We start from the raw sequence: 288,358 nt of genomic DNA on the forward strand, positions 1-288,358 counted from the left end.
CCTTCTAAATCTACATCATTTGTCAGGGACCTACCCAGATATATCATCGTTTCCTCCTCAGAGCGTCACCACTTGCATGGCTTTGGTCCTTCACCCCTAACCTGCCTCCTGCACCCAGATTGAAGACCAGGAGGTTCTGTCTGCGAATTTCCTGAGGTGGCAGCTTTAAAAGCAGTGGAAGAGCCCTCTTATCAGACATGATAAGACCACTTGTTAATCAACTAACTCAAAGTTTGTTCAAGTGGGGAATGATTTTAAATAATGCTATACTGAAATATCTATTTTAATGCACACGCACTTCACCTCTGTGGATGCAGGTGTGAGGCTGCCTGCTCACGTTGGGATCCTCTTTGGAGTCCCAGGGCATCTTTCTCTTTCTTTTCTTATTTATTTTTTTATATATATATTTTTATTGATTTCAGAGAGGAAGGGAGAGGGAGAGAGAGAGAAACATCAATGATGAGAGAGAATCATTGATCAGCTGCCTCCTGCACACCCCGACTGGGGATTGAGCCCACAACCAGGGCACATGCCCTGACCAGGAATCAAACCGTGACCTCCTGGTTCATAGATTGGCACTCAACCCCTGAGCCACACCAGCCAGGCCCAGGCCATCTTTCTTGTCTAAACCAGATTCAGAATGCATTTCTACAATTTCCAGTTTGGGGTTTCTCTGAGAAAATGTAATGATACTTACAAAGCAATTCAACTGCCAAGAAGCTGTCCATGTTTTCTTACAACTTTGTCTAATCTTTTACAGTTGTCTTACCCACTCCCAGTTCAGCAGCCTATTTTATTAAAAATTCACCTTTAGCAAGTATTTCCAAAGTACTTAGTTTAATTTTTCATAGATATAACCCTTTCTCCATTCTTATTTTGTCTGATGATAGCATATTAAAAAGTACAGGGGCACAGGCAGGTTTGGAAACAAACTCCAGAGGCCATTGGTTCTTGGTGGGCACGTGGTTCCACTGCGAGGAGCCATCAGCACTCATCCTGCAGCCATTTTTGTTTCTTCCCCATCACACTTACGGAGCTAACATTGGTTAATAACATGATATGAATTTCGGGTGTATAACATCAGAAGTGGATGTCTGTATATGCTATTGCATCCTCACCACCCAAAGTCTAGTTTTATGCAGTGAGTAGAGAGCAGTGGCTAGTGGGGTAGGTCTAATCTAGCAAAGCAGTTAAATGGAGGCCGCTGTAGATCTGCCACGCTATACAATTCAGAGTCTGGGCCATTTTGGATAACTGGCAGAGAGAAACGCATGACTAAGCTCACAAACTCACTATGTGACCACAGGCATGGGTGATATTCAAAAATGTCCAGGAACCATCGGTCAGCACAGACTACCCACTATCTGATTAGAACCCACGCTGGCCGCAAACCACCTGTGAGAACAGGCTGTGTGTTCCAGCTGGACAGCAGCTCTGACCACGGGTCAGTTGACATCTTGGGCTTTATTCACTTGCAAGTCAGGAAGGTTGGTCAAGTGGAGCTCTATAGCTCCTTCCAATTCTGAAATTCTTGATTGAGCTGTATCAGCTCTAATTAATTTCCTCCCATGGGATTCATCAATTCTCTGATTCACTTGTTCTTCTTTTGGACAAGTGCCGCCCCAGAATTGTCATTGAGACACAGACTCTTCTGGGCAATAACAAGAAAAGACAATAGCAAGGGAGGCATGCATGATAATGTATGTATTACATATCAATATTAGCATATCTTAGATATTTTAAATATGCTACATTACCAAACAGATTTACTCATCCACACTCACACTCTCCTGCCTGATTCTCCAGGGGTCTGAGTTCTGCTGGTTTCATTTTGTTTTGAACCTGGGGACGATGCTCATTTTTATGCCTCGCTTCGTTTACACAGATTGGAGCGTGTTTTCCACATGCAGCTTCTTGTTTGCCAACAAGCCCAGCTGTTGCGGGGCACCAAAGATCACCCAATTATAGAAAACAATCTTGAAAACCTTTTCATTTCTCCCTCTCCTACCCTCGAGGATGTTTTCCAACAATTGCAATTTTAAGGGCCTCCTTCATTTGCAGGAAACATTTACTCCTTTATAGCTTTTTCTTTTTTCCTTTCCAACTCATCCTAAAAGAGTTTACCATGGAGTAGGTAGGGCCCCTTTTCAATTGCCTCTAACACGGAGACCAAGGGAAAGCTAAGACCATCTGACACTTGCTTGGAAAAAGGAAGAAAGGAGAGAGAGGGGGGAGAGAGAGAGAGAAAGGAAGAAAGAAGTCCTCCAAACTACTTTACAGTGTTAGCCCAGGCTCCCGTATGCAAGTTCCAGCCCATAACAAATTTTATTGCAATGTTATAAACTCCTGAAAAGAGGAATTTGGACTAGAAGTGCTGACACAAGCTGCCAGAGCCGCAGATCTGAATTCTTGTGGGTTCTGCCCTGACATCAGCATACATTTAGGACAAAACCCAAAATACTGAAATACCAAAATCAAGTTTTGTCCCTCAGATAGATTCTTTGATTTTTCTTTCAAATTAATTTTAATGAAAAGAACTAGGGGGTCTCATCAAAGAGAAATGAGCGCTTTTGCAAACAATACATGACTTCGTGTGGTGTGGATGCTCTTGGCTGAGAACTCAAAGAGTTATTCAGTCAAAGTGAAATTCATCTTGCAAATAACACCGGCCTTTTTGGGGGGGGGGGGGAGAAAGAGGATGGGTGATTATTCATGTAAATGACAGCTTTATGTACTATAATTACAGTCATTAATGAAGGCACAATTACTTTATCATACATTACCAGGATCAAAGAAAGTCTCTTAAAAATCAGTTCTCAGTATATAGCGTCAATACAGAAATTAAACCAAATGCGAACTGGAAAATTTTGCTTAAATAATGCCCTAGAGGTTAAAAAAACAATGAGTTAAAGTTACAGAGTGGGAAAATTAAAAAGACACACTAGAGGTCACTGTTGCTACTTCAGCTGAAGATGTATCCAAATACATTTATACATACATAAACTATATAGGTAGTCTGTGTGCATATCAGAAAATGTCTAAAAAGATCTCTTGCCTTTATTAAATTAAAAAAAACCCACAAAACACAACATCACAGTATTTCCCCCTCCCCCTGGCTGTATGGACAGTTGGATATCTAAAGGTGAAATTAAAATAGAAATCTTAATTTTGAGGTTTTCCTTTATGATCATATCAAATACTTCTCTAATAAAAAAAATCTTGCACCTACTTTGTGCATTTTGAAAAGCACCTTTCAACTATTCTTTCACTTAGATCTAAAAGTAAAAGTAACTGAAGACTTCTGGTTAGTATGCCTGTTTGTTAAAGGAAAATGATTCTGTCTCTTGCCACTATGCAAAAATGTAAGATCATTAACTATGGACAATACTAGAGGCCCAGTATAGGAATTCATGCACGGGTGGGCTCCAGCCAGCCTGCCCTGACTGGGGCTGATCAGGCCAGCCAGTGGGGAGAAGGGCCCCGCAGGAGGTTGTCTGCTGGCTCCGCCCCCAATTGGGGTGGGAGGGGCTGATCAGGGGCAGGGCTGGCCAGGGGGAGGGGCCGCAGGTGATTGGAAGGGGCTGATTGGGGCCCTGATCTGGCCGGTTGGCCTCCCCAGTGCACATCATAGCGACTGGTCATTTGGTTGTTCTGTTGTTCTGGTTGCTTGGCTTTTATATATATAGATAAATATGTAGTTCCATTTTTTGAAACTGTACAGAGAAAAAGTCTGTGAAAAATCTGAGAACAGGCCATGGGAATTGTTGGTAAAAAGTTCCAATTCTATATTAATAAAATGAAATCATTTAGAAAAACAACCAGTGTCCCAGGTGGGCCATTGTAAATGCAATCAGTCTAATCAGAAGAACTCCCTTATTTGCAGCTCCTGGAGGAGATTTGGGATCTGTCTGGCTCCCACCAAGATTTTTTGGTGCTCAGTAAGTGCATGTTGTTGATAGAGAGGAGGGCTGGTGCACCCCAGAGACCCAAACCCACCTAGTGTCTGAGTGCATTAACAGGAAAGGGAAAGGCTCAATGGTCTATCCCAACAAGAGTGCCTGCCTTATTGCTGCCAAGGAAGGGATTCAGTATTCTTCTTGGAGTGTCGGTTTTCCCTGTGTGTACTGGTAATAGAAGCATCGACCTAGAGGCCTGTGGGTATATTCAATTCTAGGCCTTGAGACAAGATTTTCAGAAAGATGCCCACCCCAGCTCCCTTGCTTTCTGTTCTTCGCCTATGAAACAGACCTCTGGCCCTGTTCGATAAGGCAAGGCCCACAAACAGGGGAAAAGGACGAAGTGGGGAGAAAGCTGCAATGTCTCTGCTCCACCTCTCCTTCACTCTCCATTGTGTTATTTGCTCAGCCTGTGTGGCTCAGAGTCCTGGGAGCAATTAACGTTCAAAGACCTTGATAATAACTTCTCACTAACTGGGCGCTTTCTACAAGTTTCATGGGTGTGAGTAAATAGATTTTGAATTTAATTGAAGTATTTTAATAGAGAATTCCATGAGTTTAATAGTATTTTCCAAGTATCCTTTATTAAACTAGTGGTGACTCTGGTTTCTCTTCAGATCGCATAAATCTTTCGCCTTTTAAACTAGTGGTGGTAGTGAGAGAGAAGATTTGGAGCCACACAACCTTAGTGTGAATTGAAAGTAAGGGACTGACCAAAAATAAAAAAGAGAAAGAACTCACAGACACCAGTGTGGTGTGTGTGTGTGTGTGTGTGTGTGTGTGTGTGTGTGTGTGTGTGTAGGGGGAGGGGGGGAGGGTGTAGAAGTGGAGGAGGGTATGAGGGGATAAATGATGATGGAAAATAATAACTATCAAAATGTTTTTGGGGAAAAAAGTAGGTATCTTGCCATGTGCTCTGCAGTATGGAGGAGAAAGCCATGGGCCCTGGGTGCACGGCTCCCTCCACTGCCCGGCCGAAGTGGACTTGAGCACGCTCTTGACCTTTCTAAGCCTATTTTTTCACTTGCTATAAGGAGGTCATAATTTCTGCTCTCCTGGCAGAATTACCTAAATTAATAATTGTAAAGTGCTAGGCACAGGGCTGGGTATGGGGTAAGCATTCGATCAGTGTTAGTTGTCATCGTTGTCATCTTGGGGGTTCATTGAACGCCTTTGCACCTACCCAGCGGGGACAGAAGCTGTGTTTACATCCGCAAGCAGGGTTGAGTCAACAACAGCATAACAAAATAAGAGTGGAATTCAACAGCTCCTTGTTTTGGCGGAAGAAAAAAAAACAGGTTTCAATTAACAGTTGTGTTTTTGTTTTTCAAACAGTTTTGTGTATACAGACTCAAACTTGGACTTTAAGGAAAACAAAACACTTTACTATAACATGGAACTATTACTATATTGTGGGGTGTTGTTGTGTTTTTTTTGGTTAAGAGAAGTATGTATATTTTGTTAGCCAAAAAAAGAAAAATAGACATTCAATGTGTTTGTGTTTTGCACAGTGTAACTATTTTTTGAAAATGCCCTCTAAGCCACAAGCTGGATGGAGGAGGGGGGTTCATTGATGTCAGCTGCACTCAAGAGCAGCTCCGCAGTTCTCACAAGGTTGAAAACCACTGCCCTCGCTGGTTCTGGTTGCAATTAGAATATGAAATACATTTTGTTTTAAATGGAAGCTTTTCTAATGAAATTTGGAAGCCAGCGTCATTTCCCTTCCTTTGCTCACTACAAAAAGAGGATTTGAGGGCAGACAATAAAGAAAATGGCAGGGAACTATGATGTGACCTCAGGCAAATCTCTTCAGTGGTTCGGTCTTGTACGTATGCGCGCAGAAAGCTGTGTCAAGCAAAAAGTGGAATGGAGATTTGGCAACACTATGGTTGTTTTGAATAATGAATATTTGATCAAATTGATGAATAATTATTACCAAATTTTCTAACTAACCAAGTAATTGCTAAGTCTTCAGTGTAGTCTTACTTAAGAAGGACTGCTGGGGTAGGGAAATGAAGAGTTTCCTCTTTATTTGGGGGTACAGTGAGAATCTATAAAGAGCTAAGAGCATTTCAGCTGACAAATGTTCCAGGAGTGGAAAACATCATACTTTCATCTCTGCTCTTCCTGTAATAGAAGTCCTGGAACTGCCTTTTAGACGAGATTCAAAGCCATTTTTAAAGGCCTTGTTGTCTGCCCCACCCTGGAACATCATTTCTGAGTTGCCTTTATTTTATTAACATTCTGGGTCAGCAAAATAGGGTTTGGGCAGAAATACAGCAAGATGTCTACCACCTACAGAAAAAAATCCCAGGATCCTTCCCCAAATGCTTCCAAACGGACAAAAATAAATCCCCTCTCTCAGCGAATCTGCTTTGCGGGCCAGCGCGCAGTTGTCTGGCTGTGGGTTATCTATTGAGTGCTGTGGGGGAGCCAGTGGGGTTGTGCTTGCCTCACACGAAAGGTGGAAGTTGTACAACCTTAGCTGAGGAACTAGGGAGAGGACCTACTCGAAGTGGCAGCTGGTACTTGTTTTTTTTCCCTTTGTTGGTGCCATGTTGCCACATTAGGGACTCTTAACACCACAGTTTGACTTGAAGGATAAATAGAATGTCACAGCTCTCAGGCAACCCTGCTGAAGAAGACACTGAATGGTGAAGGTATGGCGAGCCAGAGGCAATGTGCAGAGAGCTCTGTAACTGGGCCAGGGGCTGAGCAGCAGTGAGCAGACAGGGAATAAGAAAGGCTTGACAAGTTGACACCCATTGCCTCCTTTTGCCTTGCTCACTAAGCTATTGTGTGCTTCCACTCTAATTTAGTGCGAAAAGACCTCCTGCCAGAGGGAGGTGGCTGTGTTTTGTCCAGAGACCCAGATGCCTCAGTTGGTTCTGCCTCTCTGCTTCATCAGTTCAAGCAGTCACTTCTCTCCAGACCTGCGAACTTTTCAGTGCAACGAGGACAATTGATTCAAATGTCCTCTTGGTCTTGAGATGAGGAATTGAGTTCCTGGACCTCCAGCACAATGATGCAGGTCCACGGGAGAGGCTTTCACCTAAGGGTCCATGGCAAGCCCTTCTCTGCTGCTTCTCACAGGTTAGGGCACTGCTACTGTCATTAGAATCACCCTGGAGCCTGTTCTTAAAGGTACAGGGCCCTGGGTCCTACCCAGGACCAACTGAGTCAGCATCTTTGGTCATGAGGCCGAAGCATCTACATTGTCATGAGGCCGCATCTACCAACTGAGTCAGCATCTTTGGTCATGAGGCCGAAGCATCTACATTGTAGCTGGCTCCCTGATTACATTTTCTCTTTGCACATGATTGTGTAAGAAATGTCACCAGCTCATCACCAGCTTTTAGTCTTAATAAGGGCTAAGCTCTTAGCTTCATATAGACCCTTTGATAATCAATGGCTTATGGATTGAGCAGTACCAGGTTCCACGTCTATTAAAGGAATCAGAAGAGAGCTGTTTCGTTCATGATTTACTTGACAAATATGGTTTTGAGAGAGTGGGGTAAAGAGTGTTAGGGATATTGAGAAATTTTATACAACTGAGACACAAGAATGACATTCATCTCTCAGCCACATCTGCCATAGCGTAGATTCATTCGCTTCTGCTAATCACACATTTAATTGGAAGCACATCGTCACAACCAGTGAAGCAATGTGACTAAGGTAGGTTGTTGTCAGCTTGTTTTTCTTTAAGCTACTCTCTACCTTCTGAATTATTATTTTGGAAGGATTATTTTTAAGTAGTAAGTTAACTGTTTTAACTGTCATTGTTCTTGTGATTACTAGGGACACACACTTTCTTCTTAAGGTCATTAAAATCCTCACATAAGAAGCAATTGGGCCGAAACCGTTTTGGCTCAGTGGATAGAGCGTCGGCCTGCGGACTGAAAGGTCCCAGGTTCGATTCCGGTCAAGGGCATGTACCTGGGTTGCGGGCATATCCCCAGTGGGAGATGTGCAGGAGGCAGCTGATCGATGTTTCTCTCTCATCGATGTTTCTAACTCTCTATCTCTCTCCCTTCCTCTCTGTAAAAAATCAATAAAATATTTTTTTTTTAAAAAAAGAAGCAATTGGACTCCATAATTATGTGTGCTAAAGGGCACAAAGGATGATAAGTCAAATTTTAAATATCTAAATTGCTTACTTTATACTTTTGCACCATGTATAAAATAGATATATAATATAAAAGGAATAAAATTTTAAAATAAATATATATATCTAGATTCAGGAAAAAGCAGACTACACAAAAATGTCTTTGTGTAAATGCTGAATAAGATAGGGGGAGGGATATTTATAGTTCTGCACATGACTTAATACTTACTGCACTAAGAATTCCTCCATCCTTCCTACTGGTTTGAGAGGCGTTTGAAACCAGTAAACCATGCCTGTGTCCAAGCTGGGGAGTCCAGGCCCCACGTAGCAGTCCTGAGAAGCACTGGCTCAGCGAGCTTAACTGATGTCAAATGTAAACCACTTTTCAAAAGCATGTTATCAGGTTTACACTGGACTACCCATTCCGATCATCTCATTCCATTCTTCATTTTATTGTTGAATAGATTAATGAGAGTCCAAATCCCCTTAGAAAGAAAATCTTCCTTATAAGGCATGTCTGAAAAGACATTTTTTAAAAATTACTTACTCTGCCTTTGTTTTGCCAAGTAAAGTAACATTTAGACCATTTGTATTTGAAAAATTCTTAACCCAGGTCAGTGTGGCCTACTAGATTAAATCTGAAGGGGAAAAAAATGAAGACGAAATGAAGATGATGATGACGATAATAATGATGCATTGAGGTAAGTTATAAATCTCTCTGACCTTGGTTTGATTGTGTGCACGCTGGGGATTTGGAGGCAAACCCCTCTGACACACCTCAGATCCAACAAGGAAAAGAATTGGCCCCAAATGGCATTTGCAAATGGTGCACCACATGAAAGAAACATGTGTCTGAAGAGAATTGTAATGCTCAGCTTCTAAATAATATGATATATATTCTTTCAAATATCTCCGAACAATAAGAGAAAGCCTCACAGACAATAATCAGAATCATAGCATGGTCTGTGTTAGAACAGAAGGAGCCTTAGAAGTCGTCTTGTCACATTGGTGACATCATTTCACAGAGGAGGAAAGGGGGCCTGTAGAGGTGGTTTTCATGATTGTAAAAAATCTGCCCCCACTCGTCTTGCAGTGTAATGGGGTGAGGGACGCTGGGGCAGCTTCAGGAGGAAATACCAAGTTTTGGAAACTCCTTAGCTGCCCAATGTTGGAACAAGAGCCTGGCTTTCAAGACTGCCAGGCCAGAGGGCTACGTTAGAAAGGATGGGAGGCTTGATTTTAAAAAGTTCCATTTTGTCAACCAATTGGAGGACAATTTTGCTTGGATGCTCAGTGGAGGTGGGGTAAAATGTTGCTCCTGCCCTAAGCAAGTTTACTACCCAAGGGTCATTTTTTAACTTTACTACCCCAAACCCCAAGGTGTTTCTCAGAGGCTGTCGCTGCCATTAATAGTTCAAGCTTTCAGCAAAATAATCTCCCATCTGACTAACATCTGATAGCAGGGTTGCAAGAATTTTCCTGCAGGTTGGTCGTTCTCCCCCAAGGCCATCACCATGCCAGGCTCTTTTCTGTTGAATTGGGAACCACCGGTGTAGACAAATCATTGGTGTCACAGTCGTTCAGAATAAGAGGGCATTCTAGATCAGATCTAGCTTCATCAGTTACCATAGATAATTGGGGTACAGACTCCCTGGGTGAAGAGCTGCAGCCCCCCTTGATGGGTTATGGCCTATGCATCTTATTAGTGATGTTCTTTTTAGGCATTTGGATGGCTGCATTTAGAGCCATCCGATGTCTGTCACGTCCATTCCCACAGAAAGTGGGGAAAGGGGCTGATCCTGGCAGTTAAAGAATACCTAGAGCCAACAGGCGTAAAGATATGGTCTATAGCAGCCATTTTCTACCTTTTTCATCTCATGGCACACATAATTAATTTCTAAAATTCTGTGGTCCACCAAATATATATATACACACACACACACATACTGTATTTTTTGGCTCATCTGACAAAAAAAAATATACTTTTTAAAAAATTTTTAAAATATATATTTTATTGATTTTTTTACAGAGAGGAAGGGAGAGAGATAGAGAGCTAGAAACATCGATGAGAGAGAAACATCGATCAGCTGCCTCCTGCACACCTCCCACTAGAGATGTGCCCACAACCAAGGTACATGCCCTTGACCAGAATCGAACCTGGGACCTTTCAGTCTGCAGGCCGACGCTCTATCCACTGAGCCAAACCGGTTATGGCAAATAAGCATACTTTTGATTCGTTCTCACTGGACAGCTATTGCTGTGTTGGCTGTTGTCATTTTTTTATTTTTATTTTTTTTGACAGGGAAAAGAGGTCAATGCCCTGACTAAATAGTCAGGTATTGCATGTTTTGAAACTGCTTGGGGCACCGGTTGAAAGTCGTTGATCTGTAGCCTTTTAGCGTCAGGCCCCGTCTTGGGCTGCATCAAGGCATTCCACAAGAAGCAATCTCGGCCAAGCACTCTGCATCAAGAAGGCAGGGAAGCCCCTCCTGGGTGAGAAAGGGCAGGTCACAAGGCTGAATGCTGGCCCCAGAGGAAGGCAGGTTGCTCTGCCAGTAGAGTGACGGCTGGTTTTTCCCTGTGATTTGGTGAGTCAAGATGCTGTACACCTAAGGCTCTCCCACTAAGCTGCCTCCCTCCCAGCAAATGCAAAACCACACTGTCACACAGACACCCCGGCAGAAGGAAATCAATTAAGACCCTGGGCTGACATTCCTTCTGAGCTCACGCCGCCCTCCAGCGAGGGCCACACATCACTCTGAGAGAGAGCAGACACAGCTGTGGGGCTGTCTAGACCTGCTGTGATTAAGAAGGACTCTGCTGCCTTAATGTGGAGTGTGTTTTCTTATGTCAGGATTGTCTACTAACTCTAACATGACTGAATTGTCAAAGCGTTTTCGGGGGATTTTTTTCTTTTCTTTTCTTTTTTTTTTTTTTTTTTTTGCCTTGCCTAGGAAATGACACAAGTCCTCTCCTTTTCTGGTTTCCATTATATTCTATTGTATGGCCATGCACAGTCTATATATATATATGTATATATATATATATATATATATATATATATATATATATATATATATATATATATTAGTTTGCGTGTTTTCCATCTAATACCATGAAATAACTAGAATGCATAAACATATGTTTAGGCACTTTGGAAAACATTTTTTAAATTAAAATGCCTTCTGTCAATCACAGGCATGCCGCCCAGCACTGAAGATGCATATGCAGCTGAGCATGTGGATTGTGTATTCAGAGGAAAGCACCCCTGTAGTTATTGAGCATGCTCCACAGCCACTTTTCAAAGGAAAACATCTCTGCCATTAAAATAGCATTTTTATTTTGTCAAGACACTAAAAGCAATTAGAAGCCAGTGTTGATTGATCACTTGCCAATTTTCAATTTTTAAATGAAAGCTGCTTTGGACTTAGTATGTGTGAGCTCCCCAAACGTCCAAAGTCACTTTATTTGCATTCTACGTGCATTCAAAGTAACTACTTTCTCCCTTTTAAACAATGATTGAAGAAACATTGGCTCTCATGTTGAAAAATATTATGCCCCAGAACAATCTGGAGTAGCTGAAAGATGGTTCTCTGGACATAATGGTTCTTAATGAAAATGGTGAGGACTGTTCTGCTCTGAAAGCCTGGAGGGGGTTGGGTATAGAGGGCATGGGGGCCCCATGCAGCAATAACAACACTCATCTGAGCGGCGATGACATATGCTTGTTCTCTAGTCCTCAAAGTTTGCTCCTTAATTATTTTAGCTATTTTATTTATATTAATTGTTTTGGATGTTTCCCCCCTCCCCAAAATATGAAGAAAGTCAATTTCGCATAAAATATACTATGTTGCCAAAGGATAGGATCATAGAAATCTTCCAATCTTACGGACTGAGCCAGTTAGAACTGAAAAGCTCAAAGCTTATCATTCTCTGTCATTATCGATATTATTTTTTAAGTTTGCAAGTGTGAGCATCAGTTAAATGGCCACAATTCTAGCTATTTCATTAAGGTTTGATGAGTTGTGAATTTGTAAGGATGGTAAGCAAATATTGTTTGCGTTGCTTTGTCAAAGGCATCAGATAAATTGTTTAAATCTAAGGCATGCTTCTCAATTAAGTGCTTCCTTTGCCTAAGCTAGAACTGTTATTTCTGTGTGATTTTATTGATCACATATACTTGTCTAAATGAATTCTTGAGTAAGTATAAAACCACTAAGAACTCTGTTCACAAAATATCGTGTATCTAAAGGCCACGAAATGATTGGAGATTCAAAAATGAATGAAATGGCCCCGCTCTCAAAGACTTACTATCTAGAAAAGGAAACAGATATAAAACAATGAAATGCCATACAGTGCAATGCATACAAATCTCATTTGTATATGCACAAAAATCACCCGGAGGAATGACTGATTTTTTTTTCTTTTTCTGGAAAAGTCAAGGAAGAGGTAAACCTAAGCAGGATCTTAAAATATGAATAGTAGCATGCCAGGGTCACAAGATGGAGATGATCTGTACATGGGAATAATATGTACCGGAACATGGAAGAGTGAGTCATGGATGACTTTGACCCTTAGCAAAGAACCACAATGTAGCATTTAAGGAAAGCTGGTATACATGGATGTATTAAAGGTAGTCTTAAAATTGTTTTCAATTGCTTATCACTAAAAATGACAATTTCCAACTAATAATCAGGTTCTGCCTGCATGTTCTACTTCATTCCAGAGATGAGAAGAGGCATGGTTTATCATGCACCAGTGCACTTGGCAGATTCCTGGGCAAAAGTGGTAACTACCTGCAGGCTTCATGAGAACAGCCCAGAAATTACAGTCAACAGAGTTGGGCCAGAACTGGCCCAGGCCAAAACAACCAGCTGGAAAGGGGAAATTTTAGTAAATCACTCTGCTTTTCAGTCTATATGATACCATCCCCTACTATCGCCAAACCTACCAGGAACTCATACGTACACACAAACACACCAGAACAATTTCAGTATTTTCACAGAAATGACTGGATATTTTGACTGTAGGTGCCGTTTATAGAAACTAAGAAGATGCCACTCATCCCAAGAGCAAGCACTTGTTTCAGATATGTTCTGCAATGAGAGCATTTGTTAACAGAGAATTTGCTTCTGGATAATTCTCACATCTCCGCCCTCACTATCTCAGCTGTTTCGCCAGAGATTTTAGCTTTTTGCAATATAACTATTATCTAAAAAATAAGACTATGTATACCTAGCTATGTCCCAGGCATTATGGTGTGTTTTATTTACCTTACCCTCATCTAACCCTCACAAAAACCTACAGGTTAATACTGGTATTTCCCCAATTTTCAGATAAAGAAACAGAAGTAGAGACATTAAATGACTTGCCCAAGGTCACATAGCTAGCAAATGTATAGACAAGGTTCAACCTTGAGGAGTCTGATTGTTTATCCAAATGATCTTAGCCACTTTCCATGTCTGATTCATTTGGATTTACCAATGAACCAGGTTTTCTTGTACACAAGACTACAACTCAACCATTTCACTCATTATTGCCAGTTATTATTATCATTTCACAACCTCAAAGTTCAAATCTGTTGTCATGTGATCCCCTGCAAACACAGGGTCACGAAATCATCTTTTCCTGGTCTGGCAACTTTACATTAAGTTCCAGTTAAATGGCATGCATTGTCAACGCTAAAACTAGGACTTACATCTTAGCTAACACCTGCCTCTCTCTCTGCTGAAATATATGATAATTAGCTTTTCTTCCTGGGAGAGACTGTAAAACTAAATGCAATTAAACAGAAAGAGAGACAGCAGATTTTGTAGCAAAAAAAAGTGATTTGGAAAGCCAACTAGATGGATGCATATTCAAAGGTGGTAATTTCAGAGGCAAAGCAGACCTCCCTTATTGTGCAGTAATGTACTGAACGGCAACTAACATAGCCTTTTGCACATGCTTGGAACTCCATCTTTATTCACTGGTGCTCACAAAATGGTTTGGGTTGAATTAGGATTTTCTCTAGCTGTGGTTGCACATCGCTCAAGGACCACAATAAGCAGGAGTTCTGTCCCAAGCAGTCCCTGACCCTTCTTTGCCAAACAGCCCAGTGGACAGGCCACCAGAGTGCCGGGTGTGAGTGCTGAGTGCTCATAGACAGGACTGTGCTGGCTAAGGGTGCCACATGGCTCCAGTTGCTCTGCTCCCCTTGATCCAGAAATGCTAGTGCCGATGCCCACCCTGTTTCCTCCAGGACAACACGGTGTGGCTCACAGAGGGCTACAAACAAACGGGCTGTTTTATTGAAGTTTGGCTAATGAATCACCTAGAATACCACTATGTGTAGAACTAAGTTCCTAAGTGGTTGCAGAGCGTTAGCCCCTAGGCAAAATGCTAGGGGAAGATCCAATTACTTAGGGCAATGACTCATCACTTCCTTAAAACTGCAGGGAGGCGACTATCACTATCCAAAAGGTAGACCTAAAAAAAGAAAAAGAAGAAGAATAAAAACCCATGATCTAATCACTAAAAATTAGATTTATTTATAAGTACCTCAGAGAAGATCAAACTTCAATTGAAGAGAAAAAAAGAGTCAAGAGAGCTATGTGCTGCAAAAGATTATATATGGGGGAGTGGGGAAGCCTTGAGGAGAAGAAAGGGGGGAAATGAAAGCTGAGTGCTAGCCTCATGCTACCATACCCCAGCCCGGAGATACTTGGGGTTTTAGTGAACACTGCAAGGCTGCTCTAATTTAGCAGTGCTTATTTTGAAAGGTTTGTTACACCAGTGCTCTTTCCAATACACCACACTTGCTGGTGTGTTTTTGGCGGTACTTGGAGGCCCACAGTGGGCTGACGGATGTCCAGGTGTGGAAAGCACGTTAGTCATTTGTTTGCACTGTTGATTTATTTCTTTGCACTTTCCTTGCCCTTTCTAATTGAAATAGTAAACATTACTGCACTCAAACTTAAATAGTCCCCAGACATCGGGGTGTTATAAATTAATAATTAGAAATATATCCTCATATCACATCTTTCACACGTAAAGCCAGTTTGGAATAAGAACCAGAGAAATTAGAAAAGGCAACCTGATCCTGAACATGAGGCCAAGCAAACTCTCAGGAAACAAAGGCAACAGAGCAAGCAGAAAAAAGAAAAGGGAATTTATGAAAATCATCTTCCGAGGGCGTACTGAATCCCCAGTGCTCTATTTTTTTAAGTTAACAAAACTCGGTCTCTTCTAGGTGTTCCGAACGGGGTTACTGACTAGCCATCTGTAGCAGGCCGTCTCGGGGATGTCATGCCCCCGCTAATGAAGTCTGGATGTGTACTCGTAAACGGACCTGGTGAATGGTAGATGTCAGCCATTGCGTGATGGGCAATCATCAATCATCCATTGTCAGTTATTTCTGTCCCAGTGAGTAAGCCTTTATTTAAAGCATAAAGTAAGAATGTTGCCAGACCACAGGAACAAGCCCTGAGCTGTTTGCAGGTGCTGCTATTCACAGCTGCCAATTAAACCCCTGACATTTCCATACTGGCCATGAGGCATAACATATGCTTTTGACATACCAATTTAAAAAAAAAAAATTCATCAATCTCAGATTATCAATACATGTGTCTTTCCCTTTTCCTATTTTGTGCAACATTAGGCTTTTGAAAATAGCTTATTTTAGAAAGAGAGGAAGGAGAAACAGAAAATTTAGTGAACTGAATTATTAAGATATGCACATAAACTTCTTTCTTGTAACTGGGAAAGGAGCTGAAATTTCAGATGTGAAAAGTCTTCCCTGATGCTAACTCTACATGGCAGTCTCCTTTCGGGATTTCAACTTTTAAAAAGTATTTTTTTCTACCTTTGTTTCTTAATTTTTTCCCCAGTACAATTAAAATTAGATATTGAGCCATAGCAGATTTTGCTCAGCAGATAGAGTATCAGCCTGCGGACCTAAGGGTCCAAGGTTCGATTTCGTTCAAGGGCACATGCCGGGCTGTGGGCTCAATCCCCAATAGGGAGCATGCAGGAGGCAGCCGATCAATGATCCCCTCTCATCATTGAGGTTTCTATCTCTCTCCCCCTCTCCTTTCCTCTCTGAAATCAATTTTAAAAATATTTTAAAAAGTAAAAAATTAGATATTAAAAAATTTGATCATGTAATTTCATTCCATCCCTTTCTTTGGGAATCAAGCAAAAGTGTGCCTTGTGTTTGAAGAATGTCATGAAATTAGCCAGGGACATTTTATTTAGTCTCAGTGTAAGTCCATGAATTCCTATGGGGAGTTTATATGATGCCTTTACGTTCCAGATAGTTCCCATAGTTCCAGATAAGAGGATAAGAACATCCAGCCACTCTTGGAAGATTATAGATATTGTGTGTGTGTGTGTGTGTGTGTGTGTTCATCTATAAATACTATAAACAGGCAGTGGGGGGGGGGGGTAGAAATATTCATATACACCTTTCAGGAATTTTTCACCATTTTAGACTGATTTTCCAATTGTTTTATAGCTATGGCCAGCTCTTTATAAGAAATTAATTATAGTGCCAATCATGGAAATTTTAACTTAATTATTTTTTCTGATTAAGTATTTAGAAAATGAAGACATGTGATGTTTGGTTTTATATTGTTTCACCAAGAATTAGATCAAAATCTTTTGTGATTGTATTGACCTTTGTTTTCTGAATTCAGCAACAGACTTTGATCTGAAACTTCCACTCCCCTTCTTTTCCTTCTGTTCATCTGGCTGAGCTACACTTACTCCCACATTCTTTGAAATCCCTGATTCCCCATTGATTTCAGGGACATCTGTTGGGTAGAGCAAAGTTGACAAAGCCAGGCTTTCAAATAAACATAGCTGATGGCTCCAGCAGGTGACTCTCAATCTCTCTCTCTCTCTCTCTCTCTCTCTCTCTCTCTCTCTCTCTCTCTCCATGCTGATAATTTTACATTATTTTCTTCTGAGACAGGAAAAAGTTGCCATCCTATCTCAGAAAAGCTCTGCCAATTGCCATTTTAAAAGGGGAAGAAAATTTGTTATCCGTTCTGTCCCTTCAGTTACTGCCATCTACGTAAAGAAGGGCTACCTGAGAGAGCTAACTCTTAGTTTAAAAGATGCTTCTCCTCTGTAAATTAATTTTACAATAAGAGCTGCCCTACTAACATATTGAGTGAAGATCTTCACAAGAGTACATATTTTAACACTATAGCAAGAATACATGTGTGTTTGAAATGAAGAAAAGAAAATTCGATGGCCTACAGCAGCCTTGAGCCCTTGGGATCTGTGAACATTTTTCACTTAACAGAACTGAGGTCGATCTCTGTGGCATCAGCTTTGGGCTGCTCATTTGGGACCATGTCTGTCACAGGCTTTGGGATGAAGGGAAGGGCTGGCCTTCCTCAGTAATGCTATCCAACTAGCACCATAAGGGTCATTGATCTTCACTTGAAATCAGGTCCTCCATGTGCCTCTGGTTGTAGTAATAATGATAATAATAGTGATGATGGCAGTGATAATAATAATAATAATAAATAGTAATGCCAGCTACCATTACAGAAAGCAGCTTTGTATAGTAGTTGAGAGAGCACAGATCTATACAAAACTGCCTGATAGGTTTTAATCTTGGTTTTGTCACTTATCAGCTGTGTGACCCTGGTCAAATTACTCAACCCTTCTGGGCTTCAGCTTGCGTCCTCTGTAAAATGGGTATGGTAAGAGCAGCTACGTATTTGCACATCGAATGCTTAGAGAGAAGGCAAGGTGTTAAAGAAAATAGAGACTATCTCAGAAACTTCTGAGAAAACAAGAATTCCAGAGTGTCAGGGCAACAGAAATCATCTAAGGACAGGGGAGGATAAGCCTTTTCCCAAGGTCAGAGGTCCAGTTAATCCCACACATACTGCTCCAGAATGAATGAGTTCATTCATTTATTCAAAGAGATGTATGTCCCTCATCTTCCTTACGTGTAGCCTCTTAATAAGAGAATGTGTTTTATGCAATTTTGTCAAAGAAAGAGGTCCACAATAACCCTAAGAAAAGACATCAATGAGGAGATGTCAGGATTTCCCTGGCAGTTGAGTCCCATTTGATAAATCTGGGGGTTTGTCCTCTCCCGCCTGCCTCAATGTCTTAAGGCAGAGCGAGCTGGCTATGGAACAATGCGAGGCTGGCTGTCTCCGGATGGGTTCCATCGGCACATCCATGTCTCCTGTGCTTGTCTTTATCAAGCCTCGCTGGTGTTGTTTTTGGCACTCTTAACATTGTGAAGTGCTGTTTCAAATGTTTTCCAAACTGAAACACACAAGGTCTCTCATTTCCTTTCTGTCTACTAAGATTATTTCAGCTCCGCACACGCAAAGCAGAGTATTATGCACGAAATTAATCATATCAGAGCAAAGTAGCTACTGAAAAATTGCCAAACACCATAAACATTGGTCAAAATGGAGTCGGGCCATTTGCACAGAGAATAATTGAAGCTGTGGACTCACTTGGGGTAACTAAGCAACTTTTCATTATGAATTATAAAGCTCTTCAAACGTAAAATGATATCTGAGAGGAGTGCATTACCTAAAAGGTTTCGATAAGCAATGAAAGGGGCTTTAAAATATGCAGCAAGGATCAATCATCCCGCTGTGTGGTGTTACTTATACTTTGTGGCGTCACCTACATTCCTTGATAAACAATGTCCCATAACCTCTGAGCATTCCCATTATTTTCGTCAGCACCCAGACATAAGAAGTGACAAAAATGTCAGATGATGTTTTATTTACTAATATAAAACAAGTTCTCGTGGAAGTAGACATTCTACAGCAGTGGAGGTTTATGATGCGCATTTCCCAGCACCAAAGATGATTCACGTTGTCCAGGAATGATATAAAGCCTGCTGTTGGTGATGAATTTTAATTGGAAAGTTACTCATCATGGGCATGGATTTCTTTCATTGGAAGATGACATGCCCCGCTTCTATGGCTGAAGAACAGTTGAGTCTCCCTGAAAAAGAGAAGTGGGTAGTTAAAACAGACCTTGGGACATCCAAAGGTAGAGAGACCTTTGAGTTACCGTGGTACCACCTGCCAAAGCAAGTAGCCGGATGCTTTTTACAGTAGTCATGCTGCAGAAGGCATTTTCATGGGTTACGTGAGAAATCAAACCCAGCATTCTGGCTCAGAGGCAGGGCAGTCTGCCTTCCTCTCTCCTGTGAATGAAAAAAAAAGAAGAAAAGAAGAAGAAAAAAAAAGAGACATGGGAGCATCAATTGATGGTGGGGAAGCATTCTGTTTGGAATTGGCTGTGGAGTTCTACCCAAGATGCAGCAGGGTGGGATATTAAGCAGCAAAGAAAGACCCCTGATAATTATAGATTCTCATCCTTTTGACAGAAGAGAGCCTGGATAGTGGTCCATCAACACTGGTTAGTGCTAGGTAGAAGGGAAAGGAACTAGTGAAAAGTAAAGAAAAGTAGAGTTAAAGAGAGTGAGATGCATGGAAACAGGAATGGTTTTTTAAAAAAGGGAGAGAAGGACAGGGAAAAGCTGGATAAAGGAAACACAGATTCAGGCCCTCGTGTTTTTTGCAAAAAGAAAATCATTTAGCAATCTTTATGTGCTTCAGGACATACTTTGGTTTAGCAAGGTTTAAAATAATGCAATGGACCTCAGTCACATGCTCGTGCGTGTAAACTACCTCTCTTGACCAGGACGAAGAGGGCAGCTGCAGCCAGCCCCTTTGGAACTGGCTATGAAAACATTAATTTGCATCATGGCCAGCCTGCTTTGTAGAAGTGGTACACAGCAGTCGATGCTCTATAGATATACAAATTGATTACTTCAATTACCAAAATCAATTTTCCAGAATAGAATGAAATATAAGAAAATGTATCTCAAAAGGTCATTTAAAATTAGCCCAAAACGACCCAGGAGTTCCTCCATTTAGAAGAGCACCTTGCTGCCCATGGAACTCTCTCTCTCTCTCTCTCTCTCTCTCTCCTGTGTCTTCACTTATATGAGGCCTGTGGCTCAAAGAACCCAACTGGAACTTGGTAAAACAACAACCAAATTGCATTGCTCCCTCTGCTCTCATGAATCTCTTAATAAGCTCACCTGATACAATTTTTAGTACAGAACCAGGCATATACCTGTATGTAAAAGAGTCAGATCTCTTCCTGTTTATTTTTTTAAATTAAATGGGTGTTATTTGAATTGTGGCTTCCCTTTTCAACTGGCCTGCCATGCATGTGTTGCATACACACATGGACTAGTATGCCAATGCAGATGTGATGTGCACTGATACCCAACACAATTATTCACATATATATTACCTCTCACACAAATACACAGAAATCCATGGGGATATTTTGCTCTCTTCAAATCCTTTCAGATTGCTTGGATGGTTTTCTTTACCTGTTTTCAACTTACCTAATGGTAAAACTCACTTCAGTCTACACTAGTCTAATTAATTGGACAGGACTGGAAACTCGTTGTTCCTGTTCACACTCATTATTCATCTCTTCAGAATGCCCTGGGGGAGGACGAAGCACAATAAAGCAGCATTTACCAAATGCCTCAATGCTAAGTGCCCTTTTAGGCTGACTCAGCACCATGGCAGCAGCGAGAAGATCTGACTTTAGGGCAGCCTAAGAAAAATGACATTTTTCTAGAACGTTGTCTATTTAAACATGTCTTGAAGAAGAAGACTATGTTCATTTTCCCCTGCAGTTTTGCAGTGAGCTCTGAGGACTCCAGTTGATCCCTACTTGAGTCTGAAATCTTTGCTAAAGAAATTACAGAGGTGTCATATTTTGCAAGATAAGACCTCCATCGTCAATGGCCAATGAGGAAATAATTTCAGGGTTTTTAAGGACTATGCATATAACCAGAAACATATCAGATAGTTTGTGGAGGTCAATGCAACCAGGAAGAAGTTTTTGGTTAACTCTGACATTTTCCCCCGACAGCAAACTTTGAGTAGGGAGCAGATTCTTGCAAGGTTGGTACAGGTGGGTAATTAAAAAAGTACGAGTGAATTTATCTGCATACATTATTTAAATACCGAAAGCATTTCTCTGCTTTAATGATAAATTACGATCAGTAAAATCTGTTGGCTGCCTTCGAGCTAACTAATGGATCGCTAATCAGCAGTAGTTGAATCATTCTGGCTAAGGGGGAATAAATATCTCCAAGGAAGCAGGAGCAAATTTCTACAGTCTACACCTGTAAAGATGCTGACATGTACACCTGTATGTTTGTACTACATGTATGTGCAGAGATATGCACAAACATGTGCATGTACATGTGTTCAAAGCCTATTCTTTGACACCTTCTGATCTGCCTACCGTGGCACTATTCTCCCTGGTAAGTTGTATGAGAAAGATTGTTCCCTGAACTAATTAATCCTTAAAGAGATCACCGATACATCTCATTGTTAGCCATATATTTCTAATTGTTCTTTTTACTCGAGCACCATTTAAAGACAAGTCAATTTTCAATTTCACTAGAGAACAGAAAAGCCTGGGACCTAGTTCTGTTTTCTGTTTTGTTTTTGTTTTAAAGGAGGATAAAAAGCCGGCAAAATTTCATGAGATGTTAATCCTCTAATTAATTCCATGTATCAAGCAAGAATGAATGTGTCCTGCTATTTGAGCTGGTATCTTCTTGCCAAGCCGTGCATTTTGTCAGTCCTTCCCCTCCCGAGAAACTGTGTGGCCAAATACCCTGGCAACTGATGACGAGCTTTGAAGCAACATTCACAGACCATTTGCTTTGATGACACTTGGAGGCTTTCCTCCCCTCATTCCAATTCTATTGTAAGTAGGGTCCATATGCCATTCAGCCTTTGAAAACCAATCAATACAGTGAGATTTGTCAGGTTGCAGCTGACTGGTATCACATCTTTAAACTCTTTTCCTAGCTGACTTGTTGTACACATTTTTAAGTTAAACCTTATGAAGGGAGTTGGGTGGATTACCCTGACCGTATTCCCAGGCACACTAGTGTGACACGGCTCTTTCTTCTGTGTTTTAACATCAAACGTTCGTAATCTGTGTAAGTTAACCTTCCATAAAACTAAAATTATATGGTCATCATACATAATCTGATGATTGATTACAGCTGTCAAAAAGGTCACCAATTGTGAATGTTTACTACAGTTGCACCATGAAAATTATTACATACTTTTAAAAAATCCATCTAGAGAAAATAGACAGCTCACATTCCTAGGTTACAGAACTGAAGCGCATGTGTTTTCTTTGCGACTTTTAGCTCTCTTAAAATCAATGTTAAAACCCTTAGGTCTGATTTTTCATTTCAATGTCTTTGTGTAATGCGCCCCAACCATACCTCATCTAATTTAATAAGATGCAAGCTAAGGAAGTACTTAAGTTACTTATCAAGGGTTTCAGATGACACATTATTATTGTATTCAAAAGTCAATATTTGCTAATCATGTTAGTACAGGAACTGTTCCAGGCTTACAATTCTTAAATTGCAGAGATATTTAAGATTAATTAAACCCATCTCCCCGGTCCTCTCGCTCCACCTCTGTGGAAGAAGGAAATCAGTGACTTCCCAAGCAAGCCCAGAGGGCCAGAGCCTCAGTCTGAAAGCCTCGAACATCCTTAAGCCAATGTTTGCCTCAGAGCCTCAGAGTTGAGCTTTGCCATGTCTCCACGGTTTAAGGAATATTTCACTGTTTCGAGAGCCAAGTTAGCCAATTTGCTTGACGTAATTAGAGAAGTATGACCGTTCTCAAACGCATAACATGTACTCCAAATATTTTTCTAAGTCAGGAAAATGCTGAAAGAACATATGGCCTTTTTTCTTTTTATAAGACAACTGGTGGGTAAATTTGTGGCAAAGTGAGAGGCCACCTGCCCTTTCTCAAGCTGGGCATACTGAGAACAGCTGACTGGGTCCACATGCCTGAAGGGGTTACACTTCTACAGCGGCTCCAATGAACCCCTGACCTCTGACTTATACCCTGCAGTGTAGACAGCCAAAGGTTCAAAGGTCAAGGTTCTCTTTCTTTTTAGACAATAAACCCATTATGGAAGAATGTATGGAGCCCAGGATGTGGCTGATATTCAGTGATAAATAGAAGTTTGAAGTCTCATTAACATGTATTGACCAGGAGAAAACTGGAATGCATAGTACTTCAGCGATGACTTACAGTAGTTGCTAGTTTAGTTCACTGGGGGAGAAAGACCAGAGGATTAACAGTATGCCATCCAGAAAATATTTACAGAGTTAGTGAAAACAGTAATGCTATGCAATCTGAATATCTGGAATATGAATCAATAGAGACCAGCTAATTGGGTTATAAATGCATCAATTTTATTTTGAATATGTCCTTAAATAGAATCTGCAAGTAAGCATTCTGAAATGGGGCTCTCAAACTGAGAGAAGCAACAATCAGATTATTCTCAGCCACTCTCCAATCAATCCAGAAGAGTTGGGTAAAATACTCTGATGCATATTCTATATAATCAGAATGACACATCCTATTAATATTCCAATTACTGTTGAACTATTAGCAATGCCTGAGCCTGGTGTCTTAGAGCCTCATAGCAGTAATCCGGGAACCTCATGTCATCCTATGTATTCATGCAATTTAAAGTGAGACAATTTCCCCTTTAAAGCACTTTTATTAAACATTATTTTATGCATGGATTTAACATCCTAATTGATTTAGGTGGACTCTCAGAATGAGTTCCTAACTCCTTTTGTTCTTTTCTTCACTGAAAGAGGTCGGCAGCTGTGATCTTATTTATAAATTTAAATGCCAAATTTTAGCACAATGAATCATTATGAAAATAATAGTTATTCATGAAAAGTCTCTATCTACACTGTAAAAGCCAGGAATCTAATAATTTAATAAACTAGTCTAGAGTGAGAATGGTCCAGGATTGTCAACCTCATCTTAGAACACATAAAAATGTTAAAATCATAAACATTAAAGTGACTTTGGTAAAAGCACTGAGTTGTTTCCACTTTTGTGAATATTTTCTTAACCTAAAGTATGCCTCTTTTTAAATTTTAAGTTGATATAGGAATACATCCAGTATCATAGATAAAATACAGTTCTGTAAGCTAGTAGTTATAAACGTCAAACTTGCCATCATATTTATTTATGTATAATGAGCCTTTTAGGAGGTTTGCTTTATCTTAAATTAAATTCAGTTATATAGGTTTGTGTGATGATACAGTGTAGATCCACCTCTACTATTTTATATTATGTAGCTGCTATGAATATCATGAATATGGCACTTAATATTGGTGGCTTCACATAGGTTGGGAGAAGTAAAGATAGAGATGGATGGATTTAAGATATGTTTTGGGTGAGAAATCTAAAAGACTAATGAGTTGAACTTGGGATATATGTAAAGTGGTGGAATCAAGGAGGACACTAGACTTAGAGCTTGAGAAATTGAGTAGATGACTCTTTCCAAAGATAGAAAATGTTGGGAAGATGGGGTTGAGTTTGGGGGATATTGGTATAAAAAGGAATTCTCCAGGCTGGCAAATGTCAGAAGGGAGGAGGTAGGGGACCGGATAAAGGAAGGTGAAGAGATTAGCTAAAGAACATATGTGCATAGCCCATGGACACAGACAATAGTGTGGTGAGGGCCAAGGAAGGGGGGAAGGTAGGGGCTGAGTGGAGGTGGGCAAAGGTAGAGGAAATGGGGGACATCAGCAATAGTGTCAACAATAAAATTTTTTTTTTAATGAAATCTTTATTGTTCAGATTATTACATTTGTTCCTTTTTTTCCCCCCCCCATAACTCCCCTCCTCCCAGTTCCCGCCCCACCCTCCGCCCTCACTCCCCACCCACTGTCCTCATCCATAGGTGCACGATTTTTGTCCAGTCTCTTCCCGCATCTCCCACACCCCTTTCCCCCCCAAGAATAGTCAGTCCATTCCCTTTCTATGTCCCTGATTCTATTATAATCAACAGTTCATTCTGTTCATCAGATTATTTATTCACTTGATTCTTAGATTCACTTGTTGATAGATGCATATTTGTTGTTCATAATTTGTATCTTTACCTTTTTCTTCCTCTTCCTCTTCTTAAAGGATACCTTTCAGCATTTCATATAATCCTGGTTTGGTGGTGATGAACTCCTTTAGCTTTTCCTTATCTGTGAAGCTCTTTATCTGACCTTCAATTCTGAATGATAGCTTTGCTGGATAAAGTAATCTTGGTTGTAGGTTCTTGGTATTCATCACTTTGAAAATTTCTTGCCACTCCCTTCTGGCCTGCAAAGTTTCTGTTGAGAAATCAGCTGACAGTCGTATGGGTATTCCCTTGTAGGTAACTGAGTTTCTTTCTCTTGCTGTTTTTAAGATTCTCTCTTTATCTTTTGCTCTTGGCATTTTAATTATGATGTGTCTTGGTGTGGTCCTCTTTGGATTCCTTTTGTTTGGGGTTCTCCGCGCTTCTTGGACCTGTAAGTCCATTTCTTTCACCAGGTGGGGGAAGTTTTCTGTCATTATTTCTTCAAATAGGTTTTCAATATCTTGCTCTCTCTCATCTTCTGGCACCCCTATAATTCTGATGTTGGTACACTTGAAGCTGTCCCAGAGGCTCCTTACACTATCCTCGCATTTTTGGATTCTTTTTTCAATTTGCTTTTCCGGTTGGATGTTTTTTGCTTCCTCGCATTTCAAATCATTGACTTGATTCTTGCGCTCCTCTGGTCTGCTGTCGGGCGTCTGTATAATATTCGTTATTTCAGTCCGTGTGTGCTTAATTTCTACTTGGTTCCCCAATATAAGATCGAGGGTCTTATTAGTTTTCGTGTAGATCTCATTAAGTTTATCGGCAGCTTCTAAACAGTTCTTGAGAGACCTTAAAAGTGTGGTTCTGAACTCTATTTCTTCCATTGACAATTGTGTCCTGTTTCTTTGTCTCCGCATTTTGTTATGCTTCCTTGGTGCACCCCCTAGTGGTCTTTGTTCGCAGTCTTATAGATAAATCTTGATTGTTGTAGCTAATTCCAGGGAGGGTTTGACCTCCAGGCCAAGTGGCTATGAGAATCAGCTGTGTCAGCAGTGAGAGAACTTCTGTCCTCTAGGGAGGTGCTAATCTAGCCTTTGCCTGAGGCTATCCGGCAAATGCCTCTGTGCAGGGCTTGGGCGGGGCGGGTCGCACAGGATCAACAGGGTGGCCCGGAGAGAGCAGTTATGGCGGCTCTCAGTCCTGTCCCAAGGGGCTCTGCCTCTCTGAGTCCCAGCACCCGCTGCAAAGCTCGGAGAGAAAGCTGCACTCGCTCTGACCGAAGCCAGACAGTCCCGCTTCTCCCGTTTGAGTCTGGGTCCCTAAAGGCTCACCCGGATCTGGTGCTCAGAGTCTGCGACTCCCTCCCAATTGAAAACAACAACCGCGCCCTCCGCCGCCAGCCCGCTCCGCGCACTCCGCACCTCAGAATTTGACTTCAGCACTGCGCCTCCTCTGAGTGTCCGTATGCGTTTCTCTTTCCTCCTAGTTGTAGGACTTCCACTCAGCCAGCGTTCCTGTGGTTCTGGGTGATGTCCCCTCCGTTTTTTGGTTTCACTTTTGAAGTAGTTGTTCAAAGCAGCAAACTCCTGCGTTAACCTATGCCGCCATCTTGGTTCTCCTCCAACAATAAAATTTTTTAATTAAAATAATAGTTATTTTTGAATGTGGTAAGTTTGAAATGCTCAAGTGGAGATATCAAGGGTACAGTTGAATATTTGTATCTGAAGCACAGAAGACGTTGATTAAACATGTCAACTTAAGTATTGTCAACATATAGACAGTATTTAAAACTGGAAATGAAAATAAACTGATGAACAAAATAGATCCAGAGACATAGAAGCATAGAACAGACTGCAGAATCTCAGACAGGGGAAGGGCGGGTGATTGGGAAGTGATCAACCAAAAAAAATTGTATGCGTATCTCTATATATGAAAGGCTATATACAAAGTGTTCCCTCGGGAGTTCGACTGGGAGACTGGGAGTTCAATCGCTCGCTATGATGTGTGCTGACCACGAGGGGGCAGCGCGGAACAAAGGAAGGCACCGGCTGGCAGCTAGAAGGGCCTGATCAGCCCTGATCACTGGCCAGGCCTGGGGACCCTACCCGTGAATTTTGTGCACCAGGCCTCTAGTGGTTATAAATGCACGGGTTATATATGCATGCATGGTTATGTATGCATGGGTTATATAACATATATATGTGTTTACACACATATATGTGATATATATAGATATCTATATCTATATATATATACACACACATATACATACACACACACATGTATATAACCCATGGACACAGACAATAGGGTGGTGAAGGCCTGAGGTGAAGGCTAGAAGGGGTCAATGGGGGAAGAAAGGGGACATGTGTAATACTTTCAACAATAAATATTTTAAAAATAAATAAATAAAACTGGAAATGAAAAAGCTCACCCAAGGCATGCGTGCAGAGAGAAAGGGACTGAAACTGAGCCCTGCAGAATCAACATTGAAAAGATAGGTAGCAAGTAGCCTTTGTGCGGGAGTCCGCCGCCATGCTCCAGAAGGTACGATGTGAAAGGCATTCCTTTCCTTATAACCTGATAAACTGTGCCAAGATGAGATGTTTGTTTTCAAAGGATTACTTCGTTGTTCTTGGGTTTTTAATTAAACTTTCAATGTAAAAAGCAATTGATTTGAAAGTGAACATAAAAGGATAAGAACAAACAAACAAGCAAGAGGCTGAGGGGCATGCTAAGCACAGCCCTGAGTCAGGACGTTTGCAGGTGTTGCTCCTTTGGCCTGGGACCTCCACCCTCTTTGGGTCACTCCCTCATGTGCTTCTGGTGTCTAAGCAAATGACACTCATTCAGTGAGCACCTCACTGGCCACCTTAATTAAAATAGTAACGCTAATCCCATCCCTGTCACTACCTGTCCCCCTTCCTCTGCTTTATTTTTCTCCATAGAACTTATTACCTTGTGATCTGTATATTTCCTTGTTTACTTGCTTATTTTCTCCTTTCGCTAGGACATAAGACCTACAAAGGCAAGAATTTTGTTTTGTTTCATCCCCCCAAATGCTTGACACAAACTAGTTGCTCAATAGATTTTTTAAAATGAATGAATAAATAAACTAACCACAGAGGAGATAAGAGGAATCATCCAAAGAAGTAGGAGGAGAGCTTGAGGTACCTCTGAAGATAAAAGAAGAAAGTGTTTGAAAATGCAGTATGGTCAAATATTGAATGTTGCTGAAGGATCCCAAAAGATGAGAAAGCAAAAAAAGTGCACCAGATTTGGCATCATGTGAGTAATTGTTGATTTTGAAAAAAGCAGCTTCAGTGTAGTGATGGGGACAGGAGTCAGAAAAATTAAGTTGAGAAAAGAGTAGGAGGTGAAGAAGTGGAAAAAGAGTCAGTAGATAACTAATTTGAGAAGTTTTGCAGCAAACAAAGGTATTGATATAAGGCAGTTAATACAGAGGAATATCAGATAAAAAGAGGTAGCATATTAATTTTTGGATTTTTAAAGTGGTGTATTGGTTATCTCCAGTGACAATAATGCTAATTAACAAACAGCCAGCCCAGCTGGCGTGGCTCAGTGGTTGAGCATCAACCTATGAACCAGGAGGTCAAGGTTCAATTCCCGGTCAGGGCATAAGCCCAAGTTGCTGGCTCAATCCCTGGTGTGGGGCATGCAGGAGGCAGCCAATCAATGATTTTCTCTCATCATTGATATTTCTATTTCTCTATCCCTCTCCCTTCCTCTCTGAAATCAATAAAAATATATTTTTAGCACAACAACCGTAAAACCTTAGTGGCATTTGACAACACACATTGTTTTGCTCCTCTCTCTGGAGAGGTTAGCTAGATGGTTTTGCTTCATGTCTAGATTTTGGCTGGTTGTTGGCTGATCTAGGCTGGTCTCAGCTGGGATGACTCACATGTCTCTCATCCTCCAGCAGGCCAATAAGCATATTCTCATCGTGATGGCTGAGACAGAACACGTAAATGGAAACAGGCACGTCCTCTTGAGCCCTAGGTTTAACAGGCACACTGTCACTTTCTCTTTATTCTATAGACTGAAGCAAGTCAAGAGGCCAGCTAGATTCCAAGGGGAGGTGTTCCAGTTACTATTGTTGAGAATCAAACAACCCCAAAATTTAGTGACATAAAATCACCATGTTGTTATCCTTATCATTTCTTTACAGGGCACAGTGCGGTTTGCTTGCCTCTCCTCCATGCTGTCTGCAGTGTAAGATGGTAAGATGCGAAGGTTAGGGGCTGGAATCATCTGGAGGCATCTTTACTTGTGCTTGACAGTGATGTCGGTTGTCCACCAGGACTGTAGGTGGAGCTGTTGGCTGGACCACTGCACATAGCTTCCCCTTGTGGGTTAGGCTTTCTCAGAGAATAACAAAACAATTAGATTTCTTCCAGGGCAGCTCAGAGCTCTGGAGGCTGGTGGCCAGTATACAGGGCGTAAGCTATGTCTCAGAAGTCATGCGGTGTCACTTCTGACACATTCTATTGGTTATGAACCAATTCTCAAGTCTTCCCCAGATTCAAGGAGAGGGGAATGACATTCCACGGCTTACTGGGGGAGTGATACATTTAGGAGATGGGTACAAGCACATTTATGAGTGTAGGAGTGGGAAGAAGAGAGAAGCAGTAATTTACTTTCTTGCAGTTCCTTGGGAAATGTAAACCTAGTTGTAAGTCACTGGCTGTTGTTTGTCCCTGTGTACTCATTCTACTTGAGAGCACCTGATACCAAATAGAAGACTCTGCCTTACAAGAAGGAAGGAAGGAAGGAAGGAAGGAAGGAAGGAAGGAAGGAAGGAAGGAAGGAAGGAAGGAAGGAAGGAAGTCTGGAACCTCAGGGATAAAGAGTTTGTCCAAATTGACTCCACCTAATTGATGTTGAGGTTAAGTCCCTGAATATTCTTGGGCATGGTTGCCATGAAAGCTTCCTTGCATTTCAAAGCCAAAATAAAGGTTTTGGTATCAGGAAACTCCAGTATAACAATGCCTCACAGACCAGGCTGGCTGTGAATTAATTTTTAAAAAGCCTATCAGATATTTCAGGTCTTTGCAGTTACATGATTATTCAATTTAATTTTCACCACAGATATTTCTATGGGATTTCTCTCTTTTTTTAAAAAAAAAAAATATATTTTATTGATTTTTTACAGAGAGGAAGGGAGAGAGATAGAGAGTTAGAAACATCGATGAGAGAGAAACATCGATCAGCTGCCTCCTGCACATCTCCCACTGGGGAAGTGCCTGCAACCCAGGTACATGCCCCTGACCGGAATCGAACCCAGGACCCTTCAGTCCGCAGGCCGACACTCTATCCGCTGAGCCAAACCGGCTTTGGCGGGATTTCTCTTATTATTTTATTTTTTAATATTTATTTATACATGCCATTATTTCAACAAATCACATTTTGGATATGCTAAACTCAAGTAACTGGGAAATAAAACTTTTAAAGTAGATATTTTTCTTTTCTTGTGAGTTTTCTGAACTAAAGTATTGAACATAAGTTTATATCTGTTGTAAGTGTTTTCTATATATTTATGGTCTCTAAAACCATATATAACTATATGCAATACAATAAACATATATAATGAGTTATTATATGCATATGTAATATATCAATATGCAATATATCTAAAAACAATTTGCTAGCCCTAGCTGGTTTGGCTCAATGAATAGAGCATTGGCCAGCGGACTGAAGGGTCCCAGGTTTGATTCTGGCCAAGGGCACATGCTTGGGTTGTGGGCCTGAACCCTAGTTGGGGGCATGCAGGAGGCAGCCAATCAATGATTCTCTCTCATCATTGATGTTTCTATCTCTTTCCCCCTCTCCCTTACTCTCTAAAATCAATAAAATATATTTTTTAAAAATAAAAACAATTTGCTAATTTTTAAAAGAGAAAGTTTTAATTCTTTTGTGTTACATATTTTTTTAAAATGACGCTAAATAATTGACCAAATACACTGTTTGAAGAAGATGAGAATTTTTCATAAGGAGTGTTTGTATAAGTATCATAAAATATTATCAATATTTATAAAGGTTTTTGTAGTTCTAAAAAGTTTTTTAATTATTCTCTATATAGCTCTCTGTGGTATGTAAGGCAGACATTATTGCTTTATATTCATTTTATAGATGTGGAAACTGAGGATCACAATATTTAAATTACCTACTATCACAAAGTAAGAAAATGGCAGAGCTAGAATTTGAACCCCATTTTTATTGTACCCCACTAAATGGAGTTTGTGTGTTTATAAACATACGCCTAAATTTAAATGCAATCACATAGGTCAATTTTATATAATCCATAATCACATATCTAATTGTATATATCTATAAAAATGAATATACTAGCGATTATTTAGATTTTAAATAAAATTGCTCACATATCTTTATAGATAAAAGTATACATATACCTACTTTTCAATATACCTATCAAACTTTCATTTTTTATCTGGAGATATGTTTGTATCAGTACATGTTTTGATTTTTTTAAAAAATTTTAAATTATCTAATAAAGATGCCTTTAGATTTTTGAAAGGTGAACACACAGAGGACCCTGGAGCTAAAGGGATTTCTCAGTTAAAATTCTATGAAAATGTATAAGAGCCAAGACAAAAAAATAGCGCTTATACATGATCCTCCCTTGACCTCCACAAAGCTCTTGATAAAGTGCAACATAAAAGACTTGTCCATAGACTCAAGGCAAAGAATTTAAGAAAAAACCCAAATGGCCAAAAGTTTAAAGGACAGCATGTGTGTATGAAAGCGGAAAGAAGCTGATAGATGTGGGCAAAGCAGAGAGGGTCTCCAGGATTCGTTACTTTCTAATACTCACCCAGTTGAAGGCAACCACAAAAGGGAAATAGAGTCAAAAGTACCAAACTATAAGAGCTCAGGCCTAAACAAAAGGCAAAACCCGTTCTCCCGTCCCCTCTCCCCTGAGAAGCAGCCTGATATCCAAGGAGTCAAGTAAAGAAAAGAAATTACAGTAATTCATTAGTGTCTCAAACCCACAACAAAGTTTAATGTACTAGCACTTTGACTCACCATACCTCTAGGAGTCTCAGAAGCCATTCACTGTAAGACAAAGGAACAATTTAGTGACTGTCACGAAAACACTACATTAAATGTGCATGATGAACCTACGACAGTCTGATTGCAAAAAATGTGAAAATGTGTGTGTGGAGGGAGGGAGGGGTAGTGCATCTTAAAATCAAGGAAATAAGGTAAATATTTGAGTCACTTAGATTAAGAGAAAGATATATTTAGAGAATAACACTCCAATGATGAAAAAATGTTTGAAACATCAAGTGAAGTACAATTAACCCAGCAGTTAAATAATCTAGCTATAAGCGTTTAAACAAGCCATCACAGACTGCCTCGACCAGCACGCAGTGCAGCGAACGTGAATCAGAAGAAATTATGTCAGCACCAGTGAAGGGAAAAGCCATGAGGTGCTCAATTCTGGTTGACTTATTGTAAATAAAGATATCAGAGAAAATGAGAAGTTTGTGGCAGGAGGTAGATAAAGTTATTCAGTGACTCAAGGAAATTAATTATAGAGGAAAAGCTCAAAAACTAGGTGCGCCTGTGACAACCTCATTGAGGGAAGCAAGGATGACAGGTGTTACCAGGCGGGATCCCCTGAAGGGATCTGCATTTATGACATCTGAGAAGGGAAGCATAAAATCCCCAAGAGAGGCAAGCATGAGCAAAGTTTAATTGATATCTCTTCTCCATCCTCTGATAGTAGTTAATATTGGAAAACAAGGGTTCTGACAAGTGATTAAGATGAATGCAGCAGTCCAAATATAGACTTGATTAAGAATTCAGTGGGAGAAAAATAAACTGTTATAAATACACGTCTTTTAAAGTGTTGCTTTATCTCGTTGGCATGCGGACCGAAGGGTCCCAGGTTTGATTCCGATTTGATTCCAGTCAAGGGCACGTACCATAGTTGCAGGCTCCTCCCGGCCCGGGCCTTGGTTGGGGCTCATGCAGGAGGCAACTGACAGATGTGCTTCTCTCACATAGATATTTTTGTCTTTCCCTCTCTCTTCCACTCTGTCTAAAAATCAAAGGAAAAATATCCTCCAGTGAGGATTAAAAATAAATAAGGATTTGCTCGCCTAAAAAAAATAAATAAATAAAATAAAATAAAATGTTGCTTTATCTGAATTTTGCTGACCTTGCATAAATACTCAAGGAGAAAAACGGCACCCCTATATTGTCTGGAACTGGGAGCTCTAATAGACTTTATCTCCAAGTAAGTTTTAATATCAGGCAAGTCCCCCCCCCCCCACAACCCCCGACTTTGTTTATTCTTAGGATTAAAATATTACAAGAAACAACGAAACCTAATTTGTTTGTTACAACTGCTATTCAGACACCGCATTTCAGTTATTACAAGTCACAATTTATGACTCTCAGAATCAGCCCCAAAATATTGGTGAAGATTAGACTTGTGTGAGGTCCCTCAGGTGTCTGCTTCTTCTCTCTCTCTGTCTCTCAAATATGTTTTATTTATTTATTTTTTAGAGAGAGAGGAAGGGAGAGGGATAGAGATAGAAACACTGATGAGAGAGAAACATCATTGATTGGCTGCCTCCTGCAATGCCCCCAACTGGGGATCCAACAAAATAACAGGAGTCCTCTCTGCCCTCATGAGGCTGACACTCTAGTGCAGCGGTTCTCAACTTGTAGGTCGCAACCCCTTTGGGGGTCAAACGACCCTTTCACAGGGGTCGCCTAAGACCATCAGAAAACACATATATAATTACATATTGTTTTTGTGATTAATCACTATGCTTTAATTATGTTCAATTTGTAACAATGAAATTGGGGGTCACCACAACATGAGGAACTGTATTAAAGGGTCGCGGCATTAGGAAGGTTGAGAACCACTGCACTAGTGGGAGGTACAGAGTTCAATAAAACAACAACAAAAAATGCCTATTATAGTACAGGGTTGTGATGAAATGAATGCCACAGAGAAAATAAGCCAGGTCATGAGATAACAGTTCCTGGGAGCAGCTAGCTTGCATAGAACAGATGGAGGAGAATTCTCTGCAAGGCAACACTTGAACGGAGGCCTGATGATTATAATGAGCCAACTATTCAGAGAAGGGGATAAAGAACAATGCCAGCTGAGAGAAGAGCAAATGCCTGGAGAAAGAGCTTGAGGTAGACAAGGAACCAAAATGTGGTCATGTGGTTGCATTTTATTGAGCAAGGAGGATAGTGGGAAAAGATGAAGCTAGGAAGAGAGAAAGAGTCCATTTAAGCCAGGCCTTGTAGGACATGGGGCTGAGTTTGGATTTATTTTAAGAACAGAGAGAAATAGTAAACAGTTTATAAGTGCCCACACTTGACAGGATTTATAGTTTCAAAGCCCACTCTGGCTACAGTTTGGGGAATGGACTGAAGAGGACAAAGGTGGAAGCAGGAAGCAAGGAACCTGCGAAGAGGCAGGTGCATTGGGCCAAGAGAGAGATGACGGTGGTTGGGCACAGTGTGGGTCCCAACTCATTTATTTGTTCAGTAAAATACAAATAAACGAGCTGTGCTTCTAGGAGTGTGAAGTGCATGTGTATGGATTTGGAACTTTCATTGAAAGTAAGAAAGACAGGACACTGTCAAAGATTTGATTAAGTGATGAGCGAGGGCAGGGTTAAGGATGCATCGGGTGTTTAGCTTGAGCATCTGTGATTATAGCCAGTCTTTATTTAATCACCATCTGTGTCATAGCAATGGCTTATATTTACCCAGTGCTTATGTGTGCCAAGTACGCACTTTGCATGGATCATCTCATGCATTCCTTATAGCGTCTCTATGTGACAGGCCCTGTTATTATCTCTGTCTCAGAGAAGAGTGAAGTAAGGATCAGTGAGGTTAACTTCCTTGGTTCCAAGGACTTGTATGTAAGTGATGACACCCAAATTTAAATGCAAGAACTTGGAACCCAGAGCCAATTCAGTGAGACATTGAGTAATCACACTTCAGGAAACTATCACTCCACATCTGAATTGCTAAGATCTTGATTACTAGCTCCTCTTGTGTCCTCAAGTCAACTCAAATGGTGATCAGTTTACTGCAATTCATATATTTACCCAAGACATGGAAGAACAAGAGAAATACTGACAACTTACTTTTCTGTATATACTGGAGAAAAACATAGTGCAGGTGGATTGAAATTATAAATGAAAATGAAGTTTGAGGCTTATATTTGGATTTCATACATCTCTGTCTCCAATTAATATAAATAAGAGCTTCATTCATATATGTTGTATTTATATCAAATTAATAATTTCAGAGATGAGTGCGTAGAGGGCAGTTTTTTTCCTCTCATTACATATCAGGGTTGGGAGCACACACTGTTAGCATGAATCAGAGAATATTATTAAGTATAATATTACTCCTACATAATTAGATTATTCCTTTTCTGATACTTCTAGGGTTTTCTCCTCTCCCCATTCAACAATGCACACAACCTTGACTTATAACCCTCTTTTCTTCACACTTACTCCTGATTATCATCTGCTTCTGTGACTTCAATTCTCACCACGTGGCCAGTCCTGACACCCTCTCTGCCCTTGACCTCTCTCAGAGCTCAGCTTAGCATTTCCCGTCCACTAACTCCAGGCAGGAGGGAGGGTGAATGTTAGAAAGGCAAGAGAGGAGCGTGGTGGGAGATGAGAAGGACAATGATGATGATTACTAGCCATAATGGAGGCAAGACAGCTCCAGAGTCCTATTTAAGACATTTAAGGAAAATCTTATCTGCATGATTCATGAGCTTGGAGACAAATCAACTTTCAGAGTCTGAACATCAAACTGTTGCTGTTTGTAGATAGAGAGCATTCACTGTTTTGTGCTCAATTTAATATTTGTAATTAAACACGCATTACACAGGGACTGCCATGCCTATCTCTAAAACTCTCTACATAAGTGCCATCCCTTGTATATAAAGAGGACAAACATAACCTGACCAGCGACAGTCCTGTGAGGCCAGTGGAAGCCACAGCGCGATGGATGCTTGGCTGGAAGCTTTGTAAGACCAGAGCGGGGGAAGAGGTCTTAAGCCATTTGGCACTGATCAAAGGATTTCTAAGCAAAATAGAGCTTAGATTGGTGCCTAAAGGAAAGGATGAACACATCCTTTACACCATGTCCAACCCTCCCAGCTCCCACCCTCTGCACCATGATGTCTCCCTCAGAGAATAAAGTATGCAGCAGCAACATAAAGCAGGAATACGGAGGGAATTAAAATCGCGAGAGAGAGGAGGTGAAAGACACTGATCAATTAATCCTCCCGTTTTTCAAATCAGAGAAAACCTTGGCATTCAGCGATGACGAATCAATGCTGCTGACAGACACATCATGTTAGGATCCCAACGATCTAATTCTTCCATTGGCAGAAAAGGCAGGGAATTACCACATCATCAGAAGTCTTCAAACATACAGGAGGGCAGGCCACACAAGTATTGATGCTGCATTATCTGACTCATCCTGTGAAAGACAGAGGATTGTGTTCTACACTGATCAGCAGCCCTGGAGAGGGTTGGGGTGCGGATATGGGCAGTAGTTTAAAATCCAGCAGGGCAGTCCTTAGGAGAAACCTGTTTTTTGATTAAAAACAGAAAAATTTGAAGGGTCATTTCAGTTGGTGAAAGACAGGCCTGAGATTTGGCAGTTGTGAGATAAGGGTAAAGAAAGAGAGCATTGACTTGCTCTGCATAATAAAATGGGAAAGATTTTTTAATTTTCAAAGACAGACATGAGAGAGGGACATCTCACCCCTGGAAAGTCCAGGGATGAAAAGAAAAGGAGGAAGATAATGTTCAAGAAAATGTCACAAAATGAGAAATTCTCAGGACTTTTAAGAACATGAATGTCTAATATTAATCTTTTCTGTTGTGCTATAACTCAGTGTAAATGCTCACCAATCAACAAATAAAGTCTATTATACATAACTATCTTTGATAGTTTGGACTGTGTTTTGGAGTATTAAAAAAGGGTTCTTATCTCTGTTGAGTCAACACAAGGAAGAAAAGGGAGTTTCCATGAGAGATCAGATATAGATGAGATCAAATTTCAGCAAAAGCTAAAACTCCAAACTAGATGTAACTACAGAGGATCCCAGAGGATCGTCAAAGACACACTGGGTTTTCCACCATAGTGATATGGAGACTTGGATTATTAGAATTTAAATGTTAAAACCCTTAAGGCTGGAAGACTGAGGCTTACCGGGATATCTGCCTTATATTGCATACATTAAAAAAAAAAAAAGCTTAATCTGTTTCCCATTGTTCAGAATAGCTTGAAATAGAAACAAATTAAATACCCAACAATAGAAAGATGATTAAGAGAAAAATAATGTATCTGCTAGTAAAATAATCTCCAGCAAAATAATATTTACAAAAGATTTAAAATAAAATTATAAAAGATTTTGTTGTTTAAGATGAAAATAAATGATGCAAATTGTATATACAGTATAAATAGAACTCCTTTACCTAAATTCATCCCAGGAATACAGAAATGACTTGATTTGAAGAACCTGACTAATTTACTTCCACCAATTAATAGATCAAAGGAGAAAATGCATTTCTTACCATAGATACTAAAATATAACATCCACTCTTGATTTTTATCTCTTAACATAATTATAGATGGATAATTCCTTAACATTATTTTCTATCTAAAGCCAAAAGATAGCATCTTGCTTAATGTTGGAAAACTAGATATATTCTATTAAAGTCAGGAACGATTTAACACTGTTTAAGCTATACTAACTAGCCAATGCAATAGACTAGAAAGCCAGCAAAAAAAATCCTAACAACCTAGGTAAATGTCAATAGAGAACTGATTAAGTAAATGCTAGAACAGCAGAATACCAGGAGGCACTTGCAAATAAAGAACTAATTCCATATTGTTAACATAAAAATGAAAAACAAGGTACAGTAAGTCCTCAATGTCCTCCATTGTTTCCTGGAAACTGTAACTTTAAAAAAAACCTGCATATAACAAAATCAATTTTACTATAAGCTAATTGATACAAATAAGAGTCAGGTTCCTACTGCATATTTCTGGTCACAAAGGCATCACCAAACTTCTAAATAAAGACCCAAAACATTTCTAATGTTAAGCATTGAAATAAATGTGAGCTATACAGACACTTAATGAAGATGAATAAAAACAAGTAAGAGATTGATTTTCCAATCCACTTATTCCAGTTCAGGGTTGCAGGTGGCAGCAGCCTGTCCCCACAGCTCAGCACACCAGGCAGGAGCCCACCCTGGACAGGACACTTTTCCATCTCAGGGCGCTCACACTCACACCCACACTCACTCAGACGGGGACAATTAGACTCACCGGTTTACCTCACGTGCACATCTATGGGATGTGGAAGGAAGCTGGAGTCCCTGGAGAAAACCCACATAGACACTGGAGAATGTGCAAACCCCACACAGACAGTGGCTCCAGCTCAGAATCGATTTCATTTTTTCTCATCAATGTTATAACAAAACAGTGTTAATGGTGGACAGGCTACATAGAGCATTGAAAAAGTTGTGTATAGCATGCTTCTAGTTGTATAATAAAAAAGAAAGTCTGTATACACAGACTTTTTCCAATGGAGGAGATGTGAAACAGATAATAAGGGGAAGACTAGGAATCTGGAAGTTTGAGAAGTGAGAGAAATTTTTCATATAAACCCCATTTTACTGTTTGGATTTACGATGTATAACTTTTCCAATGAAAAGAAACTAAGAGCTAAAAGAAAAAATTGCACAGATCAAATGATAAAAGGAAACTAAATATCCAATAATAGAAAATTGGTTAAATAAACTATGGTAAATGTAGTTTATGAGTTTTTATGCAGCCATTAAAATTATATGCATAAAACTAAAATAAAATGAGAAAGTATGCAAACTGCTCAATGAGTACTTGTTGAATGAATGAAATGAATCCTAAGTAGGAAGAGACACAGGATAAAAATTGTAGATATTGAATAATCGTAACTTTATAACACCATCCAAATATATATACAAAGAACAAATGTCAGAAGAAAAAAATATATAATAGTCATATGTTTTGCTTAGCAATATTACAATCTACAGTTAAAAGCAATTCCTTCTATTTTTATGATATTCAGAAATTTACATACTAAAAATGTGTGCTGTTTTAAAATGCAAAAAAAATGTTTTAAGATAGAATGCAAGATGCTTTATCTGCTTTTCTGGAGAAATGTGGAAAATAGCAAATAAATTGCTCCCCAAAGGTAGTTCATTGCAGACCCAGCAGGGTGGGCAAAATTTCCTTAATGTTCACCCTAAACCCAACTGTTGATTTTGAGTTTTACTTGCAAAATAAACAGCAAGCCAGAAGTAAAACACTGATAAAATTGAACTTGATCTGATTTATTTGAAAGCAGAGACTTGCCTAAGGCAAAATTCTTTAGGAAAACATTCCAACCCCTTAAAAGAAGGTTGTGAGCTTGTGCTTAAACCATGTGAATTTTCATTCATAAAATTCCGTCCAGCTCTTATTACAACATCATGAAAAATTAAAAACTGCCCTTTGGTTTTCAACTTAGTATTTATATGCTTTTTAGAAAACAAGTGTCTGTCTGAAAAATGTTTGTTAATGTGATAACTTTCAGTAAATATATTTGAGCTCAATTGGAATCAATTTGGAAATCAAATCTTAGTAAAGAAAGGGATTTTGTTGTCTCTCCAACACATACTTAGTTGTCTATGGCTTATAAGTTGGTTGTTTGCCGGAAGCCGGTCCATCCTTGCTTCTTGACACAGTCGCTGCAGGAAAGAAACATCTGCACAGCATATGTTTCAAGGGACCTGGTGTATATGGCATACTGTTCTTAATATGTTTGCTAACCTTCTTGGTGCTATGTGTTTTAACCAAGGTCACCTCTCTGAGAAAGGTTGTTTCCGCAGGTAGGGATTTTCTCCTGAAGTTAGGGAGGGAATAAAACCCCTCAACTAAGTGCCAGGTGGGTAGTTAATCACTTTAACTACAAACAATCATGCTTAAGCTACATAATCTTTACTCCCTGGAATGGAGATAAGAAACGCCCTAACCTTTGGAATAGAGATTGATAGGATTGGAATCAACTGGTATAAATACAGATGTAACAAGACAACAGGACACAGAACCTAGCGAGAGAACCTAGCAAAAGATCCTGGACAGAACCTGGTTACTGAACTTGGCTGGAGATCCTGGATAGAACCAGACGAGAGAACCCAGTCATGCTGATCGACTGAATGCTGCCTCCGTGTCATTCCTTCTTCACCGGCTCTGTCCACACCTTTGGGGACCCCTGGACCTGCTGGGGTTGGACCCCAGCAGTTGTTCATTTTAGTGTTCACTAGTGATTGGTGAATTTCACCTCATACTCCAAGTACCCTATTCTACTCAAACCCTTTGTCTATTTGAACATTTTTTCACAAGAGTGGTGTTCATCTTTATACAAAACTGGTCTGATTTTTCTCTTGCTAATTTATAAACAACAAAATATTTTCCTCTCTAAATTGGAATTATTATGTTTAAAAAAAAATAAGTTTCCAAAATGTCAGGAGGAAAAATAAAACAAAAGCTTCATGGTTTCTTATTCCTTTTCACATTAAGTATTTAATAAATCTTTGAATATCCTGAATTATCTATGTTGCCCCCAACACACACACATCCTAGGCAACATATCTGTGTGTCCAGCCAGAATACCAGATACACCATTTCAGTCCCACTCCATTCCTTCGCTCATTGTGTTCTTCCCAATGCCTTGTCTTCTACTCTTGCCCTGAATTGTTCTGGCATTAAAGAATCCACTTATAAGCTGGTTCAAATGGTTGTTGTCTGTTAGCCAAGTCCTCCATTACTCCCCACATGGGTCTCTCTCTAAGATGCCTGAATATCCTCACAACTGGCTTTCTCCAGAGTTACTAACAAGAGAGAGGGAGAACACGATGAAAGCCACAGGATGTGAATACCAGCAGTGGGATGTCACCTTGGAGGCTGGCTACCAGAGCCTCCACACTTAACAAGCTCAGACATCTCCTAGAAGCTTTCTCCAACCATGATTTCCTGCTTCTAAGAACACCTTTAGAACCAATTCTATACTATATTTCACTCTTAATATTGCCATTTCTAAATTTGTTTCTTTCATTTTAAATAATTCTTCCCAGTGTAATATAAGCTCCTTAAGTGCAGTAATTAAGACTCATTATATTTCATAATTCCTATCTCAATTTTATTAATAATGGGCTTAGTTAATATTTGAGATGAATGTACTTGAGGATAGCCTAGATCAGTGGTTCTGAATACTGGATGCCAATTAAAATTGTCTGAGAAGCTTTTAAAAAATACCGATGCCCAGGTGACAGCCCCAGATGGACACTCCTGTTCATTGGAATGCTTCCCACGTGACTCCAATGGGCAAACAGTGGCTAGAATACTTCCTGCCTCCATCATAAGATTAAGAGGAACCCATTTCAAACTATGGTTTTTTCACCCATTATCTTACAGTTTTGCCAAATAAAGCATTTGCTATTTTTGATACAGCTCTCTTACTGAAAGGAATTGGGACACTGATTAAATATCCACAACCCCATTAGTGATTCTAGTTTTATTCACATATATAGTTTTTACTTCATACTTTGTCAGAAAAAATTCGCCTAATTACTTTCCCAAAATGTGTAATTATCATGTCATCTAATAGAAAAATTAAATCATTAAATATAACTAATAAAAAAATTGCCCCAGAGTTAAGAAAAGCAACTGGAAAATGGCTACAACTGAAGGTCATGAAATTATTCCCAATAGAAAAATTAAGTTGCATACTTTGAAGATTGCTTTCAATCCAGTCATTTAAGATCTGTCAGGAGAGGAAGTGTCTATTTCCCTTGTAGCCCTTAAATCTCTTCCCCTCTTTTACATTGTTCATGGGTTTTTTCATTCCCTACCAATTCTCCTTCCAACTCTTCCCCACTACCCTCCCCCTCTGCCCCAACCACAGTCCACAACCCCGAAAAGAATGGAGTAAAAAGGGAACCTTCTGCTACAAAAGACTTTTTTCAAAGACATGGCTTCTGTGGCTTGAGATGTCACATAGAAGAGATTCTTTGCTGACTGATTAGAAAAATCAGCTGTTTTCAATTGCTAATTTAATGGCGTTAGCCTTAGTTCTTTTGCCACTCTAATTCCCATTGTCTAATTAAAAGAAATAAGTAGTGAGCTCATTTACCTCTTAAGAATAAGATGCTTCTATGGTATCTATGGTAGCCGAGGCTCTTTGAAAGCGTTAACTAATTGAAGTCAGAGGCTAAAGTTTAGGACAATGATTCTCAAATACAGGACACAACCTTTACTTTTGTGTGTGTGTGTGAAGTGCTTATCTGGGATCTACACCAGACCTAATCAGCACATTGCAACATAAAATTTTCATGTAGGGGGCACTGAAAGAAATCATGAAAGAACTAAGCTTTGCTCAGCATCTTGGCATTTTAGAGTATTTCTGGAATCCTTCTCAATGTCCAGAATAAAGAGGCCAAACTAACAAATCAAGAATATATGACCATAAAAGTAAACTGAGGCCCGGCGGCATGGCTCCGTGGTGGAGCATCGACCTAGGAAGCAGCCGATCAGGGTTCAATTCCCGATCAGGGCACATGGCCGGGTTGTGGGCTCAATCCCCGGTGTGGGGCATGCAGGAGGTAGCTGATCAATGGCTCTCTCTCATCATTGATGTTTCTCTCTCCCACTGCCTCCACCCCCCCCGCCCCCCCCCCCTTCCTCGCTGAAATCCATAAAAGTAAACTGAGGAGCCCTGGCCAGGTGGCTCAGATGGTTGGAGCATCATTTTGTACACCAAAAAGGTTGCAGTTCGATTCCCGGTCAGGGCATAGACTTAGGTTGTGGGTTTGAAACTAGGTTGGGGCATGTACAGGAGACGATTGATTGATGTTTCTCTCTCACATAGATGTTTCTCTCTCTCCCAATCTCAATCTCTTTCTCTCCCCCTTCTACTCTTCCTAAAAATCAAAAATATATCCTCAGGTGAGGATTAAAATAATAATAACAATAAATAAAATAATAATAATTTTTTAAAAAGTAAACTAAGGAAAGGGAAAGTTGAAACACTTGAAGACAAAACAGAAATTCTGGTTATCGTTGGTGTTCCTGACTAATTGATGAAAGAATACAGAATCATAGAGGGCTTGTAACAATGCTTAATAGTAGGCCAAAACAGAACTGACCCAGAACCTTCTCCCCTAGCATCACTAATAAAGAAATCCAGAATTCCCCACCCCCTCACGCTAAAAAACTTAAAAGCTAAATTTTACACCATGGCTGAAAATGAACAGAACTTAACATACATTCTGTATGCTAACCTTAATCCTGGCTTCAGGTCAAATTCTGTCTCCATTTCCTCTCATATTAGACCAGATTTTTCTTTTTTTACTGCAAGTTATGGAGAGCTTAATTTTTTAAAGGTGAGTTTATACATTTCCTCTAAAATCATAGTTTAGAAATTTTATTCTTTCTTTTCCTACTGAATTTTATAAGATGGAACAAAATGCAATAAAATGTTTACATTATTGTCCCAACATTGCTAAACCGCATGCCAATGCAGTCACAATAAAACTGCAGCCTGAAGACGGGTCCAGAAAGCAAATGCTTTAATTGTCCATTCAACTGATGAATGAAAATCTGAGCCAGGCAATAGAGCTCTCGAAGTATTGATGGAAAATATATGAAAGTATAGATTTTAAATCTGCACTCTGCTGAGATGTTTTTCCCCCTCTAACAATTGAAATAAAACTGGCTACCATTAAACATAGCTATCATGTTACCTAAATTCATTTATTACATATTTTAGGTCTAAACATTTGACTGGATAAGAAAATTAAGAGGAAGCAACTGTGACTTAAGTAGTGAGGAATCCAAGGGGTAACTGGGAGTTTCTTGAACAGGCAAAAACAGCGTTGTGTTTGAAAGCTGCATTTCCTGAAACATGTTTTAATAAATAAACTCTGTAAATTGGAACAAGCCAATGGAGATAACCTCAAATGAACGGGCATCAAAAAGGAAGGTGGTGCTCTAAAGCCAGTATTTCTCCCACTTTTTCACCCTGGAAACTACACAAAGCAACGCAGAGAAGGAGATATAATAACACAAACTCCTTGTTTTCAAAACAATTTCCCATAAAAGTGGAGGTCAAACAGGGATGGGTGGACAGACACAGGAGAAAGAACACTGTAGCTTCAGATTTCAGAAGGAATCAGCAAAACCCTCTTCTTAAACATGAGGGGCACTCTCTGAGATGCAAAATCCAAATGCCTTGTGACAACAATGGAACTAGGATGCTTGTGCTGGGGGCCGAAACTCCTTGGGACCTGGCTTTCTTCTGAGAATCAAAATGATGGCACAAACAAGGAATCATGCCGATTAGCTCTATTAGCAGGAAGAAGTCTACCTTGCAGAAAGGGAGAGCAGAGATTTAGGACTGTGAAAAACCTCCACGGTGCCTATCTTCATTGGCTTAGGAAAATTGAAGACTAGACACACTCATATCCACAATTATGGGTCCTCAATATAATTCCAGATAACCTGGAATAGCCACAAACTCTTCTACACACAAAACTACGAAAAGACTTGATCCTGGAAAAACTCCTCTGCTGTAAAGATGCGCAATGAAAAAAAGAATCACCAGAGCCACACAGATACTATAAGGTGGTGAAGAAGGGAACAGAGGAAACAAATAAGAATATCTTCCAAATAAACAGGCAGAAAAATGATCTCCTGTAGTAGATAAATTGGGACCAAAGTTTTCACTAGAAAGTTTAAGAAGCTCAACGAAGCAGTACCATCTATGAAGAAAACACAAAAGAGATATTTTAGAGCTCAGGAAAGAGAGCATGAGACAATAGGAAGAGATGAAATATAAGTTCAACTATAAAGTGAAAGAAAAATAATAAAATCCGCACAAAGATAGAGGCAAAATAGGAAGAACCACAATGGAGAAGATTGCAGATAATGTGATAAAATACACAGAAGAGAGATATTTGAAAAGTAAAAAAATAAAATTTAAATAAAGAGGTAAAATACTACTACCAGGATGACTTACTATTAGGACACCTAAAATAAATATAAAATTGAAAGCAGAAAACCAAACCAAGAGAGAAAACTCACAGTCATTTTATTAATTATGCAAAAAGTTCCCTTGCTGCAAAAAAATGCTCCAAATAACAGTAGCTTAAACAAAATAAAAGGTTATTTCTCTCTCCTGAAATATATTGAGCATAAGCAGTTCAGAAGTGATATAGTGGTGCCCTAGTGTTGGAGAGCTAGTAGACCCAATTGAAATTAGAGAAATACATTAATAAATGAAGAAAGGGCAAATAGATATTAGGGGATATCAAATAACATCTGCCATAGTCATCTGCATTAATGATGAAAGTAAAAAATTTAATAAAAATAGAAATCTTTGATCTTTTTAAAAATGAGTTAATAATAAAATAAGTATAAGAACAACTATTAATAAGATATATATCGCATTCTAAAAGCCTGAAGTGTAGTTAATAAAATATACTAGAAGCATCCTCATTAAAATCAGGAGTACAATAGGATACCCACAATGATCACAATTTTTCAACAACTTTCTTGTAGGTACTAGCCATTACAAATAAAAACATGTTAATAAGAGAAATAAAATTTATAAGGATAAAAAGAACTTATCAGTTGTTTTGGTTATCTATTAATGCATTCCATACAACTCATAGCTAAAAATTATGGACTTAAAGTAACAACATATATTATCTCTCATGATTACATGAGTTAATTAGGCAATTCTTTTACTCTCTAGAGAAATTAAAAGTTTATATTTTAAATCTCGTAATAAATAATTTTGATATAAGATTCTAATAGTAGATACGTTTTTTACTATTTGGAGAAATATTTTCAATACTGGCTAGATTTTATCTTTGGAGATTTTTGCTCATATAATCCCTCTTTAACAAGGTTACCTAAAGAAGAAAAGTAGGACAGTATTTGATTTGCTCTCTTTTAACTAAATGATGGATATGATTTAAACCCAAGATTTTTGTGGTTATGTTTTCAGACTAACTTTTTCAACTTGGTTCACAAAGTAGCATTATGACTCATACCTCTGTAGCTCCAGACACAGAGCAGACGCAGAAGCTTGATCAAGAGCCCAGCATCAGACAAATGGAAATACAGATGGATAACCAAGGTTGACATGACAAGAAAAATGTTGATGTTCTATATGTGAACCTTCATTGAGAAGTTTCTGGGCGCACTTATATATTTTCTGGCTGACACAGGACACCATTTAAGTTGATTGTTTGTTGTTATTTTAAGCTTAATTCATCAATTTTAGAGCTTTTTTCCAGACACATAGAACTATTTCTATGTTTTATCCCATAACTTGCTTAAAGTATTTGGCTCACTTTGATGTGGAATATATTCAACTTGGAACCAAAAATATGAGAGTTATGTGAGATTTCAATAATACTTTCCTAAGGTAATCCGCCCCTTTCATCAGCAGTATTCTGTCTTCTCTCAAATATTAAGACTACATCCAACGGTTTAAAAAGAGACAAATTATACAGTTGTCTGGTGTTGAAAGGAACTATATTATTTCTTGCTATCTCAGAAAACAAAAGACAGTTAAGTCTAGAATAATGATCATCATTTTTTGGTGGGGGGACAAGGTCCAAATCAAGAAAAAAAGAGATACATTTTTGTCTACCCCACATGTCCTCCTTGTATAAACTGCCCCTCTTGTATATCACATGATTCTGATAGGGATGGCAATTAAGGAGCCACTTCCCTGCCCCAAAGGTTGCATGTGGGTAAGCCAGGATAATCAGACTCTCATTCAGTGATGGGGATGGAAACTGGGGGAGAGGGGGACAGCTGACTCCTTGCAGAGGTTGATATTAAAAACCATGTAAACATGGAAATGTAATGATCCACTTTTCTCACTGTTTGGAGAGAATGTGGCTGAAGATGAAGCCAACAAAGAGGGACACAAAGGTGTGAGAGTGTGACAGACAGACCCCCAAGGTATCATTTGAGCGATTGGATCAAACCATACTTAAAGCATGGATTATAATTTATTTAAATAATAGGGTAAACTGTTTCATTTTATTAAGCTATTTTCTTTTTTTTATTATTAAATCTTTATTGTTCAGATTATTACATTTGCTCCTCTTTCCCCCCCCATAACTCCCCTCCTCCCAGTTCCCGCCCCACCCTCCGCCCTCACTCCCCACCCACTGTCCTCATCCATAGGTGCACGATTTTTGTCCAGTCTCTTCCTACATCTCCCACACCCCTTTCCCCCCAAGAATAGTCAGTCCATTCCCTTTCTATGTCCCTGATTCTATTATAATCAACAGTTCATTCTGTTCATCAGATTATTTGTTCACTTGATTCTTAGATTCACTTGTTGATAGATGCATATTTGTTGTTCATAATTTGTATCTTTACCTTTTTCTTCCTCTTCCTCTTCTTAAAGGATACCTTTCAGCATTTCATATAATCCTGGTTTGGTGGTGATGAACTCCTTTAGCTTTTCCTTATCTGTGAAGCTCTTTATCTGACCTTCAATTCTGAATGATAGCTTTGCTGGATAAAGTAACCTTGGTTGTAGGTTCTTGGTATTCATCACTTTGAATATTTCTTGCCACTCCCTTCTGGCCTGCAAAGTTTCTGTTGAGAAATCAGCTGACAGTCATATGGGTATTCCCTTGTAGGTAACTGAGTTTCTTTCTCTTGCTGCTTTTAAGATTCTCTCTTTATCTTTTGCTCTTGGCATTTTAATTATAATGTGTCTTGGTGTGGTCCTCTTTGGATTCCTTTTGTTTGGGGTTCTCTGTGCTTCCTGGACCTGTAAGTCTATTTCTTTCACCAGGTGGGGGAAGTTTTCTGTCATTATTTCTTCAAATAGGTTTTCAATATCTTGCTCTCTCTCATCTTCTGGCACCCCTATAATTCTGATGTTGGTACACTTGAAGCTGTCCCAGAGGCTCCTTACACTATCTTCGTATTTTTGGATTCTTTTTTCATTTTGCTTTTCCAGTTGGGTGTTTTTTGCTTCTTTGCATTTCAAATCTTTGACTTGATTCTTGCGCTCCTCTGGTCTGCTGTTGGGAGTCTCTATAGTATTCTTTATTTCAGTCGGTGTATGCTTAATTTCTAGTTGGTTCTTTATCACAACATCGAGGGTCTCATTAGATTTCTTGTAGATCTCATTAAGTTTATCGGCGGCTTCTAGACAGTTCTTGAGAGACCTTAAAAGTGTGGTTCTGAACTCTATATCTTCCATTGACAATTTTGTCCTGTTTCTTTGTCTCCACATTTTGTTATGTTTTCTTGGTGCACCCCTTAGTGGTCTTTGTGCGCAGTCTTGTAGTTAAGCCTTGATTGTTGTAGCTAATACTAGGGGGATTTGACCTCCAGGCCAACTGGCTGTGAGAATCAGCTGTGTCTGCAGTTCGAGAACTTCTGTCCTCTAGGGAGGTGCTAATCTGGTGTTTGACTGAGGCTATCTGGTAAATGTCTCTGTGCAGGGCTTGGGCAGGGCGGGTGGGTCGCTCGGGATCAACAGGGTGGGCCGGAGAGAGCAGTTATGGCTGCTCTCAGTCCTGTCCCCAGGGGCTCTGCCTCTCTGAGTCCCCGCAACCGCTGCAAACCTCAGAGAGAAAGCTGCACTCGCTCCGACCAAAGCCAGACAGTCCCGCTTCTCCCGTTTGAGTCAGGGTCCCTAAAGACTCGCCCGGATCTGGAGCTCAGAGTCTGTGACTCCCTCCCGATTGAAAACGCCAACCGCGCCCTCAGCCACCAGCCCGCTCCGCGCGCACTCCACACCTCAGAATTTGACTTCAGCACTGCGCCTCCTCTGAGGGTTGGTATGCGTTTCTCTTTCCTCCTAGTTGTAGGACTTCCACTCAGCCAGACTTCCTGTGGTTCTGGGTGTTGTCCGTTCCGTCGTTTAGTTTCACTTTTGAAGTGGTTGTTCGAGGCAGCAAACTCTGGCGTTAACCTATGCCGCCATCTTGGTTCTCCCCTTATTAAGCTATTTTCAACTATTTAGGATACAAACCTATTTTCAGGATATAGCATTCAACCTAAAAATGTAAATACCACACATTAGTAGTCCTTATATCACTTTTTGCATGCCACACTCATTAAAATCATACTTGCATACCTCATGAAAGTCTAGAACTCTGTTTTTCAGTATTACCATTCTTTTGCAATGGTGTTTGTGCAGATATTAGAATACTTTAATATATTTACCCATAATTTGCAAAATTGAATGGAAAACTGAATAATGAATCTGCCAAATTAGTGGGTTTACATAATTTTAAAGTTTGGAAACAAAACCTTTTTAAAGTTGACTGTTAAATTTTTAGTAGTATAACTTCACATATATTTCCTAGATACTTTATGAGGAAAAAATTAAGGGACTAATTGGACATGGTGTTGAAACAATGTATACAACCAAAACAAGAGTATATATAGAAAATCAATTAGACAGACACATACAAAAATTTTTAACAACTACCATACCCTGCTAAATGTACCTTGATATCAAAAGGACTTTTTATTTACTCATTTTTCTAAAAAGCCAAATTTGATAACATATTGGAGTAGTTGAGAGTTACAAGAATAATGCCAAAAGCTTCCATTGCAAGATATTCAAAATCAACATATTGAATGGACTGAATTTGTATAAAGAGGAATCGCATTATATTGAAGTAAATCAGTTACTCTTCTGCTCACATAAAGAATTGCAATACCAGCATAGAATTGAAAATAAAGGCAAATAGTAATAAATTAAGCAATAATGAAACAAGTCATAATTTAATTTAAAATGTATTTTAAATGATTAGCAATGTTTGTATAACTTCTTTTTAGCTGAGCAAACAACTGAAAATGTTAAGCTTTGAAATTCTTAAATTCATATATATATATGTATATATATATAAATTTAAATAATGCAGGTACTTTATTCAATAAAAATTATCTATTGGCAAAACCCAATAATCCTATACAACAAAGCTTAAAAGTTATTGCTACCTCAAATTATGGCAATAAGTTATAAAATTATTTCTATTATTTTTAACATAGAACATGTACTTCTAATCAGTCTTTTTATGGGAATATACATATGTACAAAAATTAAATTAGGAAATTATTATTTTAACAAAAGTGATCTTTACAAAAGAATAGTCCAAACTATTCCTATAAATGATAGTCACCCATCGAATACTATAAATATTATTTGATATTCATTTATATTATTCATTATATGTTTTAATCAAATATATTTAAAAATAGACTCTTTAGCTGGTGAAGATTTGAGAACCTTATAGGTATAGAAGCAATTTTTAAATTTCCTAACCCTACACAGAACAAAGGGTCAGACCTACAGCATGACCTAGAGCAAAATTTAAGAGGATAATATTGGGAAGGTCTGGGTTCTAGTGCAGCCTTGATTGAGTCACTTGACCTCATTAGAGTCTCAATTTCTTCATATGCAAGATGTAGATGTCACATTTTCCATGATAAATATGAGAGTAATGGCTAGGGGAGTGCACACTTGTGCCAGATTGGTCTGAATTCTGGCTCTATCATTTATTAGCCATGTGATCTTGAACACATTAACCACTTTATGTTTCCCTAGGTTTATGTGTTTTCCTGTCTACAAAATGGGGTAATACCCTCTTCAGAGGAGCATTGAATTAAATGACATAATGCATGTTAAATGCTGATGCCAGTGTCCAGTGTTAGCAATTAGCTGTTTTTTAAAATGACCCTGAAATGTGGGGTACAAATGAAAGTACTAATTAAGTGGATAATAAAATATAATTCCTTTTGTGCATATTAGAATTCTGAGGCAGAAAAATAGTAAGGGTTTGCCTAAGAAAAGAGAGTAAATCTATGATGAGAGCAGAAGTAACAAATTAGATTATGTTTTATGTATAGGTGACAATTTACAAAAATAAAAGTTAAGATCTTAAAATCAGTTAATATTTATCTATTTATATTTTTAAAATACTTGGAAGTATCCAAATGACTACTTGAATGTGTTCACCTGGTCATTTTTTTCTCTATAAATATTTCGTTATAAATGAAAGTAAGCTATACTTCCTCAACTTCTGCCCCTCCAAATTGTCTCTCTCTTTTTTTTGTATCACTGATACCACTTTCAAAGTCATAAAAAGTGCACAGGCACAACCCACTAAAGAATTAAACTAATTAACATAAATCTTTGAGTCTCTAAATGCACTGCTACACATTGTGGGAAAATGTGCTGTGCCAGCACAGCCACGGGTTCGGTGAGCCTGAGGAGGGGCAGTGAAGGAGTAAAGACAAAGAGAATATAGCTGGGGCTCGGTAGATCTCCTGTGCCTGGATGAGGCCACAGAGAGGGATCCAGCCAGCAAGCTGAGGCTTTATTTTATAGTCAGAGAAACACGAGGTAGTGGTCAACATAGTTACAATGTTCTTGTGAGCTTCACTTGTTTTGGCAGCACTTGCTGCACTTCCCACAGCCCCTTAGCTACCCAGGAAGGATCTAGGGGGCGGCCATAAGGTCAAGCTTAATTATGCTAAGAGGGCTCTTCCCTCCAAGCTGGGACTTGTTTGTGGCTCTGCCACAGGTCAATCCGAGGCTTAACTCTAGAGCTGCTCCCTACAGGAAAATATCACTGTCAACTGAAATCCAATGAAGAGCATGAATTATTATCTTTAAAATGTATTTTTTTTAGTTGATTTCAGAGAGGAAGGGGGAGGGGGAGAAAGAGAGAAACATAAATGATGAGAGAGAATCATTGATTGGCTGCCTCCTGCACATCCCCTACTGGGGATCGAGCCCGAAACCCAGGCATGTGCCCTGACCCAGAATCGAACCGTGACCTCCTGGTTCATAGGTTGATGCTCAACCACCGAGCCACAGCAGCCAGGTTAGTTTGGTGGATTATTTGAATGAACTTATCAAAAAAGGACATAGTCACAAGTGCTGAGGCAGTCTGGAGAGCCTAGAACTGTGGGTCTCTTTCTGAGTTCTGAAAATGCCAGCTCAATAGTCTGGATGATATTACAGCTTAGAGATGTGGAGCTTTCTTTCCCAGGTGTTTAAAGAACTAGTGTCCCCATAGCTTAAATTTCCTCTCTGTATATTGGGATATAGAGACAATGATTTGCATGTCTCATATCTTAAAGCTATAAAGTGCATATTGAAATATATATTTTTCCTCTAAATTTAATATACTTTACTCAAGTATTTCACCAATTTTACTAGGTCCCTTGCTTCCTTTCCCTGCATTTATTTTAAACACTGCTTGATAAAAACAAAAATAGTTACAATGCTAAGCAGTCAGGCGAGGAATTAGTTGGTGTCTTTAAAACTAAATTTTATTTTTAAAGATTCTTGAATATGTTGTCATATAACACCCCTTGCTTTAAAGATAATTTTTATTGTTCCTCCCTTAGTATTTTCTACTTCTTGCATGTCTTTCCAGAGATTGCACAGATGAAATTGCATGAAACCACAAAGAAATCTGAGGTTACCAAATAGCGTCAACAGGTTTTCGGCATCTGATTTGCTCTGCCTTACAGAAAGCTCTCCCAGACTTGGAGATATAAAAATGGCCCAGGATATCTTTGGCACTTAAATTATATTGTCTATATTTGCACTTAGAAGACACTACTAAAATTTTCGTATCAAAGACTGCTTTCTCCTAAGCATTTAAAATACTCATCCTTTTGACATAACAGTCTAGTTGTACTGGAAAAGAAAAGAAGCCCTGTACAACTCCATAAACCAGTCATGGCAAAAGAATGAATGCCTTTTAAAAAAATATACACAGGTTCGATGGTCTGGCTCAGTTGTTTGGGGGTTGCCCTGTGCACTGAAAGGTTGCTGGTTTAATTCCTGGTCAGGGCACATGCCGAGTTTCGGGCTCGATCCCTGGTAGGGGAGTGCAGGAGGCAGTCAATCAATGTTCTGCTCTCACATCAATATTTATCTCTATCTCTCCCTCTCCCTTTAACAAAAATCAATAAAAGTATTAAAAAAAATTTTTAAAAAGAATATACATGGTGACCGTGGAACATATCAAGTAGTACATAAGTACAGTGGAAAGAGCATGAGATTTGGAGGCAGCCCTGCACTGGTCTTAAAATTGAGTATAGCTCAGAACAGTAATTCTGAGCCCATCTCCTCATCTGTGACCTGGGAATAATGTCATTAGGCAGTTGTAACAATAAAGTGACACAAAACATGCAAAACACATAGCAAAATATCTGACAAATAGTTACTGAAATGTTTCCCACTCCTGCCAATGTAATAGTCTGCCTCCTGGCCTTAGTACACTAACATTTATGACTGATGGAAGCTCCACCTGGGATGGTCCATCTGGAAGGACTTAACACTGCAGTAGGGTTCAGGGAAGTACAAAAGATGTAAATATACTAGAAAATGTAACCATCTATCCGGGGAAAAATTATGGAGTAAGACTTCTTACTAAACAAGGGATTAGAGGTAAGGACTTATTCGATCATTAGGCAGTTATAAAGGGCATGCCCTTTGAAAGGTTTGTATTAGCTGTTAGGAACCTCTAGAATCTCTGAGTGCTCTCGTACTCTACATGTATATTAAAGACAGTAATCAGAAAAAGAACTAACCCATCACCCACCATCCAGCAGGACAGTTGGTCCAAATATAAACTATGGTATCAAGTAAGGAAGGGTGTTCTTGAGTTCTCCCACTCAGACTCGCATTATGTAAGAAACAATGACAGTTCAGATAAGCTGGCCCTAGACAAAGGTCTCCCCAGAAAGGAAATTTAAGTGGGTGCTGTGAAGCCATATACTTGAGGGCTGTGGTTTTCAACCTATTTTGTCTCATGGCACACAGAAATTAATTACTAAAATTCTGCAACATGCAAAAAAAAATTTGTCAACCTGACAAAAAAAAAGTTTTTATTTATTTATTTACACCAGACAGCTATTATTGTGTTGGCTATTGTCATTTTTTTTTTTTTATTTGACAATCTAAGGGAAAACAGGTCAGTGTCCCTGACTAAATAATCAGGTATTGCATGTTTTAAAAATTCTTGCAGCACACCGGTTGGCAATTGCTGCTCTAGGGCTGTACTAAAAAAGAATGAACTGAGGATAAAGGTCTCCCACATTTGAAAACAGTAACAACAAACAAGAATAAAAGCCATTAAATTTTATTACTAGTACCCAAGACAAGTGTAAGAAAGTAAGTATGCCAGAAGGATTTTCATATTGACTCATATTCTCATGGCTTATTTTTTTTTTTATTGCTTAAAGTATTACAAAGGGTATTACATATGTATCCATTTTATCCCCCCGCCCTTGACAATCCCCTAGCCTCCCCTACCCCCCAGTGTCTTATGTCCATTGGTTATGCTTATATGCATGCATACAAGTCCTTCGGTTGATCTCTTACCCTCCTCCCTCCTGCCCCCCAAACCTCCCCGGCCTTCCTGCTGCAGTTTGACAATCTGTTTGAGGCAGCTCTGCCTCTGTATCTATTATTGTTCAAAAGTTTATAATGGTCTTTATTATCCATGAGTGAGTGAGATCATGTGGTATTTTTCCTTCATTGACTGGCTTATTTCACTTAGCATAATGCTCTCCAGTTCCATCCATGCCGTTGCAAATGGTAAGAGTTCCTTCTTTTTTACAGCAGCATAGTATTCCATCGTGTAGATGTACCACTGTTTTCTAATCCATTCATCTACTGATGGGCACTTAGGCTGTTTCCAGATCCTAGCTATGGTGAATTGTGCTGCTATGAAATATGGGTGCATATATCTTTTCTGATTGGTGTTTCTGGTTTCTTGGGATATAGTCCTAGAAGTAGGATCACAGGGTCAAATGGGAGTTCCATTTTTAGTTTTTTGAGGAAACTCCATACTGTCTTCCATAGTGGCTGCACCAGTCTGCATTCCCAACAGCAGTGCACGAGTGTTCCTTTTTCTCCATATCCTCTCCAGCACTTGTTGTTTGTTGATTTGTTGATGATAGCCAGTCTGACAGGTGTGAGATGGTACCTCATTGTTGTTTTGATTTGCATCTCTTGGATGATTAGTGACTTTGAGCATGTTTTCATATGTCTCTTGGCTTTCTGAATGTCCTCTTTTGAAAGGTGTCTATTTAGGTCCTTTGCCCATTTTTTGATTGGATTGTTTATCTTCCTTTTGTTAAGTTGTATGAGTTCCCTATAAATTTTGGAGATTAGGCCCTTATCAGATATGACATTGGCAAATATGTTTTCCCACGCAGTGGGTTTTCTTGTTGTTTTGTTGATGGTTTCTTTTGCTGTGCAGAAACTCTTTATTTTGATATAGTCCCATTTGTTCATTTTCTCTTTAGTTTCAAGTGCCCTAGAAGCTGTATCAGTGAAGAAATTGCTTCGGCATATGTCTGAGATTTTGTTGCCTTTGGATTCTTCTAGAATTTCTATGGTTTCCCATCATACATTTAAGTCCTTTATCCATTTTGAGTTTATTTTTGTGTATGGTGTAAGTTGGTGGTCTAGTTTCATTTTCTTGCATATATCTGTCCAATTTTCCCAACACCATTTATTGAAGAGACTATCTTGGCTCCATTGTATGTTCTTGCCTCCTTTGTCAAATATTAATTGAGCATATTGATTCGGGCCGATGGCTTATTTTTTGCTTCTTCTTAAATTTGTTGTTGTTTGTTATTGTTGTTGTTCTTAAGTGTTCCTTTCCATTGCCAGATTTTTGTCAATATTTAGGAACTACTACAGGTCAATACTCCTTAGACAGTGATGCAAAAAACCTAGAATTGGCCTGATATATTTAAAAAACATTTTAAAAAATGACCTAGTAATTGCCTTTCTTAAAGAGAAGCAATGTCTCTCAACATGATATGCATTCTTTGTTGTTTTAAAAATGTATTATGTGTTATTTCACTTATATGTGGAATATAAAGAACAAAATAATGAAAAACAAAATTGAAACAGACTGATACAGAGAACAGACTGATAGTTGCCAGAGGGGAATAGGGTTGGGAGACTTGGTGAAAAGGTGAAGGGATTAAGAAGTACAAATTGGTAATTAAAAAAAAGTCATGAGGATGTGAAGTGCAGCACAAAGAATACATTCAATAATCTATATAGATAAAAGCCTAAGCGACTGTCTGACCGTTTGACCATTTGACTGGTAGCTATGATGCACACTGACCACCAGTGGGCAAGACGCTCAACACATAGGCATGGAAACATGCAACAGACTGATGAATCTCAGAGGGAAGGGGGAAAGGGAGAGGGTGGCAAGAGATTAATCCAAGATCTTATATGCATCCCAGTGCATGGATTTGGGCACCAGTGGGGTCCCTCAGCCTGGCCCGTGGGGATTGGGCCAAAACCAGCTCTCTGACATCCCTCCAGGGGTCCTGGTTGCGAGAGAGCACAGGCCAGGCCAAGGAACCCCACCTGTGCATGAATCCGTGCACCGGGCCTCCAACATCCCCCGAGGGGTCCCAGATTGCGAGAGGGTCTCTAGTATTGTAATAACTATGTACGGTACCTGGTGGATACTGGAGTTATCCGGGAAAATACTTTGTAAAGTGTGTGAATGTCTAGCCACCATGCTGTACACCTTAAACCAATACAAAACAATATTGAATGTAAACTGTAAAGAATAAAACTTTTAAAAATAATAAAAAAATGTATTATGTGCATATATTTTGAATGTCTCCATATAGTATCATACAATAATCTCTATCTTCTCCTCCCACTTCCTAGAACCATTATGTTTATTCATATTGCCAAATGTAATTCTGACTGTTGCTTCCAGTGTTTTAGAGTACACCCTATGGCAGAGAGCTATTATTGTAGTCTTCACATCCTTTGGGGCCCCCAAAAGACCTTTTTAGAGAGCCTGTGAAGTCAAAATTGTTTTCATAATACTACTAAGACATTACTTCCTTTTTCACTATTTGTGCATTTACATTAGTGATTTCTCAGACAAGGGGAACAAAAGAAAAATAAACAAATGAGACTACATCAAACTATAAATTTTTTGTACAGCAAAGGAAACCATTAACCAAATGAAAAGACAACTAACTGAATGGGATAACATAGTTAAGGGGTTAATATCCAAAATTTATAAAAAAAAAACTTATATAACTCGATATCAAAAACAACCCAATGAAAATGGACAAAGGACCTGAATAGATACCTCTCCAAAGAAGACATACAGATGGCCAATATACGTATGAAAAAATGCTTACTGTCACTAATCATCTGAGAAATGCAAATTAAAATCACAATGAGATAGCACCTCATACTTGTCAGAATTGTTATTGTCAATAAATAAACAGCAAGTGTTGGTGTGGATGTGAACAAAAAAAAAGGCATTTCACTTATTGCCTATGGTGAAGCAATAATTAATTTTATCAGATTTCAATTCCTGAGTATATATCTTTTTAATATTCAGAAATCATATGAGAAGTCAACACAAAAAAAACTTCCTTTTGTTGCATATTAGTGTGTGACATTGCTTCAACAAATGGTACAAGTGTAGTTAGTTGGTATTTCACATGGAATACCATTTTCTTGAAAGAATGACAAAGTATGATTCTTCAGACGTAGGTATTTGGCACACATTATTTCAAAAAGAACATTTGCCTGTTATTTTGAGGAAAACAACAAACATTTTTTTGGTCAATGATAAAATCCAAGCTTTCAAGTAAAACTTAGAATATTGGAAAACTTGTAACAGCTACCAGGAGTTTGATAGCTTTTTAACACGTGGAAGATATTTTTGATATTACTGGTAATAGTAAAGAAAGGTGATTGTATAGTGATGTGTCAGCATTTGGGAGCTGTGCATAACTCACTGAACCTATATGTTCCAAACAACCATTGAATGATGATATTTACACGTGAGTAAAAGATCCATTAAAGGAACAAAATAGACCAATTGATTTCAATATACCAGGGCAAAAAATTCATTTGACTTCAGATTCTACATTTATTTATATATTTCAAATTTTTATTATGGTAAATTGCACATAACATAAAATTATATTATACTCTTAACATTTTAAGTGGTAAGTTCAGTGGTTTTAAATACATTTATAATGTTGTACATCACCTCTACTGTGTTGGGGAGCTCATAGCTGGTGTATTAAATCAGGAATATGCAGATTATGAACTACTGAATGAGTAGGCACAAGCCACCACAAGAGGTTGGCAGGTAGCTTCCTCAGCATCAGAGCTCCATTTTGGGGAAATGAAAATTCCAGGGGTCATTTTGATTAAAGGCCGTTTCAATAAACTCATACAAAAGAAGTCACAAGATTTATTACTTACAGATCCTAGAATGAGGGGGGTGGAGGGGCACAATGAGCCAGGGGAGGGGCAGTCTTCCATCCCAGGTCATAAGCCAGGGGATAGAGAACATGGTAGCAAACACCTCTTACTATAAGGTGGTTGGGACAGAGGTCACTGACTTTTCATGGGCTCAGCTCTCTAAGTGAATATTTTACTCCAGGAAAAATAAAGAAGGAACTTGAGGTAGGGATCCTAAGCTCTGGTTGTCCTATCTAATAAAAGAGAAAAATGGTAATTGGCGTACGACGATACCCTTTTCATTGGCTAATCAGGGCTATATGCAAATTAACTGCCAACTATGATTGGCAGTTAACTGCCGACTATGATTGGCAGTTAACTGCCGACTATGATTGGCAGTTAACTGCCGACTATGATTGGCAGTTAACTGCCAACAAGATGGCGGTTAATTTGCACATGTAGGCACAATGCAGGGAGGCGAAAGGGAAAGCAGGAAGAAGCCCCCTGCCACTGACAGTGATCGGAAACCCAGGGGGGAGCTAAGAGCTGGGGGGCAGAGCAAAGGCGGCCCTCGCCTTTGCCCTGCCCCCCAGCCATGATCGGAGAATCAGGCGCCTTTGCCGCCCTGGCCAGTGATAGCAGGAAGTAGGGGTGGAGCCAGCGATGGGAGCTGGGCACGGTCGAAGCTGGCAGTCCCGGGAGCTAGGGGTCCCTTGCCTGGGCCTAAAGCGGAGCCCATGATCACGGGGCCGCTGCAGCTGCGGGTCCCCGCTGCCCGAGCCGGACGCCTCAGCCAGAGGCATTAGGCCTGGGCAGGGGCGGAGCCTGCAACCGCGGGGAGCTGGGGGTCCCCTGCCCAGGCCTGACACCTCTGCCGGAGGCCTCAGGCCTGGTCAAGGGGCCGATCCGGTGATTGGTGATCGGAGGGTGATGAGGGTCAACTCCTCTGGCCGAGGCATCAGGCCTGGGTGGGGGGCGGAGCCGGGGATTGGGGGGATATGATGGTCCCCTTGCCCAGGCCTGAAGCCTGGGTCAGAGGCGTCAGGCTTGGGCGGGGGGTGGAGCAAGCGATCAGAGGGAGATGGGGGTCCCCTGCCCAGGCATGATTCCTGGGCCAGAGGCCTCAGGCCTGGGCGGGGGCCAGAGCCAGTGATCAGGGGGAGATGGGAGTCCCCTGTCCAAGCCTGACACCTCTGGCGGAGGCGTCAGGCCTGGGCAAGGGGCCGATCCTGCGATTGGAGGGTGATGGGGGTCAACGCCTGAGGGCTCCCAGTATGTGAGAGGAGGCAGGCTGGGCTGAGGGACACTCCCCTCCCCACACACACCCAGTGCACGAATTTCGTGCACCGGGCCCCTAGTCATACTATAAAATGCCTGGGAAGCAACTCAAAATAGCTGCTTTCTCAACACAACCACCATCCATATCCAGAACTCTTTTCATCTTGTAAAATTGCAACTTTAAACCCAATAAACTGTAACTCCCCATTCCCTCCCAACCCTTGGCAACCACCATTCTACTTTCTGCCTCTATGATTTTGACAACTCTTAAGTATTTCACATAAGAGGAATCATACAGTTTGTCTTTTTGTGACAGGTTTGTTTCAAGGTTCATCCATGTTATAGCATGTCAGAATTTCCTTCCTTTTAGAGGCGAATGTTCCACATTTTGCTTATCCATTCACAAATTGATGGACACTGGGTTGCTTCAATTGTTTTAGCTATTGTGAATAATGCTGCTATGAACACTAGTGTACAAATACAACCAACTTTATTTTTAATAAACAGCATTGAGGTATATTTCACATGTAATACTAGTAAATTGCACATACTTCAAGAGTACAACTTCATACATTTTTATGTATACACTAGAGGCCGGGTGCATGAATTCATGCATGGGTGGGGTCTGGCCGGCCCACCCTGATAGGGTGATCAGGCCAGGCCAGCTGGGGGGAGGTGCCATGGGCAGTTGGCCAGCCATGGCCCCGTCCCCTGGTCAAACTCCTTGTCAAGGGGATAATTTGCATATTATTATATAGGATGGTAAACATATCCATTACCACCACCACCCCCCATTAGTATATAGCCTTCTATTATATAGGACGGTAAACATACCCATTACCACCCCCATCCGATTTTGTTATCCCTCATTCATTCTTCCCTGCTCCTCCCATCCCCACCCAGTCACTGATCTTTGTGTCACATTAGTTTGCATTTTCTAGTTTTAGATAAATCATAAAACTTTTTACCATTTTATATTGCCATCAACATGAAAGTTCCAGATGTTACCAATACTTGGCATAGTCAAGTCTTTATAATTTTAATCATGTGTAGTGATATCTCATTGTTTTTCTCATTTTCCTAATGACGTGATGATGGACTTCTCTTGTGCTTATATGCCATCTATTTATCTTTTTGATGAATTGGCTGTTCAAATCTTTTGCTCCCCCCTCCCTTTCATTTGGGTTGTTTTGTCTTATTGTTGAGTTTTAAGAGTAATTTATACTTTCAAGACACAAATCCTTAGTCAGTACATATGTGGTTCGCGAAGATTTTTCTCGTTTGAAGGTTGTTTTACTTTTTTTTATGGTATCCTTTGAAGCACATTATTATTTTTGATGAAATATAGTCTTAAAAGTTTTGTATTTAGATCTGATATGCTTGTATAGCATGAGGTATAAAGTGAATTTTTATTGTATATGGTATTCAATTACAGCATAATTTATTGAAGTTTTTTTTTCTATAGTTGCCTTTGTAAAAATTCACTTGTCCATGTGTGAGTATAGCTATAAACTGTGTCTCACTGAACTATTTGTCTAACCGTATGTCACTACCAGTCTTGATTTCTGTAGCTTTATTTACAAGCCTTGAGATCAGATAATGTGTTCCAACTTTATTCTTTCAAAACCATGTTTAGCAATTTTAGGCCCTTTGCACTTTCATTTGAATTTAAAATTTGTCTGTTTCTACAAACTTTAAATTCATATGAAAGTGCAAAGGACCTATCAAAAATTGGCTTTTGATATTGACTGGGATTATGTCAAATCTATAGATCTGGGGAGAACTAGTATCTTAGTATCTTACTATGAGCACAGTACCCCTATTTAATTCTTTTAGCAATGTTCTAAACTTTTCAGTGTACAAGTCTTCCATGTTTTTTGTTAGATTTATCTATAAGTACTCCATATTTTTAAATGGTGATGGAGACTCGACTTGGGATGAATATACAATACAGTGCATGGCTGAAGTGTAGAACTGTATACCTGAAACCTGCAATTGTTAACCAGTGTCACCCCAATAAATTAAAAAAGAAAAAAAGCATTTGTAAATGGTATTTTACTTGTTTCATTTGTTGCTAGATATAGAAATGTAATTTACTTTTGTATATCAATGTTATATTCTGTAACTTTGGCAAATATATTACTTCTAGTAGCATTTTTAATAGATTACATTGACTTTCTAAATAGGTGATCATGTTGTCTGCAAATTAAGTTACATATCTTTTCAGTCTGATTTTCATTATTTTCTTGCCCTATGAACCTCCAGCATAACACTAAATACAAGTAATGAGAGCAGACATCAGTCTGTTCCCAATCTTAGGAAGGAAACAGATTTTCACCATTATCATGTTACCTATACTCTTAGTAGATGCTCTTAATCAGGTAAAGAAGTTTCTTTCCAATCAATTAATTATGTAACTTTTCTTTTACAGTTGTTAATAGTGAATTTCACTGACTTTCAAATATTAAAAACCCTGCATTCTTGGGATAAATACCATTTAGTCCTGATTCTTGGGATAAATACCATTTAGTCCCATGTTCTTTTTACATGTTGGACTTGCTTTGCTAAAAACTGTGTTTAGAATTTTTGCACTTACGCTCATGAGGGATATTGTTTTTTAGTTTTCTTTTAATGTCTGTTTCAGGTTTTAGGATCTGGACAAAACTCACCTTACAGAGTGAGTTGGGAAATAGTCCAACTCTTCAATTCCATGGAATTGTTTGTGTAGAATTGGACAGAATAGGCTAAAGACACTCTAGACAGGAAGCAAGTGGTAGGCAAGGAAGAACTAAAATATGTTATTTTGGCATAAGGATTACTTTAGGCTAGGTGATTTTAAGAAATAGCATACATGGGAGAAGTGCTAAAAACCAACCTGAAGTTACCCTTTGTAAAATACTCACTTGTAAGGGAAATCTTTAATTGTAAGGGTGTCTCTCTCCCTGTATCCAAAAGAAGGGGATAATCTGATCTCTAGAAACTCTTATCAATGCAGAAGGCAACCACTTACATCTGCATAACACCCCCAACATCTTTTGTCTTCAGCTGATGATATTTAAGATGGTATTTTCAGCCATTTTGGCAACTTACTCATTTTTCTGGTCTTTCCCATGTATATAGTACATAAACATGTTATTAATTTTTTTTCCTGTTAATCTGTATTTATTTACAGGGATGTCTCAGCCAAGAACCCAGAAGAATAGAAGGAAAAAGATTTTTCCTTCCTACAGAGCAATAGCCTATGTCACATAGCCTACATGTGTAATGGGGTTTATTATCTATGTTTAAATTACATTCTATGATGTAACACAGTGGCTAAGTCAACTAACAATGCATTTCTCAGAATGTATCCCCATCAAGTGGTACATAATGAATTTATTTAGGTTACTATATTTTCTTAGATGAATAATAAAGGCTACCTAGAATGTGTTACTCTATTGTACAGGGATAAGCAAAAGTAGGTTTACAGTTGTGAGAAGCATGTAAGAAATTGATGACAATGAAGAACTCTGTGCCAAAGTATGCTTGAATATAGTAAGTAGACTATAAGAATGTGTGAAACAATAAAGGCTGGCCATTTGAGCACTAACAAGATTGTACCTAAGTGAAGTGTACCACTGTGACATTCTTTTGAGTTAATAAAGCTATTGTAGCCCACCAGTGTGGCTCAAGGGTTGAGCGTCAACCTATGAACCAGGAGGCTGTGGTTCGATTACCTGTCAGGCACATGCCTGGATTATGGGCTCAATCCCCATTAGGGGGTGTGCAGGAGGCAGCCAATCAATGATTCTCTCTCATCTCTGATGTTTCTATCTTTCTCACCCCCTCCCTTCCTCTCTGAAATCAGTAAAAATGCATTTAAAAAATAATAATAAAGCAATTGTAATAATCTGCATAGTTTTCCATACAAACAACTATAAACCTACTTTTGCTAACTCCTGAATATATAAAAATTTAATTTTCAAAATTATATGTCTCTCTACAGCAATACCTTAAAACACATTTAATTATTGTAATATTATCATAGCTAAAAGACACCTGAATGGTGGTGAACAACACTCATAACTTTCCTCAGGTCCCTTAAAGCCATTTGGGATGCAGAAAGCATCCTTATTGCCTTTATGCCCTCTGCTTAGATTTTACTTCTGGCCTAGCAAATTCCAAATAGGCAAAAAGAAAAAAGAAGATTAACAGAAAAGAACAAATTAACAAAGTCAGTAAGTTAATTAAGAGAAAATTACATAGTATGGAAAACCAGAAATTATACCCTAGAATGATTCATTCTTTAACACAAGAAAATATGAGCATCATATTTAAAGTCCTTAATGTACTTTCACTTTTTTTAGTTTTAGACTATAAAATAATTAATATGAAAACACGTTATCTTATGTACTAATATTCTGCAGGAAATGGTATAATTGTTTAGGTAACCATTAGAATGCAAGAAATAATTCTAGCCCATCTGGCGTGGCTCAGTAATTGAACATCATCCTATATACTGGGAGGTCATGGTTGGATTCCCAGCCAGGGCACATGCTCAGGATGCGGGCTCAGTCCCCAGTGGGGGGCATGCAGGAGGTAGCCGATCAATGATTCTCTCTCATCATTGATGTTTTTATGTCTCTCTCCCTCTCCCTTCTTCTCTGAAATTGATAATATATTTTAAAAAAATTATTCTAATACCAGTAGTTTTAGCTTGCCTTGTGACCTTCAGAATACAGTATTAATTTTTCATCTATACAATAAAGCTGGATCAAATGATAACTAAAGCTTCTGACAGTTCTCCATGTTAATGATGCTACATTACTTATATAGCCAACCCACTTTTTTCTAAATGAAGCTTCTTAAATTAGCATTTTCCCTAAAAATGGTGGAAAGTTTCGAAAACCCATTGCATTTTAGAAAATTCGAATTCAAATCTATTTCAGACTAGGAATTGAAAACAATAATTTCCTTACAAATAAATTGAGCAATTTCCTCTAATCATGTTCCTAAGAAGGTGCAAGTATTAATTAAACTTCAGAAATGTATAAAAACCTTAAGGAACAGTTACTAAAAGTAAAAATATTTAAAAAATTGTATCTTTACCTTAGTAGGTTGAAGCTTTATGTTAGGAAAAAAGCCCTATTACAATAAAAAATTAAGTAGATAACTATTTTTTGATAATCCCCTGAAATCACAGTATTTAAAAAACAGATCTCCTTTCTTCTGTATAATTCTACTACGTAACTGTTAACTCTCCTGAATTTCCAAAACTTACATGGAATTACTTTCACATACATCTCCAAGAAAAGTTTTCACTGATCAATGCAAACATGATTTATTAAATAAAGTAGAAGTCCATGCTTTATAACTCAGCATTAAATTTCTCACAGAGAAATCAAGAACAATATTGTTTCCTATCATCGATAGGTACCAACTGTCTTTGTTAAATCTTCCAACTACCATTTCACTAAAAAAGCCAAATTAAATTGGAGCTGCCTTTACAGATGATGCCTGTGCCTTGGCCATTCTTCGAACCAGTGCTTCTTGTCGTTTTCTCTGAATTTCTTCAGGAGAATACTTCCTATTTTTCTCTTCTTCCTCTAAAAAGGAAACAAAATACAGATACTAGTGTTATAGACTATAAAGTCATTCTTAAGATCTGTTTTAATTTTTACTTTTTTATTACCTAGAGTTGCTACATTGGTTTGGCCATTAAGTCACACTAAACTACTATATGTGAAATTCCAAGTACAGACATAATGATGTAGGCCAAAAGAAAACAAAAAATCATTGATAAGTCTGTCCCTATTTGATGCACTCTTTTCAGTGTGATAAAATTCATTTGATTAAAAATGGTACATTTTGACTACCTAGCAAATAATTCTTGTGAATAATGACATCTAATTTATATAACAAATACATTTTAAAAACGGATTTTAAATGTAAAGTAGTTAAAATATAATAAATTAAATTAGATACCAATACTTCAAATAGTGTATTTATAAGATAAGGTATATTCATATTCACCTCTATAGAACTCCAAGATTTCATTTCAGCCATTCAGGAGAAATATTTTAGCATGATAGAATGAAATCCAACATGTCAATAAACATGTAACTCATTGTCAGGTATTATCTTTTTATTTGGAGGACACATATTATATAAACATTAGAAAATTATTTTAAAAAGCAAAATATATGAATAAATTCTTCAATTTGAATGTCTTATAAATATAAAAATGTGAAGCATTCTGATATAGGTATATTCTTATGCATACTTTAAATATACTATAAAATAAACAATGTTTCAAATTAAACAAATGAAAATAGAAAGTTCTATTTTAACAAATCATCCAATTCTATCTATGCCAAAATACTGAGTTCTAATATAATGAATTTAATTCAATAGTTAAGTCACTTTGAGCTAATATAATAGATTATATTAAAAAGAATCAAGCTTTAAATAGCAAACCTATTTCCTCATTTAAATGCTTTAAAATTAAGAGCATCACCTTAATACATCTTTAAATGACCTTGTATTGTATTCGTAAAACTGTTTATGTTGTAAAATCTGCCTTTCAGAGAAGTAAATAAGAATCTGTAGTATATCAGCAGCGAAATATTATTTATATTGACATCTAAATAAAGGTTCATAATTTGATACAAGGTTCATATTTCTCTTGTTAACTAAGGGAAATATGTCTAAAAATATATCACCTGTCTTCCCTTTCTTGGTATAATCTGAATGGGAGTGGGTGTTCAGGGTAAGAGATATGTATTTCGAGTAAACTCCCTAATGACTCTGATGTCTTTTATTTCCTAAACTATTTATCTCAGAGTATAGCTTTTTTTCCTTACAGAAAAATACAAGATGCTTAAAATTAGCCAGATTAATTATCTAATATTTTAGCCTCAAGCCTAAGAAACACAAGAAACTCAGAATACATGCACACACAGTTTACATTCAATTGACCATAAGTTTGGAAGGAACACAGGTTAATAATCCATGACGACAGAAAAGAACATAGCTCCCTAAAATGGGCCTTACAGTTGGCTTGGTGATATTCTGGAAAATAATTTCAAAGGATATAATAAAATCACACCATGAAAATTTGATTTAGAGAGAGTCATCCATTTCTCCCATCAGCCCTTCCTTTAACTCAATCTGCAATAAAAATACATAGCAAAGTCTCAAACTATTGCAAGGTACAAAGCAAGAGTGACTCTTAATCTTAATCTAAAGCAGGGGTCAGCAAATTTTTTGTTGTTGTTATAACAGGCCAGAAAGTAAATATGCTAACCTTTGCAGGTTATATAATCTCTTAATCTAACTGCTCAGCTCTGTCATTGCATCCTGAAAACAGCCACAGACAATACATAAACAAATGATGTGGCTCTGTTCAAATACAAATTTGTGTAGGGACAATAAAATTAGAATTGATTATAATTTTCAAAAGTCACAAAATATTATTCTTCTTTTGATTTTTCAACCATTTATAACATGAAAGGCATTTTAGCATGCTGCTGTACAAAAACAGGCCACATAGGGTAGATTTGGACAGGCCATGGTTTACCAAACCCTGCCTTCAAGGAATGAGGTTTTTAAATGAGTTTTGTTTCAAAGACATCTGCTGAAGAGCAGTTTGCTACATAACAAAGTAAAAGGAAGTGTAAACAATAGAAAATATCAACAAGTTTAATATTCATTAGAATATTATATACTACTAGGGGCCAGGTGCACGAAATTCGTGCACTGGGTGTGTGTGGGGGGGGGGGGGGAGGGGAGTGTCCCTCAGCCCAGCCTGCCCCCTCTCACATACTGGGAGCCCTCAGGCGTTGACCCCCATCACCCTCCAATCGCAGGATCGGCCCCTTGCCCAGGCCTGACGCCTCCGCCAGAGGTGTCAGGCTTGGACAGGGGACCCCCATCACCCCCCGATCACTGGCTCTGGCCCCCGCCCAGGCCTGAGGCCTCTGGCCCAGGAATCATGCCTGGGCAGGGGACCCCCATCTCCCTCTGATCGCTTGCTCCAACCCCCGCCCAAGCCTGACGCCTCTGACCCAGGCTTCAGGCCTGGGCAAGGGGACCATCATATCCCCCCAATCCCCGGCTCCGCCCCCCCACCCAGGCCTGATGCCTCGGCCAGAGTTGACCCTCATCACCCTCCGATTACCAATCACCGGATCGGCCCCTTGACCAGGCCTGAGGCCTCCGGCAGAGGTGTCACGCCTGGGCAGGGGACCCCCAGCTCCCCGTGGTTGCAGGCTCCACCCCTTCCCAGGCCTAACGCCTCTGGCTGAGGCGTCCGGCCCGGGCAGCGGGGACCCGCAGCTGCAGCGGCCCCGCGATCAGGGGCTCCGCTTTAGGCCCAGGCAAGGGACCCCTAGCTCCCGGGACTGCCAGCTTCGACCGTGTCCAGCTCCCATCGCTGGCTCCACCCCTACTTCCTGCTATCACTGGCCAGGGCGGAAAAGGCGCCTGATTCTCCGATCATGGCTGGGGGGCAGGGCAAAGGCAGCCCCAGGGCCGCCTTTGCCCTGCCCCCCAGCTCTTAGCTCCCCCCTGGGTTTCCAATCACTGTCAGTGGCAGGGGGCTTCTTCCTGCTTTCCCTTTCGCCTCCCTGCATTGTGCCTACATATGCAAATTAACCACCATCTTGTTGGCAGTTAATTTGCATATAGCCCTGATTAGCCAATGAAAAGGGTATCGTCGTACGCCAATTACCATTTTTCTCTTTTATTAGTGTAGATACTAGGAGCCCGGTGCATGAAATTTGTGCATGGGGGAGGGGTGTCCCTCAGCCTGACCTGCACCCTCTCCAATCCAGGACCCCTTGGGATATGTCTGACTGTCAAGTTAGGCACCATCCTGCACATCCCTCTCAAAATCTGGGACCACTGGCTCCTAACTGCTCACCTGCCTGCCTGCCTGATCGCCCCTAACTGCCTCTGCTGGCTGGCCTGATCACCCCCTAACTGCCCCCGTCAGCCTGGTTGCCCTCTAAATGCCCCCCACCCCCGCCGCCATGCTGGTTGCCCCCCTAACTGACCCCTGCTGGACTGGTCTCCTCCTAACTTCTGGAAGGAAATCGGACATCTGGAAGATGTCCAGTCGAACCGTTCTAATTAGCATTATTACCCTTTTATTAGTATAGATGTCCTGGCTGGTGTAGCTCAGTTGGTTGAATGTGGTCCCATGCACTGAAAGGCTGCCTGTTGGATTCCTGGCCCAGGCTGCAGGCTTGATCCCTAGTAAGGGTGCATATGAGAGGCAGCTAATCGATATTCTCTCTCTCTCTCTCTCTCTCTCTCTCTCTCTCTCTCTCTCTCTCTCTCTCTCAAATCAATTTAAAAAATTAGGAAAAAAAAAAGAATATTAGATGCTATAAATCAACTCAAAGGGAAAATTGTTAAGGTAAATTGGAAGGCAGATTATTCATCCATAATGCAGACAGATTAGTAGATAAAAGTTTTGGGAAAACTCAAATATTCTAGAGATTTAGTCTTTAAAAGAATCACAATTATATGTTAATGTATCAATTTGGGAGTATGGGTCAATTAATTACACTTATTTGAATATAAATATTTTAAATTGTTATGGATTTGACAATTATTTTGTGTTTTTTTAAAACATTTTTTAAATTGATTTTTACAGAGAGAGAAAAAGAGAGGGAGAGAGAGTCATGGATGTGACAGCGAAACACCAATTGGCTGCCTCCTGCAAACCCCCTACTGGGGATCCAGCCTGTAACCCGGGCATGTGCCCTTACTGGCAATCGAGCCAGCATCCTTTCAGTGCATGGTATGACATGCAACCAACTGAGCCACACCTGCCAGGGCATAGATTGAAAAATCTTAAAATTTCAAAATATCTAGCTTGGGCCATAATGTAGAGATATATTATTTGTCAACATTAATAAGAATATAAATTGATGTAACTTTTGGGGGAAATTTGGTGATAGCCATCAAAATTCAAAACATTCTCCTTCATTAATTTTTCAGTAATTAACAAATATAATCTCAAGAGTATACAGAAATTTATGTAGAAGGATATTCACTGGAGGATTGTTTGTAATGTAAAAAACTGCAGCCAAACTACACTTCCATCAATAGAGACACAGTTAAATAGTTACATACATATAATGACATACTATACCGTGTGTTAAAAGGACTGAAGCAAATCTATATGTACTACAGGAAATCATAGTTATATTAAGTGAAAGTAAAACCAAGTTGCCAAATAGGGGGTATATCGTATATAATTCCATCTATTTAGATAAATCTATAGGTATACACACACACATTTTTATACACACACAAAAATGTTACATGATGTATTCCAAACTGTTACCAGTGTCTTTTCCTGGGAAATGGTATGGGAAAGGAGAAATAGAGGACTTACATAATTTTTTTTTTAAAGTGGAGGGATGACTTAAACAGGAAAATTTTAACAGTAATACCAACAAAAACATTATCTAGAATCTAAACCGAAAACAAAGATCTAATGTTAAAAGAAATGAAAAACTTTCTCATATTAGCACTAATCTACATAACAAGTAAGGAGTCTAAGGTTGTTAGCTCCAAGTGAGGGAGACTAATTTAAGAAAATCTATAATTACAAGTGAGTATACTAAATACTGTAACAGAAATTAGCACCGGGTATTGGAGTAAGCCAGAGAAAGTGAATGTCAATCATTCTGAAGGTGGTTAAAAACACATTGTATTTTTTAAAAGCAAATGGAAAATGGCCTGGCAGATTTGGTATAGACATGTGGGTGCACTATTCCGGGCAAAGGAAATAGCATCTGCAGACGGAAGGCTATGATCAAGTATTGGGCATTAAGAAGTACTAGTAGTTACGCCAGAAATATTCCCTTTTTAAAAAATATTATGCTATCAGTGAATAACAGACCTTTTACATTATATTACATGATGTTCACTCAAATATTTATCAAACATCTTCTAAGTGTCAGATACTGTGGTAGGCCAAGGTGCTCACTGATAAGATCATAATCAATATTTAATTGTAATTTTAAAAGGTGAAGGAAATAAGCGATGATGGAAAATTACAAGGAAAAGACTCACCTACAGACTGTTCAAGGAAGGCCTCTGTGAGAGGGTAGGTAATATTTAAACTGAGACCTAAGGATAAAAAAGCACCAAGGGGTGGGGTGGGGGTGAAATGTTGGGAAGTAGTTTTAGTTGGGAATAGCACAGTCAAAGCTCTTGAAATAGGAAAGAACCTATTTCTTCTGAGGAACTGAAAGACTATTGGTATAGTTGGAGCTTAGTAAGTAAAGGAAAAAAGAGGAAAGGCAGGTTAAAGAGAGATAATCTAAGGCTTAGATAACAGTGTCAAGTTCGAACTTTACTTGAAATACAGCCAGCAATTGAAGGCTGTCATTAAGCATAGGGGTGCAGTTTACCTATTTGTTTGTAAAAGGTTCTTCTGCTGTTTGGAGATCAGAATTGAAATGGGACAGGTAAAAGAACTGCAGTAGTCTAGTCAATAAATGTTGGCTTGGAAAAGGGTGGTAATAGTAGAGAGTGAGAAAAATGGACAATTTTGAGATTTTTTTTTTGTGGTAGAAACAATAGAACGTGTTGATGGAAATGAGAATTTGGGAAAAGAGGAACTGGCAGAATGAAAGATGACCGGTTATACTGAGTAAGTAATTAGAATTCTTATTGCAACTAACAGAGTTTTATATCAGCCATTATACTAGAAGAGGTATTTAATGAAAATGTCCTACATTTTCAAATATTATTCACCTTAATGTTCTGCTAAACATAGTAAGATTATTCAAGTTTTAAAACAATGAGATATTTCATAAAGTCTCACAGTAACATATATATATTTCTAAAGTATGACTTTTCACAAAATAATTCAGAAAACAAGTGAACAAGTATTTACTGAGTGCCTACTATATGCTAGTCACTGTATTAAATGCTGATAAAGAATTTGATGCAGTCTTTTGAAAACAAATCGCCCACTCTTCGTATATTACAACATAATTATTTGTAAGAATCATGTTATGACATAGTTAAACATCATAATTTTTACTTTACATGTTATGCAAATTCAATACAACAAAATACTAGTTTGGCTACTTTCCAAGATGATAATCTTTCAAAGGAAATGATTTGATACATACCTTTTGAAGGTAGTTTCAAAGATTCAGGTTTCATCAAAGATTGCTGTTGAACAGCCTTCCCACATAATGAGTTGACAGGAATTTTGCTTTTCTCCAAACTCTGTGTAATTTTGGAATCAGAGATGCTTTCTGGTATACAATTTTGATTAATCTGGGAAAGAATCTGAGAATTTTTGATCTTTGTAAACCTGTACTTAGAAAACTTAACTGTTCTGTTAAGATCATTCTGAGATTCATCTGTTATGGTCCCAGGGAACAGAGGCCGACTATTCAATTTCTTCTTATAAGTAGCTATTTCTGTACTCATATGATCTGAATTCACATTCAAACTTGAACTTCTTATCAGAACCGATTTGGAACTATTCACTTCTACTGGAACACCAGTATTACTCCAAGAGACAGGCAAATTATTGATCAGACAACTTGAGTCCTTAGAGTATATAGTCAAATTTGTTGTCGCACCTATAAAACTTGGAGAATTTCCACAAATTTCCCCTTTCTGCATCTTCACTGATTTATTTATTTGTGAGCTACCAGTCGATGATGACTGTGCTGAAATATCACTCAGATTCAAATACGTTGATTGCACCAACTGACTTCCTTGTTTAGATGTAGTAAATGTGTTTTTGGCTCCATGTTTGGAACTATTATTAATGTCAAGTATACTTTCTGATGTCTTGTTGTCCTTTCTCATGTCTTGCTGCTGAGTTAGTCTTTCAATATCATCACATGCTTGGTATAATAGGTCATCCTCTACATCATCATCTTCCCAGGTATTCTCTAATTGATGACATGCTTGAACAATTTCATTGGCAAATGATGGGTCATTCCAATCATCAGAGAAAGAATCCGTATTTGATCCATTAGTCTGATCAGCAATGTCCAAAGCAGCAGAGTCAAAAGGAACTATATTACCAGGCGTCTTAAATGACTGATTAAAAATTGACTTATTTTTCTGTTCATTAGAATATCCTGTGTTCAAAGTAGACTTTTTTTGAGAAGTATTTACATTAGAAATAAATTTAGTTTGAATAACTTCTTTTACTTTTGTCGGATCGGATGCAACTGCACTATCTTGAGTTTTGCCTTGAATGATTTTATTAAAAGATTTCTCAAATTTCACTTTATTTCCAACGGATAGTAATTTGTTTGGTTTACCATTTGAATTTGGTAAAAACCTGTATTTTCTAGCATCTATCAATTCATTGGTATGTATGTTTGAAGAAACATCTAAAATTTTTGAATCTCTAAACTCAGCATCTAGACTTACATTCATTCTTGAGTTACTTTTACCATTTTTACTGTTAAATATACAAATGTCTTTTTGATCAACCATCTGGACTGTTTCAGGAGCAGAAAAAAGTTCAGATTTTTCTACATTTTGCGTAACAAAAGGTTCATTATTTAGTAAGTTTTCCCATTCGTCCTCAAAATCACCAGTAGTAAATACATCCGTGTGCTTATTAAAAGCTCCTGGCTCCTTAGTACTGGAAGTCACAGATGATTTTGTCATTCCAGGAGTATCTATTTGATGAGAAAGTGATGTTGGGGGTTTGTTTCGTAGTTTTTCAGTAACTTGAGTTTCATTACTAATGATTTTCTCCTCTTTCAAAGCACTTTTCTTTCCAAAGGTAGCATTAACAGTGCTCCATAAGGCATCTGACAGATCTTGGCTTAACTGTCCACTACACTTCTGAGTACAACCATCAAAAATGGCATTAAAAGCTGCTTCAGCGTTTTGGTCAAATGGCTTCTGACTGTGACACTGATCATTTACCACAGATGCCTTGGTGCTTTCTTTCATTGGCTTCTTTATTATACCATTATCTATTTCAGGAACGATCTCATGTAATAACTGCATCTGTACATTATCTTTATAATTATTTAAAGTCTCTGCTTCCGAAATCATCTGGATAAAATCATGATTTCTCTTGTTTTGCTCTTGAATCACATCTAGCTCTTCCATATTTTTATCAAATTGCTTAGCCAATTTCATAAGTTCTTCCTCTTGATTTTGTGTTTTTAACCTAGACAAATATGTTAAAAATTATGAGAAAAGTTCTAAGAGTTGTTATAAATATTCAATTGTTATTTGACATATTTTAATGTTAAAACATGAAAATTTTAACACATTATAATTAAGTACAAAATTCTACACGTCAAAATTAAGGAAATGTTTTTGATATAATCACAAAACCAAATCAATTATTGAAAATATTTACTTCACTGAATGTCAGAAAAAAAACTAAAAAGTTTGAATTTACTTTGTGCAGCTGATTTTTGCTCTTGATTTTCCTTTCGCTACATGAGGAGTACAAGGAATAGCAGTTTCACCAATCCACACGCCCAGCATGGAGTCTGTTGTTGGTTTTTCATCCTTTGGTAGAAGGGGAAAAAAAGAGGTGTAAAATAAAATTAAAAAAATGAAAAATAAAGTAAAAAAGGAAACTTTAACTACATTGATTTATTTTCCTCAAATAATAAATTCTGGTAAGGTGATGGTTACTAAACAATCTCAAAACAATAAGAAGCTGGAAGATATAATAAAAAGTTGCAAAATAATACATTTATATTTTAGGGAATGAAAATATTCAGAATTGAGAATTCCTTATTTTCAAAAAAATGTTCTAGTGATTTATTTAATAAATGTTTTTTAAATAATAAAAGCATTTTTATCAAAAGAAAGCTGATCAACTTATAAGATATTCATAAAAATAAACATTAGTATCAGAAATAAACTGTGAGCAGACATCATGATTTAAGAATAAAGACACATGCCATACTGGTGTGGGTTAGTGGATAGAGTGCCGGCCTGCGGACTGAAGGGTCCCAGGTTTGATTTCGTTCAAGGGCACATGCCTGAGTTTGTGGGCTTGATCCCCAATTGGGGGTGTGCAGGAGGCAGCTGATCAATGATTCTCTCTTATCATTGACGTTTCTATCTCTCCCTCTCCCTTCCTCTCTGAAGTCAAATTTTTTTATGAAGAGTAAAGATACATGTAGAATCCTTTCTGTGTCACTTGATTCTTCAAATTTTCCATATCCCTATTACAATCTTTATCTAAAATTGGACAGTCTATGTTGACCTGAATTAAGAACACTTACATAGAACTAAGATCAGAATTGAGTTAGAGAAGTATAAGATCAGAACTGATGCAAAGAATAAGATAGAGAAAAAGCCATTTAGTCCTGTATATTTTTGCTATGACTTTCAATTACTTGATCATGTAAAATATTAGAGAATAAGTTTATGTATTAGTTATAAACCAAACCAACACAAAAAAATAGGTTAACTATTCTCTACTCTATTTTTATAGTACCTATAATGAACATAAATATCACATAAGGTAAAAATAATCTTATCACTAGATTATAGGTTACTTGAAGGCAAGAATTATTCTTATGATAGTTCAGCATCTATCTAGCAAAATGCTGGACATAAAGATGTCAGTTCATGGTTATTTACCAGAATCCTTAATTGATCAGCAGTTTTCTTAGATGGCCAGTTGATCCTAGTAAATTTTAGCTTTGCAAAACATTAAAAACCAACCAAACAACAAAAGCGTTAATTTTACTTTCAGTATTATTTCCCCCCCCCCCCTTTGTTTCAATAACCTTGATTTAGGAAAAACAACAGTCTTAATGATTTAATTATGGTTTTCTTTTTTGCCCATTTAGCAAGTAATTTTACATTCCTTCCAATTTTTAGAGAATAAAAGTATGATAATTTTATATATCCAATTTTACATGGACATGGGTACTTTGTATACAATTTTTATACTAATTGCGTTATATTTTTAAAATGTCTTCATTAATAAGTACACAATACAATCCAGGTACTGTATTAAGATATCTAAGCACTATATTTAATCCTAAAGAGTACACACTGTGTAGTTAAAAAACGATTGGAAAATATACCGCCCATCTTCAAATAAATAGCATTACATAAAAAGAATCCTTGAAGAAAGTGAATGTCCAACTAAAATGGAAGTGCATATATTTTTAAATGCCATCTCTGAAAATATTAAGTTGATTTAAATAATTATTTGAGGTTAACTCACCTAAAAATAAACATGAATATGTCAGTTGTGAATACTTTTTAAAGCTTTTAAAAAGATCTTGATATTACCAAAGATTTATGTTTTAAAAGTACTCAGTTGAAAAGGGTAACATTTAAAAGCAACTAATTTCACTGTATTTTTTCTTATACACAAGTTACCACTTGCATACTGTTGCCATTTCTTTATGTGAGCTATTATTTCCATCCCTCTTAGGTAGAGTCCATTAATTTACTCAACTATCTTTTTATCACTATTTAGGCTGGCCAGCCCAAACACATTTTATTATGCTTCTTTCATGTGAAACTCACAATTAATGAAGATCTATTGTTAACTCATGAAGTAAGTAGTATTATGGCATAAATTCTATTTAACTAATGAACCATATGGAAAATAAATTTCTATGACAAGTCAAACATGGAATGTAGAGCTAGTACCAACAGAGTTGTTTTGACTATCATAGTTGTAATTTGGGATATTTTATAGCCATAAGAGAAGCTTTATTTCCTGTCTTCTTCACCTGGATTATGCTGATTCCTTTTAACCACAACTTGGATCAGTGCCATCTATTGTTTTTGGTCAACATAGTCACTATCCATGGTTGTGTCAAAGAAAAATAGCCTACTTCCTATAGAAAAGACACTAAGCAAAAATTGGAAAAAAGAGAGGAAAGTAAAGTCAACTTCAGCACAGAGGTTGACTTTAATTTATATTTCTATTTCACTCAAGCAATACAAGAAATTAAAGAAAAATAAACTTTTGCAGATGATACTATTACAGCAAATAATTTAACTGTAACTTTAACATAAATAACTTTAACATAACCTTATATTTACAGTGTTCTATAGTTTACAAAGACTTGTTATCTAATATAACCTTCATATTAATTCAATAAAGAGAGCAAGACAAGTAATTCTAGTTTATGGCTGAATGAACTGAAGTTCTAAGCTTAAGTAGCTTGCTTGGGGTAACCCAGGAGGTGATCTGAGAACTAACTCCAAATCCAGTGTTTTTCCCACTTTTACAATGTTTCTTGATGATCTTGTAAGTCAACAGTATTAAGAGCAGTTCCAATGGAGAAAAGTTGTGCTATAGTCAATACACATTTACCAATCATTAAAAAAAAAAACCTTAAAAGTTTAAATTTTCATTGTCTGATTCTATTATTTTAGCAACTTGAAAATGGTGCGATGTATTGTTAAACAATACTAAAAACAAAATAAACACAAAGCTCTAGTCAAAAGCATCACTCTAGAAAATTAAAATAAGGTGACAGAAGATGATTTGACTTTGGTTGGTGGGCACACAGTGCAATATACAGAACTTGTAACATAGAAACACACACCTGAAACCTATATGATCATATTAAACAATGTCACCCCAATAAATTTAATAAAAATAAAATCTAAAATGAAAATAAGATAAAACATTTTTCATACAAATGAACTATACAAGGACTTAGTAGCATAAAGTAATTATAAAGCTAGTAATATTTACCTGAGGAGCAATACAATTAACAATATGTGAGATCTCATCACTATCTGTGTTGTAAATCTTTTTTTTCCTTCCTTTACCTAAAGAAAGAAACACATTTCTATAAATGTAAATAAAAATATTTTTAAAAACAGTGGTCATTTCTTAGAAAACAAGTTTAATTAGCACATCTATGATAGCACATGTATATCACAGCAATACAATCAGATAAGATTCTCAAAAAAACACCTACTGTACAAAATTCATGATGTTGTTCCCCCAAATGAAATTCAATAGTTTAAATCCTAAATCATTTCTCAAATAGTTACCCAGATAAAAATGTTAATAACCAATTACCTAACTGTTTGGTCATTGGAGAATTCTGATCCCAAAATATATCATTTAGTCCATCTGGATCATTAGGAGAACTGAAGGTAGATGACAACATCTCCATTTTCAGCACTCTCTTTGGTGTATCATACTTTCCTATATAAAATAAGATTAAAAGAGCAGTTGTTGCATCTTAAAGCATTGCTTCACAATACCCCTATATCAAATAATAGCTTTTAACAAGATTACTTTTTATAGTCCAGTTATCTAATTTCCCCCCAGAGATGACTTAATATATAATTTTCACCACCGAAATGTTTGTTTCACATAAAAATCCTTCCAATGCCTCCCAAATTTAACATTATAGACAGCAAGTAGTTTAAAGCAATCTAGTAGGTCTCTGGACGTAGAATACTGTAGGCCCTAGTCACTCCACTCATTAGCGCTGGAACTTGGAGGCTTTGGGAACCACCTGTCGTGTATGGATACACTGCAACCCTCCAGAGCATCCCAACAGAAACGTCAGTACGAGCCTGTTTGGCCCGCTTTCACCAACTCTGTCCAACCTAAGCCAGCTGCTTCAAACAGCTTTAGCGACCCACTTCTTGGGAAGTTCTGTCCAGCACCACTTTAAAAAGTTCTAGAGATTTGTTTTTGCTCATTCGGGCGTTGCTTTACGCCAGTCAACAAAAGCCATGTTTGGAGAACACGCTCTAGGAAAACAGCTTCAGTGTGGGGTTCAGTTCCCACCCTGATTTACTAGAAATCTTTCAAAAAATGGGACACCAGAAGTTGATGGGAATGAAATATACTCCAGGGCCCTCCGGTGAGGGGAGTCCAACACAGGCACTTCCGGTTCATGCCCACCGAGGGGGGCCAACCCCAAGGCTCCGCGGGCCCAGAGCTATGGCTCTGCAGAGGGTCCCTGCGCTAAAGCAAGTCGGGGCAAAACGGTAAGCGGAAGGAACTGCCCAGGAAAAAGCTGGAGGCCGTTCTCCTCGCTCCGCCGCCGCTGACTCCGAGCAGCAGCCCAGAAATGAGCCGCCCTCCCTCCTTCGGGGGAACCCCACACCCCTACTCCTGGGGCAGGAGCGACAGTGGGTGATCAACCCGAACGGGGCAGTGCTCAGACTCGGGGACCGAGGCCAAGGGGAAGTGTCCCGGGTAAGTTTGGGGCTCCAGAGCAAGAAAACACCCTGCAGACCCCACCCCCACTCCATCCCCTTCCCCAGTAGCCGGCTGGGCTGCGGGGCCCAGAGAGGCCAAGTCTCCCGCCCGGGGTCACTTTTACCGCAGGAAGCGGCTACTGAAGGCTGCTCTGGCTGCGGCACGGGCGGGAGAGGCCCCTCTCCTCCGGCCCCGCGGAGCCCCGATCCCCGGGCCGACCGCAGCCGCCTCTTCCCGGACTCGACCACCGAGCTGCATTCCTCAGCCGCCGCCGCTTGGCGCGGCGTGTTCTTCGGGCCAGGGCTGTCCCCAAGCTTTCTTCGCCGACTCATTGCCTAGGACCCCCTCCACCAGCCTTTTCGCCTTTCACATTTTGCACGGGAAGCGTAGAGCCGTGGAATTACAAAAGCCACCCGGCGCTAACGGCCGCCGCCATTTTTGACCGTGGCGCGCCAGTCAGAGGCAGCCGCTGATTGGCTGCGCCCGGCGAGGGGCGGGGCGGCTAGCGTGCGGCTGGCGCGCGCTTGCGCAGTCCGACCCCGAGCCTGCTGGGCTCCGGTCCGTCCGCAGGATTGGGAAGGAGTGTGTGAGGGGTAATGGTGTGGGCGGAGCTGACAGTGAGAACGTGTGAGGTGAAAAGATTTAATCCACTGACAGCTTTTTATTGAATTTGCAACTACTCTTACCAGGACATTACTCAGATTATCGTGGGATTTAGTATTTTCAAGAAATAAAAGGTATAGATTAGGGAGGGAGCACAACAAAACTATTTTTTTCATAGATGATAACAGCATAGAAAAATCCAAAAACATGTAGGAAAAATGATTAAATTCGTAGATTAACAAAGTAGCGGGTACAAAGTCAATAGTCAAAGATCAACTGTTTCCATAGATTAATAAGTAACAAACAACATTGATGTTTTAAAGAAATACAATTTATTTTAGCATACAGGGTATCAAATAACTTGGAATAAATTTAACCAAAGATTGCAACAACCCTACAGAGAGTTATGAAGTATTTTTGAAAGAAATTGGACACCTAAATAAATGAAGGATTAATATGTGTGGCTAGGTTGGGAGACTGCGTATTGTTACAATGTCTGTCCTCAGATTGATCTATAGATACAAGGCAAAGCCATTCAAAATCACGGTAGGATTGTGTGTGTGCGCGTAATATGACAAGTTTATTTTACAATATGTGTGGAAATGCGAAAGGTTTAAAATATTAGTAGAGAAACTCTTGAAGAATCATGAAGTTGTATATCTACCAAGTATCGAGACTTACAAGGTTAAGGTAATTAAGACAGTGTTAACAGTGGTGAAAGGATGGACAAACATGAAAGAAACAATAGAAAGCTTAGACAGGACCTTTACATAAATGGACTTTTGATTGAATATCAATTTGATATTCACATGGAAAAAGAAAGTTAACCTCTACCTCAAAACTCTACCTCTATCTCAAACCATATTCCCAAATTAAGTGCCAATTGATTATATTTTTAATTATAAAAGATAAAATAATTAACATTCTAGAAGTTGATATAAATTGTCTTCATGATAGAGAATGAATTTTATATTGAAAAAATCATCAACTATAAAGAAAATAATTATAAATTTGACTACATGAAATTGATAACTGGAGATCGTCTGACTATCCAAAAACAACATTAAAGAGAATGGAAAATAAAGTGCAGATTGGGAGAAGATATTTCCAAGAGATAAAGTTAAGGGACCATATGTAAAATACATGAAAAACTGTTATAAATCATTAAGAAAATGATTGACCACCAAGAAGAAGACCGGGTCAGATACTTTAGCAAGCTCTAAAAAAACCCAAAACAAACAAACAAACAAAAAACGGTCTAAATAATCAGCAAACTTGTAGAAAGCTGTCCAGCCTCATCTGTAATGAGGAAGATGAAAATGTAAACCACAATGTGATACTTCTCTATACCTAATTTTAGAATTTCTAAAATTAACAAGACTGACAACAGGGGTATCAAGGCAGTAAATCAGACATGAGACCATAGCCCCAGTCTTGATTGCAGCCCATGAGGGACCCAGAGCCAGAGGACCCAACCAGTGGGAACTGTCACATACTGCTGGTGAGAGTGTAACGTGGTACAACCACTTTGGAAAACAATTTTGATCTAGCAATCCCACTCCTAGAAATATAACCAATGGAAATGCATGGATTTGTGTATCAAGATACATTTTATAAAAATGCTTTTAGCAGTAAAATTTGAAATTACCCCAAACTGGAAGCAAACCAAAGGCCTTTTAAGAGTATTGAGCTATATATGCTCAACAAAATTCTGCATTCTAATGAATAGGAAAAACTATAGCTCCTGCAACAATGTGGAAAAATCTTAGAAATATGAAGTTGAGCAAAAGAGACCAGACTCTCACCTCTTCCTTCCATAGAATACTATAATGCAGTGATTTTCAACCTTTTTCATCTCATGGCACACATAAACTAATGATTAAAATTCTGTGGCACATCAAAAAATATGTTTTTTGACAATCTGATAAAAAATGTAATTTCTATTCATTCATACTGGATGGCTATTTTTGTGTTGGCTGTCGTCATTTTTTTATTTGACAATCTAAGGGAAAAGATATCAGTGCCTCCAACTAAACAGTCAGGTATTGCATGTTTTAAAAATTCTTGTAGCTTACCTAGCTGGTGTGGTTCAGAGGTTGAGCGTCAACCTATGAACTAGGAGGTTGGTTCGATTCCTGGTCAGGGCACATGCCTGGGTTGTGGGCTCATTTCCCAATGGGAAGGCAGGAGGTAGCCAATCAATGATTCTCTCTAATCATTGATGTTTTTATCTCTCTCTCCCTCTTCCTTGCTCTCTAAAATCAATACGAAATATATGTTTAAAAAATTCTTGCCCTGGCCGGTTTGGCTCACTGGATAGAGCGTCGGCCTGCAGACTGAAGGGTCCCAGGGTTGATTCCAGTCAGGGGCATGTACCTGGGTTGCAGGCACATCCCCAGTAGTGGGTGTGCAGGAGGCAGCTGATCAGTGTTTCCCTCTCATTGATGTTTCTAACTCTCTATCCCTCTCCCTTCCTCTCTGTGAAAAATCAATAAAATATAAAATAAAAAAATAAAAAGTATTGTTTCCTTTAAAAAAAATTCTTGCAGCTTGAAAATTGTTGCCATAATGGTTACTTTGGAGAGGGGAGGGAGGACAATGATTAGAAGGGGACAGAGGGAGAGGGAGTATCTGATGTGTTGGCTTTGTTCATTGTCTTGTTCTAGATTTTGTGATAGTTCATTGAGTTGTTTTGTATACTTTTCTGTATGCATGCTATATTTATCAATAAAACATTTTAAAATTTTAATGTAAGGCAGGAAAATCTTTGTTTCCATTGAGGAACTGATACCTGTTTTTTATTTGTAACTAGAGGCCCGGTGCACGAATTCATGCACCATTGGGGTCCCTCGGCCTGGCCTGTGGGATCGGGCCGAAACTGGTTCTCCAACATCCCATGAGGAGTCCCGGATTGCGAGAGGGCACAGGCCAGGCCAAGGGACCCCACCGGTGCATGATCGGGGCCAGGGAGGGACACAGGAGGTTGCCCAGCCAGGAAGGGACCCCAGGAGGGCTCCAGTGCGTGTCCCGCCCATCTCACTTAGTCCTGATCAGCTGGACTCCAGCAGCAAGCTAACCTACCAGTCAGAACGTCTGCCCCATGGTGGTCAGTGCACATCATAGCAAGTGGTTGTGTGGCCTTAGCATATCATTAGCATATTATACTTTGATTGGTTGAATGGCCGTGGATGACCAGACACTTAGCATATTAGACTTATTATATAGGATTTATTGTTTTCCTTCTTCAGTTTGGCTAACAAGAATCCTAGAACTGAATCTCAGGTTCAGTTCTAGCAATTACACCAACCATTGTGACCAAATAATTTTCTTCTTCTTCCTCTGTCCTTGTCTTTTTACTATTTCCCTTGCCATGATTGTTTTTAATCTACATATTTTTAAACCATTACTTAGTTTTATATATTTATAATTGGGTATGACTGCTTGGGAGGTTACAGCTCTTAAAATTCAAATTAACGACTTAAACCTCCAGTTCTCTAAATTAATAGGTATACTGTTATTTCTCTTGGGGATTTCTCCTACCTCAACAGCCTGAGAATGCCAAAAGCAGAAAAGAAAGTTAAATGTCCACTATAACACTTTATTAAATAGATGGCATCATAGCTGTCTAAAGGACTTAATTCACCCTGAAAAATACCCAACTCACACTTAGAAAACAGTTAAAGAAGTTTGAAGAATTTTATAAGGCCTGTAGGAGTAATAACCATGTGGTAATCCTTTAAAGCATATTAATACTGCAAATAAAATAACAGTGAATAATTTCCCATAACTGTCCAAATTCTCTAGTACCCAAGTAACCATTGTAAAAAGGAACAACTTGAGTTCAAAGAACAGACGTGTGTTTTTACCTTAGCACACCCAGGATGGCTGTTATTGTAATCATTACATGGTAGGAAACTATCATAGCTTGAAGTTACTTAATTCACACAATCTGTTACAGTTCTAATGTAGTTCAAATTAAATGTACTTCCTGACTATAACTCCTGAATAAGTACAGTACAATTAACTCCTTGATGAAATCTTCTTAATAACCAAAAGTTGTCTGGTAGAAATTTGAATGCAATATGATTAAAAATGCCAAAACTTAGCATTTCTAGGCATTTGAATGATATGAACTTGTAAGGTTTAATACAATGACATTTTAATAAATCAAAGTTAAACTCTTATTTGTTTACTTGCAGAAATTATTCATAAGCTTGACAGTGTTTATTAAGCAAAAAATTGAGACATTGACAGTGTGTTGGTAAGGAGCTTTTTCGTGGAGTGATTGCCTTGTCACTTACATTACAATGATACTATCTGCTAGATGGATGGCTAATTGTGAGAAGTCTTTGTTTCAAGGAAAAAAATAATAGGTATCATAATGTGCTGTTATGTAGCACAGTATGTGTGCAGAGCCCTGCTTCAGCTCTAAATCAGGATACAATTGGCAGGATCTTAAAAGGCAACAAAATGAGTAGAGCATTTTTTTGTATTCTTGTTACCATGTTTCTAAAATATACCCCAAAATGCACCTGGCTAAGTACGGGGCCTAGTTTTCCTCAGTCCTGACCTCCAGGCCATTGTAATTAAAATCATCTACCATGCTTATCCCTCTAATGAGGGAACTGCTCCATCGAGAGGTTCTACTGCCTATGTGAACCTACCAATGGCCCTAAGCAGGTAAAACTGAATGGACTAGAGGTGGGCACCTGACTTTGGAAACCAATCTTTAGGCTGGCTTTCCACCCGACTGTCACAAAAGATAATGGAGACAATCCTATTTCCTCTTAGAGATCTGAAGTAAGAAATTGCTAGAGGGCCTTGTGCAAAACCATGGGGAGCCAGAAACTGTGAGGAAGCTACTGATAATGGAACAGAAAGAAGCTGAGAGCCATTGAAGTGGATGAACATCTATAGACTCCACATACCTGGACACTGAACAGCCATTTACCCCAGCGTCCCTACAGCCCGGTACTACTGTCATTCCAGTCATTTATTTTTCTCTTTCAATGCAAACCCTTTACAGTAAGTTTTCTTTCCTCGAGCTAATAATGTCAGTTAGTCTGTATTCCTTACAAAAGCCGAACTAAAACAAAGCTTGGGATCAAGGGTTATAGTCTAATTGTTTTTCAGTTTTTATTGGAAGGCACCAATTGGGAACAGAGAAATGCCAGCTGCAAAAAAAAAAAAGCCATTCTAAAGGACAGGATGATTATTGTAAACTATGGCAAAATCACACTTCATTATAAATGATTTGAGCAGTTTTTATAATAAATTAAAGGAATATTATTTTAAAAAGCTCAATATATAACAATCCCTTTGAAAGATGGAGTTGGGAACTAAAATATTTTAGTGATTTACTTGAAACTGAAACAATTTATAGTGGGCATTGGCTGTCCTCTGAAATCACCTTTTTCTTTTCTTTTCTTTTCTTTTTTTACATTTCTTGGCTCACTATTTATATAAAGATCTAAAATTTTAGAAAATGTGGACTGTGTTTGCCTCCAGGATGACATTTCAACTTTTTTTAAATTACTTTCCACAATTTTTTCACCTTCTCATCCTGTCAGTATGGTTTCCTGCTGGCCTTAAACTTTGAGTCAGTCATGCCAGTTGCATTTTCAGTTCCCACACCTGAGCTGTTGAGTATGTTGAAAAGGTTCCCATCTGTGCCACCAGGAACCTATAGTCACCAAAGTGTCAGTGATCAGTAGAGCCCATGCTTCCATCCTTTGAAATAGGGTCTAAATTTCCACCACTTTCTATCTATAATAATAATAGTGTAATATACTAATTAGACTGGACGTCCTTCCTGACGAAGCCAGGGCTGCGAGAAAAGCCCAGGTCCCGGGTGCCTGCCAGCGGCTGGAGGGAAGCCCGTGCCGACAGCTGGGGGAAGGAAGGCCTACTCTTGCATGAATTTTGTGCATCGCGCCTCTGGTATAGGAATAAATACCATGAGAACAGTGAAGGTTTTAATGACTAAGAATGGACTTATGTTAAATCTTACATAAAATTTTATAATGGAATAAATAAGACTTGAAATATTTTAGAAGTCACCGTACAGTACCAAATATGCTTGAAATCAGCACCACAATCAAGATAATGAACGCCCTGATTGGTTTGGCTCAGTGGATAGAGCGTCAGCCTGCAGACTGAAGGGTCCTGGGTTCGATTCTGGTCAAGGGCATGTACCTTGGTTGTGGGCACATCCCCAGTAGGGGGTGTGCAGGAGGCAGCTGATTGATGTTTCTCTCTTATCGATGTTTCTGACTCTCTATCTCTCTCCCTTCCTCTCTGTAAGAAATCAATAAAATATATTTAAAAAAAAAGATAATGAACATATGACCCCCCCCAAATTTCCTTGTGCCCTTTGTTTGTAATATGTAAGTTTATGTTATTTTTTTATTTATTTTTTAAAATCTTTATTATTGAAAGTATTGCATATGCCCCCATTTCCCCCCCATTAACCTCTTCTAGCCTGCCCCTGCCCCTCTCCAGGCCTTCACCACCCTATTTTCTGTCCATGGATTATGCATATATGTATACAAGTTCTTTGGTTGATCTCTTCCCACCCTCTCTGAAGAGCTAGTATGAGCTGGCTACAGCTCACCCCTGAGTTTCTTACCTTTTATTACCCTTCCTCCATTTCAAGTAACCTCAGATCCTTCAACATCTCCTCATCTTACCTATTTTTTGAACTTTTCATTAATTTTCAGCCTCTTAATTCAGTAATTGAGCTCAAAACTGGAACTAGAGAGTCCTACACTGTAGGTTAAAGCAGTAGTTCTCAACCTTCCTAATGCCGCGACCCTTTAGTACAGTTCCTCATGTTGTGGTGACCCCCAATTTCATTGTTACAAATTGAACATAATTAAAGCATAGTGATTAATCACAAAAACAATATGTAATTATATACGTGTTTTCCGATGGTCTTAGGCGACCCCTGTGAAAGGGTTGTTCGACCCCCAAAGGGATCGTGACCCACAGGTTGAGAACCACTGGGTTAAAGGCTTAAGAAATGAAGCCAGGCTATAAATGTTAAAGGAAAAGAAAGCCTCAGGCAATTTACTAGGGCTGGGAAAGGGAGCTCTATGATAGATAGGAAAGGACCCTTTTAAACTAAATGACTGTTGGGAGACCTGTGTGTGGATATGGATAGAAAGAAGGAAGCAAAGCAGGTTACTCAGTTCTGAAGTGGCATATTTTTGCACACCATACTTTCTTAACTGTACCACTAATTGAATTCAACGTCACTGGTCATCTGGGGTGCCAACCCCATCAGGCCTGTATCTACCCAGGATTAATGGCTGTGGATATCATGGAAGTAATTTGCAAGGTCTTTTTTCTTTACTGCTTTAAGTGAAACCTTGGAGGGGAAATCTGAGCAGCCCCAAACGGTCTTATTCAGGGTAATAACTTTCTTTTTTTCTGGCTGTAATGGAACCCAGTCATTATCTGTGTGTTTTTGTTTTTATGAATACCAGGAAGATGGCCTGATTTTAAAGATTGTCTTTGACTGTTCTTCAAGTTAGCAGTATTCATATCATTTACTCTGTCACCACAATTATAACTGAAAACACTGCTACACTATACCTGAGACTATTACAAATTTCTTTATTTTGCAGTAAAAATACAGTCTTAGAATTTTTACAACTGTTAACAGTGTTTAAACTAGCTTAGCCAAATACATGCAAAGGGATGAGTGAATTGTCCTAGATACAGATGGTTCTTTTGACTTTTGATTGTTTAGGAATGAAATTACAGCATTTAAAACATATTAAAGTTTTAAGTAACATTTTGGATCAATTTTAAGGTAAAAATATATATAGGAAAGAAAATTTAATTGCAAAATCTATATTACAAAACTAACTCTACTCATATGAATTCAGTTCCTAGCATAAGAAAATTTTCCTTTCAACAGAGCTTTTCACGTCTTTCAGGATATTGGGGAAAAATGATTGGTGTATTTCATAGGAAGGTAAAGAACTCTTCTGGCTTTGGTCTAGTATCAATAGTCTGGGTACAGTGTTGGGGGAAACTGGGCCCTGGCAGTTGTCATCTCATTGGCAAGATATGTATGGAAAACACAGGTACCTTTATTCTGCTGTTGAACTATTTTCCTAAACCTGTTACCATGGCTTCTAAGTGCATTAAAAGGCAGCCCTTCCTTACATTTGCAGACGCTCCCTGTCCTCTAAGTCCTCGCCATTCAAACTGTAGCCGGGGAAGGCGACCTGGTATCACCTGGTAGCTTGTTAGAAAGACAGAACCCTGAGCCTGTCCCAGACCTGCTGGATCAGAATCTGCATGGTTACCAGACGCTGGGTCATTCATGACCACAGGAAAGTTCCAGAGGCAATCCCCTGCAGCGACTTGCCCTAATACTTGGGGTCACAATGATTAGTGCCTCTTTTCTCTGAAATCTTACCTTCAGTCCACTGTATAGACTTTAGCACTTCGTTATATAATCTTAGGTTTCTCACCAATTATTTGGACATAGGCACATCTCATTTTCCTGGCTATCTGGTGACCTCCTAGGTCAGGGATTGGCAAAATTCTGTAAAAGGACACATGATAAATATTGTTGGCTTTGCACATGCTGTCTCTGATGCATATTCTTTTATGACTTGTTTACTCCTTAAAAATGTAAAAAAACCATGTTAGCTAGAAAGCTGGACACAATTAGACTCTAGGCTACATTTGGTTAATGGGCAGTAGTTTGCCCAGCCCTGTCCTAGATGGAAGGGCCAGGGTTAAATGCTGGGCCCTTGGTACAGTGATGATATGGAGGTTGGTAACCAATGCTTATTATTCAATGGTTTGTTAAAGTCATTTCATAGTCCCTTCTGCCTTATGTTCCAAAACATTTGAGGTAAGATTTAAGAAAAGTTATGAAAAATTATCCTAATATTAATAAAAAAAGAAATATTTACATACTTTAGAAAGAAACTATTAATAAGAATGGAGAGTTTCAGATAACCTCATTTATAGTTTGTCTTTTCTTATGGAATGCAAGACATAAAAGTAAACCATGAGTCCCCACTTGGCAAGAGTATAATTATAATCCTTCATTTTTCATTAAAACTATATTTGCAAAGATATTTTGATATTTATTCCAACCCAATATGAGTACATAAAGAACAAAAAGAGTAAAGGTAATATGCCACAGTAGTAAGTTTAAATTTTTTATTACAATAATTATTTTGTGTCTTGACCAGTATTATTCTTTACTCTTTAATTGCTTGTTAGATTGCAATTTAATATCATTATGAACTATCGCTTGGGGTTACGTTATGTGTCCAACAGAATTAGTTTCTCAATTTCATTACTATTTAGAGAATTAAAACAGTGTAACTAGAGAGGAATGAAAAAACTCTTCTAGGAAAAGCAGCAACATAATACATCTCCCCCCCCCCCCCCCCCCCCCCCGTGTTATTGCTCCAGGCAATGTCGGGAGAGAAATGGGTTTTCTGTTTAGGCTGATATTTTGTGGAATTTTTTTTTTTTTTTTTATCATAAGAAAACAAGTAATAAACTTATTTTAAGGCCAGAAAAAATGTAGTTTTTCTGGTAGGAAAGACCAAAAAACATTAGGGTTATATATCCTATAGATTGTATCTTTCATCGGTATCAAAAAAACTGGACTGTTTTGAAGAACTGAATTTAACTAAGGCAACACAGAACATTTAAAATTTTGCAAACATTTGTTATTGATATGATAAATAATGTTTCTTAGGTCATTATTTATCTACAGAGGAAGAGATTATACAATAACTAAGATTTAAAAGTAGATTATTTGTGTCTGCATCTTTTCAATGTTAAGTTTTGCTTGATACCTTACAACAAGAAGACCTTTAATTTACATAACAGCTAGTCTACAAGTAACCAACTAAAATGCCATTATTTTGTTTGGTTTCCCACAATATTTTTTCTGTGCTTCCACTGGAGGTTTTCCAAATTTTATTTTATTTCTGTGTATTTTTTTTTCTCTGAGTTATTTTTAATAATCTCAGAACACCATGTACTGGCTTGCAAAATTCACTGTAAACTGAGAGTAGTTGACCTCACCTCCCAGAAACATTAAATAAACTTGATCGTTTTCAGGGACTATCCCTTTTTCAGGCATCTGCTAGGTTTCCTGGTAGCGAAAACGTATGCTTTTCCTGTTTGGCCTGGAGAAAGTTGCTCTGAAATGCATCCTAGGTTCTCAGAATTAAGTCTTTACAGGAAGTCAGATCTGGGGGAATCATCTATTCAAGATGATGATGTTCAGATAGTAGAATTCAGGGGGATAATTTCTCACATAAATTCAACTGATTGTGGATTTAAATCATATCTACAATATACCTTCACAGCTACATCTCGGTTAGTGATTGAATGAGTAATGGAATTGTAGCCAAGTGGACAGATCAAAAAGACAATAAAAATGTAAAATTACAATCATGGAAAGTATTATGAAGGAGAGGTAGATGGTATTATGAGATTGAATAAGAGGGAAAAAGTTGACTTAAACATGGAAGCCAGGCAGGCGTTGGCCCCTTCATTGTCCATTTGTTGCTTGGCCCAGTGCTTTATAAATATTTGAGAGTTATGAGCCCACTTGACTTTGTAGGTTGGCTAAGACTTCAGGGTTGTACATACTGACTATTGTCTTAAAGGGAATAATTTACTTCATTTATATAGACCCAAGTTATTTTCCAAGTGAGCCAGGCCAAAATAAATCTTCCTTTTAAATAGTTCTGAGAATGTTCTTTGCCTTAATGTAAACATAGGCAAACACTCTATCATCAACAACACAATTTGTTCATCCTTCAGAAAAGCATTTTAGATTTCCTGAAATCTAATGAACTTTAGTGTGATTATGAATTTAATATCATACTTTCAGCTTTTGACAAACCTCTTGAAAAGGTAATTTATCCCTGGCATTGATCAAATAACTTTGACTGCAGAAGACAGTCTTCATACAGGACGTAGACAGCCACATGGTTCAGTGTAGTCTATTGGAGAACATAATGAGCCTCAGTACTGTGTGTACAGCTTCCATCTTCATAGTAGAAGCAAAAACAAATGTGTAGCTACCCAGATGTTTCATCCAATTGAAGTTTTGCTCGGTAAATAAACTATTTTTTCTTTCTCTATTTCAAAGGTGCTGGTAGCCTTTAGAGTTTTCAAAAAGTGGTCAAAAACTATAAAGTTTTCTCAGGTGACAGGAGCTGGCTGCAGAGAGATGTCAGGATTCAATTGTGTCCTGATTATAAAGAGACTGTCAATTAATCCATACCCTGCTTCAAAACAGTAAGTCGGCAATTCTGGAGTGGATAAAATCAGTTGCCAAAGGCACTGCCTCACTTACCCCCTCTTGTTCAAGAATCCAAGATACAACCAGGCCCATCATTTCCAGAACACGTGGTTCTACCATGGTCCTCATAGCTGTGAGAGTCTTCTTTTAATTTTATTGGATTTGAGATTAGCAAATCTGGAGGGTGCTTTTGACAAGGGTTGTGTGTTAGAATTAATCCAAGCTTTGTTAGAGTTCTAGTCTTGGCACATTGAACCTCCGTTTTAGACAAAGATCTGTTTCTGATGTGTTGGTAGGATAGACAGTTGTTAACTTTTACATCAGCTTTATAATCCTCATGTTTCTCTACTAGGAATGCGATGCGTTTTCTTGGGTACTCTTCGCTTTGGTCCTGAAACCACAGCGAAGCCAGTCGGTAATTTGTCCTATTCAAAAGAATGCAATTCTAATTTTTAAATCACTGACAAAAAAGGACTCAACTTCTAGGTCTTTTCATCTCTCTTCTCACTCTATATTCCCTAGCAAGTAGGCTATTTATTTCAAATTGTGTTGTCCGCCTCCCAAAACAACAACAAAATTCCACTCAGCCAAACAACACTTTGAGGGAAGCACAGATCAGAGCAGTGTGACTACAAAAGCAGGCATGTTGAGGATTGCCATCATCATTCTCTCTGAAAGAGCACTATCTTTAACACCCAAATAAGGGAATAAACCAAAAAAAGAGCAAGTCTTCAGTTTCAGGACATAGGCAATCCAAATCAGTATTTGGTGAAGGGAATTCCTAGGATAATTAGGAAGTGATGACCTAAGATATTAGTGGTGCAGTTAATTTCTACTCTTGATAAAAGCAGAATAAAAGCTCTCAGGAGGGAAGAGTTCAAAAATAAAATTGAGAGAGAAATATAAGGAAAAACTAAATAAATGAAAACAGACGAGATGCCAGGTGGCCAAAACAAGGCTTTCCAATTACTGCAAAGTGAAAAGACTGGCAAATTCTCTTCTCCCAAAATACTAGTAAGTATAAAATTTGACAAATTGCCCTAACCAGTTTGGATCAGTGGGTAGAGCGTTTGGGCCCATGGACTGAAGGGTTCTGGGTTCGATTCCAGTCAAGGGCATGTACCTTGGTTGCAGGCTTGATCCCCTACCTTGGTAGGGGTGTGTGCAGGGCAGGGCAGGGGGGGAGGGCAACCAATGTGTCTCTCTCACATCTATGTTTTTCACTCTGTGTCTCTACCCCTCCCTTCCACTCTCTCTAAAAATCAATGGGAAAATATCCTTAGGTGAGGATTAACAACAACAACAAAACACGACAAACTTAAAAAAATCTTTTTCAGGGCTCTGGAAATCAAACAAAGGCAAACTACAAATTGAGAAGCATTTGTTTCTAAAAAAATTTTTTGCTGAACTTTGGGTATGAATAGTGAAAGTTGGGCCATTCTTGCCTGGGGCTTTTTTCATCCAGTCCTAACAGGGTGGAGCTAGCTTTAAAGCCATCAGCTTTGCTGTTGAAGGGGCTGGCTTGATTTTGAGTGGAGGACAAAAAACAAAAACAAACAGCCCTAACCGGTTTGGCTCAGTAGATATAGCATCGGCCTGCAGACTGAAGGGTCCCAAGTTCGATTCTGGTCAAGGGCATGTACTCTAGGAGAGTCTTTCTGATTACCTTTTCCTGTCTGTGTGAGATACCCTCCCTTGGGGCCCAGTGCTATCCTGTGCTTATCTCTGTCATGGCTCTAGTCATTTTGGATGGAAATAATCACTCTGATCCTCTTTTCTAATTAGATTGTGGACTCCTCAAGGACAGGAAGGTCTCTTACTCATTTTTTTAAAATATATTTTTATTGATTTCAGAAAGGAAGGGAGAGGGAGAGAGAGATAGAAACATCAGTGATGAGAATCATTGATTGACTGCCTCCTGCATGCCCTCTACTGGGGATCGGGCCTGCAACCCAGGCATGTGCCCTTGACTGGAATTGAACCCAGGACCCTTTATTCTGCAAGCCAATGCTCTATCCACTTAGCCAAACCATATAGGGTGATGACTCAGCACTACTAACATGTGGGGACAGATAAGATGTTGGGCTTGTCTTATTTCACTCCTTCCATTCCCACGTGGAATCTTGGGTTGTCAGCCATGTCTCTTGCTTTCTTCTCTATTCATCGAACACCAGGTTCATCTATTTCAGTGGTTTTCAACCTTGGCTGCTTCCAGAATGAGGCCCAGAAATCCAGATTTTAAAAAGATTCCCATGTGATTCTAATGTGCAGCCAAGGTTGAGAACCATTGATCTATTTGCTTTAAAATAACCCCTCAATTGAAATTTGAAAACAATTCAGGAAGGAAGACTTGCAACATAAATGGCATCTGTGAATGCTCTGGAAATTAATCCATTATATACATCATTCTTTTTGAGGTTGTTTTATCTTCCTTCTAAAGAACTCAGAAACTCAATGGCAACTTGAAACAGAACCCAATTCAGTCCTGTCATTAGACCAAGAGGGTTTTGTTCTCCCTGGTCCTCTGTCAGATTTTAAATGGATGTGGTTTTATTCCCTTCTCATCTAATACTGGAACATCTAATACTGGAACATATCCATCTACAGCAAGATCTTGCTTTTAAATGATGTTCCTGTATTTCAAGAGACCTTTTACAGGGGAAAAATAATAGCTCCACTCTAGACAAAGCTCATGGCTGGAAAGTGAGTCTACTTATCTCCAAAGATTCAACAAATTCTTATGAAGAATTGGGCCCAAATTCTTGGGGCTAGAGCAGGAGGTGGGGTTCAGAAGGGGGACATGACTTGCTCAGAGTCGCATAGCTAAGTTAGTGTGTCACCTGTGTACTTTCCTTCTTCTCATAGCTATTGGGTACTTTCCCTCGAAGTGAGACCCAGACTCTGGTTGGAACAAGAATTCCTGTCCTATGCTCTTCTGAGATAGAGCACCCTAGAGAATTAAATGTTCAGCTGTTGCCATTGTCTGGTGTAAATCTCTCTCTATTCACCTGTTTCCCCTGGGAGAGAGTGATTCACTGGATCATGGCTGAAAATCCCACATAGTCCAAACCTTGGTGATCTGTTTGGCTTATTCTCTCAATGGACCTCTTCTCTGTAGCCACACACACCCTCTGTCCATTCCTTGTACTGTTTATAGTACCTCCCATCACAGGGTCTATGCATTTATGTATTTCACACATTCAGTCATCCTAGCCCACGCTACCAGCCACTGTTCACCCACCTAATCCTCTCTCATTGTTTAGGTCTTATTTTAAATGTCCCCAAGGCAACCACCACCAACCACTGACTTCTGAGACTATCAGAAATATAGCTACCTGTACCATTTATTCATCACACTGATCACATTTGTGATTATTTAATTGAGAGTCTCTCCCACTTCTCCATAAACGCTGTTCTAGGGTCTCTCCTGACAGGTTCTCCAGACTAGGGAGCTCACTTGCACTATACTCCTCCTTCCCTCAAGCCTAGTTTGGGCGGGGAGGCGGGGGGCGGGGGGGGGGGGGCGCGCACTTCAGGGAGACCATGTGAAGAATTTTATGTGTCTCGGGAACAGGGAACCCGTGTATTGGTGTCTATTTGTTTCTTACTTTTTGATTCAACTTCCTTTTTCTAATTATTTCATTGTAAGAATTAGAGCAACATCATTTCATTTTTTATTGAGATGGAATCCACAAACTATAAAATTCACCCTTTTAAAGTATGCAATTCAGTGGTTTTTAGTATATTCACAAAGTTGTGCAAAAATCACCCCTATCTAATTCGAGAACATTTCCTCGTCCCCCAAAGAAATCCCACTTCCTCTTCCCCTGCAGCCTCTGGTAGGCACGAGTCTACTTTTTGTCTCCATGGATGTGCCTATTCTGGATATTCTATATAATGAAAGTCTAATATGCAAATCGACCAAATGGTGAAACGGCCAGTGGAAAGACTGGTCGCTATGATGCGCACTGACCACCAGGGGGTAGACGCTCAATGCAGGAGCTGCCCCCAGCTCTCAGGCCCCAGGCCAGCCAAGGCAGTACCAGCAGCGGGGAGGCCCTCACGATCACCCCGCCAGTCAGCCTGCAGAGGGAGGAGACTGATGGTGGTAGCAGGGGTGGGCCCGGCTGGTGAGCGGGTGGGGTAGGGGGCGTGGCTGGCCGGAGAGTGGGCCGGCGAGTGGGTGGCGCCAGGCCAGCCAAGGCGGGTGCCAGTGAGGGGCCCCCCCCATGAGGATTTATGTCTTTAAAAGCAAAAATCTCTTTATTGCCATTTTAATGGGAGGGAGCAAAATTAGAGTTGTGTATTGGATCTGCCATTTTGAACTACATATGTGACATCACACGTTAACTGCTAGGTTATTTTTAATGTTGTATATAAAAAGAAACAATTACATTTTCAGTTTTTAAGAAAAATTGCTAAGTGATGTTTGAAGTGGACATTCTTACCCTAGACCAGAGCACCCAACTCCTGGAAAAACCGTGAGGTTGAGGGAGGTTAAGTCTGAGGATGAGGGAGATTTGCGATGGCTGGGGGTGGTGCACAAGGTGAGGATGAGGTGGGTGTTAGGCAACATGCAGAAGGAAACAGCATAGAACCTAGAGTTATATGTCTATTCTATCATGGGCTTTTTTCAGAATCATTCTCTGGGGTGTGTTCATTCTCTGTGAAATCACTCGTATCCTCCATGGTATGCATATCAAATCTCCATTTCTCTCTTAAAACAAGAATAGTCACACACATTTAATTTTAAATAATACATGCATTTGTCAGCTTAATGATAATACATATTTTTTCTTTGAAAATTTTAAAGGAATTCTCTGCTCTTGGTAGGTTTCATGATTACAATTCCCCAAGCAGAGTTTGAGCAATTCAGGAATGCATTTCTTAATTTCTCCCTATTGAGGACACAAATAGGGAAATGTCCCCCAATTGGAAAGTATCTTCTTTCATCTTCAGTCAGGGATGTTATCAATTTGTTTATTTTTACATAATGTTTTAATTTTGATTTGGTTATTTATTATAAAATGGCTGTAAAAGAAGGGATATTTATGTCACATTATGCAGTCTTATTCTCAGCTCTAGATTACAAAGGATATTTTCAAATAAGTTTTCCATTAGTTTTTTTTTTTTAGTATCCAATATTATAAATACATTTAATTGGATACTTTAGGCTATTGTACAATAATGAAAAAAATTTAAATTTAAAATAATCTTAAAAAATTGTTATTGTTAGTTCTAAAAGTACTTGTAAGAAATTCATGTTATATCAGAAATGAAAATTAGGTGAATGTTTCCCTTAATTGAAATGGGTGAGTTATGTCTCTTAAGCATCTTACTTGATAAAATAGCAATATGCTAGTAACAAAGCAATGATTTCCTATTCTGGCAGACTACTTTGGATGTTAAAACAGCCAGAAAAAATTAGTCTTGTTGGCCATTACATTGAGATCAAGAAGTCTGCCTCAAATTGCCCTTCTGTGTTGAATTCTGGTACTGTTGTATCCTGATAGGATAATATTTGAATGCAAATGGAAAGAGAACAGCTTTGGAAATGGTGGAGGAGAGAAAAGTTGCTGACTTAGAAGATAAGTACTTTGGGGAAGATAGGTGAGTGCAGCCAGACACTTTTGAGTTAGTGTTTTGAGTCAAAGCCTTTTCTACCTTGCAGGTACCTTTCATTAATGTTCTAATTCTCACACTAGAGTTTAAGCAGTTCAGGAATGCATTTCTTCATTCATCCTTATTGTTTATGAAGATAGTGGAGAGTTTTCTGAAGTCTAGGATATATATATATATGCCTTTGCCTTCCATCGGTGTAGTTGCCAGTTTTGTCTTTTTATGGATTTTCATAAGTATTGTAATTAGAAATCTGGAGAAGCTGAATTAGGGACCGCTAGTCTTGTTGCTATGATAACAAAGAAGTCCTTAATATTTTATATATCTTTATTGTGGAGGATAAGACCAGAATTTAAATAGAAACTTGTATGTATCCAGACAGGAGATTCAAACACATCATGCTTCCTTTATTCTGCTCTCGCTTGTATTTTACAGCTTCCTTATGGTAACTCATTATGGCATAGAAAGCATGGGGTTATGGCTTCCAAAGCAAGACTTCATAGGACTCTGGTCTATTTCTAATTGGTAGGATGAGGTGGTTCCAGGGAAAGAGTGCTGAATTTAGCGTCTTGAGTATCTTGAATTCAGAAGATATGAATTTGAGTCCTGGTCTGTCACTTACTAGTTGTGTGACACTAGGGCAAATTACTCAACTTTTCTGAGGTTCTGTTTTCTCATCTACAAAATGACATTAGTTATACCTACCTCATGGGATTTTTGTAAGACTTGCAGAGATACTGTTTTGGAAGATGCAACATCAACTATATAATGAAGTTGGCTATTAAGATGTATCAAGATGGATAGTCAGTAATAAGATAATATCACCAACAAATGTAAAATTGTACCTGTGACAGGTACTGTGAATGATAAATTCTCTTCTCACACCCACATCTTGTCTTCCAAAAAATCGCATTGTCTCTGCTTCTAAATACAGGTATTCCTCACTTTGTGGTCCTGTTAGGTGTGAATTTCAGTTACCACAGTTTAGTTAAATAATACCAGTTCACCAACAACATATCTCAAATTTGTTACCACAGTATATTTACTATGAGTAATTACATAAAGTATAATTTCATATTAGCTCTTCACTCTACATATCCTTACTTAAATAACAACAAATGTGCATCATAATCAATGACCAATCACATCATTTATTTTAAAGCCTGTTGGTGATTGGTCACTGCACATGTTATTCAGTTCATGTACAGACAACAAAGTGTGTGATTGTGTTGCCTCCTTGTCCCTTAGAGATAAACCTAGATGGCATTTTGCAAAAATGGATAATTGAAATAAGAAATCAAGGGGTGAGGGGAGCTAGAAGAGGGTAAAAGAGGGATAAATGGTGATGAAAGGAGACTTGACTTTGGGTGGTGAACACATAATACAATATACAGATGATGTATTATACAATTGTACACCTGAAACCTATATAATTTTATTAACCAACTAGTAACCCAGTGCATGGAGTTGTGCACATTGAAAGGAAATTAATTAGAAGGTGGCCAGTGGGGCAGGACTGGGTGAGATGGGCCAGACACGCCCTGGAGCCAACCTCCTGTGGTCCCTCCCTGGGGTGAGCGGGGTCCCTCTGGCAGGTGGGGTCCTTTGGCCTTGCCTGCAGGGATCGGGCTGAAACCAGCTCTCCGACATCCCTCAAGGGGTCCCAGAGTGCGAGAGGGCACTCCGCAAATTTGCTGTTGTACAGGATGTGGAATGCAAATGCAAGTGTGCAGTAAACCAGATTCGGGGCCAACAGTGCCCCAGCAGCAACATAACCCCTGGCTGAAGGTGGAATCGCATGGCCCCGTGAGGAATCGGGCTCCCTCCTCTCTGGTTTTGGGGTACATTACCTGGGAACCATCGTTGCCAAGTCACTGAAGCTTGGCAGCTCCTGCATTAAGCGTCTGCCCCTGGTGGTCAGTGTGCATCATAGCGACCGGTTGGATGGTTGGATACTTAGCATATTAGCCTTTCATATATATAGAGATGTCACCCCAATAAATTCAATTAAGAAAAGGAAGAAGGAAATGACCCACAAAAATGAAAATGCAGTAAAAACACAAAAAATGATAATGCTAGATGTGAAATTCAAATTGAACATAATTGGAGTTATAGAAATGGGAATGTTGGCCCAGCCATACTTCAGGAGACTCCAGATGTCTCACTAGAGGGAGTTAGTTAAGGTAGACTTATCAACATAAGTGAAGAAGGTGGTTGTGACAAAAAGGATGAATTCCCCAGTGGAGGAAATGCAGATAAATGACTTCACACTAAGGGAACTCTCAGAAGTATTTTAAGACATTGAAAGTGGAAAGGATAAAATGTTGAAGGCGACCCAAACTTAGAAAAGAGCATAACAATTCACCAAGGCATAGGAAAGATGCTTGCTCATTATTGTAAGTTTTGCAAGAATAAAAAGGCAAGCTTTGTTCAAATTACTCTTAAGGTTTTTTGCACAGAAATGAAACACTAAATCTCAGTGTTTCTAATGTTTTAAATTATAGTGGCCTAAATAATAGATATACTCTTTTTTTTTTTTCATTTCCCTATATATTTATAACTGGTAATGGGAAGTTTTTAATGTTTTGAGAAAAAAATTTAAAGGTTTTGGAACAATTATAATTTTTATCATTGACTATTAAGATAAGACTACTGATTATTAAGATGAATAATTTTAGTTTGTAGGGACATATTCATAGATTTGCAGCACATTCAAAGCAAGGACTACCTGGATTCAACTACCATCATTGCTCCTATTCTGATCTGACCCACCATTAGCTCTTACCTGGATTATTGCTATAATCCTTTACTGGGTTTTAAATTATTTTATTTTTTTCCCATCTGACCTTGCTTTTCTGCAGCTCATTCTCAATACAAGGCAGACGAATTCTGAAAAACATATGATAGATCATGTTATGCTTCTGCAATGGCTTCCTATCTTACTCAGAGTAGAAGCCACAGTGCTTACTTTTATAAGGTCTTATATGATCTAAGTCCCAAGTATTTTTCTGGCCTTATCTTCTATTCTCTCCCTTGTTTCTCTCTGCTCCAGCCAAACAGGCCAATTGCTGTTTTTCAACCCACCAGGCTTGTTTTTGCCTTAGGGCCTTCGTACTCACTATTCCCTCTCCTGACTTCCTTCTTTATGATTACTTCCCTGGCAGCCCTATCTAAAATTTCATCCTCTCTCTGAACATCTCTTATCGCTCTTTCTTTTTTTATTGTATATTTTTACCCTAGCAAATATCAATCACACTAAATGGTCTACTTTTTTATCTTGTTTTTGTTGGTTACCTTCACTACAATGTAAGCACAAAGAAGACAGAAATTTCTTTTGTTTTATTCTCTACCTTACATCCTCAGTGCCCACAATAGTGTTTGACACGTGGTCAGTGGCCTCTAAATATCTGTTAGATTAATGTTGAATACATAATTGAGAATGTACAATTTTTAATATTTCTCAGAAAGAAAATAATTTCTGGACTATAAAGAAATTACTTTATGCTATTTGACAAGTAAATGAATATTTTTCCTGCTGAACACTGTTTTATCATAAGATAAAAACAACTAAATATAGCTTTGCCTTCAATGACAAATATATTATCATTTAGTTTACTATTAATCTTCTGTTTGTGTATATTGATGACAGTTATACCTGAGTCCATTTACAAATCTGGTATCATAATTTTGATTAATTCTCTTGTTCCTTCACTGTCTTCAATGCCTCAATTCACCAGATGGTGTAGGCGCTAGATCAAAGTGTGTCATATTATGCATTGACGGTGTCATTAACAATATAAAATGGTGATGAGTTTTCAGATGACTGAAAAATGTTTATTTTTGGTAGGGTGCAGAATATTCAATAACTATGTGGTGATTAGCAAATAAATCTCCATTATCAACTGTTGCTCCAACACTGCCATCTTCAATAATTACTTCTGCAGCTCTCATTTTTTTGACTAAGAAGAGGCATTTGATCTCCAAGAATTTATTCCTTGAAATTTTACACATCATACACTAACATTTTACTTTGAAATAATTTCATACTTACAGGAAAGTGAAAAATAATAAAAGGCATCTCCATATATCCACAAAATGTTAACATTTTACCATGTTTGCCTTATTCTTCCTATCTATATGTTTACATACAATTTTTGGGGGGGTCCTGAACCAAAAATTTCACCAGACCAAAAATAGTGATATTAAAAACTGCTGCTTTAAATTCATAAGACAGAAACGGCGTGATATAACCATTGGCAGGAAAAAATAAGATTCAGTGTGTGTGTTTCTAAAAACAAGGACATATTCTTAGATAACCTCAGCATAAAACCAGGAAATTATACATTTACTTTTAGACAAAGCATTTCTAAAACTGTGTGTATTGGTAACTGATATCATTCTGATTATTGTTATGCCTATAATTTAATCTGATTTCAAAGGGAGCACTATGTCATTGTTGCCATTTGGTTTTATTTTCAAATTGTGCCTCAAATGATGTCAAAATGAATCTTATTTTTTTCCTGCCAATGGTTATATCACACCATTTCTGTCTTGTGAATTTAAAGCAGCAGATCAAAGTTATTGGGAGACCTCCCAGAAATAACACATCTGTCTCAGTTTTTAATGTCACTATTTTCGGTCTGGTAAAATTAGAGAAGACTTTGGGATTCAAAGGTTTGGGATGCACTATTTTGAATGTTCACAGAGCCTTTTCTTCCCACAAATTATGGTGTGCCTTCGTTACTCTGATGTCAGGGTACTGCTGCCCTCAAGCACTGTATCAGCTTTTATAGTGTAGTGGACACATGGTGGATTCTTTTTCTGCTGCAGGCCAATTGGTGTATTTGCTTATCATAACTCCACAATCACCTTTGCTGGTCAGTTCTCTTTTCCTTTGATTTAAGAAATGAGAATAAAGTAGATCTTGATATTAATTTTTAATTTTATGTTCAATAAGAGTCATACTGTTCCTTTCTTTGAAGTTTCTGCAACTGTTTTTAGCATATCACAATTAAAACAATTTTTCTACCTCACTATTTAATGCTTTGACCAAACTTATGAATCCATCATTTTTTTTTTGCATTTTCTCACTTATTTCTATCCTTTCCTCTTCCATGTTCCCTAACCTTGAAATTGCTCTTCCTTTCAAACTGGCATTTTCTTTTTGCCCAGTTCTCTCCTCACACATTTTTTTTCCTATGAAGCTTTTATTTATTTAAAAATGTTATTGATTGGTTGGTTTGAGAGAGAGATATATATTTGTTGTTCCAGGTATTTATGCATTATTGATTGATTCTTGTATGTGCCCTGACCGGAGATTGAACTCACAACCTTGGAGTATCAGGATGATGCTCTAACCAACTGAGCTAGCTACCTGGCTAGGGCTTCTATGAAGTTTTTAGAAGCTTGTAGGAGATTCTTTTGCAGAGATGAAGTAAATATGCTCTTAAGTGAGAATGAAAGAGTAAAGAAAAACGAAGTATCTGTAGTTTTCCTAGCGGAGGGGTTTTCTTTCCTTTGCCTAGTTGTTCAGTGAATTCTGGGCTAAAGCCTTGTAGGATGAGTAGGGAAATATCCTGTGATCTAGTTAGTCTTGAAGTTTAGGCCTGTGTAGGGCTTGGCAGTTCCCACCTCCTCCAGGCTTGAAATCACCTGCCCTTTCAACCGATGCAGGGCCAGGAACCCCTTCATCCTTGGTTCACTCAGACCCTTGGGACCAGCTTCAGCGGTTCTCAACCTATGGGTTGCGAACAATGAAAATACATCCTGCATTTCAGATATTTACATTACGCTTCATAACAGTAGCAAAATTACAGTTATGAAGTAGCAACGAAAATAATTTTATGGTTGGGGGTCACCACAACATGAGGAACTGTATTAAAAGGGTGGAGGCATTAGGAAGGTTGAGAACCACTGAAAAACTTCTCTTTTCATTTGACCTTAGCTGTGCCCTGAATGCCAACCTTTCTGGTCAACTGTTCCTTATGGTCCTCTCTCCCTGTATTCTGCATGTTCTCACTGCCCATCCTCTGTTCTTGCCCTTTGTCCCAACACTGTGCACTCTGCCCATGGATGTCCCTGCTCCAGAGTAAATAAGCTCGGCCCTTAGCCTTCAACTCTCCATAGCTTTCCCCCACCTCCACGACTGAAATAAAATCAGATCTCCCCGCAATGGGCTGTTTCTTTCATGAGCACTCCTCACATAATCAGGGGAAGTAGAAGCAATCTCCAACTTCTCATTTTTCTCTTCCTGTAAAAAACTGCTGTTTTGAGGCTTATTCTTTTTTACAGACTAACCATATACCTTACCTGTCATTGTTATTAACTGACCTCTGGTCCATATATCCACCTTCATCAACAGCAATGGTGCCTGGCTCAGTCATTACCTTCCCCCTAAGTCTCACATCCACTCTTGGTCTTTCATGTCTACTTTGGAGGCCCTTCAACCATCAGGAGATAAATCTATCTTAGGTTAAAATTCACTATTTTTTTTTTTTAAGCAGTGAGTTTTGTTTACAAATATTAAAGCCCTGTTGGAGAATGAAACACCACACCCTTTTGAATTGAGGACTGGCCAAGTAACTTCCTCTGGCCAATGAAACATGAATAGACCAATCACGTGTTAACTGCCTTCACAAGCTTTAAGAACCAATGAGGGGCTCATTACATCTTTCCTACTTCTGTGGTTGCTGAGATGCGAGGCAAATGTGCAATAGACTATTTTTTAAGCTGCTATTTTCTGGTCGTTGATTCTCTCTGCATAATTTTGCATGCACTCATGGATACATTAAAAACCAGAGATTATACCTTCCTGCCCCCCCCCCCCCCCCCGCCCAATGTTTTCTCTGTACGGTCCTTTATTTCCTATTCAAGATCATCTATGCAGGTCAGTCTGTGTATTTCCCATTTTTGAACATCAAAGCACATTGGTCTTCTCCAAGATAAAGGAGCATATAAAGAGAAGTTTCCTTGTTGTGCTTGTTTTTCTATTACCTTCCTCAAATGGAAACCTTATTGGAACAAAGATAATCGAGGATGATGTCAACCAAGTATACCTTCCTTCTGCTATTTGAGGGGCTGAGAGGAGGTTTTCTCTAGAAAAATACGAAAATGTTTCTTTTCTTTTTTCCCCCTTGCTCCAACATGTGTGCATACCTTCTTGGGATGGAACGATCGGAGCCTTCTCCTATTGATTTGGAAATTAAAGTGCCAGCTTCAAGCTTCAGAAACAATCCTGGTAATACTGATCAATTCCATGTATCCCTAAGAAAATGAAGAACTGCTATGTATCCACTATCCAAAAGAACTCCATGGCCTATAAAAAAGATCATTTATGTCTTCCTGACTAAGGGATATTATTCAGAATACAACATTGATTCCGGCCTCTTATTTGGTCTCTACTTCTTATTTCCATCATCCTAGAACTAGAAAAAGATTCTTTATTCCCCCCCCCCCCCCCGTTTTGTTAAAGCTCTTGAACATCACATCCTCTTTCTTCTTGAGATCATGCTCATTTTCTCTCAGTGGTGTGCTGGAGCTGGCTGGAGCCTCCCAGTCATCCAGGTACAGCAGTACTCCAGGGGCATCACAGATGCTAACATGTCAGTCGCCTTTGTTGTTTGGAAGAGCCCCAGCTGTGAAGAGGGAAGTCCTGAGTGTCAGTCTTGTAGTCACAGTTCTGGAAACGATCTTTCAGTCACTTTGTACTTTGCACCTGAGGTTCCCTCTGTTACTAATGTTGTGGCCTCACCCCATAACAAAGAAACAGAATTTCCGGAGGATGAGGCCCAGAAATCAGGATTTAAAAAAGATTCCCAGGTGATTCTAATGTGCAGCCAAGGTTGAGAACCACTGGCCTAGAAGACTTTTCAACTACCTTCACATCTTTCCCTATTTCTGCTATTAGGGGATCGAAGTATGCCGGGGCCCGGCGGGCCAGGGGTTCCCAAAGCTGCGGACGGAGTCGTCCAAGAATGTTTTACACGGAGACAGCGTTCAGAACTCTCTAGCTCTCTCTAGTCTCTGTGGATCTTCCTGTGCCTGGCTGAGGCCACAGAGAAAGATCCCAGGCAAACTGAGTCTTTATTTTATAGTCAGAGGTAAACAGGTAGTGGTTACCAGTAGAACAGTTACACTGTTCTTGTGAGTTTCACTTGTTTACACTGTTTTTGTGAGTTTCACTTGTTTTTGTTCTTGTTCTTGCTGCACTTCCCTCAGCCCATTAGCTTCCCAGGGAAGATCTAGGGAGCGTCATAAGGTCAAGCCTAATTATGCTTAAGAGGACTGTGCCCTCTAAGCTGGGACTTGTTTGTGACTTTGCCAACAGGTCAGTCCAGGCTTTATCCCATATCGGCTGCCCACAGAAGTACATAAGTGATATAGTTGGCATTTAAGCATAAGCAGAATAGGAACGATAGGTTAGAGATGGAAGGTCATAGGGTGGAAAGCTCTGGGTGCCTAGCAATGGGCAAACGGGGGAAAACAAGGACCTTGCTGCCCCAGGATGACCTTTCCTTCCCCGGCATATCCTGGTCATTCAGTTCAAACCCCAGCCTTTCATATTGCTGGTTGTGTGGTTTGGGCCTCCCCTGATAGTTCTTCCCCCAGCATGTTGCTAGCCATGTGGTAGACCGCTTTAGAGGAGGAACAAGGCTGGCCAGAGAATAGCCTCATAGGACCCCCATGCAAGCTCTTATACAACCACTCCCTTAAGCATTAAGCCCTCAGGACAATGAGGTTCTGATCCTCATCAAATAATCTTAGGAGCAAAGCCTTGGGTCTGTTGGCCACTGAGACAGGGTTTGGTCAAACTAGATAACATCTAGGCCTCAGTTGTGTTTCAGCTCCAGGCCTAGACAAGCAGGGTGATGCCATGGCTGACATCAGGACCAGCTGTGATGACTAATGATCCCTTCCTACCCTAGCGCCGAGCAATCAGTGGAGACCATGATCTTGAAAGGACACACCTGGAAAACTGATGAATATTCTTTTGAGATCCTCCCCTGTGACCTCCCCTTAAATCCCTGCCCTTATTTTAAGTATATTTTTATTGATTTCAGAGAAGGGGGAGAGAGAGAGAGAGAGAGAGAGAGAGAGAGAGAGAGAGAGAGAGAGAGAGAGAGAGAGAGAGAGACATCAATGATGAGAGAGAATCATCAATCGGCTGCCTCTTGCATGCACACTACTGGGGACTGAGCCCACAACCTGGGCATGTGCCCTGACTGGGAATGGAACCATGACCTCCTGGTTCATGGGTTGATGCTCGACCACTGTGAAGGGACAGAACGGAACTGATAGTAAAAGAACAGAACAGAACTGATAGTTAAAGAACAGAACGGAACTGATAGCTGTGTCCCTAACTCCTCCTGCCCAGAAAGCCACAGAATGTATCAGTTACTCAACCTGCCCTTATCTCAGCCAATGGGAAAGCAAGGGAAACTAGCCCCCGGCCCTCACTCAACCAACCGGAATCAACCAAGTGCCTCCACCCCTCTCCCCAAGCCCTATAAATTCTTTGTTCCCTTGGGACTCAGGGCTCTCTCTCGCTTCCAGTAATGGAGGCGGAGGGGGACCAAGCCCGGGATTGAATAAATGACTCTATGCTTTTGCATCGGACTCGGTTCCCTAGTGGTCTGTCTTGGGGGATCTTGAAATCTGGGCATAACACACTGCACCACACCAGCCGGGCAAATCCCTGCCCTTGAAAGCACTTAGGAAGGAGGACCCAGGGATCCTCTCTTGATCATGGCCCAAGCCTTTCCCCACCACCTCCTTTCCCCACCGCGCCCCAGCACTTTATGTCTCTGGAGCACGCCCATGTCTTTCCCCCTCTCCTTCCCCCAGGTGCATTATATCTGCTTTCCTTCTTCTAGGCCAGTGGTTCTCAACCTTGGCTGCACATTAGAATCACCTGGGAATCTTTTTAAAATCCTGATTTCTGGGCCTCATCCTCTGGAAATTCTGTTTCTTTGTTATGGGGTGGGGCCACAAAATTAGTAACAAAGAAACAGAATTTCCAGAGGATGAGGCCCAGAAACCAGGATTTTATAAAGATTCCCAGGTGATTCTAATGTGCAGCCAAGGTTGAGAACCACTGTTAAGCTCTAAGGGCCTGTTTTTTGCCTCTGTAACTTGTTTCTGAGCCCACGGAGCCCAGAGTGCTCACTTCTCTCTAACCCTATGACTTTCTAAATCAGTGGTTCTCAACCTTCCTAATGCCGCCACCCTTTAATACAGTTCCTCATGTCGTGGTGACCCCCAAACATAAAATTATTTTCGTTGCTACTTCATAACTAATTTTGCTACTGTTATGAATCATAATGTAAATATCTGATATGCAGGATGTATTTTCATTGTTACAAATTGAACATAATTAAAGCATAGTGATTAATCACAAAAACAATATGTAATTATATATGTGTTTTCCGATGGTCTTAGGCAACCCCTGTAAAAGGGTCGTTCGACCCCCAAAGGGGTCGCGACCCACAGATTGAGAACCTCTGTTCTAAATAATTTTCTTATAATTTGAGTTCTTGGCTCTGAATTCTTCCCTCAGCTGAACTCAAGAACCAAGGTTGTTGAACCCACGTCTGGTCTAATTCCTCAGGTTAACACCTGGTGCTGTTTTCACCATAAACATTGAAATACCATGATGCATATCCTTGAATTATTTGTTAGAACTTTGTATCTATTCACACTCCCACTAACAATGTGTGAAAGTGTTCTTTCCACTTAGTGGAAGGCATAATTTTAATATTGTGTTTCAAAATACTCTTAATCGAACTGTTTCAGAAAGATGTTTAAACTACATGATTGTATACCTGTCCATCCCCAGTGCTTTATCTGTGATATACTATCATTTGATATACTATCATTACGGTACTAGTAACTCCCATAATTCTTTATCTTGGTTTATTCTGTGGAATTATTTCCGCAATTTGGGAAATCATCCTGAGCTTGTGGAAAATTTGCTTTACTAGCCATGACTGGCACCTGAGACTATAGGTATTTAAATGATTGCTTTGTGGGAGGTGTGCATGTGAGTGCAAATGAGTTTGGCTCTGAGCAGATCTTAGCAGGCATTTGACAGCTTGGATGACTGGCGCATTGTCATCTTCATAACACACCTAACATGCAGAGTGCCAGAATTCGCAAACAGGCTGGGTGTAGTTAAAGATCTGAGACCTTGTCCAACTTAGTTAATCTTTTTAATCATAGCAGCAGAAATATGCCAACTTTAATTAAAATTGTAGCCTGTAATGAAAAGTACGATTATCTACAGAAATATATTTTTATTTTAATATTGCATACTTGTGTCAAAATGTACCTTTGTAAGACTCGTATGGGGTGGGATGGACAGCTCATGGAAGCGGAAGCCTCCTTAGGAGACAAGGGGAGCTTTGGTGTACCTGTCATCATTTTCTTTCTTTGAACATTTTGAATTTTTGCTCTAGGACTATACAACTTGGGGAATTTTTATTGATGAGGAACAAAATCCATTTTTGTTATATCATGTGTTGATGATAGACATTAATAAAGGACAGTGAAGGGACCCTGAGAGAGTCAGTGATTCATATCACATAAAATGCTTTTCTGGAGGTGCTGGGTTTTTAAAAAAATATATATTTTTATTGATTTATTGATTTAACAGAGGAAGGGAGAGGGAGAGAGAAACATCAATGATGAGAGGAAATCATTGATTGGCTGTCTCCTACATGTCCCCTATTGGGGATGGAGCCTGCAACCAGGCATGTGCCCTGGCCAGGAATCTAACTGTGACTCCTGGTTCATAGTGAAATAGGAATTTTTGGGTTTAGAGACTTTTTAAAATTAAGGGGGTCCATGAAAAAAGCACAGGCTGCAAAGCTGCAAAAGGTTACTTTTCCATAAGACAGGGAAGTTGGGAGAGGCAGCAGTTACATTTCCAAAAGACAAGGGAGTTGGGAGAGGCAAAAGGTACACATTTACAGAATCAAGGGAAGGAGGAAGAAAACCCAGAGGGAATAGAACAATGAGGGAGGAGGGCCTCACCTGTCCCATGTGAGGTTTTGACCTTTGAGCTCAGGAGTTACTATAGGGACCAAATCAAAGGGGAATAGTGACTAATCAGAGGGGATATCAAGGCACAAAAAACTGCAGCCTTTATAAACCATAAAACACACACACAAACTCTGTGGGACTCTTTCCCCTCCCCACATGGGGGTCTGTGCTTCTTCTTCAATAAATTTCCACCTTTGCTATACCACCTTTCATCCATGATGTCATTTTCCACTCCATCGGACAAGAGCCTGGGTGTCCATCCTGCCCAGGGAAACACCACGAGTTTCCAGTCCAAAATTCCCATATCAATAGATTGATGCTCAACCACTGAACCGCACTGGCCAGGCTGGAGGTGCTGGGGCTGTGTGTGTGTGTGTGTGTGTGTGTGTGTGTGTGTGTGTTATGTGCTTTATTTTATTTTATTTTAGTTTTGTGTGTGTGTGCTTTAATTAATATCCACAAGTTAGTAAAATAAAAAAATAGAACAAAGGCTTAAAAGGGTATAGGCTTTTTTGTTTAATTTGGTTTTTGGAAATTTCTATGTTGTAAAGTATTCACTAAATGGCTTTATTCCTCGTGTAAGTGAGGAAAAGTTATCCTACCCTTCAAATTCTTCTGGCTGAAGTAATAATTAAATTAACATGAGAGATAGTAGCAGGAGAAAAGTAAATGAAAGTTTAAAAACATGTATACAGGAGGAAGAAACACAGGAACACTGAGTACCTCATCTAAGTGGTAGAAGACACCATTTTAAATACCACCTTCGGTCCCTCCGGCCAGCGTGGCTCAGTGGTTGAGCCTAGATCTATGAACCAGGAGGCATGGTTCGACCCCCCAGTCAGGGTATATGCCTGGGTTGTGGGCTTGATCCCCAGTAGGGGCACACAGGAGGCAGCCAATCAGTGATTCTCTCTCATCATTGCTGTTTCTATCTCTCTCTCCCTTCCTCTCTGAAATATCTATATCTGTATCTATATCTATCTATATCTATATATCTACATAGATTATAGATGTATAGATATATAGATATTTAGTTATTTAAATACCACCTTTGCTAAAGACAAAAGAAGAGGTTGGGGATGGAGAGTCAGTTATGGGAGGTTACCAGGAAATGCACTGCAAAAAATGGGTAAGATTGTTATGCTGAAAAGGAAAATGGGGTGGCGGGGGTTGCAGCCTAGTTCAGTAACTTTGAAAACTGCAGTCTTACCTCCCCACTCTGACTGACCTGGGCGGAGCTGCAGAGCCTAACTCAGGGCCCCACCAAGACTGACTTGGGTGGAGCTGTGGGCCCTCAGGGGCCGCCACAGGAGGAGAGAGATAGGTCAGAGCCTCCCCACGAGTTCAGTTCAGGCTTTGGAACCGGAATTCCCCTGGACTAGCAGACCTGCAAAATAAAGGTTAAACTTTTGTGCGGCTGATCCTTCTCCCATGCATTCTGCCACAACAATGCAGATTTCAATTCTGGACTTCTCTATTGATAGTAAGTAAAGGCCGCCTGGGTACCCTGAAGGAGACACCCTTACACATGGAGATTTCCCTTACAAATGTACATGTTTTTTCGTAAGGTTTTCAGAGCTTCTCTTAGGTCTTTTTTTTTTTTTTTAAATTAACCAGCCTAAAATAATCAATATCCCAATGAGGCATACTCTGTTTCCCTTCACTAGCAAAATAAGTTATCAACATATATTGAGGGTTTATTTCTAATTTCTTCTTATTCCCTCTCCCTCCCCCTTCCCTGAGAGAGAATATAGGAAGTCTGGCCCATTAAAAAACTGAGCAGGCATATGACCTATGCAAAGTGAAAAGAAATCAGTGGAGAAAGGAAAATCAGAGAAGTCTGCTATCCTGAGAATCAAGGCTAAAAGTGTAAGTATGCTGATCAAAATAGGGAGGTGGTTTAGAGGAATGTGTTAAAGGAAGAAATAGAATATTGGGGACTAGCTAAGGTTATGAGAAATATTAATCATGCACTGTTAACCATGATTGTTTTGTTCTGATTAAAGAAAGCACATTTCAACCTGGCTGAGTTATAGGCCCCAGGGACCTAGGAGTCAAACCTGGGCCTGGGAGTCAACCTTGGAATGTGGTCCATTATCATGGAAAGAATAACCACCTTGTTACCCAAACAATGGAGCCCAGACCAAATTGTCTCTAACCTGTAACCATTATACCCATTCTTACTCCTTTTGCCTACTTCCCCAAGTAATCTCTGTTCTTCTACCCAATATAAGCAGCTGGCTTGGGAGGGGAAGTGCAGAACAGGTGTTCATGGATGACCTACTGCCCTCCCATAGAGTGGGCATTATTGGAATAAAGCTCATACAAGATTGAACCCTATCTCTGCTTAATTGGCTCAAGTAGTGACAGGCAGCCCAGACCCATTGGTTGTCCAGTTTTAAATGGAGTGGAGAAGAGGATGTTTGATGTCTTTATAAGTAAATTACTGATGGTTCTGGCATTCGTACCTTGAGGAAGTTACTTATCTTAAAACTGAGAATATAAGAGCTGCCAGAGACCTCAATGAGTTTTTAATTCCCTCATTTATTTTCCAGACCAGGTAATTGAGAGCCAGAGACTTGACCAAGATCTTACAGTGAGTCAGGGTTAAAGCGTAGGCGGGGGGAAGGGCACCAGAGCCCCAGTGGACTCAGACCAAACTTGGGTTTCTTGTAGGCAGCTAGACGGGTTCAGCAACCTCGGTACTTGGGTTCCGGCTGGGAAAGGATTCAGAGCCAAGACCCAAACTGTAAGAAAACATTATTTGATAAATCAGAGGTAGAAGTAATTCCTAGAAGAAATGGGCTTAGGAAACAGGTTCTGGAGGTAAAGGAAGGGCCCTTGGAGCTTGGGGGTGGGGAGGCTAATGGTAAACTGCCTGGGCCCTCTGTCCTAAGGGTTTGAAGTGGAGATTTTAGGGGAGGTCCCAGGGGAAGATCTTAATAGAATATTCAGCAGCTCTCCAGGTGTGCTCTCTCAGTGTTGTGGTCTCACTGATTGGTTGGTTGGTGCCAGGGCAGGGGTCATTATACAACGTAGCTGGTCTTGAGGTCAGCTGTGGGGTCGCTTATCTGGTTTTGTTGCTTTTTGGGGCCTGGAGTAGAAATACAACTGAGACTTAGATATTATCTCTAGGGAGCAAAGGTCAAGGGATCCAAATAAACGACCATCGATATGCTGGGGAGGAAAAGTCACCCTAGGGGTGACCCCACCCTCACGTGTCCATTGCTAGGACCTGGGGCTTGCCACCCCGTGACCTTCTGTACCCGGCCCATCGTCCTTGCTCTGCTCAGGTCTGTCTAGCTGCCTACCACAAAGCAGAGACCAGAAGGCAGATTTTTGTATTTTCACTTGACTTTGCAAGATTGTATCAACGTAGGAAACATTCAAACCTGTGAAGAATTCTTGTGAGTTTATTTGAACGTAACTGTCAACAATTGCTGGGAAACAAAATCTCAAAGGATTGAGATAATGCTCTGGAGAATGGCAGTTTTGCACCTTGTTTTTTACATTACAATCAAAAGAGGAGATGTATGAAGGTTACATGCAATCCATTGGTGATAGATTAGAAAGGCAGGAGAAAGCAAAGCAGGGAAACCTCTGGGATTGGATAAAAAATAAAATGATAGGCACACACTTCTTTTACATAGGTGGGTATAAGATAGTTAACAATTAGCTCAGTGACAATGAGGGAATTTGTGGTCTCCCCAGAGTGGTGCCTATTCTTTGAGGGGTCTGGAAAAAGGAAAGTTACTTTGACATTGTAATGATATGCTATCATAGCTGTAAAAAGACAATAGATAGGCTCAGTTAAGGTAAAGATTGACCTTTGTCAGGGAAGATACCAGCCTAGGACATGACCACCCACCGTAAACTGCTTTTAGTTTAAAAAGTTTTAATTTCAGACCCTCCTTTGTGGCTACCCTAGATCTCCGAGTTTGCAAGGCCACCATGCAGGCCTTCCCTGAGCTAGTCAGGTTAGCATGTGGCCCCTTTCATCCACAGTTGTTACAAGATTTAGAGAGAATGTATATAAGCACAATAGGTCTGCAAGAAATAGTAGCTTGTGATAAAAACAAAGTACAGCCAATACTTATTGATACACAGTACTTCTGTTTAGTATTGTCAATTTAAGAAACGCCCAAACCTGTATTTTTATGGTTTATTTAATCTTGCTGGGAGGCAAGATCTCAGATTCTCCAGAGAATGACAGTTTTGCAGTGTCTTTTACACATTTGCAATTAAGATGGAAACAAGGAAGATGGCATGAAGGTGGGAGAAAGCAAGGTACAGGATAGTTAACAATATCATATGCTCCCTTGAGAGTAGTTACACTTCTGTGGTGTCTGAAAAAGAGGCATTTCAAAGATGAGTTAACCTAGATCCACAGAACCCATGGACAGGGCTTGCTTAACGTAAAGATAACCCTTTCTTAGGCCTGAGGTGTGACTATTCACCATAACCTGACCTGTTAGGAATTTATGATCAGATTACCCTGTGAGGTAACTTTTAATCACTGTATCACTGGAAAGAGACTGGGCCTAGAGTGGGTCTGCCTTAGGCTGGCCAGTAGTATGTGAGTTCTTGACTTCATGAAGGAAAGATTTCATAATTTTGAGAGATAATCTTGAGACTACCTTTACTAAAGTTGGGGACAGTGAAACAAGGATAGGACAGGACAGACGCAGCAAAAAGAGAGAGCTCGGCGGTGCTCTACTGCGGCCCTCTAGAAACGTCATAGGAAAGAAATGAACCACGCTGGGCTGCGTGGATTCACTGAGAAGTAAGAGTCACAGTGACAGAAGTGAGCCAAGGCAGGGCTGCTGTTAACTCACTGAAAAGTCAGAGAAAAGGGGGCTTTGGAGACAGGTTCAGAGGGTTAGCCCAGGGCAAGCTGCTGCTGCCTGCTGCTCCCTTGGTTGCAAGTCTCACTGGGACCCTTAGATCTGAGGCAAAAGGGAGAAGAGATATACACCTGAGAAAGGGGAAGAAAGCCATGGGTGTGCTCCAGAGGAAGCCCACACTGACTTCCTTTACCTTGAGGAGTTTTATCTGGTTTTTAAAGGCAGGGAATATTAGGGGAGGTCACAGGGGAGGATCTCAATAGAATATCCATCAACTTTTCAGGTGAGTCCTTTCAGGGTCACAGTTTCCACTGATTGGTCAGCACTAGGGAAGGGGTCATTGGTCATTGCATCTGGGTCTGATGTCAGCCATGGCATCCCTCTGTCTGGCTTTGCCACTTTTCTGGGTGTGGAGCTGAACCACATCTGAGGCCTAAATGTCATCTCTAGTTTGACCAAAACTTTGTCTCCGTGGTCAACAGACCCGAGGCCTTGTTCTCAAGGTTACTTAATAATGTGTATCACAACTTCATTGTCCTGAGGGCCCAATGTCTAAGGGAGTGGCCATACAAGGGCTTGTATAGAAGTCACATGAGACTATTTTCTGACCCCTTTTTCCTCCTGTACGGGGGTCTGAAACCACATGGCTAGAGACATGCCAGAGGAGGAAAAGTCAGGGGAAGGTAGGAACTGCATGGCCAACGATGTGCTAGGGGAGGAAAGGTCACCAGGGCCTAGGGTGAGGCCCTTGTTTTCCCAGTTTTTCCCATTGTTAGGCACCCTGGCTTCTCATGCTGGTGACCGTCTGTACTGGGCCAACATCCTTGCTCTGCTCATGTCTATCCAACTACCTACCACAACTGGACTTGCCTGATTTATTATAGAGCCCTTTTCTTGTTCACAGTACCCTACATGCAATATCTCATTTGATCACTTAGACTATTGGTATGAAGATTACCATTTAAAAACTATATATTATCTTTGCCCAAAGTCTGTTCTAGCTTGTCGTTTGGAATTTTTACATTTGAGTAATCAGAAGAGACAGCTTTCTGAACAAGAAGCTGCTGCCTCCCTGCTGTGAGAACCTATTAGGTGCCTCTAATTTCTAACCTTAGGCCATGCCTCTAATCATGAGTTTGCATTGTTTTATGTGGAGGTGTATTGGGGTTCCTACTGTTGCTCTTATAACCAATTACTATAAACTTAGTAGTTTAAAATATCACTAATTTATTGTTTTACATTTCTGGGGGTCAGGATTTCCAAACAGGTCTCACTGGATTACAATCAAAAGGTCAGCAGGGCTGCATTCTCTCTGGAGGCCTTTTGCAGCTTTTAGAGCCTGCCTGAGTTCCTTGGTTCATGGCCCCCATTCCTTCATCTTCGAAGTTGACATTAGGCCAAACCTGTCTCATGCTGCCGAGATTGGGTTCTCTCTCTTCTGCCTCCCTTTTCTATTTATAAGGACCCTCAAGATTACATTGGACCATGCAGATAATCCAGGGTAATCTCCTTATTTTAAAACCTTAATTCAATGTGCAACCTCAATTTTCCCTTGCCATAATGTAATCACCAGTTCTGGGGATTACGATATGGATATCTTTGGGGAGCTATTATTCTTCTTAACACAAGAAAGTACATAAGAATAAGAAGAAGCTGCTAGTTAGGAGCTGAATAATTTTTTTTTATCCTCACTCGAGGATATGTTTATGAATATGTTTATTGATTTTAGAGAGAGAGGAAAGGGGGGAGAGAAAGAGAGAGAGATATTGATGTGAGAGGGAAACATTGGTCGGTTGCCTCCCTTTATGTGCCCCAACCAGGGATCGGACCTGCAACCTAGGTATGTGCCCTGACCGGGAGGGAATCCGTCCTACAACCTTTTGGTGTATGCGACGATGCTCCAACCAACTGAGCCACCCAGACAGGGCAGGAGCCAAATGATCTTACTTTATTATATCTGTGTTCTCCATGGGAAGAATCTAATAGCCTTGATGCATCTTTCACCAGCCTTGTTTTGTCATCAGTGCTGCCTTGCAAAGGTGAGATTTCTCTTTGCCAGTCAAATAGTTCATTTTATACAGAATTTATGTTCAGCAACTTCTTCAAAGTTTGTTAGTATTATAAACCCTAATATCTCAACAACTTGCCCCTGAAGAGATAGTGTGGAAGAGAAGGCATTGTTGAGGGGAGATATGGGAACTGAGTATGGACCATGCCTTTGCTGCATGCACTCCCATCCCCATTGCTGTGGCTAGGAGCACAAGGTAGGTAGGAGGCAGATGAACCTGCATTTGAATCCCAATGCCCCTTGTTAACAAAAAGACCTTGGGAAAGGTATTTACATTTTATAAGTTGCAATTTGCTCATATGCAAAGTAAAAAAAGTTAGTGCTTGTTTACAAGATTATTGATATTAAATGAAATAATGCATGCAAAGTGTTTAACATAGTAACTGACTTATAATGAGGACTCTGTTATAAGTAGCTGTTGTTATTTTCATGCCTCTGAAGTTCAGTTCCCTTATCTGCAAGAAAGGGTTTGGCCAGATGCAGAATGGATTAAACAAATTAACTTCATTTTGTTATTGGAGAGTGAAGTGTATAGATTTTAATTAAGGATTAAATATTTCTGTTCTAAAGGTTACAGATCCAGTTAGGTATTTTTTTTTTTTTGAGATGGATCAGATAAGGCAACATGTTCTAAGAGATTCTTTTTATTTTTGGTTTCAAACTTAAATGGCATGTTTGACCGTCATATTGTCTCTGAGTAAAAAAACACACAAAACCAACTCTACTCTTTCTGTAGCTATGTCCTTTGAATATAATCCCCCACTTTGAATATTAATTTTCCTTCTCTTTGTTTTCTGTATCATTTTGGCTAATGGTTTCTGTATTTATTTGTCTGACTCATTTCACTTAGCATAATGCCCTCAAGTTTCATCTATGTTGTCTTAGTGGTAAGACAACAGTGGTAATCTTAATAGTAAGATTTTCTTCTTTTTTATGTCTGAATAATAATCTACTCTATGTGAAAATCTTTTTATCTGGAGAATTTAGTTCTCTTATACTTGCTTTTATTTACAGCATTCAGGGATTTGTTTGGTTCATATTATTTTAGACTTCTCCTGTTTTCTTATTTAGGAATTAGGTTATAATTTAAGTATGGAAATTATGTACATACATACTTGGAGAAGCCAATGGAGTAGAATGACAAGAATGAGAGTAAAATATCTGAGACATGAGGGCAAAATTTAGAGGAAGATTTAATAGGCCAGGCAAAGAGATCCACAATTAGACAGCTAAGTCTGACCAGAGAGCCAGGAAAAAGATCTGGAAAGGCAATGTCTTAGGGTCTAGTACAGTGATGGCGAAACTTTGAGCTCGGCTTGTCAGCATTTTGAAAAACCCTAACTTACCTCTGGTGTCGTGTCACATATAGAATTTTTTTGATATTTGCAGCCAAAGTAAAACAAAGATTTATATTTTTGATATTTATTTTATATATTTAAATGCCGTTTAACAAAGAAAAATCAACCAAAAAAATGAGTTCGCGTGTCACCTCTGACACGCGTCATAGGTTCGCCATCACTGGTCTAGTAGCTGAAAAAGTGTCAAGTTGGAGTGTGTGGTCAGTGTTATCAAATGTTACAGATTCTATGAAATGTGACTATACTTGGTGGTTAGAAGATTGTTGAAAACTTTTGAGAGAGTTGTTTCAAGGGAATAGTAGGAATAGAAGTTTTTCGGGTAAAAAAAAGTCCTGGTATAGAATATAATCTTAGAGTACAAGGTTCATAAGGATAGGGACGACTTCAGCAAGAGAGAGGATGTCTATCAAATGTAGGAGCAATGAGGCAACTGAGGAGAGGTCTTCAAGATAATAAAGATCTCTTCACTTTCTTCTGATGTAGATTTCTTTCCAAGAGTCTTAAAGACTGCACAGATTACATGCCTAATTACGAGTTGGAAGAAATGCAATATAAATGACGAGGGTGTCTCAATAGGCAGCACTGATGAATCCATTAATTTGGGTATCATTGATCAAGCACTGTGAAGTTAATCTTGCACTGTGAGTTAGATCAGCGCATACATTAATAAACGCACTTGTGCTTGACCTATAAAATGAGTGATCAACATGTCCCATAGGGCTGTGAAACCGGTGAGCTCTCTGAAGAATCATCACTATCACTAAGTCATTTTAAAGGCCTGGTTTTAGATTTTCATTAGGAGAAATATCTCTGAATGCCTTTCCTAATGAAAACCAAGTGCCTAATTTCTGCTAAAACAGACTCAAGGCAATTATTAAAGTTTTTGCTCTTAAAGTAAAAATTAAGCAATTTTACTTTACCTCCACCTTTTGTCTCCTTTCCATTGGGAAGTAACTGCAATTATCAATTTATCTAGCAAATATTTATTGAATAATGCTAAGAGTACAAAACTTATCGTTAATGATATTAGCTTATCAAATAGTTCAGGAAGAACTATTTATATTTTCTATAGGAAAATAATGCTTAAATAGGATGTACTTCCTCTAGTTAACTTTAATACAGCTCTGTTCCGAGGTAAGGGTAGTTATCCACACTGATGAGAGCTTTGACTGCTTAGGCAAACCTCTGTTCATCTCTTCCTAGAACTCTAAAAATTGGATATTGGCTGCCCTTTGAGATGGCAACCTTCAAACAAGAGGATTTCTCTTTTTGTAAGAAAAGTCCCCTTTTAGGCTCTTTGGTTATGAAAAATGAGTGATCCCCCAACTCATCTAAATATTGGAGAAAGTGCTTTATTGCTTTACATAATCAAGTAACCAGAATTTGCCAATTATCTCCTGTTAACTCAGAGGGAGTTGTGTTAGAGCTTGACAGTATTGAGAGGAGAGATGGAGTTAAAGGGATTTAGTTGGAAGATAACGTTGCTGAAGGTCAGGAATAAAAGGAGAAGGACCAGTAAGAGGTTACCTGTGGAAAAATGGCTGAATATCAACACTAATAAAAGAGAAAAATGGTAATTGGCGTACGACGATACCCTTTTCATTGGCTAATCAGGGCTATATGCAAATTAACTGCCAACTAAGATTGGCAGTTAACTGCCAACAAGATGGCGGTTAATTTGCATATGTAGGCACAATGCAGGGAGGCGAAAGGGAAAGCAGGAAGAAGCCCCCTGCCACTGACAGTGATCGGAAACCCAGGGGGGAGCTAAGAGCTGGGGGGCAGGGCAAAGGCGGACCTGGGGCCACCTTTGCCCTGCCCCCCAGCCATGATCGGAGAATCAGGTGCCTTTGCCGCCCTGGCCAGTGATAGCAGGAAGTAGGGGTGGAGCCAGCGATGGGAGCTGGGCACGGTCGAAGCTGGCAGTCCCAGGAGCTAGGGGTCCCTTGCCTGGGTCTAAAGTGAAGCCCACGATCACGGGGCCACTGCAACTGCGGGTCCCCGCTGCCCGGGCCGGACGCCTAGGCCAGAGGCGTCAGGCCTGGGCAAGGGGCCGATCCTGCGATTGGAGGGTGATGGGGGTCAACGCCTGAGGGCTCCCAGTATGTGAGAGGGGGCAGGCTGGGCCGAGGGACACTCCCCCCCCCCCCCCACACACACACCCAGTGCACGAATTTCGTGCACCGGGCCCCTAGTATAAAATATTCCACTTGAAATTGGTTTTTGATGTGTGTATAATCTGATTTCCTTGTGTAATCTTAAACCAAAGCCAGTTTAACTCAGTAGCTCTTATTAATGGTGCTTTTGGTAAAGAAGGAAAAGGAGCTCTCCCATGCTTGCAAATGACTGGGAATGAGGAAGATTTTACAAGGAGGGTGGTTTGATGAAAATGAAAGAAATTTCCAAAGCATCAAGAAAATATCATGACTACAGAAGAAATACACAATTTTAACATAGACCATGAAGATATCAAAATTGTTGAAGTGTTTGCTTTGGTTCAGTCATCAGTTCACAAGGAAAACTGCATCCACGACATTAAGAGAAGCTGAGACTCAGAAGGGCAGCGATGGAAGAATTCGGAAAGATCACCAAGAGCAAAGCTGTATCATGAGAGGTCTAGGCTAAGATCATCCTCACCCTCATATCCCCAATTACTATGTATGGAGGCAAAAGTGGACAGTGGAGAAGGCCGATAGGAAAAAAAAATATTCCTTTGAAATATGGGGTTGGAGGAGAGCTCTCCAGATACCCTGGACTAACAGAAAGTGGGTCCTATAGCAAATTAAGCCTGAAAAATTCCTAGAGGCAAAAATGATAAAACTGAAGCTTTCCTACTTTGGGTACATCATGAGAAGGCAGGGTTCTTTGGGGAAGACAATAATTCTGGGAAAAGTAGAAGACAGCAGGAAAAAAGGGAGATCAACTATGGGATGGGTTGACTCCAGAAAGGAAGCATGAGTTTCCAGGAACTGAACAGGGCTGTTGAGGGCAGGGCATTATGGTCATCATTCATATTCACAGGGTCACCACCAGTTGGAGCTGACACAAAGGAACATAACACACATAGGGACTGAATTGAGAAGTCCCTTGGGAACGCCTGGAAGTGTGGAGAGGCTAGTCTCACAGAAAATGGAATGATTACAGAGTAATTTTGTTGTTGTTGTTTTCAATAAAAATGTGGTTCCTGGTTCCTGAATGCCAGGGAACTGGGGCATTGCTGTTGGCTTCCACCTCAAACACTGATAGCCATGTCAGTTGGTCATGAGAATTTATGCACTGCAAGCAGCCCGGGGGGTGGGGCGGGGGGCAGAGAGGGGACAGACCTTGAAAGTTCTAGGACTTGAATTGGAAATAACAGACTTTTCAAAAAGGGAAATGTACTCATTATATTCCAACATAAATGCCATTTCAATATTAACATTTTCTTCTCTAGTTAGCACTTCTTTTCCAAGTTATATTCCGCTGTAGGAAAACGTATTAGGCCAAATCATATTCTATACAGTAAGAATAGTGTTATTCTTTTGAGAACTTTAGTGGCTTATAGCCCAAATGAGGTCAGACTACATCTCATCATTTGCTTTGTTTTCTCAATAGCTTTTAGCGAAGGATTCTCATGCAGTGTGTACACCCAGTCATTGGTGTTCAACATTTGCTGAACATCTTAACAATGGCTTCCAATGGGAGTTATTATCATTTTGTTACTTTGGGGGGGGGGGGTTGTTTTGTCATAATAAGCCACACAACCGCATGACAAAAAGCTAGGAAGACATGATGCATCAGGTAAAGGTTGGGAGGAGTCTAGTAAAGCTGTTTAGGGGTTCATAGCACAGGCTCTGGTGTCAAATTGGGGTGGTTGAAATTCTGGTTCCATTTCTCACCTGCTTTGACTCTGGATAAGTGACTTGGCCTCCTGAGCCTTGGTTTCTTTATGTGTAAAATGAGTTTCTGTTAGAAGAACGCCTGGCACATGGTGTTTTAATCAACACTAGTTTCCATAGAAGGTGATTTTTAAAAAGTATATATTTTTATTGACTTCAGAGAAGAAGGAAGGGGGAGAGAGAGAGAGAGAGATGGAAATATCAATGATGACAAAGAATCATTGATCAGCTGCCTCCTGGGTGCCCTCACACTGGGGATTGAGCTCACAATTCGAGCATGTGGCCTGACCGGGAATCAAACCGTGACCTGCTGGTTCATAGTTTGATACTCAACCACTGAGCCACGCTGGCTGGTTAGAAGGTGATTTTTAATGCTACCCAAAGAAGTCATTTATATACTTGTCCTCTATTCCCTACCTACTCCGTGCCAGAATCTGTTAGACTATGGAGCTGGAAGAATCTCTTTCCTTAAAGACTTTGCAAGCTTTCGAATTTTGGAAGAGCCTGTGGCTAAGACTAACCCTTCTCTTCTGGGGCTTTATTTATAATCAATGAGAAACAGCCAGGAGACGATGAGTGGGGATCTGAATCTACTTAGAAGCACAGTACCCCACAGCGCAAGGCCCCTGACACACACACAGAGAGAGAGATGGGAAAGTGGGGGGTACCAAAGTCCACCTTTGTAGACTGAGGTGCAGAGGACACTTAGTTCAGCCTGGGGAGGAAGACCCTGCCAAGGAGAGCTTGCTTCATTCGGGCAAGAAATAGATAAGGACACATATTCCCTGGTGAACAAGCAGGGCTGGGAGAGCGTAGAAGGGGCACCTTTCCCAGTTCGAAGCAAAATAACAGTTGGGTGGGACTTGGCCTACTCTGACGGTCCTGTGAAGGATTCCTCATCTGGTCTCACAAACATGCACGTGTGTGCAGTTTTAAATGTTCCAGAGAATGGACTCTGTATTAAAGGCATCTCCATTCATGTTTATTAATGGCGAGGCTGTGGAAGCAGGACTGGTGTTTGTTTCATTTATTTAGCACTTGTGACAAGATGGCTCTGGGCCTGGCTGGTGCAAGGGCATTACTTTATTGATTAAATAATGTGCTGAAAGGGAACAGTGCTTATGTGTGGAGAGATTATTGCCAGAGACACATGGCCAACGAAGTGCTGAAAGGAGAGCCGTGTGACACTTTCCGCTGCGAGTCAGTAATTAGTAGTCAGTGGAACCGAACTGCAGTCTCCTGGGGAGAGTTTCAGTGAATGCTGCAGTTTTGCAGTTTTGAAGGCATGCAGAATCACATATTTTGTTTCCCCATTGAGCACACTGTTTTGACTTTGAAATAAAAGAAAAAAGCATTTGAAACGACAGTGATATAAAACACTGTATTTGAAATGGTACAAAAGAAACGGACCAATTTTATAGAAAAGGGACATGATTCTAATCTTAAGAATTGGATATAAAACAGTAAAAAAAATGTTTTCAAACCATGCATTTATTCCATTACTTTATTGCAGTTCTAATAAAAAGTCTACAACTTTCAGAAATGTTATAGGACCCGTGTGAAGTAGATGTGTTTATTCACACATTTACAGGAAAATATCGGACTAGAATGCCTCAAGAATGTAAGTTGACATTTTTCTTTTGGCCTGTGGAATGATTTGAAGGATAGATATGTTGCCAAGAAAGATGGGACAGAGATCTTTAGGGACCTGAGGCATAAGTGCATCTACTTCGAGTGATGGATGGCACTGGGGTTTACTCTCTGCTTCATGTGCATAGTCTAGCCCTCCTGGCAGGGAATACATGGGGCATTTGTGGCTTCTTTTGACAAGTTGATCTCTATTCCACCAATACTTCAGAGTATTATTTCTTCCTTCTTTATCTTACTGGTCTGCCAAAATTCTGTATTTTCTCTTACTCTCCCTCAGTAAATACTTAAAGCAAAGACTCTGGAGGCTGTCTTCCTGCTTTGAATCCTGATCCTGTGACTTACTAGCTGTGTGACCTTGGCAAAACCACTTGACCTTTCTGGGCCTCAGTTTTCTCATTTTTAAAATGGTGATAACAAAGTAACTATCATACAGAGTTGTTATAAAGATAAAATGTTTAAAATATTTAAAGTGCTTAAGAAACTCTTGACACATAAATGCCGTCATACTTTGCATGTATTAATACAACTAATAAACACACTGGTTTGATTCCCACAGACTTAAAAATTACTGGCTTTCTAAGACCTGCAAAATGATTCAGCGGATTTAAAATACTCTGTTAGTTGACGACAACCTTTCTTTTAAAACCATTTCACAATATGCTCTAGCACATTGCATATTCTGGTCATTTGGTCTTTTTATCTCTACCTGAATTTGCCATACATTTTCCTACTTCTTTAAATTACTGACTGGGCCAGAAATGGCCCCATTTCTTGTTTTCTGCCACTCAAAGGCCGAACATTTATGTTTTTTCACTTATATTAATAAATTGAATACTGAGAGTCCATTAAAAGCTCCCTGTATAAATTGCTCCCCTTTAAAATGGTTGTGGGAAGCTGACAATGGCTCCCCTCCCTCCAGATGTCCTCCTAATCCCTGGAACTAGTAAATATTACTTTATAGGCAACAACTTTGCAGATGAGATTAATTTAAAGATATTGAGATGTGGAAATTATTTTGGATTATTCATGTGGGCTCAAATGCAAACAAAATGTATATAATAAAAGCCTAAGCTACCATTACGGCAGTACAACCAGAAAGACTGGTCTCTATGATGCGCACTGACCACCAGGGGGCAGCTCCTGTGTTGAAGCTGGGCTCACAGCTGGGCTGGTGAGAGCAGCAGTGGTGGTGGGAGCCTCTCCTGCCTCCACAGCAGCGCTAAGGAGCAGCGGGCAGGCGGGCAGACAACCCCTCGAGGGGTCCTGGACTGCGAGAGGGCACAGGCTGGGCTGAGGCTCCCCCTTCTTCCCCCCTCACCCCCCCCCCCCCCCGTCCACAGTGCACGAATGTCATGCACCAGGCCTCTAGTGTCATTATAAAGTGAGAGAAAGTGAGATTTCACATGGACAGAAGAGGAGACAATGTGACCATGAAGGCAGAGATTGGGGTGATGTAGTCACAAGTTAACACCAGCAGGCACCAAAAGTTGGAAGAGGCAAGAAACAGTGTCTTATACGGGGGTGTGGTCCTGTCTATGCCTTGATTTTAGCCCTGTAATATTCATTTCGGACTTCTGGCCTTCAGAAGACAATAGTATTTTGGTCTAGTATGTTACTTTCAACATTTTTATTCATTTATTTTTGTTTTACATAGAGTAAAATTTATTATTTTTGGTATACAGTTCTGTGAGTTTTGAAAAACACATAGTCTGATGTAAGCACCTCCACAATTAATATATAGAACAATTGAAAAATAAGAACAAATAAGTACTTCCTGATTTCAAACTATATTAAAAAGCTATGGGAATCAAAACAGTATGGTACTGGAATTAACAGACACATAGATCAATGCAGCAGAATAGATATCTAATTTAATTGAGACTTGTTTATATAGTTGTATTGTATAAACTTTCTCTAGGATTTTTTCTTGCTGTGTATGCTGGCTGCTGACTCTCATGTGGGTTTTCTCTAGGTGAATTTTATAATTTTCCTTTCAGAGATAAAAATTGAGAAATAATTTTCAGTTCTTGTGATATCAAGTCTATGGATTCTTTTTTTTGTAATTTCCTGATCTTTGGATTCCAAATCTGCACAAAATATTCATTACTTGTCTACCATTCCTTCAATATAAACACTATTTCTTACTGATTTTTTTCTTCCATAAGTACATAGTGCAGTATTTACATATAGTAGATGCCAAAAATTGCTTATTAAAGCAGTGAAAGTCAAGTTTGTGTTTCAGGATTCTCCGGTAGAATGGAGAGCAAGTTATTTCTAGAAATATGGGAGAAAGACAATAATAAATATATCATTTTGACCAGATCATTATCCTTTTGCTTCCTCAGATTCATTCTCTCTGAACTTGTCTGTTCTGTGCCCTGGTGTGACTTAACCCCATGGCTGAAACAGAAAGGCTTCCTGGCCCTCTGGCTGCCATTGGGGTTGGGTTAATGGGAAGCACCAATAAGACAATGAAAAACAAGAAAAGAAATAGGTTAGAAAAGGACTTCTCACACTTGAATACACATACAAATTACTTGGGGTTCTTTTTGAAATGAAAATTCTGATTCACTGGGTCTGAGGCTATGATTTTGTATTTCTACCAAACTCCCTGGTAATTGTTATCAACACTCTGAGGACCACTCTGTAAGTAGCAGGGGTGAGAGCCTTTTTCCTTATTCTCTCCCTTCCCCTGGTGCCTACATTCTGGCACAGTTGCGACATCCCTCTTTGACCGGGGTTCTCTACTTTGGCTATACATTATAATTATATATTAGGTTTCTGAAAACCGGATGCACTGGCTACATCCCAGATACATTAAATCAGAATCTCTGGGGGTCAGACCCAGGTGTCAGTAATTCTTCAAGCTCTAACACTCAGCCAAGGTTGAAAGTGGTGAATCTTTGACTAGATAGTTTCTTGGGTGACTCCTTTTCTATGTTTACAATTCTCCAAAGGTTATGATCACTGTGTTGCCCCACTCCTTGCCCCTCAGGTCTATGAGTAATAGTTACTTCTGGTTACTAGTTACTGAGTGTCTCAACATTCTATAAATAATCCCTTTAACACCTCTATAAATAGTCCCCTTAAGAAATTATTTTTAACTCCCAGCTCTTTCCTGCCAATAATCTAGTTGATATAGCAAGATAAGAAATTTGATTTTTATTTTGTAGGTAATTGGAAAACAGTGTCATCTTAGGAAGAGTGTCAAGTTCAGACTTATACATTAGTTTTTGCTTCCAAATGGAACTTTTCATTTTACTTCCTTTACATTTAGAAGTATTGAATTTTACTATAAAGTGCCAAGCTCAAACATTTATTTGCAGCAGTTCTGCTAAAAGTATGACTTATGATAACACTAACGTTTTGAAATCAGATAAAAAGAACAATATAGCATTAATTCAGTTTCAAATTATGATTGTTCTTTAGCAGTGGTATAGCTATAACTGAATCTGTAAATCATTAGTATTTTCTTTTTGCTTTTATGTGTTGAGATAACATTGATTAATAACATTATATAAATTTCAGGTGTACAACATTATGTTTCAACTAGAGGCCCGGTGCACAAATTCATGCACCAGTGAGGTCCCTAGGCCTGGCCTGCGGAGTTGAGCTGAAACTGGCTCTCTGACATTCCCCGAGGAGTCCTGGATTGTGAGAGGGTCTCAGGAGGTTGGCCAGCTGGGGAGGGACCGTGGGAGGGCTTCAGGGCATGTCCGGCCCATCTCGCTCAGTCCTGATCAACTGGACCGCAGCAGCAAGCTCACTCACTGGTCGGAGCGTCTTCCCCCTGGTGGTCAGTGCACGTCATAGTGAGCGGATGAGCGGCCTTAGCATATCAGCATATTATGCTTTGATTGGTTGAACGTCCGACTGGCCAACAGGACACTTAGCATATTAGGCTTTTATTATATAGGATACCTGTATACTCTGTTGTGTGCTCTCCACCAAAAGCATAGTTTCATTCTCTTACCATATATTTGACCCCTTTACCCATTTTGCCCTCCCCTCACCCATTTCCCTTTTGGTAATCACTATTCTGTTGTCTGTATCTATTAGTCTGTTCTGTTAGTTCATTTGTTTTTTGTTTTATATTCCACAGGAGTGATGTCATACAGTTTGTGATTGCTGGGGCTGACCAGCAGACCCTGAGTGATGGATGAATGATTACTCTGACAAAACATTTGCTGTGAAAGAGAGGGCTAAGAGACTGCCTGGGCAAAGGAACCAGTCAGCCTAGATCACTTGCCTTGTTAGACTTTTATTATAACAGCAGTTTGAGATAAAGTTTATCTTTTAGATACAATTAGTAGGGTAAGTAATCTTGGGAGGACACGTGTGTTTGCAGTGTCCTTTAAGCAAGGACACCAAAAGATTAAGCATAAGGATTCCAGTAAACACCCAGGGGTCTGCATGTGCACAGACTTGTTTGGAAAGGTCAAGGAATAATCAGGGGCACCGCCTTCGGCACTCCCTAAGTCGGAACTCCGATAAACAGGGCAGGCCGCAGTCAGCACACTTCCATTTTTTCAGAATGTCCTCCTTACAAACTTTCCAACCAAGTCTCGTGTTTTCCCCAACATGTGATGTCTTAGCCTTGTAAAATGAGTTAAAAAGCATTCCCTCCTCTTTGCTCTGGCCAGTTTGCTAAATAGTTAGAGCATTGGCCTGTGCACTGAAGGTCCCAGGTTTGATTCCCAGTCAAGGGCATGTACCTGGGTTGTAGGTTCCAACCCCAGCCTAAGTTAGGGCATGTGTGGGAGGCAACCAATCAAAGTATCTCTCTCACATCGATGTTTCTCTGTCTCTCTTCCTCTCCCTCCCTTTCACTCTCTCAAGAATCAAAGGAGAAATATCCTTAGATGAGGATTAACAAAGAAAAAAAATTTTTTTAAGTATCCCTTCTGAGAAGAATAGGCATTAAATCTTTTTTTTGAATGTTTGGTAGAATTACCAGTGAAACCATCTGGTCCTGTACTTTATTTGAGGAGAGGGTTTTGATTACTTGTTTCAATTTCCTTGATAGTGATTGGTCATTTCAGGCTTTCTTATTCTTCATGATTCAGTCTAGGAAGGTTGTATGCTTCTAAAAATTTTCCCATTCCTTCAAGATTGTCCAATTTCATGCTAGATAGCTTTTTATAGTATTCTTTTATAATCCTTCGTATTTTTGTGGTATCTATTGTAACTTCTCTTTCATTTCTGATTTTTTAACATAAGTTTTTCTCATTTTTCTTTGGTCTAGCTAAAAGTTTGTCAATTTTGTTTATCGTTTGAAAGAACTCTGAATTATTAATTTTTTCTATTGCATTTTTATTCTCAATTTTATTTATTTCTGTTCTGATTTATTATTATTTTCTTTCTTGTACTGACTTTGGGCTTTATTTGTTCTTCTTGTTTTAGTTCCTTAAGGTGTAATATTAGATTGTTTATTTGAGATTTTTTATTTGTTTGTTTTTTGAGGTAGGCCTGTATTGCTATAAATGTCCCTCATAATACAGCTTTTGCTGCATCACAAAGATTTAGTATGCTGCATTTTAATTTTTATTTGTCTCTATGTATTCTTTGGTTCCTTTTTTTATTTCTTCATTGACTCAATAGTTGTTCAGTATCATGTTGTTTTATTTTTATTTGTGATTTTTCCAGCTTTCTTCTAGTAGTTGATTTCTAGTGTCATACTATTGTGGTCAGGAAAGATGCTTGACATGATTTGAGTACTTTAAATTTATTGACACAAAACAAGTCCCAACACAAAACAAGTCTGTCCTTGAGAATGTTTCATGTGCACTTGAGAAGAATGTGTATTCTGTTGCTTTGTGATGAAATATTAACTCCATCTGGTCTAATGTGTCATTTAAGGCCAATGTTTCCTTACTAATTTTCTGTCTGGATAATTAATATAATATTTATATAAGTGAGATGTTCAAATCTCCTATTATTGCATTGCTATCTATTTCTCTGTTTAGATCTGTTAATGCATTATGTATTTTGGTGACTCTACATTAGAGGCATATATAGTAATAAATGTTATGTCTTTTTGATGGATCATCTCTTTCATCATTTTAAAATGTCCATCTTTGTCTCTTGTTACCATTTTGGGGGTCTTGAAATCTAGTTTGTCTCATATATGTATGACTACCCCCACTTTTTGTTGGATACCATTTGGTTGTAGTATCATCTTTTACCCCTTCACTTTGAGCCTATGTTTGCCTGTGGAGCTTAGATGTGTTCCTTGTTTTTTAATTCATACATCTACTCTGTGCCTTTTGATAGGTGAGTTCAGTCCATTTATATTTAGGGTGATTATTAGGACTTACTACTGACATCTTACTTTTTTTTTCTAATTGCTCTGCATTTTCTTTGTTTCTTTATTTATTTTATTGCTTAAAGTATTACAAAGGGTATTACATATGTGTCCTTGACAATCCCCCGGCCTCCCCCACCCCCCAGTGTCTTATGTCCATTCTTTGTTTCTTTTCCCTTGTGTTTCTGGTTTCCATCTATTATTATAGTTTGGTGTTTTTTTCCTATGATGTGTGTGTGTGTGTGTGTGTGTGTTTTGTGTCTCAGCTCTAGATTTTTGTTTTGTGCTTAGCATGAGGTTTGTATAAAATATCTTATAAATAAAATGGTCCTTTTTCTTGTGATAGTATCTTATTTTCATTCACCTATACAATAATCATCCTTTCCTTTCTCCCCTTTTGTGTTTTTGTTACAAATTGTCCCTTTTTATGTTTCTTTGTTCATTACCACATTGCAATAACTATAGTAATTTTCATGCTTTTTTCCTTTTTCTTAAATTTAAACTCTTTATTGTTTAAAAGTATTATATGAGTCTCCTTTTTCCCCCATTGACCTCTCGCTTTTTTTCTTTTTAAAACAAAAAATGTATTTTTATTGATTTCAGAGAGGAAGGGAGAGGGAGAGAGAAATAGAAACATCAATGATGAGAGAGAATCATCGATAGGCTGCCTCCTGCACGCCCCCTACTGGGGCTGGAGCCTGCAACCCAGGCATATGCCCTTGACTGGAATTAAACCTGAGACCCTTCAGTCTGCAGACCTACGCTCTATCCACTGAGCCAAACCAGCTAGGGTATGCTTTTTTTCTTTAACCTTAATGTTGTATTAAGTGTTTAACATCCTGTTCTAAAATAGAGTTGCAATTTTATGCTTCTTTCTCAAAGTTTTGTGTACTCTTGTCTTTTTGTTTCAAGTGAAGTGTTTCTTTAAACATTACTTGTCATGCAGATATTGTGGTTTGTTTGTCTGGAAAAATCTTTATTTTGCCTTCGTATCTGAAGGATAACTTTGCTGGATATATTATTCTTGGCTGGTGGTTTCTATCTTTTAATATTTTGAATATGTCATTCCATTCTCTCCTGGCTTGTAGAAGAGAAATCTGATGAGAAATCTGTTGGGGTTTGTTTTGTAGGTTACTGTTGTTTTTTCTTTTGGTTTTTATTTTTATCTGTCTTGAGAATTCTTTCTTTATTATTAACTTTTGACAGTTTTAGTGTACTGTGTCTTGAGAAGGTCTTTTTGCATTTAGATAATTGCTGTTCTGTTAGCTTCTTATACTTGAATGTCCAGTTCCTTCCCTAGGTTTGGGAAGGTCCCATCAATTATTTCTTTGAATAGGTCCTCTGTTGCCTTTTCCCTCTCTTCTCCTGGGATACCCATTCTATATCTCTCTTTCTAATGGCATTATATTGTTCTACTGGAAACCTTTCTAATGGAGTTGTATAATTTCTTTGTTGTCCTTTCTAATAGAGTCAGATAGTTTTTCTTGAGTTCTTTCATTTTTAAAAAATATTATTTTTCTCTCTTTTTCCACTTGAATCATTTCTAAATTATTATTTTCAAGCTCATTATCTTTTTTTGTATGATCTTCTCGGTTTTTAATGCTTTCTACTGCCCTTTTTTCATCTCTCTTATGGATTTATTGAGGTTTTGAATTTATGTTTAGTTATTTTTTATAGTTTTAATATCTTTGGTAAAATACTCCTCCTCTTCATTAATTTTATTTCTGAGCTGATTGAATTGCCTTTCTGAGTTTTTTTTTGTTTTTTTTTTTTATCTTATTGAGTTTCTTTATGACTGCTATTTTGAACTCTATCATTCAGATCACAGTCTTTCACGACTTTGTGTTTGTGTTCTGGAGAATTGTCATTTCCTTTTAGGGTTACCATGTTACCTTAGTTGTTTATGGTTCTCGAGGCGTTGTTCCTTTGACAGCACATTTGAAGTAATGAACACCTTTCTAATTTAGGTACTCTTGATTTTTACAATTCAACAGGATGATAATTGGAGGTCTTTCTTTTGCTTACCAGCAGATGGTGCTATCGTCCAAGTTTTTGTTTTCTATTACCTGTGCTACTTACCCTCAAGGGTCATGGTGGCAGACATCACTGTGGTTGTGGGAGTCGCTTTCTGGGTGACCAGGGTGGTGGATGTCCCTGCCTGGGTCTTAGGGCATCGCCATTGTAGCAGGGAGGTGTGGCATGTAGAGGGGGCTAGCTTTGCAAGCTCATGGTGCCATTACCTGGTTTCTTATGGTTATTGGTGGCATTGTGCTGTAGCTTGGAGGCCATAGACACATCTCTGCTGCTGCTACTGCTACTGGGCTCAGCCACATGTGGGGCAGGAAGCTGGATTCTTGGACACTGAAGCTACCTTAGCCCCTCTTACTCTCCACCAGGCCATAGTGTGGGGGCTCCACCCCAACTCCTCCTCTGCTACTGCATTTAGGACCACAGGCTCAGCTATAGTGTCCAGGAACCATGTCTGTGGGTATTATGCCTGTCCTTTCCCCCAGACTGCCTACCCTATGAATGCCAATAAGTCCACCTTCAGAAATACCAATGTATGGATCTCTCGGGCATGCCACTGTGATGAATAGAGGAACCCTTGTTGGATTATAGGTGTCTGACTAGTTGTAGATTTAAGGGGTGATATAGAGGAGTCCTCTCACTCCACCATGATGCTGACATCACTCCTTGAGTTTTCTTGAATTTGTACCTTCACTTAAAAACTGACTCGTTACCATACTATTGGTCTCTTGATTTTCCTTGAAGGCACTGGCAATGCCATCACTTTGTGATCCACTTACAGTGTCATCATTTTGAAATAGTGAGTTTGAATTCATCTTTTCTTCTTAAGTATTATACATTTCCTTAGAATTCACATTTCAAGAACTCCCTGGATATTCTGACTAATTTGCCATTTTAAGAGGTTCTCTATTTCAATTTCTCAATTCTCTGCCACTAATCCTGCCTTTAATCCTAGCAAAGGACTTCCCCTACAAAAGACCCCTAAACCATTATCATTCCCCAAGAGAAAATTGTTCTCTAATCTTTCCCTCCATTTCTTTGTGTAAACACTGAGCCTCTGACACTCCACCCAGAGAGTTGTTAGCCTTTTGTTTCTTCTTACATGTGAATGAGCTTATGCAATCAGACTCCAGTATAATCTTGAACTCAACTCAAGTGAACAAATGATTTCCTCCTCATTGTTGTACTGCAACTCTGCAGTGGAAGAAAAGCTTCATAATTTGTTTTCACTATTGAGAATAGAGTAAGGGTTTGGTGCTACTAACCCTACTTCAAGGAACAGCCTTATTTTTAATATGCGTATAAAAAAATCAACTTGAAAAAAGTGGTTTTTGAATGGAGCCAAGTGTTTTTAACCCCAGCTACCGATTTAGATGCCGTAGGCACAGCCAATTTGGGGATATTCTCTTCCTCAAGTGTAATTTCTTCCTTCTCTTTCATAAGACTGGAGAGAAACTGGAGGATCAGTTAGAAGTTTGCCTATAACATGATGACAACTAATCATATTGGCTAGTAACTTCTTTTTGTGTGTGACAGACTACACTGGTTTGAAAAAAAATTTAGAGAACATTTTATTGGGAACTTCCAGAAAAAAGAGATATGTATAACACACCCTTGCCCATGCCTTTTTGGAACCATTTATTTCTAAAGTATTTGCTTGCTGTTATGTAGATGAAATCTGAGAAATTGAGAATTAAAACCATCGATGAGCACTGTGAAAGAAAATGAGCTTCTGAGGCTTTACTGGACTTAAATATGTGATTTTTTTGTAGGCTAGTTCAAATGTTAACAAAAAAAGGCCCGGACGGCATGGCTCAGTGGTTGAGTAAAGACCCATGAACCAGGAGGTCATGGTTCGACTTCCGGGCAGGACACATGCTTAGGTTGCTGGTTCGATCCCCAGTGTGACGCGTGCAGGAGGCAGCTGTTCTATGATTTTCTCTCATCATTGATGTTTCTGTCTCTCACTCTCTCCCACTCTCTTCCTCCACTCCCTTACTCTCTGAAATCAATACAAATATATTTTTTAAAAAATGTTAATAAAAAAGAAAAGAGAATTGACCAGAATGTCTTTATTCTTATATCATAAACCAAATTCTGCACATTCATTTAATAATGTATTTTCAACCAGTTTAAAATACCTCTATTGTAATCCTTTAGATTGAAGTACTTCTAGGAATTGTATCTAGGCATTCAGTTATTGAAATGAATGTTTTTAAAAAATTTTTTCTATAATGTCTATAATTTATTTTTAACTTAGAAATGTCTCAGGTACTTTGGGCTGTTCTTGTAGCTGCTATTCATGAGCAATAGTGAATTAATCAGTAGCTAATGGATCACCATTTCCCCCAGTTTGTCCTTCATATTCTCCGGTGCAGGTCTTCTAAATGACCAGTGAAAACATGCTCACACTAACAATCCCTGGTAAAGGAAGGTTGCAGTGGCAGCACAAATGCCAAATAATCATCCATAATAAATCCATTGCTGTAGAATGATGTTTACTCTTTTAGTATATTTTGCTAATGGCAAATTTTTAAAAAATAATTCTTTATTGTTGAAAGTATTACATATATCCCCTCCCCCCCATTGACCCCCTCCAACTCTCCCCCCAACTCCACCCCATGCCTTCAGCACCCTATTATCTGTGTCCATGGGCTCTGCATATATGCATACAAGGTCTTTGGTTGATTACCTCCAACCCACTGACCCTCCCCCACCTTCCCTCTGAGATGCTGCACTCTGTTTCATGCTTCCATGTCTCCGGATCCACTCTGTTCATCAATTTATTTTGTTACTTAGACTCCACATATGAATGCGATCATGTGATACTTGTCTTTCTCTGACTGACTTATTTCACTTAGCATGATACTCTCTAGGTCCCTCCATGCTGTCTCAAAGGGGAAGAGATTCTTCTTTTTTACTGCTGCATAGTATCCCATGGTATAAATGTACCACAGCTTTTTTATCCACTCATCTACTGATGGGCACTTGGGCTGTTTGTAGATCTTAGCTATTGTAAATTGTGCTGCTATGAACATTGGGGTACATACTTTCTTTCTGATTGGTGGTTCAGGTTTCTTAGGATATATTCCTAGAAGTGGGCTAACTGGGTCAAATGGCAGATCCATATTTAATTTTTTGAGGAAACTCCATACTGTTTTCCATAATGGCTGCATCAGTCTATATTCCCACCAGCAGTGTACTAGGGTTCCCATTCTGACAGGTGTGAATGGTACTTCATTGGCTAATGACAAATATTAAAGCAGTTCATCAAGGAAAGTCTAAGGAACTGTTCCAGAATGAAAAAGAGTAAGAGAAATGACAACTGAATGTGGTGCATGATGCTTGATTTTTTTTTTGTGTGTGTGTGCCATAAAAATCTAAATAAAATTTATAAACTCGGTAATAGTATTGTATTAATGTTAATTTTCTGACTTTGATAATTATATGTAGTTTTGTAAGGGGATACCGTTTATTAGATACACACATAGTATTTAGGGTTAAAAGAGGATCACTTTTATAACATATTCTCAAATTATTCAGAAATCATGTTTGTGTGTGAACACACACATCACACATATGTATATGTAAGGCATATATATATATTACATATTTGTTTGTGTGTTTGCATGCACACAACAGAGATAGGTAAAGGAAATGTGGTAAAATGCTAACATTTGGGAAATAATCAGGAATTCTTTGAGCCATTCTTACGGCTCTTCTCTGTGAATCGGAAACAATGTCAAAATGAAAAGTTAAAAGAAGAGAATAAAAACCACTTAGCATGTTTTGACAGGGGAACAGGTTGCTTAGAGGCAATAATATAGCAAGAAAAACTCAACCTAAATATCGGAAATTGCAGGTCCCATTAAAACTCAGAGAACACTATTAGTCTATGTACCTTTATATGGTTATTTTTCAAAACCAAAACTAAATTTTCACTTAGGAAATCTTGTTAAATGAATTAGAACAAACCCATCCAGGAAATAGGAAATAGTAAATTCTATGATATTTTACCGGGTATTTGTTGGCAAATGCCAACTTGCCTTTAGTGTATTAAATAGGATAGTGTTCGTTTATTTTCATGAACCTTGATACTTTTCAGCTGTTTATTTTATTAATCTACTTAGTTTTCTTCTTCCTGGTGATGAAAATACTGGGTCTTGATAATTTCAGATGGAACAGGAACCACATAGTGGATTCTTTATAGATATGTTTCCTTGTTAAATTCGCTAATTTTTATGAAACATTAAATGTATTACCTAACAGGAAATGGTCTTACATTATATTCCACCAAATCTTTCCCTCCAAACATTTTCCTTCCTTGCATCAGACAATTCTTGCTTAGTATATATTTTCTCACAAGACCCCACCTTTCTTGCCCACCGACCCACATGCTTCAGGATAGGCAACCTCATGCCTACTTCCAGGGGGAAAGAACTAATTCAATCACGGTGATCCCATTTCCCTGGCCATTGCCTGGTTTAGGAATTAACATTTTCCTTTTAGCCAAAGAAAAATGCTGATTTAAATTTAAGGAGCATTTAATTCACTCCCTAGGAAAGGACGTTTTTTCTCATCACTGTGGAGTCGGACTATGACACCTGGAACTGTGCAGCTATCTGGGTGAAGCTGGTGAGAGATGGGAGGATGGAAAAATGAAGAGGCTTTGAATCCTCGCTGACACTGATGAACTGCTGCCTCAACCAGCCCTGGCACCTGAATTGCCTTTGCACTGCCAGATATTATAGACCCTTATGGCTGGGAATCTGTGTTACTTGAAGGTACATACATGCTAACTTCTTACTCTACAGGGTGTCCCAAAGAAATGACTACACACTTTAACAGCTGATAGCTCAATTTTGAAAAGGAAATGTATTTTAATAAACACTGCATTTACTAGTATAATTATTCAAAATGTGTGTGTATAAATTTTGGGGGGACACCCTGTATATTCTGGAAGTTTTCTACAAAATTTTGTAATTACATGATTTATTATTAAAAGACAGTCAATGCATCAAACCGACTAGATGATACAGGCTTTTATATTTTATTTAAATTAACCACAAAAATGCAGATTCCTTGAATCATAGTCATAATCTTATTCATCTTTTGAGATATATAATAACATTTTAGAAGGGAAATTTGTGGTAAGGAAGATGGAGAAATGCTGGCTATATAGTGGGAGATGATATTTACCTACTTCATAAGTGATAGTGAGGATTAAATGAGTTACCATATTTAAAGCTCAAAGAACAGTGTCTGGGATGTAGTGAGTTCACAATGATTGTTAACAATAGCAATAATAATAATAATGATAACGACAATTTCTCCTCATGCCTTTTATTACTAAAAAACTTAACTCAATTTTAAATTGTTTTTATTCTAAGTCACAGACTCTTTGAGAAGCAAAGAACAGCATCAATGAATTCAACTCGTGAGAGTTTTAGGGAGTAAATATTATAACTCTCAGTTCTTAGATGAAAAAGTCAAAAACTTGAATCATATTGATGGAACCATCTGCACACTACTTGCAAGTATACTTTTGGTCACCATACTGATATCAGGTCCAACAGAACAAAATTTAAAATTCTGAAGGACAGCATGATGTAGTATGGCATTTACCAAGTTGTGAGTCATGCTATAACAGTAGGTTTGAGACCAATTTAGTGGGGTTGCAACCAGAATTTGAAATAACTGAACTAAAATAGAGTAGGATGAGTGAAATCCAAGTGAATTGCATGTATAAAGGTAGATATTGTTTTATGAAACTTTGTTTCAGCAATGTATGTGTGTCTAGGATTACATAACAAAGAGTTGTTCTCACTGTGAGTTTTGGTCATTGATGTGGTGGAAAGATATGAGCTCTGTGGCAAGACAGACTTGGCTTCAGGTATCTAAGTCGTTGGCTTATTATATGGAAAAGAGCATGAAACTGTGCCTGACAGTAAGAAGTCAGACTAATGCCCCTTCTTTCCTGCCTCTGTCCTCAGGCTCCCTACCCGCCTTCCTCATGTGGACTTGAGCTTATGAAGCCATAGAGTAAAGCAGCGCTGGCATTAGCAAACAGAGTGCCTTCCAAAGAGCAGATATAACTGTTTTATGTATTATGTATTCATCCAAGCTTGAAACACCAAGAGCACATTGAGTGATCTGAGTCCCGAAGCAAGAAAAATCAATTTTATTTAAACTACAACCAACAGTATCTCCCGTGCTCCTCACAGCGAAGAAATCACTCTTCCTTTATTCTTAAAAGAATAGGTATTTGGGTAAAGCTATTGATTGTTTTCAATTTGGTTACCTCGGCAGAGCGACACACCATCCATTAAACATGGGAGTGTGAGGACAGTGGGCCACCCTGGCACGCGGAGCAGCTGGGCAGACTGTGCTCAGGTGCCACCTGGCCACCTGCGCTGAGGCCACTGGATGCACCAGCTCTTCCTGTCAGAGGTGAAAGAGGGAGAATGAGAGGGTAAATGTATTATCACATGGTGACCATTGCTTATTCCACAGAGTCCATATTACCATAGGAACACATCGTTTGTTTTTCCTCCAAGTCTAATCCTTTTACTTCATATTACTTACCTTAACTCTTTATGTACTATGTGGAATTCTTCTGTGAATCCCAGGGAGAAGAAACAAAACATATTATTTGATTTCACTGACACAGTATTGAGAGAGAGAGACTGATTCTCCTTCCTCCCTCCCTTCCTCCTCTCTTACTGTTCCTCTTCCTCTCTCTCCAATTTCATTTCCTCTTCCTCCCTCACCTCTTTCCTTTTCTTCTATGATAACATTTTCTTTTGTGTGTGTGCGTGCGTGTGTATGTGCCTGAACTTAGTGAAACTGCTGAGTTAGTCAAGGTAGGAAGTCGAATGGGTGCCTTTTGCCTCTAGAAAATATGAAAGCATGTTCCCGCCACTGAGCTGGCCCCCATGGCGGCATCAAGTGCTGCTGATGGGGAGGCAGGGAAGCACATTACCACTTCAGCGCTGTCATTACCAGCAGGTTTCACTGTGAACTCAGGCATCCAGGAAAGCAGGCTGGAGGGAAAAGGGGTCGGGGTGTGGGGCAGATGGGCCAGGAGAGAGGGGATTAAAAAGCAGGATTTGGGGGGGGGTGTTGTTTAAGAGGCTGACCAGAATGGTGGTGATATTAGTCATAGAGGAATTCAATTTGAATGCAAATCATAATCCTGCTTTCATTTTTATTTATTTATTATTTTTTTAGAGAGAAAGAAAGGGAGAAGGGGGAGAGAGGAACATCGATGTGAGAGGGAGACTTCAATCAGCTGCCTCCTGCACTCCCCCTATGGGGGATCAAGCCACAACCTGGTCAAGTGCCCTGACCAAGAATTGAACCAGCAACCTTTTCATGCATGGGATAATGCACAACCAACTTTGCCACACTGGCCAGGGCAATTCAGCTTTCATTTGAAAGGTGATTAAGATAGCCACTGGTTACCCTGTAGGCATATATTTGGGAAAACAAAGGCTCAGCCACACCTGATGGCTTCAGTTCATCAATTCATGTTCATTTTACATCTGTCAAGACAAGCTCTTCTCTCTAGTTATAAACCTCAAGATGTATAGTATGTACCAGTGTAATCTCAGAGATCAGCTCATTTTATTTTTTCTTACTGCTTATGAAGAAACTCATTTTAAGGTATTTCCCTCCTTGATATAAATTTTAAGTTTATTTTAAATAAATCACTTACTTAATATAGACACATTAATTTAGTTCATAATACAGTTAGTTGCCAAGTGCTGTGTTCTCTTACAACAGGAGAAGCTGGCTTAGGAGAAGGAGGAAAGTTCAGAACTGGGTTTTGCTTTCTTCATTCCATGATACCTAGCTTTCTTCCCATGGACACTGAGCTCTTAACTGAGAGTAGTTATAATCATTTTTGTCTGTTCCTGCGAAGTCTGTTTTCTGTCTGAATTCTGTTGTGCAGCATATCCAATAAGCAGATCCCTAAGGAGTTCAAAGTCAGCTAGTTAGTTCCTGGATGTGTCGCAGGCCCTTGTTAATCCAGTTATGTGAAGCAGGTTACTCATTTTCCCATTTCTGCTCTCCAACCTGCCTATACGAAGGTTTCTAATTTTATTGCAGAATGATCCACTTAATAGCAATAGAGAAATCATTAGTATTATTATCTTTGAATGCAACAGTGGTTAAGAGTAATTCTAAGCCAAGTGTTACAGAAAAAAAATAAGCGGTATATAATGGCTATGCTACCATTCCCTACAGGACTATCTATTTTCCCAACAACAAAAAAAATCTAGTGCTTCCCCAAGTTATTTTTTAAGGGCTTAAGCAGTCATTCAGATAATCAGACTTCATTGCTGTGAAATTTCATCAAAGTGTACTCAATCCTTGAACTCATATCTGGGTCCATTTTGCCAATCAGATAAAACTTCCTAGGCTTTTTCCTAGAGGCATGGGGGTTAACTTGATCTTATTGCACTGCAAAAGATTTTGTGCTACAAACCATTTTTCATAAAAGCTATTTGTTGTGTTAGGAGCACTCCAGACAGGCTCCTTGTTAAAATAGATTAGGGGGTGGGATGGCTTGCTCTGCTTTGTCACTTTGGATGAAATGAAAAATTCTTAGAAATTCATACAAGTTAACTGCAGAAGAAATGAAAAGGCAGAAAAAGAATACAGGGAAAATTAGCATCTTAGGAAGTACAAATGTCATTTCTCATGAACGGACCAATAATTATTTAAAAAAAAGAAAAGGAGGGGGAAAAAAATAACCCTAAGATAACCTCTGACTTGGAAGCACTCGCAATTCATTTGTCTTAAGATTGCCACCGGCTTCTTTTCATGTTTGGGTCATAGAGGTTGACGCCAACTGAGTCCTTTCTTCTTTCCTCTGTAAAGGTCAGCCACCCATGTCAGGCCCACTCACTCCCATAGCCCCACAAACAGCCTTTGCATCGAAAAAGCACTAGGTGGTGCCCATTTTCTTTGCCGATGAAAGAGCTGGGTTTCCCCAGGGGAATCACGCCAGGGAAGTTCATCAGCCCGGAGCCCCACACCGTGCGGTCCCCTCCTCTGACAGATGACCAGGGGCGGGGTGTCACGTTCTGTTATTTCCCTAAAGCATCCTGGGGCTTGCCCGGTGGAGGACAGAGCTTTGGTTTGGGTGACAGTGCTTTTAAAGGTGAAGGTGGGAATGGAGGGATGGTGGTGGCAAGCAGCTTTGAATATTCTCTTTGAAAAGAAAAGATAAAGAGGAATGAAGGCTGCAACTCTGCCATCTGTGTCTCTAAAGAAGTGGGAGCATCATATCGTTGCCAAGGCTTGCTTTCCTCCTGCCAGATCATCTGACAACGCAGTCCATGTGCTAGTTTAATGTTTCTCATTTTTACCCAGAATCAAGTTGTAAGAATCATAAAAGAAAATAAAGGCTAATTTTAAATTTCAGTTTGCTTCCTCAAGGAAAGAATGTTTTGTCAAAGGAAGTATGGTGCAACTGAGGAATTTGCATGCCCGTATATACTGTGTGAAGAGGTAGCTTTATAACACTGGGTTTATTTCTTAAAAAAAAAAAATCTTATTAGGCACGCTTAACAGATTGTTGCTTTGTGTGCAAGGAGAGCAAATAATTGGCTAAGAAGATGTTTTCTTCTGGAGAATTCTATCCAGGCGCTATGCCCATCAGATTTGTTTTAGAATTTAGAAGCATTCAGAAAGTTTTTGTTCTTGTAAAGGTCTGGTAGCTGCAATTGGGCGTGATCATACTATTGCCACAAAATGAAAAGAAAAAAAGAAGATACTGATTTTTTTCCTAGTTAAAATATGTCAAATCATTGTCTATCTATGACCTATTCTCAGAAATTTGGCTGAATGGGGTCAGTTTGTTCAAATATATTTATTTTGTTTTAAAGGAGGCAAGAGAATAGTCTTTTTGACTATCAAAAAGTAGACTTGTACTAAAACCTGAATCCAGATTCCTAGTTGGTGAACCATACTCCAAAATAAAGGGAAAATAAAGATGGGTAGTAGTTTTAAAAAGTTGAAAAAAGAAAAAGGCTTTATCATGAAACTCCGAGAATTATTTCTGTGCTCTCGCTGCCCTGTCATATGTCATGACATGTGGCAGGTTGACTGCTCATTAATTCTATTTATATCAGTATGATAATCCACCCCACTGAGTACACATGTGTTAAAATATTCATAAATTATGTTTATTGCGGACAAATATACATTAAATGCCAAAAGAAGACCATTATTTAAAGACAAAACTAGTCAAACTCAAACAAGCATTGCCTTTTTACTGTCAGCCCGTACATTATGTTTTATCAAATTCACATTAATTGCCTCTCCTTCCAGTGCCTCATAGGGAATGTTTATTTTTAATTTTTAAAATGTGCAAAAGAAATAGGTTTCTCCGAAAGTAATAGACTTGGGAAACAAAAGCTGTTACGTTATTTCAGACAAATAATAACATCGACTGGAACAAACCATCGAAAGGCACTTCTGCCCTCCAAATTTGGTGAAAATATGACATTTAAACCCTAATACAGATTTTGAATTTGAGGGTGTTTTTCATGACCCTGAAGCCCAGATTAAATAAATCAGAGGATTTCTTGATAAAAGGCTGTAAATAGCAATTTTAAGTTTATACATATTTTGAAACCAAATATGTAAAGGTGGTTGAGAAAATCTAGGACGTTGAGAGTTGAAACCAATAATTAAAACGTGCTGCAGCCCACTGTGCTTTGGAACTTATTGCTTCCAAACGAAGCAATCCTGACCTGCTCTATTTTGAGTGATTTCAGGAAGTTGAAGAAGTCGAGGTGATTATTCTTTTTACAAGCTGCCTGTGCCGTTACAGACCACAGTTGAAAAGTTTGAATTCCTTGTCAAAATCCAAAGTGGTTTTAGTTAAAATATATTGCCTAGCTTATCCAATTCATCACATTCTGAATTAATGCCACGAAAACATCGAGGATTATTAATTATTAGGACCACACTTCAGGTATACCTAAAATAATGGTCCTTTAAAAAAATGAACTGTGTGCTGGCCTAATAGCCTATTTACAATACTCTCTAGGAAACTGTTATAAATTTTCAAAACTTTAATTATGCGTAAAGGGACACTTTTTTTTTCTGGAGAGAATGACAAATGATGAGTAAAACAAAATAGGAAATTCTGATTTCATTTAATTGTTATCATATGCTTTTTAAAAAGGGCAGCAGGAAAGGACACCCAGTGAAAATGAAGTACTTTTCTTACGTTCCCAATATATTGCTGCAAGAGTGAAGTCATCACCCTTGGATTGCATGTTAACTTCAGGTAAGATATTTGTTATTTGTTTTTAAGTTTCGGCTTTATTGAGGTGTAATTGACAAAATTGTAAGATAATTTAAAGTGTACACAGTGGTCATTTGATACATGTATTCATTGTCTAAGAATTCCTCCCATCTAGTTAATTAACACATCCATCACCTCACATTTTATCCTTATCTTTTTTGGGGGGAGGGTGGTGAGAACACTTTAATTCTACCCTCTTAGCAAATTTCAATTATATAACACAGTGTTATCAAGTATGGTCACCATGTTTACATTAGGTTCTCAGACCTTATTCACCTTATAGTTGAACGTTTGACCCTTTTTACAAACAACCTCTGCCTATCTCCTTCATCCCCAGCCCCTTACAATTAATATTCTACTCTCTGTTTCTATGAGTTTGACTTTTTTTTTAAGATTTCACATAAAGGTAAGGTTTCCAATATAGTGATACCTCACAGAATGTTTTACTTTCCACTTTCCCTTGGAAGAAAATTACATCATTTAAAGAAACTTATGGGCATGGGAATTGATCCTAAGAAAATAATTCAAAATGTGGGAAAAGCCATATGTATAAAAACTGTCTTTATAATGTTAAATATAATAGTAAACATTGGGAGGTATTTTAATATCTAATAATGGAAGCATAGTTAGAAAAATGATAATCACCTGATGAAATATTATACAGTCAATAAAAGTATGGGCACATAGCAGTATGGGAAATGTATAATAAAACATTAAATGAAAAAGTCAGGATATAAGATTAGGGTATAACATAATTATAATAGTGTTAAGGTATACAAATAATAAAATCTTAAAAGAGGATGAACAAAAAGCTATTCATTAAGGAGTAAAACTGATTTTTTGCCCTTTTCAAACTTCTTTTAAGCTGTCTTGCTAAAATAATTTAAAATGCATTTAAAATTTCAAAGAAATTATTTGGAAGAAATCAATAGTCAATTTACATTTTTTTTCTTTAGATGTCATAAATAATCATGACAGATTTTTGAGGAGAAAAATTATACAACTCCCACTTCCAAAAATGCGAACTTTGAAACCAGTATCCCAACGTGTGGCTTGAGCAGTCAAACCTAATTTGCTTTTTACTGAATCACAGCGCACATATATTTTATGAGATAAGAATTCCCTCTTTTATTTTTTGTATTTCCTTGCTTATTTATATTCAACCCCAAACCACAGCATTTTCATCTAACCGTTCTCAAAAACCCTGAGCAGCCATTTCAGAAAAACAAAACAAAACAAAAACACATATCAAAACACCACAAAACACCCTCATTAAAGCTCTCTTCGAAGTTTGGGGTAGACTTTCATGAGAATCTTGGCCTCTGTGCAGCATGCTGCACATTATTTTCATCAGAGATTTGAACATATTGGAAGAACTAGAGCCTTCCTTTCTTTTATCCTGTCATCCACCCACCCCCACCCCCACCCCCACCCCCCTGGAAATGATGGGCATATGGCAGGCACCCTCCCTGGATTCTCAAACAACAGGAGGGACCTGATTTCAATTCCTACATCCTGTCATCAGTGACTCTCGGGATATTTTGTTCTTGCAAGGCTAAAGATGTGATTCGAATTTACCATACGGACAGAGCTTAATGCGATGCCATTTTTACCACCAGAGCCCTCCATCAGTTAATTAAACATGATATAAATCACCGCATGTATTTGTAAAGTAAGATTAATATGGCAAAGTCAAAGTAAATGAGGACTTCTCCCCATCCTAGCAGTGTGAATCACCGGTAGGAAGATTACGCTTTTGGAAACTCAATACTTTTGAGCAGGCTTTGTTGGTTTAATCCCTCAGACTGCTTTGTGCAACTCGAAACCTCGAGCTGTCATCTTTAGCCAAAATTTCAGCCATAACTTCCTCAGCTTTCACCCCATTATTGAAATCAGCATCCGCCATGCTTAACAAAGATGGACCTTTCTGCGGACCACAGGGCAGCCTCTTACCACCTGGACACCAGAAGCACGTTTCATAAATATTGCATTTTGTCTTAACATGAAGACTTTCCCCAGTTTCCCATTCCTTTCCTTTCCTGGGGAGCTAAGGGCTACCCCCAAGCTGCACATTCCATCACTGTAGTCAGTTAGGTTTATAGCCTTAATAAAAGGATTTTCCCCTTTCACGTGCTAGGGCGCCTTGTTAAACCAGAGCAATTATAGAAACACAAGATAGGTGCTCTGCGGAGATCAAAGCTCACCTAAAGACAGCTCTGTAGGAATTCGGAGCTCTCTTTGAAAAGCGCTCAGTTTACAAAGTATAGAGAGGTATTAAACCTCAGGAATTAAAAAAAAAAAAAAGCCGAGTTTCAAATAATGTTAAAAGTCTGACAGTAGTTAATATGGGATCTCCTCCAGCCACTCTTTGTGTATTATTCCTAATATCTATTCACAGCGTATCTGTAATAGCTCCAAAGGAACCATTATGCTCAGAAGACATACGCATATGATGGATCCTTAATACCAAATACATTACCTACTCAGTAGGTACATTTTAACCTCAATATCCTAGCTCAGGGGGAAGGGTGAGAAAATGGCCTGTACATTTCTTTAGGAGGAAAAAAAGAAATGCAGCAGGCCTGGGTCTTATCGCCATGGCTCTCTCAGCAAAATCCCTAGAGGCTTCACCAGGTGACAACAGCACCTGCCCTTTGGGGCCACTGCACAGCTCACCCAACTGCAATGGGGCATTAATGCACCCAGCCGTGGGCATTGTAATGTTTCCTCTCCCTCTCCAGACTGTATCCTCCTTCCTGAACATACAGACACACAGACACAGACACAGACACAGACACACACACACACACACACACACACACACACACACACACACACACCCCTCGCTTGGGTTTAAACTCAACCTTGTGGCTACAGGAGCTTCCAGGTGACAAAGGGTTTGGGGATGCCTTTCTTGATTCAGCCCTGTTTGCAAGCCAAACATTTTCTTTTGTTGGGCGGCATCTCAATACAACAACAACGCAGAGTAAATGGGCTCAGGCTGGAATTTTGAATTCCATGCTTCAGTTTAGAAAAATGAGTTATTTAAAAGGCAGCTATTGCCAAGAACATTTTGCTGTTGATTTAGAGAACACCATTTGGGGTTTTTGGTGTCTAGTGATCTTAGCTCGGAAAAAATGCTGAGGTAAATGTAAACCCCTTATTTTACTTCAGCGTATCCATGCTTAAGAAAACATTTAATGATGATAGAAATAAGAACTGATATTTATTGACTGCTTGTTGTGTGCTAGGTTTTATGCAAAAGGTGGTTGCATGAAATTTCTTGATCTTCATGACAACCCTATGAGGTAGGTTCTATTATTACATTTATTTTCTAGATGGGGAGGCTGTGACACAGAGGGGCTGTGTCATTTGCCAGAGATCACACAGCTAGTAACAGGTGAGGCCTGGGTTTTAAATCTGGGTTACACGACGCTAGAATCTCAGTTTTACAGCCTGTGACTATCTGATTTGAAGTTTATTTTGTGCCATGACCTAAAATTTCTGTTTTATAGTTTCTTTTTGTTTAGCAGCAACATTTAGGAGTTGAAATTAAAGTTAGCAGAGTTGCTTATGTTTTTCTGAAAATTTTGGTGTTGAATGGATTTTTTTAATTTTTTAATTATAAAAAATAACTTTTATTTTTAAATTAAAAATTTGTTTAGTTACACTTGACATTCAATATTATATAAGTTTCAGGTGTACAGCATAGTGGTTAATGTAACTTTAAGTTTTGTGCTCTCGTAATTCATTTTGGGAAATGCCATACACCAAAAGTAAACAGAGAGAGTTTCATGACAGTAAACAACTACCTTTTTGCCTTGGAATCATCATTTCATAATTCATCTAAGAAAATGTCATTGTTGAAAGTAAAAGCATTCAATTATCTTGTTTGCCTTCCCTTTAAATAATGCCTTTCCTCTGATTAGTTCAGATTCTGATATTTTATCTAATAGTGAAGGAGACTGTTTCAGATTCAGAAGTATTATGTTGCAATGTTAGTCAGATAGGCCTCAATTAGAATCATAGATTTACCAATATTGGTTCTATAATCAATCTTGGGTCTATAGTTCAATTCTCTTGGTAAAATGAGAAAAGTAATGCCAATTATACATTGTTATTATGGGAACTAAAATGAATCATGTATATAACACCTACCGGAGTTCTAACCCCTGGCGGTCCGATACATATCATTTTCCTCTCTCCTCCCCTTGATTGTATTTGTCATGGACCTGGCTGCAGAGGTCCTATTCCCCCTTATAGAAGCTTTAGAAGTCCTCCTTTCATAGCCTGGCACTTTGTTAGAAAATAATGCTGATGCCCTCGTCAAGCTGGAGTCCAGGTTTGTACCATCCAGAGCCCTTTGAGCCACCAGCCAGACCTGAGACTCGGAACACAGGAAACTTACTCTTCTGGTCAGGACTCTTGCTTGATGGTCACACATCAAGGGGGCCCTTGAAATAGAAGAAAAATGTACCGTTTCAGTTTTTAGATTATGAACAGTGTGGGTTTTAAGAATTTCCTAGCTATCTTCTGTGGATTGTCAGATCTCATTTGAACAAATACCTCAACCTGCAGCTCAGCAGCAACGGATGTCATCTTGCCCTTTAAGACCTCGTCACCCACTGCTCTAAGACAGGCTACTTCCTCCTGAGGCTATGGAGACCTGGCCTGCATGTTCCCATTCTAGCTTCTTGCTGATATATAATAAATATTAATAATTAGTCAATCAATCAATCTGCCGCCTTTCATTAGCACTAAATTTCTTTCACGGTATGAAAACACAGTTGACATTTTATCGAAATTCAAGACTTTTTTGAGGAGTCATTTTAATCTTTGATCTGAGTATATGTCTCTAGAAACATATAGGCATACCAATATTATCTTTTAAAAAACTAATGTCAAAAAATGTTTATTCTACTTCTTGACATCTCCCTGTCTTTTCTTTCCTCACTTTTCACAATCTTTCTTTGTCTACATAAAATGCTCTCATTGTCTTTAGAAGCATTAGACATGCAGCACGAATATAAGATCAGTCCTCTTTGAAAATATCATTTTAATGAACTATGAAAAGTTAGCTGTCACTGAGTAATGCATCAAGTAATTCCACTGTTGCTTTTTACCCGAAGGTCTACCTACTCTATCAGTCTGTAGGCTTAGAAACACCTGGCATTCAGTCAGAACACTTGCTTTCCTTCTCAGGTTGCCAGACTTAACAAATAAAAATACATGGCAGCCAATTAAATTCAAGTTCCAGAAAAACAATGAAAAAAAATTAGGATAAGTATACCTCATGCAATATTTGGGCTATACTTATACTAAAACGCTATTCAGGGTTTATCGATCCTATATTTTATCTGGCAACTCTATTTCTTGTGCCTCTTTAGTGAATAAAATAACAAACTCAGTGTTGTTTCTGCTAACTCTTAGGGGTTCAATATGTGCCATCTGGTGGTGGTGGGATGGGGCCTCTGCTTTTGCATAAACACTGGGAGGACTTTGAACCAAAGGTTAAGGACTAAGTCAAAAGCGATGGTTTTGGTAGTCTGGAAGGACTGAGAATATCAAAGAGCTCTCAAGCCACAGATTGTAATTCAATTTTCTGATTTGCTTTATGCATTTCTCTTAAAGACAAAAATGAAAATGACTCAATTAAAATTGTACAGAGCAGCAGACTGCCTCTGAATATGTGTTACTCATTTATTCATATTCATTCTTTCATTCATTCAACAGATATTTGTTGCAGGTCTAATATGTGTCAGGAACTGCGTGGCAGTTTTAGCAACATTTTTATGTTTACTTATGTTGAGGGTCAAGGGTACTGTGTATAGCTGGGTTTTGAGGGTGATTGTTTGAATCACAATGGCTGTAGATGCCTAAGTCATGCTTCTTGCCTGCTAATCAAACATCAGTGATAGACATCATCTGTACCCAGGATAACTAGTGATGTGTATTTTATTAGAGGTCTTTTGGTTTCACCTTTACAAAGGAGCATAGATTGAGAAGATTATGTTATAACAATGCCAATATTTATAGATATATAACCACAACTTTGAAAAGAAACTTTCCCCATAGCGCCAAGTTAAATTATGACTCATTTTATATTTTTAGAAACCAGAAGGTCAAAATATTGTTCTGGTATATTGCTTCATCTGTTAACATCAAATGGCTCCTCTCCATTGTCTTTCTTAATTTTTAAGTAATTTTGACCCATTCTGAGGTTATGGGGAATCTTACATGTGTTTGATTGGATTCAGTCAAATAGGCTGTGCAGCTTTTACTATGCCTTGTAATTTTTTTCATTACAATAAAAAGCCTTTTAAATCACTGCTGCTTAGAATGATATTGAAAATACTTGTGATACTTTTATATACTGTGAGTTTAATGCCAGGATGTGAAAGCAAATTGATTGTAGGCAATTCTGTGCTTGAGCACCCCAGAGTAAAAAGAATTACACCAGTAACCCTGGGGACCTCCTGCTCTCGGAAAGGCTGTCTGTGCACTCAGACATTCACTGGCAGGTGACAAAAGAAGGGATTGCTTAATTCTGGTCTGAAAGTGTACAAACACATTTTAATTCAGGGAAATAACTTTTGGAGGGGAAAAACAGCACCTCAAGAGACATTTATGTTTAATGTTTTTAATTCAGTAAATTAACTGCAAGAAAAGTATGTCGCCTTTTCAGTAAGCTCTTGAACATCTTCTAACAGTGACTAAAACACAGACCTCTTGCCATCTGGAGGGTGTGTTGGGTGTGGAGGGGCTTGGCTGGATCAGCAGATAAAACCCTCATGGACTTTTTACCCCTGACACTCTGGTCAAAGTGAGAAGTACTTGGGGCTTTTAACCAGAGTCTCTAATGACACATACCTCAATCAGCCCGAGGAGCAGCTGACGTGTTTTAGGAGTGACCTTAGACTGTCATGCAAGCATTAGAGAGAATGAATTAATATTTTTGGGAGTGGCCCTTGGTTGAGATTATGATTCTTGAAGAGTTGCTCTTGATTTTTCTTTCCCGGATCTTCAAGGTGAAATGTTCAGGAAACCAAAGAGTCCTTATTTTTTTTTCAGTGAAAAAAAACACCTAGATGTGTCAGGCTTGATTTTTAGCAGACACACTAGCAGCATAGAATTGTTCCTGTCCCTTCCAAGCTTAGCTGGTACAGGTATTGTGGGAGGGGGCAAAGGTGAGAAATAAAGAGATAGAGTATGTCTATTGATATGGGCCGTTAAGGGAAAATCTATGCAGACAAGTGGGCCTGGAGACAATAATTTTGGTTCTAAATAAAAGTCAGGCCTCTCACATGGAAGCATGTTTCTGTCAAGAACGTGATCTTGAACAACTTCTAGAAGGAATCTCATAACACAGTGGACACAACCACTCATGGGAACTGAAGCCTCCTACCACCAGTTCCCTTGAAGAGGGTGCTCATCCAAGACCTTACCATTGGATTCTCATACTTGCCTGGGCACCGCTTCTCCATGTATGTCATTCACATCAGGTTATAATGACCGACTTCTGTTTTGAGAGAGGTAGGACCTGCCTGCAAAGGGGTGTAAGGGTGCAGACCCCAGAAACTGCTGCCTCCCTCTTCTCCCAGCTCTGTCATTAATTAGCTGTGCAACTTTAGGCAAAAGTGTGCTTCAGCTTCCCCCCGCCCCTTTCATCTGTAATATAGGAAGGGTTGAGCTAAGACATGTAAAGTCCTTGCTTACTACCAATATATTCATCTTCCCTAGTGGGCTGGGAGCCTTGCACACTGAGGCCGCATGTTATTTTCACAGTCATATATACTTAGAATATGAAAGTGTATGAGCATGGAGAGGCACTGAGAGCATTTTTCACATGTTTATTAGAATGATTGCCCCTGACCACAGTGGGGACCTGATTAACAACAAAGGCACAGGGTCATTTAAGTCCTTGTGATAAAGTATTGTGTGTAAACATTGTTCAAAGGTGGGTTCTCAGGGATCGTCTGGCCCAGTATTTTCATTCTCTAAATAACTGCAGCCCAGAGAAGTGAGTCCTCTAGCCAGGTTTGGACAATGCCAGTACAATGCCCTTGTCACCTAGTGGAGTGGCCATTCCCCGACACCAGGCTAGTCTTTGTTGCAACACAGATTCAAGCCAGTCATTGTTAGGAGGCCCTAATTTTCCTTCTGAAAAAAAAATTCCCGTCTTGCAAATTTCCTAAATTTGCCAACTTCATTGTGGAGCTTTACATTTTTATCACCCACCCTCCTGAACATCAATTCTATTCTTCCACCTGTCAGGGATAGTCACTTTGCTTAAAACACACCTTGTGAATTCCTACCATGATAGCTTTGTTCATGTTGCATCTCTTATCTGGAATGGCCTTTCTGCTCCAACCCATTTTACAAGGTCCTGCTCAGCGTTCCCTCTCCCAGAGAGCCTTTATTAACTATCTGAGTTCACAGCGAGTTAGGGAAGCAGGTAAGGATTAATGCCACACTCTGTTTTGATAAAGTAGAACCAGTAAACATCCATGCTACCTTGTGGTCCTTTTATGAATATTACTCAGCCTAGACCTCTGCTCTTTTTAGGCCAGAGCTGAGTATGTTTCTACACTCAGTCTGACCATCTGCACTATAGACTAATGCAACTTCTTGTTGTCTGGTCTTCCTGAGAATGCATTATATAGATTGCAGCTCATTTAGAATGCAGCTGCCGGGGTCGTGACTCACACAGAGATTAATCATTACGCCTGGGTTAGCTTCATTACTTTGACTACCCATTACATCTTGCTGAGATTATAAAATGTTGCTTTTAACTTACAAGCCCTATGCTAGCATCCACTTACTTCCAAGATATGCATTTATGCTGTGTTCTTTGGTATTATCAGGTCACTGGAAATTGCTGGTATTTCCCATAAGCTTTGACTTCAAAAATTAAGTCATGCTGAAGTTTTCCAACATCAGCTTGAGGGAAATGTGTAAAAAAGAAAGTATATCATGTGCTTCATTATAAATAACATGAAAAATTACAGGGCATGTACAAAGAACTGGGTTGAAAAATTTAATAGAACAAAGCTTTTCTTTGAATTAAAAATAATAATGACATCACACAAAAAGGATTTTCCTGCAATTGTAGAGTTATTAATTAAAATACTGCCACATTGGTGCAAGCCATCTGCATTTTCTGTGGTATTATCCCTTTCCCTTCATCCTGTGATTCAGCTCAACCCTGAAAAAAGAAAAGAATTCTGAAGATAAATGTTGCTATTACTCCCAATCCACAGTGAGTGCAAGTGGAAAAATTAAGGACAAAGATATTTACCAACAAAAATTACTGTATAAATTGAGCTCACAGAAATGAATGAGAGCCACAAATAAAGATGGGCTCTATTAATTTCCTCAAAATCTACATCCATATGAGGTCTCTACAGGAATAAAAAGAAAAAAAATGGTTAAAATAATAAAAATTTTTGAAGAACATTGTGAAAGTGGGCTTGACGTACTTCTCCAATTGTGTTTCCTGACATTTATATTTTAAGTAAGTTAAAATTAAATCTTAAATGACATGTCACATATATGTGAACCTTAAGGGGAAATGGAAAATTAAAGATGTTGTGATTGATTATAATTAAGAACAGAAGTTGTGTTTTAGAGTTTTAATCCTTGTGTGAAATTGTGAATATCTATTTTCTTAGTGGGAACTTAGAATTGTCTGTAGTTCTTTGTACAGTTAATTAGGATGAATTTATTCCTGATCAATCTCACAAATTTGATGAGGCCATCATAAAACATGACTGACAAGTAAATATTGAATTGCTAATAATAACAAAATATAGGGAGGTTCTATTCTATGCCAGGTATTATTTTAAGCACTTTATGCACATTAACTTGTGAGGTTGGTATTATTGTTCCCTTCTTCACAGATAAAGAACCTCAGGCCCAGAGAGGTCAAGAAATTTGACCCATCACATGGCTAGTAAGTTCTGGCACCAGGATTCAAACCCAGCTGGTCTGGCTCCTGAATTCATGTTTATAGCCCCAGTATGAAATGCTACTTTCTGGAGTCAATGTAGAGGGGTGTCCTTTGATTGTACCACAAATTATCCAAGATCTATATTATCGAAATAGCAATTTTAAGGCTAGGAGAACCAGAGACAATGGATTTGATGATTTCTTGATTAGGACCCAAGGCTCAAATTTATTCTATGGAGAAACAAGTTCTATCTTATAATCTAAATTTGTGATGGCAGATGGATGCTATGTGACTTTACCTGATGGTGAATGGAGGACTTTTGGAGCAGGAAGCCAGGCACATCATTTAGAAGATAGTCCGAAAACATTCCTGAAATCTCTCATATACTCCTCACTCCTGGATCTAAATTTTTGTGTTAAAAATAGACTAATTATTTGAACTAGAACATAGACAAAATTAGAGAGCATTTGTTCATGTAGGTAAAGTAAGTCTTGACTAATCAAACTAGCAGAACTTGCAGTAATCAATCAAGGACCAGTCACAAAATAGAAGCAAGGACATAGAAAAGAAAAAGCATTCAAATTCTTATCCTAACTCTAGAATTAATGTGTCCCATGGATTCAATAATATCAGACCTTCTTCCTAGTTTCTTGGGAACATAAAGAACTGTATGCACTAGTGCCTTAAAATCTATGAAATAATCATTTAATTTTTAAATTGTTATTAGGAAGGCCAGTGCATTTATCTAGCAGTATGAGTGTTCTCCTGTGTTGCTCTTTTTTATACCATTGGATTGTGATTTCCTTTGATCAAGTACATTTACGTTTTGATTTTCTACCATGCCTTGAATAGAGCTTTTCACTCAGGAGACTCACTATAATGTGTTGACACTAAATGTAAAAGCTGTAGTGTGGTCCAGTTGCATGAGATAATAGTACTGTATATCAGGAGCTGTGCTAGGCATAGGGACATGGGATGACTTAGATGTGGGCCCTTCCCTTACAGGACTTAGCCTTGTTTCTTTCCCTGGAAAGCATTTACCTGTCGTGATCATTGGTTTAGGGCCTGTCAGTCATGCCATAGATTTCCTCTCAATTGTCATATTCCTGCTGGAATCAGTTTGTGTGTCTCACCCTGAGCCACTAAATCCTATGAACTGGTGAAAACTTGTCTGCTATCCATCATTTAGGGACTTGGTAAGTGCCATTTTGAAAAACAAACAAGCCCACAAACAATTTAAAAAATATTCCTTAAAAACAACAAACACCCAAGTAACTATCACACATATCTAACAATTAGCTGTATTTGAAGAATGAATAAAATATTGAGAGAAAATGGTGGGAGTATTTCACGAACAAGATAATAGTTGACCTAGGTCTTAGAAATCTGATGGGTTCTGCTTGCAGAAATGAGGACACGTGTCATTTTAAATGGGAAGAAGAGTGAGCAAAGACATGGAAGTAAAAAAGCATATGATGTTAAAGATATGTCATGACATATTTTAGAAGGAATTAGTTAATTTTGATGGAATGTACTTATTCTGAACAACAACAATAAAAACAATGTAAAATCTAATGATTATGCAAGGAGTTTACAGGGGATGAGAGACATGGTATTTGCCTGGAGAAGTATCTTAAACTTAAATTATGGATTCAAAACTAAATCTCATGATATTTTTTCAAAAAAAGAAGTGCAAGACTTGTATGTTGAAAGAAATTGAAGAAGACCTAAATAAATGGTAAAACATCCATGTTTGCCATGAAATAGCAAGAATCTTCAAATTGGGAAGTCCTTCGGGACTTGCCCGCCTGGTCCCCCAATATTGCAAAATTATCTCGTGTCTTTTTCTCTCATTTGTTGTGCGGCTCCTCTTTCAGATACCGAACCCTACTCCACACAGAACGTGGAGGGAGTCATACTTGACATCTGGCGCCCGACGGGTAATCTGGAAGTGCAGGTCTCGCTGGAGCAAGGAAAGGAAGTTTTCGCCGAAAAGGTGTGGAAAACTCACCGAAAAAAGGCGCGGGGAAGTCTACCGCACGCAATGCCCAGGATCAACTACAGAAGCCCGGGTCTAGAACAGCTACAAGACCATGTGGATTCCTGTAACAACGGATCCCAGAAAGCCAGCCACAAAGACAGAAGAGACAGTTCAGAGATGGAGATGGTGAAGACGCCTTGCCATGCTAGCAGTCAGCAGCTGCGCGTCGCTGCAGGGTGCCCGGGACCGGACCTGCATTTTCCACCATCCAGAACCAACATTTCATGCTGGCATGTACACATGAACTGTCGGACATTGAAACTTGGACTCAGAACTGTTGGACATTGAAAATGGGACTTGTTCTCATATTTATAGTCTACAGATACTTGATTTTTTAAAGAAAAAATAAGGGGGAGATGCCGGAAACCATTTACTGTCTTCACTAGCTGAGTATAGACAGAGACCCCCAAAAGCTAGTAACATTTGAAAGCCCTAGCAAAGGTCAGGGCTGTGTACCACCCAGTTAATCTAGGTACTACCCAGTTAATCTAGATAATGATAGCTGAAGCAACCTCCCTACCTTTAATCATGTAAATTGCCTAAGGGTGATGTTATGACCTAACCGGTGTGTCACTGAAACCTCCTTACCCTAGGGCTACCCCAAACAAACCTCCTTACCCTAGGGCTACCCCAGACAAACCTCCTTACCCTAGGGCTACCCCAAACAAACCTCTTTACCCTAGGGCTACCCTAGACCAAATAAAAGGTTGGAGCGGCCTGAGCATCAGTGGAAGTCCTTCGGGACTTGCCCGCCTGGTCCCCCAATATTGCAAAATTTAAAAAAAAAAAAAAGAATCTTCAAATTGATTTACAGATTCTGTCCCTACCAAAGTCCTACTTGTCTTTTTTTCTTTTTTTCTTTAAGAATTTGACAGATGGATCCTAAAACATATATGGAAGTATCAGAGAACCAGAATAGCCAAAATAATCTTCAAAGAGGACAAAGATGGAGGATTCACACTCACAATTAAAAAACTTACTACAAAGCTTATAATAATTAAGACTGTGTGATATTGGCGTGAGAATAACCATATAGATCAATTGGACAGAACTGAGAGTCTAGAAATAAACATTTATGGTCAATTGATTTTCTACATGGATGACAAGACAATTCAATGGGGGGAATAGTCCTTTGAACAGATGGTACTGGAACATCTGGATCCACTTGCAAATAAATGAAGTTGGACCCCAATCACACACCATATAGGGTGTCCCAAAAATGTATACACACTTTAACAGCTGGTAACTCACTTAATTTTCACTCCTTTTCAGGTTTAACCGATTTGAAATAATGGGTGGAACCAGACTAAGCTTTAATCAAAGAAAATTTATCCAAAAGTGCCACTAGACATTTTTTTTTATGGGGATACATAAAGGATAAAGTTTACGGTACAAAAAAAGTTTACGGTACAACACTAGCAACAGTCAATGAATTGAAGGTGCACAAATACTAAATGAAATGATTTTTGATGTTTGTGATTCCATTGCTTGGCGTTATCAGCATTGCCTGGATGAAAACAGTCATTAATTTGAAAACCAGCATTGACAAAAAAATAAAATAAAATTTGATGTCTGTAGGTTCTTTTAAATTTTGAAGATGAACTGTATATTAATAAACATTGACTTCATAATCATTCAAAGTGCATATACATTTTTGGGGATATGCTATATATATAAAAATTTGTTTAAAATAAATCAAAGACCTAAATCTAACAGCTAAAATTATAAAACTCAGAAAAATCTAATTGTAAATGTTTGTGTTCTGGATTAGGCCATTATTTCTTAGTAAACTAACACAAGCACAAGCAACCAAAGAATAAATAAATTGTACTTCATCAAGTCAAAAATTTTTCAAAGGACACTATCAAATAGGTAAAAAGACAATCCACGGAATGGGAGAAAATATTTGTAAATCATATATCTGCTAAGGATTTAATATACAGAATACACAAAGAACTTTTACAGCTGAACACTGAAAAAAAAAAATTAAAAAGTGGGCAAAGTATTTGACTAGACATTTCTCCAAAGATGTTATGCAAATTTCCAAATAAGCATATCAAAAGATGATCAACATAATTAGTTATTAGGGAAACAAATATCAAAACCACAATGAAATACTACTTCATACCCACTAAGGTAACTATAAACAGAAAGGTAGATATTAACATGTGCTGACAAGTATGTGGAGAAATTAGAACCTTCACACATTACTGCTGGGATTGTAAAATAGTGCAGATCCTCTGGAAAACAGTTTGTTAGTTTCTTAGAAAGTTAAACATAGAGCCTGGCCAGCATGGCTCAGTGGTTAAGTGTCAACCTGTAACCTAGCAGGTCATGGTTCAATTCCGGTCAGGGCACATTGTGGGTTTGATCCCCTGTGGGGAGACATGCAGGAGCAAGCCAACCAACCATTTTCTCTCATCATTGATGTTTCTATCTCTTTCTCCCACTCCCTTCCTCTCTGAAATCAATGAAAATAGCATAAGTTAAAAAAAAAGTTAAACATAGAGTTGCCATATAATCTACCAGTTCCACTCCTAGGTATATGCCAAAAATAATTAAAATTTATGTCCACACAAAATCTTGTACACAAATGTTCATAGCAGCATCACTCATAATAGCCCCAAAGTGGGAGTAATCATCAATTGATAAATAATAAATGAAATATAGTTTCTACACAATTAAATATTATTTAGCCATAAACAATGAATGAAATACTGATATGTGCTATAATATGAATGAACCTTGAAAACATGCTAAGTGAGAAAAGCCAGACACATTGTATGATTTCATTCATGTGGAATATCTTATATAGGTAAATCCCTAGAGACAGAAAGTAAATTAGTAGTTTGCAGGAGCTAAGAGAAGGAAGGAATATGAAGTGACTGCTAATGGCTCAGGCTTTCTTTTTGGAAGGAAAAAAATGTTCCGGAATCAGATAGTGATGATGGTTGCACAACTTTGTGAATATAGTAAAAACCACTGAATTGTACACTTTAAAAAGATGAATTTTATGGTGTGTGAATTACATCTCAAAAAAATGGAACAAACAAGACAGGAAAATGAAAACCTATGAAGCAATTAGCTAACTGGATGAAGATGAGTCTGTGGGAAATGGGGGTTTAGATAAGAGAAAGCTCTATGTACTAAAGGAGCTAAAGAGGTGAGAATGATGGATAAGATAACCTTGACTACAGCGGGTTGTATTTTGGGAAGAAATGGACAATCAGTTCAGAAATACTTGGGGGCCTTAAGAATCAATTATAAAAATGTTATAAATGGGTGCATTTGGAGAAATAGGGAACCCCTTGTAGGTTCAAGAGGTTGAAAGTAGAAGAAAGAAAAGCCACAAATCAGTCAGAGATGAAAATAGTAGAATTGTAATACAACAGAACTCCTTTAAATAAATCAAGAGCATTTTTATATACATATATATGTGTATATATATATAATTTGTTGATATATAGGTATGATATACATATGCTGTCTATCTATATATTTATTATATATCAATCAATGTTTGCCTGATTTTAGTGCACTACAACATTATTAAATGGGGTCAGTATACGTGTGTAACTGGTAATATATGAGATCCCATATAATAATGTTGTAATGCACTAAATTCAGGCACATATTGATGATTACCTCTTTTGTTCAAATTAGAAACACAAACTCTATTCTTCTATCTACTCAAGAACTATTAAAATTTAAAAAATATTACAGATGTTGAAGCTCACTGAAAAAAAAAGTGATTAAATAAAATCCTTCAGTTTACTGATTTTACCATAGTTAAATGTTCCCTGTGACAATCTGGTTTATGTTTATCGTAAACAAAATGACTCTCTTTTATTAATAGGGAGCTCCATGTTTCAACTATATTGCCCATTGAATATCACAAAAGAAAGATTTTATCTTGTTTATTAGCTGCCCTCTTGAGAGTCATCACCAATTTATTTGCTATTCTGTAGGTCTGCTGATTGAAAACTCAGATAGGGCAAAGTGCTTCCAAACCCATCTAAATTTTATGGGGTGATGAAGACCTATGGGCAGAACCAAACTTTTAACCTTGTATTTGTGACCAAGAATGCAGGACCCACACCTAATCCTCCAGGACTTTTTGACCTGAATGAAGCTGGCAAGATTTTGAGTTTAAATTTAGTGACCTGGGTCTATAGCTATAAATGAGATTCTTCATTTTGGCAGACTTGTCTTATCTAGTGATTTTTAATAGCCATCCACAGTCAAACTCAACAGAGAGGGTGTATTTGTCAATAGTCAGGTATCCTTTAAGGCACTTAAACACTGGCTTGATTAGATGGCATGAGTAAACTATGAATAAAAGGGTGTGGATATTCTCATTCATCTACTTTCATTTATTTATTTACCAGAGTTTTGGCATAATTTAGACATTTGGGAAGACATGATAAAGTGTTTGCAATAAGTATAGATTTACCAGAGTGATTCATAGTAAAGTATTTAGAGAGTAAATGCCATAATTTTAAAGTAAGTTGTGGCATATAAAAGTCTCAGTAACTTTCCACCCATTCTTTATTCATTGGAGGAACACTTACTAACCCTTTGTCACACATAAAATACTGCTTCAGTCATGTATTTTTTCCTGGTCCTAGCATTTCAGGGGGAAAATGCATTAAAAATGCAAGGAGAATTTTGTAAATCATGAAAAGATCTGACTGAAGATGCAATTGATCTTGGTGGTTGGAATATGTATTTTTTTTCTACATTTTCAGTATTTGAAAAATTTTCTATAATAAGTACTTGTCTTCTATATACTAGTGTATATAAAAGCCTAAGAGACCAAACGACCAAACAACTGGTCGAACGGTTGCTATGATGCACACTGATCACCAGGGGGGAGATGCTTAACACAGGAGCTGCCCCCTGATGGTCAGTGCACTTTCACAGTAGGAGCGCCGCTCAGCTGACCGACAGGCGCCAGATGCCGAGCTCATGGCTGGTGAGTGCAGCTGCGCCGGCATGAGCCTCTCCCGCCTCCATGGCAGCGCTACCGAACAGTGGTGGTGGCAGGTGCAGCGGCGCTGAGATGAGCAAGAGTGGCTTGGGGATCAGGCCAAGACCAGCAGTCCGACATCCCCCGAGGGGTCCCGGATGCGAGAGTCTACAGGCCAGGCTGAGGGACCCCACTGGTGCACGATTCTGTGCACCGGGCCTCTAGTTACTTTAGTAATCAAAACAGCAGAACAACCACAGGAATAACAAAACATAAAACAGTTCTGTCTTTGAGAGAGAAGGTAAAGACAGAGAAGGCCTCAGCTTGAAGGAAAATTGCAGACAGGGTTGACAGGAAGAGGTTTTATTCTTTGACAGAGGAAATGAGGAAAGACTATATAGGAAAAAATTTGGGGGTGATCTTCATGACAAGCAAACACCAGTTGCCAGACCAGGGCCCTCCTATTGTCTGACCTTACTTTTCTGACATCATCTAAAAGTCTGTAGTCTGCCTCTCCTTTCTCTTGGTTGTTGATTCCAGAAGCCTGGACCATGCTTACCCTCAAAACTTCAAATGTTTTTTCTTTGTCCCATGAATAAAGTTTAGTTTCTTTATCCTGCCATTGAAGACTTCTGGTCATCTGACTTTTAATTGTACTACCCAATTTTAATGTTCGTTAGATACCTCCATTAACTTACCTTTGACACTGGCCAATCCTGAGTCATCTGATGAAACTTTTTCATTTCTTCTTCCAGCCTAAATTTGGAACCTTTCTTCCTTACTTTCTGACTAAATAACTCCTAGACATCACTCAAAGCTAAATTTAATAGTTCAATTCATGATGCTCCCACACAGGGCATCATTTGATTATCTCTTACTTTGGTACTATTATGGCACACACTGTGCAAGGTTTTGACTTGAACTATCACTTAACATTTGTGTTATGTTTCTCTCTCTCTCTCTCTCTCTCTCTTTCATTTTACTTTATTTATTTCTCACAATAATCCTATAAGGTAGGAGTTATTTTTCTTCTATTTTGGTAGACAAGAAAAGAAGGGCACTAGATTTACACTAATATAGTAGATACTATATGTGCTGATTTTAGTTTAAATTAAACTAAAAACCTTAAAAGCTTTATTCCTTAGTAACATTAGCCATGTTTAAAATGACCAGCTGTCACATGTGATTAGGGATTACTGTTCTGGACAGCGTAGGTTATTTCAATCATCACAACTTTCTATTGATTGGCCAGTGGCAACCTGTGTGGTTAAATGACTTCCTCTAGGTCAAATGGCTGCTTAGTGTCCGTCGGAACTTTGAACCCAGTCTGCCTGGTTCCATGTTAACATGAGCACACGTGCATGAACAAACACACATACATGCACACATTCAGGCATAATACATGCTCACTGAGAACTGAAGGACAAAAGGAGTTAGTAAGATGGACATGAAAGCGGAGTTTTCACTGCCACATGAAGTGCAGGAAAGGGACAACTGCTTTACCCAATCTCATGCCACCTGTTTTAGGTAGAAAAGCAAGAGGATGTAAAGGAAGGCCCTGAGCATAGATATCCAAGGCTTGGTGCCAATGCTCACTCATCACACGCACAAATGTATGACTTTTGACTTATCCAAACAGTGGTTCTTAATCTTAGGTTGAGCTTCTAGGGACTATAAAACATCTACTAAATTGTAAAAGTTCAGTATATTTTGTCTGTGCGCTCTTTTTTGGGGGGAGAAAATCATAATCTTTATTAGATTCCCCATAATCTTTATCAGATTCCCAAAGACATGTGTGACTCCAAAAAGTATAAGAACCAATTGATACAAATGAATCAATTGTATCTTTAGTCTGGAATTTGAACATGATTATTACTTTCAAAATGTGAGTTCTTAAAGAACTTTCACTCATTTTTGATGATTATGTAAATTGCTACCAATGTTTCAGAGGCCAATATAGCAGAATCTATCAAAATTTAAGAATGTTCTTTGAATCGGCAATTTTCCATACGAATATCTGTCCTGCAGAAGTACCTGAGCATGTATGTGCACAAAAATATGTGTACAATCATCCACTGTATTGTTGTATGTAAAAATGGGAAATGACCTGAATGTTCATGAATAGAATGATTATTGTTGCAATATTTATAGTATTATGCAGCAGTAAAAAGGTATGAGACAGATCTATTATAGTACCTGTAAAGACCTTCAAACATATTATTTAATGAAACGGAAATTGAGAAAAACGTACAATTTTAAAAAGCTTACCTATAAATGTGTAGAAATAAGCTTGGAGCACCAATCCTTAACATAGAAGGAAATAGGGTGGTTCTGGGAGCTGGGAGATAGGGGCACTAGAGGAACTTTTACTTTTTACTCCATCTGCTCTGTACTGGTTGTATTTTTACAACTAAAATGCATTTACCTACTGCTTATATAGTTAAAATTTTTTTTAAAGCAAGTGAAATTTGTACTGGACTATAACATAGATCCTTAATTTACCAGGAAAATTGATGTTTCTTTTCTGTAACTTAGATTTCCCATAGTGTTAGTGCTAAGCAACATATATTTTTGATGTCAAATCAGCAAGTGTATGCAGTACGCCAATGTTATCTTCATAAAGTAGTGCTTTGATGAGGATGCATCCTTGGATGATTGTTTCTCTGTAGATCTTCAGTCCCCAATATAGTACCTAAATACCCCCAATGATAATAATGATGACATCGATGACAATGGCAGGGATGATGATTTCTAGCAATGACTGAATTCTATATACCAGGTACTGCTCTAGACGCTTTGCCAGTAGTAACTCATTTAATTGTCACAACCACCCCATGAGGTAGGCACTACTATTATCCTCATGTTATAAATGAGGAAACCGAAGCACAGAGAGGTTAAGTAAATTGGCAAGCCCACATGTCTCCAAAGAGGCAGAGCTGGGATTTATGTGGTCTTACCATGAGGCTCTTCTGGCTCAAACCCACCTTTCCAGCCTTATCTTTCAATCACCTCGTCTTTCAATCTACCACACACACTGTGACCCAGCCACATAGCGCCCTTCAGCATTTACCATTATTCCCTGTGTCTCTGAGGGACATGGGCTTTTGTACAATCTGGGAAATGCAGCTTAGAGATGCCTGGAACACAGTGGACCTGCCGCGTGGGTCTTTGCCCATGCCATTTCCTCTAATTTCCATATCCTTTCAAGGCTCAGATTAAATGTCTCTTTCACGAAGCCTATCTTGCTTTCCTCAACCCAAATGTTCTTCCTTCTGCTCTGTTTCCAAAGCCCTTCTTTGTCACTTCACCAATCGCAAATACACCAAATTCTGTATTCTATAAGCCTCATTGCTGCTCATGTCTTCCCCCTCAACTAGACTCTAAAGTCTCTGAAGGCAAGGGCCAACGCTGGTTCATTCTCTACAGTTGTTTTGCCTGAACTGACATCTTTTTGAATTTATTTGAATTGGCAAAATTGTCAGGAAGCTTGCTTAATATTTAGATCATTAGAGTTAATTAACTTAGAAGATTTCTGAGCAGAGTTTTATGTGTACATAGAAAAACTTAGAATTCCCATTTTAATGAACAAGTGTATTCAAAAGTTAACAGCAAAACCAAGGGTTTCATGTGTTACATGTTTAAATAATAATAGTTAAAACTAGTGTTAATAATAGTAGTAATGTATGACATTCATATAGCCTTTCCAAAACGCCTATACTTTAAACATTGTGTTTGATATTTGAACAAATGTTTGAGGTTGGCAATATTAAATCTCCTTTTTGTAGAAAAAACTCAGGCTCACATAGATGAAAAGTTGCTGTCCAGGCTTGCAGAGGTAGGCAGGGTCTGAGTCAGGACTTGAAGTTCTGTTGGCCTGGTCCAGAGCCCTCGCTCCTCATTCCTCGTGCTGACTTCCAATCCTGTGCACTGAAGCACTGAAGGCAGCATTTTGTAATGGGATTAGCACTGGGCTGGATCTTGGCAAGCAAGGCTTCCAGTCCTGGTTCTTCAATTCACCACATAAACTTTGGCTTGTCCTTCAACATCTGTAGGCCTCATTTGCCCAGTGTTCTGAGGTGTATTGGGATGTTGGATCAATAAATACCCAAGTTCCCCTCCAGTTCTATTCTCTGATTCTCAGAAGAAGCCAGAGCCTCTTTGACGTTTACCAAGTGTTACATATGGCACGTGTCAAGAGCTGTGAAAATTTTATTTAATCCACTATGTTTATGTTCTTCAACATAAAGGTGAAATATTTTTACATTTTCCCAATGCATTTCTCAGTAATAACATAGCCAGTAAAAATATTTTTGTTCGTGTAGAGCAGTGCTATTATATCTTAGCCAAAGAAAAAGCACACTATTATGTATTGGTGGAGGGGGGGAAAGCCTCATTTGTTATCAAGAAGGAGCAGCAATATAGTAATTATTATACTGCCCTTTCCCTAATTTGACTTAAATTAGTGACTTTAAGTTATCAGAGGTTATGAAATATACAGTATGTGCACATAGTAGACAAAAATATTGCTTGCTAGTACCTACGTTTATGACATTAATCTATCTCTCAATGATCTAATATAAAATAAACCATTTGAAAGCAATTTCATTGAAATACTTTCAGAAATGTTGAAATGAAAATATTAATCTTTTGGAAGTGTCATGTTGGATGCTTTTTTTTTTTTTTTATCCCAGGAAGATGGGTTAGGGAGTGCTGAGAATAGAGAAACAGCCACGAAGATGCAACACCAGGAGGCAAAGATGTCAGCCACTAACCAAGAGGGCTGTTTCCTTCCTACCTTCCTCTTTCCTCCCTGCCTCTCTTTTTTCCTTCTCTGTCTTCTTCCTTTCCTCCTTCTATAAATACGATGGCTACACAAGATATTGTGCCAGGCACAGATATGCAGACATGAAACAAAGCAAGACCCTATCCCATGGAGTCTGTTCACTTGGGATTTTCTATGAGGTTAGTCAAGCTCCTTAGGGTTGGGGCCATGATCAGCTGAAGGGTCATACTTAGTCCACTCATTAATGCTCACTTTAGGCTGGTACCTGCTCAACAGGTCCTTTATAATGTCCTTTTTTCAGACCCTTTTCCAGTTCCACTCCTGCCTGTTAGGGTATTTTCCTACTCAGAGTACTTTCTTTCTCCTTAACCAAAATAAATAAATAAATAAATAAATTAGTTAATAGATTGCTAAATTTAGTCTTTTAAGAACATTGAAAAAATTTAAATATATGTAATTAAGGTCATACCAGAAAAATATAATTGAGACTGGGAGTTGTACACATTTTTATACACCCGATACACAGGAGTATTTCATACCTACCTATATGCTTTCTTTGTTATAGTAACAAAGGGAAAGTCTACCTCAAATATTATTAAAACTCTTCAGTGACTTATCGCTTCCCCTAAAATAAAATCTAGTCTGCTCTCTCAGGTCCAGGACGATTTGGCCCTTTTCTACCTCTGCCTTTTCTTGTCTCTTTCTTGCACGTTGACTATGCCATGGTCTTTTCCAATTTCATCTTCTCTAACCACAGCGTTAATTTCCTTTGTTGCCATTATGCTATGGTGTCTAGCTTGTTTGTATCTGCTTACTTGTTTATTGTCTGTCTCTTCCCAGAATGTGAGCTCTATGATGGACTTTGTCTCTCTTGCTTGCTACTATATCCGCAGGGCCAAGCATAGGCGCATGGTACATATTTGCTGAATAAATGAATGAACTAACAAATAAGTGGGTGTTACTCACTTGAAACTTAGAAAATATTGGAATGATCAGTATTCTACTAGATGGAATAAAGTTTTAAAGGTATAAATTTGAGGTACCACAACTTGGGATGAAATCCCAGCTTTATCATTTATAACTCTGTGACCTTAGGAAATTACTTAAATTCTTTGTGACTCAGTTTGTAGAGAATGAAGATAATGATATCTACCTCAAGGTTTGTTGAAGTTATTAAACAAAGTAACACATCTAAAGTGATCAGCAAATGCTAAAGAATACTTAGGAAGTTTCATATTCAAGAATTCCAGAAATGCTTATCAACCACTAGGATTTGAATACCGATGAAAGTGTGTGGAGGTAGGGTGTCCCATGGCTCTGTGCTGGGTCCAGTGTGTGAACCTGAGAGCTGGGAGGACCATAATGTTTCCTTTTATGTGGCTGGCCCAAGGCATCCCAAATGCTTATGGCCCTGTCTGGCTTTCCTAATGGATACAATTAAAAGTCATTTGGCCCTAGCTTGGTTGACTCAGTGGATAGAGCATCGGCCTGTGGACTGAAGGGTCCTGGGTTCGATTCCGGTCAAGGGCACATGCCCGAGTTGCAGGCTTGACCCCCAGTAAGGGGCGTGCAGGAGGCAACCAATCCATGATTCCCTCTCATCATTGATGTTTCTATCTCTCTCTCCCTCTCCTTTCCTGTATGAAATAAAATACATATATTTTTTAAAAAGTCATTAGCACATAGGTGCAGTGTGGAGCCGGCTGTAACTGACAGTATTTCACTAACAGTTCAGAGGAAAACAATAGTGAGATAACTCAGCTAATGTCTGCCCAACTGCCAGCCGCCAGAGCATCAGGGTTTTGCTGGGCAAAAATGACAGTACATTGACATTTTTTAGACTCTACACTGGAATTTGATTTGGAATCAAGGTTTATAACAGGCTGAAAGCGATTCATCAATTCATTTTTTTTTTAGATAGATGAGCAGTCCCTTGTTTCCTTGGAAACTCGGACCTGAGCAGATGTAGTTCAGAATGTGCACCCTCATGTTTTCATTTGAGCAGGTACAGGGTGAGTTTCTCCCAAGAGATTCAATATGTTGCTCTAAACAGAAGAACCTAGAATCAGAGAGAATTGCTATATTAAAATTGGATACTACAGACATGGGTGGATCTTGTAAAATGCAGTAATTCCAGGTAGGAGAGACAGACACTCAATCTGGCCCTTATTCAGCTATCAATTTCCTTCACTTGCATAATTAATTTTTCTGAATTGAAAAGGTAAATGTACTTTGTATGTATTTAGAATGTCTAATGTTTACCTGGCTTACTCTTTGGGGATCTTCATGAGCTCAAATCAAGCACTAAGCCCCTATTTCTGCATGTAGAGAACTAGATAAATTAATTTTTGCCCTGGAATATTTATGATATACATGAGGTAATGTTAGACTTTTCAAAGGAAGCCTCAAAATACACAATGGATTTTAGCTCCTAAGATGCTCCCGCTTATGTTTTGGGCCTAGGAATGCTCTGGCACTTGCAAGTTTAACCTTAAGCACATTAAAAACACCTGCTACTTTCTGCTGTGGATAATAGCTCCTTTTGTGTCACACATCATGCCGAACTCACTATATACCTTCCTTCAAATTCTCATGCTTTCTCTATTTAGTCAGTGAGGAAATTGATGCTCTGAGAAGTTAAAGCAATTTGCCTGTGGCCACGCCATCTTTAAGTGGTGACATCAGAATTTGAACACAGGTCTATCGAGTCCTACACCTGTGCCTAGTACTTTAGAACTACTTTACCTTGCCCTGATTAGGCAGTGGAAGGATGGAGTGCCCTGTTTAATCAGCCTTCTGGTTAATAAAATGTTACATATATAATAGGGCAAACGAGTGGCAAGAAAATAGATATTAACTCAGTGTGTGTGTGTGTGTGTGTGTGTGTGTGTCCGCGTAACAATTGCAAGAATAAGAGTCAGAACTGCCACAAAAATAGTATGGGTATCATGTGAAATCATATGTCCCCTTGCACTGGGTCTCTAGTTAGAGACTGAAAGTCTCCATTGAAAGCAGACAGAAGAGATTTCTGCTTTTTGGGGGGAAAGATGTTGAAGCTCCCTAACAATTTTAATACTATGAATCTAGATAACAGTGAATGGGATTTAATCTTTGCCGACTCGGAAGGTATTTCAAAGCTTTTCAGTGCTTCATGCCCATCATTGTGACCATCAATTATGAATCCTGACAAGAGAGAAAATATTGGGTTCCTGGCCAAATGAAGGCTAGCTAATTTTATTATTTAAATTTTTTAAAAGAACTATTACTAAGAGCCAAAGTTTCCTTTAGATCAGGAGTCTGCAAGCTTTTTCTAAAAGGGCCAGTTAGTATATATTTACTAAGCTATATGCACCATATGGTCTCTGTCATAACATTGGACCCTGTCATTATAGGGTGCAGTGGCCATGGACAATATGTAAATGACTGAGTGCGGCTGGGAATGGTTTCATTTATAAAACCATTTACTGATATGGATTTGTAATTTTCCAACTCCTGCCCTAGATTAAACATCTCAAAATTGTAATACATACTTTCTTATCTAAGCCAGACCCCAAAACCAGTTCACAATGGTTTAAGATCACCTCAGAGCCCTAATTGGTTTGGCTCTGTGGGTAGTACGTTGGCCTGCAGACTAAAGGGTCCTGGGTTTGATTCAGGTCAAGGGCATGTACCTTGGTTGTGTGCTCAATCCCCAGTAGGGGCTGTGCAGGAGGCAGCTGATCAATGTTTCTCTCTCATTGATGTTTCTGACTCTCTATCCCTCTCCCTTCCTCTGTGTAAAAATCAATAAAATATATTTAAAAATTTTTAAAACAATCACCTCAGAGTCTTTTTCTTCTTATGTACATTGGAGACAATGTAATCAAAGAGAAGATAATACAATGTTAATTGGTTTCTTTAATAAAGAAAGCCAATATAGTAAGTGAATTTTGGAAGTGATTCCCAACATTAAAAAAAGTACTTGGAAAAAAGAAAGGAGTTCTCAGAATAGCCTCTTGGAAATTAACTAGGGCCATTAATTACGCTGAAATAATCTCCAGTGATTTAGTTGACAGATAGCCAATGCTCAATCTGGTGACTGTGGCCAAAAATTATTTGTGAAAGTAGCTAAAATGAATTTAGAGGAAATTGTAATTTTTCCTTTTAGTTATTTAAGTGGCAAGAAGCCCATCAAAATAATGACAGATGTTACAAGCTGACTTCGCTCCATGGAAATGATGTTCAAATAATATAGTGCCTGAGCTCCTTGGCCTAATTACCTAGGCACTATAGTGACAGAGAGTTTAGAAATATTGAGGTAGCTATTGATAAAACATGTGGAAAATGTGAATATTCTTCAAATTTCTGGCAGCAGAGATGGACACTGAACTCCTGGGTGAAATGGAGAGCTCCTCTGGATTTAGCTCGTTTCAGGTCCATTGAGTGTGCATTAGAATCAGTAGCGGGCTTTCTGTGGGAGATCATTCTTACCCATGATTTACAATATTGTAAACCACTCTCTCTTTTTTTCTTTTTTAAAGAAACAAAGTCTGCCATTGACTCACATGTGATTTAAAAATACCCAGTGTATGAAGAATACGTGTTCACATCACTCAGGCAATTCTACAGAGGGAAGGTTCTAGGTAGGGACATCTCTGGAGCTGCTACTAAGAAATTGTGAAACCTGGATTAGTTATATGACTCATGTCTTTAAGTTTAAAATCAGGTCAACAATATGCTTGAATTCTTCGTGAGGATTAAGAGACATGAGAAAATATTCTATTCTATAAAATAGATAAACCATGATAATTAATGTTGTTAAATGATTGTCTTAAAAGACTATATTAATATTTAGGCAAAACAAAATATCATTCAAGGAAAAACCAGTCAACTCTCCACTTCCCTTAAAAACAATGCTTTAGCCCTGACCGGTTTGGCTCAGTGGATAGAGCGTCAGCCTGCGGACTGAAGGGTCCTGGGTTCTATTCTAGTCAAGGGCATGCACCTTGGTTGCGGGCACATCCCCAGTGGTGGGTGTGCAGGAGGCAGCTGATTGATGTTTCTCTCTCATGGATGTTTCTAACTCTCCATCCCTCTCTTTTCCTTTCTGTAAAAAAAAAAATCAATAAAATATATATTTTTAAAAAAATGTTTTAATTGAGTCAACATGATTAATGAAATAGCCAGGTGTCAAGATAACCACATTGTTCACATTAACAAGGATTCCACTGTGCAGGTTCTCTTGCTGTGGATTCTGAAAGTCTTACGGAGAAATTGGGCATTACTTTCTTGACTGAGTGCATGGGGGCTTTGCCCCCTGATATCCTGTCCAGAGGGATTTTCTTGGTTTAATTTTTGACTATCTGTTTCTGTGGCTATTTTGAAAAATGTTTACTCCTGAGTACTTAAATTCATAATTCTGCTTGTCCAAAATTCCTTGGGCCTGTTTACTAATGAGAGAAAGGCAAAGTTAATAGACCCAGGTGAGTCAGGCTGTAAATAATCACTGTATTTTTCCCCCTATTAGTCTTTCAAGTGCAAGAAATCTGGAGTTATTCAAATCACAATGTTCTTCCTTTAGCTAACAAGGTAGAAAAAAGTATAATTAGCAATATATTATTAGATATACTATAATATGTATATATTATAGAAGAATCAGGTGGCTTATTTTAGCTTGAAAGGAAAAACTCCAATATATTATTACTTAAATATAAATTTCTCCACAGATTTTTTCCCATTTAGGGTCTGTCTCTGGACTACCAACAAATCTTTGGTTCATTTCCCTAGTTAGCTTCAACTCTTCAGTACTTGAAAATCCATAAACCCTGCCATTTATTTCTTATCAAACTATAAGTCTTCTTGCTATTTTTCACATTAAAAACAGGGCAAATGTTTATTGAGCACTTGCTCTGTGTGAGATATTGTGTTAAATTCTTTGCTTGAATTTTTTTCATCTTTATGACAACACTCAAGGGAGTGAATGTTATTGTTATTTTAAAGATGAGGACACTAAATTTTAAAGAGTAAAATGGGTTAAGGGCATAAAATTTACTGAATGGTGAAGCCAGTATTCAAGTCTAAGGCAGTTTGATATGAAAATTCAGATTCAAATGTATGTCTCATAATGTATTCTTTGGACTAATGAATTTATAAATTACAGATTAAACTGATATCTTGATATATATGTATTGTTCATATATATTATGTAAATATTGAGTATATGTATTATATGACATGTATTATTACATAGATACTATATGTTATAATGTATTGTGTATCTGTGTCTTGCTATATAATATGTATATATATCTAAATATATGCCTGTATGTTATACATATACACATACATATATATTTCATGTACATGTAAATAAAGTTCCCCAGTTCATTGCAAATGTAGCATAGATTTTACATGGTCACTTACATGTTTTCTGCATTTCTACAAAGGAATTTGCAATGAAAGCCATTAAATAGGATGCAATTTGTAAGCCTTTCATTAAATAATGGTTCTCAGCTGGATTTCTGAAAAAGGAATATTAATGCAACCATATGTAACTAGCATTGCAAGAAATTAGCGTTGCTGATTTAGTCTTGAATCAATCATTTTAAGCTATGCATTAGACTCTTTGCCGATACATTTCTGTCTCAGACAACTTAGCACAAATTGTGGTCTGAATACAGACGTGTTTGAGTATAATTTTTGTGAAATACCCCTAGTATTTCAAGTTTGTTGGGTTTGGTTTGGAATGATCAAATCCATATGCAGAAAGTTAAAATGCTGCCACAAAAGGTCCACTGGCTAATTACCAATCTTTAACATATATGCTCTTGGGCATGAGGTTAGATGATAAGTCAACTTCCCAATGCAAACCCAAAGCTAGATTTCTGGACAAGGGAGCTGGAATGAGTTAGGGTGTGGGTGTGGCTTCTCTGTGTTAAAATCTCTAAAGCCAAGGTTTGAGAATGCTTTGAGGCATTTTTTAAAACTGTGTTATCAGGCCAGTTCTACAGCATATTCTGAAAGTTTGAAGTACTGAAATATGCTATCATCTATGTTTATTTTCTTAGTCACAAGAAGCTGTTGTAACAACAAAGATTAAGTCATCACCCAGTGACAATCAGAGTATTAGCTCAGAGAGATCATGAGAGGACGGGAAGCAGAAGAATTCTAAATAGAACTAGATAAGACATGTCTTCTTGGGAGAGAAAAGGTATTAAGAAGCTTTGCTTGGTAAGGCATACAGATATGTGGCCACTTCAAAGTCTGAAATGTTCACTTCAGACAGAGCTCTGGAACTTACACCGTGATTGTATTTAATATTCCTCTTAGTTTTCTTTTAGTCTATAATAGATCTCTCCCTCACTTTAAAAGATGTTTTTATTGATTCTTAGAGAGAGAGGAAGGGAAAGCAATAAAGAAATAGAAACATCAATGAAAGAAACATCGATTGGCTGCCTCCTGCATGCCCCCCACTGAGGATTGAGCCCACAACCTGAGCATGTGCCTTGACCAGGAACTGAACCATGACCTCTTGGTTCCTAGGTTGACGCTCAACCTCTGAGCCACAACCTCACGTTTGAGTTACCAGTTGTTTTTATTCTGGGGAATGGATCTTGTTGATTGCTTCCTCATAGTGTCATTTAACTGGTTTCTCTATTTCCTGTACACTAGTGAGATCGAGACATTTGGTTAAATTATGGCTCAAATTTGTGGCCAAGAAGATTTCATAGGTGTTGATGTGTCTTTCCTATTGCATCATATATACTATCCAAAAGCACGTAATATCTGGTGATCAATCAGAGAGTGGCTTCCCACATGGCATCAACCTGATCTATTCATTATAAAATTTCCAATCAACCTTTCACAATTTGGCAGCAATGGATAAAGGATGCCTTGATCCATTATTTTAGTAGGGGTTATTAAACTCTTGTGGAATGAAGCCTATTTCAGCTAAAAGGAGAAGATGAGGTGGATCACAACCTTTGAGAAATATCTAAGGGCGCTAGACAGGGACAGTACAGAACAACTGAACACAATGATTTGAAAGGCCAAATTGGTGAGGTATCTTCAACATTCTTAGGTATATAGTTCATAAGCATATTTGCTAGTGTTAAGCAACAGGAAAATCTGTAGTCTGTGGAACAGCCAATGCCTCACCACATAATAACTCAAAGTCTCAACAACTGAATGGCCCTAACCTTTATGCTCTGTGTGTCTCTTCCAATGGTACCCGGGTGGTGTTAGTCTCAGTCAAGCCTCAGGTAAAATTCCAAGGAAGGTAACAAAGTTACTGTCGTATCTATTTTAATGAATATTGTACACTTAATTCTTTCAAGATAAACATTTTGTTTAAATCAAGCAAATTGTAGAGGCCAAATTGTTCTCCTATTTCTTAGTATATTTTTCCTATAATAACAACTGTCAATATAGGTGGCTTGAATGTCTTTAAAAGCAAACAATTACCATAAAAAACAAAACAAAGAGCTTGGCCGGTGTGGTTCACTGGTTGAGCATCAACCAATGCACCAAGAAATCGCCGGTTTGATTCCTGGATTGCCGGCTCGATCCCCACTGGGGGTGTGCAGGAGGCAGCCAATTAGTATTTCTCTCTCATTGATGCTTCTATCTCTCTCACCCTCTCCCTTCTTCTCTCTCTAAAATCAATAAAAGCATATTAAGAATAATAAAACAAAGTAAAAGGGGTTTAGGGTCTGTTTTTTATCCATGCCTCTCTGCTTTTCTCAACTGGGATTCCTCATCTCTAGCATAGAAAACAGAATGAGTTTTTTTTCCCCCCAATTCTCCCAAGGATGGTTCATAACTAACACTCTGGATGCGTAGCAGAGAGGTTAATGTATCACTTAAAATGGAGGCCTGCCCTAACTGGTTTGGCTCAACGGATAGAGCGTCGGCCTGCAGACTCAAGGGTCCCAGGTTCGATTCCGGTCAAGGGCATGTACCTTGGTTGCGGGCACATCCCCAGTAGGAGGTGTGCAGGAGGCAGCTGATCGGTGTTTCTCTCTCATCGATGTTTCTAACTCTCTATCCCTCTCGCTTCCTCTCTGTAAAAAATCAATAAAATATATTTTTTAAAAAATGGAGGCCCAAAGACACGGCCTTAATTCTGTTGCTAGACTCCGATGAAGAAAAGCTGCTAGACTGTAAACGCTTGAGCATCTTTGTTAGCCTGAAAGATCCTTGGAAACCCTTTTTGTGCATCTTCATCTTCTTGTTGCCTAGCTCAGTACCTTGCTGATAGCAAATAATCAAATAACACTTCACATTCATGACATAAGTGTTTGATGAAACCTACATACATGGCCTTGGTTGTCATGTCCACAAAACTTGCTCTTAGGCATGCCAACATTTCCTATATCTTTATTTGTCATACATTTCTATTCCTCTTTCCCCTTTTATTTTTTAGGAAATGTATTATTATCGAACAGATTCTATATTTTACTTTTTTTTCTATTTTCCTCCTAATAGAATATTATTTTTTTTTCTGTTCTATTTACTATGCCCCCTGCACCACCCCACCCCAACCATATCCCAGTGTCTAGACTAGTACCTGGCACATAATGGATATTTAACAAATATTTAAATAACAAATGAATATTCAAGGACTTATATAGAATATATGAATAAAACACTCCCTGCCCATTTATTTAATTCCATATTTGTGCCTGTTGCCCAAATATTCCCAAGTCCTTCTGTTCTTATCTTTAACAACTAAATAAAATAACTCAAACCTATTATTCCCTATATAGCTATAAGAAACCCCGCCCCTGAATTATTTTGCTGGCTCTTGGTAGGTGCTTGGATGTCCCCTTTATTGTCTATCACTTTTCATCCTGGGCCACTACCCCAAACTGCTCTATTGTTGCCACCTTCTCGCACTTCAGTGAGCTATGGTCCTTTCCTCTTCTCACTCCTCCCTCAGGGCAGACACAGCCCCCACCTCTATTCCTCAGGTTGTCATAAGAGTCGCATTATGTGATCATGGTTAAGCCACTTTCCTGATTTGGCGAATTCATGAGAGCCAGACAACACAGACCATTCTGGAACAAACACTTCTGGTCATGAAGTCTGTTGCTCATGCTCTATCGCAGGTGATCACCTGCAGAACATTTCTCTCCTTAGACATAGGTCATGTTTCTGGGGCCCATGCCCTCACCCATGTTCGAATCTCCTTTCCCCTTTTCTCTTTTCTTGTCTATGCACTTGGCTCCTCCCCAGGGCCTGTGCATGGTTAATATCAACACAATACCTCTACCCATAGAAAACATTTCTGTTTTACATGTACTGCCCCTTGCTGAAGGCGTTCCTTCTAGATTAGGCTCTAAGCCTTGCCTTTGAAAACCATGTGTCTATTAATGAATTCCCAAATAAAAGCAAATCATTTCCCCATTTGATACATTCAGCTCACTTTTAGAGTGTGACACAATGTGCTTATTTTAACCTGGGTTCCCTTTGGAGAGCGGAGCAGAGATAGACTTTTTGGGGGAAGTGGTTCCAGGGAACAAGAAGTGGGACTGAGAGAGTAAAGCAATTCCAGGCTGCATTATTTTGCAGTGAGCAGGCCACCAATATGATTAACACGTCTGAACCCATTGGCACTTTCTGAGGAGCTGTGCACTCATGTAGAATTGTCCCCCAAAACAGAAGGGGAAAGCTGTTAGCCACTCCTGCACATAATAGACACTTGCTTGTGTGAGCGCGACCCAGTGTCACAGTGTCAGAGGCCCTATGCCGGGCATCTGAGGGAGGCAATGCAGGTTATGCCTGTGCAAAACCAGTTGCCGCCTCTGTGGCTTGGGTAAGAGGTGGGCTGGAAGCAGAGAAGGTGGTGCCCTGAGTTGTTAAATGTAAAATCTAACACCACGTAGGGTCTCAGAATTTGGGGGTTTGTAATCCCACCCTGTACCATTCCTGACTGTGTGAACTTGGACAAATCCCTTCACTTCTCTGAGCTTACATTTCCTCAAAAAATAAATGATAGCTACACCAGAAGATTATTGAAGTTGGGATAAATTTAAATAAAACACAAAACAGTGGAAGCAAGGAGATAATAGGTACCTCAAGCAAAGTAACTGTTGTTATCACAGATACATTTGATTTGAAAATGTTGGCTGAGTGACTACCCAAATTGAACTCAAGAAACAAGAAAGTATTTCTGATTTCTGCAAGTAAATCAGATTTCCGTGGAAGGGGATGCTGTTCCTCACTGTGGGAGGGAGGTTCTTACACTGGCTCATTTTATGTTTTCTCTGGAGAGTTATGAGAAGTGTCGATGCCCCATAGCCTGGGGAGGGCCTCCAAGGCCGGGACGCTGGTGCATGGCAAACATGGCGGCGTGCTTGCGCAGCCCTGATGTGCCCTAACAAATAAGCACGCTTTGGGCTGTAAAGGAGAGAAGGTTGAGTAGCAAAATGGTAAGGATCCTTCCTAAAGGAGAAAATCTACCCAGTGCATCCAACCACCACCCAAGGACGGAGGCTTTGCCTTTCAGAGCAATTTGGTCGTCACACTCCCTCGTGGGTACTGGTGACAATTTTAGCAATGGAGACAAGGGATTTGACTGGAGTTTCAAACCGAGTTTTGAAAAGAGAATCCTTGCGGGAAGTAACAGATTTAATGAAACCATCACTGCAGTTTGTCTGCACATGTCAAAAAACAAAGCCCATCAAGATAGGCGCAGGCAAATCCAGATTTGTTCCTCAAAACGTTATCATGAGACACAAACAGCGCTGCCGGGCCAGGCTGAGGCACATCCACCAAGTGCTGCGAAAAGTGTCCTCTTGTCAGTAAAATCAGGCCAGTAGGAAAATAAAAACATTACCACATATTCGCTAAGAATTATTGTATATTAAAAATACAAGAAGTTGTTTTTATGGCAGTAACTAAAACACCACTAATTCAGACTCTCATAGCTTATGAATGGGAAACATAATAAAAAAAAAGGTATCAACTTTTGTAAACATTTGTAGATTTTCCTGAAATTATATCCTTTATAAAACAAGACAGTTGATATTTTGTCAATGACTAGTCACAGTAAGATGTGTGTGGCTATTTTTTGCCACTAAGTAAAAACACTATGTTAAAGGCAATTCTTTGGCTGATTCTGTGACAAATTGAGTTGTTTGGGATTTGTATGGGTTAGTTTATGTCATTTCTGTAATTCCTTATATTCTTTGTGACTCTTTATTGTCTTTTTGTTTAATGAAGTCAGTGTCAAATAGTTAACACACATTAGTAGTTTATATTTATAAAATATTTATGTTTTCAAAGTTCTTTCGTATTTGTTCATCTCATCTTCATATGCCTTGATATTTTAATTTGAAGTGTCTGTATGTTTGCATATGTGTATGTGCTTATGGGCATGTATGCACATTTCTGGTTGAATATATAAATAGAAAAATCCTAGGAGGTTATCTCATCAGAAGGTATTATTTTGGCAGAATCTGGAAAACCCCTTGTCTACACTCAATGCTCTTCTTCAACCACTAATGCTCAAAACTCCACTTTCAGTGATTCATGGCTTTGGCTCAAGTGTTAGTTCTTTGTAATTCCTCTAAGAGAGGTGATACATCAAACATTGAGTGTCTATGAGCTAGTTTGTCAGAAATGTTTAGTTTGAAGAAGGTGAATAGCTCGTAAGGGCACTAGGCTCCCTGAGGGTGGGAATAGAGCCACCATGGAAGGATGGAGTCTGGTAAAGGACACAGAAAGGAGGGCCTGGTAGCACTAGCACCTGCTGTCCCCACAGGGCGCCCTCTCCCTAACTAATGGAATGCAAACTTGAAACTAGGAGATTGATGAAGTTTTAATTTTTCTTCACATAAATCATGTCCCATCCTCAATAACTACTCTTCTCATAGCCACAGTTTGGAAAAGAGAAAGGCAAATGCCACTCTAGGGAGGATGATGAAATAATGCATGAGGAAATCCCCATGGTGTGACTGACGGGATGTAGGGAAGCCCTCTGGTCCTCAGGGGCTGTGGAGGAAAAGGTCATAGGTAGGTAGGGGTTGGTGTCCCGAGTTCCTCAAAGGCTGAGGCAGAGCAAGGCAAGGCCCAGGGTGGCTTATTTGCCTGAGAGCCTGGGAGTTCTTAAAACAGTAAATATGAAACTCGCCAGAATGAGCCATAACCCACTAAGCACCAAAGGAGACCCTGCAGTAGAAAACAGCCATAGAGCCAGATGGAGACCCACCATGAGGCATGACACCCCCACATCCGTTAGGGAAGGGGAAGCATGGTGGGAGAAACAGCTCTCATAGCAGGTTGAAAATGAGAAGAGTTGGGGTGGACACTGGAGGAATTTGAGGTCAGCTGTAGAAAATAAAGATGCCAAAATTTTCTAGCTCCCTTGAATCATATGGATAGCTTTAAGGCAGCAATAACAATTTTCAAGGAAAATACATACTTTGGGATGTGTTGTTCATATTCTAATGGGGATAATTTTTTTCTATTTTCTTATTCCAGGAGAAGATTCTAATGCTTTTCTGTCTTTCTCAATAGGCAGAGAGAATAAATCATCTTTATGTAATCTGTTTCTGTCCTTAACAGAGCTTGTCACTTTGTGAGATAAGATGAGAAGCGCTTAGTTATGATGATTATTTGAAGTAGCTTTGTTCCATCAGTAGATTTGAATTGTGACATTTTATTAAAAATATGAATATCTGTAAAAATAGTACTGCCCAAAACTTGGGAAAAACAGTTCTTTGGGATTCCTAATTGCGAAGACTAAGTCAGTCCTACAATGCCGTGTTTGAGGTTGTGGCATGGGTTCTAGGGAAAAGCAATATGATGGCAATCTTCTGAATAGGCCCATTGATGGAGGGCTTGGGCTCTGTATCTTTAATGGCTGTTACTTAGGCGTATGGTAGTGGGTGGCAATAAAAGTTACTTGAGATGTCACATTATACAAAATAATAATGACTTTTTAAAAAGGTGTGAATTGAAATGAAAAGACTGCATCTCTGAAGTTTCAAGACAAGCTCTGCAATATAAATAATCGAAATATCATTTGGCCTCAGTTTGAGTCCTAATTCTAAACAGCTTACACATTTTCAAGTCAGAGTTACAGGAAAAACATTGATAGCTAAATAAACAGAGTGAGTACATGATTAATGTTTTAAAATAGTAAACACTTCACATTTGTAGCATTCCTTTAACAGATCGGTCTGGGAGACCTTGTTTTCATTCCTGCTTTGCAATCTGTGTTTTGTTTATTTATCCTCTTTATGTTGAATTCCTCTTTTTTAATTTACCTTTCATCTTAATTTACTCTAGGGGGCAAAGTGAAAATGTCTAAAATAAGTGAAAAAATCTAAAACAATTAGAAACTTTAAGACTGAGCAATAATCAACTCGAAGGACATAACAGCCTTTTTCAGCAGGATGAATTGTGGGCAATAAAAAGATACCATTTATCGCTATTTTCTTTAGTCTCTTAAATACTCATAAAGCTGCATTTTATACTTCTAACAAAGAAATGAAATCATCCAGAAAAACTTGGAGGCTAAGAAGAGGTGAGTCTTTTTTGCATATTATCTTAAAAATGACGTAAAAAATACATAGAGTGAGGGACTCTGAGGAGGGATTTCAAAGGACAGACCCAACAGTTCCGGCCAACAGCACCTATTGTGTGATATTAAGTATCAAACCCATTAGAAAAAAAATTAAAGGCATATGTACTTCCTGTGGGTTTTAAAAAATAATATTATCTCAATTTTACTTTATATATTTAAAAAATATTTTTTATTGATTTGAGGGAGAGAGAGATTGAAATATCAATGATGAGAGGGAATCATCGATTGGCTGCCTTCTGCATGCCCCCTACTGGGGATTAAGCCACAACCCAGGCATGTGCCCTGACCAGGAATCAAACCATGGTCTCCTGGTTTATAGGTCGATACTCAACCACTGGGCCGCACCGGCTGGCTCCTGTGGCTTCTAAACAGCAAAAAAATAAAAAAGAGATTCTCTATAAACTTCAGAGTTACTTGAGTCATATTGGATCTTGAGTCAGATCTGCTCCAACTGGAGATACAAATACACTTTTTGGATGACAAGGTAATAGGTCCTATACAAAAAGCTTTGATGGCCTTGATTGAGTTGATAAATTCAAATGCTGAACATGTGGGTACATTTTAAAAAATGTTAGTCACTGCCACCCAACGGGAGAAGAGGAATACATGACCTTGCCAGTTTGTTGGTGATATGACCCACCTCTCGGTTACTCAAAATAATTTTCCTGATCCTTTCTGTGAGCCAAGATGGGCCAATTCCACAAATGTACATGACTCTTTATGGGAGCACTATCCAATGGAAGGATGGCCCAGGCATACACATTCTGTGCATCTCTGGTTCAGTGATCTGCCTTCCAGGGGCATCACCAATGTACTATTGTGTTGCTCATCACCTCCTTGGTCAAAGGTTTACTTTGGCAAGATAGTTTAGAAAATGTATGCTCCTCATGTTTCTTTGTGATGTTATTATTTCTGTACAAGAAAAGTCCATTATAATTCTTAAAAATTAACAGGCCATGAACAAACAAACAAAAAAATAGGTTTACTTGGCTGGAGACAGATTCAAATCAAGCCCAGTCTCTTTCCATTTCCAAGTTGCCTCTATGTTAAGAGTCTTGGGTGTGGGCTAGAAGGGGACATCTATAATACTTTATTTTTTAAAAATATATTTTTACTAGAGGCCCGGTGCATGGGATTCATGCACTGGTGGCGGGGAGTGGCCTGCAGGGATCGGCCTGTTGTGGGAGCGCCACTAATTCTGGTCTGTGGAGTGGCTGTGGACCTGCCCTCTGAGCAGCTGCTCCCTTGTCCGGCATCTTCCGTGGAGCAGGAGCACTTGCCTCTCCAGGGGACTCAGTGGGAGCCGGGCCCAGGGACAATAGCACTGAGAGGTGGTGGAGTAGGCCTCAGTCCCATGTTGTCCACGAACCCACCTCCCAGCCTCTGGGGTCAGTTCTAAGAGCCTGGCGGTGGCACTGCACTGCCTGTGGGCATCTGGAGGAGGCTGCAGGGAGTGAGGAGGAGGAGCCTGGGGCGAGGAGGCGAGGATCTCAGCCCTGGTTCCTGCCTTTCGGCCAGGGATTTGCAGTGGGAGCAGCCACTCATCTTGGTCAGCCGAGTGGTGCTCCCACTGTGGTAGCACACTGACCACCAGGGGGCAGCTCCTGCGTTGAGCATCTGCCCCCTGGTAGTCAGTGCACGTCATAGTGACGTTGTTCTGATGGTTCTGCCGTTCAGTCGCTGGGTTTTTATTATATAGGATTGTTGATAGTATTATATATATCTCAAATTTCTCCCTTCCCGCCTCCTAGTCCAGTGATGGCGAACCTATGACATGCGTGTCAGAGGTGACACACGAACTCATTTTTTTGGTTGATTTTTCTTTGTTAAATGGCATTTACATATATAAAATAAATATCAAAAATATAAATCTTTGTTTTACTATGGTTGCAAATATCAAAAAATTTCTATATGTGACACGGCACCAGAGTTAAGTTAGGGTTTTTCAAAATGCTGACACGCCAAGCTCAAAAGGTTCGCCATCACTGTCTTAGTCCCTACCCAGATCCTCCAAAGTCTTCACTACTCTATTTCCCATGTCCATGGGCTATGCATATAAGTATATAAGTTATATGGTTTATTTCTTCTTATCCCTCTAATCCCACATCAAGGTATGTAAGTCTGTTCCAAGAATACTTTTAACAATAAAGATAACTTTAAAAAAAAAAGAGAGTCTATTGCAAAAAGAGAAGAGAATTTGTAATTACATTAAAGGTTTATGTTTATAATATACTGGTTTTAAATTTAAGTACATTGAAAGTACAAAAATAGCATATTTAAGGATAACTAGCAAATCTCAAGCAGAAGGTTAGTGCATAATAACAAATAGTTATTTTCCAATTAACTGCTATTTGATTTGGGATTTCAGGTTTCAAACTAGTTTGACATGCACATGTCACCATCAAAGTGCTAAATCAGATATCAAAAACATATACTAGGAGATGGTTGGAATGAGTTCAACCAAGTCACTTCTTAGAACTAGCCAAGAGTCACCAAGGAATTTTCCACGGTGCATGATTGCACAGGTTGCTTGTACAGTGTACACGTAAGATGCTAAATCCTTCGGAGCTGCTGTGCTTTTATTACAGAGGTTTCTATAGGGTCAGCATTGTGTATACTGCTAAACCAGGAACGCAATTTTGTAAAGCAATGACTAAGACTGTAAGATAATAGGAAGTCAGCAAAATCAAAATATCAGTCCCCTTTTCCACCAGGGGCCTATGTTTTACATATTTTTTAAAAAACCAGCACCTAATATTTTGCATCCTTTGCTTTAATATGCCTTTCCCTGGAGTTAAGAGAACAAGAAATCCCACAGGATCTCATAGCTAGCATTTCTTTTTTCTTTTTTTTTCATACTGGGGGGTTGAAATTCTTTTGCTGGAAAGGAAATGAGTTTCTCTCTCTTCCTCCCTCTGTCATAAAAATCCATTCATTTTTGTTCTCCGATTAAGCAAGGTTTAGTTATTTTACATAATAATGCCTTTGCAAAACTTGAAATTCAACTGGGAAGATGCCGCTCATAGAGGGCAGATAATTCCTTGTATCCCTTCCACCAGGATATACTAAGCCTGGTCATTTCATTCATTATTTTGGTCTCTTGATGTTTTCATCACATACTCCAAACATGCCATCATCGGGACAACAAATATACTCTCCAGTATTTTTGGTGAGTAACCACTTTCAGATGCTTTGGAAACAATGCAATGCCCCACACCTGATTTCTCACCACAGCATGGATACTCTTGGTAGGCACATCTTTAATTAAAAGCCAGGTAACATGGCACCATCATCTAACCTGCAGTGCTAAATAGTAGGAAAAATCTTTCTGCTTAATCAATTCTTATTTGATAAATGATATTATCTTAGGCCATCCCCGTGGTGTGAAGGTTTTTTTATTTGACGGGAGGACAAAAGGACCGCCTAGTGTCACCTCTGCCATATTCTCTCTTCCAAGCCTAGCAGTGCTGGCTCTAGTGCCCTGGCATACGAAGCCTAAACTGAATTTCCAGAAATCAAACTGCAGTTCGCCATTCCTTGATGTCCTCCCAGGTGAGCCCTGGCTTCATGCTCACACTTCTAAAGCAAGCAAACTTTAAGCTAATTACGCGCTCGCGTATTCTCCCTTGCTGAATTTTGGCAGGTTGCTTCTGTAAATTATGAAAAATAAATGTGAAATATGCAGATGTCTTTTGTTTGAAGCAGATGTTTGGTCCGTCTTGCCAGAATCCAATCAGCTGTTCCCCTGGGGGCCTTCCCCCCACCACATTATCCCAGAGCAGCTTGGAAGCATGAAGGGGTGATCAGAACAGCACTTTGCAGGCCTTTGAGGAATTCTGGACTTAAAGGTCTTTGTTAAAAAGAATTAAAAATAGAAATATCCCAATCTACACGAATCAGACGGTGTCTGGTGAAGGACGCTGGGTGCTGCACACTTTTCTCTGGCTGTGCTTGATAGAACTGGTCTCCATGTCTGTCTTTCATTCCAGTGTCTTGATGATTTATAGCAGTTATCTTGGGCTAGTGTAGTCCCCAAATTGTTGCCAGCGCTTTCACACCTTTGGACAATAGCAAACTCGAAAGTGAGCTCTTAGTTCACTCAGTATTCATTCAAATTGTTGCCAGTGCTTTCACACCTTTGTCCAGTGTCGTCTCATACAGAAACCTCACCTTAGGTGCTAGAAAATCAGCCGTGGGCAAACTACGGCCCGCGGGCCGGATCCGGCCCATTTGAAATGAATAAAACTAAAAAAAAAAAAAAAAAGACTGTACCCTTTTATGTAATGATGTTTACTTTGAATTTATATTAGTTCACACAAACACTCCATCCATGCTTTTGTTCCGGCCCTCCGGTCCAGTTTCAGAACCCATTGTGGCCCTCGAGTCAAAAAGTTTGCCCACCCCTATGCTAGATTCTGTAATTCAAAAGTATGTGGATGTTTGATCACCTTGTGGATAATTAATCATGTTTATGCAGCAATGCAGAGTAATTCAATGAAAAGATCCTTTTATTGGTGTATAACTAGAAAACAGGAAAATAATAATGTTCAGGGCCATATATTCTATTTTGAAACCTCTCTACTTGCTGATTCAGTGATTCCATCTTACTGAACTCTAATTTTTGTGTGAAATCTGAGTAAGGGAGAGTTTTTAAGTAAGAGTAAAACATTTGCACAGGCATATATAGAATTAACAAATAACTCTGTGGGCAGCAGTAGTAAAGGTTTTGCATTATCATAGATAGCAATCAGCTTCTGCTGCCATGTGGTCTCTTAAGCAAAAAATAGAAACCAGTTGTGAGATCCTCTAGGCTCCATGGAGGAAACACTGTAGAGCTGCTCAACACTGAGATTGAATGAGTGGGTATCGATGACCACTTCAACTCAGAAGGTAGAGACGTGCACAGTTCCAGGCTCTGTGGATCACTAGCATGTGACTCTGGACAAGTTTCTCAGCTGCTCCTGGGCTCGGTTTCCTCATTTATACTAGTACCAACTGCAGAGAGAGACACACAGTGGCTGTTCCTACCACAGGGCAAAGGAGCAACCTGGAAGCTCATGTTGTCATTTCCTATTCACTTTCTATCACTTCTCCATGAGGGATTATTTTACATATGCATGCATGCATGTATTTACATATTTATTTATTTTTACTGATGCACATCTTTTGTGCCATAGATGGACACATTTACTCTGCTTCTAGTCACAGCAGAGGTAAGGAACTCCTTGCCAGCATGTTTTGCCCATTGGAGATAGCGTATATGAAGCTATATGATGCAATCTGCCCTTATTTTTCTCTTTTGGAATAAGTTAACTTTCTTTAATGAGTCCCATCTCCAACATTGTTTCTCTTCTGAATACATTTCAAAATTCCAAGTTTTTCCTTAACTGTAAAGTTTCACGTCTTCTAAAGGTCTGATTTATAAGGTAGGGGAGGGTGGGAGAAAGGGGGAGAGATCAACTAAAGGACTTGTATGCATGCATTTAAGACTTACCAATGGACACAGACACGGGGGGGTGAGGACATGAGTGGGGGGGGCAATGGGGAGATAAGGACACATTTGTAATACCTTAATCAATAAAGAAAAAAAAAGGGAAAAAAGAAAAATATATTACAGACCAAACAAGATAGAAAATATAACATAGACTATGTCTCAGCCCAAGAACCAGGCAGATATTTGATTAGAGCTTTTTAATTTTAAAAAAGGATGGAATTAAATAAAATGTGAATAAATGATTAGAAAGAAAGACTTTATACTTAGGTGATATTTATTGAGCACCAACCATATGTCGGACACCCAAAACAGTGAGTGTGAGCAAGACAGAAATGGTCTCTCTCGGATGGAGCTTGCCGTCTAGTGGGGAAATACCTTACAGCTTCTGTGTTTGAGCCACTATTCATGCTTTGCCTAATAATGTGCTATGACTTTTGTTTAACAATAGCATTTTAGAGTAGTTGTATGTTTTATTTCTGTACTACTGAATCTCTGTGCTTTCTGAGAACATTTCACCATGTACATGAGACAGTACAACTGGTTAAAAAGTGAAGATTTTGATCAAATGGTAGATTATTATTTTCTTCCTGCATCAAGTGAAATTAATCAGTTACTCTTACAACATATAGACACAACCCCGCTGAGCATTTATTTCACAAAACACTTGTTATCTGTACTGGAAAAATTTATCTTCTGAATCTATTCATTAAGCCACTTAGAAGAAAGGAATGTAAAGCACGAATAAAATAAAAAAGAAATAAAAGATAAATATAGGCTATATTCTAGGGCTGTTAATATTAAACTGATGATATACAATCCACAGACTGAAAATAATAATGTTATGGTGTTAAAAATAGCATTTTTATGTAATTCACATAAAAATGGATGGGTAATAGTGTTCATCTTTATACTGTTGTTTGGGGATTAAAGGAGATAAATATGCAAGAATTTTATAAACCCAGAGAAATGTGCAATTATTAAGTGACATATTGCCAACTCCACAAAGCACATAGGTAGGTTTTCTTGTTTCTCTTTGACATTAAAGAAACTGGGTCTCAGAGAAATCGAACAGCCTATGTAAGACCATACAGATAATAAAACACAGAACTTAAATGTGAGCCTAAGTCTTTTGACTCCAAAGCGGACCTTTCCCACTTTATCTCTCTAACTCTCAAATAATTTATGAATAATTAAAAAGCAACATAATAATAAGACCATATTAATGAAATATGCATTTGATACGTGTTTGAGAAATGAAAAGAAAATAAGCATAACCACAAAGACTTCCTGAGAGAGGCTATAGGTTTTGAAGGAGAAGGAACTAGATTATAGATTGTGGATATTGTATGTATTGTAGCCTCCCGAATTGTTCTTTTTGCTTCTGGCTTTCCTTCTCATTTAGGTTTATAATTCAAAATGATTTTTCCAACCTTGAAAGAATTTAGTTTACTTTCCAGCATTTATTCTCCCTCAAGGACCAGTTTTCATGTTCTACCCCTGCCTAAGGGCAGCCTCATGTGAAACAGAGGTGGGGACACAGCAGAGAGCAGATGCTGACAGCTTCCTCATCCACCATTCAGGGGGGCATTACAAATAGTGACCCAGAGTCAAGATACTCTGAACCATGACCAACCCCTTGAGAAAGTCAAAGTTCTATTTCCTGGCCATTTGTTATTGGAATTTTTCTTGAAAAAAAAATACTAAGTTTTAAAAAAGATTGATGATATCAGTAATAATAATAATAATAATAATAATAATAATATAATAATTCTTTGTAGATCTACACCCAGAGTTAAAGGGAATATATTTTAAAAACATCACTAAGGCATATATCTAGCTTTAACTGCCTCATCAAAGAATATTATTTTTTTTAAAAGAAGCCTCATAAAGATGTATGAATATATAGACCTATGATTATTCAAAAAAATTGTACAAATCAAAATAAATTTGCCGGAGCAATTTAAAATAATTAACCTTTGACAAACCTCCCTCTCTGGTAATGGAATAGTAACTATATGAATAAAAGATAAGTCGTGACATTCAATGAATTACAATATTCATCCCATAAATTACTTGATATAATAGCTCCATAGTCTACATTTTTATAACACTAAAATGTCCCAAACACTGAAGAACCCATTCATTTCCAGCGTGCGGTTTGGAGATAGGTTGGGTAATTTCTTTGGCTTTCTTCAGATGTCCTTTAATTAAGTCTTGACTATTATTTTCCTCCCAAAATATACCTTGTGTCAGTCTGTCAAACATTTCTGCAGCACAAACACCTGGAAGGATTGAGGCTTGTGCTCACTGCCCAGGTAGCTCAGGAAAATAAGTGAGTGTGCACCTGATTTGCATGCTGGTGGGATGGTTAAAAAAGGCCCCGAATTGCCTACCTTTGCATAGCAGGTCAATAGCAAACTCGAAAGTGAGCTCTTAGTTCACTCAGTATTCATTCAACACCTATTAGTAAACATTTACTATGTTCCAGGAACTGAGTGCATTAAATTTGTTCTTTACCTCAAACTTTGATTTTAGAAAAGAAAAAAAGTATCTTAAAACCGTGGAAAGAATGTTCTGTTTCCTTTTGCCTTTGATGTCATTTTCTCTAGTTTTCTACATTTTATTTCCATATTAGTAATCTCAGAACATTGTAATAGGTCTAAGATAGGAAGAACATTTCAGGCCTCAGTGATTTTTTTTTTTTTAAGTGGCTTTTTAACACAAAATTCCTCAAATTTTTATGAGAAGGTGTTATTTTACATTTCCTGATTTTTTGTTCTGGTTTGGTTTTAAAGTGGGGCCAGAAGTGAAATATCTACTGAAGAGAATTTCCATTTTTTTGGTATGACCTACAGTGAGAAATACATTGTACATTATAACCTAGCTTAGGTGTGTTTGTATTTGTATATATAGATAGATATAATTGAAACATGAAATGTTTTGTGAAAGAATACTCTTGTATAACATAATAAAAACAAATTTTATATTCTATATGACCTTATTAATATTTAAACACTAAAAAATGTGCCACACTGTTCTACTCTATTTCTAATTTAAAATAAAACTAAATAAAAACTTCACCAAAGCAATTTGGGCAAATGTTTCAATTATGTATTAATTTTGCTTGTGAAAAAACCGAAGGTTAGGTGGCCCAGTGAATTTTGTCTAGCTTAGCCCTTGATCTCAGATAGAGTCATTTGCCATTCAAATGCAAAGCTACAATGTGAAACCTGCCCCCAATTTCTCTTTAGCCTTTAGATTTCCTGAAATCTAATCATGTGAGCAACCTTGAGTATGACTCAACCTCTCTGAAGTTTCATCACACATGTGAAATGAGGGGGTAGGTCTACGTGACTCTCATGAGCCCTTCTAGCTTCAAAGGTTTGTGAAACCTGGGTACCTGTGAAAACAAAGTCTCCTCAAATGTATTCTATGCATAAACTATGAATTTCTAGAACCACAAATGTATTCTACTTGAAGTTTCTCTAAAAATGTTGACAGATGTGAAAGTGAGCATTATCGAATGCTTAGTTTTCATTTGCATTCAGATCTGTTGTTTCAATGGGGGCATTTTTATAAAATAAAAATGTGTTACTGCTGTTCTTGGAATTCTGGTTCCGCAGTGAATTTAATTAGCTAAAGCACGGCATGTACTTACACGCATTTTGGTTTTGGGGAGGCTTAGCCATCATTGGGCTTAGGGTAGCCCAGGGAGAGAGAGTCCAGTTTTTCATTGTCGTAATATTATGACTGCAGTGTCTCTAGTTTTGTGAGGGAATTAGAGTGGCAACAATGCCAGCACCAGTGTGTAGTGCACACATTCCTCAGAGGCACCGGGATGGCATTTCAGCTGAGTTTAGTAAAAGTAACCTGGGTAATGGCCTGAAGTAAAACTACCTTTATTAGTTATGTAGCTCACTTGCCAAAGAGGTGAATTGTTTTTGTATTTTCTCCATATGTGGCTATGTGAACATTCAAGTTGCTGGATTAAAAAAAAAATAAGCAAATCCACTAAGATACCATTTAGGGACATGGAGCTCATATGGACTTAGTATAGAGACTTCAGCGGTCAGTGAGGGTAGGAAATCTTTGTTCCTTCGGTCCAAAAGCAACTGGAGTTTATGTAGAATAAAGCTAATGTATTAATTCACAGTAAGAAATAGACTGTCATGTGGTCTAAAATATTTACATGAGCATGACCTTTGTGGATTATCATCGTTGGTAGCCTGCATGAGATCCCAAATGATAACTAGCAGGTTTCTGGGTAATCCCACAATTCCAACATGGGATATCAGTTACCTAAGTGAAATATTTAATATTATAGGTCCAAGACAGTTCATGTGTCCATCTCAAAAAAGAGAAATTGGAATCCTCACAGCCTGTTAGCTAAAGCTCCTTTTCCTCTAGATTAGTTGTTGAGAAGAATGTCATTGATCCTTCAGTGCTGCTGGGAAGAGTAGAGATAACATACACCTAGGTGCTCATAAAAATTTTGTTATTTTAACCTTTGTGACAGGGCTTTTGTGTCTGACTGAGTAATTACTTGTCTTCACTTCTAAATGATATTTTCTTTCTATTACACAGGTAATAATCATTATAGAAATTTGCAGAAATTATAGAAATTTGAAAAAACACACACAGAAATACACCCCTCAAAAGATAAAATAATAAGTATAATCTACACACACACCCCTCTTTATAATATTTTGCTATGTATTCTTTCCCAGATGTGGCTCCATTTGAAATATAATACTAGCTGCCTCCCACAACCACATCAGAATTACAACTAAACTACAGAGCAACCATCATTCAGAACAACCCAAGCTGAATGGAAGTTCTACAACTAGGAATTTAAAGAAGAAGCCACGTCAAGGCTGAAAAGAGGGGCAGAGGATGGAACAGGCTGGTCCCACAACCGCATGTGGTGTTTTAGAACTGGAAAGAATATCTCTTCTGTGGAATTCCCACCCCCCCCCCCCCCCGAGGAGCAAGGGATCCCAGCCCCACACCAGGCGCTCCAGACCAGGGTTCCAAGGCCAGGAAGGGAAGTTTTACATAACTTCTGGCTGTAAAAGCCAGTAGGGATGGAGGCTGTGAGACAGGGGCTGCTGGAGTCCTAGGCAGTTCCTATTAAAGGACCCACACACATACTTACTTGGAGTCAGTCCCTCTGAGCTCCAGCACTGGAGCAGTAGCTTGAAAGGCACCAGGGACAAATGAAGAGAAACTGAATTGTCTGGCATCAGGGTAAGAGCTGGAGGGGCAGCTTTCTCACAGACAAAAGTGCTGGCAGAGGCCATTGTTCCTTTTCTGAGACCACGCCCACAGAGCCAGTAGGCAGGTGCCATATCTGAATCTCCATCAACCTGTGTCACACTGTTTGTTCAGCCCTGGTGATTCCCTGAGACCCTGCCCCACCCAACTTGCAGGCTCAGTCAAGCTGTTTCCGGTGGCTTTTCCATACAAATGGTCTTTCTTACCTCATGCTTTAGGCTTTTCTAAAATAAGCAGCACCAGGCCTCTGCATACCCAGTACCTCTTGTTAAGTGGCCCCAGGCCCAGCACTAGTGGCAGCCAGACTTGGTTCACAGCTTGGCCTCTCCTGGGCACTTCCAAGCCCAGCACGAGTAGCCGCCATCTGCAGATCACTGTAACTTGTGCCAATGGCACCAGGCAGGGCACAGGTGATAGCTAACTTTGCTCCTCCTGAGAGGCCCAGAGCCAGTGTGCCTGGGGGACAGCTTCAGGCCATACCAGAAGACAACTCTACCACCTCCACAAGTGACACACCCAAGGGTTGAACTTGGTGAGCACCCAAGCCCCATTGAAGCAAGTCCTGCTCTATAGGGGTTTGGGTAACTGGATGAAAAAGGTGAAGCAATTAAGAAGTACATATTGGGAGTTACAGAATAGCCATGGGGATGTAAAGTACAGCATATGCAATATAGTCAATAATATTCTAATAACTATATATGGTGTCAGATGGGTATGAGATTTATTGCTATGATCACTTAGTAAGTTTATAATGTCTAATCACTCTGGTGTACATCTGAAACTAATACAATATTGTATGTCAACTGTAATTGAAAAATAAAAAAATGATTTAAAATATATTTCATAATTCAATTCTACTTTCTCCATCTCTGGTTTAAGGAAAAGAAATAATAAAAAATAAAATCCCAGGATTGTGTCTTCAAATCACACTAAGCCAGATAGATAAATAGCAGGCCAGAAATAATCTGAGAAAAAAAAGAAAAAAAAGACTGATATTGTTATTTGCAATGTAATTCCTGGTAGCCTGAATTTCAGAACTGCAGAACTAGGATAAGGTGGGAAGGAGTTGGGGGAGGGTAGAAAGAGGTGGGGGTTGGAAAAGAGGACAAGGGAGGTGTTTAGCTTTCATTTGCAAGCGTGATACCCGCTGCTTTGTTTATGGATTTGATGCTATTCATACAGTCTTTGCAATATTAATTTTTAATTTATGATGCTCATTAGGAGACACTTAAAACAGAACAATTATCATTTATCTTGATATATTATTTACTAGGACTGACTGTCATGGTTAGGGGCCCATGATTAGTGAGAGAGGGATCGAGAAGAGCTTCTAAAAGGTGCTGGGGTAAGAGGATAGGAGCTTCGGAAGCAGTTGTCGAAACCCAAGGCTCAAAGTTCTGATGTCAAAGTGAAAGCCACACAATCCCTAATCAAGGCTCAGGAGGCCCCCTCCAAGAAAAGCCTGGAACAGTACTTAATGAACCTGCAGGATCATATTAATGAGACTCTCTGTTAGGCCACCAGCTCATCAATTATTCATCCAGCTGCATTCCTGATACTTTGCTATCTTCCTCCTCTTTTTGCGTCGGTGTGATTACTTTTTTAACCCTCCATTTTCTTACCTGGAGTGGAAACAAAGCTTTCTGTTCTATCGTTCCCCATTTCTTCTCAAACACCATCTCTCAATACTCAGCCAGGAAATCACACATGATGATGAAAGTCTACTATAGGAGAGTCTACGTTCTGAGAGTCTCAGGGAATTAGGGCAGCCCTGACTTTGTGCTTCCCTAATACTCGGGGCCTATCTTTGCCAGTGTGCTCATCACACTGTGTTATAATTATCTATTTGCGTGTGACTCTTCCCCACTGGACTGTGAATTCCCAGAGAACAGGCCTTAAGTTTTACTTACGTTTGTATTTTCAATTCCCAGTATAATGCCTGACACATAACAGACACTCACCAATGAGTAAATGAGTAAGTGAATGAATAAATGAATGAATTATGGGTGTTCAATCATGCCTAATATTCAGTCCTGTCTATCTATAGTCAGACAGACTGTGAGGTGGAGGTCTGAGCACTGCCTGCATGTTTCACAGGAGAATAAACAAAACAAAACAGAACAGAACTTCTCATTTACTATCTGGGTTGGGTAGGGGTGTGTTTGCAGACTCGAGGCAAAGTACCTACATCTGTTTGGTACCTAGTTCTGCCTACACTTGTTTACATGGTTTTTAAGAAATTACCATTAAAAATGGACAAATTTTTAAAAAATAAATGAACAAATTTTGTTTTACTAGGACTGACTATTGTGGTTAGATGACTGACATGCTCTACATGCCTTGAAAGTGAGATGAGGATTTCAATGAGCTTTAACAGGAAAGACCAATGAGGTTGGAGTGAGTGAGCTTTGGAGTGGGGCCGAGGCTAAGGGCTGGGGCTTACACCCCATGCCCCTTATTTGGTTCACTCAAGGTCAACCAAGGAAGCCAGTTTCTAGTCCTCAGGAAGTGGAATACTGTGATACTTTAAAAAAAAATTTTATATATATTTTTTATTGATTTTTTACAGAGAGGAAGGGAAAGGGATAGAGAGTTAGAAACATCAATCAGCTGCCTCCTGCACACCTCCCACTGGGGATGTGCCTGCAACCAAGGTACATGCCCTTGACCAGAATCGAACCTGGAACCTTTCAGTCTGCAGGCCAACACTCTATCCACTGAGCCAAACCGGTTAGGGTGGCTGTGATACTTTAAATAGTGAAAAGAAGGACAGGAGAAGACTGGGAATGTTTTTCTTTTGTAGACTGTAGGATGATGGACAATAGAGGTGGTACTCCCTGAAAGGTAGATGGATAAAACAAGGAAAAGGCAGAGATAGGTATGAGGAAATAGTTTGACATTCCATCCCCTAGGAATATCCCCAACCAGTTATTACTATTCACATACAATACAGGTGTCCCCTGCTTTTTGAAAGTTCCGGTTAGGCCACTTTGTTATTTTTAAAACCTCACCCAAGGATATTTTTCCATTGGTTTTTAGAGAGAGTGGAAGAGAGAGGGAAAGACAGAAACATCGATGTGAGAGAAACACATTGATTGGTTGCCTCCTGCACGTGCCCTGACCAGGGCCCGGGCCAGGAAGGAGCCTGCAACCAAGGTACATACCTTTGGCTGGAATTGAACCCAGGACTCCTTGGTCCGCAGGCTGACGCTCTATCCACTGAGCCAAACCGGCTAGGGCAGGCCAATTTGTTTTTATGGAAGACCTACATTATACCTGTATTTGATGACTGAAAAAAATATGAAGATTTTCTTGTACAAAAAAAGCTGAAAAGCAAAAATGGCGTCCAGCATTTACTTTGCAGTGAGTCTTTGTAGAGGCAGCACACTCTGAGCAAGAGTCCCGCCAAGCTCCTTCCCCAGGAACTACCCTCAGCATCTCAGCATCAAACTGCCATAGCTTTGAGCTGTGTCTGTGAGCATCTGGGCTTTATCTCTATTTATTGTGTGCGTTCATTAGCAAGATGTGTCCTAAGGTGATTGTTTCTTCACTTTATGCCATTTTGGCTTATGAGAGGTTTCATAGAAAATCTCTATTTTAGATAGTGGGGGAAATCTGTACTAAAAAAGAAAAGCAAGGATCTAAATTTCCTGAAAGAATAAAAGGAAACGAGAAGACATGGATATAAATCTTCAGTATTGGTAAGGTAGACTGCAAAGCCAAAGGCAAGTAGTGACTTTGGCCAAATGGATTTTAATTTGTCACATCTACAGAGTTTTATTTATTTATTTATTTAAAACATATTTTCATTGATTTCAGAAAGGAAGGGAGAGGGAAAAAGAGATAGAAATATCAATGATGAGAGAGAATCATGGATCAGCTGCCTCCTCCACACCCCACACTGGGCCTCGAGTCCGCAACACAGGCAAGTGCCCTGACCGGGAATCAAACCGTGACCTCCTGGTTCATTGGTTGACGCTCAACCACTGAGCCATGCCGGCTGGGCTTTACAGAATTTTATTTAGAGAAATATGTCTGGCAGGTTTTTCCATAGGTCTCTAAGTTGGCTTTTATTATAAGTGTGCCAGGCTGAGAATAGGTTATGGATGTGCTCAAGCTATTGTTGTTCTTCCTCCTGGGGCACCTGGATGGGCCTGGGCTGCTGGGGCTCTCAGAGTGGTTGCCCTGGACAAAGAGGACCCTTATCCATGAATTCTTATTTCATGGATTTGGAGATATAAGTGTTTTCCCCATCATTTAACACCGCTGAAATTCAAAGGTGTTTCCTCATCAATATTTTACAATTGCTTTTGGCCAGTTGGCAGTGGTAAGGTAGTTGTTATAGCCTTCACATCACCAGACTAGAATTGGTGGCAGCTATTCACAAGGTCCTAACTTTAGTTAAGTGATGTACATTGTTGTACTGCTTGCATTGGGTGGAGTTTTCCGTAAAGTGTTTTCACTAACATGCATTATGATTCAGCATTGAAGTATTGTGTGCACAGAGAAGTGGATGTAAGCGTGATGTTGATGAAGCAAAAGATGTCATAGAAAGGGTGAACAATCAAATGCTTTATGAGTCCAAGAAAGGAAGAGTCCTCTCAGTAGATGAAAACTACTAGATGCCAAGCTCTGTGATGAAAGGTGGTGTTATTTAAAATGATGGTGTTTCTTTCAGTGGTGAGATTTTTACCTCCTATTTTCTGTGTGCGCCATGATGTGAACCATTGAGAAATATTTCTTTAAGCTCCTGGATTTTTGCCTTAGTCCAGCTTTCCAGTAAAGGAATAATTTCTGTTTAACTTGAAAATTATTAGAATTAAAGTGTTGATTGTATTAAAAAAAAGAGCAAATTTGGGTTAACTTATTCTTTGTTGCGCAGTATTTTCAGTTTAGCTTTGCATGCTAAAGATGGAATTGAACTTGAGTCCTCAAAGCAGATTAAACTCAGGCAATTTACATGAGCAATGGGCATAAGGGGCCAGCATTGTCATTCCCATTAGGAGCAGTGAGAGCACTCAGGGGGTGAGAGGCAACAGGCTCTTCCTGTATTATTTGTGATATTTGTATTACATACTCCACACTCACTGCATGTGATTAAAAAAGGATACAGCCTTTTTTTTTTTTTTTTTTTTGGAGATGTCATTGGAAGCTGGCTTTCAACATCATTGGCCTCTTCACCAAAACAAAGTAGGTCATTCTGAAAATACAACTTTAAGGTATGAATTGGAAAATAAAATAACTATACGTAGAAAGGATCTTGAGTTTATTCAGTTCTTTCATTTTACAAATGAGTCATCTGAAGTTCAGGTGAAACAGCCACCTGGGATCTCCTCGCTGATACATGGCAGTATCCAGGACTTCTGACCCTAGTGGGGTGTCCTGCCGCCATCAGACACATAGGTCTCACAAGGTAAATTTGCACATAAGCAAATGTAGAACTTTTCGTGTATTTTGGTAGTTGTTATATCTAATAAAAACTTTATTAGATTCAATTCTCCTAAATCTTTATTCTATTAGCATCAGTGAACATTTGTTCAGATGTTGTTGCTGGTTAGGGACTTAATCCTGGGTTTAAAAGAAAACCCTCTGTCTTAGAAGTTTTTCCTTGTAAGTGATTATAACCCTGGTGATTTTTACTCTCCACCTCTAATCTTGTTTCTATATTCCCACTGAAAAATGTAAATCTGGAAAAATGCTACAGCCTCTCTTAGATTAAAAAATGCATCAACAGGACTCTAACCAAAAGGCATTTCCTCTCCTCCCTACTCCACTTCCTCCAATGGAATTGACAATATATTTTACAGAGGCTTATTAACCCAATAAACAGACCTATCCTGCTGATTTGGGGATATGACATTATTAAGGGCTTTTGAAAAACGTTAGAGAGGGCTTGCCAATATATCTTAGCATACAACAAAATGAGGTCGATCCTGATTTAACATGTGTGCATACATTCACAGCCATACAAACCTATGAATTTAATATGACAGATTTTTATTCCCTCATAAGGATCAAGTCTAAAATGAAGGCCATTTTCTGTGATCCTCACAAAACTCTGAGTTAAGCATCTCTCTTCTCTATATAGGACCTTGCATTTCCTTAGACAGTTCTAAAAATTAACTTCATCTTGTTTGTGTAGTTTATCTAGAATTTTTTCAAGGGTCAGGAATTTTTTTTTTAATAAGAAAAGGAAAGTGCAAAAAAAACATTAAAAGAAAATAAACAAAGATAAGAAGGAAAAAGAAGAAACTTTCTTCCCTAGAATTAAATAGAGGGGGCATGTTATCATATCCTAAGGGCCTTAAAATACCACATCTGAGAACCTGGTGGTGCCTGGATAGTGACATGATGAATATTGCATAAAACCTATGGCCTGACTCACTATCAAAAGAAACTATATATATATATATATATATAAACAAATATATATATATATATATATATATATAAACAAATATATATATATATATAAACAAATATATATATATATATATATATAAACAAATATATGTTACAAATCTTCCTTCTGACAATCTAAAGAGAAAGGTTAATAGAGTGAATAATCAATTCTGAAAAAGTGATTGGTATATGCAAACTTCAAAATAGAAATACCTTATTTTTGTCTCTACCTGTGACTATTGTATAACATCAGAAGCTTTGCTAATATTTTCCTTTACAATTTTTCTTATTATTTAAAATATCTTTAATAATTTAAAGCATATGGGAAGCAGTGCTGAGCCATGGAGTGAGCATGGGAGTAGAGGTGAGGTGTGGCGTCCAATCCTAACAGGAATTTATCGGAGGTAATTTATAGAACCATTGCCCAAGATGGGAGGTCCCGGCTCTGTGTCCCTAACTGTGAGAGGGCTGGCTAAGTCATTGCTGTTATTACTGCTAAGCTTTAACATTCTGTGTTTCATTTGCTTATTTTGCATGATGAGACCTCTGGAAGCTTTAACATGATTGAGGTAAGAAATAGCCATTAGATCGTAAGAATAAGTTTTAGTTAAAGAAATGTGAAATTTCTTTATTATGATTTTTTTTCTGGCCTCAGTTACCAGCACATGTACTTGCTAAGAAATCAGATTTGTCACCTCTTATTTCCAATCATTAGCAGGGCATCATATTTTCAAAATGCCACTTGTAATCATACCCTCTCGATATGGTGATGCATCAAAGTTGGATGTCTGCCTAGGTTTTCCTCTCTTCGCCCTCATGTCTTAGTCATTTAAAGAACAATGCTTTTGAGTAACAGAGTTACTCTATCCTCCTCGTTTTTTTTTCTTACAAAATTCAGTTTCCTGGGTAGCTTCTAAGTGGGAAATTCAATCATGAAATGTACTGTAGAGGAGGGCACCATGCTACTTTTAATATTAGCCCCTTTTAGTCTACGTAAGGTCATTGAACTTTCCTGATTTTTGCCTAGGGAGAACTTTCCCCTTATTTTTAAGATATCCTTTTGTCTGGTTGGCCAGTAATTGACTTTGTCCCTTTTTTCATTTATTTCTCTGTCTTCTGGTTGTAGCATCTTCTCCCCAGAGTCTCAGGTTAGAAGTTTTCCCTTTTGTGAAACCATGACAGGTGCCTAATTGAATGATGAATGTCCCTTTATTACTCTGTAATTGAACTGCCAGCTTTTTGATTGGTTTGTAGAGATGCTCCCCCCTCATCAAGCACTGCAGGGGGTTCTGTAGTTGGCAGTCTGGTCCTACACTCCATCTGTCTAATCCCATCTAGCCCCCACTTGCTTTTTGGGGGCTGGTAATAGAGGTAGGGAGTGAGGGGGAGGGGAATCATAATAAATTATGCTAATTTTATGTGTCTCTGACAATGAGAAGATCGTATTGTTCAGTGCATCTTGGGGGTAAATGCTTCAAGACATTTTGTCGTCATGGGTGCCTGGCCTGACAGGCCCAGGATGAAGATTAATGGGCCTCACCTGAGTGACAGAACAGGGGATTGTGGGGAAGAGAGGGTCATTCATCATACTCTGACAGGTGTCATTCAATCCGACAGCGGCTCCACCGTCACCTGGCTAGCAGTTCCATTTTTCTGCCAGTTAAGCAAGGAGTTTAATAACATCCCCAGAATTAAAACTCATTCTTTGTAGCAGGACTGACAGCTGAAAATAAGAAAATCAATTCTTCACATGTTATAGCACAGTTACCTGACTGGGGCTTTGACTCTAATTTAGTCTTTGGGTTAAATTTCAAGCAAAGAGCTTTTTGTAAGACATCTATTAAAATGTATCCATAGTGCTAACGTTGGTGATGTTGTTTTGTTGGGTGCATTAAAGAATCAGGCTTTCCCACCCAGGGTCCTTTTACTCACTGCATGCTGAAGCACATGTCCGTGGTAGCTGAGTCCCTCCTGTTTCATCCTCATTAGCAATGTTTACAGCTTCTCTCTTCATTAATATTGATCTTTTCCCCAACTACTGGCAACAACAAGACACACTAATTTGAAACATTTGCTATCATTAAACTGTTTGGATTTCAGGTTTCCGGGATCTTAGAAGGCAGATAAGGTGGTTCAAAGTTAAGAAGGGGAGTTCAACTTTGGTGCTAAGGGTTTGACCTGATGAATAATGACACTCTTGGTTGGTGAGTATGGAAGAATGCAGAACATGGGCCTGGAATATTTTCACCTCTCTTCTCGCCTCGAGGAGAAGTCTATTTCATCAAATCCATGAATCTGGGCTGTCCTAGTCTGTCACTGGTTTTGACAATAGAATGAAGTGATGCTGTGTAACTTTATAGATGGGGCTCAATCTATCTGGATCTTCTCTTTTTACTCTTTGTGGAAACTAGCCACCTGGTAAAATGTGTTCACCAAGCTTTGAGAAAGCCCATGCTGTCTATGTGGAGAAAGAAAGGGTACCCTCCCAGAAGTGCACTGAGGCAGCAGACATTTAAGGGAAGCATTTTTGAAACTTCCAGCCCATCTCAGTTGCTGGATACAGCCACATAGAAGCCACCTGGACATTCCAACTCTCTCTGTTGCTCTGTGGAACAGAACTACCCTACTGAGCACCACCCACATTTCTGGCTGAAAGAACTGTGAACAAATAAAATGATTGTAATATAAAGCCATTAAATTTGGGGTAGTTTGTTATACAGCAAACAGTGGAGGTGAGATAAGGGAGGCACTGGGCAAGGGACTCAGGGACACAGCTGTTTCCTGTAACACAGATAGAAATGTTTTGGCTTTTTAGGCCACAATGTTCCCCTCAAAAGCTCCCTGGCTTGAGTACCTTTGCCTTCTCCTATGGTGCACTCCCCCTATAATCCTCTTCTCTCATATATGATAAAACAGTTTCTCAAAAGCGCATTATCTTGGGTTGAGAGAAAGTGTGTCATTGGATGAATAGAACTTGTCACATTTCTTTTTATACTTCTTAGTTGCATCATTTTTATTTTATGAGCTAGAGTCAAAGAAGCATCTTTGAAAAATAAATTCTGAAATTGGGATATTTAAGCCTTGGACTAATACTAAGCTTGATTAAGGTCTGTGAATTGTGCACATAGATTAAATTAACCAGATTACTGATCAACTTCACAGAATGCCATATAGACGAAATACATACAGATAATTATTTTCTTATGAACCATCTAATTTGATTCTCAACAGTGATCAGATTAGCTAAAGACTTTGGCCTAATAATCTACTGGGGCATCAAAACAGAAAATTATTATAGCTCTGTTGCTTTTAAGGAGACAGACATCATAATTGCAACCCTTTAGATTTCTGAGTAATAATCTTGGAAAGAACTGGGACAAAAATATGATGCGAGGGATAGTTATTTGTTTGAAGAGAAATATTTAGAAAGGCACATGTTACAGCAATAACTGTTGTGGATTTTTCCAAATCTACAAATCACCGGACATTTGTTATAGCAGAAGAACGCCTAAAGCTTAGGAAGAAGAGAATTTATGGGGCAATAGCATCTTGAGAAAGGACTTGAGCCCATGGTTAATTCCAGGAGAGAAAAAAACAAAACTAAAGGTCATCATGGCAATTTTTATTATAATAATTTATGCAGCAGAACTTTTCCTTTACTTAAGATCATCCTTCAAAAGAAACATCTGAAGATCAGACTTGGGCTCATGATACAGTGTTTTTGAAACCAGCAAGAATTACTTGCCTGAAGAGTCTTAAAAAGAGGCTCTGAGGCTGAAAATTTGCTGTGACCTTGAGTGGATTGTCTGCATTGGTCTTGCCTTCTTAAGAATTCCTGCTGTCCTTAATTTTAAATTGCCCTACACATCCACAGAGTCAATGTCTCTTGATTCCTATACTCTTGCATTCTAGCCTGGTGATTTGAGGGCATCTTCTTAGCATCTGTCCCCCATTTTTTATTTTGCTACTCCATTGCAACACTGATATCATAAAGGGATACCCACTATGGTCCCCACCATTATCACAAATAGTGGATTCTCTAAGGTTTAGGATAAAGAACCAAGAACTAATTAGAAAAACGAACTTTTGATACCTAGAATGATCAGTTTATTTTAGAGCATTTGGGGTGATGCTTCAATACAAAGTATACTATATTAATTAATAGCTTATAAGTTAGCAGAGAGCCAGGCACATAGCAAGTACTCAAGTAATTATTGTGAATAAATATTAACAAACTGATTCATGATTATTAGTTGCTAACTACCTGAAGCAGGCAGGAGTTTGTACCATATGGAAAAAGCACCTTTGCTAACTTCTAAAGATGTAGTTGAGACTGGCAAAGCAGTTTTGCATATGAACCATAGCTGAGAAAGATGAATTGATTCTAATCCACTGCTCTGAATCTATGAATTTCTTTGATTGCAACCAAGTACCAACTGAGTTTTTGGAGGTAGAACTTTGGATTAAGAGTCAGAAGACTTATGCCTGGCTGATGTGGCTTCATGTCTGAGCATCGACCCAGGAACCAGGAATCCCAGGCAGGGCACATGTCCAGGTTGCAGGCTCAACTCATGGTAGGGGGCTTGCAGGAGGCAGCAGATCAATGATTCTCTCTCATCATTAATGTTTCTATATCTCTCTCCCTCTCTGAAATCAATAGAAACATATTTTTTAAAAAAAGAGTCAGAAGACTTGGATTCTACATCTTTAGACACCAATTTCCTTACTTATAAAATTGAATGAATCTCAAGTCTTCCTGCCTAATGTTTGTTTTATGAGGATCAACTTACATGACATACATGAAAGCAGTTAGCAAATCTTGTTAAACCTGTGCCCACCATCCTCACCATCCCATTGTCCCCAAATCACTTAAAACTCATTTAAGTATTTTTATATTGTGACTGTAACTCATAATATTATATTTTTAAAAAAACCCTTTGAGGTAGTCCTTGGGGAGCTTCTGAAATGATAAGTAATTATATCAAACTTTGTTTATTCTCTCATGCAGACAAACTTTCTGCATAAGCACCTATTCCACAGCACATTTACATCTCACCCAAATGTTTCTCAACAAAAGAAAACAAAAATGTACCCTTTGGGTTTTTTAATGATTATAGCACAACATCTATGGAAGCAGGTCTGCACCAAGGAAGTCTGAGTCATTTCTTGGGAACAGGAGATGAAGAACAAGACGGGAATAGAAGGAGAATGAAAAAAAGGACAAAGGAGCGAGAACAGGCACCTCATCATCCAAGGTGAAGATTGCATAAAATCCGGCAATTTTTGAACAAAACTCAAAACCTGGGGATGACACGTGAGAATGCTGAGACCCCAAGTGCTCTGAGAGCCTCACTTGGGGTGGGTGGGAGAGGGTAAATGACTACCAACTATAAAGATCCATCAGGCCAACAGCATTGGCCTGACATCCCCGACTGTGTAGCATGACATGCAGTTTCCAGTCAGGGAAGCTCCAGTCGGAGGAGCAGCATTCCAGTGGGTGGGTCTGATGTCAGGGCGGTGGATTCCATCCGACTTACAGCTGCACTGAAGGCTGACTTTGGCAGCAATTCCTGGGCTATAATTTTATAAACAGTCTTTTCTTTCCAGACTTCCAATGTGAATTTAGACCTCAGCACAGATTCCGTCTCACAGCCTGATTTTGTGTCATCACATTCTAATCCGATGACAAACAGTTGGTCTGAGATTTCAGTATATTACTATATTAGTGCAATTTATGTCCTGTGTGGAAGCTGATGATGTGTAAAGACTGTATTGTGGACTCGCCTGGATTCTAATCCAGCACCTAAAGGGATAGTGTTGCTTTTGTGGATCACAATGGTGCTTTATTGTGAAATCAAATGGTTAGTTTGTGGTGATGGCTTGCCAGTAGACATTGGCAGCAACGTTAATTACGTTTTCCTCAAAGTGGGCCAAAGCTCTGTAATTCACCTTTGAACAAGCATCACTATAATTTAGCATCTAATTGTACCATTTCTGCTTGATACTGTTTATAGAAATATTTAAAAAAATATATATGCCCCATCTTAAACAAACAAGATATGTAGAATGAAACGGATCCATCTGAGAAAGGGAGAAGATACCCATGTCACTCATAAGGCCACCAATGCCTTGCCAAGTAGACAATGGCTTGATTCTCCCCTCTTAGTAAGAGATTTATAGTTAGCCAGGTGCATTCTCATTCCAGTCTCCTTCAGTTTTGTTTTTTCTTAAGCAATTTCCACAACTTGAAAGCAGTGAGGTCTCCTAGCACATTCCAGAAGAAGTAGACCTGAAATAGATGAGCTCAAGAAGAATAGAAGGTAAGTCAATTTCTATTTTTACAAGTCTAAGTCTGCTCATTTTCTGAGAGGATAACGCATGCAGAAAAATAGTGCCAAATTAACTTATGGTTAAAGACAATTTCACAGAAAAGACAACTGATCTCCCACGTTGTTATGCTCAGGACTATATCTGAATAGAGGTGGGTGCTTTAGAACTGGAGTGGGGCACCAGCGTGAGGACTTAACACCTTAGGGACCAAAGTCTCACTTCTTTCTTCCTGGCTTGGCTTGTTAATGTCAAGAAGAAGCCCTTCCCTGGGCAGCTGCCGGGTTCCTCCACAGTGCTCCCTGGGTTTTGTTCTGTCTCTTTGTGGCTGGCGATGTTATCCTTTCTTAGATAAGATATCAAACTATGTCATGTTGTATTACATGGGGTAGATTCTTGATAAACTCAAGTATTTGCATGGTAGTTTCTGGTTTACAACTTCTCATTATTTTTGTTAGTTCAACAGATATTTTTCAAGCCACATTACTTTTTGGATATGTGATGGTATAGGGTCAGAGAGTGACTATTTTGCTAACTTTGTTGGACATTGATATGTTTAAAAGGAAAAAGAGTGGATGATTAGGACTTTAATCATGAGACATGACTCAGTTTTCTGATAGGCAATTGTTGACTTTTGGGCTATTCCTTTTATTTAGGATATGAAGTCAGTGGAATATCATCAGAAGTATGTGATAATAGTACCTTTTCTATAAGTGTAAATCAGTTCCCATCAGATAGAGTTTGCCTTCATAAAGAATTTTTATGAAAATATCTTCCTCCACTAGAAGGAAGTTGTCTTGTAATGCTCCAGGCCAGCACTGTTCAAGAGATATGTCACATAAGTCATATAGATAATTTTAAATTTTCTAGTAGTCACTTAAAGAACAAGTAAGAAGATGGTGAAAATAATTTTAATAAGACATTTTCTTTAATCCAATATGTCCAAAATATTATTTCAACATGTAATCATACAAAAGACTACTAGTGGGATAACCGGAGCATGTGCCCTCACTGGGAATCAAACCATGACCTCCTGGTTCACAGGTTGATGCTCAACCACTGAGTCACACCAGCCAGGTTACTAATGGATATTTTACTTTTTTTTCATACTATATCTTAGAACTCTAATGTGTAAAATACATCTCAATTTGGATTAGCCATATTTCAAGTGCTCAATGGCCCCATATGGCTAGTGGCTACCATATTAGATAGCACAGACGTAGGACCAAACATTATTCTCTCAACTGGTTCAAAGTACCTAAGATTGGAAGTATTAAGAAACAATCTAGCCTATAGGTGCTTTATGCTTTATTTGAATACTTTTTGTTTGTGAAAGCACAAAATAAGTGTGTATTAAGCAGGATTTCTTCGCAGTCACTTTTTTAAATGACAAGAATGCCAGTAATCCATAGTGAAATCATAAATATTAGACCATTATTCCTTCTTTTATTCACATGACAGAAATGTGCACCCAAGGAAAAAATTACAACTGCAAAATATACTTTTTATTAGTTCAGTCAAAAATCATATTTTTAAAACTAAACAAATTGTACTTATCAAGTGATAAGTAAATTCCAGATCAAAATTTAGCCCGTGACTTAGGAAAAATTTTAGAGGCAGGAAAGTAAGGAGATACTGGGGCGGGGGCGGGGGGAGGGAGTTGAGGTGTGTGGAAATAAGTGCTCATCAGAGCTGCAGCTGAGATTTGAAGTGAGTCTGCCCCACTCAGGCACAGTGAGACCTCACATGTAGTCCACTCTGTCTTGACTCTTCAGAAAGACTTAACACAGATATCTATAGTCCCCTCTGCTGTAGCTGGTCCCAGGCTCATGAATGATATTCATTATTTCCCTCCTCTTCTGCTCATTCTAGGTTTTCCTTACTCTCAGCCAAGTGGTCATTTGGCCCCATATCTTCCGCTCTGAAGGGTCTAGCCCTTGGTTGCCTTATCTTTGTCAGGTTATGGTTCTTCCAGTCATGGCAGTACCAGGAGGTGCTCTGTGAGTCCTCTAAGCTCCATACACACCCCTTGTTGCCCACATTCTGAAGCAGCAACCCCAGCTCCTCATGATGAATGCAGTCAGTTACTCCTGCCATTATGGTAACCCCTTTTGTTGCTGTATGATCAGGCAGTAATCATAGCTTTAGGTTTAGAGAACTCCTTACCACCCCCACCCCATGAAAACATTTCTCATCCAACATCAGCCCCTGCTGGGACCCAGAACTTCTAATGCAACAGTCTTAAGTGGTGGTGGTGGTGGGGAGAGACACATAAAATCAATAGGTGGGTCATTGGGGGATTATGGGCCAGGGCATTCTAGCTATTGAAGACATAGTGCCATACATCAGGTATAGGTGTTTTTTGTTTTTGTTTTTTTTTCTTATACTATATCCTGGAGTGTAGCACCCTGACCCTGGAAGCTGAGTTGGCACCTTAGTGGAAATTTAATAGGCCATTCCAATGTTCTATCAGGTTAGCTGCTTTCTGCTGGTGCCATACATGGCAGCATCAGTGGATTCCAGGCTCCCATGCTCATATATGCATTGTTGCTCCTCCTTTACTGAATAATGGCAAATATTGACCAACTATTCACCCAATAAATGCAAAATCATTATTTTGGTTAGTGAATGAAGATGTGTGCTGCTTTGAGAGGTTGTGAGACTTCTGACATTTCAGGGTAATCAGGAAGGCTTTCCTAAGGAGGTGATAATTGAGCCATTTATAGGATGTTTAGAAGTTAACTAGGTGAAAAGGAGTGGGAACTATGGTCCAGGCAGAAGAAAAAGCATGTGGGCTCAAGAAAACGAAAGAAGGTCTTCTGGTTTTGAGTAGCACGTGGGGACATGTGGTGTGAGTAAAGGATAAAGAGAGAGGAGACAGGTCATCAAAGGGCCTGATCGGAGTTTTTATTTCACCTTGAGTATAATGGGAAGCCATTGAGCTGGGCTTGGGTGTGTAAGGTAGGGGGCATAGTGGTAGAGAATCCATTTTGTAAGTGACCTTCACAAAGCCCACCCTGGCTGATGTATGGAGAAAGCATAAGAGGGGATGAGAGAGAATACAAGTAATCTGTTAGGAGGCCACTGAGTGTCCAGGTGGGAGCGAATGGCTGTGGGCCCATAGGAAGCCCTCAATAAATTATAGCTGCTAGAATTTTTATTGTTGTTCTATAAGGTAGAGGACAGGCTTGTGTTAGTTGGAAATCACAAACTTCTCTTGTGGCTTCTTTGCTCTTTCAGGAACAAATGGGCCCCTGTGAAGGCATAGACTTGGGAGAGGGAGAAACAGAGGCATAGCATGTGCATACCAATGCCACTCAGCTGGCACCTGTGCTCATTTTTAAAGTCTGTAACTTGGACCCTAAGCACTGCTTTATTAATCTGGTACTGCCCACTGCTGAGTGGCCATAACCACATTAGAGGAGAATTGGGTAAAAGTGATGAAGTGACTTGGATAAATCCAGGAGTGGAAAAGGGGAGAGTTAGCATAAAGTTTCTACCCCTTAAGATCTAATCTATTTATTTTTGTAGGGGTCTTGAGAATTAAAATAGCTTCCCTTTTGGACAATTTACTGCAGATGGTGAATCACTAGACACAACAAGCTATTGCTGGATCTTGAGGTCCACTCTGCCCCAAACACAACATAATCCTCATCCTTACCATCTTTCCTTCAGTGATGTAATACTTTTCAGAACCCAAATGAGCTCATGAATTACTTGCCCCAGAAGGTCTTCTCTGACCAGCTCCCCCCACCCAGGCTGGGTTGCTGCCTGTCCCCTGTGTTCTCACAGTTCTCTCTGCTTACCTCCTTCGCTGCCTGTCCACACTGCACTTTCTGATCCTGTTACTCTCCCTGGGCTGTGAAGGCTTTGACAACAGGGGATGGCATCTCATTCATTTCTGTATCCTTAGCATCTCGCATGGTGCCCAAACCCAAATACAGACACGAATAAATGATTGAAAGAGAATGTAGGTAAATATCAACTGCATTTAGATAATTTAGATGGGACTTAGAGTTAGATGAGAAGAGAAACCTTGTTGGGGAAGGGAAGTCAGATTTGTCTGCTGTGCTCATGGTGGGATAGTTATGTAGATGTTTGGTGTCTTTTCAGCGCCCTCAAAGGGACATCCTCTCTTCGTGCTGGCTTCACTGCACCTCACGTTCTAACATCTCAGGCTGCACACATGGCATCCTTCTGTCAGGTCCTGGGCAAGGTGAGTGGGGTTAGAGTTGAGAGGAGGCAAGGGCTAGGAGGAGGGTAGAGAGGTGAGATCCTGTACCCCTATATTGGGGTTGGTATTGCTGATCATGAGTAAGGATCATACTGGTTATCAAAATCAAAATTAGTTACATAATTCATTGTTAGCCAGTTGTTCAAAAAAACTTGTAGAAACTAAACCCATCTTATTTTTTATCAAGTTAGTATATATGGATAGAGTATATATCTGTCAAAACGTAAAGAGCAGGTAGGCTCTGCTCCTTCTTACCTCAGGCGTCTTAAGCCGCTTCAGAGACTTCAGTTTCTAAATTCAGTCTGTTAATGGAGATGACGCTAATTCTTTCCGGATAGGGATGTTGTGAAGATTAAATGACATAATGCCTGTTTAGCACAAGGCCTGGCACATGGTAAGCCTGGGAAAATGTTGGCCAAAGCTATTAGGATACACTAATTTGCATTCATATGAATGTATGTTTTAAATAGTTCTATTTGTTTAGGAGTTTTACCTATGAATCTTTCCAGTACAAGGAACATTCACATGCATAGATTTCTCACAGTATTCTCCATATTTATTATTGCAGTTCAGCAGATAAATATAAAGCTGAGTACCTCTTAGAAAAGAATTTTCATTTTGCTTCAATCCATTTTATCTTTTGATTCAGGAGGAAAAATATATTATACTTCTTTATCCTTTGAAATTAATCAAAAGTGCACTTGTTCAATTTATTCAAACTGAGTGGTTCTCAGTAGCATTATCTCAATGGGGATATATAAAATCAGTGTGACTTTACCTCCTTCCACTTTATTTGATATGCCTAAACTTAGCAACTCAGGGGAGCCATGTTCCTGCTAGGTGGGCAGAACGACCCCTGTTTTAGCTCCTGGCAAATAGAGACATCTCTTTCAGGAAGAATAAAGATTATGTAAAATACATCACTTCCCATAATGGCATTTATAGAGGCTGTTAGCTTTTCTGAAAGGTAGTCCATGTAGGGTTCAGACTAAAGGGAACATGTTGTACTAGAGAAAGCACTGGTTAGGAAGCTGGAGTACCAGTTCCAGTCCTCAGTAGCTGTGTGACCTTGTGCAAGTCACTTCATCTTCTCACATTTTATTCTACTAATAATAATCCCCTATCTGTGGTGACTATTGATGATGGTTTTATTATTGTTTTGAGGGTATCATGTATATCACCCACTCCTTTCCTTGAAGGACAGGTTTTTCCAGGTGTTCTAAGATTCAAAAGTTTATATATCAGAGTGGCACAGAATTGGTGGTGTCAGCAATCATGACACCTATTTATCTCATACCTACTATAAAACCAGTTGTGAGCTATGTATGTGTATGTATATACATATATTATATATAGTTCCATATTTCTATAATCTAATCGGGACTATATGAGAGAGAAAATGTAACCAGTTTATCAAAGGACAAATATCTTTCCAATATACCAAATACTTCATTTATTAAAATGGAGTAAACTTTTCTTTCAGTGCATGCTATATATAAATAATTCTGTTCAGAGTGAGTTTACTGAGCATCAGGAATCTCACTTCTGGTTTTGGGAAAAACAGTTCTTCCATAATACAATAGCATTTTCATCCCTTTTAGTTCTTTCAACAGAGTTCAAATTTTCATTTCACCTTGTGATTCTGAGAAGCAATTATCCTATTATTAGAGGGAGCAGCTCCTCAGTAACTTATCACAAAGTCTCCCTCTCTCCTGGGTGGTGTGCCTCTGTTATTCTCAGAAGCTCGGTCTCTGAGCTTTCTTCTCTTGGCCAGGGGTATAAATCAAGAAGCCAGTTCAATTTGGAATTTAGTCCTTAGCCTTAGTTGCTGGAAGAAACAGACTGGCTTATTTATAACTATGGGGTGGTCAGGTTTTCATCACCACGGACAGTTGAGTGTTTGAGAGTATTCACCTTTAAGATATCCAGAATACAAGCTGTTGATCCTCTGTGGATTGTAAATTTCTAGAGTTGGGCGTCTTGGTGCTTGCCAGCAAGGCAAGTTTTATGATCACCATTACATTACTCCTATGAAATGTTGGGAAGCTGGGAGCGTCCTTCCCATTAGGAAGTCTTGCTTTGACTTTCATACCAATAAAGTTGTTCTTCGACTGGAGTTCATCCTAATAAGCATCTAGAGAATTGCACCTGAACTAAGAAATATTTCCCCCTCTGTCTGCCCTAAGCCTCAGAATCTCAAGCAGCCTACATGCTTTGAATCTAAGACGAGGCTTACAGCCTAACAGCTTTTTTATCACCTTCCATCAAGCAGAAAAGCCTCCAGGTGGATTAGGCTGAGTGTGTAAGGAGCTTACAAGGTAGCAGATGTCAAGCCTCAGTAAAGGTCATTCTATTAGGGCTATTCTCTCTCTGGGCACAGATTTCCTCCTGGACTAGGGAAGGAGGACTTGGTATTCTGCCTCAGACCTTTGGAATGCTGAAGGGGAAGGGTTATGTGTGACAGATGTGCACCCAGTTTAAGAATCTAAGCTTCAAAGGGGCAGCATGTAAAAGGACAATGGAATACAAATGGGAAAATGTTACTTGAGAAATCTTTCAAAGTAAGAGACACCCAGGATTACTGGAATGGGATGGTGTTGTGGTTTCTGGATAAAGCATCTTCCTCTTATACGGAAATATACATTTCTTCATCAGAGAAAATAAGTTAGAAGTCCACACATGGTCCCATCCGAGGAAGAATAATTGAGGAGAGTTTCCCACCATCTAACCTGGATGAAAGCATACAGCTCTTACCTAGTTAACGTGGCACAAGAAGTTGTTGAAGGGATGGATGCAAAGCAAATGTGCCCAAGCAATGGGGGAAACATCAGCTTCAGTAAACTCTTCCTAAGAGCCAAGCTCCACATGGTGGTGGTAAGCTGCACAACAGAATTGTCTTAGGGGTATAAAATCTCCACGTAGAATTTTGGCTTAATGCTCTGGCTCAGTTGAGTCACGTGACTTTGGCCACATGGTGGCTGTTGATGCGTCACCACTTGCTGGTGGGCTATTGGAGTAATGTGATGAATACTGCCACTTACTAGTCAAAACAACTCCTGTCACATGTACAAGTGCCAGGATCGAACTGATGGATGGGGGGGAAACAGGGTGCATTTCTCAAGTTGTTTTAGTCAACGAGTGTCCAGCTGCATAGCACTCCATTCTCCCGGTCCCAACTCTTTCAAGAAGTCTGGTTTTCCATCAGACAACCCAGGTTAATGTCAAGTACAAATGGGTTCTCCATAAAAGCATTCGACTAATTCATTGCCTAGATCTTAACATTTGTGGCCAAATTTCCAGTCTTCCCAATAAGTTCTTGATGGAAAATGTCAAAACTGGGGAGATATCAGAGGCTTCTGAGTCAAACTATTTCCTCCCACACACCTGAGTCATGGGTCAAGAGTTTTACCAATTTACTTTTCAAGATTTTTCCTAGTCTCCCTAAAAGGAATTTAGTCTAAAAGAAATTTAGTGCCAGATGGGTGGGAATTAGGGATGTGATTAGCAACTAATTTTTTTTTTTTTTAATATTGGATAATCTTACTGCCAGGGATTTCCACTTACTGTCTCTGTCTAGAAAGCTGGTTATTTCCGAGGAAGCGGAGGTGGTAGGAGAGAATGTCGTCACATTGCAACACAAAACCTGTCACAATCTGGTGAGCCCTTGGAGTGTCTTGCTTAAAAGGGTTCTTGTCACTGGGACTACTCACTGGAGCCGAGCCAGTTCCCTGGGGAAGGCTGGTGTCTGCTACTTGCGGAGCTGGCTGTCAGGTTGGTCCTCTGTGTTTGTAATTAACTACAATGTCTGGATGTTGATAGAGTGAGTCTGGCCAATGGTTCCCCTCCAAAAAGGGGTTTCCTGGCCGGCTCTCCTCTGTCAGAAATGCCAAAGTGGGAGTTGCCCGGAGATCTGGAGATGCAGATTCGTTTGGCTGAGCTCCCGTTGGGAAGCCAAGTGCCGAGAAAACAGATCAGAGACCAAACCCGAATTATGGCTCCTCCAACCACTTGGCTCCTCTGCTTTCCAATGTTATGTTTAATGTTTTAAAGCATATTTAGTAAACATGTCACTAACAATTGCCAGTTTTCAGTCTCTCACCACTCTTCCCTTAACAGTTTTCCCTTTCCTTTGGGTGAGTGTGATAGGCTGGGTTTGCAGTGTGTGTGTGTGTGTGTGTGTGTGTGTGTGTGTGTGTGTTTTCATGTGTATGCAGACATGTTTCAGGCAGGGGGATTTGTTTTTACTAGCTCAGTAGCTTGTTTATAGCATCCACTTCGTATGAATCAGGTAAATAATCTGAATTTCTCACTTTTCTCATCCAAAAGTCCTCTCTTAAGAAAAAAGCTGAGCTTAGGGTACCTTCAACCACCATAACTTATTTTGAATTTAGACTCATGCAAGATGGACTCTTTTTTTCTGGAATTTAATTCAAAGAACAGTATTCCTCTATGGGTTAGTCATGTCACCATTAAGAAGTGAATGGTTTCCAAAGTCTTGTTATTCGAACCTTAGTTTGGGATGAAGTTGGGATCCTTGGTTTTCCCAGTCCCTGCCTCACTCTTTCTTCTGATCTCTACTACTCCTCCCTACATATATATTTTACTCCAATCATTCTCTAGCTTCTTATGGACACCTGAATGTATCATGTTGCTTTATGCCAGCTTGCCTTCACATCCTATATAATAAAAGGATAATATGCAAATTGACCCAACAGCAGAACGGCTGGTCACTGTGATGCACACTGACCACCAGGGGGTAGGTGCTCAACGCAGGAGCTGCCTCCTGGTGGTCAGTGTGCTCCCACAGGGGGAGCACCGCTCAGCCAGAGGCCGAGCTCAAAGCTGGCAAGCGCAGCAGTGGTGGTGGGAGCCTCTCCCGCCTTCGTGGTGGCACTAAGAACTCCTCAGGCATGTCCGCCTGCCAGCTTAGGCCCACTCCCTGCAGCAGGCGGACATCCCCGAGGGGTCCCTGATTGTGAGAGGGCTGAGAGGCACCCCTTGCCCCCCCCTCCCAGTGCACAGATGTTGTGCACCAGGCCTCTAGTATTGTAATATTTCTCTATGGACACTGTAAACACAAATAACATGCAACTGCGGCTTAAACAGTAGAAATTTATTCTCACAGAGTTTAGAAGGCTAGAAGTCCAAAATTTAGGCTCAGCAGGTTCCTTCTCCCTCCAGGTGCTCTAGGGGAGAATCCCATCCATGCCCCACCAATTTCTTGTGGCTGCTAACATTCCTTGGCTAGTGACCACATCATTCTAATCTCTTTCCCTGTGGTCACATTGCTTTCTCTTCTTCTGTCAAGTCTCCCTATTTCTGCCCTTCACAAGGACATTTGTGATCGTATTTAGCAACACCCAAATAACCCAGTATAATCCTCAATTTAATCACATCTCCAAAAACCCCTTTTTCCATGTAGAGTAATATTTACAGGTTCTGGATATATTTTTTTTTGGGGGGGGCATTATTAATCTATCACACACATACCTACGACCATCTTCCACCATTTGTCACCTAGTCAGTTCTTTTCAGATTATCTCTGATGAAACTAACTTTTAAAAAAATTAAATTTCAATTTCTTGCAGACTGATAACTTTTTCAAAATTGCATGCTTGGATTTTGAAGCAATGCCAAATTGCTATAAAAATTTCCAGACTCTCCTCTTATTTTATGTCAGACCAATAACAGAACATTTAAAGGCTGTCACTAGTCCACAGACTTTGTGCAGCACTGAGTTAACAGACTTCTGCTCATTCAAGTACCACCTTTCCCGGGAATCTTCTGGCTCACCATTTTGGATTAAGTCTAATGGCCCTGTTCAAAGCTCCCGTGGTTCCTCAGATACTTAAGTCTGTCCCTTACCACCTAGCTCTTAATTATGTGCCTTATGCACTAGCCTTAAGCTTCTTAAAGGTAACAACCAGGACTTTGAAACCAGCACATTTATAAATATGCTCAATAAATACTTTTGGAATGAATGAATAAGAGACACATGAAGTCTGGAGGTTGGTTATAAGATAAATAGAAGTAGAACTTATTTTGGAAGATGTAAGGAAAGAATGAGGCTAAAGAAACTGAAGGGAACCTAAGGTAGTGTGGTTGGTTATCATATTTACACAAATTGCTGTGTCCTTCCTCATGGGAAGAGAAATCTGTTCTCTTACCCTTTAAATCTGGGCTTGACTAGCGACTAGCTTTGACCAATAGAGTGTGGCAGAAATTAATATGAGTTCTGAGGTAAGATTCAGAGGCTTTACAGCCTGTGACCCTCTTCCACCACAGGAACTCAGCCAGCTTAGTCTCCTGGAGAAGAAGACACCTTGCAGAGTGAAGTACCAGCTATCTGTTGGAGCCTTCCAGAAGAATCACCTGGCTGAGCCCAAGTGATCATACACAGAACTATGAGCTAAGTATGGCGGTTTGTTACACAGCAAAAGCTAGCTGATCCAGAGAGGAATCCAGAGAGGGACATTAAAGTTAGTGAACAGTTGTCCAGGGAAGAACAGGGATGGGTTCAAACGGGCAGGGAGGATTAGGATTACAGATTAGTAATTTTTTTTTCTTTGAGCCGCAGGAATTTAGTGCAGAGCCATTCAACCCAAGCTATTTTCTAATGCAGAACATTAGAAAACTAACATAGCCAGCAAGGGGGTTAACACTGTTATAATTTGGTTCTCTGGCCACAGAGCAGAAGGGTGCTAACTGAGCCACATGGAGCTTAGTTAAACTCAAGCCCTATTGTCTTTAGAAGCTGAGTCCATGGGCAACAGCTGGCGATTGTGTCCAACTGTCTAAAAATTGACAATAAGTTTGACAGAAATTTGCAAACAATATTACAAAGGAAAGGGGAACGCAGTTGAGAAACACAGCTTTCAACTTTGATAACTGCAATCAAACTTGTGCTTTTCCCCCTTCATGACTCATTTCGTCATTCTCCAACCCTTCCGCAAATATGTACTGTGTGCCTCTCATGTGCTGAGCACGGAGCTGGGTAGCGGACGTTTCATGGTTAGTGGGGCAGACACATATCGCACAGATCTTACAGTTTGTCAGAAAAGGCAACCCAAGAGGCAGCTATTAAGCCTTGAAGTTTACCCTTTTTTCGTTTTTTCTGACACATCAAGCATACCTTTCTGCTTCTATGATGATGCCTGCCATCGCGTATAAGCAGCCTCCATCAAGCCCCTGGCATCTGTATGTTTCAGCATGACACACAGATTGCTTCACGACGAGTCTGAAATCAGCCGCTTGAAATCATGCATCACTAAGTTATTGATGTGGATCACGACTAAATCAAGGAGAGTGGAGTCAGAGGGTGTGAGAAAAGAAGTAACACGTCAGGTAGAGGCTTTTATGGGCTTCCAGGTGAGCCAGCTTGTGCCAGGCCGTGGTGCACATATTTAACTTCTGCTATAAAACATCGGCGGCCTGGAGATCACAAATCAGATATATTGCATCCAACGTTAAAAACATCTCGTAATTTACCACAGTAAATCAATCAGTGTGTTCCTAGAGATATTGGAACTGAAACGAGAGTTGAGCGAAAACAGAAAAATCTCTAGAGGTTTTGTTGGCTTAAAGGTATTTCTTGACATATTGAATCCCAGCGGCAAGAACACTTTGAAAAATGTTCTTCCAAGCGATGGAAAAATGGTTTCCAGAAAGTTGTTTATTACTTGGTGGAAGGAACCCGTTTGCCAGATCACAAGACAATCAGCTCTCCAGTACCTGGGGGCCAATGAGTCTAACTCTGTACATTATACAGTCCTCTTTGATCTGTGTCCATTTCACCACATCCTAGAAAACTGCCATCCAAAGGATTGCTAAGGAGACGGAAGACATCAAACTCAAATCAGCTAAAAATTATCAGCCTGTTAGCTTTTAATAGCTTTAAATAACTTTTAAACAGCATTGTGAGAGAGTGGCCTCATCTTTCTAACATAGCGGTCTCCTATACACATGCATTTTATTTATTCTGCTGTCCTCCATATTTACAGTGGTAGGGAAGCAAGAGTAGGTCATCAGAATACTGTTTTCCATTTCTCCTATTATTGTATTCTTCTTTCTTTTAATTTTTAGCTTAATCACTGTCCTCCTACCCCTTCCCCCCCCCCCAAAAAAAAAAAAAGTTCTCACTGAGTGAAACAGAAAGATCATGGGACTGGTTGCCAGGAAGCAGACTTCTACTCTTGGCTCAGAGATCATCTAACCTCTCAATTCTTGGCTTCCTTAACTAAACAATAGACACACAATAGTGGATTCTAGTCCTTGTGGTGGGAAGGAGGGTATTCCACTACTCAATAGAGAACGCTGGTCCTTTATAGATGTTTAAAGCACTGTGTAAATGTAGCATAACATTTTAAGTTTGAAACTTTTGATAGGATACTCTTTGGAAACTAGTCCTGAAGCGGCTCTCAGCTCTGACCAGGGGCAAGATGAGGCTCCGGAGGGCTGGCTGTGGAAGGCTGGCTGTGGGCCCTTTTGTTTCGCGTTTGAAGGTGGGTCCCTCTCACAGCTGACGTCTTTCTTCTTGCTTTTGGCATCAGGCCTCAGTAACTCGCCTTTCCCAGGTTGGCAGTTGTCCCCTCGCTGTCTCCTGAGAAACCCTGATTGGCTTAACTTCCTAATTCAGGCATGACATTGAACTTGGGAATTATTAGATGATGTCTTTCAAGTCACAATAGTCAGTGTGCAAACAGCACATTTCAAGATTTGAAATCTCAAAAACATTTTACCAAATGTCACTGCTGCATCAATTTCAAAATTTTGAGGTATTTTCCTTAAGAGGACACTGCTGAGAATTTGAGTCTTCCAGTTTCTTTCAAATCATTCTCCTTTGATGAGGAAAGCCCTATAAGCATCATATCTTGCTCTGTTCTTTAAACTGCAAAAGAAAACTCATATATATACACACAAACCCACGTGTACACATACCAGAAACAGGGGATGTTCCACTTTTAAAAATAAAACTGATTATGTCAATCTATTACATTAAATAAATGAACAAATAAGTATATCATCTATTTCTTAATGGCTCAATGTTAAACACACTTTACTTTTTAAAGACATAGAGAATGTTGACACAAGGGCTAGAAGCACTGACCAGAGAGGCCGCACTGTGTAAGGGAGAGGCTGCTGGACCAAGGGCCAGGAGACCTCTGCTGCACACTTGAGTGTGACCATGGTGAGCCACTTAACCCTCTGAACCTCAGTAAATGAGGGACTGAGCTCAATGATATTTATGAGATTCCTTCTAATTTTACTATTCAATTTTGATAACAAGAGCAGTTCTAGTGGACTACATGACTGGGGTTTCCCCATGTTGCTTAGGATCTAGGATAGCACCCCCCTTTTCTCAGTCCCTCCCTCCTTTCTTCTGTAACAATAATTTCCCGAGTGTCTATAATGTTGACAAAGCACATTGGTAGGAGTGGGAATACAGTGGTGATGAAGACAGACCAGGTCCCTGCCCTCATGCAGCTTGTATCAGTGAAACCAGAGAGTAAACGCAGGTCCAGGAGAGTCTGTGGAGACACTGGGAGCCTCTGCCAGGAAGGCTCCTGCTGTCTTGGAAAGCTGATGATGACAGATGTCTTAGGACAGTGATGGCGAACCTTTTGAGCTCGGTGTGTCAGCATTTTGAAAAAACCCTAACTTAACTCTGGTGCCGTGTCACATATAGAAATTTTTTGGTATTTGAAACCATAGTAAAACAAAGACTTATATTTTTAATATTTATTTTATATATTTAAATGCCATCTAACAAAGAAAAATCAACCAAAAAAATGAGTTCGCGTGTCACCTCTGACACGCGTGTCATAGGTTCGCCATCACTGTCTTAGGAAAAAACACGGAAGGTCCCTGCCTGCTCAAGGAGGCAGGATTTAGCTTTTAATTAGAGTTGTTGAACATGAGAAAGTTTGCCTTCAGAGGCTGGAGTCTAAAAGGCAAAAGGTAGTGGGTACCTTCAGTGAGTACCTATCACCCAACTCTTTGGTCCCACAGCCACTTTTCTCTATTAGGGGGGCAGGTGGAGTGTCCTTCTAACCAGGTCACACAGCAATAGGAGCCACATTTCCTGTTGGTTAGGGGAGGGCAGTGAACGCTGCCCCCTGCCCCTAACCTCAGGGCTCTTTGTGGTTACAGATGATGAACCAGAGAGACCACTTGTATTTTCAACAGCTGCAGAGTATGAAAAATTCCTCATGAAAGGAGACTTTGTCTTTTTTGTTGATATTCTGAAGAGGGTAAAGGTAAGATGGTTCTAGACATGGTTTGAAGAAATCTCCTGAAAAATTGATCTGAAACTTGTGATAATCTTTTGCCAAATGAAACTGGCCCAAATTCTTGGATTCAGATGCCATTCAGCAACCCCAAGAGCCATGACAGCTCTGCTTATCCTCCTGAGAGAAGTCGGCATCCTGCAGCTTCGCTTGTCACACAAAGGCTGGTCATAAATACCCAATGGAGGTTCATGTCCCTCATTTCTTAACCGAGCTACACGTGCTTGTGAAGCAAGGCCTTCTGTGAGCATTAAGTGAGACAGCTTAGCACAGTAGTTGGCACACAATGAACATGTAGAAAATCGTAGGAATCGATAGGTATGTGGGTTGTACATACATTCCTGTGCCATTTGATGTCACAAAAGTGCTTAACTGATTTAGTATGCTGGAAGCGAACATACTAAGGTTTTATTTGTTTGATTTTTTAAAGTATAAGCTACATATTTATTTCATTTTATGATACCAGTCAAGTGCACCTCAAAATACCATTGTTTCCTCCACTTGTTATGGAGCCAGAAAGTCATCACACTGTACTTTCCATTGTCAGAGAATTGGAATTTTCCAGTTTTCAGAATTCCTTTGGGTGTGCTTTGGAAGAGAGAAAACTTTAGCTTCTTTAAACCAACATCTAATAAGACCGTTTGGAAGAACAAACTAAATCATCCCTGAAATCAGCCTTCGAATGCAATTGTGATCCAAGAGGGAATATGGAAATTGTTATCTATTGAGAGACGGCCATGTGTTAGAACACTATTAGGCATTCCCACCTGATATTTCATTTAAGTCATATAGCATCCCTGCCAGGAAATGTGGTTAAGTCCATTTTAATAAATGAGAATATTGTGGCTCAGAGGACTTAAGTCCTAATCTTTAGCATTTCTATGGTCAGGTGCTAGAATTTAGAATCAGGTTTGTCCAATTTTAAAGTTCAATCTCTTTCCCATAGTGCCCAAGGTAGGGGGAAGAGTGGAGAGTGAGAAAATGGGGTGCGGTTGAAGTGGGAAGGCTCCTAAGGCAAACCTGGCATTTGCTTACCACAAGTTTGGGGATAAAAACAGACAAATAGGAGACTATCCTTATCTTAGTTTGCTTGAGCTGCCATAACAAAATACCGTAGCCTAGGTGGCTATTATTTGTTTACAGCAGACATTTATTTCCTCACAGTTCTGGAAGCTGGAAGTCTGAGTTCAGGGTGCCAGCGTAATTTGTTTCTGGTGAGGCCTCTCTTCCTGGCTTGCAGGTGGTTGCAGTCTCTCTGTATTCTCTCATATGACCTGTGAGCAATGAGGGCGAGAGGAAGAGAGGACAGTGAGAGAAAGGGAGTGGACATAGCGAGGGAGCGACGAGAGGGAGGAAGCAAGCTCCCTGGTGTCTCTTCCTATAAAGATGCAAATTCTATTGGATGAGGGCCCTGCCTTTGTGACCTTATTTAACCTTTATTACCTCCTTATAGTCCTTATCTTCAAATACAGTCACATTGGTGCCCAGGGGCTTCAACATGTGAATTCTTTTTTTTGGGGGGGGGGGGGAGGACACATTTCAGTCTATAGCAATACTTTTCTTTCTCTGAGTTAATGCATGTCTATGTCCCCGTAATAACACTCAATAACTTCTTTTGAATGAAATAATAAATGAATGAACAAAAGCGATTGGAGCTTCTTTCTTTCTAAGAGGCTATAAAAATTGATGCAAGGTATAATAGGATTGTAAAAAGAACTTTTAGCAGGTTAATTTTCTTTAAAAACCTCATGAGAGTTTCCATTAAATAACTTACTAGATATTTAGTTTTAATCCAGAGTAGGGTTTCTGAGCAGGGACACTACACACATTATGGGCCAGATAATTCTTTATTATGAGGGCTGTACAATGCCTTGTAGGCTGTTTAGCAGCATCCCTGGCTTTTATGCACTAGATGCCAGTAGCACCCCTCCACTCCAATCATTACAATAAAAATTGTCCCCAAATGTCCCCAGGCAGGTGTGGGGGTTAGTAAATTCATCTGAGAACCACTGATCCAGATCCTAGATTCTAGACTATAGGAATTACAGATCTTAGAAAGTCTTCCCAATTCCAAACTAGATAGTCTGCTTCAACCTCATTGGTATGCACGAACCCTTGAGCCTTCCCTGATTTCCGAGCTACAGCCCCTTTAAGAACCATATTTAACCTCTTACCCTGGTCTGTGCCTCAGGTACACTCACACAGAGTTCCTACACCATTCCACCTCCCTTGACCACCCGCCCTCCTGCTGTTCTTCTCTTAAAAAGTCCTAGTCTTAGGAAGTATACACTCTATTTCTGCTCCAATTAGGTAAAGGTCAGTTGAATAAGCAACAAATAATGGCATCTTAGATAGACTTGTTCCTGGTACTGTTACAAGTTCAGCTGAGCAGTGATCTGCCGCTTGTTTCTCAACTTTCTAATGAAGTTTCACTCTCAGATCCCATCATCAGCTTAAACCTCACCTACAACTTTGCTTAAAATATCAAGACTCTGGATTGATTGCTCCTAATATCTGTCTCCTCTTTAGGGGTCTTGCTTTTTAGCATGTGCTCTGAAGCAAAGTCCATTCTCCAACCCAAGGCACCCTTGTTCTTCTTTCTCATTACCTTCTTCGCATTATGGTCCCTGCTCCGTTCCCTTATCCTCACTTACATCTTCAATCTCCCCCATTCTACTGATCTTTTCTTCTGTTCTTGAAAACTTGTTTAGTTTTCTTCACCTTAAATTAAAAAACAAAAATTCCTCTCCCTAACCCACTGGTTCTCAATCAGAGGAGATTTAACCCCTAGTGTACATTTGACCATGTTCAGAGATATTTTGGTTGTTATAATTGAAAGGAAAGGTGCTGCTGGAAGCTAGCGGGTAGGAACTCTAGGGTGCTGGAAGACATCCTAAAAAATTACAGGACATTTTCTCTCACCCCCAACAAAGACTGATCTTGCTCAACAGTTGCTGAGGCTATGAGTGCTTAACCCTACAATTCTCTGGAGATACTCCATCACTTCAGATCTTTTACTTTTTAACTTCTTAGAAGAATCACGCTGCTTTGCTTGCTTATGGCTCATAACACTCGCAAATTCCTTAATCCACTGCAGTCTAACTCTTTCCATTAGTCATCAAATCACCAAATCATGGGACTCCAGTCCAACTATTATTTCCCCAAGCCTCTCTGCCGTGAGTATGTTACCATCCCAGCTGGTAGCTTAGGAAATGAGTCAAGGGATCCTGCATCCCAATGAGGCTGAAGTAGATTGGCTATTTGGAATTGAGAAGTCTTCTAAGATCTCTAGTCCTCTGTGGTCTAGAATCTTAACCAGCGGTTCTCAAGTGAATTTGCTACCCTCCATCCCAGCCTGGGGATGTTTGGCAAAATCTGGAGACAACTTTTATTGCTATGATTGGAGTAGAGGACAGGGGATGAGGGCGGGGGACACTATAAGCATTTAATAGCTAGAGGCCAGGGATTCTGTTAAGCATCCTACAGTTTTCTTCCTTCCCTCTCATCCTTCGGACTCCTTCCTTGGCCCTGCCTTGTCTTTATCTTCCTCCAATCTGACAGATCTGTTTCCATTAATTCTGCATTCTTCTTTCTCTTCTTTTTCTTATCTACCCATATGGTTTGTGAACTTACCAAGAGCATTTTAATCATTCTAGACACCTGCAATAACTTGGATGATGTCTCTATAAATATTTTTTTCTTTGATCAGTATTAAACTGCATCTATGTCTATGTGCGAAACAAAACATATAAACAGCATTCAAACCTCATGGCAAATCCTTGAGAAAAATTTGGAGCTTTTCCGTATCATGTGGTAAATCTCATCTAACTTGTTCTGTGATGGTGGAAAGCCATGATGAGTTGGAGTCAGAACTTGAATTTAGCTGCTGACACTACCGCTAAGGAGCTGAGTGACCTCACTAAGTCCTGAATCAAGCTTGGGTATATTTCCTTATCTGTGAAATAAAGGGCATGAGAGCAGGTGAGAATTAAGATTCGCTCCAACTTCAAATTTGTATGATCCTAAATAGAAAACTCATAAAATTCATTCTGGTTAAAACACTTTTTAGTTCAGCAGGTATTTAAGTAGAAAGACATTCTTAAGTTGACCTAATCAATTATTAAGCCTCTACATTTTATGGGTCAAATATGGTGTTTAAACTTATGTATGTATATATTTATAAGAAACATATGTATATATATGCATGTGATTATGAGTATGTCTGTGTATTTTTAACTTTCCATCATGTAAAATTTGGTAAAACCAAGTTCTATTCCTAGATCAAATGTTCCAGTGGAGTTCTAAGCGAGTTAAAAGAAGTTAATCATGAAAACACAAATCAGCCTCAAACAATTGTGTAATAGATAATGACAATGTAATAAGAGGAAATTTAAGAAACAATCAGAAATTATGTGGTTTTCTCTCCAACAAAGCTCATGTTAAATTAACCAGTAAGCCTTGAAATCATACATACCTGATGATTATTTCATGTTATCTTGTGTTTTAAAAAATGGTTCCAAAAGACTAGATTTATTGTGCTGCAGAATCCCACACTGTTGCAATGCTGTCTTCAATTCAGCCACTTCATATTGAAATTTCACACACAATAATTGGCTGACCTTCACAGCTATGGCAGAAACTAATTAAAGCTGTAAGGCTGTGCTAGCAATGCTTTTGTGTGAAATGTGAAGTATGGTGATAATGAAATATGGGGTGCAGATGTTATTGTCTTAGGTAGACTGTGCCCTTGGTTCACACTAATGAAGAACAGCTATTATTAAAAAGTACTTTTTACCCGTTAATTCTTTTGTGTTGTGATAGTAGAAATAAAAACACAGTGGCATCTTCCTTACCAGCTTCTTTCCCAGTGTAATTTTATGGGATTTGCCAGCTGACTTCTATGTCATTAGACATCCTGTTTCCTTTTTCTTTTCCTGCCAATCTTTAGACCATTGGGAGCCCCCAGCAAGGACCTGGCTGGGTTCAGAGAGCAAAGGGTAAAGGGCAAGTTAAAAATGGTCACCCATAAAGATTTTTAGACAGCGGGAGGATTAAATAAATGAAGCCTTTTGGAAATAACTTTACCTGCCAAGCCGAGATGTCAGTGGAAATATGGGGCCCTCCCCACGCTTGGTGTATGATAGACAAAGGTCACGGCTGCTGTGGAGGCGCATGTGGGGAAATAAAGCAGGCGCCGGCTCTGGTGCGTGGTCAGGAGGCTGGGTTCCAATAGAAATACTTACTAATAGGTCAGTGTGACTGCAGGACTTCCACGAGTTCACATAGAACAAATCGCAGGTTTGCAACAATTGCAGAAAAACACTAGACTAAAGAGAAGGCTCATCGTATAGGTAATTCCCTGCTTTTCATGGGATAATGATCCAGTCTGCTTCTCTTTATCTCTCTCTCCTCATTGATGTTAGATCACTCACTTCTCATTAACAGGGTAGAAGTGGGAGGGACATGAGTTCAACTGAAATGGATCAATTTTCCTACTTGGGCAAGGAGATTGGAATCATTTGCCAAAATAAAAGTTTTCAATTACTTGTGTGATGCTCTTCATTGTGTAAGTTTCATACTATTATTCATGTCTTCCTGCTTTTGTATCTTAGGGCATAATCTAGGAGGTTCTGGGTACTAAAACACAGCAAGGATGGGCAGGAAGTGGCAGAAGAAGCTGTGGAGGGTGTTGAGCATCACTGGATCATCTTAGCTCTGATTGGGCAGGAGACATAGGTTAGTGCTTGGGAGGAAGAGGCTTAATGGCCATGGAAATACTATGGTAGGGGAAGATGTACTGTAGGGTTTGGAGGGGATATCTTCATAACACACTGGGCTCCATTTTCTTGACAGCTGTGCTACTTCTCAATATATTTAGTCCTTAGGAATAGAATATTCAGTGAGATTATACCTGAGTTTGAGGAGTAATTAATGTACCTAGTGATGGGTAAAATGACTGTTGAGACTATGTGTCTCTTCATTTTAGAGAAAGGGTAAGGATTTCTATACTTGTTTAAAGGATAGCTATATATTGTTAGGTGGAAACGTAGAATTGATTTGTTGCTGTAAAGAAGTTTGGTCTACCCTAAAGGAATACACTGTGCCAGTTATTAGAGTATTGCCTCTCAGCTCCAAATCTACCCTTCATTGCCCTGCTTTTAATCATGGGTCATTTTCCTCTTAACAGCTTGTAAAATGTTAAAAATTTTAGTAGAGGACACTACAGGGACGCTAGAAGAGGCCAAGGCTTTTCTTCCCAGTCCCAGTATGTTCTCTGCTTGTTCCCACAGTATAAGCTGGTGAGGAACTCACAGGGCATCCATGAGTAGTGTTCAGCACAAGCAGGTTTCATCATTAGCCCCTTGTATGGCCTCCCAGCATCCCTCAGGGCAGCTTTGCAGAGTTCCACGGGTACAGCAAACTTCTCCACCACGCAGTGGGCCACAATCATGTACTCTCCATGGGGGACTGGGCCTCTCCCTTCTTGAAGGAGAAAGGGCTTCATTGGGTCCCCTGCCTCAGCCCCGAGGTAGTGGCTTCTCCCTATTTCTGCTATTTTTGTAATCTTACCTCCTTGTAGGTCAGTTACCTACACCTAGGAAATCCCCCTTTTTTGTTAATACTCTTTTTTATTAAACTTTCCTTATTCAAATTGTGTGGTTTCTAGTCTCCTGATTGTAGCCTGACTGACTCAATGATCCTCCCATCTTTAGCTCAATAATTTATAAAATAAGTAAATGAAGTCCTTCATTATTATGACTGAGTTAAATATGAAACAAGTGCTGGGCAAGGAGGTATTGGTAATAGTACATGGAGTAGAATATAGAAAATTATAATCAAAATAATTGTCAGTTTTCAGAAGAAATACCCATGAATTACAAAAGATTACAGTCCCATGAAATGTTCAGTATAAAGAACAAATCAAGAAAGCACCAAAATTCTCAACCTTACCCCATACCAAATGAAATGGAAATGAGAAAACCAGAAAATGCAGAAAGGTGATGATGCAGGCACACTGTCCCATGTCAAAATTCCTCTTAGAGAATAGAAAGCCCTGTAATGTTAAATTCTTTGGGCCGAATTTTGAAATGGAGTGATCCTGGTTTATAGTGGAGATGGTCTCAATCTCAGAACTGGTTTCACCCCTATCACAATTCTTTCAGAATGCATCTCCCATGCATTTATTTGAGGCAGACTCCAGAGCATCGCTAAATCGGATAGAACACTGTTCTCTCTTCACAGCATAATCATCATTTTCCTCAGCCAATGTACCATTACACACAATATGATCAATAACAGAGTGATGCCGCTAAATAGAGCAATAAGGAGACCTAGCTGGGCTCTAATGGGAGCCTGCCCTTCCCCAAGGAGAGAAATTGCCTCCCAGGATATCAAACCATGTTTCTCCTCAGCCTGCTTGGCACATGGACTTATGGGCACCAGGAGCAGAGTGTTGTGACGGTAGAGGTCGCCCATGGGAATGGCATCTGGGGACAGCGATTCAGGCACAAAAGGAGAGGGTAATAACTTGTTCAGTGAGAAATAAATGAGATACGGTGCTCCTGGCCAGGTGTCTTGTCTGATACTAATATGCTAGGAGTGCCCTTTTGGCTTAGAAAAAAATAATGTCAAACTTTGTTTTGAGCCAGAGCCCTGGGGACAGCTAAACCAGGGTTGCTGCAAAGAACTGCTTTTTAACCAGAGGCTGAGCAAAATGTGGCTAATAAAACATCAGACGGTCTTGATGGTGGTTTCTTTTAGACCAGACTGGCTCCTAAGTGATGGGTCTTTGGCATCTGCCTATTTAGCTGTGAGGCCCCATGTGTGGTGGAAATTTATTTGCTGCCCCCGTGAAGCACATGTTGCTTCAAGTTGGAAATTGAGAATGACAGTGACTGTGAATTTGGTTCATGTGAGTGTCTCTAGCCCAAGGAGGAGACTATTTGTTGTCTCGTTCTCAGGATAATATATGGTCCTTGTAGACTCCCATGAAAATAACACACATATATATCAAAGAGCTGAACAATTATTTTGTAGTTACACATATCACATCTTCATACCAAATTGATTAGGTTTCTTCCGGCATGTTTATTGAAATCTGGGTCAAAGGTAACCTCTTTAATTATTCAGTTGAACCACAGTGCATTACTATTTATTAACACATTTCTTTTTGTGAGATATGTCAGGCCAAATATAGTTACCAAGCAAAAATAAACAAAAAATAGTCAAAACCCGATATATTGTATTTCCTTGATTCAAAGTTATAATATGTAAGCTACATATATCCTCTAGTGTTTTCAGGGTGGGGGGGAGGGGTTAGGGAAAATTCCAAACATGAAATGTACACATTGTTTGTAAGAAATGTCCTGATTTTAGAAGTGTTAAAATGTAAGAGAAAAAAGAAAGAAAAAAAAACATCCCCCAAAACATTATTTTAAAGCCAAAGAAAATGTAAATTATTATATTGGGGGTTCTTCCTACACCTTGACATTGTATCATACAGAAGGCTAGGGTATCTTGGGGTATAAGATGATGTCATTCATGAAGTTCAAGAAACTCTCTAATTCAAAACCAATAAAATATTCAATTTTAAAAATAAGAAAAAATAGATTGTTTGCATGTCAAAAGGAGATCTTACGTTGACTTCATACATCTTCATTGGAGGTGAAAATTTCTCTTAGGAAAAACTGAATGGTAAGAAGAGAGACCTCCAAGGCATAGAAGCTCTATATAATGACACCAGAAAAGACAGCCTTAAGGATAGCCCACATAAACTCATGCTTGAGCTCTAGTCAGAGGTGAACAAAACAAAAATAAATTCAGAAGGATCTGTTCTTTGGTAATCTATGGAAATTACCTGCACGTCCCATACTGGGGATCCAGCTGGCAACCCAGGCATGTGTCCTGACTAGGAATCGAACTGATTCTAGTCGCTTAGGCTTTAATATATATAGGTAAAATGATTAAATAGTTTCAAAAAGTATGTACCTGCACACACACATTCACACAATTGTGTGTCTTTTTCCTTAAATGAAGTACAACATTAATACACATCTTGATAGATTCTAAGATGCAGGTTGTGTCTCAATCTGGTTTCCCCCTCCCTTTCTCTGTGGCATTTATGGTCATTTAAGACCCAGTTGGCCATACAAATCAAAGATACGCAAGCAAGTAAATGTGTTTATTTAATAGGTGCTGCTTTTTATTCAGAGTCTTAAATGGTATGTAAAGAAAGACATGCTAAAATCTCAATAGGGACAGACAGCTCATAAGTTCCCAGCAGGTTCATGAGAGCTGGGTTGACCTCGCCTTACCTTTCTTTCTATTCTTGAAAATGCTGACACCTGTTTGTTACATGGAACATCAGGTCAATGCAAGTTGCCATGACAGACAAGAAAGAAAAAAGCCATGTTTATTCCTTCTTAATAGTTTTTTTTAAGGGCTAATGTGTTAGCCCATAATTACCATGTGAAAATTTAGGTCCACAAATGAATCAGTAAAGATGAAAATGATATGTGCATTGCTGTCACTCTGAAAAAAAAATATTTGTGTCCCCTACTGGCTAAGGGAAATACACACAAATGTTATATGTATTTGTAGGTAGATAAACACAATGAGACAAAACCTCTAATTTTATGTAAACCCCAAAGGTGCAAGAAGTTGTATTTATTAAACCTGCAGTGAAGTTACAAGGGAACATAAAATTACTATTCAAAACTGGAATGCTTTTATGATGGACAGAAATACATCTGGAGGTTTATTTATTTATTTAAATATGTTTTTATTGATTTCAGAGAGGAAGGGGGTAGAAATATCAAGGATGAGACAGAATAATTGATGGGCTGCCTCTTGCATGCCTCCTATTGGGGATCAAGCTTGCAACCTGGGCATGTGCCCTTGACTAGAATTGAACCCGGGACCGGTCAGTCTGCAGGCTGAAGTGAAACGGCTAAAACATGTGGAGGTATTTTTATAAAAATTATTTGGATTATAGTACCACATGATCGTAAAGATCATTTTAATTCTAACTCTCAAATTCTGTTATCTTTCTTCTTTATTTTTCCTTTTTAAAATTAGAATGCCAGTCCCCTGACCTTCAACGTCCACAGAGAATCATCTATACATTTTGATGTTGCCTAGGAGGCATCTGAACAAGGGCTTGATGATTTAAGAAATGAAAAAGTTTCTTCTTTCCTGTAAATTAGAAAATAGAAGTCATGTCTTTCAAAATATTCCAGTTTATTAAATAACTAAACACACACTTTGTTTCTACCCAGCGTCCCCACTCAGACTCGGCTTGTTCTGATTTTGTGTGCGAGGGATATTTCAACTTGAGGTCAATGAGGATTTTCACTGGCTTGACGGCATTGAATCTGAAGGTTTGATTAGATTGAGTAATTCCACGGAGAAATAAGCACAATGCAATCTATGCTTAGAAAAGTCCTCATTAAAATAGGACTTCAGAAGCTTTCAAATGTTGCCAAATTTAATTTAATCCTGAAAAATCTAATAGTGTTGCCAAAACTTAGGGTTGGCACAATTATAGCGAAAAATCCCAGAAAACAAAAAGATGTCAAGACTGTTGTTTTGCAGAAGTGGTTTGTTTTTTTCCCCCCAAAACACCACAGTCAATCTTGCTATGAGTTTTGCATATCTCACTAAACGCATGGATGTCAGTACCCAAGCACTTACCCACATGAAGAAGGCTTTTGAGTGATGTGACCATGTTTATACGGGGAACATGTTCCAGACTGGCTGATTACCTCCATTAGATTAACTAGGTCAAACATTTAATAGCTGAAATTCACAGACTCTTTTTCTTCAAGCACAGTGACAGTCTGCAAGTCAAATAACAGTATCTTCAGAAAGCTCTATTGTAAAGCTGAATTTGGGTAATTGACACCAATAACATAACAGCATTAAATCACCCTTATTTTTATAGTGGATAAGCTAGTCTGCTTGTAAATATGTTCAAGGATAGCATGTAGGTGGCAGAAGAATTATGCTACAACTTTAACAGCTAATAAATCTTTATTTAAGCAGGGGACCTCTAAAATTTAATTAGGCATATGAAAGCAGAGATCATTCTGAGGGTAAAAATATGCCAATTCTCACAAGAAAAGACATCTGCTTTGTGGAAAAACTTGAAGTTAAAATTTGCTTTTCTGTTACTCTGTCAATAGAAAGGCTTTCTGGTAGAAGAGCAAATATCTAACTTGGAAAAAAAAATGACAGAGGCAGACAGGAGGCATTCCTGGCACACCCCAGAGGAGGGAAAGAAAGACCCATTTGTGAACTTTGTTTGCATTATTTAGCTAATTCAGGTAGACGCCTCTCCTTTTTTCCCCTCTCTTCCTCTTTCCTGGGTCACGTAGAGGTAGTCAGGGATCTATGGCAGATTCAGGAGTACCCATGATGCAAATTGAGGGTTACCTTGTAATTTGAGACTTCAATGCAGTGCTGCTTCTCTGCTCCCAACCTACAAAGGTTTCCTTCTCTTCTCATATCACAAAATATGACTACACTATGGTGATACCCTCCTCCCTAAATTTATAACGTGTATATCTATTGTCCCTCAAGTCCTTTGTAGACTACAGGTGCCGCAGTGCCTAACACTGATTGCTCTTTGTAAAAGTGCAGGGACCACTGGGGCTGGTTACATTCTAATTCCAGATTCTCTAACTTGCGTTTGTATCTTCTTGGTTTTTTTTTTTGTATTTTTCTTCTTGAGAGAAGGGCTTCAGTCAATACAGCATAAAATGGTGACCTTGAGAAAGAGAGCAACATGCTTTAAAGATCACTGTATTCTTTTAGCAAATTTTCTCCTGCTTGAGGTATAGAGTTTGGTAGGCATTGTGGAGGAAGCTATTTAAGTCACAGCCTCTGTTCTCACCGAACTTGATCTAGTTCGGGAGACGAGACATAAATACTTGAAGAATGCAGTGACATTTCAGTTGTAGAAGGTACAGCCCAGGGCAATATACTGTATACACGCGGGCCACAAGACTAGGATAAATAACTCCAGTTGTTTTCTATGGACCAACCCCAGTCCTTGAGCCAACAAAGCTGCTTTTGTTGTCTGTTTGCTTTTCATTTCTCAGGAGTCCTTCATCTAAGAACAGGATAATACACTTTAGCTTGTGCTAAGAGATGCACAAAAGAAGCCAAATGAGCCTCATGAAAATAAAACGGGTTTCTGATGAGATGCTGTAATGGTTCTCTGCTACACTTCATACTTCCAGAGGGTGTTCTGCTGCTTGCATGGTATGTCCTCCCAGTCACTTGTTTTATGCTAAGAAGGTAACATTGGTGACTCACTTCAAATGCCAACAAGCATCAGAAATAATGAATTCAGAATTGAGCTCTTATTAAATAGTTTTTTTCATCTGATCAAATGCCATTTAGGCCTTTTTTTGCACTTTTCTTTATGCTACTTTAAAAGTCATCCTCGCCAGCACCGGTTTGGCTCAGTCGATAGAGAGTCGGCCTGCGGACTGAAGGGTCCCAGGTTCGATTCCGTTCAAGGGCATGTACCTGGGTTGCGGGCACAGCCCCAGTGGGACATGTGCAGGAGGCAGCTGATCGATGTTTCTCTCTCATCGATGTTTCTAGCTCTCTGTCCCTCTCCCTTCCGCTCTGTAAAAAATCAATAAAATGTATTTTTTTAAAAAAATAAATAAAAGTCATCCTGGTTTTGTTTTTTAAAAATAAGTTGACTCTCCCTTTTGTGAAAAGCTTCAGATCTAGCCTTGAATGGTAACGTAATGTGATTTAATGAAAACAGAAGGAGCTATGATATAAGGAGACATACAATTAATTTTCCCTTCTAAGATTCCAGACCTGGGTAATCCTACCCTAGGTGCCCACAGCAAGTGCTCAGTGGCTGGGAATCAGGTACCGGACTTGGCCCTGCTGCTGTGAGCTGACTGGGTGGACTTGAGCAAGTTTCTTGCATTTCAGCTCTTTAGCCATGATATTTGAGGCTTGGACCAGATGCCCTCCGAGCTTCCTTTTAGCTCTAAAATTCTACACGCCAGCCAAACTCCATCAAAAGGCTACTGCATAATGCTTAATATAAACTTGAGTCTTGTTTCCATTAATGTGAGAAACTGAAAATTTTGTTATAATAGAAATGGTTTTGATCTTCCCAGAACTTACATTAGGCTGGAGCCTGCAGTCTCCAAGACCCAGCAATAGGCTTTTAGCCTATTGGGAAATGACAGAGATTTATTGGGAACATTTGGGGGTTTCTGAATCATTGCTTGAAGCAGAGCAATACTGTGATGCAGAAAGTTTCTCTTCAGTGTATTCCTTGACCAGGAGAGTTTCATGATTTTGTTGTCAGTAACAACTGCCTTGTCAGTTCAAAGGTTTGTGGAGTAGTCTTTACATTCACTATCTGTCCATTCTGATTCACAATACCTACTTCAGAGTGTTGTTCTGCAGATTGACAATATAGTGGAAATCACCTTGTATATTACTTATATAGTAACAAATCAGGCCAAACCTCAGTGACCTCACACAACTACCGCAATATTGTTCATGATCTTATGGGTCAGGAATTGGGCAGGAGTCACAGGGGTCTGTTCGTCTCTTTTCTGCGTGGTGTTGGCCAGAGCTAGTGGCTCAGTCCTCATCCATGTGCCCTCCCTCTCCCTCTATGTGGTTTCTCACCCTCCAAGGTCTTTCTCTCCTCATGTGGCCTCTCTGTCTAGGGCAGCCGTGGGCAAACTATGGCCCGCGGGCCAGATCCAGCCTGTTTGAAATGAATAAAACTAAAAAAAAAAAAAAAGACCGTACCCTTTTATGTAATGATGTTTACTTTGAATTTATATTAGTTCACACAAACACTCCATCCATGCTTTTGTTCCGGCCCTCCGGTCCAGTTTAAGAACCCACTGTGGCCCTCGAGTCAAAAAGTTTGCCCACCCCTGGTCTAGGGGGATAGGTGGGACTTCTTAACATCATGGTGGAATTCCAAGAGTGAAAGAAGGTCTGGGTAAAAGTGAAAGAAGTCCCCAAAAGCCATTTCTGCTGCATTCTATTGGTCAAAGCAAGTTACCAGCCTAATCCAGATTCAAGGGATGGGGAAACAGACTCCACCTCTGGGTGGTAGGAACAGCAAAGTCACTTTGCATGGGCATAGACCCAGAGAGGCTTGATTCTTTGGGGGCCATTTTAAACCATGAACCACATCTCTCATAAAGCCTGGCATATAGTAGGCGTTTGATAAATGTGTAACTTCTTACATGTTGCAAATTTCACCAACATTGAACCTTACCAGATAAGGCAACACATATTACCTTGAAGAAAGGAAAGAGGATTGTTGTGTTAGTTGCCCAAAGTCAATGAGTGATAATATTAGAACTTAAGCAGAGTTTTCTTTTGAATTGAAGTTCTCTATTCATTCTACTATAAATTACTGCTGATAGATTGGAAAGAAAATTAAGTATGGAAAGTGATCAGTGAAAATGCCATGGCTGGGAAGACATACATGGCTTTGTTATTTTAGAAAACTGCACTTCTTTGTTTATGAGCCCAATGTTTGAAAACAACAAAAGAATGATATTTTCTTGACTATATTTCTTAGCTATCTTACTTCAAATTTTAATTACATCTGGAGTGATTTTACAACTGAGCTTTAGACATATATTTATTAGTAAATCATTTCTTGGAAATATATTCACACTTCCACATTGTTTCAGCTTTGACTAGGAAGGCTATAGAGCAAACAAGTAAAGCTATTGGAGTTGAGTCAGGCATGATCAGAAATCTATGCCAATCATGGTCTCCTGAATTCAATCTCTGTTCATTCTTTTCCTCCTTCAAGTTTGGAATGAAAACTATGACTACTTTCAGCAAGAATGCAGAATGAAGAACAAGGAAAAAATATTGGTATTTAAAAAATATAGAGTACTCATTACAGTACAAGCCATTATATCATGTTTATATAATACTTAACAGCAATATGTGCAACTCTCTAGGTAAAAGTGTCACACAAAGATTTTTATTCTTTGCATTATAGCTGTTATTATTGTCATTATTTTGATTGAGTCCCTTGTTGAATTCTGAATTCTATTTGAACCTGAAACAGTAATCAAAACTGTGGGCTATTTGATAATCCCCATGAATATGACTGAAAAGTTTTCATGAAAGCCCTACAGACTGAACCCATTGAATTTAGAATAGTTCTCATTCCAGTAGAAAGAAGCAGATGTTCCAAACCAAACACACTCAGTTTAATATACTTTTACATTGGCTTTAATGGACAGATGTTTTGACTATGACATGGCAAGAACAGGATTCGAAATGGTGGATTGAAAAGATTTTGTTCATAAAAGTAATTGCTCTTACATTACAAAGTGCAGGATTTACATGTGGAAAATGTCAGCCTGTTGCAGCATCTCATGATGGATCATGTTACCACAAGCCATGGAGTTCACTAGCAATGACCAACTTACTTCTGAGGGGCCCTTTTAATAGGCATCACATACAGAATGGCAGGGAGGGGGAGCTTCAAATTTAGAGTCGTTCTAGTTTTGTAGTTGATCCTTGATTATACACTTTCAGGATTATCTGTGACTTTTTTCCCCCCATCAGAATTTGGCTTCTGTCTATATTATTTTACAAGCTAAAAACAATTCTCACATGCCAGTCTCTATTTGAAGGGCTTTACAAATATAAATAACCTATTTTATCCTCATAAGATCAGGTGAGAAAAATGGTGCACAGAAAAGCACTGTGACTTGCTGAAGTCATATGCACTATGACTTCATTGCACTATGACACTGCCAGTGGAGGACAAAGACAGACTCTCTCAGTCTAGCTTTAGGGTCCATGCTCTTAACTCACACTCTGCTCTCATTTCATTATTCAATAAGTGGTGGGATCTATGCTGCATTATTTGTGTGGTTCAGGAATTTAAGTGAGACTGGCTTAGGTAAATGATTCTATTGCCCCAGGACTTCCAATGCTACTTCCTAACTTATCTAAAAGTTAGTTCAACAGCAACTTGATGCCCAAATTTGGAAATCAAAAGGGTCTTCCAACCCATGAAATAGTCACAAAGCCCCTACACTGATTCCATGCACTTTACCCCTCAGGCTCTCCTTCCTAATGCTTATTTTGACATAAAAGAGGAGAGGGAAAGGGACAGAAGATTAAGAAAATAGAAAAATATAAACTTCATACTTTTACCCAGCACAATACAAATTTTCATGATGATGGCTCTGAATTATAAGCAGGAGGTTAGCTAATGTACATTCACTACCCTTTATTTAGAAGGCAAGAAAATAGACAAGAAATATTAAAAGGTATTTCTTCAAAATGTTTAGATTTTTAGATTTTGCTTTATAGGCAAGATCTAAATTTCTATATTGAGCGATCATATTTTTGGGATATCCTGTTTCCAGCAGCTCCAGATAACTAAGTAAAAGAAGCATCATTGTGGTAAGAGTTGGAGATCCTCTCCCACTAGCTTGCTGATAAATGAGCTGGGCAGGTCATTCATCCTCTTTGTGCCTTTGACTGCTTATAGGCCTCCCTCAAAGACTTATTGTAAGGATTAAATGAAATAACGTATGTGAAAGTGCCTCGTATGTAGTGTGCTCTCCATAAATATTTGTTAAAAAAGAGCAGTAGCATTGCATTCCAGTGTCAAAGATAAATGATTTTTGAATTATGACTTAGATATTATTTGTGCAATAATACATATGTAGAAATGTGGATAAAGAAAAGGAAGTGATGGTCTTTGGATTCTTCAATAATTATACTACCTTCCTTTTGATTTATCCAACTTTTTAAAAATATATATTTTATTGATTTTTCACAGAGAGGAAGGGGGAAGGATAGAGAGTTAGAAACATAGATGAGAGAGAGAAACATTGATCAGCTGCCTCCTGCACACTCCCCACTGGGGATGTGCCCACAACCAAGGTACATGCCCTTGACTGGAATCGAACTTGGGGCCCTTCAGTCTGCAGGCTGACGCTCTATCCACTGAGCCAATCCGGTTAGGGCTATCCAACATTTTTTGCCTTTCACCTACTATGAGGGATGGAGAGTGCACCTTCCTTCACATGTGTATTTGAGACAAGATAATGACCAAAAAAGAATCAGGCAGCTCATCAGCCTCCTCCAGGCCCTATTATGTCAATCAATAGAAATAACTAAGTGTATTTGTTATTCAAAACAATTTCAACAGAAGGTAGGGAGGATTCAGACTATCCATATAACCTAAGTTTATTGTTTAATATAAAAATGTATATATCTTCTTCAACCAAAATGTTAGCTATTTTCTCTGGGGAGGAGGTAAGAACATAAATATTTTTTAACACCTTTCCAGGAGATTCTGATACTCATTCTCTTGAACCTCCCCAACCATGAGATCTATTAGTCTAGTATATTAATTACACCTGTCCACAATTTGACCTCCCCCGATGAGCAGCAAATTTGGAGGACCCCAGCGAGCTGTGGCTGATCCCTGGCTAACCCTTTTTGACATGGCTGACACCCTCAACATCCCCCTCATGGACTGTGGCATGTGTCTTGTACACTAGACCTACCACAGCACTTTTGTAATCTGCCTGGCCTTCTGTCAACCTTCAGACCTGAGCAAGAAGGGCTTTGCCCTGTTCAGCCACGCCTCTCCCTACATGGTGATGAGTGCTTGAGATAATTGGGCCTGCCTGTCCAGCAGGCACCTTTCCTTTTAGCCCTCTGCTTTCCTAAATTTAAAGTGCTTATGACATACCAGAGGCTCTACTTAAATGCAGTATTTCTGAAGCATGTCTAGGATTCCACATTTCTAAAAATCCCCCGGTGCTGTGAGTAGCAAGGATCTACATTATGTTCTAGGTACCCAGGCTCCTGGAATTCCCAGAGCTAATGACACCAAGCCTGCCTGGCCCTTTCCTTGCAAAAAGAACCAAAGTTTTGCCATTCTAAAGCGGCCTTTTGGGATATTGATTTTAAGCTGTTCATTGAGAAATAAGACTCAGAGGAAGCCTTTGACCCTCCTCCTCTCCTGCCCAAGAGATTCAGACAGAGAAACCTTCTTCAGAAAGATTTTAGGATGTTCCCTCAGTGGTTCTCAACCTTCTGGCCCTTTAAATACAGTTCCTCATGTTGTGGTGACCCCCAACCAGAAAATTATTTTCGTTGCTACTTCATAGCTGTCATGTTGCTACTGTTATGAATTGTAATGTAAATATCTGATATGCAGGATGGTCTTAGGCGACCCCTGTGAAAGGATCGTTCGACCGCCAAAGGGGTCGCGACCCACAGGTTGAGAACCGCTGCCTTAGTCTAATTTGAATTAAGTGTGGTAAACAGAGGGCTTGGACAGCAGCCTGTTAGCTAGGTACCCTGTGTCCCATTGTTCCTGAGTCGCTTGGCAAGAATTTGCCCCGCCACTTGTGTTCTGCACCTCCTCAATTACCTGTGAATTAATTACCCATGCTCACTTCTGAAATCCAATACCCTGTTCACCGCCTTTTCTCCTTTGTCAAAAATGTCTGATGTGCCCAATGTGGCCTCCCTGTCTTTGCAATTTTCATGCTTATGTGAATTCCCCATGCACATGCATTAAAACTTGATTTGGGGGAAAAATATTACTTCATTTTTTAGCCCCCACACTTGGGTCTTTCCTTCTAAAGACACGCTGTGACACTCTGAGACCTGAGGGGTGGAAAAAAGGATGCTTAGAGTGGGGCTCTGTGCACACAGCTAGATGTGTGAGGCCCTTGAGCTGCAGGACAGAGACAGAGGTTAATCGAGAAGTGGGACCACAGGATGGATTCTGGTGTTGGGATCAGGGCCATGAGCTAACTCTCCCCACATGACCACGTTCTAACACAGAATTCCAAGTAGTTCAAGAATTCTAAATTCAATATTGGCCTTCCAGGTGGTTAATTCATGTAGGAAGATAAAACACATTTTACTTTAAGAGTTTGTCGGCTTGGTTATATTTTTAAAAATAAAGGGCATACAATTTGTGGGCCTCCATTAGGTTTTGTGGCAGGTGCCTAAATTGTTAGAAGGGAGGCATCTGATTTTGTTAATTAACCTACCCCTCATCTAGATCCTTCTGAGCATAAACCCTTTTTTTTTTTTTTTTACTTTTTACTTACTAGTTCTTTTGCAGCTGCATGAATTTCCTTGCAATGTTATTTGAATCTCTTTCACTGGCCACACGTGTCTTTTTCATATGCAATTTGGGGGTTCTTAAGAACTTTATTATGTATATTGGACTATGCAATACTGAACTCTCTGGGGGTGTGGAGCAGTCTCAGATTCTTTTGGTTAACAATGCTTGCAAATGTGACTCCAGAGTAGGACAATGAAAGCCACCCAGATGAAAAGAGAAGGCTGACTTGCAATGATCTGGGTTTTTTTTAAAACCTATTCTCTTATCTTATTACAGTATAGTTTTACAAGTCCTGGGTTAGCAGTCACATCTCAGTCCTACCACTTATAAGCTTTCTGATTCTAACTTTTCCAGGCCTTCACTTTTTCACCTCTAAAATAGAGGTAAATTATTATTATTTTTTTTTTCTTCCCGGATTGAGAGAGGGTGGTTCTTGGGTGAAGCACCCCAGAATAAGGCTCCCTCCTCTCTGGTTCTGGGGTGCGTCACCCGACAACTGCTGCTGCCAAGTCAAGAGGTAAATTATTATCTTCTCTAACAGTAAGGGTTAGTAAGAAGATTAAAGAAGATAATACACATGATAGTATTTAGGGTGGTGTCTGATACAGAATGATCGCTCAAGCACTTTTCTAATTAATTCATTCAGGTTTTGAAAATTAAAATTAAAACAATTTTACATCTTTATTATTGAAAGTATTACATATGTCCTCTTTCTCTCCCTTCCCCATTGACCTCTTCTAGCCCACCCCACCCCTTGCCCCAGGCCTTAACTTCCCATTCGGGTTTTTAAAGAGTTTTTTGAGGTATAGTGACATACAAAAAGTTGTGTATATATATAATGTATCCATTTCGACGAATTGAACATATGCACACACCTGTGATATCATCACCACAATCAAGGTAATAGTTCATTCAGGTTTTATCTTCTTATTGAAGCTGCATAAATGTTTTCTGGACCCACTGATTTTTCTCTTCTTTGAAGTCCTTCATCTTGGACAATCATTATCTTACTTTTGCTTGTATCCCATTGCTATTATTGGTTTAATATGGTTTTTCCTATTGTATTTTAAACTGATAAGAACAGATACTACACTTGATCTTAGCCAAAAGGCCGAGAAGCAATCCTGTTGTATTTTAATAAACTTTAGGTCAAGGGCACTACCTTTCATTTACTTTGTACCCTCGCAGCTCAGTGTACAACATCAAACACAAGAAAGATCCTCCAGTGTCTGAGTGTTTGATTAATTCATTGGAAGGGAGTTACTTCAGCACAAATAAGGCTGATAGGGCTTGAATGTACACGAAAAATGGGAAGAGAACAGCAGCAACAACAAAAAGGCTGATAGAAGGAAGGGTTTGGAGTCACCAGAAAGCAAGGGTTGGAGATGGGAAATTACTCCATTTTTGAGCAGGATCAAAGATTGGAACAACCAAATGCCCACCAGCAGAGCTTGGTGGAAAGGCTGACCTGCTTCTCCAACTGCGCGAGGGGCGAGTGTTACTTGAATTCACATTAAACCTCCTGCATTGGAGGTAAGCTTATTTCTTCGCTTGGGGACCCCCTGCCCAACCCTACTTCAGTAAACTCTCTGAATTATTGCAAGATTGGGGCCTGAGTACAGTAGATGAGACAGGAATCATCAGGAAAAAAATAGGAGTCAAGTGCGGCTTGTGCTAAAACAGTAGTTTGTAGCCTGTATTCTCAGTCTGCCTACTCTGCCGCTCACAGGAATGTAAAAATCTCAAGTCAGTCTCGTCCTTCGGGGCCAACCCTTCGCTTCTCTCAATCGCTAAGGCATCCAGCCCAGCCTACTTCAGCTGGAAATAGTGTAGGGCTGATTCTCGAGGCCACAACATGGAACCAAAACAACTGGAGGAGTTAGCAAAACCCTAATTTGTTTACCCGCTTCTGACAGAGAGAAACGTTTATGTTTATTTCCGAGGCTGTGAAAAGATGTGGAGTTCAAGAGTTCTGACACGTTAACACGCCATGCAAGGCTGGAAGCCCATTCGTCCCTTATTAATTCGTTGGTGAGTATATTTGGGTTTTCACTTCACACCAATAAAGCAGGAAGGGATGCCGTTTTGACATTGTTTCTTTACCCTTGCGCTCCATGTAAACAGAAGTTGTCTATCTGGCAGCCTCCAGGCTGTATATTAGAAAGCCTCTGTTTACTTAATCCGAATGTCCGTCTCTTTTCTGCTTGGTATGCAAAATAAATGAAATGAGAAAGTGTGCTGGAATTAGAATTGTGTGGGTCTGAAAAAGACATTTGGGTCACCGAGTGACTAAAAGCCCCCTCTGTTTACATGTTTCTGCAGTTTCTGTCACTGCAGCTGTGTTACGGCTTATAACAACTAATCTCCTTTTATTTATATTTTACTTTATTTTATTATGTATTAAAGGCACTTTTAAGCCACGTCTTCCAAATGTGTCCGAGGTTTCATAACTGTCTTAATAGTGTATACACATTAGAGTGACGGCAGAGAATTTCCTCCAATCTGGATTCTGTTAAGAGTGACTTTAAGAATAGTCTGCAGGACAATTAAAACGTGTTAATCTGTGTTCGAAAACTTGATCCGGTTAAGAATTGGTTTCCCATCTACACATATTTGCCAAAGTTTCCTGCGTCATGTGGCTGGGGTTTCTGGAGAGGAGAACAAAGTGGGTTGTGGGGAGCAGAGGGCTAGAGAAAGCTTGGGGGTTAGGCTCGGTTTTAGGCCTCTGGGCCAGGGTCTTCTTAGCATAACCTATGTTCCGCCGCAGATGAAAATGATGCACTCAAAAGCTGGAATGGGGCATGAGCAAGTGCACGTTTCATGCTCAACAAAGCCTAACGTCATTTCACTATATAATTTGAGTTATGTGTGTGCTTTTAATAAACCAACCCTCCAAAAAATAAATAGATTTGTTCTGCTTAAACTGGCACACAAAGGGCTGGAGGAAAAAAACCATCTTTAACAGCTCTGGGGGATAGGAAGGTAACGCCACACTCCAGCTTCACGTGGGGACTCGTGATCACAATTGGACAGGAAACAAGAGAATCCCATCCCAGGCTCTGGGCGGAGATTTGACTCTGGATCTGGATGGTGTCAGGCCGGAGAGCTTCCCGCCCAGCAGGGGGTAGCCAAGCGCCGGTAACTGGGATGGAATTTGACTCCTGGATCCATTCCCTCAGCGCCAGCGGCTCAGCTCTCAGATTCTAGAAGCTGGAGTTCCTTGCCGGCGCTTAGATGATTTACCCCAAAAAGCCACTCACCTAAGGCCGTCACCCGAGAGCTCAGACCTATGTAATAGATTCTTTGAAAGGGATCCTGGTAAAGGGGTGAAAGAGTGCCTTTATCTGCTCAAGGCCCGGAATGAGAATTGGTGGGCTGGGAGGCAAGTTTTATTATTTTTTTCTGACTCTTTTTCCTTCTCTCCCAGTGGGCAGAAGCCCAGAGTTCCCCGGAGAAGGATGTAGGGAGACCAAGAAGTCAGGACAGCTGGCTGATTCTGCATGTATGTGAGTGTGCGAGCACGTGTGTGTGTGTGTGTGTGTGTGGTGTCAGGGGGAGCCTGCAGACAGAACCCCCACAACCTCCCCTGAGAAAACCGGGGATCCAGTAAGGGAGCCCCCAGGAGGGCTGGCTAAGGACCCGAGCATCCCTGATGAACTGCTGGGCTGCTGGGGGAAAGAAAGGCCTAGCTGAACTCACTGGTAGGGAGGAGAGGAGGTGGGAAGGGACAAAGTCAGTAAAGAAAACATGTTTTAAAGGAAGCCTGAGTTCCTAACTGTCTCGGTTGGAGGAGCTTGAGCCTAGAATACAGTGGGCGCCAACCGAGGTCATTCCAGCCCTGGTCGGTCTCCCCTGCCTGCCTCACCTGGTTGCTTCCCACCCAGGCCATTTTTGGTCGACGCTGCTTTTCTTTGTTCTGTTTTCTCCCAGTGCAATGAACCCTTGCGTTATGGGTTTCTGTTGTAGTTCTAACCTCTAATACACAACCATTACATCTTATCTCGTCTTCTAAATTACTCTAAAATCCAATTACAACCCCCCCTCCTCTCCTTCAAGAGCACACGACTTGCCACATTACTGAAATGCTGGGCTGCTCTTTTGTTTTTCTAAATTAATAATAACTACCATTTTCCTTCTGCTCTTAGCATGGGAGTCTTTTCTATCACCACACAGCTTTCCAAAATGCATATTATGATCTTTTCGCATCTTTGCTGGGCTAAGGATGATTTTCCAAATATTCATAAAAGGTCTGTCCGTTGGTTTTAAGTATCTAAACGTTTGGAACGCTACAATTCTTAAAAGAGAAAGTGTTTTAGGATTTATCTGTTAAAATTTCATCCCTGCTTTGCTTTGTGAAGGCGCCATGGGAGTCCGTCACTTTTAAGGTTTTAAAGGTTAAATTGGCTTTTGTTTGTTAAAATACGTGTGAACTGAAAGCTCTTACAAAAGCATGGAGTTTCTTGAATCCATAGGAAGGGAGTGACTATCTGAAAAGTGGATTCAGCGTCTATACATTATAGAAATGTCTCAGTCAAAGTGAACACGCCAAGAGCATTTTAAGGAAAACTTTAACACTCCCGAGAACATCCCCCAATACTATTTCTGATGGGTACTGTGGTTTGTAATCGAAAATGGCTCCTGGGAAAATATGGTTAAGTTCAAATGTGATATTAGAAAAAGAAATCTGACTTGTCTTAGTGTTTTATAATCACAGGCATGTAATGAAACTGCAATTGCTTTTCTTACTTGCAAATTCTTCGTTTAGTCTTAGAGAGTAAGTATATTTGGCACACCTAAGGCATCTGATTATGCAGCAGCAAAATATGTTTGAGGTGCGATTATTAAAAATATGTATATGGCTAATCAACCACTATGCTTTTCACTTCACAAGTTTGGGCAGTGTTCAGTGGAGCTCTACAATGCAAAGTTTGTACCAGTGAATCCTTTCTCATCCTTGGGCTTTAGCTGCTCAGGATAAATATATCATAAAATGTTGGGAAAATTGAAAAAGTCATAAAGTGCATGTTACATTTCAATCACATATTTTGATAACACCTATTAGATAATTTGTATATTTATTGTGCCCTGATGTTGAATCATTATTCCCTTAAACATAAACACATAGAAAGGCCAGTTATTTTTCTTTAATAAATGAACTCCACTGAGGCATTTTCAGAGGCGAAAGTGAAGACCAAGGAAAGAGCAGGACAGAGTGTGACTGAAGTGGCAGCACCTAGAATTTATAGACGAGATGAACTTGAAGGACACGGTAATCAGGAAAGAATGTCATCAAAAACAAAATACAGGGTGGGCAAGAGTAGGTTAGATTCGCAGCTATCATCACCTAAAAAATAAATCGTAAGTAAGGATACGAAACAATAACAATAAGATAAATAATACAAAGAAATAAAACAATAATTAATCAATAAATAATAATACAAGCATAAACTTGTGTGTTTTGCCTACTCCCAGCTATAAACCTACTTTTTCCCAACCCTGAATAGGAACATAATTGCTACCAGGAGGAAAGCTCAGGGAAAATGGAACATAAACTGTAAAAACAAAAATTATAGTTTTTTCATTCTTATAGTAATTTCTACATTACAGATACAATAATTATACATATGCAAGTATATACTACATAGTTTAAGTTCTTTTCAGTTGTCTTGAACCAATAGACTGTATAATCTTCATTTAACCATGGTGGAATCATCATATTGTTATTTAACATTTCAACAGTACTGATGTAGCTTTCTTTCATCTCCGAATGAAAAGAAAACAACAGCCAGGATCATTTCCCCTTGTACCTCTAAGTTCTGAATATTATCTTCTAGTTTTAGGGCAGCCTCAACACTGTCTGTTCGCTTTAGAGGAAACTAACCCCATTCAGACATTTCTCTAAAGTTTAGGTCTTTCTAGAATTGAAAGAATCTGCTTAGGAATATATGTACCCAAGCATCCTACTAATACGTTCTTTAAGGATCTCTGAGCTTCTTTTTTATTCCTAATTCTTAATGAGTTTTTAACCATCTGGACAAAGCAGATTTATTCACACAATTTAAATAGAAGGGGAGCCCTTATAGAATTGATTTTTTAAAAATATATCAAGAGTCCATTTCCCAACATGTGTGACTATTGCATAGCAAATTTTAAAAGAAACATTTAAATTTACAGCTACAAGATGTTTGCATACTTTGTGTGACTTCATTTTTTTAAAATTTTAAATGAAGATTTGGGGGGCTTGTTGTTAGGTTAATACACAGGCTATGTGATTTCTAAGCTCTTTAAACTGATGTATTGTTTATATCTCCTAAACAAATCAAAAGTCACTATGTGATACATGACTTTGAAAAAAATAGTAAGTAGAAGATAAACCATATTCTCCTAATTTATAAGCCACTCCTAATAGGTCTTTGAGGTTTTGTGTCGATTTGGAGATAGAGCAGGCTTTGGGCCACAGGAGCACCATTTGGGGTGACACAGCAGTAAATTCCTCTGCAGGACCCTAGGGGCCCAGAAGAGTTAATGCAGCTTCCAGGAAAACGGAACACCTGGCCGGTAACTCAGGCAGGAGGATGGCCCGGTGGAACGTGTCACCAGCATGTCTCACTGTGACTTTTAAACAGCGAGATGCGACACTGCAGCGGTTCTCTCCCCTCTTCTCCTCCACCCTGTGTTTCTCCGAGGTGGAGCACCCTCCCTGCAGTGTTTCAATGCTGAAAGTTTATTATGGTCTTAAAAGTGAAAGCCCATCATTTAAAGCAGGGGTGGGCAAACTTTTTGACTCGAGGGCCACAATGGGCTCTTAAACTGGACGGGAGGGCCGGAACAAAAGCATGGATGGAGTGTTTGTGTGAACTAATATAAATTCAAAGTAAACATCATTACATAAAAGGGTATGGTCTTTTTTTTCAATAGTTTTATTCATTTCAAACGGGCCGTAGTTTGCCCACGGCTGGTTTAAAGTCATAATTCCACCTTTAAAGTGGGGACTGAAATAGAGCAGCACGAAACACATAAGGCATCAAGAGGTAGCAAATGTCTCCTCCCAATAGATTTCTGTCCTTACCAGGGGGGCAGTCATAGCAAGTGTATTTTCCGTAGGATTGTGCCCCTTCTCCATTAAAACTAAGCAAGAGCTCCGCGAGACCCAAATATCTTTTAATGCCCAATAAATGACATTTCCTGGCCCTAAAATAAAATGAAATAAAGTTTAAAAGCTCAGAAAAAAAGACTCCAACTTAATAAGACACCAAATATTTTTCAGAAAACGATATCCCGATCAGTTAGATGTAAATGAACATACGGATTGTGTTTCCTGTCCGATGCCAATAGCCTCCCAAAACATTTTAAAAAAAAAAAAGCTAAGCGTAGAATGCATTCTCACTGTCAGGTCCTTGACTTTGGAAACAAAGGAGCTCCAGACATTCCGAAAACTCAAACCTGCCCTCCCCCATCTCTGCAACTTGTGCTTATGTGTTTATTTTTTCTAACACTTCAAACCTTTTCAGGATGCTGTGTACTGATTTGAAAATAACCAGTTTTTAAAACGAAAGAAATGTGTGATAAAATTTTCTGTGAGTCAATTTTTTTTCAGCCACACGAGGAGAAAAACTGTACGGAAAATGACTCTACTTGCACAGGGAAAGGAATCTCAAGGGCCTCTGAATTGGGGATAGAAAAAAAAAATTCCTTGCAGTGGTGCCTATCGGAAATTACTTGAAATAAGTATCTTTTCTTTCCCCTTGAAATAAAGTTCAAGGTAACATTTAAATGAATAATTATTTACCATTTTGTTCAATGCTGGAGTGTGTGGCAGGAGCCATCTATTAGTACAAATGCTTTTTCTGCCTGGAATGGCTCATTAGTTTCTTTGTAGGCTGCCCTGGTTTTAAGATTCAAATTCAAAATCTCCTCTGATTTCGCTGTTCCATTTCTGGCAGCTGGCCAGAGGCAGATATGCATAATATTTCACTGTTAGACCTTGCAAACATTATATCCTGCTGTGCTAAAGAAAACATTGTGTTTCTTACCACATGAAAATAATCCATCACTTTTCAATCAGCACACACAAAAAAAGCTCTACCTGTTTTTTCCATCAGACTCAAGAAAAATTAATGGCCCCAATGTGAAAGGTGGACCCTCGATACATGATCCATTAAAGTACAAACTAATCAAAATATATCTAGCATCTGATTTGCTAAGCAAGATGGAACAAAAGAGGTGTGATGAAAAAAATAGATCTAAGACCCAAACAACCTTGTTCGGTGGGTATTACCTTATTTATTTTAAATGTGGTTGGACATAAATAAAAGATCATGAAGTGGATCTGTTTAATTCAATCCATTCCAATAGATGCTCTGTATTTATCTGGAAGTGATGGCTAGATAGAGATGTGTACTGTGGACTGGAAGAAAATTTTATAATGAAGAAATGTTTTGAAAAGTAAATAAAGACAAGTTAGACATACCTCTACCTTTCAAGTTGGTCACTAGACAACATAGTAAAGTGGAAGTTTTCTTTGGGAGTAAGAAGACCAGTATTTTGTCAGCTTGTTCATGCCTTTCACATGGTGTAAATATACAGACTTTGTAAGATAGAAATCTGTACCTGAAACCTATATGATCATGTTGACCAATGTCACCCCAATAAATTTAATACAAAAAAATAAGTAAAAATAAATTTATGCCTTTAGTAATGCTGATGTTGCATCTGGTTTTGAATAAGGCATGAGGACTTTTGCTACAAGATTCTAATCAGAAAGATGCCAGCCATCAAAAGAGTGACAATTTAAAAAACAATTCATTTTATAATTTTTTTAAACATATTTTATTGTGATTGCTTGAATTTCTTTGCAACTACTGGATTTTGGAAGTCTTTTTTCCCCAGTTTCTCGTTCTCTCTCTCTCTCTCTCTCTCTCTCTCTCTCTCTCTCTCTCTCATTTTCACTCTCTTTGGTATGACCGGTGTCTTTGAGTTTAATGCATTAATAAAAATGTATTAAAGAAAAATGCATAAATGGAAAATCATGCTAATACTAAGATGATGCCTACACCAGTAAATAATTTTACCCGTACAGTATGTTTACTTGTGACTTCATGTTTAAAATACCACATTATACTTTTTACTGATATTCCAGTTTTTTTCTTCCCTCCCCCCTCCCTCCAATCTCCAATTCATGTTCTAATTGTCCTTAGGTTGGTCTTCCTAGAGCAAAACTGATTCGCTCACTTCTCACATCTCAATCTCCTGTCAGTTCATCCCCTCTGGAATGAGAGAATAGAGTTGAATGGCTCAAAACCCATCATTTTGTACATGGGTAAGCTGAGGCCCAGGGCTTTGAAGTGACTTACCTGAGGACACTGAGTTTGGGAATGACAGTGCAGGAACCCCAGTCCAGGACTTTCTGCACCACACTGCTAGGCCTCCTTTCCTAGGCCTGAGCAGCTCAAACTTTAACTGGTATGCAAACGGCCTGGGGAACTTGTTAAAATGTGGGATCTGACTCAGGTCTGGGTTTGGGCAGAAAAATCGGTGTCTCTAGAAAGGTTCCGGGACATCGCACTACTGGTTTGGAGACCACCCTCAGAGTAGCAAGGACTGAAGAACTATGTCATGTTCTTAGACTGGCTTTCAAAGTATTTTGAAGTCTAATCCTGTCTTCCACTGGCTTATATGAAAACCTTAATCTAGGTATAGAGGCTATGTGCTCAGTTATTGAATACCTTTTGAGTGTTTTGACTTTAATTTCTGTATTTAGTCATTCCTTCTTCTTCCCTTTGTGTTTTTGCAGTTAAATGTATATTTTTTTTAAAAAAAAATATATTAAATTTCAACCTAAGAAAACTTTCTCACGATAAAATGATTTTCCCGCCTCTTATCATCTCTATCACTCCTCAGGAGCTTAATGAGTCTTTGTAAAAAACAAACAAACAAAAAAAACCAACCCTGTTCATTGAATAGAAGAATAAAACAAATGTATGAATGAATAAAATAAAGAATGAGGTACATCAAGTTGTAGGAGAAGAGAAACTGAAATTCCTGAGCTCTGTGAAAAATCTCAGAATTAATAAAGGGTTTTTCTCCTTTTCTTTTACTACACTTTATGCTGAAAATACTTGAAGGCCAATTGTAGAAAATAAAGTTTGGGAAGCTATGTCATAGGTCAAGGGACATCAATATTTCTGTATAGTTCCATATAGTAAATATTTTAGGCTTTGTGGGCTATATGGTTTCTATGGCAACTACTCACCTCTGCTGTTGCAACAGGAAAGCAGCCATTGACAATGAACAAACAAATGACACTTTATTTACAAAAAAAGGCACCAGCCAGATTTGGCCTGCCAGTAGTGGTTTACCAATCCCTATTATAGATGGTATCCAAATGTGCTCGAAAGAAAGAAAGAGGACTTACTGAATCCACAATTGTTAATGAAAGCTTAACTAACTCTATAATGGCAAACATAGCTGAGCAACTGGGTCAGCCCAGGGAGAAGATGCACTGGTCAAAGCAAGGAATGTATATAATTTCCCCCCCATACAATTACCTTTTATGGATAACCATACAAGTCATGTGTCACTTAACTCCAAATTCCATTTTCAAATTCCCACTACCTTCCTACAAAGATGTGGCATGTGGGCCATGTCAAGGGCAGTATCCTGGAGCTTGTTAGGAAAGCTCATTAAAAACATTGATGTCTTCCCTACAGAATCAGAATCTGCATTTCAACTAGATCCTCACATAATTCTTATGCACTTTATAGTACAATCTCAAAACCGGATGTATAGCTGATCAGCATCAGAATCTGCTGGTAAAAGTGTCAATTTTGGGCCCAATTTCAGACCTACTAAATCATTGTCCCTGGGGATGATAACTCATTAAAATTTGAACCTTACTGAAGTTTCACAAACACAGGTCTACACTGGATGTATAAAATTAATGATCATCAACTATAAGATTGCCACCAGTTGTCTCTATTCGGTCTTTTTGATCATGATTCCCTAACCTCATATTTTGTCAGCTGTACTTATTTGTTCAATCCCTTTCCAGTTCTCTTTTCTTTCAGCTTTGAGTTTGCTTTACTTAGCTTATGAATACTATTTACCTGTTGTTAATTTTTGGTCACCATGAGCATATGTCAAGAAAATGGTATGACCACTATGTCAGTGTCTTAGCAAATGGTACAAAGGTTCCTCTTGCGGAGATCACTGAGCATGTTTGGGAGAAGCATTTCATAAGCCACCTGAAATGCAGAAGTGTTCAAAGGCAAGCTCAAATAATAAATGGTGATGCAAATGTTCTCTAAAGATGGAGAGAGGCTAATGGAAAAAAAGTAGAAAAAAAATCTCAGTTGCAATAAGGGAGACAGGGCTTTGGAGGAAAGCAAGTTATGTGGTGGTGGAGTATGTTGTCTAGTGCTCTAGCTGAGTCCCCTTCACAATCTTCAGCAAAGTCTCCATGGCTAGGATTTCTTTTTCTTATTGGCTTTATTTGGGGTGGGGAGTGGGGTGGGAGGACAACTGGAAGGGATGCCAAAAGGTGAGTCATGGTGGATGTGGTAGACAAAATGGCCAGAGAATGAGAGGACAGCAGACATTAAGGTTACATCAAGATGTGATGAGAAGATTAGGGCTGCCTGGCACTTCTGTTTGCACATTTTATTTCCTAGTCCTATCCTTTTAAGACAGGGTTTTCAAATCCCTCGTTGTGTTAAAGTCACCAGTCCCAGAAATTCTTTTCAGTTGGTCTAGAGCAGTGGTTCTCAACCTTCCTAATGCAGCGACCCTTTAGTACAGTTCCTCATGTTGTGGTGACTCCCAATTTCATTGTTAAAAATTGAACATAATTAAAGAATAGTGATTAATCACAAAAACAATATGTAATTATATATGTGTTTTCTGACGGTCTTAGGCGACCCCTGTGAAAGGGACGTTTGACCCCCAAAGGGGTCGCGACCCACAGGTTGAGAACTGCTGGTCTAGAGGGTAACCCAGACATTAAAAAAATTTTGAAGTTTCCAAGTGACCCTTAAATATGCAACTAAGATTGAAAACTAAAAAAGAAAATCTAATCTATATAGTGCATGTTATGACTAACAAGGTGAAAAAGTATATACAGATAAGACTTTTCCCTCTTTCTCTTCTCTATTTCTTCTCTTTCTTAATTTTCCTTCCTTCCTTCCTTCCTTCCTTCCTTCCTTCCTTCCTTCCTTCCTTCCTTCCTTCCTTCCTTCCTTCCTTCCTTCCTTCCTTCCTTTTTCTTTCTTTCTTTCTTTCTTTCTTTCTTTCTTTCTTTCTTTCTTTCTTTCTTTCTTTCTTTCAATGAGATAATTTTGAACTATTGTTCTGATAGATTTTACTATATAAGCACTCAATACCTGTATTGAGTTCCCAACAAAGAGAGAATGCCATTAAACTAATCAATCAATATGGACAGACAAATCTAAATTATTATAATTTACTTAGTTCTTGATAATTAAAGAACATTGATGGATAATATGAAATTAGTAGTAATGTATGTGCATCTGATTTGACAGTTATATGAATATATAGGTCTACATTATGTTTAAATAGACATTTTTTTTCCCCCGAGTCAGTAAATTTCTCAGGAACCATCTTTTTTTTTTTTTTTTAAATGATTTCATTACAGGCCAAGTTTTTAGAGCATGGGGTATTTTGAAAGAAAAAGGTGCTTTAAATATGTAGGCATGTTTTAAATGAATATTCTTTTTTTTTTTTAACCCTCTTCCACCTCCATCTACACTACTCCCCCCTGCAATCACCATACTTGTCTGTGTCCATGAGCTCTTTCTTATTTTTTTCTTTTTTGCTCAGTCCCTCCACACACCTTCTCTCTAATACCTCAGTAAAATTTACAGAAAATTTGGGGAAAAGGTCAGGATAAATTGAGAAAGTAAAAGGTAAATTGTGTGAAGGAAGGATCCACTGGTTGTAAGGTTTCATTAATGGATTGACTTACTGAGATCAGACAGGGATTCACTGACTCTGGGATGCTAAGGCATTGGGCTGATAGTTAAGGTATTAAAGTTGGATTCTCCAGAAAACTCTATTCTCATAAGTTCTCCTCAAATTAGAAAGAAAACTAGAAAAATAATATAAGTCCTTAATTTAGCATGACATTACTGGCTGGCTATTTAAAAGACCTTTAATTAAGAGTTTACCATAAATATATGCGCACAGCTATATTTCTATTACAATGGTTATTAGAGAGATGACTTCTCAATATATTTAATTGTATCTATGTACATGAGGCGTCTGTTTTTTGAACCCATTTCTCTATGTAAGAATAGAAAGCCTTTAATAGAAAAAATAGATATATATACTTACAAGATATTAATATACTATTGTTGCTATTACAGAGTAAAATCTGTCCTAACCAATAGTTTCATTAGGATAGATACTATGCTCAAATATTTCAGCTAGGTGATTTTATTTATTTCAGTGTCATTGTGATATAATTGACATTCAAAAAATTGTGTATATTTAAATTTTGCAATTTGATAAGCTTTAGCATATGCATACACTCCTGAAATCATCCCCACAATCAAGAATATGAGCATAAGCATCACCCCTTCCCCAAATTTCCTCATGTCCTTTTATAATATGTCTTCCCACCACACTTCTCTTCAGCAACCACTGTTTTCTGTCACTGTAGATTATAATTGTCTGACTTCTTGGTCTGAGCATAATTATTTTGAGATTTGTCTTTGTTACTGTATGTGTCAAAATTTCATTCTTTCTTGCTGAGTAGTATTCATTGTAAGCAAGGTGCATAATAATTTGTTTATATTTCCCTGTTAAGGGGCATTTTGTTTATTTATTATTTTTGAAATATTTTTTTATTGATTTGGAGAGAGAGAAAGGGAGAGTGTGAGAGAGAGAGAACCATCTGGGTGAAAGAGAAACATCCATCAGTTGCGTCCCATACACACCCCTACTAGGAATCGAACCAGTAACCTGCGCATGTGCTCTGACTTGGAATCAAACCAGGGATGATGCTCAACCAACTGAGCCACACTGGCCAGGGCATTCCTGTTAAGGGACATTTTAATTTCCAATTTTTGACTATTGCAAATAAACTTCTATGAATATTTGTTTAAATGTCTTTGTATACAAGACTTATGCTTTTATTCCTCAGGTTAAAGTTTAGTAGTGGAATGCTGGATGTTTACCAGTTGCATGCTTAATTTTTTAAAAACCTGCAGAACTCTTTCCAAAGATGTTGTACTGTTTTACATAGGCAAATGGAATGTACCATCAGAAGTGCATGAGAATTTGTTTCTCACATCTTCAACAACACTTTGTATGGTCAGTATTTTCAGTGTTAGTCATTTTAATTGTGACGCAGTTATATTTCAGTGGAACTTCAAGGAAGTGATTTTAAAGTGAAATAGGCAGAATATAAAAATGTTTAGTCTTCTATTTTTTTTTCCTGCCATGTCCTAGAAATTTTAGGTTGAACAAATAGTCAAAAACCTTGTTTTCCTCCCTGCTTTACCATGGTCAAAAGAGTTCATTCACCTTTCCACTTTGACTTTTACACACAATTGTGTGTCCTTAAAGAACAAACAAGAATTAGGTGTGCCCTGCAGGCAACATAAATTTTGGCCCATGTAATTAATCATATCTGCTTCACTGAGCTATAATGACCCTGTGGACAGGAAAACATCTTCAGTGAGGCAGTCTTGTTTCCATGAAGTCCTTACCATTTGGGGGGATAGGAAGAAGTTCTTATGTTTAGTTTCTAGCATCCTCAGTCATACCTACTCTTCTCTTCTTGGGCATATAGTGAATTGTATTGCTGTATTGATATGGTAATGTATCAAAATATAAGGATAAGTACATCAGTAGGTCACCTGGCCAAATTTTAAAAAATGCTGTCATTAATATCCAAGCTAAGGAACAGAATTAGTTGCATAAAATCCAACATCACAGTAGACATTTACAAATAGTGAAGAGTGGCAGCTCTCCTGGGTTTTATAAAAAAAATCATTCCTCCCAAATCAAGTAAAAGACTTGAAGATAGATATATAATCTTGAGAACTAATTTCCAAGAGACACAAAGGAAAACAATTTACTAGTGTCATCATTGGGGAAAGTAGCTATAATATTGTAAGGGCTCACCAAATGATAATAGTGGCCAATAAAACTATTACAAATCCCTAGCGCATGCAGCTTTATAGGGAACATCACTTTTTTCTTTATTGATTAAGGTGTTACATATGTGTCCTTACCCCCCCATTGTCCTCCCCCCCTTGCCCCCACCCCGTGCATGCCCTCACAGAACATCACTTTTTAATCCAGTTTTCTGGTTTCTGTTTTTATTGAAGGTAATATTACGCACCTAGTATTTTATTCAACTACTGAGGAGCTGAGATTAAGTCTTTATGATACTTTCTTTGTGCACATTTCCCATAAGTCATTCCAATTTACTCTTATATAGCATAAAGGAGAAATTGGGAAATCCTCTAGTCAACCTCCACCCTTTAGGATATTATTCCTGAATTAGATGTCATATAGTAGACATTATGACCTCTGAGAGTCTAATCTAAATCTAATCTTAGTGTCTAATCTTGGCCAAGATGATGGTCTTGATGATAGTGATGATGAAGTTGATGATAAGAATGAAGAAGTTAATGATGATATTGATGACAATAATACCACTAACGATAATGGCAGCTAACGTTTTCAGAGTGTCTACTCAGGGCCAGCACTCAGCTAAGTGCTTTGCATGCATTGTCTCATTTAATCTTTGCAAAACCCTGTCAGGTTGGTCCCATTACTTTCTCCCTTTCACAAAGAAGTTCAGTGAAATAAATCACACAGACAGTACACCACTCTGTAAGCTCTCTCCATTCTCATCTTGTCTATTACTACACACACACACACACACACACACACACACACACACACACACAAGGAGACTTTCTGCTAATAATTTTTATTAGCAGAAAAGTTGGAGGACAGACAACGTACAGTTAGGTTGGAGGAAGAGCTCAATAGCTCTCAACCTGGATAACAATCAGTTAATGGATGTACTAGTAGATATCAGGACTAGGGGAGCAAGCTCTTCAAGCAGCAGATCATTATGCAGGAGCTCAGCATGTTTATTAATCATTGTGCACAATTAAAATGCCATTTCATCCCTCTAATTAAAACAAGTAGTTCCCTGAGGCCAGCACCTGAACTAATGAAGCCTGGTTGCCTAAGGATCTTACTCAGGAAAGGGAATTAAACAATGGAGGAAGCTGTGTGTTTACCGAGTAGCCCAGACAACGTCAAACTGTATATGATATCATGAGGGAGTAGACCAGTTAAGACTGTGATTTGAAAGAGCCAGGGATGCTTCTGTTTATGAGGAAAGGCTGGGTGTACAGGTTGAAATTATTTTCATTTTGGAATTGGTCAGTCACATTTTTTTTGCCATCCTGTATACCTAACAATTAGATCTGAATTATCTTTTTTCTTGGTAAATGGAACAGGAGGAAGCAGTTCTAGGGATTTTAGGTTGGCATCAAGGTATTTAGGAGACTGCAGGGGTTTCTGAAATCGCTTTATTCTACAAATAAAAGGGAATATAGACAGGTTATCGGATCACAACCTAAAACAGTAGAAAGATGAATGAGCTAGATGAAGTAAAACTTAAGATTCAGTCCCAATTCAATGACCCTGAACAAGACTTTTAGTTCTGTTTTATAAAATAAGAGAACTGACATAGTTACTCATCAAGTGTTCTAGTTCTAAAATTCTGTGGCTTTGGGGGAATTTGTGATTAACAAAACAGCTCAAAGAGTTTTCATTGTATCCTAATACCTCTACAAATTTAGCTGAATGAAGGCGTACTTATTCTTTTAATTTCTGTTTAGTTTACTACCATATCTTTCATGTCTGGCATTATACCTTGCATATAGCAGTTATTCAATTAACTATCTTTACGAAATACAAATCAGGTTAAACCCACCGATCAAAGTAGCTCAGTGGTTTCAGTGCTCTGCTCCTGAATATGTGATACTACCCAGAGAAGAAACACCCTGCCTAGGGTTCTGCATGACTCATCTGGGAATGGCAAATCTGGGGATTAGGAGAGTTGCTTTCACTCCCAGCTAGTCTTGCCAACTCAGTTTCCTACAATTCTGTGCTTGAAAGGTATGGTTTCATGTTGCCTCCACTTGCACTAAGCATCTAGTCATGGTCCATTCTTCCCCTGCTTTGCCTGTTATTCTATTGGCCCTCACGATTCCCTGATAGTCCAGGAAAATATTTATGCCTAGAAGTTTGAAAAACTTAACAGTATTAGTTCTTAATTTCCTCCAATAGTCCTTTACAAGGCTTTTGTGTAGTCAACTCTCTTATTGCCTTCTGGCAACTGAAGAAAGATGGCTGTCTAACATACAACATAATTTGGCAACATACAGGTTTATGGTGGTATTATATTAATAGATATTTTGCCTGGTTTTATTTTGGGTAGAACAGAACCAGTAACATATACATACCAATGATGAGTTATTTTTTAAAACAGTGTGGCCAGCAGGTTCCAGAGTGTTATTATGATTTAAGTCATTATCTCTGTACTTTATTTATAACCAGGCAGCTGGCTTCGATGTCTTTATTTTAAACAAAGTAAAAAGACAACAATGAAGTGGTAGAAGCCATATGAGGAGAAAACAGGTCAATTATAGAAAAATATTAGGACCTTAATTTTCTCACACTCTCTATCCTATTCTTAGGGGCAGGAGGAAATTGGTAACTGGAAATTGCTAATGCAGGTCTTGGGGTCTGAGAATCTAAGAGTTTTAATATTTCTTATTTGGGGTGATTATTTATATGTTGAACCTAAATTTTCTTTTGAAACTGTAGCTCAGTTTCTCTTGTACGTCATAGTAGGAAATATAACTTGGTCAATAAGACATCTAGAAACTAGCAAAAATCAGCCAATAAGTCAGATTAAGTGGCACGATAATTGGGTTTCCTAAGCAGTTTTTGGTATTAAAACAAGTTAATCAACCATAAAACACAAACTCATCAGAATCCAAGGTCTCATTCAATTAACTTCTGGCCTCAAACACTTAAGTATTTTTTTTTCTTTCTTTCAAATCATTATGTCATATTTTGCCAAGAGAGAAAGGATTTCTGGAGTGGGAAATTCCAAAGATAGAGTAAGAGCCAATTCTTTTAAAGTATATTATTTTATCCATAATTATTATTTTTAGTAAAAATGAAAACAAAATTTTTCTTCTTGCCCAGAAGGGAGATAAAATCTTAAACTTACAAGTTCAAGCAGAGGAACTTAAATTGTATAGTGTTTCTTTTTTGTTTGTTTGAAGCAACCCTTATATTCTTATATAATATTTACTGTAAAACACTGGATAAACTAGAAATGTGGGAGGCAAAATATCTATTAATATAATACCACCAACACATGATTTTGTGCCTAGATGCTTATTTCAAATTGATTTACAACTTCTTAATATCTTTTATTGGTATTAAGGTCATAGATTCATAGTCAAACTACGTGAGTGTAAACCTTTACTAGTCCCAAAATCATAGCTATAGCTTTAGCTTCCTTGGATGTGAGCCTTTGGAAATGAAACATAAACCTGTATGTTGCCAAATTATGTTGTGGTAGAGTTAAAAGAGCAGAAGAGGGCCTTTTTTGCTTTTGTTTTGTTTTGTTTTGTTTTGTCAGACAAAACTGGCTTAAAATCCCATATGGAAAAAGTGAAACCAAAAAACGGAAGGGACATCACCCAGAACCACAGGAACGCTGGCTGAGTGGAAGTCCTACAACTAGGAGGAAAGAGAAACGCATACGGACACTCAGAGGAGGCGCAGTGCTGAAGTCAGATTCTGAGGTGCGGAGCGGGCTGGCGGCGGAGGGCGAGGTTGTTGTTTTCAATCGGGAGGGAGTCGCAGACTCTGAGCACTAGATCCGGGCGAGCCTTTAGGGACCCAGACTCAAACGGGAGAAGCGGGACTGTCTGGCTTCGGTCAGAGCGAGTGCAGCTTTCTCTCCGAGCTTTGCAGTGGGTGCTGGGACTCAGAGAGGCAGAGCCCCTTGGGACAGGACTGATAGCCGCCATAACTGCTCTCTCCGGCCCACCCTGTTGATCCTGTGCGACCCGCCCCGCCCAAGCCCTGCACAGAGCCATTTGCCGGATAGCCTCAGGCAAAGGCTAGATTAGCACCTCCCTAGAGGACAGAAGTTCTCTCACTGCTGACACAGCTGATTCTCATAGCCACTTGGCCTGGAGGTCAAACCCTCCCTGGAATTAGCTACAACAATCAAGATTTATCTATAAGACTGCGAACAAAGACCACTAGGGGGTGCACCAAGGAAGCATAACAAAATGCGGAGACAAAGAAACAGGACACAATTGTCAATGGAAGAAATAGAGTTCAGAACCACACTTTTAAGGTCTCTCAAGAACTGTTTAGAAGCTGCCGATAAACTTAATGAGATCTACATGAAAACTAATAAGACCCTCGATCTTATATTGGGGAACCAACTAGAAATTAAGCACACACGGACTGAAATAATGAATATTATACAGACGCCCGACAGCAGACCAGAGGAGCGCAAGAATCAAGTCAATGATTTGAAATGCGAGGAAGCAAATAATATCCAACCGGAAAAGCAAATTGAAAAAAGAATCCAAAAATGCGAGGATAGTGTAAGGAGCCTCTGGGACAGCTTCAAGCGTACCAACATCAGAATTATAGGGGTGCCAGAAGATGAGAGAGAGCAAGATATTGAAAACCTATTTGAAGAAATAATGACAGAAAACTTCCCCCACCTGGTGAAAGAAATGGACTTACAGGTCCAAGAAGCGCGGAGAACCCCAAACAAAAGGAATCCAAAGAGGACCACACCAAGACACATCATAATTAAAATGCCAAGAGCAAAAGATAAAGAGAGAATCTTAAAAACAGCAAGAGAAAGAAACTCAGTTACCTACAAGGGAATACCCATACGACTGTCAGCTGATTTCTCAACAGAAACTTTGCAGGCCAGAAGGGAGTGGCAAGAAATATTCAAAGTGATGAATACCAAGAACCTACAACCAAGATTACTTTATCCAGCAAAGCTATCATTCAGAATTGAAGGTCAGATAAAGAGCTTCACAGATAAGGAAAAGCTAAAGGAGTTCATCACCACCAAACCAGGATTATATGAAATGCTGAAAGGTATCCTTTAAGAAGAGGAAGAGGAAGAAAAAGGTAAAGATACAAATTATGAACAACAAATATGCATCTATCAACAAGTGAATCTAAGAATCAAGTGAATAAATAATCTGATGAACAGAATGAACTGTTGATTATAATAGAATCAGGGACATAGAAAGGGAATGGACTGACTATTCTTGGGGGGGAAAGGGGTGTGGGAGATGTGGGAAGAGACTGGACAAAAATCGTGCACCTATGAATGAGGACAGTGGGTGGGGAGTGAGGGCGGAGGGTGGGGCGGGAACTGGGAGGAGGGGAGTTATGGGGGGGGGGGGGAAGGAACAAATGTAATAATCTGAACAATAAAGATTTAATTAAAAAAAAAATCCCATATGTCACATATTTAGTTATTTTATATATGTATTGTAGTTTCCAGCTGTATTTGAGATAAAAATACTTCCTTCATAAGATTCATGGCAGGTATATCCACAGAAAGTTTGATGAAGAAAGTGAAATGTTGAATTATTAAGTGGAATGCTGGTTTAGCTCAGGTCTTTGGTCTCCAAGATCATTTTTTTTCTACTATACCGATACTCAGAAGTCAATTGCATTTTCAACTGAGCATAGGAATTATATCATTGCAAGAATAGCTTCAATAATTCACCTTTCTGAATCAATACACTTGGGTAGTTTCCTTCCACCTGGATTTTGGACTTAGCCATATGACTTCCTTTGGTCAATGGGACAATAGTAAACGTTATGGAATTACAGAGTGTTTGTCCAATGGAGCCTTGCCCATTCTTGCTGCACTTTGGAACCCTGAACCTGACATGTGAAGAAACTTTGGCTTGCCTTCTGTATAGCAAGAGAAATGTACCCAGATCATCCCTGTTGTCCCAGCTGATTTCAAGAAAACCACAAGACATGTGAGTAAGACCATCCTAGGCCATTCAATCCCAGCTGAGCCGACCCAGACCAGAATTACCCAAGAGACTCACACGCTTTGTTTATTGTTTTAAGCCTTTAAATTTTGGAGTTATAAAACAACATATTTATTTCCACCAATTAGAGCACTGATGTTCAAAATTTATCATCTGAGAGTTACCTGGGCAACGTGTTAAAACAAATCTCAGACGTGTGGTCACCCAGACCTACTAAATTAGTATTTCTGTGGCAAGAGCTAGGGGGTTGCATTTTTAACAAGCTATCTCATGATCCTTATATTTACTAAAATTTGAATGAAACTAGTATATTATTTTCCTTAAAGTAACATATCTCACATACATATCTTTTATTAGTTTGATAAGTTACTAGAAATTAATTTTTAAACAACTATAAAAGAACAGGAATCACTAAAGTTTTATTTATTTATTTTTTTGGTTTTATTTGCTTATTTTGCACAGTGTCATTATCTGTAGTCTCCATGGATTCATAGCCTAAGAAGAAACCAAACACTTAAAAAAAATAAACATAAACACTGAACAACAGTTTCTTAAAATTAACGTGTGTAATTCAAATATTTACCTTCATACTGAGGTTAATTTACTAGTGGAAAAGAGAAATGAAATGGAGAATAAATGAAGGAAGAAATAGTAGATATGAATCTTCTGCAAGAGAGGAAGGGGAAATGTAATCACTGATGAGTGTGTTGTGTCCTAAAGTAGAGTGCAGACAGAGATAAATAGAGGGGAGGAGGGCCAACAAGAAAAATAAGTGAGACTTGCTAAGGTATGACCCCAACATAGTTTAAGATGAATACCTACTGTGGCTGTCTCAAGTTTCTTCGGTGAATTTATACAGTATCAAAGAGACAACAAGATTCATGAAGCATAAAAGAACACTACAATTCTTGCTAAAGTACTGGTGTCTCCTATCCAAATGAAAGAGGAGCTGTGCCAACTCCAAGCGAATGAGGGGGTCCAGTTACACTATGAGCTCAATTAAGAGAAAATCAACTGGCTCATTATTATACACAAGGACATTCATTCTTTTGAGTGAGGAGAATGATTGCAACTTGAATAGGAAAGCCACAAACCACTAATCAGGATATCTCAGGTTTGACCTATTCAAGTATATTCCAAATTACCCAATTAGCTGGATTGCCAATAAGTTCCTTGTAGCAGTTCTATTGGCAATGATGATACCATAATCAGTTGTCTTAATCAAGCTTTTGAAAACAAAAATGATGGGCTGAATATACTCATAACAAAGGCTGGGAAATTAGAGCCACCAGGTCACTGCTGTTAGGTCTCTCAACATTCTGCTCTGGCACCTGCCCCAGAGGACTGTGTGAATTTTATTTGGTTTGGTTTTGTCTTGCCAGCCACCCACCCATCCTCAGACTATCCTCCTATTTCCCAATCTTCCAGCCTTTAGTGTTGGCACCATTGCTTCCTGGATAACATCCACAGCCCTATTCCTGGTCCTGAACCCATTGGCCTTCTTTAGCCATATTTCAGTAGCCTGGATTCTTACCCCTCTTGTTTGCTATCCACCAACTTGTGCTGAGCTTATAATCTGTAAACATCAGAGGATGAAAAATGAGGAAACTTCCCCATCTAGATTTTTCTGATGATGACTTCATATCTGTTGGGCATCAGTAATTATTTGATAGTGGGGACTGTTCATCCCTTTGGCTCCAGAATATGTGCCTAGCACATAGGACATATTTACAAATGCTTTATGAATGAATCAGTAATAAATGGGAAAAATGGTATTTTAGGTCAGTCATAGAGCTGTTCCAATAGAGGTAAGACATGGACTTTAAAATAGGTCTGATGGTAGTAAATGGGGACCTTGTCTGTCATACTCATTTTCTCCAGAGCCTAGAATAATGTCTGGAAGAGCATTTATGCTTAAGAAATATTATCTTGAAAGAAGGAAGGAAGGTAGGTAGGAAGGAAGGGAGGAAATCGGTGGTGTTGATTTGTTCCCTCCATTCTGATAGAAATCACAAAGAAGGCTGACTTTCAGGTGTGGGCGAGGGCCAGGGTGGTGATACAGGAACAGCCACAAACTGCTGAGTAGCGGACAAGAATTCAGCATTCACTGGAACCTGGAGTCAAATACCATAAAATTCTTTTTTTTTTAACACAAAGGAATTTTTTAAAAAATATATTTTATTGATTTTTTACAGAGAGGAAGGGAGAGGGATAGAGAGCTAGAAACATCAATCAGCTGCCTCCTGCACATCTCCCACTGGGGATGTGCCCACAACCCAGGTACATGCCCTTGACCAGAATCGAACCTGGGACCTTTCAGTCCGCAGGCCGACGCTCTATCCACTGAGCCAAACCAGTTTCAGCGATATAAAATTCTAAACCCATGGAAATCAAGGCAGTCTTGCGGAGGTCATTGGCCTTTCTTCTGCCTAAGGAGCGGGGCTTTGAATCAGTCCTGTGAAGAGGTTAAGGCACAGGAACACTACAACTGAGCCACCAATTAATTAAAATAACAATCATCACCATAACAAAGTGCAATATTGTTGAAGCAAGAAGGCTGACTGGTTGCTTGTGGACAGGTTGAAGAAAGATTCAAAGAGGTTACATTGAGGCTAGTCTTTTAAAACATGATGGGCAAATATGGATACAAAATTTGAAGACATGGTCTCTGTGTGTTTGGTTCCCCTAGAAGCAGATCCTAAGACAGGCCTTCAACTATGAGTGATTTCTTTGAAGGGTGGACCCAGGAAATGTGGTCGGACTGTGGGGGAAAGGAGTCAGGGAAGGGAAGGAAGCCAGTGAAAGTGCAGTACCAAGTCAGTGAACCTGACAGCAACTGGAGGTCAGCCTCTCCAGAAAATTGGTGGACAATATAGGACATTCCCCAGAGTTATTCTAACAAAAGTGAGAAGAAGCTGGGACTTTTAATTTATTTTTTACCTACTTCTTGGCATTGGTTGAAGGACTGCTTTTATGGATATTAACTTTCTTTCCTTGTCCTGCAGGTAGGTCAAGCATGCTACCTGTCATAAAACATCCCTGGACAGACAATCACAGAATCCACTATAGCTTCTGATTACAGTGCCAAAAAAATGAAAACCAATTTAGCATCAGCATAACTAGATTATGATTTTGCTTTGCAACTGCTTCCCCTTTCCCGTCCTCCAACTAGGGCTCTAGAATAACAAAAGAGTTAAAGAACACACTGTTCCTTTTGTTCTTGCTCAACTAAGACCTGAAGCAGAGTTGGATCGCTACCATGGAGCAGAGTGGTTGGATTTCACATGCCAGGCCAATAGGCAAAGTTTTCATGAGGCAACACTTTCAATGATGCGCTTCCGTCCTCCTGCCCATCACCTGCATAGAATAGACAGGGTGCTCAATTCTCTAGACCCCTAGGTTATTGCTTGATTCTCTTTGAAGAGTTTTCTGAAATGGCTTCCATATCCTGAAATCCAATCTCTCTGCTCAAATTACTGGAAACAGAGCTATTATACTGTGAACTACTTAAGGACAGAGTCTGATTTATTTGTATCAACTTTATAGTCTTTCCTGCCTTTAGCTTTGCACCTGGTGCCTAATATGTGCTTTAAAGTGTTGGGTGGATGGATAGATAAATGATGAATGAGTGAAGAAGTGAATGACATATCCTTATCCCCTATAATATTCTGTTACTAGCACTGGGGATCAGTTTGTTTCACCATCTTAATCCTCATTCATTTTTTTTCAAGCTATTCAACTTCCCCCAAATAAAACCCCTTCTCTTCCCAAAGACATCCTAGGATGTTACTGCTTAGGACACTGGCTCTTGCACAACTGTATCTTGAACCCCAACTTCCAATCTCCCTCTTCCCACATTTCACCCTTTCAGCTCTTTATTTGCTCATTTGTTTTCCTTATTCCTTTGGTACTCAGGTACTTTCAGGGAGGCAGGGCACTCATTTATAATCACCTCTAGTCAATCTATTATTATACCCATTTTAAGGTATTTTTTCATTTTAAAAGATAATGCCAAGATCTATCTAAAATATGCTATTGCCAAGTTTTCAAAAGAAGCATGGCATCTATTTGGAAGCTGGCCCCTGACTGTGCCCTAATTCTGCTACACTATCACCTTCTTCCCTCTCCTGTGGCAGAGTTTGGGCACAGGGAAGTGGCTTTCCTGCTCTATCAACTGTGAGTAACTTCTATTTCTCCACAATTATTTACCTAACTTATTCTCCCATTTCCTAATGAGACGGGACCTAGTTTGAAGATTTAAATTCTCAAGTTAAGTAATTAACCCTATGGAGTGAATCTTAAATTGTTCCTAACATCAGATATCTCTATCTATGTGGCAATTCCTGCCAGAGAACACTATACTATCAAGAAAATGGTGTGGAGATTCCTGCATACAAACATACACATATTCCTCAATGAAATATTACTCAACCATAAAGAGGAATGAAATCTTACCACTTGCAACATGGATGGGCCTACGGTATTGTGCTAAGTGAAATAAGTAAGGCAGAGAAAGAAAAATACTATATGATTTCACTTACATGTGGAATCTAAAGAGCAAAACAAAGGAACAAATTAAATAAAACAGAAGCAAACCCATAGATACAGATAACAAACTAATGGTTGTCAGAATGGAGGTGGAGTGGGAGGGTAGTCAGAAAAGGTGAAGAGGACTAACAAGTATCAACTGCAGGCTATAAAAACAGCCATGGGGATGTAAAGTACAGCATAGGGAATACAGTCAATAACATTGTAATACCTACGTATGGTGTCGGATGATTATGAGACTTGTGGTGAGCACTTTGTAAGGTATAGAGATGTCCAATCACTATTTTGTACACCTGAATCATAATATTGTATGTCAACTATAATTAAAAAATAAATTAACAAAAAAGAAAGGCCCACAACCACAGAATAAGTCTGGAAATGGTAGTGAGTAAGGTGCAGAGGGAGCAGGATTTTAATCAAAGGTACCATATAAGTACCAGAGAATAGTCCCAAAGTGAGTGAAAATAACCCCAAAGTTCTGGATACATGTATGAAAAGAAAATGAGAGAAATAAGCGTCAGGCCTCTAGCATGAAAAGACAAGTTTTGGGGTCAGAAAGCTTAGGTTTGCAAGCATGAAAAGGAACTCATATCTAAACAACATGAGGATGACATGATGGACAACAATAGCAAGCAAGCTAGACAGATCATTCTCACCAACTGGATGGCTTGGGCCAGGGGTGGCAGAAGCTGATGTGCAGGGGGTTTAGGGTCCTGGGAAACAGAAGTGTTATACCACAAGCAAAGAAACAGATTTCCTTAGAAAGATGCAGGTGATCTATCTTGATTTTAGTGAATCATTTTATGTAAGGCTTCACAAAATCTTACTTGCAAATTTAATTCAAATTGGCTTGGATGTGAGAACTGTTGCATGTATTGAAATACAATAATAAATGGAACAGGGCAACAATAAATGACGATATATCATGGGGAAGGGAGATTTTTAGTGCAGAGCTCGGTGGCCTGGTGTTTTGTCTGGTCTAATTTAACGTCTTCATTCATGATCGGCAGGAGAGAGTAAACAATATGCATTAGCTAAACCTGCACATTTAAGTTGAAAAGCAAACTCTAATGAAAGCTGAGAAATGGTGAAAAGGGATATTAAGAAATTAGAAATTTGATCAGGAAATAAAATAAAAGTTTAATGGAAAGAAAATATGTGCATATGCCAAAGTATCATTTAAAAATCACTGTAAACCGAAATACTCTTGTAGAAGAAATTCTACAAGACGATCTGAAGCAATATTAGAAAAGATTTTACAAGAGCATGGGGCAGGAAGGCGCACAGCCTGATATGGCCACGTAGAGCAATAAAATATCCATTTGGTATGAAACTGGGGAAATCTAATTTTCCCCTATCCCAACTCTTCCAGACTTTCATCTCTCTGTCCTGCACACACACACACACACACACACACACACATTTCCTGTGAGGAAAGAAAAAAAATTAAGGGTTGGGACTTTTTTTGATTAATTTCTATTTTTACTAGCTACTGCTACTGTTGAAAAAATTTTTTTTGTCTTTACACTGGATATAGTCTTTAGAAGTGAAGTTTAGGGATTTGATTAAAGAAATAATAAGTCAAAATTAAATTTCTCAAATGAACTGAATGCTAGCAAACATGCTACATTTTCGTGAATCTTCCCCTTTTTACGTAAGCCAGTGTTTCTCAAACATCTTTATTTCAGACTTCTTTACAGTCTTATAATTATTGAGTTTTGCTTTACGTGGGTTATAGCTATCGATATTTGTCATATTAGAAATTAAAACTGAGAAAGTTTCAAAGTATATATCATTTTATTTAAAATAATAATAAATACAGTGTACAATCATATGAGGTATTTTATGAAAAATAATTATATTTTTCCAACAAAATAATTACTGAAAAAAAGCATTGTTTTACATTTTTGCAAATCCCTTTAATGTTCTTCTTAATAGAAGACAAATGAATTTTCACATAGGCTTCTGCATTCAACCTGCCAGATATGTTGTCTTTGCTGAAATAAATGAAGAAAATACAGCCTTGCACAGATTTGTAGTTGGAAGAGAAAGAATAATGAAGACCATCTGAAAGAGTCTTAGAAACCCACAGGTAAGGTTCTTCATTCCAAGCTTTGAGACGCCTACTATAGGTCAAAGATTAACTATGTCACTCAGGATCCATATGCTAGTAGGTTGAGATGAATCCTCTTAGTTAGTAAAAATCATATTTTTATCTCCAGGAGCACAGAAGAAAACCCTTTGATAGCGTGGAAAGATTTGAGTATTTGAGATCTAACATCTACAGTTTAATAAAGCCACTATTCCATGAAATTAGATCAGACAGTATTTTCAAAAATTATAAATAACTAGAAAAAGCTCTTGGGATTACCAGCCTGGATGAAATTCAATATATTTTACAAGTTCACATGCATTATTACCAACAGAAGCTCAGGAAAACCATTTCTAATGCTGAGTGTTTGATTTTAATTAGCACAATTATGAAGGCTACAAAACTTGAAAGTCACCCAAGGATAATCTCTGGAACATAAACCATCAACATTTAAAGACTGAGTTGTGTTACTGAAGGAAGTCCAAAGACAAACAATGACACTTCTGTAAAATGATAAGCTCAGAAATGCTTTAAAATGGTTCCAAGACAGCTCATTGGGTCACCTTTCAGACTGAATTGGCCAATGAGTTTGGCAAATATTTTTACTGTGCTGATCACTAGTTTGAATGACTTGACCAAATAGTTGTTTTGGCATTCTCTATAATATTACCAAGGTATTCGACATGCAATTCTGATTATGTAACTCCTTTGCTTGCTCAAATTTCTTCAAAGACCTCTCTTTGTGATGTGTCCAAAAATCACATAGGGGTATTTTTTTTTAATGCAGAACAGGATCCCAGTGCCCACTCCTGGCTACTGAAATAGATTTGGGGGGAATTGAGTTCAGGAAATACGTATTTTTAACTTTCTCCCCAAGTGGATCCCTTCGGTATTCAGCTTATTGAGAAAAATCTAATGTTTGTAGGATTAAATACAAGATTATTCATGTTCAGTCCCCAAACTCCCAGTTTAGTTTAATTTTGCTCAACTCATATACCAACCATACCAACTACTTTATAATTCCCCATATGAGTCCCCTTTGCTCATTTCTCTTTGCCTTTGACTCTGCTGCTTCCTTAGCAATGTCTCCACTCTCAGTCTTGGATGCATTTGGCCAATTTCTATTTCTCTTTTGAAAGTCAGGTAACATCACCTCTTCTACAAAGTCTCCCCTGACCAACCAAGGAGTGCAGCTTCCTTTTTTTGTATATTGCATGTCGGCTACGGCATTATATGATTTATTACACTGCAGAATGCGTCCATTTCCTTAACTATATCTCTGCTGAACTGTTAGCTTCTCAACAGCATAAGCTATGTATCTTTTACCCACACATTCCAAATACTCAGCCCAGTGGCTAGAACACTGTACATGCTGAAGAAAATACTGTGAAAATGAACATAGTCATTCCTAGAAAATATAATGTTAAGGGGGAAATTCTGAGAGCACACTTTCAAATTAAATTATGTCTTTTAAAAATGTTTTCTGAGTCATAGAGACATAATGTTAAAAACATAAGAAGAGGAGAGAGAGAGAAAGAGAGAGAGAGAGATCATTGCATACCAAATCAGCCAATATAAATCAGCTTATACAAGTAATATAAGAAGTTGGAAAAAAAAAAGGTGACTGCCACACACCTTTGAGGCAGAAAGTCTCATTAGTATGCAACAGAATAAACAATGGATTCCAAATTCAAACTCAAGACAATAATAAATCAAAGCTGTAAAGTGAAAAATGACAGGATCAGCGGCAGCATTGGCTGTTAGCAAGTGCACCTGCTGTGAGACAGAGCAATCCAGGGAGATGCTTGGGGGAAAATTCCAGTGCTGAGACCAAGAGCAAAGATGTAATTTCGAAGTGTGTGAAAGATGAAGCAGAGGTTCAGGATGCCCTGAACAGTCTTGCAAGGTCAGAATGGGAAGCCGAGCTGCCCCATAACCCTTTGTAAATGACACATGAGCTCTAGGTCGTACTATTTTAAGGGCAAGCTAATCAGTACCTTCTGAAGATTTTTAACGGAGTGGGTTCACTGTTTGACCACTCCCTGTCGTTTGGTTTACATCTTGTCATCCAGGAGAGTTAAGATAATAGAATTAGCCCCAGAGAAATAAAGACCTGTTAGCATTTCCAAAATCCTCTAAACCTGTGGCTACACAGGTCTGTTTCATTCATACCAGTTGCCATAATAGTATCAATGGATGCACCAAGCCTGCTCACTGGGTGAGCCTCCCAAACTGTCATATTTTCTAATTTTAGTGTGACCTGCAGGTGTTGGCTGCATTCCATTTGGAGGAATTCACTGATTTTTTTTTTTTTCCTAGCTAAAGCATCCAATAGCCACAGAAAAATCACTTCTGGTAGCTCCTAACCAGGATAAAAACATTGCACATGATCCTTGTGTGCTCAGTTTTTACACCTCAATCAGACTCATTATGGTTTTTCAAACAGATAATTCAACAATTAATCCGATGTTAGAAGAATCGTTATCTATAATAAAATGTAGATGTGACCCTATGAAATAGCGTGACATTATTTAAAGCCAAGCCTTATTGGTAGCAATAGCCTGACTTGTAACACGGTGAAATATTTCTAAAATATTCTATTTTCTAATACCTCCACACCAAAGCCAAGTCAAGCCTCATTTTCCAGTAAAAAAACAAAACAAAAACAAAAGTGAACCAATCTAATAATGGGGGGAGCCTCCTAAATAATACAGTTAATCATTTTTGCAGTTGATACGGTCTTGGTGTAACCTTTCTCTGAATTCTGGCAGTAAAATGTTTAGCATATACTCAGGAATAACAACAGTGAACGGTTATTAAGGACTTACTATGGGTCAAGCACAGTGGTTTTCTTACGATCCATATGCCCAAGAGGGCGAGGGGGGAGGCATTGCAAAGCAGCAGCATGCCCCAAGTTCAGGAGTCATGGGAAAATACAGCACATTTATTTGAGAAATGAATCTGGTTTGCTTTCAGAATAACTTGGAAACGTGGTAACTCCATGGATGCCATTTCTTTGGGAGCCACTTCCATGCAAGAGTCACAGAGGACCAATGCCTGATTTCTACAGCATCCGCTCCTCTCACCAGCTGTTCACTGGTCACTAGTGATGATTTCGGTTGGTCCTGAGCAGCTGTTTTCAAAATCTACTGTGAGAGATGGATTTCTGTCAGTGCTTTACTCTTCCTGTCTGGCTGCGGTGACAGCCATTCAAATCTGATCTCCGCCTCACCTCTCTGCCCCTTGTTGCCACTGCTCTGATCCTGGAGCCCTTCCACACTCCCGGCTTTGCAACAACCAGGGCTACGACAATAACAAAACAAATTGGCTCCAAATGCATTATTCAGTTTCAGGCAATTTTCAAATAACTAAACATAAACAAATATGTAATGAACCGAGTCTCTTCTCTGTGGTGATTAAACTTAGCTGTCAGGGCTTTCCTACATGTTAACCACTGTGCTCGAAAATAAAGTGCAGGAGTGGAACATAAATATCAAAAAATTACTTAATGAATGCTGTGAAGAAGCTGAGACATCAGCTGAATCAGAAGAAAGCATCGCTGATTGCAAATCATTAGGCTGCTACTCGGCTGAGCAAATTATTATAGAAACCGTGCCTCACCATGGGGAGTACCTGCAGGGCCCAACGCTGCATTTACACCCTGAAGGGGCTGAGGTCTCAGAGGTGATATATCACCTGAAGCACTATGGTTAAGCAATGCAACACACATATGTGTATGCATATGTATGTGCCTATGTATATTTGTGTGCATACTTAGAAATATTATCCTTATCCCTTTATTAAAGGAACCACACATGGCGCATTTAGAGCAAAATGAAATATTGTTACTTAAACCACATTTAAAGAAATTGCTAACGGCAGATTTCTGCTTTCAGAGGTGGTATGTAATTTTAGAGGTAAGACATCAGAGCCTTAAGTGTACACTTAAGAAGTTCAACACTCAATGCGAAAACTGCGAACCCCAAATAAATCACTGTGCAGGGAGAAAAGTCTCCCTTTTACTTTAACTATGAAAATTCCGATTCTGTTTGAGGTGCACCCAATGCTATGCCTTCGCAGCCAGAGAAGGGGTGTGGTCTCTGCTAAACCAATTAGCGAGTAGAAAGAAAAGGAAGCCCAGGAACCCGGCCACACACCTCTCATCTAAACCTGAGCTCACAAGTAAGCGTGGTGTGAGGCACAGGGCCCTGTCATCTCCAGATTTCAGTTGAGTCAAATGCTTCCCAATCTTAGGACTCTGAAGTCTCCAGGCGTATAGGATGGCACTCTTAGGACCAAGGGAAGATGTGTGCGAGATGAGCCAGGAGTTATCAGTGGACCGGACACATGGATACCTGCCTGAGGGTGCTTCATTAAAATAACCAGGCGGTCTGACATTCCCCTTGGAAAGGGAGCTCAGCAAAGCCAACTGCTATGCATATTGGATCCTAAGGGGGAGATGGAAGACATATGCTACCCTTATCTTTTGGAAATGGACATGTCTGGTGAGGTTTAAATGGGGACTTGGAAAAGGCTAAGTATAAAATTTGGATATATCAACTGGAGCCCCTCTGTTAACACTTTTTTTTCCAGAGAAAGGAAATGAGTGTGGATGCTTCAGTGTCAGTCACATACTGACTGGATCTATTTAATCACAACAGCCTACATTTATTGAGTGCTCACTATATGCCAGGCACTGTGTTCGATGCTTCCCAAGGAACTTCTCATTTAACCAATATAACAACACTGTGAAGTAGGTACTCTTATTACTCCTACTTCCTAGGAGTGGAAACAAATCCAGCAAATGGTAGAGCTGGGGTTCTCACATCAGCAGCTTGAAAGCACAGCCTACTCACAGAAGCAATGCACTACCTGCTTCCTGCACTATGCGTGGCTGTGAACTTTTAGAAGAGAGAATGATCTCATCCCTGTCTAAGTATAAGGCATGATCTTTCGGGCTTCCCTTTCTGTCAACTCTATGCCTACAGTCACCGCATTCTCACCCTGCATCTGCCATATCGCCCCACCCCGTTTAGTTAATTTTGTTAGAGTCTTTATGATGGTTTCATGGCACCGGCTGCACAAGCAAGGAATACATGTGCACTCAGCTGTCACTGGCCAAGGGATTTAGCAGAGAAGGTAAGGGAGTTTGCAAAGAAGGTCATTGACGAGAAAGGAACTGTGGAATAGTGTGAAAAGGAAGACTTGCTGCCTATGAAATAAAAGCCAAGATGATGGACCAAGAGCCTAAGAACCAGGGCTATGTTCCTAAACAAGCAGCGCAGAGAAGCAGCCTGTTAAAAGGGGATGCAGTGTTTTAAAGGGTCTATATCTATCTGACAAGCTATGTGTCATGCATGCACTATTTATACTAATAATCTATTACTGAAGTTCAATAAGCATTAGCCTTTCCTCTTCCCTCAAGATAGGGAAACACACTCTTTTAAACCAATCTGAATCAATTATATATGCAGCTCCTTAGAAAAGCAGAAATACAGCATATTCCAATCACTGCATATAAATATAACCTATATTATATTCAGACCAAAACCCATTAAATGAAAATTCCTAAAGGGGTGTGGGGACATTACCGTGTTGGACCTACTTGTCCCTGAGATAGACACAACATCTGAGAGCTCCCCAGTAGGGTGGAGTTCCACTAGCTCACAGTGGTCACATTCAATTGTCTTCCTTTCCTTTCTTCCTTCCCCAATCCCTTACTGGTGTTTCCTGTGATTATTTCTAAAATAAACTACTTAGCAGACAGGTTCTTGCTCTGAGGTTTGCTTCTGGGAAACCAATCCATAGCAGCATCAGAAAAGTGTATTTGAAATATGTTGGTACATTACAGACAAAGAAGCCATGGGCATGAAGATCACCTGTGGAGAGAATCTGAAGTAATATTAGAAGGAAGGAGAGGATCTTCCTTGCCAGACACCAACATTTAAAGGCCCGGAAGAAGCTACATCAGCAGGAGGCGCTGCACAGAGATAGGCAGAAAAACCAGGGGAGGGGTTTCCAGGGAATATTTTTGTTTTTTAATGGAAAGAGACTTGAATTTGCTTAAATGTTGATGGAAAGAAGGTGGTTGAAAAGAAGAGTTTGAAAATGCAGGTAAGGGAAAGGATGGACAGTCAATGTGTAAGTTTCCCAAGACAGTAAGAGGACGTTGGATCTAGGCAGATCCCAATCGGTGAGATAAGCAGAGCAAGGGACTTCTGTAGGTTCAGCCATCAAAAATAGAGAGTGCTTCTATATGCATTTTAGACAACTGGGTATTTGGGAACAACAAGATAATCGACTTGCCCTCCTGGTTATATCTGAACATTTAACAGAATAAAGAGCATTGGCTTGTCCAAACCTCAAAACAAAATGAATTCCATTTTTTCCCCTCTAGAATGTCATTTTCAAAAACAAATTGCATGGACATGGAATTTAAGGATAAAGTTTGTTTGATGTAATATTAAGTTAAACTCTATTCATCAAATTGAACTAGAATAGGGATTTCTAATCAAGGATCTCCAAATGGGGAAATAGTCTAGAAAATGCTTATAGGTTTCATGACAATTCTACATGGATCTTATTATTATTAATTTTAAAAATTCACTGTGAATTAAATTAATTTTAAAGATTCACTGGAAATCTAAAATATTTTGATTGGGACTTTTTTTTAGCCAGCTAAAAATGATATCTGGTCTGTATGACTATGATTGATGGTCTTGCAACCATAACAGAATTCTGGATCTCCTTTCTGTTACAGAGACTCTATCTATGTTGAGCTATGTGAGGCTACTTAAACCCTGATCCATTAGCTATAGGCCATTAGTATTCACATCATGGTGTTAAAGGTTAATATGGTTAATATGATCTTAGTTGGATGATTAAATTAAAAATTAAATTTTGAATGCAGTAAAAAACATTAAAATTGTTAGAAGCATTAAAAATTATAAGTTTTCATATATAGGTTAAAAAATCTGACCTTTCCTTTGATCCTAGGGTCTACTAGACTATAGTAAAATATATGCAAGAAGAAAGTATGATCCTAGTCTCTGCCTCTAAGTATAAGATACTTGAGATTAATACAAATATTATCTCCATAATGAAAAGATTGGTCTCAGCGACTCTAGTGAAATCAGTGATATTTATACAGATTTAAGACATAATCAAAGGTATACAAGAAAACTTTTTGAAATGGTTTACAATCCCACATAGAAGTCTATTTTTTTCTTATTTTATCAACACAGTTTAGTAAAATTTAATAACAGAAGATTTTTGTAATAGTTGAATTATAAAAATAACTGGATTTTGGAAAGAGGTTTTCTTTTCTCATTTGTCGTGTGTGTGTGTGTGTGTGTGTGTGTGTGTGTGTGTCCATATTTAACACAGTGTTGTCCTGCCAAATGGGATAGGATACGTTCTTTGCTCCTGCTAACTTTCTCTTTCCCTCCTCCTGGCCCCAGAAGATTATGAAAGTAAAAGAAAGAGGTTGGTTGGGGAGGAAATATGAATTATTTAAACTGTATGAAAATGCTAGAATAAAATGAACATTCAAGACTTCTATGGTTGCATTTAATCTTTCATTCAATTCATTCACTGAGGAAATCTGTCTTCAAATGGTTCATATTAGAGGATATGATGACTTCAGTCACCTATCCTAGACTCTACATTTGCTATAAAGACTATTGTGGCATGATGATAAATGAAGAAATTTACTCCTACAGTCTGCAGGGGAGTCAAGTGCCAATAATTTAAGACTTTTGATGATACAGTGCTAACTTTATATTCTAAGCAATCACAACCTATATTTATCCACCTGCTGTTTTTATGGCTTAAAAATCACACTATTTGTTTGTGGTGGTAATTTATTATATTATAGAAGAAGATTTTCAAATTACAGACTTGCCTTGAGTTAGAAGGGAATTAAAATACTTTGCCCCACTCCTCTTCGTAAGTAAAAATAGTCTATTCAATAGATTGAGGGTTCTCAATAAAATGAGATTATTGGTCATTGTTAGAGTTTTTAGTTGTGAACAAAATCTGTGGGGACATATTTAATTTTTAGACAGAAGAAGTTTAGAAATCCATTTTTGACAAATGGAGAAGGGTGGTACCTACAATATTTTGAAGGACTTCATCATGTGAAGTATCTTCTCATTGGCTATCTACTAACAACCATTAAAATAATATTTCTTTTACTTTTAGAAATTTAACAACTATCTTTTATAACTTTTACCATTGCCTGTGTTATATGTATATTATTATTTTGTCAAAAGTTTCTTCAAATAAGCTCACCTTATAATTATTAATTTAGAAGCCAGTAATACCAGTGATTACTCCCACACTTTGGAAAACATTGCTTTAACATAATAATGTGCAGCTAAGTTCATTAATAGCATTTTATCCACATTTTCCCACACTTTGGTGAGATCTAAAAGTTTTATTTTCTTTTTTTTTCAATATCTCAGTGATAGTTAGCTTCAACTGAATACTATTTTTTTTAAAATAAGTCTTTATTGTTGAAAGTATTACCTATGTCCCCTTTTCAACTGAATACCATTTTAAATTATATTTGAATCATTCTACCATCAATAATATGGATCCATCCATAATTTACCTATATGTTGCTAATAAATTGCTCTCCATTCTCCCTTAATTGAAATAGTATTTTATAATTTTACCCAATTCTACACAAATTGTCTATGAATGTGCATTTTTCTATTTCAATAATATTACTAAAATAATAAATGGCCCATTTCCCCACTGTGTGTGTGTATATGGGTGTCCACTGTAAAATTATTTTAAACTTCCTGTATTTTTCAAAACTTAATAATAAAACATTGGGGAAAGAACCCAACTTAAACTTTATGCCAACGAAAAACAGGCACTTTTGAATTTGTTCTCAAGTGAGTGTTTTAAAACAAGTGGCTAAATGAGAATATTACCAACTTTTCTTCATGTAGGCTGTGGGCTCTTAGAATCTGGGCCTATGGAAAGTCACAGAATTCTAAGGAAGGTCACCAAGTCCTTGATGTACTGACAGGTATTGGTAAGTAAGCATATTTGGTTCATTCCCTTTACCAATAGGTAAATGTAAATAACTTCAGGTAATATGCCCTCTTTTTTAAAAAAATTATCATCTGCATTTTAACAAAAATGTTTACAAAAGCTTCCTGAATTTTAGAATTGGAAAGGTATAAAAGGTAATATTCAGACATAAAGAACTTCTGAACTTGAACTATTATCTAAACACCAACATTCATCCCTTTCTGTTCATTCAGTATCAATTTACTTGACATATCCTCTCAAGGAAATATATTTATCTGCTTATTATTTGGTTAATTTTTACCTTAACTATCAGTGAAAAGGTTCACCTAAACACTTATATACAACTATATATATGGGGAACTTTAAAAAATCTTTGTAGTGATTTTTTCAACATTTGCAGTATGGGGTGTTCTAACATCTAGCAAGCAGTTTCCTGAATATACACAATACATGACACGGCCTGGGTGTGACTAGTCCTCACTATTTTTCAACAAATAATAGGAATTTATCAAATAAAAATTAAATCTTTTAATGAAGAATCATTGGAACTTGCTGTTATTGAAAAAAGACAGATCCCCTGATGGATGCACATGCTGCCATCCCCTGAAATATGACTACAAGAGGTCTTTACTCTTCTTGATTGATAAGCAAGCTATAATAAAGCTTTTACTATAATTCAATATCAGCAATGGCATTAGCAATATAATTTGAGTTGCTTGGTAAAGAAGCCAAAATAAAGATTATGGAATATTGTTGTTTGATTTCAAGTTTTAAGCTCCTAATTTCATTCAACTTAGTTACATTAAAATTCCCAGAGTGAGAAAAGGAACTGAACAAAGTAAAAAAAAAAAGAATATGGGAAATATACTCACATGCATTTTTATTCTCACAAAATCTTTTTAAAAACTGAAATCGCAAATAATTATTTGCAATGGGACAAGCACAAAACATTCTATGACAAATATTTTAAGTCTGGTGCTAAACCACCCTATCTTGTAAGATTCATTTTTATATTTTCTTCATTACAATGATTAATTACAACTGCTATGGTTTAAAAAGAAATCACAGTGGCTGCTCTTGCTAATACCCAGTACCTTAAATCAGTGCTGCGTAGTAGATAAGTAAAGATTGCAGATGTTTTCTAGGATAGCACATCCTTCCTCACTCCTAAAACTTCTTTCTGATCACCGACCCCTGGTGTAAAATGATCCATTGTCCACCTGGCACATGGACTGTGCCACATCTTAAGCTTTAAAGTTTCATGGATTTGGCTGAACCCACAAGGGTACTGGAATGTTTGAACTTCAGTTGACATCCTTGAGGATGAATGGTTTCAAGGAAGAATGGTCATGGTCAGCCCAGAACACACTGAATTCGTCTGTACCTAAGCCATTTGCCTCCAGAATTTGTTTTCTTTATTTGAGAAAGTCCAGATCGTATAATCTATGGGTCACCTACATGAACATGTTGTATTTATTTACCAGAGTTATTTTTACTCCCCAACAGTCTAGTTTGACATGCACAAATAACTTGGTACTCATTAAGTCCAAGGAATTGTGAAGCAAATAAACAACAATATGGCCTACCACATGCTCTGATAAATGCTCTTGATAACCTTTAAAATTCTTAAATTTTACAAAGACAACATTGTAACATATTCCAGAACTGTTTACAGCTCTTCAGAATGACCATGGAAATTGGTTGTTATCAAACATTATGAAAGTGTAGAGGGAAAAATGAAGGTTTGAAAGACAGAATAGTTATAGAATTCTAGAGTCATAAAACTGAAACAAATACAATAGTAATGATAATAAGGTCTGACACTTCACCTTTTTGTCCAGTCAACAAAACATTTATTAAGCTTCTACTCTATGAGAGATTTTTGACATGAAATGATAAAGAAGTCACATTCTATGCTCGAAGGAGCACAGGTTGAGATACAGACAGTCGGACACAAGTAAATAGAGACATTGGCAGGAGCTTTGGGAGCACAGAGGGGGCTGCAAATCTCTTTGAGGGCTAGAAGACACATCTTCCTCTGCGATCTATTTATTTCCTTCTGGTGATTACTTCTAAATGGCACTTGTGATCTTGTGAGTTCTTATATGACTAAGTGGTTGGTGATGGCATATAATTTTTCATTATATGTCCATCATGTCAGTCATGAGAAATAATCTGCATAGAGACTCCAGACTCAGACATAAATGAATACTAACCAAACTTCCAGCATTTACTCATTTTACATGTTTATGCAATAGTTTAACTTTCTAAATCTTAGTTTTCTTTTGAATAATAAGGAATAGCAGTTGTACTTAGTCCATAATATTATTATAGGAGTTAAATGAGACAGTGCTTGTAATGTGTGTAGCACATTTTCTGACATAAAAAACTGATTAATAAATGTTAGCTTGATGATGATGACGATAATGATGAAGATGATGAAGAGGATGAGGATTTCATTAACAATCTCAGGTTGCCATTGTTCCCAGAACCATTTAGTAAGGATTGAATAAAAAGGAATCTGATTCTTTTATTGGAAGCACATTATTTGGAATGAAAATGAGCCTTGGTTAAATTAAAAAACCAAATAATAAGTGATTGAAAGCAGATTTTAAATTGTTTTAAAGTTGAATCATTCTGTATCTATAAAGTTTTTATTTCTTAGATAGAAGTATGTCTAACATTTATAATCCCAAAACTCATGCTTCATCTTAAACCATGTTAAGGGTTAAAGTTCTAACTCCCTATGCCACAGAATGTGACTGTATTTGGAGATAGAATCTTTAAAGAGGTAATTAAGGTTAAATGAGGCATTAGGGTGGGCTCTAATCCAATATGACTATTGTCCTTATAAAAAGAGAAGATTAGGACGCAGATACATACAGAGACAAGACCACGTGAAGACACCAGAAGACAGTCATTTATAAGCTAGGGAGAAACCAACCCTACCAACACTATGATCATGGACTATCATACTTCAGCACCATGAAAAAATGAATTTTTGTTGTTTAAGCCATGTAGTCACTGGTACTTTGTTATGGCAACCCTAGCAAACTACTACAGATCAAAAGAGCCAAACAGGAATTATATCTGATTGCTCAGAATTCCACAAAATAGAATTTTTTTATTTTGCTTGAACTTAACTCAATTAGCCTCTGAAAGATAAACTAGCTTTATTTATTATTTACCCATATTTTCACCTGACAAGAAAAGAAGAAAACAGTCTCTCTCTCTTCTCATTAAAAGCAAGTTTTTAAGGACATTTATAAAAATAATATACCACACTAGTTATCTAAAACTCAGAACACAGAGGTGTCCGGTAGTGTTTCTTGCTGTTTGAGAGATTTGCTAAATATGAGCAGTATTTTCATAAGTATGGCCATTTTAAGATAATGTCTTTCTTTATCTAAATAGTTGTTGCCAAAGAGTCTGAAAATGGGAGGGAGTGTTCTTGGGACTTTTATGCTTAGTAGTTTTCTCCTTAGAATCAGTAAATATACATAAACTTCATATTAAATAAAACATTTTAAGGTGTTTTTTGAAGAAACATCTTTGAGAAGCATGGAATAATTAGGTAACTAGTTGCTGTTAACTCAAGAGCCAATTTTTTCCATTTTCCAAGTTTTAGGAAATATAACCAGATCATCATTCTTACTTATACATTTTTTAAAAAAACTTCACTGACACACAGACCTGGAGGAGGTGAAGGAGGGAGCCATGGGGACACCTGGGGGAGAGCGACCCAAGCAACAGGCATAGCAAGTGCAAAGGCACTGGGGCAGGACCCAGAGGGGTATTGGAAGGGCATCGAGGAGCCTCTGTGCCACATGGAGCAGAAGTAAAGGGAAGGCCCTTCCATCTGGCGAGGCTCGTTGAACTGGGTAGGACGGTGTCAGTCAGGAGCCCTGGAGCCACCTCTGCCCTAGAGAACTACCTACTGGGGGTCAAATGAACACAGAAGGAGAAGAGAGCCACACAGCTGAGTACGGAAGCATCTGGATCCAACCATGCCTGAAGCGAGCCCTACCCCTGGGCAGTTCAGCTCCCGAAGCTGGAAAATTCTGTTCTGCTTCACACAGCTTGAGTCAGGTTTGAATCCCTTGCAACCAAGAGAAGTTTTGGTCGAAAAACCTCCCACTTGACTTCCAGGAATCAGGCTAAGAAGCCCGGTGAAGCCTGGAGGTGAAGATGGACCTACAGAAGCCCAGACAACCACTAGGAACCACTGTGTCTGAGGAGGTGCCCACCTCCCTGCCACATGCTCCACTTCCCAATGGCCCAACATCAGACGACACTGAGTAGCATCCAGGACCTGCCAATGACAACCCCTCCCCCCCCTCCCCCAAGAGGTCTTTATTGGTCCCCACGGCCATGATCCATCTTCACTGTGAAGGCCACAAAGAACACAGATGCTGGCCTGAGCCTGGATTCAGGCCTTGAATTCCTGACAACTCGCCCACCCGCTCCAGGGCCTCTGGCCATGGACTTGGAGGATCCCAGAGACACACATGCGCCCTCTCTGGACCACAGTCCTGACTGCCAGTGGGCCCAGTGCCAGGAGGCCCATGCAGCCTGAGTCGGATGGAACTTGACGGGCCAAACATTTAGGATCTAGCACAGCAGTTGGAGGCTCTGCCGGGTGATCTGGTGGGCCTGTCCCCAGATGGACTCCCCTGCCCCCTGCACATTGAACCGGTCATGGCCTGGCCTCCCAGGACGTGGCTGATGCCCATGGGCTCTTGTCTGCTGAGGCTGGCAGGGACGACCTGCTGAGCCTTTTGCACCTCGAGGAGTGCCCTCCTTCCCAGCCTTGTCCCAAGGAGCCTCCAGCCCCTGCTCCTCACCTATTACAGCCCCCTGAGGACCCAGATGGGGATGCTGGTTCCCCAGAATGGGCAGAGGGAGCCTGTGCTGAGCAGCATGGCAACAAGTGCTCAAGCAGCTCCCTGGAACCCTGGCTGGAGACGGTCCCTCTGATTGCTCCTGAAGAGCGGCCTGCCAGTGCCCAGGTTTTGCTTGCTCCAACCCCCAGGCCTTCTCTGCTGCCAGGAGCCAAGCCAGCGGGACTCAGTCCTGCTCCTCTTTTATCTTCTTCTAGAGCCCCAAGACCGCGGCTTCATACCCTGCCTTCCAGGAGGGTGTGTCCCACCCACCCTGCCCCCAGGAACCTAGGGGATTCAGAACAGCCTGAATCAGGCTCCTGAAATCTGACTCAGAGTTTGCCAGTAAGGAGTTCCTTCTAGAGAGGCTCTGAGAATGGTTTTAGGTTGATTCCTGAAGGCCTGAGAGAAGAGAGACAGCTTTGGGAATGTTCTAGCATGAGTAGAAGATAGTACTGCAGGCTGGGGTATTTGTGGCACTCTGTTCTAGAGCAGGGGTTGGCAAATTACCGTCTATGGACTAACTCTGGCCCACACCTGTTCTGGTATGTCTTGTGTGCTACAATGTCTTTTGTATTTGTAAATGCTTGGAAAAACCCACAAGAAGCGCAACATTCCTTGACAAATGAAAATAATAATGCCATTCAAGTTTCTGTGTCCACAAATAAAAGTTTTATTGGGGCACCAAAAAAAACAAAACACTTCATTGACAATGATTCTACAACTGTTCATAAATAAATAGTGTCTCAAAAATGTTAGAAGAAGCAATACACTTAGGAGAAATTGGCCTTAATTTCTTCTGTTCAGGAGATCTCATTCCCTGAGTATGGTATGTGGTATTTTATTTTCTTCCTCCTATCTCCCAGTCCCAAGATAATTTTTCTTAATTTGTTTTATGGCATGACAACATTTCAAAGTAAAAGTTAGTATCCCAATTACAGTTTCTTATCAATGCCATACATCCTTCTCTATCAATTTTATTCTTACCACTATAGACTCTACAGTTGGTATGTCTTTTTACCTTATCAAAATTTAATAGGCTGGTCCACTTCTTTATCACATTTGAAGGTTACTGGTTCTGGAGTACTATCATTGCAATGTTTACTAGATGCCTTTCTTATAGTGTAAATTAAGTCAATTCAGTTATAGTCATTTTCTGGCAGAGAGAGGCAATTAAACTGTGTGGGTCCAAAGCTGGTAATGATTTCACAATTATAGGGGAACCATAGGCCGTGCGGTTTCATATACCTGATCACAACAGACCAACATGGCCTTTCATATGAAACCTGTACTGAAAGTGCAGGACAAAGCTTTCTCGCTGTCTTTTCAGCAAGTGTCTTGACATTGGGATTCTCTGTTAAATTTACCAGCAAGCCCCTTCTTCCATGGCGCATGATGGAGTGTTTTCATTCTAATCACCCATTGATTCATCTCATTTTATACTGAACAGTCACTATTTACCAGATTTATAGAATTATAGATGTTTACTTTAGGTGTTCTGTTTGTTTCATTGTTTATGTCTTCTGGTTGGATTCTTTTCCTCTTTCTAAGTGAGGAATCTCACTGAAATCTTAGCCACACTGTGTGTGTATAGCTTTGGATGGCTTCTATTGAGTTCAGAGGAAGAGGAGAGTGGGTGTCCATTTCTTTCAGTTCCTCAGCTCTTTCACCATCCATCTGAGTCTATGTGTGGTGACTCAAGATGCAGCATTAACGATGCTGTCAAAATAATATTCTGTAGGTTAGAGGTCAAGAAAAAGATGTAAAAGACTTCAGGGTGAACAGATGATAATGTAACCCATTCAGTCATTTAAATGCTAGACTAGCATAGCCTTTGTGGGATCAGGGGTTAGTGGGAGCAAGAAAAATAAATGGGAACATCTCCATGTAGTTTATTCTTGTTTTTTTTTTTTTTTTTAAAAAAAGATGATAATAGCATTACCAAACAAGCATGCTGGAGGCAATTTTCCTAATTATAGTGCTGACCCAGCAGGGTACAGAGTGGTCTTGCTATTGGCATGAAAGCTTTTACTTTCAAATAATGTTAACCCTTCTTGGTACTGTATGTCTTAATTAAGATAATTCCTGGAAGTGCTGCCAACGTCAGCAGTTTTATCTTCCCATTGGTGTTGATAGGCCATTTGTGAGAGATGTGAGCGAGGGTCCTGGTATAGGGCCTAAAGTGAGTTACTCTAGCCAAGGGCCTTTTTCAGTGGAGTAAAAGGCAAAGCTCCCAACTTTCTATTTTATTAGTTTATTTAGTTAATATCACACTGCACCATATATATTTGAGAGAGAGAGAGAGAGAGAGAGAGAGAGAGAGAGAGAGAGAGAGAGTCTTGATCCCATCATTCTTCTGGGTTAGCAAACACCACACTGCATGATCAATACAAAAATACGTTCTCCTATTTTAAATATAAAAATACATTTACAGCCTTACAGTTCAATTGTTGGACATAGCTAATTAAATTCACTCTTATTTACAGTACAGTGGGGCCTTGACTTACGAGTTTAATTCGTTCCGTGACGGAGTTCGTCACTCAAATTACTCGTATGTCAAATCATTAAAGTGAATGAGTGAGACATGTGATGCTGGGCTGATGTTGTGGCGTTCACTGTGACGTTTGCTGCGCCAACTAGCAGTGGGGATTCTGAAGCTGGCTCATAACCCCAATTTTAGCTCGCAACTCAAAGCAAAAAATTGGCTGAGAGACGGTTCATATCTCGAAAAACTCGTTAGTCGGGACACTCATAAGTCAAGGCCCCACTGTATATAAAAGGACTAGAACAATTGCCTGCAGTAATTATACAATGGAAGAATCATTGAAATCGAAATCTTACTTTAACATTGGAAAAATATTGGGTTGGTGTAATTTCTAGATGAATTGTTACATTTCAAAATGTTTTATTTTTTTATTTTATTTTCGTACCACCGCAGGGCTCCAGGAAGGAATCTTTGAAATTCTCCAGAGAATAACCACAGTTAATTTATGGTCACTTAAAGAATTGCTTTAGAAAGGAGACCTGAGGTGTAGGTCATTCCAAAGTATGTTTTCCTGATTGCTCTCGGTGAAAATCTGAAATGTAGCCTCTCAGAGAGAACTCCAGTTTCACTTAAATAGTAAGCACATCGAGAATCAAGCAAAGAAGAAACTTGAATATTATTTGACAAATGTGAGTTCCTAGTATTCCAGACTGGGTATCTAGGTATCACAACTCTATGGAAAATGGCCAAGTCGCCATGTTACTTGACTCTGGTTAGAAAGTGAGAGGAATAAAATTTTCCCATGGGCTGATTTTGAGAGACTAGACTTACTCTGTTTTGTAAAATTTTACTGTCGTTTCCTTAGATCTCTAATATGTTACACAGATTACTTGTTATAATTTTACTATTTCTAGCTCAAGCATATTTTCAAACATTTGTTTAGTTTGAGTTATTTTCAAACTTTTCATACCAAGTATACTAGCAAACCTTTCTTTATTGTCCATGTAATGAGATTATGAGATGATGAAAAAAATATCAATTATTATTTTAGTTGTTTTATGAAAACAAAATGCACACTATAAAACAATGTACTTTTCAACTTCATAAAACATGTTTTCTTTGTGGTAATTGTTTGAGTGGGGTAGTTAGACTCTATTATTGTCCTCTGAGTCTTCCTTTAAGAGTTTGTTTTTGGGGAGTTTATTTACTAACACAAACTCTAGACACTTTTGCCAGTAACATTGGTGCTTACTTGTATAATGCTCCCCAAAACCAGCAATGGCTGCAGATTTTGGTAACTGAAACATAGCAATGAAACTTTTCCTTTAGTGTAAATATATTCACTTTAACAATGAAAACAAGCAAATAAGTTATAACTAATAAAATAGTAGTGTCTTTATAGTTCTTGAGATTATGTTTGTCCATATTCTAGAAACATCTTGGTAGTGTAGACAGTTTACATTACATGGGTGGGAAAGAAATCAATAGTAGATTTATTTTTTTGAAATCTAAATAAGATGACCAGTGTAGTTGTTAACTACACTCAGCCACAACTTTTTAAGATCAATCAATGCTAACACTTCTACCTTTTTTTCATTTCTTATTGAAGTATGGATTATTACAGTATCTCACAGTATCAAAATTCCAAAGGGAGAAAAAGCCCCTACATTTCTCTTAGTAGAAGTGAGAAGGAAGAACTTAAGCGAATGTGATTATTACTATCATTTTTAAAATGGATGCTATATTAATGTATTAAGTACCAAAACAATCCCAGGTATCTCCAAAGAGATGATAATCTAAAATGATTCAGGGCCTCAGTGGATTAGTTGAACAATAGCAAAAATAAAATGTTATTTCCATTTTATAAGACATAGGGCAATTTAAATCACATGGACATAGTATTTTAATAGAATGTAATGTTCTAAGTGGGATGAAAGTTTGGTGGAATGGGCTGGAATGTAATAGAAGGTCATATACAAGAATGAAGGAGTAGGAAATTGCTAAGAAATATTTAAAAATTGTAGCTAGTAATGAATCTATAGTTAGTACTAATTCATTTTTCTTTTCCTCAATTATTTATTCTTTTATTCATTTATTCAGTAAGAAGGTACAAAGTCCTATTATATTTCTAACTTTTATATATTTGGAGTAGATTGCTTTATGTATATAATGAACAGGATATCAAATGTTTCTTAGTAAAATCTGTACTAAGATGGAAAAGAAGGAATAATGATTGTAGCAATCAAAAAATTGAGAAACGTTCAAAGTTAATAATTTATTAAATATATGTTCTTGTGCAAGTAATAATCTCTCTGGATCTAAATTTTTTCCCTTGTAAAATGAAGTAGAAGCAACTGAACTTTTCTATCTTCTTAAGCTGCATTTGTGAGCTATGAGGTGACCTGGATTGGCAGGCTGACACCTCTTCTGAAACTTGCTAATTCTCTGTTTTGCTAGCCAAATTATATCTCAGCTGGTCTCCTGCCATGAAGTTGTAAAGATAGCCACCACCTCAAAGGTTAAAACAATCTCCAGAAAACTTACCTAACTGTACCTGGAGCTAAATCTTTCTGTTCCAAAGTGTCCAGACTGATGAGCTTTGACTTATCTTGACTCATGCAGGGGACTCCAGGTAACAAATCAGATTTTTTTCCCCACTCAGAGAGCTCCTGTGAGACACTGTGGTTCTCTGTATAAATGTGTGTGTGAAAGGAGAGGAGAAAACTTTTCTAGTCTCATTTTGAAGAAGGACACAGAATCTTGACTAAATGACTCCAAGGACAAACTTACACTCTGATGAAGGGGAGCTAGAAAAAGTTGCAAAATAAGTAAGTATGACTGTGGTATAAATGAACCTGTTGAAGGCTAGATTAAGTTTGAGAACATTAGATCTATTGAGGGAACTTAGATTTTCTAAATCAAAATATGAGTTACTCTAGTGTTTCACATCACCACATTGTGTCAAATACACAAAAATCATAAAGTCTTTGCCCCCCCTCCCCAAAGAGACAAAACGCTCTTTAAAGGATTAAAATTTTTTGGTTTATGAATAAAAAGTAGTGAAAAATCTCAATTACATCTGCAATGCCCTTATTTCCAAATAAGTTTAGATTCAGAGGTATGGAGGGTTAGGAATTCAACATCTATTTTTTGGGACAACAGTGAATGTGTGGGTATATAACTCAACTCAGAACATACCCCATAGTATGTAGTGGAGAGGGCAGTAAAGTGAATTATTCTGGGTCTCTCTCAGTTGCTTCCCTGGTTTCTTTTGACATTCAACTGAGCTCTGTTCATGAAAACCTGGAGGAGCTTTGCCAACAAGAAAATAGGAAGGATGCTCATCTCTGTCCCTCTCTTCTTCCTGATTCCCAAAGCAGTTTATCATTTCCATTTGGAGAAACCATGGCAGCCCTTGCCCACTGCTTCCTGTCTCTTCACAAAGTGTAAGCCTTGCTTGCCAGGCTAGGTTTGCAGTCATTGCTCACTGACCAGGCAGAGAACACCACAATGGCTAATGGAAATGTTCTTCTCAGCATATATTGTGCAGTTCTTTAATTTGTTTAGCTAAACTGCATTAGTCATACTGAAAGTTTTATTATTAGAGTCAAATACAGGAAGCTGGAGAGGATATGCTGTATTTTTAAAAATTAAAGCATTTTTAAAAATAGGCTTGGCATATTGATGAGCTAATTTTCTAAACAAGAGGCTCATTCCTTTTAATCCTCAGCATTACGGTAAATTCTATTTCCGCCTATAGTTCATGCTGTTCGAAATGGGATTAAAAAGCTCTAACAACAATGCACTCATATTTCATGTTAGTTTTTGCTTTAAGGTCACCCTTGCTAAGATATTACTGGGTTGGGTGAGAGAAGGGTGCCCCTGGATTTCTACAGGACTTTGACGCTAAATTCAGAAGAATAAACTTTGCCTTAGTTGAAACTAACACTCTATATTCATAAACATTTTTTGTATGTTTTCCCAATGGTCTAAGGCAAGCCACTGTGGGCAATTATTCTCTTATTTCTATGGAGGTCACTTCATGTGACCTGTATTTTATTTCTTCCAGCCTTTAGAAGGCATAGGCCCTTTAGCATATCTTTTCGTCTCTCTACTTATTGTCATTGTTGTTTGTTTGTTTATAACAGAGAACAAATGGCCTTCATCAATGCTATTGGATAAGTCCTATTATTATGGAGTCAGGTATATTTCTTGTGGACCAGATCCGGATAGGCGAGTGAGCTTTTTCATCATAGTATATAATGTTTTATAGGGACGATTACTCAGATATCGTGGGTGCAGATTATGTAAAGCCCTTCTGGTGTGTTACCACATAGTGAGCCCATTTGAAATATTCCCTTCCAAATAAACCTGAATGATTACAGACTCCATTTAATCAGATTTATTATTATTGTTTTCAATGGCTAGCAAGGTGCTCATATCCTAGTGAGTCTCAATCATCTGTTGCATCACAGTGAGGAACAAGCAGACAACTATTTCTCAGTTTACATTTAAAACCCAAATTTCTTATTCTTGGTCCTGAATTCAGCCATTCCTACAATAAAGATTTTACTAGATCCCTATATTAATGGAAACTTCTCCTAGTACAAGAGTAGAGGAAAAGTCTATGACTTGAAAATTCTCAGATAAATCATCTTACAGGTAAAAGCTTTAGGTTCAGTGGATTTAGTATATGCCAAACAGGAAGAAATTAACTTGAAAGGAAATGGTGGAAAGGTTTATGTATTTTCTCCCAAAGTTTAACTAAAGTAATTAAATTAGGAAACCAATCACTTTATGTTTGCTCCTGGAGTTTATTTGGAATAAGCAATTCATTTAGTAGATTTTGCATTGCCAAGTTAATTTTTTATGACAGTTGCAAATGGATCAGACAGTGTAACATTACCTCCTTCTCCTTGCAAAGGGAGAGAGAGAGAGAAAGAAAAAAGAAAAGCAGCACCAAAAATAAATGTCCTAGGCATAGCTCTCACAGATTTCAAATTACCCAATTCAGTGGTTGAAGCCAATCTATACAGCTTTACCCATCCCATCCACTGCCTTCTCACACTGGAAAGATGTCCCCCTGTAAGATGTCTTCATGATGAATGAGCTAATGTTTATGAAGCACTTAGAGGTCCTAGGGAAAGACACTACCTAATTATAAAGTATAGCTCTCATTATTAAATGGAAGCTATCCCCCCGCCGTGTTTTTTTTGTTATCCATACCATTTCCATGTCATACCCTCCTGATGGTTTCCATTGCACAGTGGAATCAGCTTCTTAAAAATAAGGGTTTGGGAGGAGTAGGGAATGAGTGTTCAATAATTTTGAGTCACAGTGCATTGCACATGCCCAGAAAAACCTAGATCACTTCCAAATTCAAGGACTAATAAAAATTGGAAGCACATCAGTAATTTTAAATTGCTTTGCACATTGAAGAGTGATTTAAAATCATTGAAGTGATTCAATTTTTTTATATGCACTTCAGTTTAGAAGTGAGTCAGCCTGACAGCATCATAGTGTAGAATAGAAGTCCAAGACATTGAATTAATGTTTAAAAGTTAGGAACTAGACTGAAACAGAACTGGAGGAACCAAGATCAAACAATCGCCAGAGTCCATTGAGCCATTAGTTGAAGGATCATGTGACTATCTGGACACATTTTTCAAGGCCTGTCTCTCGTGTCCATGGCCATCATTTTCTTCTGAACAAACAGTATTTACAGTCATTAGTGCTAATTTATAAATGCATTACTTGTGCATTTTAACATTTCTCAGGTTCATTTTTCAGCAGTGTTATTTATTTTTGTCTGGTCATTTCATTTTTATTTGAGTAAAAATTTATGTAGAAATGTAATGGGAATTACAAATGCAATCAATATATGTAATTTAACATTGTCAGCTACATTACAAAAAGAAAGTTTTAAAATGTGAAATTAATTTAATAATGTCCTTCACTTAATATATCCAAAATATTGTCATTTCAATGTGTAATTCATATATAAAATTACTGAGATATTTCACATATTTTTTAGTTTTGTCTTTGAAACCTGGTGTGTATTTTACAGCTAATAGCAATTAGCTCAATTGGGAGTGGCTGCACTTGAAATGCTCAATAGCCACATGTTGCTAGCTGCTACCATATTGGACAGTGCAGCTATCCATTATAAGCACCTTGCAGGTATGAACTATGTTTTCTATTTTGCAACCTCAATTATAATTTGAATTTGCATTTTTTATTTATTACCATCTCTTTACTTTGTGGCTATAAAGTGCAAGTTTATTAGCATAAAAAAAAACCAAATAAAGCAAAACCAGACAACCCAGTGATCACGCTTCAAGCCATATGCAGTCTGACAATATGTATTCTACCTGAGCTGCATATAGGATTGAAACAGAAAGCTGACATATGGGGTTTCTTGAAGGCCTAGGGCTAAATTTCAGCATCTATGCACTTACGCATAAAATTCAAATATGGCCAAAGAAAAGACCTCTCTATTAACCATGACAGAAAGAAGAATAAGAAAATACAAAAATAATTTTTTGGTGGCCAAATTGAGCAAGAGTTTATTCACAGCTACAAACAAAGGAACACCATTTTCCCAGTAAAGACCCTGGCCAGTGATTGGTTCCTATCTCATGTCTCTGTTGGAAAAGGCATTCTATACTCAGGGGACAGATTTTTCAAAGCCTCCCAGGGCAGCACATAAGGATATGAGTAAATGTAAAAAAGATGGCACCGCACAGTGTATGCATTGTCGGGAAAGCAAACGATTCTACGTGACTCAGAGCAAAGAGAGGATGTAGAAGGCCACACTTGACAGTTTGATGGATCAAGATGGATGGGCAAAGAGAAACTCACTTAAAATTCTTCCTTTGAACATTCCTCCACTGAATAATTTCATAGAACTACACTGTATTTTTCTCCTTTTTATGTCTGTTAATTATTTATTTGAGATTTGTAATGTAACGTATGTTCTTTATAGCAATGTTGAAAGTTGAATAAAGAATAATAAAAGATGACCTCTTTTCCCACCAGCCAGAGGAAATGATTTTAACATTTTGACTTATTTCCTTCTAGTCTTTCTTTTATGGATTTTTATGTAGTTGAGATATTATTGCGGTTTCTTCATTTTGCATTTTAGTGTGAGCATTTTAATGTAATTAAAAACCTCTTAGTACACAATTGACTTGGTCACTCAATTACACTTTTTTCCATTATAAATTATGTTGTAATGAACATTTTTACACCTAAATTCTTTTCTACTTTGTAAGGGTTTTGAATTATATTGCCATGTTCTCTTGGTACATTTTCCTTCTGATAGATATTTCTACCATGTTTGTCACACATTATAATATAAAGCCAGAGCATCTTGACATCTTTATTTCGAGTCTTGTTCCAAAAGCACTGCTTTAATACCTCTTATGGTATTTTGTTGATGATATTCCATAAGTTGATGTCAATAACTAAGTAAAATATTCCCACCCTAGTAGCAACATGCCTTTAGCATCTACTCACCTATCTGTGAACAGATAGTAGAGAGAGGAGAGCCTTTGACAATATTTGCCTTCATTAAAATGTATTTTGCTTTAATTCCCACAGATAGATTGGTGGGAAAAATTTTGGGGAAAGATTTCCTTTCCATATATTCTAAGAAAGCTGCATCTTACTTTTAATAACCTTGATTTTAATAATTTACTATGTTCCAAACATTTTATATTTTGGATTTTGTATGTCATCCTCATAATAACTATGAGGAAGAAACCATTGTCAATCCCTTTCTACTGTTAAGGGACTTTAGCCTTAGAGATTGAGAATAAGAAATTTAGTCAAGTTACAATGCTATTAAGCAACAGTGTCAAGATTTAAACCCAGACTCTGCAGAAAGTCTTTTTTTGTTGTTGTTTATCTTCACCTGAAGATATTTTTCCATTGATTTTTAGAGAAAGTGGAAGGGAGGGAGAGAGACACACAGAGAGAATGATCAATGTGAGAGAGACATCCATTGGTTGCCTCCCACACATGCCTTGCCCAAGACACAGTTACTGAATAAGTGGTGTAGGTCAAAAATCTTTTAAGAGTGTGGAATTTTGCCAGTGTTATGGTCTTATTCTTTTGAGTGTAATTTAGAATAATCACTCATGCCCTGGCCAGTGTCACTCAGTGGTTGAGCATCGTCTCATGCACCAAGAGGTCACAGGTTTGATTCCAGGTCAGGGGACATGCAGGAGGCAGCCAATTGATATGGATGTTTCTCTCTCACTGATGTTTCTATCTCTCTCTCTAAAAAAATCAATAAAAACATATTTAAAAACAAAACAAAAAATCACGCAAAGAGGAGGAACTGAATCACTTAGTACTGTGAGAACTCTGGCTACTGAAATGACATTAAGGGTACTCTGGGTTATATTTGGCCTGTAACACAAAGCAAACATTTAGTCCACACTCTTTCAAAGATTTCCAAGCTGTTTTAAACCCCAAGCCCATTTTTTAACAAAGGATTGATGTATAATAACTTTGTTAGAAATTATGTGAAACTTCATGGTTTCAATTGTTTTACTTTGATTTTTTTCTTTCCCAAGTGTAGCTCTGCGGATGTGAACCCACACAAACCAAAACACAAAGGGGTTTGCACAGAATCTTTAGAAACTGAGATGTGTGGTACTCACAGCTTCATTCAGCCACTCAAGGGGGCCAATATGTCCAGCACTGCAATCTACCACATTAAGAAAAATGATGACTCCTCAGACGGTTGGAATAAAGTGTTTAAAAACTAAA

At 38.9% G+C, this 288,358-nt stretch overlaps 1 protein-coding gene, 1 long non-coding RNA gene and 1 pseudogene across 7 annotated transcripts; 1 reads left to right on the forward strand and 2 right to left on the reverse strand.

Moving 5' to 3' along the window:
* Positions 1 to 64,052: 64,052 nt before the first annotated feature.
* ETAA1 (ETAA1 activator of ATR kinase) lies at positions 64,053 to 79,369 on the reverse strand. Of its 6 annotated transcripts, XR_009447934.1 has the most exons (8): positions 79,027 to 79,369; positions 77,769 to 77,897; positions 77,436 to 77,512; positions 74,145 to 74,257; positions 71,881 to 73,907; positions 68,865 to 68,974; positions 65,753 to 66,889; positions 65,197 to 65,325 (listed from the first exon to the last, which is right to left on the reverse strand). XR_009447934.1 is itself a non-coding variant. In XM_059659606.1 (7 exons), the coding sequence occupies exons 1-7, from the start codon at positions 79,238 to 79,240 to the stop codon at positions 65,224 to 65,226; spliced, it is 2,766 nt and encodes a 921-aa protein (XP_059515589.1). In that variant the 5' UTR covers positions 79,241 to 79,369; the 3' UTR covers positions 64,053 to 65,223. The 6 variants fall into 6 exon arrangements, 4 of the variants coding, with proteins under 4 accessions (XP_059515589.1, XP_059515588.1, XP_059515591.1 ...); XM_059659606.1 differs by lacking the exon at positions 65,753 to 66,889 and having other exon boundaries at positions 64,053 to 65,325; positions 79,033 to 79,369; XM_059659605.1 differs by lacking the exon at positions 65,753 to 66,889 and having other exon boundaries at positions 64,053 to 65,325.
* LOC132213280 (uncharacterized) lies at positions 78,628 to 189,494 on the forward strand. Its single transcript, XR_009447936.1, has 3 exons — positions 78,628 to 78,905; positions 141,805 to 141,909; positions 188,463 to 189,494. It is a non-coding gene; the product is annotated as an uncharacterized LOC132213280 (long non-coding RNA).
* Positions 189,495 to 236,417: 46,923 nt separating this feature from the next.
* Positions 236,418 to 236,528, reverse strand: LOC132214126 (U2 spliceosomal RNA; annotated as a pseudogene).
* Positions 236,529 to 288,358: the final 51,830 nt, after the last annotated feature.

This window comes from Myotis daubentonii, chromosome 12 (assembly GCF_963259705.1).
Source record: "Myotis daubentonii chromosome 12, mMyoDau2.1, whole genome shotgun sequence".
NCBI classification, from domain to species: domain Eukaryota; kingdom Metazoa; phylum Chordata; class Mammalia; order Chiroptera; family Vespertilionidae; genus Myotis; species Myotis daubentonii.

Coding starts and splice junctions, on each gene's coding strand:
- ETAA1 (XM_059659605.1), bottom strand. CDS start 79,240: ATGAGTCGGCGAAGAAAGCTTGGGGACAGCCCTGGCCCGAAGAACACG. Junction 77,513..77,768: donor TCCAATGACCAAACAGTTAG/GTAATTGGTTAT, acceptor TTCTTTCTTTAG/GTAAAGGAAGGAAAAAAAAG. Junction 74,258..77,435: donor TTAATTGTATTGCTCCTCAG/GTAAATATTACT, acceptor CTTCTACCAAAG/GATGAAAAACCAACAACAGA.